The sequence below is a fragment of the Gymnoscopelus braueri genome (genome assembly GCF_963280865.1).
Source record: "Gymnoscopelus braueri genome assembly, chromosome: 16".
Classification (NCBI taxonomy): Eukaryota; Metazoa; Chordata; class Actinopteri; order Myctophiformes; family Myctophidae; genus Gymnoscopelus; species Gymnoscopelus braueri.
Genome location: NC_137616.1, coordinates 44,043,062 through 44,296,832, shown reverse-complemented (window position 1 = coordinate 44,296,832; position 253,771 = coordinate 44,043,062). Strand labels below are relative to the sequence as shown.

At 40.0% G+C, this 253,771-nt stretch overlaps 18 protein-coding genes, 1 long non-coding RNA gene and 1 pseudogene across 21 annotated transcripts in view; 16 read left to right on the top strand and 4 right to left on the bottom strand.

The window, feature by feature from the left end:
• Window positions 1-17,499: 17,499 nt before the first annotated feature.
• Window positions 17,500-26,839, top strand: LOC308103876 (R-spondin-3-like; the record flags this gene model as incomplete). Its single annotated transcript, XM_080454083.1, has 6 exons — window positions 17,500-17,548; window positions 19,129-19,320; window positions 22,047-22,187; window positions 24,139-24,288; window positions 25,700-25,891; window positions 26,835-26,839. 6 exons carry the CDS (start codon window positions 17,500-17,502, stop codon window positions 26,837-26,839), a joined length of 729 nt encoding a protein of 242 aa, XP_080310209.1.
• Window positions 26,840-28,419: 1,580 nt separating this feature from the next.
• On the top strand, window positions 28,420-43,167 carry LOC308103675 (E3 ubiquitin-protein ligase rnf146-like). Its single transcript, XM_080453789.1, has 6 exons — window positions 28,420-28,532; window positions 31,162-31,354; window positions 33,278-33,489; window positions 36,476-36,661; window positions 37,998-38,328; window positions 40,153-43,167. The coding sequence occupies exons 2-6, from the start codon at window positions 31,163-31,165 to the stop codon at window positions 40,504-40,506; spliced, it is 1,275 nt and encodes a 424-aa protein (XP_080309915.1). The 5' UTR covers window positions 28,420-28,532; window position 31,162; the 3' UTR covers window positions 40,507-43,167.
• A 3,734-nt stretch (window positions 43,168-46,901) lies between these two features.
• On the top strand, window positions 46,902-48,302 carry LOC308103875 (E3 ubiquitin-protein ligase TRIM39-like; the record flags this gene model as incomplete). The annotated part of the gene is made up of 1 exon (XM_080454082.1): window positions 46,902-48,302. The coding sequence occupies one exon, from the start codon at window positions 46,902-46,904 to the stop codon at window positions 48,300-48,302; it is 1,401 nt and encodes a 466-aa protein (XP_080310208.1).
• A 6,484-nt stretch (window positions 48,303-54,786) lies between these two features.
• LOC308103874 (nuclear factor 7, ovary-like) lies at window positions 54,787-56,199 on the bottom strand (the record flags this gene model as incomplete). The annotated part of the gene is made up of 1 exon (XM_080454081.1): window positions 54,787-56,199. One exon carries the CDS (start codon window positions 56,197-56,199, stop codon window positions 54,787-54,789), a length of 1,413 nt encoding a protein of 470 aa, XP_080310207.1.
• A 5,256-nt stretch (window positions 56,200-61,455) lies between these two features.
• On the top strand, window positions 61,456-70,838 carry LOC308103680 (CD276 antigen homolog). The gene is made up of 4 exons (XM_080453801.1): window positions 61,456-61,610; window positions 64,757-64,800; window positions 65,403-65,726; window positions 69,924-70,838. Exons 1-4 carry the CDS (start codon window positions 61,576-61,578, stop codon window positions 70,055-70,057), a joined length of 537 nt encoding a protein of 178 aa, XP_080309927.1. The 5' UTR covers window positions 61,456-61,575; the 3' UTR covers window positions 70,058-70,838.
• Window positions 70,839-73,027: 2,189 nt separating this feature from the next.
• Window positions 73,028-76,905, top strand: LOC308103853 (uncharacterized protein). Its single transcript, XM_080454043.1, has 4 exons — window positions 73,028-73,410; window positions 73,855-73,965; window positions 74,538-74,638; window positions 75,520-76,905. Exons 1-4 carry the CDS (start codon window positions 73,044-73,046, stop codon window positions 75,667-75,669), a joined length of 729 nt encoding a protein of 242 aa, XP_080310169.1. The 5' UTR covers window positions 73,028-73,043; the 3' UTR covers window positions 75,670-76,905.
• A 730-nt stretch (window positions 76,906-77,635) lies between these two features.
• LOC308102999 (uncharacterized protein) lies at window positions 77,636-92,491 on the top strand. Its single transcript, XM_080452854.1, has 4 exons — window positions 77,636-77,729; window positions 80,690-80,853; window positions 81,430-83,054; window positions 90,132-92,491. The coding sequence occupies exons 3-4, from the start codon at window positions 81,636-81,638 to the stop codon at window positions 91,557-91,559; spliced, it is 2,847 nt and encodes a 948-aa protein (XP_080308980.1). The 5' UTR covers window positions 77,636-77,729; window positions 80,690-80,853; window positions 81,430-81,635; the 3' UTR covers window positions 91,560-92,491.
• Window positions 92,492-101,797: 9,306 nt separating this feature from the next.
• Window positions 101,798-103,222, top strand: LOC308102998 (E3 ubiquitin-protein ligase TRIM35-like; annotated as a pseudogene). Its single transcript has one exon. The product of its transcript is annotated as an E3 ubiquitin-protein ligase TRIM35-like (transcript).
• Window positions 103,223-111,488: 8,266 nt separating this feature from the next.
• Window positions 111,489-179,506, top strand: LOC308102997 (urokinase-type plasminogen activator-like; the record flags this gene model as incomplete). The annotated part of the gene is made up of 14 exons (XM_080452853.1): window positions 111,489-111,493; window positions 111,665-111,740; window positions 111,858-111,897; window positions 112,515-112,638; window positions 112,734-112,831; window positions 113,082-113,150; window positions 174,882-175,005; window positions 175,103-175,200; window positions 175,440-175,523; window positions 176,711-176,888; window positions 177,153-177,304; window positions 177,822-177,962; window positions 178,327-178,472; window positions 179,218-179,506. 14 exons carry the CDS (start codon window positions 111,489-111,491, stop codon window positions 179,410-179,412), a joined length of 1,530 nt encoding a protein of 509 aa, XP_080308979.1. The 3' UTR covers window positions 179,413-179,506.
• LOC308103851 (E3 ubiquitin-protein ligase TRIM17-like) lies at window positions 124,426-129,420 on the top strand. Its single transcript, XM_080454041.1, has 6 exons — window positions 124,426-125,062; window positions 126,316-126,403; window positions 126,737-126,778; window positions 126,973-127,143; window positions 127,735-127,879; window positions 128,555-129,420. The coding sequence occupies exons 1-6, from the start codon at window positions 124,598-124,600 to the stop codon at window positions 128,706-128,708; spliced, it is 1,065 nt and encodes a 354-aa protein (XP_080310167.1). The 5' UTR covers window positions 124,426-124,597; the 3' UTR covers window positions 128,709-129,420.
• On the bottom strand, window positions 129,518-137,668 carry LOC308103848 (hexosaminidase D-like). The gene is made up of 12 exons (XM_080454038.1): window positions 137,533-137,668; window positions 136,839-137,024; window positions 136,157-136,272; window positions 135,730-135,817; window positions 134,463-134,627; window positions 133,680-133,863; window positions 133,219-133,290; window positions 132,293-132,491; window positions 131,657-131,818; window positions 131,463-131,567; window positions 130,070-130,159; window positions 129,518-129,976 (listed from the first exon to the last, which is right to left on the bottom strand). The coding sequence occupies exons 2-12, from the start codon at window positions 136,929-136,931 to the stop codon at window positions 129,769-129,771; spliced, it is 1,482 nt and encodes a 493-aa protein (XP_080310164.1). The 5' UTR covers window positions 136,932-137,024; window positions 137,533-137,668; the 3' UTR covers window positions 129,518-129,768.
• On the top strand, window positions 141,823-143,130 carry LOC308103852 (nuclear factor 7, ovary-like). The gene has a single exon (XM_080454042.1). The coding sequence runs from the start codon at window positions 141,929-141,931 to the stop codon at window positions 142,829-142,831; it is 903 nt and encodes a 300-aa protein (XP_080310168.1). The 5' UTR covers window positions 141,823-141,928; the 3' UTR covers window positions 142,832-143,130.
• Window positions 146,329-152,520, top strand: LOC308103849 (nuclear factor 7, ovary-like). The gene is made up of 3 exons (XM_080454039.1): window positions 146,329-146,455; window positions 148,852-149,006; window positions 150,146-152,520. Exon 3 carries the CDS (start codon window positions 150,352-150,354, stop codon window positions 151,768-151,770), a length of 1,419 nt encoding a protein of 472 aa, XP_080310165.1. The 5' UTR covers window positions 146,329-146,455; window positions 148,852-149,006; window positions 150,146-150,351; the 3' UTR covers window positions 151,771-152,520.
• On the top strand, window positions 160,083-161,648 carry LOC308103850 (zinc-binding protein A33-like; the record flags this gene model as incomplete). The annotated part of the gene is made up of 1 exon (XM_080454040.1): window positions 160,083-161,648. The coding sequence occupies one exon, from the start codon at window positions 160,083-160,085 to the stop codon at window positions 161,496-161,498; it is 1,416 nt and encodes a 471-aa protein (XP_080310166.1). The 3' UTR covers window positions 161,499-161,648.
• Window positions 179,507-181,892: 2,386 nt separating the features above from the next.
• On the top strand, window positions 181,893-201,885 carry LOC308102996 (uncharacterized protein; the record flags this gene model as incomplete). Its single annotated transcript, XM_080452852.1, has 11 exons — window positions 181,893-181,979; window positions 182,067-182,136; window positions 183,980-184,143; window positions 185,384-187,004; window positions 191,285-191,469; window positions 191,817-191,959; window positions 192,267-192,371; window positions 193,421-193,540; window positions 193,974-194,057; window positions 195,380-195,451; window positions 200,464-201,885. Exons 4-11 carry the CDS (start codon window positions 185,590-185,592, stop codon window positions 201,883-201,885), a joined length of 3,546 nt encoding a protein of 1,181 aa, XP_080308978.1. The 5' UTR covers window positions 181,893-181,979; window positions 182,067-182,136; window positions 183,980-184,143; window positions 185,384-185,589.
• A 96-nt stretch (window positions 201,886-201,981) lies between these two features.
• LOC308102995 (E3 ubiquitin-protein ligase TRIM35-like) lies at window positions 201,982-211,833 on the top strand (the record flags this gene model as incomplete). Its single annotated transcript, XM_080452851.1, has 2 exons — window positions 201,982-202,022; window positions 209,961-211,833. 2 exons carry the CDS (start codon window positions 201,982-201,984, stop codon window positions 211,024-211,026), a joined length of 1,107 nt encoding a protein of 368 aa, XP_080308977.1. The 3' UTR covers window positions 211,027-211,833.
• A 2,109-nt stretch (window positions 211,834-213,942) lies between these two features.
• LOC308102994 (uncharacterized protein) lies at window positions 213,943-235,878 on the top strand. Its single transcript, XM_080452850.1, has 4 exons — window positions 213,943-214,042; window positions 214,668-214,825; window positions 225,806-227,530; window positions 232,631-235,878. The coding sequence occupies exons 3-4, from the start codon at window positions 226,091-226,093 to the stop codon at window positions 234,062-234,064; spliced, it is 2,874 nt and encodes a 957-aa protein (XP_080308976.1). The 5' UTR covers window positions 213,943-214,042; window positions 214,668-214,825; window positions 225,806-226,090; the 3' UTR covers window positions 234,065-235,878.
• Window positions 235,879-237,338: 1,460 nt separating this feature from the next.
• On the top strand, window positions 237,339-244,720 carry LOC308103847 (E3 ubiquitin-protein ligase TRIM39-like). Of its 2 annotated transcripts, none has more exons than XM_080454036.1 (4): window positions 237,339-237,431; window positions 238,017-238,174; window positions 238,486-238,530; window positions 239,905-244,720. In XM_080454036.1, the coding sequence occupies exon 4, from the start codon at window positions 240,192-240,194 to the stop codon at window positions 241,788-241,790; it is 1,599 nt and encodes a 532-aa protein (XP_080310162.1). In that variant the 5' UTR covers window positions 237,339-237,431; window positions 238,017-238,174; window positions 238,486-238,530; window positions 239,905-240,191; the 3' UTR covers window positions 241,791-244,720. The 2 variants fall into 2 exon arrangements, with proteins under 2 accessions (XP_080310162.1, XP_080310163.1); XM_080454037.1 differs by having other exon boundaries at window positions 238,469-238,530.
• Window positions 244,721-250,678: 5,958 nt separating this feature from the next.
• On the bottom strand, window positions 250,679-251,411 carry LOC308103449. The gene is made up of 3 exons (XR_013934741.1): window positions 251,387-251,411; window positions 251,158-251,252; window positions 250,679-250,894 (listed from the first exon to the last, which is right to left on the bottom strand). It is a non-coding gene; the product is annotated as an uncharacterized lncRNA (long non-coding RNA).
• A 114-nt stretch (window positions 251,412-251,525) lies between these two features.
• LOC308102993 (OX-2 membrane glycoprotein-like) overlaps window positions 251,526-253,771 on the bottom strand; it is a gene marked incomplete at its 3' end in the record, with an annotated part of 5,221 nt that continues 2,975 nt past the window's right edge. The window contains exons 2-5 of the mRNA XM_080452849.1: window positions 253,768-253,771; window positions 252,635-252,934; window positions 251,731-251,769; window positions 251,526-251,641 (exon numbers count right to left, since the gene is read on the bottom strand). The exon at window positions 253,768-253,771 is cut by the window's right edge and continues 332 nt beyond it. Coding sequence (XP_080308975.1) covers window positions 251,526-251,641; window positions 251,731-251,769; window positions 252,635-252,934; window positions 253,768-253,771 — 459 coding nt within the window. The remainder of the gene's footprint in view (window positions 251,642-251,730; window positions 251,770-252,634; window positions 252,935-253,767) is intronic.

The window sequence follows — 253,771 nt, the reverse complement described above, 5'->3', positions numbered from 1 at the left end:
CACACACACACACACACACACACACACACACACACACACACACACACACACACACACACACACACACACACACACACACACACATGATTATTGAAAGCTTAACATGTACCAAGTGGTTCTGTGGCCAGTGTAATTGGGCTGGACCAAGTCAGAATGGCAGAGGGGGGTTGTAATTGCTAAGGATATTGTGGTAGTGTAATGTTGTGCTAGCGTGAATAATTTATATTTATTTGTTGTTCATTGAAGTTTTTAGATAATTTATGTGGGTTATGTATTTATTGTATGGTTATTATGTATATATGCTAGATAGAAAACACCCCTTCACCCCTAAAAGTCTGATTCATAGGCAGTGCTCACTGTTAATGACTCCTTCAATCAGTGGTTCTCAAACATTTTCATATCAAGGACACCTACATTTATTTTGGCCGCGGAGCCCATTTGAAAAGATTTTGTGCCAGGCACTTCCATAAGAAAGGATTTGTCAAATTTGTGATGTGGTGTGAGCTTGTAGATCGGCTATTTTTGAATAGCCAAGAAACAAGTGCGCTCCTCAGAGTGGAGTTCTGGGCCAGGCTGGGTTGCCCACCCAGGGCTGTGTTAGTCGTGGGATGCAGTCGCCATAGTATCGCGTGGCCAGACTGTTGCCTCCGACAATTTTCAAATGTTTCCGGTCATACAGTCTGGGACACATGATTAAAATATAAAGTGGATGTGACGCCTGCTCCCCACTTCCGTTTCGTCTTTACAGTCGCGCAAATGTATCCTAATATAAATCAAAATCATATATAGCTTGCTGCTTAGCAGAAAAAGAAATTAAAAAAATATATGTGAAGATATTTTAAAATATATTTTCGTGAACGGAAGTGCCAGCTTCCTCTCTCGGATTTCGGGAGGTGTAGTTCCAGACTCTATATTGCATTCGGAGATTGTGGAATAGTTGTCTGCAGCGGTGTCATGGTGATTTTTTTACTGGCAGGACGGTGTTTTAATGACGTCACGCGCACGCACGGCACGCGCACACCGCGCGCATTTTATTTTACCTTAAATTAGGAAACATGTTTGTATAGGAAATGTTTTTTTGCTTAGTTTTAGTATTTTTAAACTAATACAAATTCAAGGAATGCCATGAATTATAGAGCTGAAACTAAAAGTTTGCTTTGAACGAGTATCTTTCTCTTCTTCGACGGTGGCTGAGGCATTGTTGTGTGCAGATAGGATATGGTAGCAGCCCAACTGAAGCCAACACGCTGTGTTGCTTACCGTGTAGCCTATAGATGTGAGGAATCTGAGGAAACGTTTTCACACTCACTTGTAAACCTGTTATGCAAAGTAGCCATTTGGGTACTTGGCTCGTGAATCTACGGGGGGGGGGGGGGCACGTTCTAGCGTGCACGTGCGCGAACGCGCGTGCACTGTACCGTGCCGTACCTTGCGCGTGAAAAAATCACTGGCCACACCCCGTCCTACTCCGTGTGGCCTCCATGACACCACTGGTTGTCTGGCTACACGAGACTACAGCCGCCAGGACACAAGGAAGCTGCAGGGGGAAATAGAGACACGTTTGTGTCATCCCCTGTAGGCAGAAGTGACACCGATACTGCGTTCGATGTACCACACCGGGGTGACAAAGAAAGAGCTGAGCCAGAAGGCAAAGGCTCTTGATCTCACCAGTCAATATTCATTACTCTCTCACCTACGGTCATGAAATGTGGGTCATGACCAGTGGTAAAGTAACTAAGTACATTTACTCAAGTACTGTACTTAAGCACAATTTTGAGGGATTTTGACTTTACTGGAGTATTTCCAATCTTCAGTATTTTTACTTCTACTCCACTACATCTCAGAGGCAAATATTGTACTTTTTACTCCACTACAATCATTTGACAGCTTTAGTTACTAGATACTTTGCAGTTATAGATTATTATCACAAAACATGCATTAACCACTAGCCCTATATATATTTTGTCCATTTGAAAATAGCAGATCTACAAGCTCACAATGCGTCGCGATGCGACGCATTGTGAGCTTGTAGATCTGCTATTTTCAAAATATTTTTAGACATTTTTAACTTTTGGGACATTCTGCACAATGAGTACTTTTACTTTTGGTACTTTAAGTACATTTTTATACCAATACTTTTGTACTTTTACTCAAGTATTTTTTTAATTCCAGATTTCTACTTGTAACGGAGATATGTCTACATTTCAGTATTCATACTTTTACTCAAGTAGAAAATGTGAGTACTTTTTCCACCACTGGTCATAACCGGGGAAAAAAATCCATACAAACATCCAAACTGAGTTTTCTCAGGAGTGTGGCTGGCATCTCCCCTAGGGAAAGAGAGAGAAGCCCATTCACCTGGGAGAGACTCGGAGTAGAGCGGCTGCTCCTTTGCATGCAAAGGAGTCAGTTAACATGGCCCCTAGTACGGATGCTTCCTGGGTGTCTCGTCTCGTCTCGTCTCCCAGCTGGGAGGAGACCACAGGGCAGAGCAAGGACCAGATGGTGGGATCATATCTCCACGCTGGCCTTGGAACGCCTCGGGATCTGCACAGGTAGAGTTGGATAATGTGACCCGGGAAAAGGGAAGTCTGGAGCTCTCTGCTGGAACTGTGACTTTACATCAGCGACCCAAATCCCGATAAATGGATGGATGGATGGATGGATGGATGGATGGTGCCGTAACTAATTATACAGGGTAATAAGTATATTTCGATGCATTTACTTGACTGCACAATAACTACATATCATTATAAAATGCTATATAATGTGTTATGATTATTGTTATAAAGTATAATATCATTAGCATTATTCGTATTTAGTATTTATAAGTTCTTCATATGAGGGCTTCATGAAGTGTTACCAAATATTTCATACTGCCCGTAAATAAAGCTGGTTAACCCCTGGTGGCCGTCTCTGGTATAATCAGCTGGGGCCCATCTTGTCTAGCCTGGTAAACCATCCCTCTTCCGGAACTCTCATTGTCTCCGCCAGGCCGAAGGCCTGGCGAGAGAGTATGTTTTACCCTCCGTCCGTCCGTCCGTGTGTCCGTCCGTCCGTGTGTCCGTCCGTCCGTCCGTCCTGTCTGTGTGTTACCAGCTAATCTCCGGCACCGTTGGCCCAGTCGCTCCGAAACTGTGCACACACACTCCCTGGATGCCAATTCAGAACCTCTGCCCCAATTTTTTCACAAGGGCCTGTTATAGCGCCACCAGGAGGCCGATTTGTGCAAAACCCATTTTTTTACATTACTCCTACAGATTTTATCCAAACGTCATGCAAATCGGTACACAGTATCTCTATAGTCATGTGATCAACACGGATCTGTCCGATTTCCCATATTCCATCCTCATTGCCTATGGTTGGCTTCCAAAGTTTGCACGATTGGTCCGTTTTGAACAAAAAGCCTCAAACTATGCACGCAGCTTTCGATTTCCGTGAAATTTCACACGCACATTCCCACTAGGCCGAGGAAGAAATGCCACCCCTTTCACATTGGCCTGTTATAGCGCCACCAGCAGGTCTAATGTAGCAAAACACATTTTTGGAACAAAATGCCTCAAATCATGAATGCAGTGTCTGATTGCCGTGAAAGACCTAAGAATAAATGGCACCCTTTTCACATTGGCCTATTATAGCGCCACCAGGAGGCCAGAATAACGTACCTGACCTGGCGGAGACCTGTGCTCCGAGGAGCACTTTTTCTAGTTTGCATTTGATATCAAATGGAAATGAGATATCCGGAGGGAGGGGTTTACCAGGCTACATCTTTTCTACCTCATTGGAAGCCAGGCCCCAGCCAGCCCGTATGTACTGTATGCGGACTACAAACTCATACAACAGCAGTTGTCCAATTGTCTTTAAACTTGCCACGAAAATCGTTCATGGCTCTGGCATGACAACCATTTACTTTTCCACCTTCTTTACATGTGTCTCCACTTCTAATAATCAATGTTTACACTTTTCTCCCACATTTAGACCTGTAGGCGGCACGCATGCGCAAACAGGTTGCCGAAAGTGCACTGACGCGATAAGCGTCATACTTTGGGTTTTCATTTGGCCACCGAAGATGTAGCTGCCAAGGGACACAGTTATAGATATAATGGAAAACCTTCTTTTCCCCCATCAGCTCCGAGTTGCATCTGACTCTATGCAATCCGTGCACAGGGTCTATAACCTAATTGCCATTGAGTGTGACTGCCTGCCGTAACAAATGGACTTTGAATACATTATATATAAAGGAATATGACTTTATAATAGGTGCGCATCTTTGTGGAGCTCTGTGTGTGTGTGTGTGTGTGTGTGTGTGTGTGTGTGTGTGTGTGTGTGTGTGTGTGTGTGTGTGTGCGTGCGTGCGTGTGTGTGTGTGTGTGATTGTGTGTGAGTGTGAGTGTGAGTGTGTGTGTGTGTGTGTGTGTGTGTGTGTGTGTGTGCGCGTGTGCGTGTGCGTGTGTGTGTGTGTGTGTGTGTTTTTGTATTTTGTACATAATGTCCCCACAAGTATTAGAACATGAGAAATAGACGTTGTGAGGACCATTTTCATGGTCCTCACAAGATAAATGGTTGTTTCATGGAAAAGATTCAGACTGGGGTTCTGTTTTAGGATTAGACATTTAGAAGTTTAGGGATAAGAGGTTATGCCTGATTTACATTTAGTTGCTCGCTGGTGTCAAGCACCAGTTTGCCAGTTTTCTGCCAATTAGGGCCAGTCAACACATCATCTGCTGCTTTGGGTGGAATGTCCTTTGGGCTACCTACCCTCCGGTCTTCCTCCGTCTTTGGCTGGTCCACCCTCTCTTCTCGTCACTGGTTTTGGTCCCAGTTAATTTTGTGTCCAATAGATAATTCAAACAATGATATAGTCTTTTGATACATGTCCTATTATTCAACTTTCAGGTTGAAAGTGATGAAATAGTTGCACGTGTGGTGGTTTTCAGTGTGTAATCTATTGGTGCACAAATGTAGAATCAAAAGTTACAGAAAGGGATAAAGTTACCGAAATTAACAATCAATCACAGAAAGCACAATATCAAAATATGGAACATAGTGTGGGAAACACACAGCGCTCAGAGTTGCCAGGCCACAGACACAGGACAAAAAAAGTGTTTGCAAAACAAAGCTGACTTTATTGGCAAAGGGCTTTAGAGTTTGTGCACTTTGAAAAAGCCAAAACGATAAACAAAACAAAACACCAGGGGCTTTATTTTCTTCTTCTTTTTTTCCAGGGCATTTGATTCAGGACAAACCACACCATGTTTTGATCAAATATGAGGTCTTCTTCCCGTAAACTGTTGTTGTAATAGTTTTCCGAAGGCACACCAAAGCCTGCTGTCCGTACATGCATACCGGTAAACACCATGTTATGTTATTATCAGCAAAAAACATAGAAATGACTCAAGGCAGCGAAAAGTGAACACTTGACATTCTGATGTTGCTGCATTTTAACCATTCCACGACAAAACATATATACTGTACCTGGTGAACCAGATATGATTATGATGTTTATTGTTGCTGTATTCAGAGTACAACAACATTTTGTTTAGTGCGCCCACTTCAAATAGCAGCATCATCATACAAATACAAATACGGCAGCATTATGCCATAAACTGATAGCAGTGGTGGAAAGTAACAAAGTATGTTTTTTTGGGGTATTTTTACTTTAATGGAGTATTTAAAAATATCCATACTTTTACTTCTACTCCACTACATCTCAGAGGCAAATATTGTACTTTTACTCCACTACAATTATTTGAAAACTTTAGTTACTAGTTACTTTGTATATTTTGATTATTATTACAAAACATACAGTAACCACTTCAGCCCTATACACATTTCGGCCATTTGAAAATAGCAGATCTACAAGCTCACAATGCGTCGCATCGTGACTCGCGATGTGACGCATTGTGAGCTTGTAGATCTGCTATTTTCAAAAGTAACATATCATTTCTTCTTTTTCCACCACTGACTGTTATGTCCGTCATAAGTCAAGTCATTAAAGTCTATCTATCTAATTTAGTTACGTTTTAGATGGTCAGTAAATGCATTGGTTATTCCAGGGGTTCCCCAACCAACCATAGCCTCTGTCTATGGTTGCGAAATGGTTCCCCTTTTGCGAAATGGCTTTTAAAAACAACTCTTGAACCTTGGTGTCCCTAATCTGGGCCAAACATTCAGCGAAAACAGCCGATCTACAAGCTCACAATGCAATGCAAGCTTGTAGATCGGCTACTTTGGGGGCGAAGAGATTTTGTGTAGAGAAATACTAGTGTACCTAGTATAGAGCCCTGGGGGACCCCGGTCAACTAAGTATAAATATAGGGTTTAACTGGTTAAATGAAAATAGCAAAAATACAAGATCTACAAGCTCACTATGCTCTCCTTTTCAACTGGTTCTGCCTGTGGCCCAGGTGCACATACAGTCAGGGATGGATTATTAATAATAATAGCTCAGATTTATCTACAGTAAGTAAGCCTATACCAAAGTAGCTTTACATAAAAGAGAAGGAGGGAATCAAATTTATTAGGAAAACAGCCTAAACAATAAAAAAAAGACGAGTTCGAGACTGAAATAGATGAAAGGTTAAGCATGGGTTAGACATCTTAACTGGAGCTCAGCTGGGAAAAGTTACTTTGAAGAGGTGGGTTTTGGGTGCAACTCTGAAGGAAGGGAGGAAGGGGGCCATTAAGATTTATGGAGCCCGCCCCACCCCCCCCCCCTGCAAACTCACACTACTATACAAGTTGTAAGGCATTCATGGGTCAAGAGAGCACATGTAGACATTCATCATACAGTCTATAAGCTAGTATATAATCGTTGCTGTCTGGCAGAAACGAGCGAACTCCATTTTTCATCTTTTTGATTTTTTCCCCCATAAATCAGTGCTATTGAACACCCTTTACGTGAACCAATGAAAAGTATTAAAAAGCACTTCTGACAAAACCAGCTAACTCCATTGGATCCTCAAACTTTCTGCTAAACCAGCTAACTCCACCAAAGGGGGGTGGAGTTAGCTGGTTTTGCTGACTCCAGGCTCCACCCCGTTTTGACCTGCAACCTCATTGTGAGCTAGGAGGTCCATTCAGCTGTTCTTATCAATGATGAACAAAACCTCTTAACTCCGACAGCAGAGATATGATATTTCTTTGCATGTAATAAAAGGAAACCTTAAAAATACTTTGTCAGCTCTGCTAGACAGACATTAAAGTCAGACGGTTATGTAGGAGAGGTCCTTGTACGGTATAGATTGAGGGGCCCACATATTTGAGCGTTACCCTATATTAATTTGACTTAATTGTTGCAGGCCTCCCAGGGGCCCCTGGTAGTCATGGACCCCGGGCACTAGCCCCATGGCCCCGGACAGTGGCGTTTGGTGGGGGGGGGGTTCGTGCAACAACGGCTGATAAGTCTATTGAGAATTACGGAGCCATTCCGGGTGGAAAACGCTCGTCCCAAAACACACTGCCCCGTTTTTTTTCGCGGACCAAGGCCGCCGGTTTAGACCTGGGGGCGAGGGTGTTTCAGGACGACGGTTCTTCTTCTATTCCATTTCTGAATGGAGAGAGGTGGCCGTCTCTGCGCAATGGAGAGAAGGACGGCCGAGGCGTCCTTTTTGCTACTCACAACAATAATGAAATGTGAAGCTATTTCGGGGCCCTCTTTATACTGTGTAATACCTGGCAGGAAACCGGTTTGACGGCTAAACTGTTTTTTTAATGGCCACTCATTAACAATTCGGCCGAATGCAAATGAGCCCCATTTGAAAACAAAGGCGACTTTCTGTGGTCGTCTACAACAGAATAGGGTGAGGAGCTGCTGATGTTGATTTTTAGTTTTTTTCCCCAGGCGGATCTTGCCCTTACAGGGACAAGCTGGGTTTACAGACCGGGCCATGGCCTCGTTGGCCCCAATGACGGTACGCGCCTGGCCCCGGATTATTACTATTGTCATTGTTGTTTCTAGCAGTGGTTCTCAAACCTTTTCATGCCAAGGACCCCCAAATTGATGTGTATTTGGCCGTGGACCCTCACCTGAAAATATGTTGTGCCAGGGAGGGACCCCAACAGAAGCAAAGATTTGAGTTCAAAATGTTTGCCTCTATTAAAGGTTTGCACGCATTTTTCACGCATTTTTCAAAAATAGCAGATCTACAAGCTCGAGTGCCGCGCTATGAACTTGTATATCTGCTATTTTTGAATAGCCAAAGTATAAGATATGGATAAAGTGGTTCAAACGATTGTGACGCATTATTGACACATTTTGCTGGGGACCCCCTGGTACCCCCCAAGGAGACCCCTGGGGGTCCCCGGACCCCACTTTGAGAACCAATGGTTTATAGCACTGTACTGTGTGGACATTTCTCTTCTTGTAGCCGTATGTGTGTAGCAGAGGGGCTCACAACCTCAGCCTGATGGCCTGAAAGTCTAATATCTCCCCCAAGCTATGGGGAATTACCTTTGGCTCAGTGGTCAAGATGTTGGCTAGAGTATTTCAAATCTTCAATACTTTTACTTCTACTCCACTACATCTCAGAGGCAAATATTGTACTTTTACTCCACTACAATTATTTGAGAACTTTAGTAGTTACTTTGCAGATATGAATTATTATATCATAAAACATATCATCAACCACTTTAGCCTTATTTCATATACATAGGCTATTTGAAAATAGCCGATCTATAAGCTCACAACGCGTCGCATCGCGACGCGTTGTGAGCTTGTAGATCTGCTATTTTCAAACATTTTTAGTGTGCCAATACTTTTGTACTCTTAAGTAGCATTTTGAACACAGGCCTTTTACTTGTAACAGAGTATTTATGTTTTGTGGTATTGCTGCTTTTACTTAAAGGAGTAGTTCACCCAAAAAAAATTACTTATTTCCTATCGATTACACACCCCATGAAGCCATGAATTCGTGGATTTATTTTTGTTTTTGTGGCATTTCCTAAGCCCATCATTCGATGACTGGGTGATGTATGTCCGGTAGGAGACACAAAGAATCTACTTTGTGTCTCCTACCGGATACATTAGCCGGTAGGAATGCGACAAAAACAAAACCATGAATATAAGGCTTCATGGGGTGTGCAATTGATGGAAAATAAGTAATTTTTTTGGGTGAACTACTACTTGAGAGTCCGAGCACCTGTTGACAATTTAGGCCGGCCGAGCCGAGCCGCGTCCAGCCTCCACTTTCTCACAGATAAATCAAGCGCTCTGTAAACTGCCGTGCAAACTCCTGCTGAGTCCTCCTTTGACACGGATCCAGACGGGCAGACAACCAACAGAGATGAGATGAGCCGCAGCTCATCCTGAAGATGTTCTGCTGAAGAAGAGACACACATGGTTTGGAGTGTGCGTGTGTGTGTGTGTGTGTGTGTGTGTGTGTGTGTGTGTGTGTGTGTGTGTGTGTGTGTGTGTGTGTGTGTGTGTGTGTGTGTGTGTGTGTGTGTGTGTGTGTGTGTGTGTGTCTGTGTGTGTGTGTGTGTGTGTGTGTGTGTGTGTGTGTGTCCACCCCCTGCCTCTCTTCTTCAGGGTTAGGAAGTACTCACGTATATTTTACTTAAAGTAAAAGTATCAATACCACACTGTTACAGGTAAAAGTCTGGCATTCAAAGTTGAATTGAATAAAAGCACAAAAGTAGTTAAAGTACCAAAAGTACTTATTTCGCAGAATGTCCCGGTTTTCAAATTGTATAAAAATGCATCGTGAGCTTGTAGATCAGCTATTATCAAATAGCTGAAATATATATCGGGCTGAAGGGGTTAATGTATGTTTTCTAATAATAATCCAAATCTGCAAAGTAACTAGTAGCTAAAGTAATTGTAGTGGAGTAACAAGTACAATATTTGCCTCTGAGATGTAATGGAGTAGAAGTCCTAGTATTGAAAAATTGGAAATACTCCAGTAAAGTAAAAAAAAATAATAATAATTGTACTTGAGTACATGTAGCCTATACTTAATTACGTTCCACCACTGCCAAGAGCCACAGCTCATGCGTGCGTGCGTGCGTGCGTGCGTGCGTGTGTGTGTTCGCGTGTCTCTCTGCTTATCCATGCAGTGAGTAAGCATGACCTTGTTTTGTAATTCCATGCTTTCATTAGGCGTTTTTCAATATCAACACACAGAGATATTGCCTTCCTGCTCCACGCCCTCAAACACCATACAGATGGCTGTAAATAACCGAGGAGAATGAGACAGATGAAGCAGGATTGTTGCTGTCTGGCAAGAAACCTTTGTAGCTCCATTTTTGTTTTCATAAATTAAAGGAGAATTACGGTCTACGTTTTTTCTTACCTTTTACATTATATTATTGTAAAAGGTAATTATTACTCTATCCTAGGATGAGTGGTAGGCCTAGAGTAGAAAAAAAACATAACTCCATCCCGAGGCCACCGCAGCTAAAAACCCGAGCGGACAGTCCATGCGTATTTTTATCACATTTTTCCACATGTTTTTTTGTTCATATCTGACATTCATATTGACATAAAACTGTCCACAGCGTTTGTTTTAGATACGTCCCTCCGGAAGACGAGATTTCACCCTGCGTCAGCTTGTAAACGCTACGGTGGCCCGTTTAGGACAAAAACACTGTCATTGTGAACATCAGATATGAACAAAAGAAAATGTACATAAAATCACGATAAAAAGGACTTCGCCTAGAGAGGTTCCTAACCTTTTCTGGATCAGGGCCCATGGCAGGCATTCAGACTGAAAATTATGTTTTTATGTGGACACGCCTCCAGTTCATTAAGTGTACCTGGTTCTCACCTTAGCACCTCCTCCACCACCTTAGCACCACCCACCTGTCCTAGTCCCTCCTCCTCCTCATGCCCACACCTGTTGTGTTATGATAATGAGGGGGAGGGTATACTTTTACTGTGTCATTAAAATGCTGTTTTTCTATCGGCACTTTTGACCCTCAAGGTTTCAGCCTCCAGGAAAAATAGTCAGAGAAGACATAAAACACCATAAAAACACCACCAGGGGGCTTAATGAAGTTCTATCAGACACATGAAAAACAGAAAAAGTGCAAAACCATGGCACCACCTCTTTAAGTGGGTGCATTTTCAGGGCATGTTTAAGTTATTCAATTGATCGGTTGTGCCGCCGGCTTGGATCAAGGAACTAACATAGTATACTTTAAGTTCCTATATCCTTTCAAGTTTTTAAAGAAAAAACGTATATTACATTCTTGAGGCTCCACAGGAATCTGTACATTGTGGATCAAAGGCTTGTGGCAGTTTGCCACGAGAATAAAAAGAACACCTTGTATTTACAGTAATGCCACCAATAACTCATCTGTATGAGGTTGAAATACTTGCCAGTGGTGGAAAAAGTACTAAAATGTTTTACTTAAGTAAAAGTATCAATACTGTTACAAGTAAAAGTCCGGTAATCAAAATTTACTTGAGTAAAAGTACAAAAATATTGGCCTCAAAATATACTTAAAGTACCAAAAGTAAAAAGTAATCATTATGCAGAATGTCCCATTCCCACAAGTTCAACATATACGTTCAACGTATACAAAAAGTTCAACGTATACAAAAAGCTCACGATGCGTCGCATTGCGACACATCGTCATGCATATGTTTTGTAATAATAATCAAAATCTGGAAAGTCACTAGTAACTAAAGCTGTCAAATAATTGTAGTGGAGTAAAAGTACAATATTTGCCTCTGAGATGCAATGGAGTAGTAGTAAAAGTATTGAAAATGGGAAATACTCCAGTAAAGTAAAAAATCCTCCAAAAGTGTACCTAAGTACAGTACTTGAGTAAATGTACTTTACTACTGTACTTTAGTTACACGCACATCAAGATTTAATATAAAGTAAAAGATGACAAAAAAAACACAAGTTGAGATCAGGGTTGAGCTGGCCAATCTGAAGGAGGTGGGGAACAACTACATCTTGAAGGCAAATATTGCACTTTTACTCCACTACAATTATTTTTAGTTAGTTACTTTGCAGATATAAATTATTACATTATAAAACATACATACTTTAGCCCTATTTTATACCTAGGCTATTTGAAAATAGCTGATCTACAAGCTCACAACGCGTCGCGATGCGACGCGTTGTGAGCTTATAGATCTGCTATTTTCAAACATTTTAGTACTTTTACTTTTGGTACTTTAACTACATTTTGATACCAATACAATTGTACTTTTACTCAAGTAAATTTGGAATTCCGGACATTTGCTTGCAACAGAGTACTTCTACATTGCAGCATTGATACTTTTACTTAAGTAAAAACATTTGAGTATACTTTTTCCCACCACTGCTGACAAGTCCCCCATCTGTTTCGGAGAAAAGTGGCTTGAGTATTACGGAACCACAAGAGTTTCCCAAAACATGCTGATAGCAGCGCTGCACACTACGATCCCAAACAAATGTTCCCTCTGGAAGTCCAAAACCCATCACCACCTGTCAGCGACCCGCTGACAGAGAGCCCGGAGATCTCCTCACACCTCAGGGCTTAGAGTTTAGTTTGCTCATCGAGGATGTGGTGAAATCACTGCTTTTCATTTTAACTGAAGACTTGGAGTCTCGATGATGACAGAAGTTTGGGTCAGACTCCGATGCCGATTTTTTTGGAGAGTCCCCCAGACCAGTGTTTCTCAAGCTATTGTGTGTGTGTGTGTGTGTGTGTGTGTGTGTGTGTGTGTGTGTGTGTGTGTGTGTATATATATATATATATATATATATATATATATATATATATATATATATATATATATATACACAACTGAAATTTGTCAGTGGCAGGCAAGAGATAAGGTTAATAATGGGTAAAGTGGTCCTTTAAGCCCTATTCAAGAAAATGTCAAAAATATCCAGTCTAGTCCAGGGGTCTTCAACAGGGGGTCCGGGACCCCTAGGGGGTCCCTAGAGTTACTACAGGGGGGGGCGCCAAATCTTTGTGTTATAGGATCATGTTTTTTACATTAACCACTTGAACCCATAGAGCTTGAACCCCAGCATCCCTATTCTGAGTGGAACATTAGCCAAACATAGCAGATCTACAAGCTCACAACGCCTCGCAGTGCGAGGCGTTGTGAGCTTGTAGAGCTTGTAGTGAGCTTGTAGATGCTATTTTTGGCAAAGAGGTTTGGTGTAGAGGGGAAAAAAATACTAAATATTGACGGTTCAAGTAGTTTAATATCTGAAAATACACATTAATCAAACATACACTGATGATAGTACTGTCAAAAGTCTCTGAAGCTGTCTAAGAAATCTATGAACATTTTTAATTTACAACACAATGTTATACAATATGTAGTGGGGGTCCCTGCTTGTAACTGCTAGCATCAAGTCATTGTTTTATTTTTGTGTATCTTTCCTTCTAGTGACCGATTCATGTCTCTTGGGGGCGCTCTAAGTGGGTTCTATGTGTTGTAAGTTTCCAATTAGGTCATTTGTCACATCTGTGTTTTTTGTAATCAAGTTTGTTTGCTACACCTGTTGTGGTTGAGAGGGGAGCAGCAGTCCCACTTGACTGTGGGAGAGCAGGAGAAGAGAAGGAGAGTTGAACAGAAAGAAAGAAAGTAAAGTAAAATTGCCTGCTTGCACCTCATTCGTGTGCAAGCAGGCTAAGTGTTCTATGATGTTTTCAGTGAATAAACACCAGTAAAAAGAACTCAGAGTCTCATATGCGATGAATGGGAGGCACACTGCTTCTTCTCTCTCTCAGCCAAGGGGTCCTCCTTGGTCTGAAAACGTTGAAGACCCCTGGTCTAGTCCAAAGCTTTCAGCACCGTTCACTGTTTCCCTGACAGAGCCCGGACATCTCCTCACACCTCCGGCTGTGAGTTCTGTTTTCTCATGATCACACGACTGGCTTTCATTTTAAATGAATATATTTTTAATGGAAAACACACACAACCCCATGAAGCACAGCCTGGGCAGCATGGTGGAAAGCACCAACTAAAGTGCATTCACTCAAGTACTTAACCACTTATACGGTTGACTGTCTTTTCTGTTTTCTGTTATTGCGGGGAAAGCTTTAGCTGAAAATAGCAGATCGACAAGCTCACGATGCGTTGCAACCAGTGCAGGAATTTCAGGGAGGCCACGAAGGCCATGGCCGTCGTTGCCCTTCAGTTTGGCCTTGTATACCCCTCAAAAAGATGGCATGCCCCGAGGCCACAGTGGTCTTAATGCCCCAGCTGACTGTACCACTTTCTCCTTTCTCTTTCTTGTCAATATGTAGACACCAGTAATCCTGGTCACTATACCGCCTCCCCCTGGCCAGCCGGGGCGCCTGATGGAGGGGAAGGGAACTGGTTGGAATAACGTGTTCCTTCCACGCGCTACGTCCAACCAGGGAACCTCTCCCCTGTCAGGTGACAAGAAGGTCAGTTGGCTCTCATGCATTGAAGGAGGCATGAGCTCGGCCCTGGCCTCCCTAGGTTGGCAGAGGGAAGGTAGTGCCCAGGATTACATAGACAATTGGCACTGGGTGTAAAAAATAGGGTTACAAAATCGTGGGATAAAAATTGTAGTAAAAAAAAATATATATATGTAGACACCAGTGTCTCTTTCTTGTTATGTAGACACAAGTGTCTTTTGTTGAGATTCTGAATTATTAGCTCCCCTAAGTCCCCATCTTTAAACCATTCCAGTAACGTTGATTGGTGCAGGGCTGAGCATGGATCACATTGTAAATACCATAATAATTTATTTATTTCACTGCAGATAGTCTACATGTTACATTTTAAATCATCCTTAGCCCTTAAATTACATTTATTATTTCAATGGACTAAAATCTTGTTTTATTTGATGGCCTTCCTGCACTGGCATTTGGCCTTTGTGCCCTAAAAATGGACAACACCAAAGGCCATTGCAACGCAACTTGTCGGTCTGCGGTTTTCTGCGAAAGCTTTCCCCACAATACAGATGCTGGGATTTAGGGTTAAGAAACATTTTGACGTACATTTATACTTTACTTGAGTATTTTGCAACACTTTATGCTAATACTCCACAACATCTCAGAGGCAAATATTGTATTTCTTACTCCACTACAATTACTTGACAGCTTTAATTACTTTGCTCTTTTACATTACCGTATACAAAACATGCATTAACCACTCATGCCCTATTTTATACTTTGGCTATTTGAAAATAGCAGATCTACAAGCTCTAAATATGAAACATTGCAAGATTTGCGACATATTGTGAGCTTGTAGATCAGCTATTTTCCAGAGAAAATGACACATAAAAAAATAAAAAAACGTTTACATTTGTAGGCTACTGTATATTTAGTTTTTACCTTAGCGCTAGGTATACTCTTAGTTGCTTGTTTTAGAAGAGAATGCACTTAAGACTTCTGGTGATTAGTAGTTTCCTTTCCTACCTATGTTGCACTTATTGTAAGTCGCTTTGGATAAAAGCGTCTGCTAAATGACTGTAATGTAATGTTACCAATACTTTTACTCAAGTAAAGTGTTGAAATCAGTCCTTTTACTTGTAACAGAGTATTTCTACGTTGTGGTATTGATACTTTTACTTAAGTAAAGAAATCTGAGTGTAGCCTACTTCTCCCAACACTGGAAAACCTAAAGCCCTAAAGCTGATTGTGATTTTCTTTCTTCTTTTTTTTGTATTACTTTTTTCTTAGAAAGTTACAGTATTTTTTATCACAACATACAACACTAGCCTTTCAGTGTCTCTGTCCATGCAAGCTGGATTTAAGATGAGAACCCCATGCACACAAATCATGATGACATATAAGAGACAGACAGATATACACACTACTATACAGAATGTCATACAATCAGCTTACAGGTTACTGGTATGAAGAGTGAAAAAAATATGTACAAAAGAAGAAAATGAAAAGGGGGGGGGGGGGTAGGGGGGGTAGGTTAAGACTTAGACAGGGGCCATTTTCGAATTGCAGCCTCCTGAAGGTGTATCTTTAGGGCAGTTTTGAAAGTGAGTAGGGTTTTACACTCCTTTACTCCTTTTGGTAGGGCATTCCACATTTTCGATGAATAGCATGAGAACGAGTTCATTCCCTTAGTTCAGCCAAATCTGGGTTGAACATGATTTGTGGAGCTGCCTCTGGTGTTATGATCATGGACTTCATTAACATTTTGGAAGTATTTTGACAAATACAGGGGGATCCCAATGTTGTGGTGTATCTTGAAGACCAGGCCCATAACAAGTTGATGTACTCTGTCCTCAACCCTAAGCCATCCAATCCTAGCAAAATGAGCAGGGGTTAGATGGGTTTTGTGATTGAGGCCAAGAAGTAGCCTTACAAGTTTGTTTTGGGATGTTTGGAGCCTTGTTTTTAAGGCCTTGGAGGTGTTGTGATACCATGAAGTGCATGCATAATCATAATAACCTTGTATGAGGGCCCCTGCAAGAATTTTCAGAGTATTCTTACTGACTAGACGATCAATCCTCCACAAATAGCGAGTTTTTTGGTTGACCTTTTTGATCGCTCTTTCGGCGTTTTTGTTACCGGAGAGGTTTGCCTCCAAGATGAAACCCAGGTAGGTAATTTCCTCCTTTCTTGTGATAACATCATCACCCACTTTGATCGTGAAACTCTCAGCCTTGCTACGGTTAAGACTGGACCCAAAGAGGATGGATTCAGTTTTACCCAGGTGTAATGAAAGTTTGTTGTCGGGGAGCCAGATGCAGATCTTGTTGATTTTCCTCAATTTTGTCATCGAGGTAGCTTTTTTCTGCTAACAGGAGCATGCCTAACCTTGTTTCTTAGTATGTTTTTTTTATTTTTTGAGTTTAGCTAGGTGGGATTCGAGACCTGTTAAAGCATTTGGCGAGTTTGATCCTACCTTTATGAAACTCAGAACACTTTTTGTTTCTGACTTTCATGGCAGATACATGAGTCACAAGAGAGGATGGTTCATGGTGGAGAAAATACCCAGAGGGGGTTGCAGAAAAAGAGGGAGGGCTAGAGAGAGAGAGAGAGAGAGAGAGAGAGAGAGAGAGAGAGAGAGAGAGAGAGAGAGAGAGAGAGAGAGAGAGAGAGGTGTGTGTGTGTGTGTGTGTGTGTGTGTGTGTGTGTGTGTGTGTGTGTGTGTGTGTGTGTGTGTGTGTGTGTGTGTGTGTGTGTGTGTGTGTGTGTGTGTGTGTGTCTGTGGGAAACAGGACAATCCCACAGCAGCTATAACCCAAACCTCTACATTTGATCTGGGTTGCGACTATCATATGATAGTTTCTCCTATGTTTGCATTCCTTATGGCATTCTACCGGCTTGGCTGATCTCATGGAATGTACATGGGATTTTCTTTCTTTTCCCCCTTCTTCTTCTATCCCAACAAAACATTTGCTCTAACTCTTTACAACAGGCTGGAGTTCTTGCAGGGATGAATATTTATTTTGGGTGGGGGTGTAATTCAGTTTATTCTGTTGGAATTATAGGATGCAATGTAATGTGAACGTGCCACTGTGAGGGGATAGGGTCTATGGTCCAGTGTCGTACTGCGGGAAAATGCAGGTGCCGCTTTTAATTTGGATTCTGCACTTCTTCATGGAATTCAATGAGGGTCAAGATCACACCAAGATTCTGCGATACAAACGTAAGTATTAAAACAAATGCTTTTTTCTCCCCCCATCCCCATAATAACGTTTTGTAATTCATGGGCACCTGTGGAATTCACTTCTTTAAATCTTTTGCCTCTGCTACTGCAGAGAATTCATCCCCATGTGGAGACAATAAGTGTGCTGTTTCAGTTCTGGGGGGGGGTGGTAAAGCTCAAAGGGAATTCCATGGGTCAGAACCATATCCAAACAATAAATTGTTTGAAAACCTCATATAGGTAAAGGAGGAGAGGGACCGACGTTAATCTCAGACTGCCATACAGTAAGGCCATGATTCATTATTATTGGCTGAAATGTTTACGATGGGCTATAAATTGAAGATAGCCCTTTACTTCAAGGGTTAACCAATTAAACGCTATATACATTAGTTGACCGGAGGTCCCCCGGCCCGTGGCTCTATAGTAGGTAGGTCCTACCGGATACAAGCTGTTGAGTCCCCTACCGGGTAGGAGACTCAAAAGAGACTCTTTGAGTCTCCTACCGGAAAATGTTCAAATGTATAAAATGCATAAAAATCTTTATAGCAGATCTACAAGCTCACAACGCGTCGCAGGCGACGCGTTGTGAGCTTGTTGTTTAGCCTATGAATTAAATACCAAGGCCCTCATTGGAAACAAGTCCGCAAGGACTTTTATGAACGGACCTGTTAGACAAAGTATTTTAAATGTAACTGTGCTGTTTTACATTTTTTGCCTAATAAAATATTCAATCAATCAATCAATGTAGATCTGCTATTTTCAAATGGCTGAAATGTGTATAGGGTTGAAGTAGCCTGGTAAACCATCCCCCTTCCGGAAATCTCATTTGCATTTGATTTCAGGAATTGAAATCAAATGCAAATGAGATTTCCGGAAGGTGGATGGTTTACCAGGCTAGGGTTGAAGTGGTTAGTGTATGTTTTGTAATAATAATTGTAGTGGAGACTGTGGAGTAAAAGTATAATATTTGCCTCTGAGTACTCCAGTAAAGTAAAAAATAATTAAAAAATAAGTACCGTACTTGAGTAAATGTACTTAGTTACTTTACACCAATGCATTTTCTGTTTACAAAAGAGCCGGGAGAGACTGTTACTGATCCCTGTTACTGAACAAACACTCTATAACAAGGGTCTTCAACAGGGGGTCTGGGACCCCTAGGGGGTCCTCAGAGTTACTACAGGGGGTCCGCCAAATCTTTGTGTGAAATGTTTTTTTGTTTTTTTTATCTTAACCACTTGAACCCTAGTATCCCTTTTTCTGAGGAAAACTTTAGCCAAATAATTGCAGATCTACAAGCTTGTAGATCTGCTATTTTTTGGCAAAGAGGCTTGGTGTAGAGGGAAAAAAGACCAAGTAAACGAAAAAAGTTTAATCTGAAACACAATTTTATACAATATAGAGGGGGTCCCTGCTTCATCTCTCACTCAGCTAGGGGGTCCTTGGCCTGAAAACGACCCCTGCTCTATAACAATGATTGCCAACAGAGCATAGAGCTATTTTAACACAGATTTTAGCAGCAAAACCAAACAAAACTCACTTTCTGCACCTGTGTGAGTGTGTGACTCTATATTCCATCCCAGGAGGCTCCACAGTGAGCAGGCTGTGTCAGCCTGGGTGCGTCACGTGCTCCGCCCTCAACGGCTGTCTGTCCTGTAAGCCCCGCCTCTTCTTCCACCTGGAGTGGGCCGGCGTGAGGCAGAGAGGGGCGTGTCTGTCCTCCTGTCCCCGAGGCCACTACGGCGTCCGCTCGCCCCGCATCAGCACCTGCACCAGTAAGTATATGTATTGCACTGTTGTTCTCCTCTACAGTGGTGGAAGAAGTACTCACGTTTGTTACTTAAAGGACGACTTCACCCATTTTCAATCTTCATATAATAGGTCCTCACTAATGCTCATGATATAATGGTAAATTTTTTTCCTACTTGGTCTGTGTCTCATAAGAGGGCTGTGGACAGAAACAATGACATCATCATCAGGATTTTTTCCCCCAAAAAGATTACTTTTTTTTAATTCAGATTTTTATTAAGGCGAGAACAATGGGATCTATTATTGCATTGCAACTTTCCAGGAATACAAAGCCTGCAGCTTCTATTAGCTTGGATTCCCCATCGATGATGTCACTGGTAGACGGGTTTCTGAACTGTCTACAGCCCTCCTCTGAGACATCTACGATCTACGTGATTGGCAGTGAATCAGTTCACATCAGATCTCTCCCAGAAAAAAAGAAAAATACGCGATTTAGAGCAAGGACCATAGGCGTGGGTTTTTAACTGCGGCGGACCGGTTATGGAGTTATGACATTTCTGTACTGTACCACTCGTCCTAGGATATCATAACATCTTAAGATGGGTGGCTGTGGCTCAAGAGGTAGAGCAGGTCGTCCAATTGATCCGTGGGTCGGTGGTTCGAATCCCGGCTCCTCCTGACCACATGTCGAAGTGTCCTTGGGCAAGACACTGAACCCTACATTGCCTCCAATGAGTCGGTCGGCGCTCGCTTGCCACCATTGGTGTGGGAAAAGTGAGGACGCTGCATGGCGTTGACTGTTCGCCGCTTCACCTCCCAATGCCCCCCCCCCCCTGTATGAATGAATGAATTGTAAAGCGCTTTGAGTAAGTTTGAGTAGGCTACTTAGAAAAGCACCATAAAAATGCAATTCATTATTATTATTATAAGAAAGGTGAGAAAACCGTAATTGATTGATTGATTGAATTGATTGATTGATTGATTGATTGAAATTTTTATTAGGCAAAAGAATGTAAAACAACACAGTTACATTTATAATACTTTTGTCTAAAAGGTCCGACCGGCGAAATTCTCCTTTAAAATGACCCCAAACATGTTTGAAAGGGAAGTAGGCCTATCTCTTTATAAAGAGAGCTGAGACAGAAGGCAAAAAGCTCTCAAACCACCGGTCAAGTCTTCATTGCTACAGTATACTCTCACGTCACCTGTCATGATGAAATGTGTGTTATGACACAAAGAACAAGATCACAGATACATTGAGGTGGTTGGGGGCATCTAATACAGATGCCTCCTTGCAGGGCGCCACGTGAAAGATCAGGAGCAGATGTGGGAACAGGCTCAAAAACAACTGTATAGTCCCAGGTTACCAGAACGTGGCATACCTGTGTTTCCGGCAGTGGTGGAAAAAGTACTCAATTTTTGTACCTAAGTAAAAGTATCAACACCATCATATAGAAATACTCTGTTACCAGTAAAAGTCCGGAATTAAAAGTTTACTTGAGTAAAAGTACATAAGTATAAGTATCTTAAAGTACAAAAGTAAAAGTAGTCATTCTGCAGAATGTCCCATTTCACAAGTTTTCAAATGTATAAAATCTTTTGAAAATAGCAGATCTACAATTCTCTACAAATCTACATTGTACAGAATTAAAGTACAATATTTGCCTTTGAGTTGTAATGGCGTAGAAGTAAAAGTACAGAAAATTGGAAATACTCCAGTAAGGGCACGTCACTCACTTTTATTTTACCTCTGGGTCGGAATCTGCCAATGCTTTGTCAATGCAAATGCGTGGATTCATGGTCTTGCGATGTTTTGACCATGAATCCACACATTTGCATTGACAAAGCATTGGCAGATTCCGCCCCAGAGGTAAAATAAAAGTGTGGTGTGACCGTGCCCTAAAGTAAAAAAAAACCCTCAAAATTGCACTTAAGTACAGTACTCGAGTAAATGTACTTAGTTACTTTACACCACTGGTTTCCGGTTGTTCTGGTTCATTTCCCCATGGCATCATTTGATTTGGCCCGGCAGCCGACTGAACTGGAAACACATGTGAAGGTGTCATGTGTGTCACGCTGGTTCAAACATGCTACTGAGCCAATCAAAGCTATATGGGAAAAATGAACCGGAACAGGAAACAAGCATGCCACCTTCTGGAAACACGGAATTACAGTTATGCACAGAGCCTGTTATATCTTCATCCTGGCCTGGGAGCACCTCAGGATCACCCAGTTAGAAGTATAGCTAATGTTGCCCAGGATAGTGAAGTCTGGGATTCTCTCGGAACTGTTCGCCGTAACTCGATTCAGGATAAGCGGTAGAAGATGGATGGATGGAAGACCCCAATTTGCACGTGACGTGTGTGGCCGTAACCCCACTAAAATAGCTACTATGGTATAAAACAGTGGTTCTCAAACGTTTCAATGTCAAGGACCCCCTATGTAATATGTATATTTGACCCCCATTTGAAAAGATACTGTGCCAGAGACCCCATGCAAGATTGGTGTTGTTAAAGTGTTTCAAAAATATCAAAAATGCCTTAAAATGTTTAGATCCTTGTAGATCCTACTATAAACATTTAGCTGGGGACCCCCTGGAACACCCTCAATGACCCCTGGGGGTCCCCGGACTCCACTTTGAAAACCACTGGTATTAAAGCATTTTGAAGTCTTGAATGTGCAGTATCTGGTGAATCCTATGAATCTATATGAGTGTCCTGCACACACATGTGACCCTTTTCATGTCTTGCAGGGTGCAGGGAGGACTGCACTTCCTGTTTTAACAAGAATTTCTGCACGCGCTGCCACCCCGGACACTTCCTGTTCCGGGGCAGGTGCGGGGACAGCTGTCCGGAGGGCACGGCGCCAAACACTGCGCTACGAGAGTGCACTGGTAAGACCACATGAAGTGGAATAACATTGATTGATTGAATTGATTGAATACATTATTAGCAGCAGTGGTGGAAAGTATCTAAGGGACCAGTCGAAATTTACAGAAGGGGGTCCCTGGAGGAAAATAGGGGAGGGTCATGCCTTTCTAATTTTAGTATAAGGGAGGGTCAGCTAAATTTAGGTTACAATGACCAATTTATAACTGGATATTCATAATCATTTGAAGTAATTCTGTGCATGTGATTAATTTGGATCTATATGGACAGTTGTGCATAGATGCCAGCCTAGCTCCACAAGTAAAACCAGAATCATCGGGCCATAATTGATAGCCTAATTTGTTACATGTAGGCCATGGGTTTTCAACTGATTATGAACCAGGGACCACCACCCTGACTGAGAATCAACCTGGGGACCACTGTTGTGTTGGGAGGGGGGATATGGGCGTGGTGTGGGGGACAAAGCTTGAAACTAAATAATGACTGTTAAGGCCTTAATTTAATTTGTTAATTCAAGGTGAATTAAATCAAGCCTTTAACAGTCGTTATTTAACTGAGATATGCTAGTGGTCCAGAGCTCAGAAAAGATTGAGAACCACTGATCCATTCCTTTCTCATGGTTGCCCTTATTCTGTTAGAAAGAAGAGGAAGTCCGCACACTGTTGACGCTCCAGCGACCACAATTTTATTTAAGGCTCACAACGTTTCAACGTGTGTATTTTTGAGTCCAGCACCTGCCAATTTTTATGGAGATGTGCGTGCATCCCTTTTTGTTCTATGCCCTTATTCTGTTCTCTTAACCTTCCATATTAAACTCATGTTAACTGATTCATTGCAACATTTTTATGAGCAAGCACATGCGATTGATATGGGCGCATTTCCTGCCAATGATTCATCCAGGTAAACCGGTACAGTTTCCCTTGAAATTCTAATTCCCATTTCTGTGGAAGTTCTTGACATCCGACTGCCAAGTAACTGACAACATTGATTGATTGATTGATTGATTGATTGATTGAGTGATTGATTGATTGATTGATTGATTGATTGATTGTTTGATTGATTGATTGATTAATTGATTGATTGATGTACTTTATTTAGTAAGACATGAGAACAACAGTAGGCTACATGGAAGTACAAATTCACAATACAAGGTCTACTAAACTGGAAGACGCATTAAGCACTAAGCTTGTTTAAGATGAGATCCCCATGCACACAAATCATGATGACATATAAGAGACAGACAGATAAACACTCTACTATACAGAATGTCATACAATCAGCATACAGGTTACTGGTATGAAGAGTGAAAAATATGTACAAGAGAAGAAAAAGAAAAAGAAAAGGGGGGGGGGGGGTAGGGGGGTAGGTTAGAATTGCAGCCTCCTGAAGGTGTATCTTTAGGGCAGTTTTGAAAGTGAGTAGGGTTTTACACTCCTTTACTCCTTTTGGTAGGGCATTCCACATTAATGCGTCATCATACATCATACTGTTTCTCAACTAGTGGTCGATAAAATAAATATATAATAATATATAATACAAATCTTCACTTTCCTACATTACTAAATGCATGGTCAGGGACCACATGCAATACCTTCACGGACCACCAGCGGTCCACGGACCACCAGTTGAAAACCCACGATGAAGGCAACAGTGTAGTCACTGTAGTTAATAATTAAAAGGGCAGGGTGACAAAAGTTGTAAACGTACTATACAGCAATGTCAAATGTACTGTAGTTAATAATTAAAAGGGCAGGGTGACAAAAGTTGTAAACGTACTATACAGCAATGTCAAATTAGATTACATAAAATTACATTACAACTAAAAGCACCTAACTTTTACTTGTAACAAGAGTACTTCTACATTGCAGTATTGATACTTTTACTTAAGTAAAACATTTGACCACTTTTTCCACCATCTGGTCACTCTACACCACTGCGTGTGCTCCTCTCTCACAGAGTGTCCGTCAGGCTGCCAGCTGTGTGAGGAGGAGAGGGATACCTGTGCCAGGTGCAGGCCACACCTGTTCCTCCTCCAGGGCCAGTGTCATCACACCTGCCCACAGGGGCTGGAGGCTGACGTACAGCTCATGCAGTGCAGCCCGCCAGGTGAGAGATCTGTTTTTGCACCCCAAGCACCACTGTGATAGCCTGGTAAACCCTCCCTCCGGAAATCTCATTTGTATTTTATTTCAGGAGTGAGTCTGGCATGAAAGCCCATTCGTCAATTTGGCTGTGTGCGGTAGCTGGGCGGGAGTAGTAGTGTTGAATGACAACTCCTTCAGCCAATCAGCAGTCCATTCCCCTTCAGCCAATGAGCAGTCTGTTACAGCAGCTCCAGAGCAATGTGACGCAAGGGGAGTTTTGAAAGGGCCATACCGAAAATAGGTTGCTTTATTCGGGTACGTGCGTGTCATTGCCCGTCCCTGCCGGTTCTCTGAATATTTTTTTTAAAATAGGCTCTGTCATGATTAATTGACCACATATAAACAACTAAATTCTATCCGAACGATATCTTCGTAAATTCCGTGCCTCAAAAAAGAAGTTTGAGAGCGTTTTGAAGTCTTAAAAGAGAGACGAAAACAGCGCACAGAAAACAAAGGCTGCCGTTCCATTTTGGTCGGCTGCACTCGGATCCATTCGGGTTCACTCGAACTCGCCACCTGATTGGCCAACTTTCACTGTCTATCACAGAACGATGAGCAAGGAGGGGCTTTACCAGGCTAAGGACGCTGACAGGCTCGTCCACTTGGTGGACGGTGACAAAAAGCCAAATAAGCCCTCATGCCAGACTCCTTCCTGAAATCAAATGGAAATGAGAATTCCGGAGGGAGGGGCTTTACCAGGCTACCACTGTGACGGGTAGCTCAGTTGGTAGAGCTCTCGCATTTGGACCACAAGGTCGTGGGATCGATCCAGGGCACCACCAACTTAGCGTATGAGAAGCACATTGCGGCAAGTTGTGCGGTAAGTACTGGGACCTGATGGTATAGGTGTGGCGCTCCACCTCAGCAATCCATCTCCCAGGGGTCTAGTGCTTGTAACCGGGATAGACTCCTGCGTTCTCGGCCTGATACCGACAATAAGCCTCTCTGTATTACTTACATTACTTACTACACCCAATCTAGATCAGTGGTTCTCAGACTTTTCTCATGTGAAGGACCCCCAAGAATGTGTTTAACCAAGGGCCACCATCTGAAAAGATTTACGCATTGCAACGCGGTGTGAGATTGTAGATCTGCTATTTCTTGCAACTATTTTATAACACTGTAGTATGATGAAGTAGTGTTTTGATCTATGAAAAAAAAAATATATATATATATATATATATATATATATATATATATATATATATATATATATATTATGGAGATAAATTTTTGCCCGACAGCAACGATTTACAAGTTACAGTGTCTCTTCCATAACTCCCCTATATTTGTTCTTCTGATTTCTTTCTTCCTGCCACTGAGTCCATTTCTCATGGACCCCTCATATGTTGTCCCCCTGTCTCATGCTGCAGTGCACTGTGTGGTAGGGGAGTGGGGACGCTGGGGACCGTGTCTTCGCAAAGGAGGCAGCACACACCACGCCTACAGGAGGGGAGGGGAGACGCGCACGCGAGGAGGGGTCCCTCAGCCGCCCGCCACTCACGGTGGCCCCCCGTGCCCGAATGTCTCGGAGTGGAGGAAGTGTGTCATCAAAAAGCGTCCAAGTAAAGTGCAATGGTTTATATGAGGGGTCTTCAACCTTTTTCATGCTGAGGAAGAAATGATATGGCTGCTTGTATCTAACCTTTATATTTTACCATCACTTATAATACTTAAGTACTTATGTACTTACAATACATACATGATACATGATATTTGACAGCTTGAAAGAGCCTAAATGTCTCCACTAGGCCTAAATAGCTATTGTTTTGGTACAGCCTATCTTGTTATGGTTCAGTTTGTCCTTCAGGCAGCTACAGTATAACTATGATCTCTGCCCTGTGCTCCAGGCAGACCGTACCACTGACATGAGTGTTAATGTACTTCTGACCATGATATCATGTACATTAAGCATAACCACCTCCACCTAGAATATTGTCTCGACTCCTATGTGCCTTATCGGTTGCTGATTGATCCAGAATTCCACGACAATGCCAAGCCCAGACAGCACAGTCATCAGTGCATGTTAGATTCATGTTAACGTTAACGTTTAACCGCCTAAACCGTCATAAACTTGACTTTTCACTCAGTACTTGGTCTGCTCTTTTTCCCCCCTCTACGCCAAACCTGTTTGCCGAAAATAGCCGATCTACAAGCTCACAACGCCTCGCAGCGCGAGGCGTTGTGAGCTTGTAGATCTGCTATTTTTAGCTAAAGTTCTCCTCAGAATAGGGACGTTCAAGTGGTTCATCTATTAAAAAAAAGTATGCGATCACACAAAGATTTGGCTGTAGTAACTCTGAGGACCCCTTAGGGGTCCCGGAGCCCCTGTTGAAGACCCCTGGTTTATAACAATGATGTCCAATCTGCTGTTGCATGATATAAGTAACGGCCCATGCGTGACGCCTTTGCTTCATATCGCTACAACCTCTGATCACATAATTCAATTATAGTTTTAATGGAAATGTGGTTTGAAGTTCAATATTAACCTCTTCTTTTCCTTCCTAGGCTGACATGAGTAGGCTATAAGAGAAGATGGTGATGGCTGGACTGGATGGAGGCAAATGACGACTCCAATAACATCAATCTGAAGCTATGAATTCAAAAACATTGTCATTGTTGCAACTTAACACAAACTACTTGGTCGACAAATCAACAGCTGACTATAGTAGCCTACTGTATATACAATAGTTTGATGCCTTTATGGGAGGTTGCTGAAATTAACGTAGCCAAATGAATGTATATTCTACTGTATTGGTGAATGTGAAATGCATAATGGATGGACTACTGATCAATGAAAGATGCTATCTTTTTCTGTGTCTAGTGAAAATAATACATCAGCCAACTTTCACCCAAAACAGTTCTTCTTTTTTTACTTTCTTATAAGTTATAGAAATAACGATGTATTTCTTATATAATAAGATAAAATAACATCTGATGTTCTGATTTATTGAAAACACATGGCTTTTTTCCCCCACCCCTCCTCAAATCATCTTCGTCTTCTTCAGTATGTTATTGGGCCTCCATTGGTCATAGTGTACACAGCTGAACATAATGATTCAATTCAATTCAATTCAATTCAATTCAATTCAATTCAATTCAATTCAATTCAATTCAATTCAATTCAATTCAATTCAATTCAATTCAATTCAATTCAATTCAATTGGGCTGTACGTATTGTATTGGCATGGGAAACTCAAGTTTACATTACCAAAGCAAGTGTCAAATAAAACTAATAAAACAACAAGAAATGTATGGTGGTGCAATTAAAATAGAATTAAACACAACAGAGCTGTTTATAAGGTGTCACACTGCAGCTGCCATCACATTTAAGTTTAAGAAATGTAAAAACTAGCTTACAAAAAAATACAAACCAAATATTGTACAGATAAATTAATATAAAACTTAAAAATAAATACGAGCAGCATTGTTTCAACGCTCAGTTTCGTACAGTAGGACTACAGTATGATTTGTAGTTTATTTTTTTAAGCTTGTCTTCCATTGGATAATGCTTTTCTCGCGAGAGTGTGGCTCGCCTGCCCAAAACAAAAAAAAAGAACAGATCTACAAGCTATCAACGCGTCGCGTCGCGGCGCGTTGATAGCTTGTAGATCTGTTCTTTTTTTTTCTGGGTCACGTGACGCACGTGTTCCAGGCAGCTAGGAGGTGTGTGCGTTCTGTGTTGACAGCATTCAGTGTTGCCATGTCCGCTTATTCTAAGCGACTCTGGGCTTGTTCTTCTGTAAAGTCGCTTGTAAATATTGGTTAGTTGCGCCGGGTTGCCTTTTTTTGGGGTAAAAGAAGTGTAGTTACTTATTTGGGCAAATGTGCTTGTTTCTAAAGTGTGCGTATATGGGCTTGTTTCCTAATGTTGTTTAAACCAGTGGTTCTCAAACATTTTCATATCAAGGACCCCTTTGTCCACATACCCCACATCTGAAAATATTGTGTGCCAGGGACCCCCCAAACAAGATTTATGTTGTTAAAATGTTCAAGCATTACCTCCTTTTTTTCAAGATTATTCTTTTGAAAATCCTTAGTCGCTTCTTTTCATAGACATCGTTGCTTATTTCTCTCGCAGAATCTGGCAACACTGACAGCAGCGCGAGATAGAGGCCATTTCTCTCTTCTTCTAACAACCAAAACATTATGGATATTATGAACATAGCAGGGCTTTCATAGCAGCCTTCCGCGGCTCTAATGATGGTGAGTTGTCGTGAAATTAATGCGTTTTGATTCAATAATCCCGAGAATCCCGACTGTAAAGTTAGCCAACGAGCTAACTATTATTATTATACACAGTGTACTAGCCATGGTTCACGTGACGCCCGTCTGTGACAAGCGTCATGGAAGTACTTGTTCCTGGTTTGAGAATGTTTTACATTTACAACCCGGTACATCTACTTAAACGTTCATCTTTCAAATATAAAGTGCTTACACCAAAGCCACGGATGTATCAAGTTAAAGTGCATGGGTCGAAGTACCCGTATCTTCCGTATTGTTAAATAAAAAGCATTTTAATCCGATCAGCGGCCATTTTTTATTTATTTTTCATTTTGTGTTGAATGGATCAGCGTGCAATACACCTCCCAACCCATAGGAGCGCGTAGTTGAAAGCATATGGAGAAAATTCAAAGAAAATGGCCACCGATCGGATTAAAATGCTTTTTATTGAACAATACGGAAGATACGGGTACTTAGACCCGCGCGCTTTAACTTGTTACATCTGTGGCTTTGGGGTCAGCACTTTATATTTGAAATCTGAACGTTTATGTAGATGTACCGGTTGGTAAATGTAAAAACATTCTCAAACCAGGAACAAGTGGTTCCATGACGCTTGTGACAGACGAGTGTCATTGTAAACCATGGCTAACAGTGTACAAGCTACTAGCTCTGGTCCATAGCGTTAGAAGGAGTTCTCCTTTAACGCTATGTTACTTTCGAGCCGTAGCCCGCAACCCTCTGTAGCGCAGCCTCTCGTCTGGAGTAAAAATAATAAAATACGCTTTCGCTATTCATCAAAACAAAGACCGTTTTAAGATGTTGAAAGCCTACCTTCCTTAGTGGGAACACTCTGAGCCCCCAACTCACGTCTAAAATACACATTTTGTCCAGAAAAGAAAATATTCCTCCGGGTGGGAAAATGTTTTAGTTGTTCCACTGCGCCCCCTACAGATCTGTATAATGGAATTTACCTATTGACAAGATCTGTAGGGGGCGCAGTAACTATGTGCAAGCCACACACACACACACACACACACACACACACACACACACACACACACACACACACACACACACACACACACACACACACACACACACACACACACACACACACACGTTGCTAATTATAGTGTAGTAGTGCTATTAACAGGTGTTTATTTATGCATAGCCTACATACTGTAGCAATGGATTCATGAGACACTTCTGTACCAGCAAGGTAAAAGAAAAGCATTCTCTCTGTTTGTTTATGTTTTATAATAATCAGCTTGAGCTTATAGTGATGGTATGGTAGGCAGTGGTGGAAAAAGTACTCAAATGTTTTAAGTATCAATACTGCAATGTCGAAATGATACTCTTGTTACAAGTAAAAGTCTGGAATTCAAAATGTACTTGAGTAAAGGTTCAAAAGTATTGGTATCAAAATGTACTTAAAGTACCAAAAGTAGAAAGTACTAATTATGCAGAATATCCCATTTCACAAGTTCTCAAATGTATGAAAATCTTTTGAGCAGATCTACAAGCTCACAATGCGACGCATTTTAGATCTGCTATTTTCAAATGGCCGAAATGTATAATAGGGCTGAAGTGGTTAATGTATGTTTTGTAATAATAATCAAAATCTACAAAGTAACTAGTAACTAAAGTGTTCACCAGAGGCAGCTCCACGGATCATGTTCAACTCAGATTTGGCTCAACAAATGAATGCATCAAAGACAGCCGCCACTTTGAAGTCTGTCAGAGAGGGGAGATTAGAAAAGCTACCTAGTTGGCCTTTAACCTCAATCTGTGATTTCCTCAACTGGTTGGCTGTATGTTGAACATCAGCAACATAGGTTTAGAACAGGGGTGGGCAACTTTGATGATGGAGAGGGCCACTATTATTTCCACACTTACTCCAGGGGGCCACATTGCATATTGTTGCTGTCGGGATGCGACGCGTTTTGAGCTTGTAGATCTGCTATTTTAGCCATTTTGGAATTGGAATCTTGAATTATTTTGGGGTATTTTTGAATTGGAATCCTGAAAAGTAACATTTTTATTCAATTTCAAATGCATTTAGTTATACTTAAGTTAACTTTATGAACTTAAATACAAAGTCATTAAACTAATAACATTGTTTTTAAAGTGGGTCATGTTTGCAATGGAACAGCTGAAATCAATAATATATCAGTATTCTGATATTACCGTAATATAAGGCGCACCTGAATATAAGCCGCAGCAGCTAAATTGAATGATTTGTACACATATAAGCCGCACTGGACTATAAGCCGCGGGTGTTTTAATGTTTAATTTAATTTAGGTCCCCTAGTGGCCGTTAGCTGTAAAAATCCATAGATAAGCCGCACCGTTATATAAGCCGCAGGGTCGAAAAATGGGAAAAAAGTCGCGGCTTATAGTCCGAAATTTACGGAATTTACGGCCGCATTAAGCGAAGGTGAGGGCCGCATGTGGCCCCCGGGCCGCCAGTTGCCCATGTATGGTTTAGAAGAACGATAATACCTAAACATCATCATTATCATTCATGTTCAGTCATGATGAGATTTTATTCTGCTTTATTCCACATGGTGGTCATATTTCCTGTCATTGACGGCTGTCTGTTTGCTGTCAGTATGGCAGGCTGTGGTGAAGTGGACCCCCGTTCCACGGACGCCCCCCCTGCTCCATCTAAACTAATGGAGGATGGCGGTGCTGCTACCGATTCCTCATCCTCCCTCGTCCCGGAGTGCGCCATCTGCCTGCAGAGCTGCGTGCACCCCGTGCGCCTCCCGTGCCGCCACGTCTTCTGTTTCCTGTGTGTGAAGGTATAGGGATATGGGTCACTTTATTCATTTATTATTATTATTTATCGCAAAAAAATAGTTTAAAAAAAAAAAGCATAATTGCTTCATGCTGTCGGCTGGAAACTTCTGTCCAAAACTGTTATTTTTCAGGAAAGAATCTGTGGAAATGGATCCAATGTAGTTATAATTTAGTCATACTTTTCATTGATTATACCTTTTAATGCGACTTTTCTACCGTATTGTATGTATTATATGTATTACTGTTGAATTGAGTGCAATGGAAATATTTATAAAAACCACAGACATTGATTACCACAGTAATATCGTTAATAGCAAATGATTTTTGGCCACAATAATCATAGCCTCGATCTTCAGGCTTTTATTTTTAAATTTTGCTCAAAAATAAAAGCCTGGACTAGCGAGTCGGTGTTCCGGGTATTCGGTTCTTAAGTCTGACGTCATTTTGTAGTCCGACGTCACGTCCGGGTCCAAAAGGCACCAGCGCCGTCCACTCTTCATTGTAAACAAACATGTTGGAACCCGTAAATCTTTTTACAATAACCTCCTTTTTCAGAAATGAACCATTGAGAGTTAATAAGGGTCTTAATGCTAATATCATAGACAGTAAAAAGTAGGCTAATATATGTATTTATTATTATTATTATTAACATTATAATATATATTTATTTATATTTATTTATATATATATATTTATATATAGATGTATATTAAAAAACAATTTCCTCTTCTTTTTGTCGTTGCCAGGAAGCGGTAGAATGACACTTTAGTCGTTATTTTAGTCCCAGATCTGTTAAAACAGCGAGGGACACAGCACTGTGCATATTGGGAAAATACACACTCGGACCCGGAAGTTATTCTAGCGGGGTGCAACGTCACGTCTGAACCATAGATATTAGAAACCTAGATACCTCATTGGCCTCTGCAGTTCATTGGGGCGACTTGTATCGCAATACACGGCGGCTCTTCCGTCTTCCGCAGGGAACCTGTCACTCAAAGTGACTACTGGCCAATCACAGCGCTCACAGTGCGTTGACTACTGGCCAATCACAGTGCGTCTTTTCCGGGACTTGTCAGTGCAATGGTTCTCAACCAGTGGTCCGGGAACCACCAGTGGTCCTTGAGGGGGTTCCTGGTGGTACCCAGCTAAATGATGGAGAGTTGATAACCAAATGGACTCTTATAGATCTTTAAATCTTGAGTATAACATTTCACACTGTCAAGAGTCAAATAGTTAAACATCTGCATTACTTACTAAACAAGTACACAATTAGAGAACGTAAACAATTGTTATTTTGACAACAGCTTATCGAACGATAACATATTCTACGTTTTGGGTGTGAGAGCCTAAAGCTTATCAAACGGTGTTCCGTGACTCAAATGCTGAATAAATAATGGACCTTGATATGAAAAAGGACCATGTCTCTTATTTGTATTTCACAAATAGAGTGTGGAGTTTGCCAAGTTCCAACTAACTAGATGCTGCGCACAGCTGTCAGCTGCTGCCTCTCAAAGGGTTAAGAGCTGGGTTAAGAGCTGGGTTACAAAAAGACCCGCCCCCACCTGCCTCTGATTGGCCTACCGAACTTCCGCGTGTGTGACGCACACGGCAGCCCTGCGGAAGCAGGAAGCGCGCCCGACGCTTCAGAGCCGAATGAGGCGTCTACCTTTATATGTCTATGGTCTGAACAACCGAATAGGAAGTGTTTCATTTCCCCAACCAACCAGAGCGCAGTGGGCGTCGCTCAAAATGTTGTGTTGACGGGGCGGGGGCTGACGGACAGATCGGTGAACCAATGGGATCACACGCATTCTCTCTCCGGAGATGTTAAACCCGCCCCTCTAGACACGAAAGCAGGAAGGCTAGGGCAGCCTACAATAATGGTGACATTATTGTGACAATGTTTCATATGGTTTTACATGAAGGGCGCCTCGTGGCACAGCAAGCGCTGCGCCCTCTGCAGGCAGGAAGTGCCCGAGGACTTCCTGGAGCGGCCCACCCTCCTGTCCCCCGACGAGCTGAAGGCGGCGGCCGTGGGCGGCCGAACGGCCGGCGGAGGTGGTGGCGGCGGCGGCGCCCCCGGAGGCCACGCCTGGTACTACGAGGGGCGTAACGGCTGGTGGCAGTACGACGACAGGTAGTGGTGGACAGAGTACTCAACCCCCCAGACCAGGGGTGATGCAACTTTGATGATGGAGAGGGCCACTATATTTCCACACTCACTCCACATATACATACTGTGTCTCTCCGTATTTGAACTTTTTTCTCATTCTATGTCACACAAAAGTTGCAAAAATAGCCGATCTACAAGCTCAAAACGCGTCGCAGTGCGACACGTTTTGAGCTTGTAGATCTGCTATTTTAGCCATTTTTTTTATTGGAATCCAGAAAAGTAACATTTTTATTTAATTTCAAATGCATTTTGTTATACTTAAAGGAGAATTTTGGACTAAAGTTTTCTTACCTTTTCTATGACGTTATGATATCTTAGGATGAATGGTACAGTAGAAACATTTCATAACTCCACCCCTGAGCCGCCACAGCTTAAAAGGTGCGCGGATAGGCCTTGCGTTAGATCACATATTTTAATAGCTTTTTTTTTCTTTTTTTTTTGAGATCTGACGTTCATAGTGACTGAACACTATGCAACCAAAACAAAAACAAAAAACAGAAGTCTCGCCAGACGAGATTGAAATCTCGAGATTTCAATCTCGTCTAGCGAGACTTCTGTTTTTTATTTATTTTTTATTTTTTTGGGACAGTGTTCTGTCATAGAAAAGGTAAGAAAACTTTAGTCCAAAATTCTCCTTTAAGTTAACTTAAACTTAAATGCAAATACATTGGACATAAAAAAGACAATAGAATTGTAATACTAGTCATTAAGAGTGAAGTAATTAAAGCGGGTCATGTTTGCAATTGTAGCAGCTGAAATCAATGGTATATCAGTAATCCGATATCAACCTGCGGGCCGCATTAAGTGAAGGTGGGGGCCGCATGTGGCCCCCAGGCCGCCAGTTGCCCATGCACAGTATGCCCCAGACAGTACTTGAGTCAGTATTGACACTGCCGGGTCAAATATTACTCTGTAACGGGGGTCTTCAACAGGCGGGGCATGTCTAATGAAATGAATATCTAACATAAATACTGAATCAAGCAACTTAAAAACTGTCAGGGTCCGGGACCCCTAGGGGTTCTCAGAGTTTCTACAGGGGGGCCGCCAAATCTTTGTGTGATTGGATTATTATATATTTTTCACTTGATACCCTAGCATCCCTATTCTGAGGGGAACTTTAACCGAAAATAGCAGATCTACAAGCTCACAATGCCTCGCGCTGCGAGGTGTTGTGATTTGTGCATTTAACCATGTTAGATTCATTGAAAAGACCCATCCTTGGTTTCTAGTGACTGATATTGTCCTTCTAATACATGAGGGGGCCGTGTTTTTTCAATTTCTTTTTTCCTTTATTTCTTTATTGGAAAATGACAAAAATATATAAATAAAATAAGATCAATTTTAAAAATGAATCTACATGGTTAAAATTTTAAGTTACAATGGGTTTATATAGGAAGGGGGCACGTCTAATGAAATGAATATCGAATATAAATACTGAATCAAGCAACTTAAAAACTGTTCAGGGATGTTAACAAAAGCCTGAGTACACGTTAGAATGACCCCACACATGTCATGTCACGGGACATGTTGGAAGTGAAATATTAAGTGATTAATTCATAATCTATTTTTGTAAGTTTGGTTCCTAAGAGAAATGATGATATTTCCATTTGAAATGTAGTGAAGTACAGTGGTGTAAAGTAACTAAGTACATGTACTCAAGTACTGTACTTAAGTAGAATTTTGAGGTATTTTTTACTTTACTGGAGTATTTCCAATTTCTGTATTTTTCTACCCCACTACATCTCAGAGACAAATATTGTACTTTTACTCCACTACAATTATTTGAAAACTTGAGTTACTAGTTACTTTGTAGATTTTGATTATTATTGCAAAACATACATTAACCACATTCATCCCTATTTACATTTTGACCATTTGAAAGTAGCCGATCTACAAGCTCACAATGCGTCGCATCGTGACGCATTGTGAGCTTGTAGATCGGCTATTTTCAAAAGATTTTTAGACATTTTACACGTTTGAAAACGTGTGAAATGGGACATTTTTTTGTAATTAAAGTATTTATTCATTTTTCAACAAATAAACATGACATAACATAACAGACAAAGACCAACACCACAACAGTACAAATAAATTAAACAACAACAACATAAAATACATTTAAAAAAAAAAACCAAAGCAGGCAGTCATAACTAAGCTAAGCGGACAACACCCCCCTACACCCCTTTATTATCAGTTGTCAATTGTGATCTGTTTCAACACATGATCAATGCAGCAACCCCTTTATGTATAAGAAGAAGAAATCCCATACTAGATGGAACTTACGATACGATAATACTTTATTGTCAGTTCACACTGAAATTTGTCTTGCGACCCAGCAGCCATGTATGCAACAATAACAGTACACACATTTGACATGACACAAGAAAAACAAAACAAAAGACATACATAAAGACATACAAAGACAAGAGCAGTGTCCACCTCTCAGCCTACCCCTGGCCTATAACTCCTGATTAAGCCTCAGTGTCGTCTGATGGACAAAGGACCTCTTCAGTTTGACCTTATTGTATGCAGGAACACTGTATCTCCTTCCTGAAGGCAGCAACCTATATTCTCCATACAAAACTTCCCTTTTACATTGTTTTTTCTGGCAATCAGATATTCATAAGATGCAGTCTCAGTCATAAGTGGGTCCAATCTGCCAGTCCTGGTGTACATGAGCTCTTCCAGTTTTTTTATATCAGCCTAGCTGCGGTAATGAGCCCTGCAGTTATCAGTGCATGTTGACCTTTGCTGACTCCTTGTGGCAAGAGTGTGCTATCTCCAAGAAGACAGAACATTGGAGATTCGGGCAATGTTTGTCCCAACCAGAAATGGGACATTCTGCATAATGAGTACTTTCTACTTTTGATAAGTAAAAAATTTGATTACTTTTTCCACCACTGGTGAAGTAAATGTACTTAACGTTGCTGACCACCTGGTGGCCATACAGGACCAGCAGTGAGCTGGAGGAGGCCTTCGCCAAGGGCAGGAAGAGCACGGAGATGCTGATCGCCGGCTTCCTGTACGTGGCCGACCTGGAGCACATGGTGCAGTACCGCCGCAATGAGCACGGGCGCCGCCGCAAGATGAAGAGGGACGTCCTGGACATCCCCAAGAAGGGCGTGGCGGGGCTCAGGTAAATGGCTCTGTCGCAGTTATTAACCCATTAAACCCTTTTAAGACTGGGAACGCATCTGTGTCATTTCTTTGGGCTATTCAGAAATAGCAGATCTACAAGCTCATAGCACAGCACTGAGTGCCGTGCTATGAGCTTGTAGATCTGCTATATATTTTTTTAAATCATGAACATTTGTGCAAATCTTTGAATATATATATATATGTTTTTAAAGCGAACTCAAATCTTTGCTTCTGGGGGGGTCCCTGGGACAAAATATTGTGAGGTGGGGGTCCGCAGCCAAATACATATAATTTTGGGGGTCCTTGACATGAAAAGGTTTGAGAACCACTGATATAGAAACATACGTTTTTCAAAAAACTGTTAGGATTTAGAAGACATTTGTAGAATCCCCCCAGAAGCAAAGATTGGAGTTACAAATGTTTGCTTAAAAAATATATATATATATTCAGAGATTTGCAAAAATGTTCACGACTTTTCAAAAATAGCAGATCTACAAGCTCGTAGCGCGGCACTCGGTGCCGCGCTACGAGCTTGTAGATCTGCTATTTTTTTAAAAGCCCAAAGAAATTGACACAGATGCGTTCCCAGTCTTACTGGGTTAAGACCTGAGGCCGATTCTACAAAATGTCTCCTAAATCCTAGCAGTTTTCTGAAAAACTTGTGTTTCTATATCAGTGGTGCTCAAACCTTTTTCATGTCAAGGACCCCCAAAATGATATGCATTTGGCCGCTGACCCCCATCTCAAAACAATTTGATCCAGGGACCCCCAGAAGCAAAGATTAGAATTTTTTCGCTTTAAAAAAATAATATATATATTCAAAGATTTGCACCCATTTTCAAGATTTTTCAAAAATAGCAGATCTACAAGCTCATAGCGCGGCACAAAGTGACGCGCTATATCAGTACAATTGTAAGGTATTTTCACTTTAGTGGAGTATTTCCAATTTTCAGTCCTTTTACTTCTACTCCACTACATCTCAGAGGCAAATATTGTACTTTTACTCCACTACAAATATTTGACAACTTTAGTTACTTTGTAGATTTAGATTATTATTACAAAACATACATTAACCACTTCAGCCCTATTATACATTTCGGCCATTTGAAAATAGCAGATCTACAAGCTCACAATGCGACGCATTGTGAGCTTGTAGATCTGCTATTTTCAAAAGATTTTTATACATTTGAAAACATGGGACCTTCTGCATAATGAGTTCTTTCTACTTTTGGTGCTTTTAAGTACATTTTGATACCAATACTTCTGTACTTTTACTCAAGTAAATTTAGAATTCCTGACTTTTACTTGTTTACATGTGAATACTTTTTCCACAGGCTGAGGCTGGACCCTGAACCGGCCCCGGCTCCCGCCACCACCACCCTCCTCGCCGGAACAGCTGTGACCACCGCGCCGGCGGCGGCGGCAGCAGCAGCGGAACGCGGCAGCTCTGCCGACGGGGCGCCGGCCGACACGGAAGGCCAGACGCCGACGACCGCCGCCGCCGCCGCCGCCAGCTTTGGAGTTCTGGACTCCGCACCCCCGGTTCGACCCCCGACCATCCTGGGGGGTCATGATGATCTCGCCAGCCCTTCTTCTTCTTCTTCTTCTCTGTCCCCGCCCTCCACCCTGGAAGAGTCTCTGTCCCTGCTCGCCATCGGCCAGCCGGTAATTCAATTCAGAGACAAATATATTCAATTCAACTCTATGAGAAAATGGCCACCGATCGGATTAAAATGCTTTTTTATTGAACAATACAGAATACACGGGTACTTTTGAGAGTCCCGTGCAAAATTGTAACATCCGTGACCATGGGGTAAGCACTTAAAGGACGACTTCACCACTTTTCAACATATCTTCATATAATAGGTCCTCACTAATGCTCATGATAAAATGATACAATTTTTTTTCTACTTGGTCTGTGTCTCATAGGAGGGCTGTGGACAGTCCAGCAACCCGTCTACCAGTGACATCATCGTTAGGCAGGATTTTTTTTTCCAAAAAGATTAACATTTTTTTATTCAGATTTTTATTAAGGCGAGAACAATGGGATCTATTATTGCATTGCAACTTTCCAGGAATACAAAGCCTGCAGTTTCTATTAGCTTGGATTCCCCATCGATGATGTCACTGGTAGACGGGTTTCTGAACTGTCTACAGCCCTCCTCTGAGACACAGACTGATTAGATTTTTTTTTTACCATTTTATCATGAGCATTAGTGAGGACCTATTATATGAAGATATGTTGAAAAGTGGTGAAGTCGTCCTTTAATATTTAAAATCTGAACGTTTATATAGATGTACTGACCGTAAATGGAGAAAGTGCAAACACCAGGTTGAAGAGTTTCCACGTACCGCAGGGTAAGACTACGGTAGCAGTTAATACATAGACGAACAAATGAATGAATATACTTTAACGTGCGGAATCCGAAACGGGCAGCGCTGTGATTCTGAATTTTGTTACGATTACGGTGATTAGTATTATTGACACCACCTGGGCGAGCGAGTCGTGTAACTTTCCCGACGTTAAGCTGTGTATGTGTTCAACAACACAGCCATGCAGCCTTGCAGTTTAACCCTTTAAGACCTGAGGCCGATTCTACATGTCTCCTAAATCCCAACAGTTTTCTGAAAAACCTATGTTTCTATATCAGTGGGGCTCAATCTTTTTCATGTCAAGGACCCCCAAAATCATATGTATTTGGCCGCGGACCCCCATCAAAATATTTTGTTCCAGGGACCTCCAGAAGCAAAGATTTGAGTTAAAATGTTTCGCTTTAAAACGATATATATATTCAAAGATTTGCACACATTTTCACGATTTTTCAAAAATAGCAGATCTACAAGCTCGTAGCGCGGCACTCGGTGCCGCGCTATGAGCTTGTAGATCTGCTATTTTTGAATAGCCTAAAGTGTAAAATAATGCTTTTTAGCTCAAATCTAAAAATGACACAGTTCCAGGTCTTAATGGGTTAAAGTGGTATTCCTATTCTTGCTATTATGTTGCAAATGATTGTGTGTGTGTGCGGGCGAAATAACATTGACAGCTATGACAGGTGACGAAAGCTTGCCAGACCCTATGCCAGCTTAACAACGGTTGCTAAGCTAGCATTGGACAATCGCTTTTGGGGTGGGGTTTGGCGAAGGGTCCATTACACACCCCATGAAGCCTTGAATTCATGGAGATTTTTTTTGTTTTTGTCGCATTCCTATGAGCCAATAATTTGATTACCGGCGGAAAGATGCTAATGTATCCGGTAGGAGACACAAAGGAGTCTCTTTGAGTCGCCTACAGGAAATCATATTATTGGCTTAGGAATGCGACAAAAACAAATACATCTCCATGAATTCAAGGCTTCATGGGGTGTGTAATTGATAGAAAATAAGATTTTTTTTTGGGTGAACTACTCCTTTTAATGGGTTAAATTGTGAATTGCAATTATTTGTTATGACGATCAATCGCCAAACTAAAAATGTCATCATCTGTGACAGGCCAACCAGCCGGAGCAGGGAGGAGGAGGGGCTGAGGCGGTGGACGACGCCGAGGACGAGGCCGGGGCGCCCCCTAGTGGTGACCGGGCGTACCAGACCGTGTCTGGCAGCAGTGAGAGCGAGGAAGAGGAGGAGGACGAGGAGGAGGGAAGGCATCGGGTGGAGCGGCGGGGGGCTGAATCAGGGCCACAGCGGAGGAGGCGTAGGAGGCAAAGACTCTTATTATTATCGGGACGCGGCAGGGAGCTCAGGGAGACGCCGCGGCCGGATAGAGCGCCCCCTAGGGGCGGACCGCCCAGCAGCGGCGTCCGCTCCCATAGCCCGGAAGGACAGTCCACCGTGACTGAAGTGTAACTGTGTGTGTGTGTGTGTGTGTGGCCTGGATTATGGATTATATAATGGAGCAGAGGTTCTCAAAGTTGGGGTCCAGGCAGAGACCCCCCCCCTCCCCCCAGGAGTCATTTAGGGAGTTTCCAGGGGCCCCGGCAGAATTAACATTAACATTAACCCATTAACTGCCAGAGGTATTTTCATATTTTTTTAGCCAGTGCCAGAGTTTTTCATTGGAAAAAAAAAAGTACTCAGGAGCCGAAATATATACTTTTTAAGTTTTAAGTTAACAAGGAAGTGTATAGGAGTCTAGATCTTCAACTAATCATATCTCCTTGGTCTTTGGGTGAAATTGGAAAAAAATAAAGTAAAAAAAAATATATATATATATATTTTTTTTTTTTTTTTTTTTTTCACTTCACGTAGATCTACGCGATTGGCACGTGGCGGCTTTAAATCGGTTCGCGTAGATCTACGTGATTGGCAGTCAAATGGTTAATGTTAACGTCAATATCTATCAGTTTAACCACTTCAACCCTCTATATACATAGGCTATTTGAAAATGCTTTTTTTCCCCATCTTGATGAAATTGGAATATTTTTAAAACATTTAAAACATTTCCCCTTCAGCCAGTGCATTTTTACCACCTCCAGACTAATGTGACGCAATGGGACTTTCGAGACGGCCGGGCCATGCCCAAAATAGGTTGCCTTATTCGGATACATGCGTGTCACTGCCCGCCCCTACCGGTTCTCTGAAATTTTATTTTTAGATAGGCTCTGTCATGATTAATTGACCACATATATGAAGTTAAACAACTAAATCCTATCCAAACGATATCTTAAAAGTAAATTCCGTGCCTCAAAATAGAAGTTTGAGAACGTTTTGAAGTTTAACCATTTGACTGCCAATCACGTAGATCTACGCGAACCGATTTAAAGCCGCCACGTGCCAATCGCGTAGATCTACGTTTTTTAATATATTTTTTTTCCAATTTCACCCAAAGACCAAGGAGATATGATTAGTTGAAGATCTAGACTCCTATCCACTTCCTTGTTAACTTAAAACTTAAAAAGTCTATATTTCGGCTCCTGGGTACTTTTTTTTTTCCAATGAAAAACTCTGGCACTGGCTAAAAAAATATGAAAATACCTCTGGCAGTTAATGGGTTAAAAGAGAGTAGAAAACACTGCGGTCAAAAAAGATGGCGTTCGTTTGTGGTCGGCTGCATTCAGGGTGCACTCGAACTCGCCACCTGATTGGCCAACTTTCGCTGTCAATCACGGAACGATGCGCGACGACGCTGATAGGCTCGTCCATTTGGTGCTGGGCTAGAAACGCCCAGACAAGCCTTCAGGCCAGACTCCTTCCTGAAATCAAATGGAAATTAGATTTTCCGGGGGGAGGGGCTTTACCAGGCTAGGTCTGTGGCCAAATACATATTAATTTGGGGGTCCTTGGCAAGAAAATGTTTGAGAACCTCTGTTATAGAGAATAGGCTACAGGTATACAGACCACTTACTACACTTTTGCTTCCCTATTGTGTAATTAAAGGTGCTGCAAGTGATTTGTTTTGTTTTTAAATAAGTGTTAAATACTGTAGTTATGTACTGTATTCTGATAATAATCATGTGTTTATCAACACCTCCTGTCCTGTCGTCCTCTCCTCCCCTGTCCTCTCTTCCCCTCCACTCCTCTCCTCTCCTCTCTCCTGCCCTCTCCTCTCTCCTACCCTCTCCTCCCCTCTCCTCTCTTTTCCTCCCCTCCTCTCCTCCACTCCACTCCTCCTCTCCTCTCTTTTGCACATGTGACCATTTTGTGTACTTATCTGTCAAAAGGATAAAACACAAAAAGCTCAAGAACTTACATTAACAATAAACACAACTATTTACAATAAAGCTATATAATACTAACTGATATTACGTTAAAACACAGACTTCTTTCATTTGAACAAACTTGCAGGATTTCATTCTAAAGCTCTGTTTAACAATACAACCTAAATATAGGCTCCCTTACCTTCCCAAATCACACTGAAGACGTGAGACCGAAAAATAAAGATGTTTATGGAGAATTCATTTACTGCTCTATGTTTTCTTCTATAGTTTCATTTTAAGACTAATACCTCCACAATAAGAAAAAGTAAATACAATTGAAAAATAAAGACTCATGGGAACACTGGTTCAAAGCAGTGGAACTGCACTATATTTTAATTGTTACAGGTTTTCCCTTTGTAGTAACAGTGGGTGGCCAGAAGAGGGCATTAAACTCAATCTTTTGAAGTCATTATGATCCATGAGTTATCAACAAGTTCAATTGTACACACGGACGGCCAGACGGACGGACAGGGTGCAAAACATAGACTCGGCCATGCCTTTCGGCCTGGCGGAGACAATAATACATAGTGGTAGCTGTTTGAATGTGGGGTAAGTGATTTTCTTTGGTTAAAATAAGTATTAAATAGCTCTATATTCTGATAGTAATCATTGCTAAAGTGTTTGTTCTGAATCTTTATTAAACAGAACATGTATTTTTATATATATATGTATACATGTACAGCTCAGGAACATTTATTTTCAACTCAGGATACCAATTTTATCCAATCAGGATAGAGAGCTCAGACAGAATACAGATTAAACAAGTGAAATTGGAAGTGATGACACCAAGAAATGAACAGACAAAATTGGAACTGGAACACAATAAAAATGTAGCTGATGAATGGGTTCTCTCACTTGATATTAGTCTCACCTGAAAATGTATATCTGTTCATTAAAGAGCTGGAGAGACATGGAGACCCCTGTTACTGAACAAACACTATAGCAATGATTACTATCAGAAAATAGAGCTTTAACCTTTAAACCAAAACAATATCACTTACCCTAGTATAGCTTTAAATGAGTTGATAGACATACTGTTTCTGATATGCAATGGGACTTTATTCCAATGAAAGTCTTGACAAATTATCTGAAATAATATTTTTTCTTTTTTTTCCCTTATATACATACATTGAAAACAAATACATTCCATGTTTACCTTTTTGCCACTGTTAACCTGTTAGATGTACGTCAGTGAAATGATGTGCACACTGAAAATAGCCGAATCACACACTCTGATTGCGCTGTGAGTGATGCTTTATCAGCTTGTAGATCTGCTATTTTGTGTGCGACACCAGCACACAACTAAGTGTAAACCCCTAAAGCTGATCTATAAATGTCTAATCCTATAACACCCTAAACATAATCTCTACATTTCTAACCCTAACCCTAGGCCCAGCCTGAATCTAATGTCAGCCTGACTCTACAAATATGTTTTTAACCATAAAAACAACCATTTCTTTTGTGAGGAGGACCAGGAAAATTTCCGTCACATTTATTTCATGTACACACACACACACACACACACACACACACACACACACACACACACACACACACACACACACACACGTACACATACACACACACACACACATTTGATTGAATACTTTAACAGTTTTCAGACTGTACAGACAGAGGTACGACTTACAATGATTGATCAAAGGATAACAGAAAAAGCCCTATAGGGGCTTGTTTCCATTGTGGTCCACACACACACACACACACACACACACACACACACACACACACACACACACACACACACACACACACACACACACACACACACACACACACAATAATTTATTGAAACACAGGTGAGGTGAGAGACTGCCAGAGCCTTCGTGTTATCTTATTAGCATTTTAAATGTAGCAGGCCGGCCCATTCAGCTCAGCTAATCTACACATGTTAGGTAGGTGTGTGATCGTCTCCCAGACAGGTGGCTGACTGACCCCAGACCAGACATGACTGGATGTAGTAAACCAGAGACTCTACACATCACACCAAGATGGGAGATTGGTTGGGATTGTGTGTGTTGGAACAAAAGGCCTTGATTAGCCAATTCCCAGTGGTGGAAAAAGTACAATTTTTTTTAAACTTACTTAAGTAAAAGCATCAATACTGCAATATAGAAATACTCTGTTACAGGTAAAAGTCCGCAATTCAAGAAAAAGTACAAAAGTATTGGCATCAACATGTACTTAAAGTACCAAAAGTAAAAGTACTCCTTATGCAGAATGTCCAATTTCAAGTTCTCAAATGTATACAAATCTTTTGAAAATAGCAGATCTACAAGCTCACAATGCGTCGCGATGCAACTTTAGTTGTATTCACATACCACTACAGGTTTCATGTTGTTTAAATAAGAACTTTAGTTTTATTCACATACTACAGGTTTCATGTTGTTTAAATAAGAACTTTAGTTTTATTCACATACTACAGGTTCCATGTTGTTTAAATAAGAACTTTAGTTTTATTCACATACTACAGGTTTCATGTTGTTTAAATAAGAACTTTAGTTTTATTCACATACCACTACAGGTTACATGTTGTTTAAATAAGAACTTTAGTTTTATTCACATACCACTACATGTTTCATATTGTGTGATGATGGCCCGTCAATCAGACTGGCTTTTTTATGGGCCTTCTTTCTGGCCTTTCACACTGTGAAATGGACCAATGACTGCAGTAAACTGGAGGAGAGGTGTGGGGAGGTGGGAGGAGGTGTTTCTCCTCTCCAAGGACAAAGAGAACACTGGCCTAGTGGCCTACTACTAACTAGTGTCCTCCTGCTGCTCGTGCTCAGAGGAGAGGAGTCAGACCAGACCAGAGACCACACCAACACAGGAGGACACAACACAGACACACACTGCGACCACACGCACACTACCATGCAACTAGTATCAGTTCAACTTTTTAACTATCGGACCACTTTTTCAAAGTGACCTTCTGTTGTGAGAAAACATTCGCCTTGGCTAAGTTACAGGTAAGGATGTATATTATGTATAACTTCTGCCTTCTTGCGTGTGTGTGTGCGACAGAGAGTTGGGTTTGATTGATTGAATATTTTATTAGGCAGAAATGTAAAAACAGCACAAGTACAGTTAAAAACACTTTGTCTAAAAGGTCTGTTTTTTAAAAAGTCCATGCGGTCTTGTTTCAATTGAGGTCATTGGTAAAACATTCATTTAATTAGTTTTCTTTTAGTGAAAGCATTCAGAGTGGGGTCTCAAGATCAAATGTTTGGTTGCATCGTGGGAATGATTTCATCCCTCCTGACCACTAGAGTGTGCTTTATGCACAGGTCGAGTATATGATTGCCAAAGATACTCAGAAGATGACTCATTTCAAGCTGTGTGCAAAGCAGATTTTGCCAATGCACATTACAAAGCCTGACTCTACTCTTATTTTCTTCTATTCAAAATGTAAACTTTCTGTTGATTTGAATTATGAAGATCAGGACTGGGTCTGTCGAAACAGATTAGATTTGTCAAAGAGTAAAATCAACAGGAAGTTTTACTTATAATTCATTAATTTCTCCTACTACTCTGTGTCCTTTAGTCTTTCTGCATGGCTCGGTCTTGTCTCCATGCTTCGTTCATGTACGAGTCTCCCTCTTTTCTGAAAGGTGTCGCCTCGGATGGCCGTGATTTGAGGTTAGATTTAGGCAGAGTTTTTGTTAGTTCAAGGTTAGATTTAGAAATAGTTTCTGTGAGTGTAAGGTCAGGTTTAAGGTTATAGGTATAAGGTTAAGGATAGGCATATTAGGGGTGGTTTCCTGGCGAAACCCTTGGAAAAAAGGCATTCTACTTAATTTTTGTTTTAGTTTTTTCCCCTTACCTCCAGCCCTGGTCCCTTATACTGAGAATCTAAAAGAACAGTTACAAAACTCAAGAATAGTATCATAAAATGAAATACAAATAAGTTCTGCACTCCCTCATAGTACAGTGCAAAACGGATGACTCTGAATACTTTTTATTTACCCTGTAGCGTCTTTAATTTAGCAATATGTTTTATCATATGGCCCCATACACATTCACATTTTCCCAGTGATCCCTTCAAATTTAACTTTATTCATTTATTTCTCATGAGGTCTCTACATAATGATTAAGGGGCCAGTGTTGACTTCCACTCCAATTATATTCTTCTTCTCATATGTATATATAAATTAAGTATCTTAATCCTGTGTGTGTGTGTGTGTGTGTGTGTGTGTGTGTGTGTGTGTGTGTGTGTGTGTGTGTGTGTGTGTGTGTGTGTGTGTGTGTGTGTGTGTGTGTGTGTGTGTGTGTGTGTGTGTGTGTGTGTGTGTGTGTGTGTGTGTGTGTGTGTGTGTGTGTGTGTGTGTGTGTGTGTGTGCCCCCTACCAGACTCATCTGAGACGATAAGATTGAGCTTCAGATCAAACACAACTTCCAGTGAGGAGAACAGACTCTTTCCACAGCTACAGGAGGGAATACTGACCCAGACCACTGGAACCTGCTGCTGACTGTCAGCTTAATTTCTTGTATTTGAGCAGAGTGTTTGTAGCTTCACTCGGAGACAAAATGGCTTCCAACTCGTCTCTTCCAGAAGAGGATTATTCCTGTCCTGTGTGTCATGACATCTTTAAAGATCCTGTTGTCCTGTCATGCAGCCACAGCTTCTGTAAAGAATGTCTTCAGAATTGGTGGAGAGAGAAGAGAATAAATGAATGTCCAGTTTGTAAGGAAATACATTCAACGGATCATCCACCCCGTAACCTGGCTCTGAAGAACCTGTGTGAGGCCTTCATACAGGAGAGACATCAGAGAGCTTCAAAACGTCAGAGAACTTCTTCAGGGTCTGAGGATCTCTGCAGTCTGCATGCTGAGAAACTCAAACTCTTCTGTCAGGAATGTCAACAGCCAGTGTGTGTTGTGTGTCTTCATTCAGAAATACACACCAACCACAGTTTCAGACCAATCGATGAAGCTGCTCTGGATCACAAGGAGGAAGTCCAGAAATCACTGGAGACTTTAAAGGAGAAACTGAAGGTCTTTAATAAAGTTAAAATAAACTGTGACAAAACAAAAGAACACATTAAGGTCCAGGGCCGGTGTACAGAGAGGCAGATTAAAGACAAGATTAAAAAGCTTCATCAGTTTCTACAAAAGGAAGAGGAGGCCAGCATCACTGCACTGAGGGAGGAAGAGCAGCAGAAGAGTCAGATGATGAAGGAGAAGACTGAGGGTCTGAACAGAGACATATTAACCCTTTCAAACAACATCAGAGCCATAGAGGAGGAGCTGAGAGCTGAACACATCTCATTCCTGCACAACTACAAGACTACAATGGAAAGAGTCCAGTTCACACTGCAGGACCCACAGCTGGTCTCAGGAGCGATGATAGACGTGACCAAACACCTGGGCAACCAGACCTTCAAAGTCTGGAACAAGATGAAAGACATTGTCTCCTACACTCCTGTCATTCTGGACCTCAACACTGCCCATCCATTCCTCATCCTGTCTGATGATATGACCAGTGTGAGTTTGGTAGGACGACAGCAGCTTCCTGACAACCCAGAGAGGTTTGACTCTCTGCCCTTAGTCCTGGGTTCTGAGGGCTTTAACTCAGGGACCCACAGCTGGGATGTTGAGGTTGGAGACAATCCATCGTGGATTCTGGGTGTGTTAGCAGAGTCTTTTCAGAGAAAGGGAAAAGAACCGGGTCAAATGTGGGGTATAACGTTAAGGGAAGGTCAATACAAAGCAGGCAAAGTGTTTTCAGGGCTAACCACTCTTCTCTCATTGAAGCAGAAACCTCAGAAGATCAGAGTCCAGCTGGACTGGAATGAAGGAAAGCTGTCATTCTCTGATCCTGATACTAATACACACATACACACCTTGACACACACTTTCACTGACACGCTCTTTCCATTCATTTTTTGCCTTTCCCCTAGTTTCCCTTTGAAGATGTTACCAGGCTAGGTCAGTGTAACTCTGGAATGAAGTCGTTTTCTATCTCTGTATACAGATTATGGCTTCCACATCTTTTTGCATTGATGATTCATATGATGGTTCTCTTGTTGTTTGGATCACTGTTCCTCAACGTCGGGTACGGGGACCACCAAATGGACCCTTATGGGTCTTTAACTCTGAGATCTTAAATACACACAAGAGTTTACAGTGCCGATTTTGGAGATGTGTTCTTTTTCTCTTTAATCAAATGGGGGTCTGTGGCCTAATGCATCAACCCGGGGGCCCTTGAAATGGAAAACGTTGAGAATCTCTGGGTTAGATCATTGCAGGGCTCCATGAAAGTGTTTCTATTGAACACTTATTGATGTTGGTCATTTGTTTTTGAAGTGAATATCCCTCTTATTATTATGTTCCTCTGTTACCAGTTCAAGTATGAGGTTGCAATGTTTCTACTTTCAGTTTAGAGTTCTTTTAGTGGACAGTTAGTTAGTATGCCATGTGACCTGTGTCCCATCCCATGACCACTTAATTTGTTTTTGTTTTTTCATACTGTACACCTGTCTTTATGTTATACCCTGATGAAGACTCTTTGAGTCAAAATGTGTCAGAGTTCCTGTTGAAATAAAGAGTTTAAACTTGATCACAGTGCTTTTATTCCGTCAGGTCAGTCTAATTTTCCTTTTTAAGTGAGTTGTACATTCACTGCTTTTATTATTACAATAATAATGTTGAGGACTACGGGTGCGGTGTGTTACTCATTCATTCGACTATTATCGTAATTCGTTTCATCCATCATAAAGGGGAATGAAATAACACCAATTTGTGTTAACTTTGACCATTACTTAATGTTAAGTTGAAGTTGTATTTGTTAAGCTGTGTGTGTGTGTGTGTGTGTGTGTGTGTGTGTGTGTGTGTGTGTGTGTGTGTGTGTGTGTGCGTGTGCGTGTGCGTGTGCGTGTGCGTGTGCGTGTGCGTGTGCGTGTGCGCGTGCGCGTGCGTGTGCGTGTGTGTGTGAGAGTGTGAGTGTGTGTGTGTGTGCGCGCGCGCGGTCTTCAAGGAAACAAATAGGAACTCTCCGGTAATGTTAAAGCTTTAATGAGAGTCTAGTTCATCATTTACAAAATATAAAATCAAACCTACATGTTCTGCCTAACAGACCACCTTCAGGGCTAGCAGAAAAAAACACCACAAAACCAAGTCAATATATAACTATAGCATGAGCTCAATACTGTTGTGATAGGATGGATTTCTTTTTTTTTATCAACTTCACACAGTGCACAACGCCAACCTTGATTGATGGGACTGATCCTCCTTAAAACCACTGCAGACTTCTTTCATTTGAGCAAACTTACAGTATTTGATTCTAAAGCTCTGTGGGTTTTTTTTTTTGTAATTCAAATGTTTATTTGTTTTTCAATATGGTACAAAATGTAACTCCAGTGGTACAAAGCAGCATACAGCATAAAACAATACAGCCATCCCAAGAAATAAAAACAAAATACAAAATAAATGCTGTCTAGCAATCCCAATATCAGAAAAGGTTCATATATTATCCAAAAGCTCTGTTTAACAATAAAACCTAAATATAGGCTCCCTTTAACAAATCACACTGAAGACGGGAGACAGACATACACATGAAGACGTTTATGGATAATTCATTTACTGCTCTGTTTTCTTCTATAGTTTCATTTTAAGACTAATACCTCCACTATAAGAAAAAGTAAATACAAATGAAAAATAAAGACTCTTGGGAACACTGGTTCAAAGCAGTGGAACTGCACTATATTTGAATTGTTACAGGTTTTTCCATTGTAGTGACAGTGGGTGGCCAGAAGAGGGCAGTAAACTCAATCTTTTGAGTCATTATGATCCATGAGTCATTAGCAAGTCCAATTACATTACATTATTTAAGATCTATAACGTTCATCTTATCATTAAAACTTAGTTTTTATTTAATATCTCTACCATTAAGCTTATCATTATTACTTACTTACATTTCTGTGTCATTTTTCAAACATACAAAAAGAGATTGGGGATGAAAATATGACGTTATTGATAAAAGTTGTTATTATTGCCTTTATTCTCATTGTTCATGCGAGAAGTGATTGATTGATTGATTGATTAAATAAATACTATTATTAGATAAAATATAAACAGCACGGAAGTACAGTAACGCACCTGGGCTAAAAGGAATTATGGGAAAAGAATAATCATATTGAAATACATTTGATTTGATCAGCTCACATTAGGTGATCAGGATGTTATTAAAAGATTGTTTATATAAAACATTTTATCAGGTAATTATAGCATATAAGTATAGAGCAAAATATAGATCTGATATTTTCTTTTCTTATAGATTTTTTTGCTTTCTGAATCTCGTCCCTGACTACCAATACATTAAATTAATAGAAAACTGAAACTAATAAAAACTAAATCAGAACAAAGCTTTTCCACAAAATTAAAACTAAACCAAACTAGCAAAAACAGCTTTAAAAATGAATAAAAACTAAACTGAAAATATGAAGTGAAAACAAAAACTAATGAGAGATACTGTGTACCGAATTGCGTGATGTTTGGACAAAATCTGTAGGAATAGGCTACTGTCAACAAATGTGTTTTGCAAAAATCGGCCTCCTGGTGGCGCTATAACAGGCCCATTTGAAAATCTTGGGGCAGGGGTTCTGCTCTGGTGTCCAGGGAGTGTGTGTGCACAGTTTCGCTGCGATCAAGCCAACGGTGCCGGAGATTAGCTGTTCACAGACGGACACAAAGACGGACGGACAGGGTGCAAATCACTGGATCATTTCTGGAGAATAGGTTATATGAAGGTGAATACACAGCATTCACACCAGCAGTGACGCTCACTAATCTCTCAGTGGAGCAGAAACCTCAGACGATCAGAGTCCAGCTGGACTGGAATGAAGGAAAGCTGTCATTCTCTGATCCTGATACTAACACACACACATCTACACCTTCACACTCACTGTCACTGACAAACTCTTTCCATTCATTTTTATTTCTGGAGATACTCTGGAGATGATACCAAGGTCAGTGTAACTGTGGAACAACATAGTTAGACATGATGATGAGACATTACTCAATTTTAGGATCTTAATGATTGGGTTATGGTCTAGGTCTCTGGGACAATCAAGTAATACATAATTCATTGCTATAAATATATCTAATGTCTATTATCAATTGTCTATCATCAATACTTTCACATTATGATATCATGTTAATGTTGGTTAGTGATGGTTATGATATGTGAATGATGGTTAGTGATGGTTATTATATCATGTTAACGATCGTTAGTGATGCACTGGGTTAAGGGTTCAACAGTTAATGACACTACTTGATTGAATTGATTATAAAAAAATAATTTATTTCAAACAAATTGATATTTGAAAATAGCAGATCTACAAGCCCACAATGCTTGCTGAGTGACGATATTGTGCGACAAAATATAAAATGTGCCTTAAATTGTTAATCTGAATAAAAGATTTGGCCAATTGTAAACGTTGATGTTTGAACATTAAAATGTATCCAAATATTCTCATCGATTATGCGGTCAATCAAAAACAAAATCAATAGAATAATCGCTAAAAAGATAAGCCGTAGTTGCAGTCCTAATCCTCAGTGTTAGTTTAACTCTGAGAGTGTACACATGTAGAGTCCATTTGGTTCCATTTGTACACTCTCAGAGCTAGAGACCCACAAGGGTCCGTTTGGACCCCTGGTGGTCCCCAGACCTGACGTTGAGAAACGGACGGTCTCTGCTGAACATTTAACTGATGTTGGTCATTCATGTTGAACACTTAAGTTGTATTCTTTCCTCTGTTACCAGTTCAAATATATGAGGTTACATTTACATTTGTTTTCACCTGTAGGCCTATATTGATTCCACTGACATTTCACGTATTGAATAACCCTTCTCACATTGTTGTTTCTTTTTGTGTGCATCACCCTTTTATTGTCTCCGCCAGGCCGAAAGGCATGGCGAGAGAGTATGTTTTGCCCCCTGTCCGTCCGTCCGTCCGTCTGTCCGTGTGTCCGTCCGTGTGTCCGTCCGTCATTCTGACTGTGTACAGCTAATCTCCGGCACCGTTGGCTTGCTCGCAGTGAAACTGTGCACACGCACTCCATGGGCCTTTTATAGCGCCACCAGGAGGCCGATTTGTGCAAAACATATTTTTTGACAGTACTCCTACAGATTTTGTCCAAAAATACCGCAAATCGGTACACAGTATCTCTATAGTCATTAAACGAAACGGGTCTTTCAGATTTTTCATATTTCATCCTGATTGGCTAAAAATGACTTCCAAAGTTTGCAGGAGTGCTCCGTTTTGAACAAAATGCCTCAAATCATGAACACAGCATGCAATTTCCTTGAAACTTTGCACGCATATTTCCACTATGCCGAGGAAGAAATGCTACTTGAAAAATTTCAAATCAGCCCCATGGTGGCGCTATAACAGGCCGATTCATGTTTTTACCTATAACTGCACCGATCTGTGTAAAACTTTGTAAGCGCACTCCCCACAGGTCAAGGACAAACCTTTGCCCTGCATTTTTCACATCTGCCTTTTATAGCGCCACCAAGAGGTCGACTTATGTAAAACAATTTTTTTCATATTACTTCTTCCGATTTTATCAAAATTTCACGCAAATCAGTACACATGATCTCTATAGTCATGTGATCAAGACGAATGTGTTAGATTTTTCATATTCCATCATGATTGGCTAAGATTGACATCTAAAGTTTGCAGTAGTGGCTTGTTTTGAACAAAATGCCGCAAATCATGAACGCAGCGTCCGATTACGGTCAAACTTTGCACTCACATTCACACTATGTTGAGGAGCAAATGTCACCCAAAACACATATGGCCTATTATAGTGCCACCAGGAGGCCACAATAACCTACCTGACCTGGCGGAGACCTGTGCTCCGAGGAGCACTTTTTCTAGTTTATCCTGGCATGGCCAGACTGATATCACTGCGTAGATATTAGTCTGGAATCACACACACGGGGCCCAAGCTGAGAAATGGTAAATATGGTCTATTTATATTTCAACTTTCTTCAAAGAGCGCACGCACATGCACACACACACACACACACACGCACGCACGCACGCACGCACGCACGCACGCACGCACGCACACACGCACACACGCACACACACACACAAGTAATGGTCAAAGAAAGTTAATATAAATTGGTGTTATTTCACTCCCCTTTATAATAGATGAAATGAACTACGATATTTGTCGAATACATTGTATAGTAACGCACCCGTAGTCCTCAACATTATTATTGTAATAATAAAAGCAGTTGTAACCAGGTAGACCTGTTACTATGGCAGCATCAGCCAGGTGCTCCTTGTTTCAAATTAAGGGTGGGATTTATTGTCACAGGAGATAAAAGGTGAATTAGTAAGTTATGGTAAAAAGTATGCCCTTAGTCCATGCTGCTGTGTTCCTTCTCCTCCTCTGTTACGTCAGCCCAATGTATGGTACTGTATGTGTTGGTTATTTATATGATTGTTGGGTTTTAGTCTAGTGTATTTTAAAAGCTTGAATACTTTATGTTCATGAAGGATCTTTATGAAGGGAAAAGAATAAACAGCCTTTTTAAAATCATTCTATGGCTTTATTTCCATGCTCATCCTTGGTTAAACGAACCTGTGCATTGCATTGTTAAAGAGGACCTTCCCTCTAGAAAAAGGTGGCGTAGACATTGTATATTTTATTACTATTATTCCCTTTTAAAAAGCCGCCCCCTGCTACACAGTGAACGTACAACTCACTTAAAAAGACAATTAGTATAGACTGACCTGACGGAATAAAAGCATCCGAAGCACTCTGATCAAGTTTAAACTCTTTATTTCAACAGGAACTCTGACACATTTTGAGTCTTCATCAGCGTATACATTTAAAGACCAGTGTACAGTATGAAAAAACAAACTAAGTGGTCATGGGTTGGCACAAAGGTCAAATGGCATAATAGTAACTGTCCACTAAAAGAACTCTAAACTGAAAGTAGAAACAATACACAGGTATAAACAAATGAAATTTCAACCTCAAACTTGAACTGGTAACAGAGGAACACAATAAGGGTGAGTATTCACTTAAAAAAAAAAGACCAACGTCAATAAGTGTTCAATAGAAACACTTCCATGGAGCCCTACAAATGATCTAACCCAGAGACTCTCAACGTTTTCCATTTCAAGGACCCCCGGGTTGATGCATTAGGGATTAGGCCACAGACCCCCATTTGATTAAAGAACACATCTCCAAAATCTGCACTGTTTAAGATCTCAGAGTTAAAGACCCATAAGGGTCCTTTTGGTGGTCCCTGTACCCGACGTTGAGAAACAGTGATCCAAACAACAAGAGAACCATCATTAATACCCATCAAGAAAGAAGCAAAAATAATGAATCATCAATGCAAAAAGATGTGGGAGCCATAATCTGTGTACAGAGATAGAAAACGACTTTATTCCAGAGTTACACTGACCTTGCCTGGTAACATCTTCAGAGGGAAAGTACGAGGGCAAACGCAATAAATGTATGGAAAGAGTTTGTCAGTGAAAGTGTGTGTGAAGGTGTGGATGTGTGTGTTAGTATCAGGATCAGAGAATGACAGCTTTCCTTCATTCCAGTCCAGCTGGACTCTGATCCTCTGAGGTTTCTGCTTCACTGAGAGATCAGTGACTGACCCTGGTGAGGACTGTGCTGTGTAGTTACCTTTCAATGACCCCATTGCCCAGAGTTGATCCCGTCTATTTCCCTTTCTATGAAAAGACTCCACTAACACACCCAGCATCCAGTTAGTATTGTCTCCAACCTCAACATCCCAGCTGTGGGTCCCTGAGTTAAAGCCCTCAGAACCCAGGACAAAGGGCCCTTGGTCAAACCTCTCTGGGTTGTCAGGGACCTTCTGTGTTTCCCAACATCTCACACTGGTCAGATCATCAGACAGGATGAGTCTTGGATGGGCAGTGTTGGGGTCCAGAATGACAGGAGTGTAGGAGACAATGTCCTTCATCTTGTTCCAGACTCTGAAGGTCAGGTTGCCCAGGTGTTTGGTCAAGTCTATCATCGCTCCTGAGACCAACTGTGGGTCCTGGAGTGTGAACTGGACTCTTTCCATTGTGGTCTTGTAGTTCTGCAGGAATGAGATGTGTTCAGCTCTCAGCTCCTCCTCTATGGCTCTGATGGTGTTTGAAAGGGTTAATATGTCTCTGTTCAGACCCTCAATCTTCTCCTTCATCATCTGACTCTTCTGCTGCTCTTCCTCCCTCAGTGCAGTGATGCTGGCCTCCTCTTCCTCTTGTAAAAACTGATGCATCTTCTTAAACTGGTCTTTAATCTGCCTCTCTGTGTGCCGGGCCTGGACCTTAATGTGTTCTGTTGTTTGGTCAAAGTCACTTTTAACTTTATTAAAGACCTCCAGTTTCTCCTGTAAAGACTCCAGTGATTTCTGGACGTCCTCCTTGTGATCCAGAGCAGCTTCATCGATGGGTCTGAAACTGTGGTTGGTGTGTTTTTCTGAATGAAGACACACAACACACACTGGCTGTTGACATTCCTGACAGAAGAGTTTGAGTTTCTCAGCATGCAGACTGCAGAGATCCTCTGACCCTGATGAAGTTCTCTGACATTTTGAAGCTCTCTGATGTCTCTCCTGTATGAAGGCCTCGCACAGGTTCTTCAGAGCCAGGTTACGGGGTGGATGATCCGTTGAATGTATTTCCTTACAAACTGGACATTCATTTATTCCCTTCTCTCTCCACCAATTCTGAAGACATTCTTTACAGAAGCTGTGGCTGCATGACAGGAGAACAGGATCTTTAAAGATGTCACGACATACAGGACATTTAAGATCATCTTCTGGAAGAGAGGACATGGAAGCTATTTTGTCTCTGAGGGCGGATTCAGACTGGGTCCGATGAGTGAAGCTACAAATCTGGGAACCCATCGACAAAAAGAAGGAAAAAACAGCACCCTCTGCAGAGCCCTGAATCTGTCTTGAGAGATTATGAAGCTTCAAACACGCTGCTCAATACAGGAAGTCAGTCAGTGGTGATAACACTCCCTGCTCTAGAATGTTCCCTGAAGTTTACTTTCACTGTGAAACCTGGTTATGGTTAAAGTCCATTCAGCTGGTTCCAGTGGTCTGGGTCAGTATTCCCTCCTGTAGCTGTGGAAAGACAGTCTGTCCTCCTCACTGGAAGTTGTGAAGACCTGTTGCAAAGTACACACACACACACACACACACACACACACACACACACACACACACACACACACACACACACACACACACACACACACACACACACACACACACACACACACACACACACACACACACACACACACACACACACACACACACACAGGATTAAGAGGATTACTTAATTTACATATACGTATGAGAAGAATATCATTGGAGTGGAAGTCAACACTGGCCCCCAAAGCATCTGTAAAGACAGTTTTTATGAAAAAGAAATAAGAGCAGAGTCTGATTTTGTAATGTTATACATTGGCAACATTTACTTTACACACAGCTTGAAATGAGTCATCTTCAATGGAAACACTTTCGTTTTTTTCCAAAATGTTTAAAGGTAATTGGTCTGTTTGTATGTACTACAATTTAAAAAAAATCCTCCCTCTCTCTCTCTCACACACACACACCAGTGCGCGTTTGTACCGTATGCCATTTTCGGTGTTAGAACATTTAGGATTAAACATGAGGTAATACAGTAAAATTCGAGATATTGTCCTGTCATTGTCCTTGATGTCCAAAAGCCTCAAGATTCTTTCCTACTTCTCCTGGATTTCAACATTACAATTATCACCGGCGTTGCCAGATTTTGCGAGAGAAATAAGCAACCAGCCAGGTCTATGAAAACAAGCCCAAAAGAAGCGACTAGGCTATGGCTATTTGAAAATGCCGGGCGGTCGGGGATCCCCACTTCCACAGAGACTGTTAAACAATACATAAGATAATACAAATAATCCTGGATGTAATCAAGTAAAGATTACATCCTTGCATAATTCACCCAAGGCCTCATGGGACACTGGAAACTCGTGGATGAGATAGAAGTCCACAATGGAAACAAGTCCCCTGGACTTTTTTTTGACATCCTTTTAGCTTTAATATTGTGGTATATTAAAATAGCATAGTTCTAGAGATACTTGATATGAACACACATAAGGACTTACAGAGCCTGGTTTGAACCACACAAAAGAACAGGCCTCGAAAACTCACCCCCCACTGAACACATGCACAGGAAGCTCTGATGGTCAATGATGAAACAGTGATCTAAACAGCACTATAGTCTTTGTACTTATACATTCATTCATACATAATATCATATACCATTATACATTAATATACCAGCACCCATATTGTAATGCACTCACATTACAATGCAACCATGCATATTGCCAATGATGGGCTATGGATGATACATTCTATTGGTGATTATGTGCAACTTAAAGACCTGATACTGAGTGGCACAAAGCAGACATTCCTAAGTAGATAAACAACAATAGCTGTCTTGTCGGAAATGCAGGACAGATGCCACACAGTTAATGATCTCTAGGATCTTGGGGGTTGCCCTTTCACACGCACAAACATACGTGCACACTGAAGTACATCCTTGCATGCGCACACACATACATAGGACACACACCGTTAGACATCTGGATCTCAACACAAACACACCTCGTGCACAAGCTTAGAAAACAGTGTGCATGTACACACACACTGAGTCTAAATATCCACTCTGAGTTCACTTCTGTCTCTTGTCCTGCTGAAGATGCCATTTGATGTTCTCTTTACTCTCCTTAAATAAAGTAAACAAAGTAGAAGTAATGCCTGGACTCTTTCATTCTTCTTAAACAAGGGCAAATAGTCCCACAGATGAATGCACTTTACCACAATATCTTACTGTATCACGTGCCGTTTTACGTTTCTGACAAATAAAGTATTCAATCAAAGTCAAGTTAAAGTACAGGTAGAACAAGAAATCTCTTAGGCATGCAGCTATGTTGTTTATCAGAGGGCATTGTGCAAGAATGCAGAAGGCATACATATACAACACATCCTTACCTGTAACTTGGCCACGGCGAATGTTTCCTCACAACAGAAGGTCACTTTGAAAAAGCGGTCTGATAATAGCTGAACTGAAATGATACTATAGTTGCATGGTGGTGTGCGAGTGTGGTCGCGTTGTGTGTCTGTGTGTGCCTGTGTTGTTGTGTCCTCCTGTGCAGTGTGTTGGTCTGACTCTGAGCAGCAGGAGGACAGAAGGCCACTGGCCAGTGTGTTCTCTTTGTCCTTGGAGAGGAGAAACACCTCCTTCCACCTCCCCACACCTCTCCCCCGGTTTACTGCAGTCATTGGTCCATTTCAGTGTGAAAGGCCAGAAGGCTCATAACAAAAGCATAATCACGCAACATGAAACCTGTAGTATGTGAATAAAACTAACGTTTTTATTTAAACAACATGAAACCTGTAGTAGGCTATGTGAATAAAAATAACGTTTTTATTTAAACAACATGAAACATGTAGTATGTGAATAAAACAAAAGTTTTTATTTAAACAACATGAAACATGTAGTATGTGAATAAAACAAAAGTTTTTATTTAAACAACATGAAACATGTAGTATGTGAATAAAACAAAAGTTTGTATTTAAACAAACGTTATGACGATACGCCGACCTTCAAATGTCTGGAACAGAAGCATAATGGCAAATCATTTTCTTACATTCCAGATTCATAAGGGCACAATTTTGCATTACTCAACTCAATTAAACATTTTTACATCACATTATTATAGTCTTTTTTAACAGCAGTAGCTTAACTGTATGGACATACAGTATATTTTGTCATACTCTGGGTAGTATTGACAAAGTACAAAGCATATGCAGACAGGGATTTGGAGCTGGGGTCACTACCGTGTGTGTGTGTGTGTGTGTGTGTGTGTGTGTGTGTGTGTGTGTGTGTGCGTGCGTGTGTGTCAGGGTTATTCTAGTTAAAGGAGAATTCCGGACAAATTAAGTGTTATCTTTCATGTCTCGTTACTCACCTAGCGACGTAAAAAGTGGCGTTCTTTTTTTCCATATATTCCCCTGTCGTCATTTTTTAAACACCCTCCGTTGTTATAATGGGAGCGCGAGGGTTAGTGAAGTTCGTCTATTATAACCGACGCAATGTTATTTTTTTCTCTACTACGATTCATTGTAGAGTCTCATGATAGTCAAACATGCGCTGAAAATTCCTGCGAGCCTGCCGTTAATGGCGAACGATTTAACACTGAATGCTTGTTTCTTTCCAGAACCTGGCAACTCGTGTTGCCAGATTCTGGTTTAAAAAATGTTTAAAAAATGACGACAGGGGAATATATGGAAAAAAAGAACGCCACTTTTTACGTCGCTAGGTGAGTAACGAGACATGAAAGATAACACTTAATTTGTCCGGAATTCTCCTTTAACTAAAAAATAACTAAAACTAAATCTGAAACGGTGTTGTGTGCTTACGAAAAACAAAAATCATAGAGAAAATGTCCTTAGTTTTAGTTTAAAAATACATTGACGATCTACAACCTCACAAGCTTTGAGCTTGTCGATCTTATACCTTTTGGAATCTCACCCCTGACAATTACCCCATATTACAATAAAAACTAAAACACTAAAACTAATTTCAAAAACTAAACTAAACTAGTAAATATCTTCATTCAGAAAACCACACCAACCACACTTTCAGACCCATCGATGAAGCTGCACTGGATCACAAGAAGGAAGTCCAGAAATCACTGAAGCCTTTACAGGAGAAACTGAAGGTCTTTAATAAAGTTAAAATAAACTGTGACCAAAAAGTAGAGCACATGAAGGCCCAGGCCCGGCACACAGAGAGGCAGGTTAAAGACCAGTTTAAGAAGCTTCATAAGTTTCTACAAGAGGAAGAGGAGGCCAGCATCACTGCACTGAGGGAGGAAGAGTGATCCTGGTTTTCATTCATCACAACATTCATTATAAAGTAAACTGAACTATTAGAAAATATGAATGCAACAAATGTGCAAGGTAAGTTAGTTAGCTGTTACACTTTGATACCAGGAGATGGTGCTAGAGTCAAAGTAATATAATGCCTAATTATTATTGTTAATTATAATACATATATATTATACATTAACCACTTCAGCCCTGTATACATTTCAGCCATTTGAAAATAGACGATCTACAAGCTCACAAACTTGTAGATCTGGTATTTCCAAAAGATTTGTATACATTTGAAAACTTAATATGGGACATTCTGCATAACGAGTACTTTCTACTTTTGGTACTTCAAGTACATTTTTATACCAATACTTTTGTACTTTTACTCAAGTAATTTTTTTATTCCAGACTTCTACTTGTAACAGAGTATTTCTACATTGCAGTAGGCCTATTGATACTTTTACTAAAGTAAACAATTCGACCCTATTGACTTTTTCCACCACTGTTTAACACTGAGGTAATCTCTCAAGAACAGATTCTGCACTGCACAAACAGCAGAGGGCGCTGTTTTTCATTTTCAGTTGGCGATGGGTTCCCAGATTGACACTGAGGTGACCTCATTGTTTTCATGCCCACTCTTCAGTCTGTGCCAGTGTGTGGGTGTGGCTGGCTGACAGCTTCTTAAGGTGGACTGTAGTCTAGTAGTGGACTGTTTGATAACTGGAATAGTGGGCACTTGAGAACTCTTTTAAAATATGTATTTATTTTTTTTGTATTTCATACAGACTATTTATTTTATGAATGGACCATGGCAAATACATAGTATTTCTTTAATGATATTTAAGGCCTAATAATATTCACCCACTCGAATTGAGTTGGCATCTAAACATTGTGGTTTGTTAAATTTAAATTTTGTTATTTTAGTGTTAAATTTAAATTGAACAAACCATGTTAAATTGGCTATTTGTTCCTAAATGTAAAAAAAAAAAACATTTACCCTTCGACTTATTGTTTATGTCTATTATGACTGGATATGCAGGTCTTGTAGCAATACTCCAGTAAAGTAAAAAATACCTCAAAATTGTACTTAAGTACAGTACTTGAGTAAATGTACTTAGTTACTTTACACTACTGCTAGTCTACCTTTAGAATGGAACTTAAGATGTGCCTTTTTGTGCCAAACACCACTTAACTTTAGCTTTACTGTATTTATGAATATATAAGTCCATCTACAGCCTGTCTGTCTGTCCAGCCTGGAAAACTCCACACAACTACATGAACAGAGACATGAGTCTACATGTAAACACAAGGTTAGTGAGAGGAGTCTGTTGTGTATTAGCTCTCTAGCTGTTAGCTATACTTAGCATCGTTGTGTCACAGAAATCGGTGACCCGTCGAATTATGTGACTCCAGGTTACAAAACGTTGAAAAAAAAAGGTGCCATGTGTTGATAATGTAACGGTTTGAAGTTAACATTTCTAACAGTTCATTTAAACGTGTTGATGGAGTTTACTGAAATCACAATAAGCCGACAACCCTCTGGAGTCACACAATTCTATAGGGGCACCAATTATTGCATACACGCGTCCCAGTGCGACTCATATTAGTTACATAACTTGGTACAGAAAGCAGACGTAGTTTCACTTCTGTAAATTTGATGTGACCTTCTAACCTCTAAATCCTGTTAACAACTCTCTGTTGCAACTTTATTTCTGCTATGCCTTTGTTCTGATGAGAGTGGAAAACCTGGGCTGTAGTCCAAGTTATTTCACTATGACTCATCAATCACACTAGAAACACTTTGAGTTAATCTTTCACTTCTAAAAGGTTGTCATGTTTATAATGCTCCTGTCTCTGAACATCTGGGCTCTGTTCCAACTTCATTTCGGCAGGTTTAGAGACTTTACTACTGTTTATGAGGCATGGAAAGTGTTTTCATCATGTTTGTTTATGTTCTGAATGTCAGCGAACATCTGGGCTGAGTTCCAAGGTATTTTGCTATGAGTCATATAGTAAACACTGGAATTAATTAATTAATATTGAACTTATAAAAGCTCATGTCCATGTACCTGTAGAGTTCATTTATCGTTTTATATTTTATGATCCATCCTGGTCATAATGCAGGAAATACCCATCTATGATTAGTTGATTTTGGTAATAGAAATAGGCCTACGAGTAAACACAGTAGAATAGACTTTATTAGCCCTAGATTGGCTGTGATATTACATACATTTCATGTATTCCAAATACACAGCCATAGATCGGTCCCATCGTGCCCGCCCGGGTAGCAGCCTGATCTTTGCGGCATTAATCTTTGCCACGCTGCGCGTGTTAAAATAATTAATTCCTGCAACTTGGTCAGATATTGTCCTCTAGTTCAGGGGTCTTCAACCTTTTCAGGCCAAGGACCCCCAAGCTGAGAGAGAGATGAAGCAGGGACCCCCTCTATATTGTATAAAATTGTGTTTCAGATTAAACTTTTTTTTTTAAACTTGGTCTGCTCTTTTTTCCCTCTACACCTATACCTGTTTGCCAAAAATAGCCAATCTAGCCGCTCACAACGCCTCGCGCTGTGAGCGGCTAGATTGGCTATTTTTGGATAATGTTATCCTCAGAAAAGGAATTCTAGGGGTCAAGTGGTTAATATAAATTAAAAAAAAATCCTATCTCACAAAGATTTGGCGGACCCCCTATAGTAGCTCTTAGGACCCCCTGTTGAAGACCCTTGCTCTAGTTTCGTATCCATTTGAAAGTTCTGGCAGAAAACGTATGTTTAGTCAAATATCTCCACTTTTCCACGAGCTGCACACGGACAACATGCTCTGTCAGTGACGGGGCCGGACCTGAAATAACTGCTGGACTGAACATGAACATATGGAAACTTCCTTTGGGAAGCACAAATGTATGGGGCACACAATCGACAGGTGTGATTAACTGATTGATTCAGTTCATCTGTCATGATTCAGCTAATCTATGTCCTACATGATGTGCGATATGTGATGTGTAATATTGGCTACCGTCCTTAATATAACGCAAACTCAGGATATACACATAAAAGCGTGATAAAATACTTGTTGCAGACAGGTCAAAGTGCGGACATGTGACTTTTGTCAGTACAATAAGCATAACGTGCATAATGTGACAGAGAATAGGAACAACCAACTGTATATGTCATCATCATAAGCTTTATTTCAGCTCGGAGTACAGTTGAGGGCAGGGCAGGCCCTCATTTTCAATGTAGCCAAGAGATACAGAACACAGTAATCAACAGGAATAGACATTCACATACAGCAACATCAAAATGCATGAATCAGAAAACAGAAAGCAAAAAAAAATAAAAAATACTCAAAGAACTAGAACAGATATACCAAAATTAAATAATTAAATAAAGCAGTCACAATCCTGAACAAAGATGTTGGAAACCATTTCCCTGAAATTACCTAAAGATGGAAGTGATCTGATTTTTAAGGACCTCTGGAGCTCATTCCAGGCAGATGGAGCACTGACAGAGAATGCTTGCCTAAAAAGGAACCTTGAGTGTCAGGAGGTCACTCGAGCGGGTTTGGTATGTAGTAGGGTTCTGATCCAACATAGAACAAATATAAGGGGGGAGCATTCCTGAGATGGCTTTAAAAAATAAATAGATACCAGTGCTTATCACGCCTCACAGATGGAGAAGATAAGCCTGCGTTCCCATAGAGTGTACAGTGATGGGTACCATACAGTAGCTGTCACCAGTGACCCAGCTTGGCAGAATGGTACACAGTGTCGAGGAGCTTTAAAGTTGATGGCGCAGCAGTTCTATAAATAATGTCTCCATAGTCTAAAAAAGAGCGAAAAGTGGCTTCAATAATTGTTTTCCTACTGGATTGCAGGAAAGCATGATTTATTTCTATAGAGAAACTCAATTGTTTGTCTCAGTTTGGTATGAACTATGTAGGGCAAGAGTATCTAAAAACAAATGGACACAACATAAAACAATATTATAAATAAATACAGTAATGATAAAAGTACTATAGGCCTATCCTAATCCTACATCCTTTAACTCATGTCATCAATGCCTACATCACATAATTATACTGTTCCATACAGGTTCCCAAATGGAACTTCCCTCCTAAGCTCATTGGAAGCTGTAGCTACAGTACTGTAATGTGTATTTTAACTGCAGTGCTGTTTTTGGCGACTGAATCTTATCTTATTGAAAACAGACATGTTGAATAAAACACTTGCTGGTAATTCAGCTACTGTATGTGAAAGCAGGATCAATATGGACGCTTATTCCAACATGACAGACTTTCATTAATAGAGAATAGTAAACCAACTGTCTGTACTTATTTTCCTCCATGCAACTATTATTTATTCCCCAAATGTTTGTACTTTTTAAGAAGTGTGTTTTAAGTGTTAATAATGTGACTGACATGTTTGTTCATAAAGTTTGAATTGGTTTATTTCACAGCACTGACCGTGTCTGGATTCTGATCTTCCTGCTGTTGAACTCAGGTAAAAATCACAAACACTTTAATACCAATTAATGTATTAATTAATATTAACATCAGAACAGTGCTCAGTTGGCCTGTCACAAGTATTACATAATTGTCTAATCACAATTATTTGAGATAATCACAATTATTTTGTCATAATCGTTTCCATGTTCAAGAAATGTTCATACATACAAAAGCAGAAATAGCTGATCTACAACGCGTTGCAAGCTTGTAGATCAGCTATTTCTGATATTTGAACTTTTTTTTGTAGTATAAAATGTATAAATGTCAGTCATTTAAATGTTTTCAGTTATTTGTCATATCTGCCCTTTGCACTTTTTTGATAACAAGGTAAACAGAAATGTATTCTTTATTCATACGTTCCAATGTTCAATGCCAAAAACACAATTATATATATATAATTTATACAGTATAAACATATAGTGTGTTTGTGTGTATAGTCTGCTGTGGTCAGTATTTCAGTTGAAAACGTGTGTGTGTGTGTGTGTGTGTGTGTGTGTGTGTGTGTGTGTGTGTGTGTGTGTGTGTGTGTGTGTGTGTGTGTGTGTGTGTGTGTGTGTGTGTGTGTGTGTGTGTGTGTGTGTGTGTGTGTGTGTGCAGTGTATTGTGAGAGGATCAGCGTGTCTCCAGGTGAAGACGTTCTGCTGTCTTGTTCCTACAACATCACATCCACCACGGCATCAAGCCTCAACGTCTTCTGGAGATACAGAGACACTCTGAACCTCTGTGACATCATTGCCGGTGAAACCGACGTGTCCAATCAGGATCCTCGCTTCAGGAACAGAACGCGTAGATTTCCTGAACTCTACTCGGAGGGGAACTTCTCATTGGTTCTGCTGAACGTCGGTCTGAACGATACAGGGCCTTACAACTGTCACATACCCAAGGTTGAGCACCGACAAACACTGCAGCTCGCTGTCACAGGTGTGTGTGTGTGTGTGATGATTAGAGCTGGTAAAAGAGCTCAGAAATGAAATTCAAATGTTAGTCTAAAAATTCCTCAACGGTTCCCTTTAACCGTTCATATATTAAAAGAAAATCTGTATAATTCTGCCCTTAAAATTACATATACATTGGCCTCGGGAACATAGACAAATTATATTTATGTATGTTGTACATATTATTGTAGTGGTTCTCCAAGTGGGGTCCAGGGACCCTCTGGGTTACTTTAGGGCATTGGTTCTCAAAGTGGGGTCCGGGGACCCCCAGGGGTCCTTGGGGGGGTACATGGGGGTCCCCAGCAAAATTGGTTAATAAAGTGTCACAATCATTTTATTCTTTGGCTATTTTTGAAAAATCGTGAAAATGTGTGCAAATCTTTGAATATATATTTTTTCTCTCTTTTATTTTTGCTTCTGGGGGGTCCCTGGAACAAAATATTTTGAGATGGGGGTCCACAGCCAAATACATGTCATTTTGGGGGTCCTTGACATGAAGAAGTTTGAGAACCACTGCTTTAGGGGGTTCCAAATGTGTGGGTTCCAAAATAGGTCTGTAACTCAAAAGCGTACAAATGGAACCAAATCAAATTGGTACCCTATGTGAAGTAGAACAAATATTTAAATGTATATTCTAACAATCAACTAAATGATAAAACTGGGTTAAATTGTGAACTAGATCACCCGTAGACCTGAGGCCGATTCTAAAAAAGCCTTCTAAGGGCGCGCTCCCACCAAGAGTTGGCTGGCCGCTGTTAAACGCAGGTTGTGCGCGGCCACAGTTTTTTGCAGCCAGCGGATTCTAAAAAACGGGAGTGTCGCGCCTGTCACTCACTTTCAGGAGCCTACGCCTGCTGCCTTGAGCACCATGTTGCTTCCTGAGTCTTGAGACGGTCTGCCTTCGACTCACCCGATTGGACAGATAGTAGGGGGTACTAAGCACAAAAAATGGCCAAATCATTACGCGGCGGATAAAAGCATGAAATTTGATACAGATGTCCCTTGGGTCATCCTAAAACATCCTAGAAGGGGTGCCCAAAAAAATCTCAAACAGGAAGTGAGTTATGGACAAAATTCAAAATGGCCACCTAAACTGTTGACCGTTGACTCAAAAGACACCAAAAGAATCTCCAAAAAGCATAAAATTTGGCACATATGTCCCTTGGGTCATAAGATAAAAGATAATTCCTTTTAACAGGTCGTTCATGAAAGTCCTTGCGGTCTTGTTTCCAATGAGAACCTGTGAGCAATTGGGGTTAAGAGTCTTGCTCAGGGACAAATTTCATATCATCGGCGCATATGCTGGGATAGCCTGGAATCGAACCTGGGGCAACCAGGGCCAGCTCTGGTTCCCTAGGCGGGCTCACTAACCACTCAGCTATGGCCGCCCCAAGACATCCTATGTCTATAAATAAGATGTCATCCTAAGACATCCTAGAAGGGGTGCCCAAAGGAATCTGAAACAGGAAGTGAGTTATGGACTAAATTGAAAATGGCCGCCTAGCTTGTCGATTGACTCAAAAGACAACTAAAGAATCTCATAAAAGCATACAATTTGGCACACATGTCCTTTTGGTCATCCTAAGACATCCTAGAAGGGGTGCCCAAAAAAATCTTAAGCAGGAACTGAGTTATTGACAAAATTGAAAATGGCCGCCTACAGTGTTATCCATTGACTCAAAAGACAACTAAAGAATCTCATAAAAGCATACAATTTGGCATACATGTCCCTTGGGTCATCCCAAGACATCCCAGAAGGGGTGCCCGGAAAAATCTTAAACAGGAAGTGAGTCATTGACAAAATTGAAAATGACCGTCTACAGTGTTGTCGATTGACTCAAAAGACAACTAAAGAATCTCATAAAAGATACAATTTGGCATACATGTCCCTTGGGTCATCCTAAGACATCCTAGAAGGGGTGCCTGAAATTATCTGAAACAGGAAGTGAGTTATTGACTAAATTGAAAATGGCCGTGTACAGTGTTGACAGACGATGCAAAAGACACTCATAAAAAATAATCTCATATAAAAGCATGAAATTTGGTACAAATGTCCCTTGGGTGATCTGAATGCATCCTAAGGGGTGCCAAAAAAAGTTTTAATAGTCTCTCAATGGAAAACACTCCTCCCACACGGGCTGCACTGCTACAATATTCAAATCGAGCAGCCAATCTGGCATTTGGTCCAGAAGCCTGAAAGCTATGCAATCTCTACCATCTCCTGACAAATATGGATGGATTAAAGTCGCTGATTCGTGGACACCTTTATGGACACTCTTGCCAGAGGCTGCTTAAGTTTGTAGAGAACTCAAGTGTGGCTGCAAAGCTGAGCCCTTCTGTTCGAGAAAGTGTAGATGCCGGGATGCTGGGTTACCTTGCAGAGCATTATGCCAATGTGCTGGTAATTGCGAAATGGCACACATGAATACATGTACTAGTTACTAAACACTAATCACAAAAAAACAGTAATGATCAAGAAGAAAATACATGAGAAGATAGAGTGTAAAACAAGCAAGAAGATGTAGAGTGCAAAATAAATAAGATGCAGAGAGTAAAATAAGAATATGCAGAGTAAGATAAGATGCAGAGTAAAATAAATAAGAATATGCAGAGAGTTAGATAAATAAAGAAGATTCAAAGAGTACAATAAAAAAAATAATGCAGAAAGTAAAATGAATAAGTGATGTAGAAATGAAAACAGAAGGTAGACTACAAAATACGGCAGGTTATGCACTGCATAACCTGTCGTATTGAGTCTGCATAATATGCAGACTGCCATGGTCAACTGTCAACTTTAAACAGCCATTTAGAATTTCTTCAACATGGTCCCTTCCTAAAAAGTTTAATAAACAAGCAAATAAATAACCTCTTCTAGGATATATTAAGAAGCACTCAATGTACGTACCAAATTATACACTTTTATGACGTCCCTTTATGTTTTCTTTTGTGTCAACTGCTTTAGGCGGTCACTTCCTGTTTAAAACCTTTTTGGGCACCCCTTGTAGGATGCGTTCAGATCACCCAAGGGACATTTGTACCACATTTCATGCTTTTATGAGATTCTTTAGGTATCTTGCATCATCTTTCAACACTGTAGGCGGCCATTTTCAATTTAGTCAATAACTCACTTCCTGTTTCAAATTATTTTGGGCACCCCTTCTAGGATGTGTTAGGATGACCCAAGGGACATATGTGCCAAATTGTATGCTTTTTGGAGATTCTATAGGCTTTTTGAGTCAATCGCCAGCACTGTAGGCGGCCATTTTCAATTTAGTCAATAACTCACTTCCTGTTGAAGACTTTTTTGGGCACCCCTTCTAGGATGTCTTAGGATGACCCAAGGGACATGTGTGACACATTTTATACTTTTTGGAGATTCTTTAGTTGTCTTTTGAGTCAATCGACAACACTAGGCGGCCATTTTCAATTTGGTCAATAACTCACTTCCTGTTTCAGAATTTTTTGGGCACCCCTTCTAGGATGTCTTAGGATGACCCAAGGGACATGTGTGCCACATTTTATGCTTTTTGGAGATTCTTTTGGTGTCTTTTGAGTCAACGGTCAACAGTTTAGGTGGCCATTTTGGATTTTGTCCATAACTCACTTCCTGTTTAAGATTTTTTTGGGCACCCCTTCTAGGATGTTTTAGGATGACCCAAGGGACATCTGTATCAAATTTCATGCTTTTATCCGCCGCGTAACGATTTTTCACTTAGTACCCCCTACTAAGAGGGAGAAAATCAGCGCCTGCCTCCAGCAGTTTTCTGCTTAGTCGCGGAGAGCAGATAAACGCAAGGTCTGCGCGACTAGCGGAAAAATCTGCTCTTGCGTGAATCAACGCATTTGCATTGACAATGCATTGGCAGATTCTGCAAACAGCGGCCAGCCAACTCTTGGTGGGAGCGCGCCCTAAATCTTTTTTTAAGGCTTTTTAGAAGGTTTTTTAAAGTTTTCTGAAAAACTTCAAATATTCAAAATGTTCAAAGAAAATTATGTTGCTGTATACTGTACTTAGCAACAGGAACCCCAAAAGGGGTTCCCGTCCTGAAAGGTATAGTTACAAAAAGGGGTTCCCACCCAAAATGGGTTAAGTGGTTGAACCAGGTGTTTGTGTTTCAACATGTTAACATAACTAATAACAGTCATTTTTTAATCATTAATACAAACCCCTGTTGTTTTCCAGTCAAACCCACAGAGGATCCATCCACTGCTGGACCAGGAGGAGAAACGGCTCCACCTAGAGGCCACAGTGTGTCTGTAAGAGAACACACACACAGCCTCATCATGCTGTGTGTGACCTTTGCTCTGAGGAACTAAACCATTCCTCAACCAGTGGTGGGAAAAGTACTCAAATGTTTTACTTAAGTAAAAGTATCATGTAGAAGTACTCTGTTACAAGTAAAAGTCCGGAATTCAATATTAGTTATTAAAAGTATCGGTATGAAAATGTATTTAACAAAATGTACTTCACTGCCATTCACTAAATAGCCCAAAAAGCCCAGACTGACAGATCTTTTTTTTTTTTTCTTACCTTTTCAAGTAGTCACAGAATTATTATCTCCAGTATGATCGATCCCCTGATGGTTGCTAATCACGGAAGGTTTCACTGTGCTTCCGCGAAAAAAAAAGAAAAAGGTAATCGTGACGCTTGTCATACGCCGTTGAAAATAGCATGTCTCGCCAAAAAATACATAGTAAAACACTTGAGAGCTGAGATACAGAATATTTCCCAAATACTTTAACCAGGAAGTGAACGGAGCAGTAAATCTTTGGATCGCGTTATCTCCTGGTTCTGTGTGCGAAAAAAAAGAAAAAAAGGAAAGGCAATAGACGCCATTTGCAGTGAATGAGTTAAAGTACCAAAAGTAAAAGTACTAAAATGTTTGAAAATAGCCGATCTACAAGCTCACAACGTGAGCTTGTAGATCGGCTATTTTCAAATAGCCTAGGTATAAAAAAGGTCTGAAGTGGTTAATGTATGTTTTTAAAATGCAATAATTTATATCTGCAAAATAACTTGTAACTAAAGTTTTCAAATAATTGTAGTGGAGTAAAAGTACAATATTTGCCTCTGAGATTTTGTGGAGTAGAAGTAAAAGTATTGAAAATTGGAAATACTCCGGTAAAGTAAAAGTACCTCAAAATTGGACTTGAGAACGGTACTTGAGTAAATGTACTTAGTTACTTTACACCACTGGTGCCAGGTTCCAGCGTCTCTAGATACAGCATATTATTATTACCAAGCGCACACACCAGCAGAGCAGACATGTATAGTATTTTATGTTTACATCGTATTTTATAACATGCGTTACATATTCACACACACCTCATTTGGAGCAGTCCCAAAATAAAACACATTATAGCCAGGGTGGAAGTGGGCTAGGCTGTTTTATGCCCCGCAGTATAAACTGGACTATTCTATACGTTGTTTTATACCCTTGGGGGTACAAAACAACCAACACGTCTTATTTGTTTTTATTTTATTTTTTAAACAAGGTTCCATTTTGTCTACAAGAAATGAAGAATAGGTTTCCCTTAAGCTTAAATACATTTAGAAAAATGTGGGGGGACTAAGACACTTGAATAGTCTTGAAATGTAAAAGGCATTTTGCACTTGAGATACAGTGTGACATCATACAGTACAATATGAAACTGTATTTTTTTGTAAAGGTCATGTAACAGCAACTGGATGTGGGGGGGGGGGGGTTGTACATGATAATGACATGATGGTGGAGGATGTGAGACAGGTAGGGGGTCAGACAGGTAGGGGGGCAGACAGGTAGGGGGGCAGACAGGTACGGGGTCAGACAAGTTGTAGAGCTTATTATAGGTGGCATTTTAAAGTCTATATTGGGTTCTGCTGAGCAGGTTCCAGCCTACATATAGATTCTATAGCTTTATACATATTGAGTTTATTGAGGACTTAGAGGTGTTGCCACATAAAGGATGCTGTTGTAGTTATTTGCTTTCATTTAAATGTAATGTGGTCGCTTTGGTCAGGCCACACTACTGCTGTGTCAGTAGTTATCTGCTTTTATTTATGTTTATTTTCATGTATTTATATTGTCCTTTGTTTCAAATGTCTCTTTTTGATCATTCTTTTCTGTCAATTGCTTTGAATTACACATGATGTATATGGTTGACAGTTGAGCGTACTGTAGATGTAATAAATGTGTAAGAGTGTTTCCGTTGTTTTATATTGTTATATTAAACCCTAACCCTCCAATAATAAAGAGATGAAACTGATCATGCCGGCCATACACTTTCTAGATCAGCAGGAGTCACAAAATACATTATTTTAGAGAGCATTCTTTCCTAGCCGATTAATACTGGACTAGACAACCTTATTTACTTGTGTGTTAAGACTAAGATGACTGTCCGAAATCACTCCTAAATGTCAGGCTGTGTGCTGTACAGTAGCAGCTAAGTCACCATAGTCTGTGGTCTGTGGCCTAGTAGAAGCACGAGTGAGAATAGAAATGCGGCAGAGAATAGAGCCTTGTCGCACACCGTACTCCATCTGTTCTGACATGGAATCTGAATGATCTAAACTTACTGAAACTGTCTGATAAACCAGAGATAAACCACTTAAGAGCAGAGGCTGATGTGCCTGTATAACGTTTAAGGCGGTCCCTTTCTTCCTCTTAAGGTCCTTACACACCGGGGCGAATTCTTCATGCGAATAAATACGTTTTTTTTTTAAACCTTATAAAGTCAATGCAAGCGTCCACATCAGTTTCGCGAAGCGAAAAAGCGTCTTTTAATTATTCGGAACGAGTCCGAATTTTGCGTATATTCGCATATTCGCCGGTGTGTAAGGACCTTTAGTCTTAGCTTATTGTTTTTAGCCTTTTAACGTTTTTATTTTTTCTCCTAATAAAATTGTTTTTAAGCTGTTTTGTAAAATGACTTTGGGTACTAAGGAAAGCGCTATATATAAGTCTGATGTATTATTATTATTATGATAATTTTGTATCAAAGAGCATTTAGACTTCATTATAACTGCAACGTATGTCAACACGTTCTTATTCAGATGTCACTGTGAACAAGAAGTAGGTTAAACTTCCTGTTTATCAACTAGAGAGAAGTTTGAGGTTTCATCATGTTTATCATGATCAGTGTGATACTGACACAAAACCACTTAAACAGGAAGTTACACAGAAAAATTATGTGTAAGTAATTACTGTTTAGAAGCTGATGTCACCTTCCTACGAACAAGCTCATTGGAGGCTGGGTTGTCGTCAAACTAATTTTAAAGAGGAAGATGATGACAGACAGACAGACAGACAGACAGAAGAACAACATGGATAAAGGCTTACAGATTGTGTTGTATTTATTTGTTTTCATGACATGTGTCCTCTCTCTGGAATGGACCAACGTCCCTGTACAACTGGGACAACATGCTTTGCTCAACTGCTCTCTGGATAAAAACGATGTTTTCTGGAACATGCAGCAGCTGGGAGAAGCTCCTGTTCTCATCCTGAGAACATTCAGGAAAACATTGGAGGATGTTCAGTATTTCAATAAGACTTTGAAAGACAGGTTCTCTGTGAAGCTAGGGAACCGTCTGTTCCTTCACAACGTGACTTTGGAAGACTTCAGATTCTACTACTGCACTGCTGAACAAACAGACACCTCCTCTTTGAATGAAATCTTCCATCTAGTCTCTGGTAAGCATGATAAACTTCCTGACTTTTTGAAACATTTGAATTTGAAAATGTTTTATCTCAAGTTATTAACTAGTACTTATAAAAAACTCAGCTCAATCCATAAATTATCACAAAGGTTTTAAAAAGTGCTCCACTAATAAGCATAAAGAAAGATGATAGTTATTTTTTCAGTTCAAAATAATAAAAGTCTGCACAACAGCATTGCTCCTATGTGTTTAGTTTACTTTAAAACACAGACAAAATTACACGGTACAACATTTCAACCACAGTTGGCCATTTAGGAGCAATGCTGTTGTGCTGACTTTTATTCTTTTGAACTGTCGCTGTGTCCAGCACCAGCAACGAACTGGATATGCACAACCCACTGTTTTGATCTAGTTATTTTCCAGTGACACATACATTATTTTATTGGTATGATATTAACTAAGGGTGTTACATTTTCAGCTGGAGAGGTGCCAAACAAAGAGTTTCAGCAGGACGTTTGCTCATGGACAAGAGTTTCTGTCACAGCGGTATCTCTGTGTGTCAACTTCATCCTGACCTCTGTGATAACAGGTCTGTAGGTCAAAGGTCATGACCTCTGTGATAGCACGTCTGTAGGTCTTATCTCCATATTTTAACTTTTTTTTACTACAGCATCACACAAAAGCATCAAAAGTAGCACTTTTCTACTTTCACTGCTTTCGACACTTTTGAATTTGAATCCTGAAAAGTAAAAGTTTTGGAGATAATGAGGTTTCCACCCGACAATTTACTGTAATCAACAATGAATAAAATGACTACTTCAACTGTGTGTGTGTGTGTGTGTGTGTGTGTGTGTGTGTGTGTGTGTGTGTGTGTGTGTGTGTGTGTGTGTGTGTGTGTGTGTGTGTGTGTGTGTGTGGAAATATTTCTCCATCATGATCATCTGACACCTCAGTGGAGATAAACCACCAAGACATATAATATCTAATATGTCAATCATTTATACACTGACATCACACTGACTTGACATGAGTTCATACAATACATATAAAGGTTTTAATGTTAAGCTACAGTCAGATGTATCTCAATGACATAGATAATGAACTTTGTGTTTGATGTAATTATTAATAATAATAATGAATGTGTATGTTTTGTGTTTGAAGGTTTTTATTTATCAACTCGATGTCGCAGCAGACACAGTGACCCCGACCGTGACCTTTCACCCATCATCCCTGACTCGCCTGGAAACCCCGCCCCCGCTGAGGTCAGTGGAAACTTTTATGTCACTGACCTTTATGATGTAAGGAAGGGAGAAGAGTCTGGGACGTGTGGAGCGTTGTCCAGGGTGTTTTAAGGAAGGGAGAAGAGTCTGGGATGTGTGGAGCGTTGTCCAGGGTGTTTTAGGGAAGGGAGAAGAGTCTGGGACGTGTGGAGCGTTGTCCAGGGTGTTTTAAGGAAGGGAGAAGAGTCTGGGACGTGTGGAGCGTTGTCCAGGGTGTTTTAGAGAAGGGAGAAGAGTCTAGGACGTGTGGAGCGTTGTCCAGGGTGTTTTAGGGAAGCTAGGAGAGTCTGGGACGTGTGGAGTGTTGTCCAGGGTGTTTTAGGGAAGGTAGGAGAGTCTGGCACGTGTGGAGCGTTGTCCAGGATGTTTTAGAGAAGGGAGAAGACTCTGGGACGTGTGGAGCGTTGTCCAGGATGTTTTAGAGAAGGGAGAAGAGTCTAGGACGTGTGGAGCGTTGTCCAGGGTGTTTTAGGGAAGGGAGAAGAGTCTGGGAAGTGTGGAGCGTTGTCCAGGGTGTTTTAAGGAAGGGAGAAGAGTCTGGGACGTGTGGAGCGTTGTCCAGGGTGTTTTAGAGAAGGGAGAAGAGTCTGGGACGTGTAGAGCGTTGTCCAGGGTGTTTTAGAGAAGGGAGAAGAGTCTGGGACGTGTGGAGCGTTGTCCAGGGTGTTTTAGAGAAGGGAGAAGAGTCTGGGACGTGTGGAGCGTTGTCCAGGGTGTTTTAGAGAAGGTAGAAGAGTCTAGGACGTGTGGAGCGTTGTCCAGGGTGTTTTAGGGAAGGGAGAAGAGTCTGGGACGTGTAGAGCGTTGTCCAGGGTGTTTTAGGGTGTTTTTAATTGAATGTGTTTTTCTGTCGTGTGTTTCAGTATGAGGAGATCCAGAGCAGCACTGTGCAGTTCCAGACGTCACATCATGGAGGCGCCGTTGAGTCCCAGCTCCCTCCTGGTGCTTCAGGTTTAGGTTCAGAATGTATTTACTACAAAGCCCAGATGCCTGTTCCAACACCTGTACTGTAACCTTACATTAAACATACTGGACCTGTTCCAACACATGTACTGTAACCTTACATTAAACACACTGGGCCTGTTCCAACACCTGTACTGTAACCTTACATTAAACACACTGGACCTGTTCCAACACCTGTACTGTAACCTTACATTAAACACACTGGACCCGTTCCAACACATGTACTGTAACCTTACATTAAACATACTGGACCTGTTCCAACACCTGTACTGTTACATTATATTAAACACACTGGACCTGTTCCAACACATACTGTAACCTTACATTAAACACACTGGACCTGTTCCAACACATGTACTGTAACCTTAGGCTACTACAGCTTTTCTCAAAGTGGGTGTTGTGACACTAGTCCAGGGGTGCCGCAGAATACTTGGACAACATTTTGAATGTATCAATATCTCTACATTTTAACCACTTAAGACCCTCTAGTCTAGACTGAGTAAAATGGACCTGAGTTGCTCTGTACTTGGTACATTATTTTAATAAAAATCTACACCAAACCTCTTCGCCAAAAATAGCAGGTGGACCAATAATATGCCAGTGGACCGGGGACCTGGTGCAAGTTGTATTTGTATATGGTTGTATTTGTATAAACTATACTATGTTCAAATGTTTATATACGTACATTTCAGTAAATGTCTACTAGTTTATGTACTGTTCCACTGCTGTCACAACTTGATAAATAAAGTAATTTGATCTCATTTAAGACAGGAAACATGGGGTTTAAACTGAAAACTCTGCAGGTGTAAATGTGGTAAAAAAGCTGATTTAATATTACGCCAGGAAGTCATTCATGCTGTAGTTTAAATTTAAATTTAAATTCTAACATGGCGTTCATGTTAATTTTCAACATCATTCCAGAAGGACTGAATGTAAAAAAAAACACTTTCCTCCAAAAACCTGCTGTTAGTTGTCTGGTTGTTAGAATGTGAATATAACAGTGGTTCTCAAAGTGAGGTCCGGGGACCCCCAGGGTTCCTTGAGGGAGTTACAGGGGGTCCCGAGATAAATGATGGATAGTAAAAGGAACCAAATTGACCTGGTCTGTAACTCTGAGAGTGTACAAATGGAACCAAATGGACCCGTAACGGTACCGCAAATGAACAACTGAATTTCCCCCACAGGTGGGTTTGTAGATCTGCTTCTATGCCCAGGATAAGTGCTCACAGGTGGGTTTGTAGATCTCCTTCTATGCCCAGGATAAGTGCTCATAGGCGCGGATAGGAGCAGTGAGGAGAGTTGGTCTCTGTATGTATTGTATGTTTTATTGATTAATTGAGTACAATGAACCACAATGGAAACCAGCCCCCTGGGACGTTTTGTGTTATCCTTTTAGCATGACCTTTGACTGTTATACCTGTACTGTTAATAATCAAGTTAATAAAGTATTCAATCGATCAAACACTTGGACATTGTAACTATGTTGCAGTTGCACCATATAATCATAATCATAATAAAATAGCATACAGTATTAGGTTGAGACACGACAGAAAACGAACTAGGAGATCTTATATAAAGATTTAAGAAAATAATCATTAAACCATTATTAAACATTATTAAAATAATACCACACCAATTTCACCAAAGAAACAAAAATACGGAAATGTATTGGTTGGCAGCGAGGTTTGACTGATGTATGCCCCCACATTAACCTTTCATAAATATGAAATAAATGGTTAAATTAACATCAACCAAAACATTAATTAATACATAACTGTATGGCGGGCTATTCAATTGGCGGGGAAAAAAATTTACAATTCTTCTCAAATGTATTTTTGCTTATTACACCAAAATGGTTGGAACAACCTCAGATGTTCGCCATCTTAACACAGACATCATCATAATCTATATCTGACATGTTCAGCAAAACGCTGGTAAAAAAAAGCATGTTATGCATCCTCCGGGAAGATAGGTGGCAGTATGCACTCAAAAGACGCAAGAAGAAGAAGAAGAAGAAAAACAACCAAGGAAGCAGCCGGAAGCAGCTCTCCTGAAAGTAAAAAAGAAAGCGTAAAAGAAGAACAACTTTCCTCCATTTCAACTAAATGAGGTTTGTTTGTTTGTTTGTCTGAAGTTTGTCTGCGTAAAAGAGAATATTGTATTGTTTGTTATGGACATTTGATTTAGTCATTTCTTTACAGTTTGAACGTAGTTGTTTTTTTGACATGAACTCCTTGGACTCTAGCCCCTACGGAACCTCTCCCTCCGCTGTATAGCTCCGAGATGAGGTTCCTCGTTTCCCTCTGCCGTTTGAGCAGGACATTGTCGCACATTTTCCACTTTACATGTTTCTTACCCCTTTCTGCACATCGTATCCAAAAAGTAAAGCTTTTACGCCATTCTCTCAGATGTTTTAAGTTCTAGCGCACCATAAAACTATCCAACGAGTTGAAGAAAGTATTTAATTTGCCTCTGTCCTCAGCCGGGTTCCATAATATTTTGCATTAGAAGATGCAATTCAACATTTGACCAGTAGGGGAATCAGTGATGTTATCTTTACGGGCGCAACTCTTGCGCAATGTCTTAAAAACATGTAACTGGATGAGGACCGAGGCAAATTAAATACTTTCTTCAACTCGTTGGATAGCTTTTATGGTGCGGTAGAACTTAAAACATCTGAGAGACTGGCGGAAAAGCTATACTTTTTGGATACGATGTGCAGAAAGGGGTAAGAAACATGTAAAGTGGAAAATGTGCGACAATGTCCTGCTCAAACGGCAGAGGGAAACGAGGAACCTCATCTCGGAGCTATACAGCGGAGGGAGAGGTTCCGTCGGAGCTACTTGGACTCATTCCCTATTCAGTTGTATGCAGCCATGCTGGTATATGTGTTTGTTTGAAGTGTAATTTCTATTATCATTACATCTGTTTGTTTGTTCACTATATATAGGTTTACTTCTTTAGCCTTGGATTAAGACTACCATACAGGTATTTTATCGAGTCTGATTTTTACTTTCGTATCTATGATAGTCTTGGTCTCAACCCCCCTAATAGTCACTGGACATCCGCGCGGAAAGCCGGTACTTCTCCTCACATGTTCAAAACAATCATATTAAGTATCTAACCTATAGCCACGGATGTTAACTAGACATTCGAAACACGTGTTCACTGTGTTGGTCTGTATTTTGCAATAGATCTGTTTTATTCCCGTGTTTTTTCGGATTCTGACAGTGGTGACGGGGCGCATCAGGTGAAGGTCGGTATTACACTCAATGTAAACAGGATGTAAACGATGGGGGGGAATGGCGTTCAGGCACAGACGGGATTAAAACGCATATCTATTGAAAAATAAGGATTAATACAGTGAACAAATACTCCGAATGCTGAGTTAACATCCGGGGCTACAGGATAAGCAACTTATATTTTGCATTTGTACAAAGACCAACACTATCATAGTAAAATACATCTGATAGTCTTGATCCAAGGTTAGGTTTACCGTTTTTTTCTGTTAGGTTTTAGGTTTATGCTGTTTGTTTGTTTAATGTTGTATTTAAGCTAAAATAATTTATGTAAATGAGTCACAGTGAAGCTATCACAATGTAAACACAATGTTTGTCTGTCAGTAGAAAAATCCACTTTTGTCATGTTGTTATGACAGACTTTCTGACAGTAATGTATGTGAATCTGCAGCATTGCATTTTTATACAGTGTTCTTGTTTTGTTGTTTTACACAATGGTGGAATAACTAAGTAACTGAATTTACTCAGTGCTGTATTCAAGTAAAATGTTGAGGTACCTTAAGATTATTTACATTCCATCTACTTTGCTACATCTCAGAATATTTGCTTATAATTTACTTATTATTTATTACTTACCTTGCAGATGTATTTATTTATAGTTATTACAAAACTAACATTAACCAATTAAGCCCTATTTTAAAAGTAGGATATTCTAAAATAGTCGACCTATAAGCTCACAATGTGTCACATCAAGTTGTGAGCTGATAGATCTGCTATTTTGTGAAATGGGACGTTCTGCATAATGAGTACTGCAAGTATGTTTTGCTGACAATATTGTACTTTTACTCAAGTAACCGTTTTAAAGTAGGATGTTTTACTTGTAAATGTATTTCTACATTGTGATATTGCTACTTAGTACTTTAACTTCACTAACAAAAAAAGAAAGTTCTTCCACCACTGTCTGAACCTATGTACCTGTGTGTGCTCATTATAAACGGCATGTGAGCAGAATTCCAACGAATGTTTTGGAGAACGCTCGTTTCGTTTTGCATAACTCAATGTCCTATTTATGTGCAATTTAGAAACGGGTAATAAAAAAACGGATTTGAAGTTTTTTTTAAAAATTACACATACGTTATAGACAGTCTTTTTTCACTTACAACAAAGTAGCATCTAGGTTTAAGTGGTTAATGAATACTTATCTAAAAAAAAAAAGAAACGTTATCAATTACTCACCCCATGAAGCAGGGCCGGCCGCTGCCATAAGCAATATAAGCGGTCGCTTAGGGCCACAACCACTAGGGGGCCACAAAAAAATATATATATATATTTTGTATTTTTTACTTTCATATTGTAATTATGTCATGTATCTCCTATCCAACAACTAGCGTTAATATTTTAGTATGCAATAAAAAATGACATAATGATTTTATAATGGGGGTGTTTGGGGGGGGGGGGGGGCACCCCAAAAGAATATTGCTTAGGGCCACGAAAGTCGTAGGACCAGCCCTGCCATGAAGTCTTGAATTCATGGAGATTTTTGTTTGTCACATGAGACAATAATCCAATATTTGACTAATGAAGTTAATAGGAGACCAATCTTAACAAGAGAAAAAACATATATTTTTTTCTAACCTGAATCATTAGTAGGCTCATCAGTAATCCCTGTGATAGTTGTTTTGGAGTTTATATTCTTTTATAGTATAAATTAAAAAAAACGCAGCAGTGTCCTCAATTATTGAATTATTGGGTCAGGAATGCGACAAAAAAATCAAAGTATTCGAGTTCAGAGAAGAACTGAGTTATTTTCTTTTTTCTGTGTTTGATTTAGAATCCTGTTCAACACAGCTGAACCTTACCTGACCCCCTGAGACTAGGGTTGGATCTGGAACCGGACCAACATTGAGGAACCAGAGTCAGTTCCATGACCATCACATTAGGGAGCGTTTCACACCTACACCCAACCCTATCTGAGACGACCCAGTAAACACAGAGGTTGGTATTTACTTTCCTCACAAATGCACCAGATGTACAAGCTGACAAAACGTTACGATGAAAATGAAATATTGTCAGCTTTTTTTTAAAGGGTGACACCATCTGTGTCCATTCCTGATATCAATATGTACAGTAAACATTTTGAGGGGGGAGGGGTTAGGTTATGACTTTTACAGCGGCCAGTTTGGATGCTTAAGCATGCTTAAGTCGAGGGACACTTTTCCCCTTGGTGATCAACAAAACTAATGCATATCAGATAGCGGCTTTCTAGTGTCCTCATTCACTTCATATCAAACTACTTTATTTTTTCTTTTCACCTCAGCAATGGTGTAGAACACTATACAGTATAGAATGTCTACAGGCAACGTGGAGCCAAGCTTTTCAGTTATTGTACTGACAGTATGTTCAGATTTCAGTACTCTAGGTTTTTGCATGGTTTAAATAGGCTCTCCCCCTCCCTCCCCCTCTATTGTTCCCTGTCTATACTAATTATATAGGAAATAAACTTGACTGTGATCTCATTAAAGTGTGTGTGTGAGATTAATGGTGAATTTGTGTGCGTGTACTTTGCAACAGGTCTGTGGTGGTGTGTCGAAGCTCCGCTCCCTGCCAGACTCATCTGAGACGATAAGATTGACCTTCAGATCAAACACAACTTCCAGTGAGGAGAACAGACTGTCTTTCCACAGCTACAGGAGGGAATACTGACCCAGACCACTGGAACCTGCCCTCTGTCAGCTGAAGTATTGAGCAGAGTGTTTGTAGCTTCACTCTGAGACAAAATGGCTTCCAACTCGTCTCTTCCAGAAGAGGATCTTTCCTGTCCTGTCTGTCGTGACATCTTTAAAGATCCTGTTGTCCTGTCATGCAGCCACAGCTTCTGTAAAGAATGTCTTCAGAATTGGTGGAGACAGAAGAGAATAAATCAATGTCCAGTTTGTAAGGAAATACATTCAACGGATCATCCACCCCGTAACCTGGCTCTGAAGAACCTGTGTGAGGCCTTCATACAGGAGAGACATCAGAGAGCTTCAAAACGTCAGAGAACTTCATCAGGGTCAGAGGATATCTGCAGTCTACATGCTGAGAAACTCAAACTCTTCTGTCAGGAATGTCAACAGCCAGTGTGTGTTGTGTGTCTTCATTCAGAAAAACACACCAACCACAGTTTCCGACCCATCGATGAAGCTGCTCTGGATCACAAGAAGGAAGTCCAGAAATCACTGAAGCCTTTACAGGAGAAACTGAAGGTCTTTATTAAAGTTAAAGCAACCTGTGACCTAACAGCAGAACACATTAAGGCTCAGACCCGGCACACAGAGAGGCAGATTAAAGACCAGTTTAAGAAGATTCATCAGTTTCTACAAGAGGAAGAGGAGGCCAGCATCACTGCACTGAGGGAGGAAGAGCAGCAGAAGAGTCAGATGATGAAGGAGAAGATTGAGGGTCTGAACAGAGACATATTAACCCTTTCAAACACCATCAGAGCCATAGAGCAGGAGCTGAGAGCTGAACACATCTCATTCCTGCAGAACTACAAGACCACAATGGAGAGAGTCCAGTTCAAACTGCAGGACCCACAGCTGGTCTCAGGACCACTGATAGACGTGACCAAACACCTGAGCAACCTGACCTTCAGAGTCTGGGACAAGATGAAGGACATTGTCTCCTACACTCCTATCATTCTGGACCCCAACACTGCCCATCCAGTCCTCATCCTGTCTGATGATCTGACCAGTGTGAGATGTGGAGGAAGACGGCAGCTTCCTGACAACCCAGAGAGGTTTGACTGTGTGCCCTTTGTCCTGAGTTCTGAGGGCTTTAACTCAGGGACCCACAGCTGGGATGTTGAGGTTGGAGACAATCCATCGTGGATGCTGGGTGTGTTAGCAGATTCTTTTCAGAGAAAGGGAAAATATCTGGGTCAAATAATGTGGTATATAATGTTAAGGGAAGGTGAATACACAGCAAGCAATATGTTGTCATTTACCCTTCTCTCATTGAAGCAGAAACCTCAGAGGATCAGAGTCCAGCTGGACTGGAATGAAGGAAAGCTGTCATTCTCTGATGCTGATACTAACACACACATACACACCTTCACACACACTTTCACTGACACACTCTATCCACACTTTTTATCTGATTCTCTCCCTCTGAAGATTTTACCAAGGAAGGTCAGTGTAACTCTGGAACAACATAGTTAGACATGATGATGATGAGACATGACTTAATTTTGAGAATCTAAATGATTGTCTTGTGGTCTAATAATAATGGCAGATTATTATATGCTCATAATGGCATGAGAATGTTAATGATGGTTAGTGATGATGATTACATTTGGAGAATGAGGGGAGTGTTGCACTGGGTTAGGGGTGTAACGGTTAAACGAATCGATTTAATTGATTATAAAAGATCACTTATTTTAATAAAATAATTGACTTTCAAAAATAGCAGATATACCAACTCACAATTATATATGACACAAGAACCTCTAGATCGGCTATACATGTGACACTGTTTTGGGACAAAATACAGCTTAACAGATATACCAACTCACATGACACAAGAACTATTAATCAGACCTTTTCTCTCATATATAAAAAAATTATCCTTGTGTTTATTCATTGATATACTGTATACAAATTACTATTAAAAAAATATATCGCTAAGAAGATAAGTGCTAGATACAGCCCTAAACTGGGTATTAGTACTTTTTAATAAACACATGGGTGATCCTCCAGAATGATACATGTAATCAATTATTAAAAGACATATAATCACATTTATATGTTCTTTCACTGTGATAACATCAGAACTGTGTGGTGTCATGAATGCAGTTTATTTTTCCATCTCTGTAAACTCTCATTGTGAAATCCACTTGGTGTTTATATTATATATTCATATTTTTTTCCACTTTGGCGGTAAAATAATTTTGCATTAGTGTTGCCTTATTTTTGCTACTTCTTGATGGGTATTCATGCTGGTTCTCTACTGTTTGGATCACTGTTTCTAAACATTGATACATTTGACAAATGTCTTCTAAATCCTAACAGTATTCTGAAAAAATGTATATATCAGTGGTGCTCAAACGTTTTCATGTCAAGGAAATGTATATGCATTTGGCCACTGACCCCCATCTCAAAATATTTTGGTCCAGGGACCCCCAGATGCAAAGATTTCAATACAAAATGTTCGCTTTAAAATAATATATATATTCAAAGATTTTCACATTTTCACGATTTTTCAAAAATTGCAGATCTACAAGCTCATAGTGCGGCACTCGGTGCCGCACTATGAGCTTGTAGATCTGCTATTTTTGAATAGCCAAAGTGTAAAATAATGCTTTTTAGCTCAAATAAAAAAAAGACACAGATGCGTTCCAGGTCTTAATTGGTTAAACGGGTGGTCTTTGAAGTGAAAAGCGTTTAGTATCATACTGTAGATCATTGAAAAGTTGTTTATACTGAACACTGATGTTGGCCATATATGTTTTAAGTGAATACTCAGATTTATTGTTTTCCTCTTTTTTATGTTTAAGTGAATACTCAGATTTATTGTTTTCCTATGTTACCAGTTCAAGTATGATGTTACATTTGTTTGTACCTGTGTATTGATTCTACTGTCAGTTTAGAGTTCTTTAAGTGGACAGTTGATAGTATTTCATGTGACCGTAAATTGTTTTAAATACTGCACACGTGCCTTTAATTTTATACACTCTTGACACTCTTTTAGTCAAAATGTGTCAATGTTCCTGACTGTTGAAATAAAGACTTTGAACATGATCACATTGCCTTGGATGCGTTTGTTCTATCCCACTCTATTTTGAATTTCCTGAGTGAGTGTGTTTGTTTTTACTATTACAATAATAATGTTGAGGACTCAGAGTGTGTTACTATAAAATGATCAGATTAATAAACTAATACTGTTGTTTTAATATAATCTATTATATTAAGGAGAAAGAAGTAACGTGTGTGTGTGTGTGTGTGTGTGTGTGTTTAAGGAAACGTTAAATGCTAAAGCTGGACCTGTTCCAACACCTGTACTGTTACCTTATATTAAACACACTGGACCTGTTCCAACACATGTACTGTAACCTTACATTAAACACACTGGACCTGTTCCAACACATGTACTGTAACCTTAGGCTACTACAGCCTTTCTCAAAGTGGGTGTTGTGACACTAGTCCAGGGGTGCCGCAGAATACTTGGACAACATTTTGAATGTATCAATATCTCTACATTTTAACCACTTAAGACCCTCTAGTTTAGACTGAGTAAAACGGATCTAAGTTGCTCTGTACTTGGTACATTATTTTTATTAAAATCTACACCAAACCTCTTCGCAAAAAATAGCAGGTGGACCAATAATGTGCCAGTGGACCTGGGACCTGGTGCAAGTTGTATTTGTATATGGTTTTATTTGTATAAACTATACTATTTTCAAATGTTTATATACGTACATTTCAGTAAATGTCTACTAGTTTCTGTACTGTTCCACTGCTGTCACAACTTGATAAATAAAGTAATTTGATCTCATTTAAGACAGAAAACAAGGGGTTTAAACTGAAAACTCTGCAGGTGTAAATGTGGTAAAAAAAAGCTGATTTAATATTACGCCAGGAAGTCATTCATGCTGTATTTTAAATGAGATTGTACAAATGGAACCAAATGGACCCGTAACGGTACCGCAATGAACAACTGAATTTCCCCCACAGGTGGGTTTGTAGATCTGCTTCTATGCCCAGGATAAGTGCTCATAGGCGCGGATAGGAGCAGTGAGGAGAGTTGGTCTCTGTATTGTATGTTTTATTGATTAATTGAGTACAATGAACCACAATGGAAACCAGCCCCCTGGGACGTTTTGTGTTATCCTTTTAGCATGACCTTTGACTGTTAATAATCAAGTTAATAAAGTATTCAATCGATCAAACACTTGGACATTGTAACTATGTTGCAGTTGCACCATATAATCATAATAATAATAAAATAGCATGCAGTATTAGGTTGAGACACGACAGAAAACGAACTTCTTATATAAAGATTTAAGAAAATAATACCATTATTAAACATTATTAAAATAATACCACACCAATGTCACCAAAGAAACAAAAATACGGAAATGTATTGGTTGGCAGCGAGGTTTGATTTTGACTGATGTATGCCCCCACATTAACCTTTCATAAATATGAAATAAATGGTTAAATTAACATCAACCAAAACATTAATTAATACATAACTGTATGGCGGGCTATTCAATTGGCGGGGGAAAATTTTGTACAATTCTTCTCAAATGTATTTTTGCTTATTACACCCAAATGGTTGGAACAACCTCAGACGTTCGCCATCTTAACACAGACATCATCATAATCTATGTCTGACATGTTCAGCAAAACGCTGGTAAAAAAAGCATGTTATGCATCCTCCGGGAAGATAGGTGGCGGTATGCACTCAAAAGACGCAAGAAGAAGAAGAAGAAAAACAACCAAGGAAGCAGCTCTCCTGAAAGTAAAAAATAAAGCGTAAAAGAAGAACAACTTTCCTCCATTTCAACTAAATGAGGTTTGTTTGTTTGTTTGTCTGAAGTTTGTCTGCGTAAAAGATAATATTGTATTGTTTGTTATGGACATTTGATGTAGTCATTTCTTTACAGTTTGAACGTAGTTGTTTTTTTTACATGAACTCCTTGGACTCTAGCCCCTACGGAACCTCTCCCTCCGCTGTATAGCTCCGAGATGAGGTTCCTCGTTTCCCTCTGCCGTTTGAGCAGGACATTGTCGCACATTTTCCACTTTACATGTTTCTTACCCCTTTCTGCACATCGTATCCAAAAAGTAAAGCTTTTACGCCATTCTCTCAGATGTTTTAAGTTCTACCGCACCATAAAACTATCCAACGAGTTGAAGAAAGTATTTAATTTGCCTCTGTCCTCAGCCGGTTCCATAATATTTTGCATTAGAAGATGCAATTCAACATTTGACCAGTAGGGGAATCAGTGATGTTATCTATACGGGCGCAACTCTTGCGCAATGTCTTAAAAACATGTAACTGGATGAGGACCGAGGCAAATTAAATACTTTCTTCAACTCGTTGGATAGCTTTTATGGTGCGCTAGAACTTAAAATATCTGAGAGAATGGCGGAAAAGCTTTACTTTTTGTGCAGAAAGGGGAGGGAGAGGTTCCGTCGGAGGCTCCTTGGACTCATTCCCTATTCAGTTGTATGCAGCCATGCTGGTATATGTGTTTGTTTGAAGTGTATTTTCTATTATCATTACATCTGTTTGTTTGTTCACTATATATAGGTTTACTTTAGGCTTGGATTAAGACTACCATACAGGTATTTTATCGAGTCTGACTTTTACATTCGTATCTATGATAGTCTTGGTCTCAACCCCCCTAATAGTCACTGGACATCCGCGCGGAAAGCCCGTACTTCTCCTCACATGTTCAAAACAATCATATTAAGTGTCTAACCTGTAGCCACGGATGTTAACTAGACATTCGGAACACGTGTTCACTGTATTAGTCTGTATTTTGCAATAGATCTGTTTTAATCCCGTGTTTTTCGGATTCTGTCAGAAGTTTCCTGTATTCCTCAATGGGTGGTGGTGACGGGGCGCATCAGGTGAAAGTCGGTATTACACTCTATGTAAACAGGATGTAAACGAGGGGGGCAATGGCGTTCAGGCACAGACGGGATTAAAACGCATATCTATTGAAAAATAGGGATTAATACAGTGAACAAATACTCCGAATGCTGACTTAACATCCGGGGCTACAGGATAAGCAACTTATATTTTGCATTTGTACAAAGACCAACACTATCATAGTAAAATACATCTGATAGTCTTGATCCAAGGTTAGGTTTACCGTTTCTTTCGGTTAGGTTTATGCTTAGTGTGAGTGTTTGTTTGTTTGTTTGTTTAATGTTGTATTTGGCCTAAAATAATTTATGTAAATGAGTCACAGTGAAGCTATCACAATGTAAACACAATGTTTGTCTGTCAGTAGAAAAATCCACCTTTGTCATGTTGTTATGACAGACTTTCTGACAGTAATGTATGTGAATCTGCAGCATTGCATTTTTAGACAGTGTTCTTGTTTTGTTGTTTTACACAATGGTGGAATAACTAACTAACTGAATTTCCTCAGTACTGTATTCAAGTACAATTTTGAGGTACCTTAAGATTATTTACATTCCATCTACTTTGCTACATCTCAGAACTTGCTTATAATTTACTTATTATTTATTACTTACCTTGCAGATGTATTTATTTATAGTTATTACAAAACTAACATTAACCAATTAAGCCCTATTTTAAAAGTAGGATATTCTAAAATAGCCGATCTATAAGCTCACAATGTGTCACATCAAGTTGTGAGCTGATAGATCTGCTATTTTGTGAAATGGGACGTTCTGCATAATGAGTACTGCAAGTATGTTTTGCTGACAATATTGTACTTTTACTCAAGTAAACGTTTTAAAGCAGGATGTTTTACTTGTAAATGTATTTCTACATTGTGATATTGCTACTTAGTACTTTAACTTCACTAACAAAAATCAAAGTAGTTCTTCCACCACTGTCTGAACCTAATGTACCTGTGTGTGCTCATTATAAACGGCATTTGAGCCGAATTCCAACGAATGTTTTGGAGAACGCTCGTTTTGCATAACTCAATGTCCTGTTTATGTGCAATTTAGAAACGGGTAATAACAGCCTGTCGACCCGGACGGTTTTGAAGTGATTTGAAGTTTTTTTTTAAATTACACATACGTTATAGACTGTCTATTTTCACTATTTGACTTACAACAAAGTAGCATCTAGGTTTAAGTGGTTAATGAATACTTATCTTTAAAAAAAAAAATCCATCAATTACTCACCCCATGAAGCCTTGAATTCATGGAGATTTTTGTTTGTCACATGAGACAATAATCCAATATTTGACTAATGAAGTTAATAGGAGACCAATCTTAACAAGAGCAAAAACATATTTTTTTTTAACCTGAATCATTAGTAGGCTCATCAGTAATCCCTGTGATAGTTGTTTTGGAGTTTATATTCTTTTATAGTATAAATTTAAAAAATACTTTTACCGAAGCAGAGTCCTCAATTATTGAATTATTGGGTCAGGAATGCGACAAAAAACAAAAAAATCATAGTATTCGAGTTCAGAGAAGAACTGAGTTATTTTCTTTTTTCCGTGTTTGATTTAGAATCCTGTTCAACACAGCTGAACCTTACCTGACCCCCTGAGACTAGGGTTGGATCTGGAACCGGACCAACATTGAGGAACCAGAGTCGGTTCCATGACCATCACATTAGGGAGCGTTTCACACCTACACCCAACCCTACCTGAGACGACCCAGTAAACATAGAGGTTGATATTTACTTTCCTCACAAATGCACCAGATGTACAAGCTGACAACACGTTACAATGAAAATGAAATATTGTCAGCTTTTTTTAAAAGGGTGACACCATCTGTGTCCATTCCTGATATAAATATGTACAGTAAACATTTTGAGGGGGGGGTGGGTTAGGTTATGACTTTTACAGCGGCCAGTTTGGATGCTTAAGCATGCTTAAGTCGAGGGACACTTTTCCCCTTGGTGATCAATAAAACTCTAATGCATATAAGATAGCGGCTTTCTAGTGTCCTCATTCACTTCATATCAAACTACTTTATTTTTTCTTTTCACCTCAGCAATGGTGTGTCTACAGGCAACGTGGAGCCAAGCTTTTCAGTTATTGTACTGACAGTATGTTCAGATTTCAGTACTCTAGGTTTTTGCATGGTTTAAATAGGCTCTCCCCCTCCCTCCCCCTCTATTGTTCCCTGTCTATACTAATTGTATAGGAAATAAACTTGACTGTGATCTCATTTGTGTGTGTGTGTGTGTGTGTGTGTGTGTGTGTGTGTGTGTGTGTGTGTGTGTGTGTGTGTGTGTGTGTGTGTGTGTGTGTGTGTGTGTGTGTGTGTGTGTGTGTGTGTGTGTGTGTGTGTGTGTGTGTGTGTGTGTGTGTGTGTGTGTGTGTGTGTGTGTGTGTGTGTGTGTGTGTACTTTGCAACAGGTCTGTGGTGGTGTGTCGAAGCTCCGCTCCCTGCCAGACTCATCTGAGACGATACGATTGACCTTCAGATCAAACACAACTTCCAATGAGGAGAACAGACTGTCTTTCCACAGCTACAGTATAGGAGGGAATATTGACCCAGACCACTGGAACCTGCCCTCTGTCAGCTGAAGTATTGAGCAGAGTGTTTGTAGCTTCACTCTGAGACAAAATGGCTTCCAACTCGTCTCTTCCAGAAGAGGATCTTTCCTGTCCTGTGTGTCGTGACATATTTAAAGATCCTGTTGTCCTGTCATGCAGCCACAGCTTCTGTAAAGAATGTCTTCAGAATTGGTGGAGACAGAAGAGAATAAATCAATGTCCAGTTTGTAAGGAAATACATTCAACGGATCATCCACCCCGTAACCTGGCTCTGAAGAACCTGTGTGAGGCCTTCATACAGGAGAGAGAGAGAGCTTCAAAACGTAAGAGAACTTCATCAGGGTCTGAGGATCTCTGCAGTCTGCATGCTGAGAAACTCAAACTCTTCTGTCAGGAATGTCAACAGCCAGTGTGTGTTGTGTGTCTTCATTCAGAAAAACACACCAACCACAGTTTCCGACCCATCGATGAAGTTGCTCTGGATCACAAGAAGGAAGTCCTGAAATCACTGAAGCCTTTACAGGAGAAACTGAAGGTCTTTATTAAAGTTAAAGCAACCTGTGACCTAACAGCAGAACACATTAAGGCTCAGACCCGGCACACAGAGAGGCAGATTAAAGACCAGTTCAACAAGATTCATCAGTTTCTACAAGAGGAAGAGGAGACCAGCATCACTGCACTGAGGGAGGAAGAGCAGCAGAAGAGTCAGATGATGAAGGAAAAGATTGAGGGTCTGAACAGAGACATATTAACCCTTTCAAACTACATCAGAGCCATAGAGGAGGAGCTGAGAGCTGAACACATCTCATTCCTAAACAACTACAAGACTACAATGGAAAGAGTCCAATTCACACTGCAGGACCCACAGCTGGTCTCAGGACCACTGATGAACGTGACCAAACACCTGAGCAACCTGACCTTCAGAGTCTTGGACAAGATGAAGGACATTGTCTCCTACACTCCAGTCATTCTGGACCCCAACACTGCCCATCCAAAATACACCCTGTCTGGCGATCTGACCAGTGTGAGACGTGGAGAAAGACAGCAGCTTCCTGACAACCCAGAGAGGTTTGACTTTCTGGCCTTTGTCCTGGGTTCTGAGGGCTTTAACTCAGGGACCCACAGCTGGGATGTTGAGGTTGGAGACAATCCATTGTGGGCACTGGGTGTGTTAGCAGATTCTTTTCAGAGAAAGGGAAAAGATCTGGGTCAAATAATGTTGTATATAATGTTAAGGGAAGGTAAATACAGAGCACGCAAAAAGTTTTCAGAGCCAGTCACTCTTCTCTCAGTGGAGCAGAAACCTCAGAGGATCAGAGTCCAGCTGGACTGGAATGAAGGAAAGCTGTCATTCTCTGATCCTGATACTAACACACACATACACACCTTCACACACACTTTCACTGACACGCTCTATCCATACTTTTTCACTGAGTCTCTCCCTCTGAAGATTTTACCAAGGAAGGTCAATGTAACTCTGGAACAACATAGTTAGACATGATGATGAGACATGACTTAATTTTGAGAATCTAAATGATTGTCATGTGGTCTAATAATAATGGCAGATTATTATATGCTCATAATGGCATGATAATGTGATGATGGTTACATTTGGAGAAAGAGGGGAGTTTTGCACTGGGTTAGGGGTGTAACGGTTAAACTAATCGATTTAATTCATTATAAAAGATCACTTATTTTTATAAAAGAATTGACTTTAAAAAATAGCAGATATACCAACTCACATGACACAAGAACTATTAATCAGACTTTTTCAATCATATATAAAAAAATTATCCTTGTGTTTATTCATTGATATACTGTATACAAATTACTATTAAAAAAATCTGCGCTTTACCATTTTGCTAAATATAAAACGTTATCGATATAATAATCGTTAAGAAGATAAGTGCTAGATACAGCCCTAAACTGGGTATTAATACTTTTCAATAAACACTTGGGTGATCCTCAAGAATGATACATGTAATCAATTATTAAAATACATATAATCACATTTATATGTTCTTTCACTGTGATAACATCAGAACTGTGTGGTGTCATGAATGCAGTTTATTTTTCCATCTCTGTAAACTCTCATTGTGAAATCCACTTGGTGTTTATATTATATATTCATATTTATTTTTGCTACTTCTTGATGGGTATTCATAGTGGTTCTCTACTGTTTGGATCACTGTTTCTAAAAATGTATACATTTGACAAATGTTTTCTAAATCCTAACAGTATTATGAAAACATTATATATCAGTGGTGCTCAAACGTTTTCATGTCAAGGAAAATTATATGTATTTGGCCCCCGACCCCCATCTCAAAATATTTTGGTCCAGGGACCCCCAGAAGCAAAGATTTCAATACAACATGTTCGCTTTAAAATAATATATATATATTCAAAGATTTTCACGATTTTTCAAAAATAGCAGATCTACAAGCTCATTGCGCGGCACTCGGTGCCGCACTATGAGCTTGTAGATCTGCTATTTTTGAATAGCCAAAGTGTAAAATAATGCTTTTTAGCTCAAATTAAAAAAAGACACATATGCGTTCCAGGTCTTAATTGGTTAAACTGGTGGTCTTTGAAGTGAAAAGGGTTTAGTATCATACTGTAGATCATTGAAAAGTTGTTTATACTGAACACTGATGTTGGCCATTTATGTTTTAAGTGAATTCTCAGATTTATTGTTTTCCTCTTTTTTATGTTTAAGTGAATACTCTTTTCCAATTGTGTTACCAGTTCAAGTATGATGTTACATTTGTTTGTACCCGTGTATTGATTCTACTGTCAGTTTAGAGTTCTTTAAGTGGACAGTTGATAGTATTTCATGTGACCGTAAATTGTTTTAAATACTGCACACATGCCTTTAATTTTATACACTCTTGACACTCTTTTAGTCAAAATGTGTCAATGTTCCTGACTGTTGAAATAAAGACTTTGAACATGATCACATTGCCTTGGATGTGTTTGTTCTATCCCACTACTTTGAATTTCCTGAGTGAGTGAGTTTGTTTTTATTATTACAATAATAATGTTTAGGACTCAGAGTGTGTTACTATAAGAAGTAACGTGTGTGTGTGTTCTTTAAGGAAACGTTAAATGTTAAAGCTCTAATGAGAGTCTAGTTCATCATTGAACAAATTAAAATCAAGTTAATGTTTCACAGACCTTCCGCAGGGCAAGCAGAAAAAACACCACCAAGCCAATATAAATATCTCTAGTAGCATTAACTCAATACACATCTGTCTTTTTATCAACTTCACACAGTGCACACCGCCAACCTTGATTGATAGGATCACTGATCCTCCTTTATTTGTTTTCATTAATATCTTTTTGTTTTATTTGATTGACTCAGATCTCTCATGGCCTTATATGTTAGTGAAAGATTGTCAATCACCAAACATATAGCATGTATAGATGTGTTCTTGTGTTGGTATGAGGAGCTTGTATGTGTCCTTTGTTTTGTAACATGTCTGAGCTGAGCTCAATCCAATATAACAACAATGGAAATATCAGTCATTATGGTTCTGCCTGAACTTGTGCCACAGTGACACCTTGTGGCGGTGCATACATGCTGCACGAGCTCTTAACCACAAGTCATTCACCCTAAACCAGTGGTCTTCAACGTTTTTCATCCCAAGGACCCCCTAGCTGAGAGAGAGATGAAGCAGGGACCCCCACTACATATTATATACAATTATGTTCTAGAATAGAGTAAACTTTTTTGTAGATTCCATATAGTTTCATTGTTTGACAACACGATCATCAGTGTATTTTGGATTCATGTTAATATGTATTTTTCAGACATTTTACCACTTAAACCATCAATACTTCCATCTACACTACACCTCTTTGCCGAAAATAGCCGATCTACAAGCTCACAAAGCCTGGTGTTGTGAACTTATAGATCTGCTATTTTTGGCTAAAGTTAATCTCCCCAGAATAGGGATGCTAGGGTTCAAGTGGTTATGACCCCCAAATGAAGACCCCTGCCCTAAACTGCAAACAGAAGCAAACAACAAAAAATGGTACAGACAGGATATAAACAGGTGTCACTAATAGACTGTTTAATTACATTATCCTATATGCAAAGTTTCTTATTCAAAAACAAAAGTGTTCTAAATCACTGCCTACATCTAACCTTTCTTCGGAGAACTGAATAATCAGCTTATTAAAAAATAAATAAGTGATAAGGTATTAAAAATGTATATAACTTTTACCCCTGAAACCACTGACTAAATAATTGTGAACGTCCAGCAGCAGCAGAGCAGCATTACATTTAACTGCCATGATTTTTGTTTCATTTTATTTTATTTTCAGATTTGTTTAACAGTGTATATGATTTATTTATTGGAAAGTGTTTTTGTTTCGTTACCACTGTGTGTGTGGGGAGAGTTTTTATGTTCTGAATCTGCCCGGAACTAATATAATGTCATGTCATTTATTTAGGGGGACTTTCTACATTTGAACTAGATGAGGTTTGTTTGTTTGTTTGTATAAAAGAGAATATTGTATTCTTTGTTATGGACATTTCTTTACAGTTTGTACGTGGTTGTTTTGTACATGAACACAAATCATGATGACATATAAGGGACAGACAGATATACACACTACTATACAGAATGTCATACAATCAGTTTACAGGTTACTGGTTTGGAAAAAAAAAATATGTACAAGAGAAAAAAGAGGAAGAGTTCGGGGAGGGGGGGGGGGGGTAGGTTAAGATTTTGACAGGGGCCATTTTCGAATTGCAGCCTCCTGAAGGTGTTTCTTTAGGGCAGTTTTGAAAGTGAGTAGGGTTTTACACTCCTTTTTTTTCCTCTTGTTTGTACAATATAACCCTAACCCTAACTCATAGAGGTTTGACCTCTATGAGTTTGTCCTGGGTTCTGAGAGGTTTAACTCAGGGACCCACAGCTGGGATGTTGAGGTTGTTGTGTTGGTATCAAAATGTACTTAAAGTACCAAAAGTAGAAAGTACTAATATGCAGAATGTCCCTTTCAAGTTTTAATAATTGTAATTCAATTCAATTCAATTCAATTTTATTAAAGTGTCAAATCACAACAAGTTGTCTCAAGACACTTTACATGTAGAGAAGAGACCCGACAATCCCACCCTGAGCAAGCAATTTTGCGACAGTGGCAACGAAAAACTCCCGCTTAACTGGAAGAAACCTCAGGCAGACCCTAGGCTCTAGGGTGGCGGCCTTCTGCCTCAACCGTCGGGGGAAAGAAGAGAGAGAGAGAGGGAGAGACAGAGGAGAGACAGAAAGAGATACAGTACAGGTAGTAACAATAACAATAGTAGCAAATATAATAGTGTAAGATAGTATATGATAATATAATATAGTACAGCAATAATGTGTATGCAGTATATAATGGTATAATATAAGAATGTTAAGATCATATACAGTATAGTGTAGTGGTATAGTGTAGTGTAGTAGAAATCCACGGTCGTGCTCCATGGAGAGGCCCGGTCCGCAGTCACAGTCTTGAGCCGCAGCTGGGGGTCCGTAGTGACAGTCCATTGGACTGCGACGTGGGAGACAAAAGAAACTCCGGGGAGCGGGTCCCCGGGTGTAGAATTAGTGGCAGGCCTTACTAGAGCGTGAATCCGTACAGGGTTAATTTCAATTGTACCAATGGGAAACCCACACAACCAAAAGGGAGGACGAGAAGAGAGAGGACGAGAGAGGAGAGAGGAGAAAGGGGGGGAGGTGGGGAGGGAGAGGGGAGAGAGGATGACTATAGGGTGACTGAGTCTATACACTTCGGCTATAGGCTTTATCATAGAGAAAGGTTTTTAATCTAGTCTTAAATATACAGAGTGTGTCTGCTTCACGGACTGAGACTGGGAGAAGGTTCCACAGCTGAGGTGCCTGAAACTTAAATGCTCTGCCTCCTGTTCTAGCTTTTTTGGGGTTTCCTGGAGCCGTAAGCATTTTTTCATACTGTGGACGCAATGGTGTTCTGGCTGGTTTATAGGGCTTGATGAGTTCTTTGAGATATACTGGTGCCTGTCCATTGAGAGCCTTGTATGTGAGGAGGAGAACTTTAAACTCTATTCTGTATTTAACCGGGAGCCAGTGCAAAGAGGCAAATGAAGGAGTGATATGATCTCTTCTTCTGGTTCCTGTCAGTATGCGCGCAGCGGCATTCTGGACTAGCTGCAGGCTATTTAGGGACTTACTTGGGCAGCCTGATAATAAAGCGTTGCAATAGTCCAGCCTAGAAGTAACAAATGCGTGAACAAGTTTTTCTGCATCATTTTGGGACAGAATGTGCCTAACTTTTGCAATATTACGCAGGTGAAAAAAGGCATTTCTTGAAATTTGTTTTATGTGGGACTGAAAGGACATATCTTGGTCAAATGTGACTCCCAGATTCTTTACAGTGGCCTTGGAGGTCAAGGTAATACCATCTAGGGTAAAATTATCATCGGCTAATTTATCTCTGAGGTGCTTAGGGCCAAGTACAATAACTTCAGTTGTATGTATAACAATCTTTTGAAAATAGATGCGACGCATTGTGAGCTTGTAGATCTGCTATTTTCAAATGGCGGTAATGTATACTGTGTGTGCGTGTGTGTGCGTGTGCGTGTGCGTGTGCGTGTGCGTGTGCGTGTGCGTGTGCGTGTGCGTGTGCGTGTGCGTGTGCGTGTGCGTGTGCGTATGCGCGTACGTGTGTGGATGGGTGGGGGGTTGACTGGCAGAATGGTTGGCATTGTGTATGTGTTAAAGGGATAGTTCACCCCCAAAGTGACTTTTTATCTATGGATTAGTCACCCCATGGAGACTTGAATTCATGAATATTTTTTAGTTTTTGCCGCCCGCATTCCTAAGCCAATCATTTGATGACCGGCAGAGGTTCCGGTTGGAGACACAAAGAGACTCCTTTGTGTAAGTATTTCTTTCGGTGAACTATCTTTTTTTTTTTAAAGCCTTGATTAGCCAATTCCTGCAAAAGAATAGAAGAGGAGAGGAGGTGTTTGAAAATGACACTAGAAACAAGCATTCTCCAAATCCCTGTCTGCACATTATGCTTTGTACTCTGTCAATAGTAGAGTAAGACAAATACCGTATATGACCATATACAGTTAGGTTACTGTTGTTAAAAAGGACTAGAATAATGCTAAGTAATTTTTTATGAAGTTGAGTATGCAAAATTGTGCTGTGTGCTGTCGGCGTATAATAGTAATAATAATTATAATACATTTTATTTATAACGCACTTTACATTCTCACGAATCTCAGAGTGCTACAGATTAAAAGCAAGGCATAAAAACAGCATAGGCAACAAAACAATTACAATAGACCCAACTAGGCTAAACTAAAGGGCCAAATTTAGAAATGAAAACAAACAGAAGTCCACGAAGAATTAGGAAAATGCTTTTTTTAAAAGGTAGGGTTTTAGTCAATTTTTAAAAGCATCAGTGGACGCTGGTGCTCTCAGGTGGTCTGGGAGGGCCTTCCACAGACATGGGGCTGTGTAACAGAAGGCCCGGTCACCCGTGGTGCGGAGGTTGGTGTCAGGGACAACGAGAAGGTTGGTGTTGTTGGAGCGGAGGCTTCGGGTGGCAGGTTTTGGGGTGAGGAGTTCTTTGAGGTGTGTGTGTGGGGGGGGGTCAACACATTAGTTTAAATACAAACTTTTGTTTTATTCACGTTTCATGTTTTTTAAATAAAAAGTTTTATTCACCTATTACATGTTTCCTGTCGTTTAAATAAGAACTTTAGTTTTATTCATCTATTACATGTTTCATGTTGTTTAAATAAAAACTTTAGTTTTATTCACATACCACTACAGGTTTCATGTTGTTTAAATAAAAACTTTAGTTTTATTCATATACCACTGCAGGTTTCATGTTGTTTAAATAAAAACTTTAGTTTCATTCACCTATTACATGTTTCATGTTGTTTAAATAAATCATTCACATACCACTACAGGTTTCATGTTGTTTAAAGGGATATTTCACTTTAAAAAAAACTTGGGTCATTTTATCATCTACTCAGGCTTTTGTGAGCCCCCCAGACAGTTTTTAAGTTGCTTGATTCAGTATTTAGATATTTGATATTCATTTTATCAGACACGCCCCCTTCCTATACAAACCCATTATAACTTCAAACTTCATTTTTAACATGTTAGATTCATCGAAAACACCCGTCCTTGGTTCTGGTGACTCACCCTGCCCTCCTAATACGTAAGGGGGCCGTGTTTTTTCGATAACTTTTTTCATTTATTTAAAAAAAATGAAAAAGATTTAATACAATAAAAAATTTAAATAAAATAAATGAAAAAAGTAATCGTTAAAACACGGCCCCCTCACGTATTAGGAGGGCAGGGTGAGTCACCAGAAGCAAGGACGGGTGTTTTCGATGAATCTAACATGTTAAAAATGGAGTTTGACGTTATAATGGGTTTGTATAGGAAGGGGGCGTGTCTGATAAAATGAATATCAAATATCTAAATACTGAATCAAGCAACTTAAAAACGGTCTGAGGGGCTCACAAAAGCCTCAGTAGACGATAAAATTACCCAAAGTTTTTTTTAAAGTGAATTATCCCTTTAAATAAAACATTCACATACCACTACAGGTTTCGTCGAGTTGTTTAAATAAAAACTTTAGTTTTATTCACATACCACTGCAGTTTTCATGTTTAAATAAAAACTTTAGTTTTATTCACATACCACTGCAGTTTTCATGTTTAAATAAAAACTTTAGTTTTATTCACATCAATCAGACTGGCTTTTGTTATGGGCCTTCTGGCCTTTCACACTGAAATGGACCAATGACTGCAGTAACGTGCAAGGGAGGTGGGAGGAGGTTTCTCCTCTCCAAGGACAAAGAGAACACACTGGTCCACTGGTCTAGTGGCCTACTGTCCTGCAGTGCTCAGAGTCAGACCAACACAGGGCACAAGAGGACACAACACAGGCACACACACACTCACAGACAGACACACACTGCAACCACATGCACACAATGGAGTGACCACCACCAAGCAACTAGTATCATTTCAGTTTAACTATCAGACCACTTTTTCAAAGTGACCTTCTGTTGTCAGGAAACATTCGCCTTGGCCAAGTTACAGGTAAGGATGTATATTATGTACAATCCCCATTTCTGATAAATATATCATATAGCGGTTTCTCGTTCTACCTGTACTTTAACTTGACTTTTATTGATTGAATACTTTATTTGTCAGACATGTAAAACAGCATGTGAGACATAAAAGCTAAAAGGATCACAAAAAAGCCATGGGGACTTGTTTCCATTGTGGACTTCTATCTCATCCACGAGTTTCCAGTGTCCCATGAGGCCTTTTGTGAATCTTGCAAGGATGTAATCTTTACTTGATTACATCCAGTATTATTTGTATTATCTTATGTATTGATGTGTTTAACAGTCTCTGTGGAATAATCAAGGGGTCAGCTTGAGATTTTTACATTGACTCCAATACGGAAGAGACAGTTCATATGAATGGCCTTTAGTTTCTCTGTTTTACCCCTGCTGGTGTCAGAAAGAATTTATCTCAATGCAAGCGGATGGGTTTTTGACAAACTGTAGACTAAAAATGGTCATAAATAATATATGCTTCCAGTCGCTAGTTTAAAGTCTCCTTTCAATCACCATGATATGCGTTTTGGTAAACTATGGTCCCATTTATTTTAACGACGATAAAGTAGGTTATGCTCTAGGAGGGGCGGAATGATTTGATTGACAAGCTACACAACCAATAATGGTCTGGTGTCATTCTGCAGGATATGATGCGATTTGAAAGATGGCGGATTTGAAATTGCTGAACAATCGGCTTCATTTACGGTGTGTAGAGTCTAGGGGCGTAACACTGTCCATTATTTTTATACAGTCTATGGCAGGGGTCTTCAACCTTTTCAGGCCAGGGACCCCCAAACTGATGGGGAGATGGAGCAGGGACCCCCTACCTCGTAGGGTAGGGGGGGCTACCACATATATTGTATATTTATGTATAAAATTGTGTTTTATATAGCCTGCTCCTACGCACCTGCCCCAGTAGGTGTGCAAAATAAAAATATTATTTAAAAAAATCTCTACAAAATATGTATAAACATACCATGTGTGTTATTGTGCATTGTGCCTCCGTTTATCTGTATGCTATGGATTAATGTTATGTTTAAAGACAATTTGACTTTTTTGAAAAAAAAAAAAAAAAAAGTATACATTTTTTTTTTCAAACAAAAATATTGTTTAATCAAACAACAATTTCGCGGACCCCCTGCAGTACCTCCACGGACCCCCTAGGGGTCGCGGACCCCCTGTTGAAGACCTCTGGTCTATGGGAATAACGTACCACACATGTACAATGCTTGTACGTGTGAGTGAGAGACCATAAACACATCTTGATTCTGTATTGGTTTCCATGGTGACGATTGCAATCCAGGAGAAGTAAGAAAGAATCAAGATGTGCTGCTAAGTCGAGGGACACTTGGCCTGGGCCGTAGCGTGACGGTCCAGGCACCCTAGGCTGCAATGCCAGCCTGACCCTAGGCTGCAATGCCAGCCTAGCCTGGAAGAGCCAGCCCCATCGATGGCCTTGAAGGGCGGATCCAAACCCAGGGGCTGAGTCTCAGCGCCGCTTCCTATTGCTTCACCAATCTATGTCCCCGCCTCCCCTCCCCTCCCCCCCCCGCTCCCCCCACCCCCCCCCCCTCCCCCCCGGCCTGTGCACGGAACACGCTGACGTCACCAAATTTAGAGCGACGCCCCTCTGCACTCTGATCGGTTAGGAGATAACAAGGTTCACTCCCACTCCGAAACCACCGTTCATGCTAGGCTCTCCCAGGCTTTTTTTCTTTTGAAAAAAAAAAGGCACGGGTTTCCGAGGCTAATGCCAACCTGACCCTAGGCTGCAATGCCAGCCTGACCCTAGGCTGCAATACAAGCCTGACAGCGTGTCGCGAGTTCGACTCTCGTTCCCTACGACCTTTGCTGCATGTCACCCGCCATCTCTCTTCCCATTTCCTGTCAGCCTGCTTTCCCTATCCCTCTTTAAAAACAAAACAAAATTGGCTCAAAAAGCCAAAACAAATATAAATCTAAGTACACTTTTCCCCTTGATGATCAATAAAACTCTAATGCATATCAGATAACAGCTTTCTAGTGTCCTCATTCACTTCATATCAAACCGCCTTTTTCCTTGTTTTTTTTTTTACCTCAGCAATGGTGTTCTGTAGAACAATATGATAATATGCCTACAGGCAAAAAACATAGAGAGAAGCTTTTCAGTTATGTAGACAGCATTGTTGAATGATACATCTCATTCAACCAATTCAATATGTGTGGTGCATACGTTATGTTTAAAGGTTAATTTGTGTGTGTGTGTGTGTGTGTGTGTGTGTGTGTGTGTGTGTGTGTGTGTGTGTGTGTGTGTGTGTGTGTGTGTGTGTGTGTGTGTGTGTGTGTGTGTGTGTGTGTGTGTGTGTGTGTGTGTGTGTGTGTGTGTGTGTGTGTGTGTGTACTTGAAATAGGTCTGTGGTGGTGTCAAAGCTCCACTCCATGCCAGACTCACCTGAGACGATAAGATTGACCTTCAGATCAAACGCAACTTCCAGGGAGGAGAACAGACTGTCTTTCCACAGCTACAGGAGGAAATACTGACCCAGACCAGTGAGACCACTGGAACCTGCTGTTTACTGTCTATCAGCTGATTTTCTTTTATTGAGCAGAGTGTTTGTAGCTTCACACAAAATGGCTTCCAACTTGTCTCTTCCTGAAGAGGATTATTCCTGTCCTGTGTGTCGTGACATCTTTAAAGATCCTGTTGTCCTGTCATGCAGCCACAGCTTCTGTAAAGAATGTCTGCAGAAATGGTGGAGAAGGAAGAGAATAAATGAATGTCCAGTTTGTAAGGAAATACATTCAACAGATCATCCACCCCGTAACCTGGCTCTGAAGAACCTGTGTGAGGCCTTCATACAGGAGAGACATCAGAGAGCTTCAAAACGTCAGAGAACTTCTTCAGGGTCTGAGGATCTCTGCAGTCTGCATGCTGAGAAACTCACACTCTTCTGTCAGGAATGTCAACAGCCAGTGTGTGTTGTGTGTCTTCATTCAGAAAAACACACCAACCACAGTTTCAGACCCATTGATTAAGCTGCTCTGGATCACAAGAAGGAAGTCCAGAAATCACTGAAGCCTTTACAGGAGAAACTGAAGGTCTTTATTAAAGTTAAAGCAACCTGTGACCTAACAGCAGAACACATGAAGGTCCAGGCCCGGCACACAGAGAGGCAGATTAAAGACGAGATTAAAAAGCTTCATCAGTTTCTACAAGAGGAAGAGGAGGCCAGCATCACTGCACTGAGGGAGGAAGAGCAGCAGAAGAGTCAATTGATAAAGGAGAAGACTGAGGGTCTGAACAGAGACATATCAACCCTTTCAAACAACATCAGAGCCATAGAGGAGGAGCTGAGAGCTGAACACATCTCATGCCTGCAGAACTACAAGACCACAATGGAGAGAGTCCAGTTCACACTGCAGGACCCACAGCTGGTCTCAGGACCACTGATGAACGTGACCAAACACCTGAGCAACCTGACCTTCAGAGTCTGGGACAAGATGAAGGACATTGTCTCCTACACTCCTGTCATTCTGGACCCCAACACTGCCCATCCAAGACTCATCCTGTCTGATGATCTGACCAGTGTGAGTTTGGGAGGACGACAGCAGCTTCCTGACAACCCAGAGAGGTTTGACTCTCAGGCCTTAGTTCTGGGTTCTGAGGGCTTTAACTCAGGGACCCACAGCTGGGATGTTGAGGTTGGAGACAATCCATTGTGGATGCTGGGTGTGTTAGCAGAGTCTTTTCAGAGAAAGGGAAAAGATCTGGGTCAAATAGTGTGGTGTATAATGTTAATGGAAGGTAAATACAAAGCAAGCAAAATGTTATCATTTTCAAAGTCATTCACTCTTCTCTCATTGAAGCAGAAACCTCAGAGGATCAGAGTCCAGCTGGACTGGAATGAAGGAAAGCTGTCATTCTCTGATGCTGATACTAACACACACATACACACCTTCACACACACTTTCACTGACACGCTCTATCCACACTTTTTCACTGATTCTCTCCCTCTGAAGATTTTACCAAGGAAGGTCCGTGTAACTCTGGAATAACATAGTTAGACATGATGATGATGATGCTGAGACATGACTTAATTTTGAGAATCTAAATGATTGTCTTGTGGTCTAATAATAATGGCAGATTATTATATGCTCATAATGGTATGAGAATGTTACAGATGGTTAGTGAAGATGGTTACATTTGGAGAATGAGGGGAGTGTTGCACTGGTGTAGGGATGTAACGGTTAAACAAATCGATTTAATTGAACCAACTCACAATAATATATGACACGAGAACCTCTAGATCGGCTATATGTGTGACACTGTTTTGGGACAAAATAGGGCTTAAGTCATTCATCAGACGTTTTCAATTATATATTTAAAAAAATGATACTTGTGTTTATTCATTGATATACTGTAATTACAATTAAATAAATCTGTGCTTTACTATTTTGCTAAATATAAAACGTTATCAATAGAATAATCGCTAAGAAGATAATTGCTAGATACAGCCCTAAACTGGGTATTAATACTTTTCAATAAACACATGGGTGATCCTCAAGAGTGATACATGTAATCAATTATTAAAAGTAATTTAATCACACTTTCACTGTGATACAGTCAGAACTGTGTGGTGTCATGAATGCAGTTTATTTTTCCATCTCTGTAAACTCTCATTGTGAAATCCACTTGGTGTTTATATATATTATACATCCATAATTTCTTCCACTTCGGTGCTAAAATATTTTTGCATTGCTGTTGCATTATTTTTGCTACTTTTCTTGATGGGTATTCATGGTGGTTCTCTACTGTTTGGATCACTGTTTCTAAACAAATTTTTGTACACTGAGTTAAAATAAACACCAAGGATTTTACTGTGTAGATTGGGTGGTCTGTGGCCTAATGCACATTAAACTGGTGGTCTTTGAAGTGAAAAGGGTTTAGTATCATAGATCATTGTAGAGCCCCATGGAAAAGTTGTTTATACTGAACACACTGATGTTGGTCATTTATGTTTAAGTGAATACTCAGCTTTATTGTTTTCCTCTGTTACCAGTTCAAGTATGATGTTACATTTACATTTGTTTGTGCCTGTGTATTGATTCTACTGTCAGTTTAGAGTTCTTTAAGTGGACAGTTGCTAGTATTTCATGTGACCTTAAATAGTTTTAAATACTGCACACGTGCCTTTAGTTTTATACACTCTGACACTCTTTTAGTCAAAATGTGTCAATGTTCCTGACTGTTGAAATAAAGAGTTGATCACATTGCCTTGGATGTGTTTTTTCTATAACACTCTACTTTGAAATTCCTGAGTGAGTGAGTTGTACATTCACTGCTTTTATAGTTAGTGTTACTATCAAATGTAGCAGATGAATAAACTAATATGGGGTGGGTGTGTGTGTGTGTGTGTGTGTGTGTGTGTGTGTGTGTGTGTGTGTGTGTGTGTGTGTGTGTGTGTGTGTGTGTGTGTGTGTGTGTGTGTGTGTGTGTGTGTGTGTGTGTGTGTGTGTGTGTGTGTGTGTGTGTGTGTGTGTGTGTTTGTGTGTGTGTGTGTGTTTGTGTGTGTGCGTGCGTGCGTGCGTGCGTGTGTGTGTGTTTACTTTAAGGAAACAGAAATAGGAACTCACCAAAAAAATTTAAAGCTCTAATGAAAGTCTAGTTCATCATTCAATCAAGCTTACATGTTTCTGCCTAACATAGACCTTCTACAGGGCAAGCAGAAAAAACACCACCAAGCCACTATAAATATCTATAGTTGCATGAACTCAATACACATCATTTTTTTCCCCCAACCTCACACAGTGCACACTGCCAACCTTGATTGATATTGATTGATATTATCAATAACTATATTGATATTGAGAAAAAACGAAAACAATTTGTTAAAAGCCAGAACACAATAATTATTAGTTTTCATTAACATTATTGTGTTTTATTTGTCATAGAAGGAAATAATCAATAAAAAATATTATTGCGGGGAAAGTGCAGTAACATTGCTTAACTAGGCCTATAGTGATTCCAATATTAAGAATTAACATCCAATATAACAACTACAATGGAAATATTACAAGTAAGTTATTCAGCCCAAGGACCCCCTAGCTGAGAGAGAGAGATGAAGCAGGGACCCCCCACTACATATTATATACAATTATATTGCAGATTAAACTTTTTCGTAGATTCCATATAGTTTCATTGTTTGACTGCACGATCATCAGTTCTGTCAGATAACTCACGAATAGATTGAACCAATATTATAGACCGAATATATTTAAGCTATATAATAGAATGAGAATACAAGTGTGGATGTAATATTTTATCTTGGCGTTCAGGCTCTGCTATATTTTTTCTCCCTGCTCAGCACAATCATACAGCCGTCATTAACCATTAAGAACAGGGAGATAGATATACATAACAACCCCCCATGGGGAACAGACCAATAGCAGAGCCTACTGGTGGTGCTGTGGTGGTGGTGGGAGCAGACGCCGCATGACAACAAGCTAGAACACACAAGCGGATGGAATGCCCGATTCAAGAGAACTTAAATACGCGCCCAATTGGACAGCTGATTGCCACGTCAGTGTATGACGTATGGGTCTTGCATGACGCTGTAAACAGCCACATAGAATGAGCAATGCATGTAACCTCTCGAGTGTATGCTGCCAGAACTAACTCGCAGGCTACGTATAATTGTTTTTTGCCACTTAAACCATCAATACTTCCCTCTACACTACACCTCTTTGCCGAACATAGCCGATCTACCAGCTCACAACGCCTGGTGTTGTGAACTTGTAGATCTGCTATTTTTGGCTAAAGTTCTCAGTTTATTAAACAACACAAAAGTGATAAGCTATTAAAATATGATATAACTTTTACCCCTGAAACCACTGACTAAATAATTGTGTATATCCAGCAGCAGCAAAGAAGCATGAAACTTTTAGGACAAGTTAGACCTGACTTTTTATATCATTTTATTTTATTTTTAGATTTGTTTGACTCTTTATATGATTTATTTCTTGGAAAGTGTTTTTGTTTCGTTACCACTGTGTGTCAGGGCTGGACTGGGACAAACATTTGGCCCTGGACTTTTTGGCCTAGACCGGCCCACCACAACCGGCAAGCAGATACTCTACCGCCCGCCCTGTCGAGGCACATACAAACACACAAGCCCTTAAAGGAGAATTCCGGACAAATTAAGTGTTATCTTTCATGTCTCGTTACTCACCTAGCGACGTAAAAAGTGGCGTTCTTTTTTTCCATATATTCCCCTGTCGTCATTTTTTAAACACCCTCCGTTGTTATAATGGGAGCGAGTGGGTTAGTGAAGTTCGTCTATTATAACCGACGCAATGTTATTTTTTTCTCTACTACGATTCATTGTAGAGTCTCATGATAGTCAAACATGCGCTGAAAATTCCTGCGAGCCTGCCGTTAATGGCGAACGATTTAACACTGGTTGCTTGTTTCCAGAATCTGGCAACACGAGTTGCCAGGTTCTGGAAAGAAACAAGCAAGCAAGTGTCAGTGTTTAAAAAATGACGACAGGGGAATATATGGAAAAAAAGAACGCCACTTTTTACGTCGCTAGGTGAGTAACGAGACATGAAAGATAACACTTAATTTGTCCGGAATTCTCCTTTAACACCACCACTTTTACTGAAAAACATCCCTCCATGTTCTGCAGCCTTGAGTAAAATAAATGACGCGACCCATACACAACTACACATACAAATAAATAAATATGATAGTTAGCCTACAGTACTCACTAACAAGGGGAGTGTGTTGCTCTTAGGAGGATGCAAGCTAAAGCACATCATGGCACTGGCAGCAAGAAAGCCTACTCTGGGGAGATCATCTCCACTGGAGATGATGTATTGGACCTATTACAAGCCTGGATATGATATGAGAATGTGTGAATTATGAACACTAGCCCATATCCGGTCGACCCAAGACACCAACCAAGACGGACAGACAGAGGTTTACTCCAATTATATAGTAGGATGATGATTACATGCAAAAAAATTGTCTGCATGCAATTGTCAATCTTCAGGATATATCGGTTATCAAACTGGCCCCGACAGTCATCTGTACACAGAATATAAATGAGTTATGAGTAATTACAGAACACACCCATGGGGTGAAGCAGTAGATGAATAGAGCTCACCTGACATTCTCACCGTCTTATATTGGAGACGATCCAATCAACAAAACTAGAGTCAACACCAAAGTAGTTTACCGAGTTCATCCACAAACAGGCGGGGTTGAATAGTGTTAAAAGATTATGAAAAATCAACCCACAGCTTGGCATAATTGTGAATAATTGATCATGCAAGGTGACAGTAGCGTCCTGTACACCCTGCCAAGACCTACAGCATATGCAAACTACACAAATTTCACGATACAATACACGATGTTGGGCTCACGATATCGATATTTTTTTATTTTATTATCAACCTTGGCCATAATGACCTGTATTGCACATTCTGTGCCCCGGGAACCTTGGGCTCTTTTGTCCATAATTATGGTATGGCAATGTCCGGGGATTATGGAGTTCTGGGGAAATGTGTTGGGGACTGTGTTACAGACTTAATGGGAGTACAACTGCCAAAGGACCCGTTCGTACATCTTTTGAATGCTGACTCTAAACTGGCTCTTACTGGAAAGTCACGCAAAGTCTGGCTGGCAGGACAACAGCCAAAAAGATTATAGTCCAACGCTGGAAACCTCCACATGACTTGTCCAAAACACACTGGTTAAGGAGCTTTTTGGACATTGCCTATCTGGAATTGTCATCGGCAAGGATTAATCATGCTCAACAGAGCACAATGTCACAATGGTGCAGTGGATGAGTTGTGTGATGCTTGATTGATGGAGTGGTGGAGGGAGGGCGGGATGGTTTCCTGCACCGTTGGTGTGTGAATGTGAGTGTATTGCGCTTTTGAGAAAGGTGCTTTAGAAATGCACTGTTTACTAATTTATTATTTTTACTAGTGCACGTTTAGGGTTATGTCTATGTTTTTGGTAATATTATTGACTGCTAATTGTGTATGACTGTGGCGAAAATAAAGGCAGATAGTGTGTGATTATGGATGGCACATGATCTTAGAGCGCTCCCTCCGTTCTTATGACAGCCACTGGAGGTGGGGTCTGGGGGGACAACATGCTTTGAATCGCTATTATTGTTTACACACGACAGAAACCAAGGATTATATATTTCAAGAGCGAGAGATCATAGTAAACATCCTAAGCATTCTTCCTTCACACTGGGGGGAGAAAAACAGCATCTGAAAGTTTGATGAGATGCATTTTTACACGTGAGTGCAGCAGTGGCCACTTTTCCATTGCATCTTATGAGCGGTGGGTTTTATTTGGTGCCGGCCTGCGCGCACATACTGGTTCTTATCAGTGTGATGTTGTCTGATAAGGGGTCTATTAGTAGCAGGAGTTTTTAAGAATCACTACAGGTCTTTATGCTGTTCTCGCACTTCATGTCTTCGCACAGAAGACATGAAACTGAATGTGAATGTGAATGTGCACGGTCATGTGGGCCTGTGTACAGTATGTACATTATGTGCAGGTGAGAATATGTTACTTGGTATAATCAGTAAAAGAGTGATGAAACAATACGTCAAAACAGCTATGAGGCTGGAGGCTATGATATTTTGTTTCAACATAGAATATGATTCATAACATCCTCATTGTTTTCCAGATTGATGTCAACATTTCCAACGAAGCCCCACTGTCTCCACAAGTAATGATTTTAATCAGTATAATTAGTTACATATCTTGAACCTGATGTGTGTGTGTGTGTGTGTGTGTGGTGTGTGGTGTGTGGTGTGTGGTGTGTGGTGTGTGGTGTGTGGTGTGTGGTGTGTGGTATGTGTGTGTGTGTGCATACGTACGTGCAAGTCTGTGTGTGTGTGTGTGTGCATACGTACGTGCAAGTCTGTGTGTGTGCATACGTACGTGCAAGTGTGCGTGTGTGTGTTTGTGTTTGTGTGTACTGTATGTTAAACATACTCTGGAATGTCTTGCATTGCCCTTCATTGTGGTAAATTTGATGAAATACCAGATAAACAGCAATATATTATGTCATATTCCTCCGTCACGACTACCATAGAAAATTATATTGAAGGTACGTGTCAGGACCAAGGGAATAGAGATGTGTGATGATACTGTAGGAATCTCACCCCTTTAAGCTTTCAAATGGTTTCAGTTGTAATAATAATACATTCAATTTATATAGCGCTTTTGTAAGTACTCAAAGTCGCTTTACAGAACCAATATAAAACAACTTTATTAGGAAAAGCTAGTTAAAAGGTTAAAAACTATAGAAATAGGTATAGGGAATGCAAGACTGAAAAGGTGGGTTTTGAGTGTGGTTTTAAACATGGCGAGGGTGGGGGCAGCTTTGATGTGAGCTGGGAGTGAGTTCCTCTATACATTTAATATTGAAAATGTATAGAGGAAACAAATGAAATAATATGAATGTAATTCATTAAAATAGGGAGCGAGTATGAGAAATCAGAAAATGATCGGGCCAATCAGTGACTGGGTTTCAACTGCTGTCGGTACAACAGTGAAAAGCAACAAAATCATTTTCTGATTTCTCATACTCACTCCCTATCCGCCGAAGTCTAGACTGATACCGGGGAAGAAAGTGAGAGTGAATCCACGTTATCAGTCTGGCCAATGCCAGGCTAGCCGATTGCTGCCCAAGTTGTCAGACTTTAGCGCAGGGGGGAAGCAGTTAGGGGTTAAGTGTCTTTCTCAAGCAAACGTCGACACATTGCCCAGGCGGGGATCTTTAGCTTCCCAGGTGGCCTCAGTCTCTACCTATTCAGCTATGGCCGCCCCAAACATATGTTGCAATGATTGCAGATGTGTTTCAAAATGAAACGAAAAATGTTTCCAAAGATTTGTCAGAGAATGACATCATGATACTGGAAATATTTCAAAACAAATGTTCAAAATTATTCCTATATTCCTATTCCTAGTATAAAATATTCATAGAGGCTATAATAACCACTGGAACCCTAGCATTCCTATTCTGGGGCAAACATTTGGCAAAAATTGCAGATCTACAAGCTCACGTTTAGTTTCTACGAAAAGATCTGATGTAGAAGGAAAAAGGAGGGGGCCTAGTATGGACCCCTGGTGGACACTGCTCACTGACATATTTAGCAGGTTTTCAGGCCAAGGGACCCCTTAGCTGAAAATGAGACAAAGCAGGGACCCTCACTATGTATACAATTGTGTTGAATATTGAACTTTTTCATGTTCCTCCCAGAATAGGGGTGATAGCTAGGGTTCAAGTGCACGGTTAAATGTAATACCATGCACCCCGCCTATTGAAGACCAATGAGTAAATGGGGTTTAAGTGCGTAGTTTCTATCAAACATTCCAGTTAATTTATGCAACCACCAAATTTTGAATATGGTAATGTAGAGCGTGGGTACGGGTGCTTGTATATCAGAGGATATGACATACTCTGTGGTTTATGATTTGGTGAACAATATAGAGAATAATCTATCATGACTGATGTTTCGTCATGATAGATTAGATCCATCATGATCGGCCCCTCCTCCCACCGACAGTTTTTATAGGAGCGCCAACAGAGGACAGCCAGACAGACAGACAGAGAGAATCACAGCTACAAAGCCAGAGTGGTTTATTGCTTGTGAGGGACCTACTCCATAGACTGCTTCCGGTGATTATACAGACGTATCCTGAAAACAGGCAGATATTCCAGAGACTAATAGAACCATAATAAGAGCTGACTCACAGAGAATCACAGAGAAGAGGTCTGGGTGATAAGGTAAGCAGATTGCAATGCTGTATGGGATTCTGTTGCATGCTTAGTGGTGAAACCTTTTAAGTTGTATGTCATTTAATGGATAGTGATGACTTAAAAAGTGTTTTTTTTATCAGTTTGGTGAATGACAACAGAAGAATGTGATTGATTGTGAATGTGGATTATATTAAGTGACTATCAAAACTCCAGCATCCAGAAAAGTGTGCTGTTAAAGTCTAAACAAATTGCTTTCAATTCTTAATATTCTCCTGATAATGTAGCCTGCAGTGTGTGAAAAACCCAAATACACAGCATTCCAAAACATGCAGTGATGTACAGTATTTACATATACACTGCATTCAACAACCATAATTGATAGCGCAATCACAGATAATGACTGTAGAATGTTATCAGTACAGTACAGTACAGTACAAAATGACCATGCTCTAATTGTCTGGGAAACACAGCCACAAACGTGTTTTAGTTTAGATGGACAACTTCCCATTCTCAGCACAAAACATGCAATGGGGTATGCATACTAAATGGTCATACAACTTCAAATGTGACGTAGTTAGGCAAGTGCACATGTCTGTCTATGTTGAGGAAAATGCCATATAAGGGAAGGGTGTGTTTTCAATGTACTTGCTGAGGATTACAGATTTCATATTTCAAATTGTTGTCTCATATATGTCTCATATAGGAAAGAGGAGCCTGAAGTGATGGACCTGTTAGTCATTTTAGTGCTTATAGCTAGCATCCTCTTCTGTACTGATGCGGTAAGCACCAATAAAAGGAAATTAAATACAGATTGCCTCCTTCTTCTTCTGCTGCTTCTCTCAGAGCTTGAGAACACAATGTTGACAAAACTAACACATCTTGTTTGTCTTCCTCAGGTTTCTACAAGGAAGTGGTCATACCGAAACACTGAAAGAGGTAAGGCCCTCTTCAATTATGAATCAATGTCTTCATTTTTGGGGTAATCCATAGCATAAATTATTTGCTTTGCAATGTAGACAGAGTCTGTATGTAATCAATGTTTATAATAAACAGTGATGGAAGCAGTACTAATTACTAATTTGTTTTAAGTAAAAGTATCAATACCCTATTGTAGAAATAGACTGTTACAAGTACAAGTTTGGTATTCAACATTTACTTGAGTAAAAGTACAAAAGTATTGGCATCAAAATATACTTAAGGTACCAAAAGTAAAAGTAGTCGTTATGCAGAAGGTCCCATTTCACAAGTTTTCAAATGTATAAAAATCGTTTGAAATTTTGCAGATCTACAAGCTCACATTGCATCGCTTTGCAACGCGTTGTGAGCTTGCAGATCGGCTATTTTCAAATTGCCAAAGTATATAGGTTATAAATTGTTGAAATTTGGAAATACTCCAGTAAAGTAAAAAATACCTCAAAATTGTACGCCGTACTTAGTACTTAGTACGGTACTTGTGTACTGTAAATGTGCTTAGTTACTTTCTACCACTAATAATAAAACAAAATAATAATAAAAACACCATCCCACTCATATGTTTCCTGTGTGATCAACAGAGTGTCTGTCTGACGATGGGACAAGTTACAGGGGTTCTATCGCTAGATCTGCAAGAGGTGGCATGTGTCTCTTTTGGAACAGGTTTTTCCCCTCACTGGGACTTGATTTTAACAATTACTGCAGGTATGTTGACAGAACCACTCACTTTTACATGCCTGGTACTTTGAAATATGCATTTGTGAAAATTCAGATTCTAAATGATTGATTTTGATTGTTAGAAATCCTGATGAGAGCCTGATGCCATGGTGTCGCGTCATGAGAGGAGAAAGGACCGTGAAAGAGTTCTGTGAAATTCCTAAATGTGGAACTGAGACTGGTGAGAGGAAGGTTAAATTACTGAAGCCCTATATACTTTGTCGTACGAGGAATGGCAAAAATGGCAGATTTACTTGCTCAGAACGTGTTGCATCGCGATGCATTGTGAGCTTGTAAATCTGCTATTGTAGCTAATTTCGCCTATAAAGACATGCCTAGAATAGGCATGACATGGGTAAAAAAATAGACAAAATGGTTGGACATTTTACCCATAAAATTAATATTGTTGTAATTATCTCCTATCACTACAGCTACTACTACAACAGCTACTACTACAACAGCAGCAACATCAACAGTAACTCCTGTTTCAGTGGACACAGGTTTGTTTAACTATATTCCAAACTATACCATGATAATGGTGTTTGTAAGGGGTGTACCCTGGTTCGGCATTTTACCCATACAGTAGGCTATAATTAATAATAATATATATATTTGTATGGGGTGTAGGACAGAGGTGTCATTTCAGAAAAAAAGAAAAGAAAAGAAAATAGAGGGTGGCCAAAAAAAAGTGGCATAATGAATTAATGTTTGTGCGCACCCGCACACACCCGCGCGCACACACACATAAATAACATACATAAAACATAATTACAACATTTTTTAAAATTTATTCATTACCATTGGACAGTTGCAAACTAACAAACACGGAGAAGTTCAACAATCTGGATATGATAATGATTAATAGATGAGCCCTAGGAATGTTTTACTGATTAACCCGTCAAAAAAGCCTATCAACAAAACCAAGCAAGTTCACATGCATGGCGTGATGTGCATGAAATAGAGACTTCACACCTCCCCACCCCACAAATGTCTGTGAAAAACTCTGAATCTGCTGCTGTGCATTGTTAGTACTGCTTAAGGACCCCCAAAATTATATGTACTTGGCTGCGGACCCCCCCCCCCCCCCTTCTGAATATGTTGTGTCAGGGACCCCCAGAAGAGAAGATTTGTGTAAAAAAAATCTAAATTATTCAAAAAACGTATGAGACTGAATTTGCTGTCATTGACTTTCTGTTTGTGTAGAGCTGACGTGTGGAGAGAGGACAGAATGGAGGCAGAGAAAGATAGCGGGTGGATCCATCACACCCATAGAGTCCCAGCCATGGACGGCAGCCATCTTTAAGGGTTCACGGTTTGTGTGTGGAGGCACTCTCATCTCGCCTTGTTGGGTCCTCACTGCTGCACATTGCTTTCCTGATGGGTGAGAGTCACACGCACGCACGCACGCACACACACGCACACACACACACACACACACTCACTCACTCACTCACTCACTCACTCACTCACTCACTCACTCACTCACTCACTCACTCACTCACTCACTCACACACACACACACACACACCAAATGTAATATTTGAGTTGGGAGTGTAACGTGATAAATGTGAATGTATTGGGTCTCACAGAGAAGGCACCTGGACTCGTTATTCTGTACGTCTGGGCAGGAATTCCATCGCTACTGACGCTACTGATGCTGACGGGGAGCAGAAGTTCACTATTGGACAACTCATCACACACCAGCAATACGATCATATGAGCTACAATAATGACATAGGTGAGCACGTGTGTGTGTGTGTGTGTGTGTGTGTGTGTGTGTGTGTGTGTGTGTGTGTGTGTGTGTGTGTGTGTGTGTGTGTGTGTGTGTGTGTGTGTGTGTGTTAGCCTGGGACCAGACGAATCTGCCAGTGCAAAAAAAATTTGGGTCTGGCACCGTTCCATGTGAATTCATTTCCTGCTCCAGAAGTCTGGGGTGACCAATCAGGGCCCAGTATTCAAACATGGGAGACTGTGATTGGTAGTTGGTTGTAGGTCTAACCAATTGTGTCCAGAGCCATTGTTTTGATCCCGCCCCCTTGGAAAAAAAACGTCCTCATAGAGGCACCAGACTCATATCCACGCAGTGATATAGTCTGGCTACGCGAGGCTGTGTGTGTGTGTGTGTGTGTGTGTGTGTGTGTGTGTGTGTGTGTGTGTGTGTGTGTGTGTGTGTGTGTGGGGGGGGGGGGGGGGGTTGACTGTGTGTACTGTATATCAATCTGGGAACCCAGAACCAAATGAGAAGGAAAAACAGCGCCCTCTGCTGTTTGTACTATCTCACTTGGCTCTGGGACAATGACGACGTAGCACCCGTGCGCAAGGAAACCGGGGTTTTGGTCTGCCTTCAGCGTTTCACTTCCGGTGGTGCGACTATGTTTTCATTCCCACTAACAATATGTCTACACGGAACACTAACACCACTTCTCCCAGAAAACATGGATCGTTTTGGTTATAAGCCCACTTGTTTCTATGATAAAAGAGCAAGTTAAAATGTGAATATCTTTTCGTGTTTTTTTCTGCTCCGCGGACGCTATTGTTAAATTAGTTTCGGTTGGTTTCGAGTGGGGAATGATCGGCGGACACGTAAATCCCGCCCACTACATTTGATTGGGTAAAGCGCGGCCTGCTTCCTGATCTGAAGGCACGCCCACTTGTAGCCCAGTGTGTACACGTTATGACGAACCTTCACGACAGATTCCAACGCAGAGCAGAATCTGTTCTTGAGAGATTAACTGTAACATTGTGTAGGTTTTGATAAAAAATAACAAAAAAACAATGGGACTCAAAACTGTGTACTTGTGTGTCTTTCAGCATTGGTAAAGATCAAGCGCAAAGACGGTGAATGTGCATCTCAGACACCATCTGCACGCACAGTTTGTCTCCCCCCACCTTTCACTATGCTGCCCCCAGGAGCTGTGTGCAACGTCGCTGGATACGGCCAGGAGAGCGATAGTATGTATAACATTTAACGTTTGAACCTCTATCATGATGGAGAACTCTCTCTCTCTCTCTCTCTCTCTCTCTCTCTCTCTCTCTCTCTCACGAATATGAAAGGAATGACACTTGATTAGGTAATAGGTAGCAATCATATCTGATCATAAAAAAGTGAGCGAGGGAAGTATATTGTAGGAAAATAATAGAATATCTAATATCTAAAATAAAAGTAAAATGAATTAATCTGATGAAGTTTACATCCATTCCTGATGTGTAAACCTTTTAATCACCATTTTCACTGCTCTATTAGTGTCATTTGTGTACTCACAGGTCTTGAAGCAGACAAAAGTGTCTCTGATGTCCCAGGACAACTGTAGAGGCTATGAAAACTATGGAAATGTCACCCAGAACATGTTCTGTGCTGCTAGTCCTGACTGGAGCACTGACGCATGCCGAGTGAGTGAAGTCTAAAGTGAATGAGTATGTGTGCGTGCGTGTGTGCGTCAGTGGTGGAAAAAGTACTCAAATGTTTTACTTAAGTAAAAGTATCAATAATGGAATGTAGAAAGTACAAAAGTATTGGTATCAAAATGTACTTAAAGTACCAAAAGTAGAAAGTACTCATTGTGCAGAATGTCCCATTTCACAAAGTTTTCAAATGTATAAAATGCATACAAATCTTTTGAAAATAGCAGATCTACAGTACAAGCTCACAATGCATCGCATTGTGAGCTTGTAGATCGGCTATTTTCAAATGGCAGAAATGTATATAGGGCTGAAGTGGTTTTGTAATAATAATCTAAATCTACAAATTAACTAGTAACTGAAGTTTTCAAATAATTGCAGTGGAGTAAAAGTACAATATTTGCACCTGAGATGTAGTGGAGTAGAAGTAAAAGTGCTGAAACTTGGAAATACTCCAGTAAAGTAAAAAATACCTCAAAATTGTATTAATTACAGTACTACCGTGTGTCCGTGTGTCCGTGTGTGTCCGTGTGTGTCCGTGTCCGTGTCCGTGTGTGTCCGTGTGTGTGTGTCCGTGTGTGTGTGTGTGTGTGTGTGTGTGTGTGTGTGTGTGTGTGTGTGTGTGTGTGTACGTTCATACGTTCGTATAATATGCATTTCAGTTAACCAACATTTATTTTAGTTTTAGTTTACTATACTAACCTTGCTCTCTCCTTGCAGGGGGATTCTGGTGGTCCCTTGGTGTGTGATGCTGCGGGTCGTATGTTCCTGTTCGGGGTGGTCAGCTGGGGTGAAGGCTGTGCAAGGAAGGACAAACCAGGTGTTTACACACGCGTCACCAACTACAACCACTGGATCGCTGAGAAGACTGGGCTCTCAGCCTTCACAGCTGGGGTCATGTACCCCGAAAAATGATCTGCAGAAAAAATACAAAAAAGGACAATTTGGCAGCTATTTGTTTTTTAAAGATTGCACATACAGTACAATATTATGTACACATACAATCCTGAGTATTCGTTTAACCCACTAAGGAAGGCCTGAGTCCGATTTTTTTGTTTTGTTTTGAAAACAAATATACAAAAAAAAATATCACGCTTTTTCAAAAATAGCAGATCTACAAGCTCATAATGAGCTTGTAGAACTGCTATTTTTTTAATAGCCAAAGAAATCTAAAATGACAGACTTCCCGGTCTTAAAGTCTTGAGAGTGTTCAAATGGAATCACATTTTGACACACTTAAGCCCTATACAACAATTACTGACAATAGCCGATCTTCAAGCTCAGTAGTGCGGTGCATTGTGAGCTTGTTGATCTGCTATTTTGCTGTTGATTGTAGTTTATAAAAAAGGAAATTGATTAATTTAGATTGTATTTATTTTCCAGTGTACATAGAGTACTGATTGTCGCTTTGGCTTCAGTATACAGCCAATTTGTAATGTATGGTTTCAAATATTTTTATCAGGCTGTACAGGTACAGTATATTAAAATGTTTAATTTTGCATCAAATGTGCATAATGCTTTCATGCACCTTTCAATTGTTAATCCTTTTGTTCACAATTGTATTATTAACTTGGAAAACAAGTTATAGCACACAGAATATTGATGCCTTTTTTACAGATAAATTATTTTATTTTATAAAAAACCTTTCTTGTGTTGTAGAAGGCCGGACCTGCTGTTAAATGTTTTTGATGTAATGATCTCATGCTGATAAGTATTAAGCTACCATATTGAGTTAAATTGTTTCTGGATTTTATTCTGTTTATCTCTCTCTCTCTCACTCTCTCTCTCTCTCTCTCTCTCTCTCTCTCTCTCTCTCTATCTCTCTCTCTCTTTCTTTCTCTCTCTCTCTCTCTCTCACACACACACACACACACACACGCACGCACGCACTCACGCACACACACACACACACACACACACACACACACACACACCTCGCTGTCAGAGGGAGAGGGATGTGAAATCCTTAGTGCTAATCTGACTCAGAGTGTATACAAATTGTAAACAATTATGATAACCAATAATACATCTGTACACTTTCTGAGTTAAATGAACAGAGGATTTTAATGTGAACTATTTATCTAGTTCTAGTTATCTATTATTTAGCATATATTATATGCCGATTTTAATGTGTACTCAAGTAGACCTTCCTGTCCTTGTTTCATGTCTCATTGTGCACTCATATCAGAGATGAAGAGCAACTATACAATGACAATATCCATTCTCAGGAAGGTTGGAGCCATGACAGGTTATATTATATGTACGTAAAAAAACATAGATAGATACATCATTAGATGAAATGACAGATAGCTTCATACAGACAGTAAAGATTCAGACAGATGAGGTTATTTAGCTGTTATTAGACGTGGCAGTGATGAGCATTAGTTTCTCTGCAGAACACTAGAGGGTGCTGTTGAGTATTTGGCAGCAGCTCGGTAGTGCCTCAACATACCGGTGGATTATTTAGAAATCGTTTATTTAGGCTGTAAATTATAGATTTTTTTAATTGGTTAGGAGAGAATAGAATAGAATATATTTATATTTATTTATATTTTAGCATGTCACATGTCACTTTACATCACAGGTAATGCGTCTGAGAATGTAGTGTGTGTGTGGGGAGAGTTTTTATGTGTCTGAATCTGCCCCAGGACCGGAACTAATACAATGCGGTGTCAGGCATAGCTGCATTAAGGGGGACACTTTGAGCTCCGTTCCGGTAGCAAATATAACACATCCGGTTTTTGAGCTAGCAAATATAAGGTTTCCGGTTGCCTTCAAAGTAAGAGCATCACATTTAATGTTTTATGAAAGACATAGCCTTTAAATGCTTAATTTATAGTTTTAATGTGCAAATGAACCGTTTTTCAATGGTTTTCAATGGTTTCTTTTTACTCTAGAGGGTACTCTTATTCTGAAGAGATCGTCCACCGGAAGTCTTATATTTGCTCCGTTATATTTGCTGACTGAACACTGCTCCACCTCGGAGGCAAACAAGGAAGCAGCTCTCCTTAAAGTAAAAAGAAAGCGTAAATGAAGAACAACTTTCCTCCATTTCAACCAAATGAGGTTTGTTTGTTTGTCTGAAGTTTGTCTACGTAAAAGATAATATTGTATTGTTTGTTATGGACATTTGATTAAGTCATTTCTTTACAGTTTGTAGGTGGTTGTTTTGTACATGAACTCCTTGGAGTCATTCCCTCATCAGTTGTATGCAGCCATGATGGTATATGTGTTTGTTTGAAGTGTATTTTCTATTATCATTACAACTGTTTATTTGTTCACTATATATAGGTTTACTTTAGACTATCATGCATGGATTTTATCGAGTCTGACTTTTACTTTCGTATCTATGATAGTCTTGGTCTCAACCCCCCTAATAGTCACTGAACATCCGCGCGGAAAGCCCGTACTTCTCCTCACATGTTCAAAACAATCATATTAAGTATCTAACCTGTAGCCACGGATCTTAACTAGACATTCGGAACATGTGTTCACTGTATTAGTCTGTATTTTGCTATAGATCTGTTTTAATCCCGTGTTTTTCGGATTCTGTCAGAAGTTCCCTGTATTCCTCAATGGGTGGTGGTGACGGGGCGCATCAGTTCAAAGTCGGTATTACACTCAATGTAAACAGGATGTAAACGAGGGGGGGGTGGCGTTCAGGCACAGACGGGATTAAAACGCATATCTATTGAAAAATAGGGATTAATACCGTGAACAAATACTCCGAATGCTGAGTTAACATCCGGGGCTACAGGATAAGCAACTTATATTTTGCATTTGTACAAAGACCAACACTATCATAGTAAAATACATCTGATAGTCTTGATCCAAGGTTAGGTTTACCGTTTGTTTCTGTTAGGTTTATGCTTAGTGTGAGTGTTTGTTTGTTTAATGTTGTATTTGGGCTAAAATAATTTATGTAAATGAGTCACAGTGAAGCTATCACAATGTAAACACAATGTTTGTCTGTCAGTAGAAAAATCGACTTTTGTCATGTTGTTATGACAGACTTTCTGACAGTAATGTATGTGAATCTGCTGCAGCATTGCATTTTTATACAGTGTTCTTGTTTTGTTGTTTTACACAATGGTGGAATAACTAAATAACTGAATTTAGTCAGTGCTGTATTCAATTACAATTTTGAGGTACCTTAAGATTATTTACATTCCATCTACTTTGCTACATCTCAGAATATTTGCTTATAATTTACTTATTATTTATTACTTACCTTGCAGATGTATTTATTTATAGTTATTACAAAACTAACATTAACCAATTAAGCCCTATTTTAAAAGTAGGATATTCTAAAATAGTCGATCTATAAGCTCACAATGTGTCACATCAAGTTGTGAGCTGATAGATCTGCTATTTTGTGAAATGGGACATTCTGCATAATGAGTACTGCAAGTATGTTTTGCTGACAATATTGTACTTTTACTCAAGTAAACGTTTTTAAGCATGATGTTTTACTTGTAAATGTATTTCTTCATTGTGATATTGCTACTTAGTACTTTAACTTCACTAACAAAAATCAAAGTAGTTCTTACACCACTGTCTGAACCTAATGTACCTGTGTGTGCTCATTATAAACGGCATTTGAGCCGAATTCCAACGAATGTTTTGGAGAACGCTCGTTTTGCATAACTCAATGTCCTGTTTATGTGCAATTTAGAAACGGGTAATAACAGCCTGTCGACCCGGACGGTTTTGAAGTGATTTGAAGTTTTTTTTAAATTACACATACGTTATAGACTGTCTATTTTCACTATTTGACTTACAACAAAGTAGCATCTAGGTTTAAGTGGTTAATGAATACTATTTTAAAAAAAAAAGAATCTATCAATTACTCACCCCATGAAGCCTTGAATTCATGGAGATTTTTGTTTGTCACATGAGACAATAATCCAATATTTGACTAATGAAGTTAATAGGAGACCAATCTTAACAAGAGCAAAAACATATATTTTTCTAACCTGAATCATTAGTAGGCATCAGTAATCCCTGTGATAGTTGTTTTGGAGTTTATATTCTTTTATAGTATAAATTAAAAAAATACTTTTACCGAAGCAGAGTCCTCAATTATTGAATTATTGGGTCAGGAATGCAACAAAAAAATCAAAGTATTCGAGTTCAGAGAAGAACTGAGTTATTTTCTTTTTTCCGTGTTTGATTTAGAATCCTGTTCAACACAGCTGAACCTTACCTGACCCCCTGAGACTAGGGTTGGATCTGGAACCGGACCAACATTGAGGAACCAGAGTCGGTTCCATGACCATCACATTAGGGAGCGTTTCACACCTACACCCAACCCGACCTGAGACGACCCAGTAAACACAGAGGTTGGTATTTACTTTCCTCACAAATATACCAGATGTACAAGCTGACAACACGTTAACGATGAAAATGAAATATTGTCAGCTTTTTTTTAAAGGGTGACACCATCTGTGTCCATTCCTGATGCAGGACAGTAGTTAGTTTTTGATTGATTGATTGAATACTTTATTTAGAAGTTTGCAGAGAAAAAAGCACATGGAAGTACAGTTCAAAATTCAACTAAAAAGGATTGAAAAGCCTACTGGATTGTTTCAATTGGGGTCCTCACGTACTCAATTCATGGAGACATAAATAACAGACAGATATTCACTATTATGCAGAACATCACATAAACATTTTAAAGTTAAAGGGTAAGTGATTTTCTTTGGTTAAAATAAGTGTTAAATATCTCTATATTCTGATAGTACTCATTGCTATAGAGTGTTTGTTCAGTAAAAGGAGTCTCCTTGTTTCTCCAGCTCTTTATAAAACAGAAAATGCATTTTCATTTCAGTTTCAGTTTCATTTCCAATTTTATCCAATCTGGATAGAGAGCTCAATCAGGATATAGATTAAACAAGTGAAATTGGAAGTGATGACACTAAAGGCAGGTACACACTGCAGGACATTTGGTCCGATAATGCTGTCTGCGACCTTTTTTGGCGCTCGCCGACAAAACCTCCCGATCTGACGCAGATCGGCCTTTGATCGGCGAGATAATGCTCGCTGTGTGTGAAAGGCACAGCGACACGATCTGGCCGCGATCATCCGCTCTGGGATGGCTTTGCGACCGTTTTCAAATATCTGTCTGGTTAGTTATTCGGCCCTGTCGCAGACAGGAGATCGGACAGTATCATACAGTATGAAAGGGTCTAGGAGGAGATCCACGCTACAGCCAATGAGAGCACATTACAGCCACCGTGGCCAGGGGAGCATCGCTGGATCTGACCACAACAAACAGTCCCTACCGCAATATTACCGTCCAGTCCTGTATTAAGTTAACAAAAACAAAATGAGAGAGTGAGCGAGCCTGGTGGGCTGTTTATTTTAGAGGAATTGTACAGAGCGAGGTGTGTGTGTGTGTGTGTGTGTGTGTGTGTGTGTGTGTGTGTGTGTGTGTGTGTGTGTGTGTGTGTGTGTGTGTGTGTGTGTGTGTGTGTGTGTGTGTGTGTGTGTGTGTGTGTGTGTGTGTGTGTGTGTGTGTGTGTGTGTGTGTGTGTGTGTGTGTGTGTGTGTGTGATGCGAGTGACACAGTCTGTGTCTGAGCAGCGTTGCCAGATGCTGCGAGAGAAATAAGCAACCAGGTCTATGAAAACTAGCCTCGATCTCCAGGCTTTTATTGTTTAGTTTTGCAAAAAAATAAAAGCCTGGCCCAGCGCGTCGGTGTACTCGGTATGAGGAAGTGTTTCACTTCCCAACCAACCAGAGTGCAGTGGGCGTCGCTCGTAATGTTGTGTTAACGGGGCGGGGGTTGACGGACAGATCGGTGAACCAATGGGATAAGGCGCAATCTCTCGCCGGCTCTATACACCCGCCCCTCTATACACGAAATCAGGAGCGTTGGGGCAGTCTAATGAAAACAAGCCCAAGAAAAGGCCACTTGAGCACTTTAAACCTATTTACAAATACATTGGATATTTGAAAATAGCCGATCTACAAGCTCACAACGCGTCGCAGCTATTTTCAAAGAAAAATATTGAGAAAATTGTGGAATATTTTCCAAATCCACACAAATCTTGTATGGGGGTCTATGATGGCACAACATATTTACAGAAGGTGGGTCTGCGGACAAATACATATTATGTGTTGTTTAAACCACTGGTTTAACAAGCCCAAAGTTGCTTATAATAAGTGGACATGGCAACGCTGTTACTGAGTTTCATTGTGCACTTTTAAGCTTTCTTGACTTGTTTCAGAGAGAGAGAGAGAGAGAGATAGAGAGAGAGATACATACAGAGAAATAGAGAATTCATGATTTAATTTCAACAATCAATAGCGTCCTGTCTCGGTCTCGCGCATATCACGGGAGCTGTGCACGTTTTCATGAGACGTCGGTTAAAATGAATTGGAATAAAAAAAAATGTATGTATCAGGTCTGGATAGCATCCTAGTGAACTATCCTACAGTGTGTGTGATCCCTAGTCGGTGATCAATCGTATAGTGTGAAAACCACAAGGATATGTTAGAGACTATTTCAAGAAATATACTCCTGTAGTGTGAAATGCTTAACGATCAGACGACCCCCGACCATTTTAAAAGTCCTACAGTGTGTACCTGCCCTAAGAGATGAGCAGACAAAATTGGAACTGGAACACTATAAAAATGAAGCTTAAAAATGGGTACTTTCTCCTGATTGGCTGAGATTTTGACACCTACCAGAAAATGTATTTTCTGTTTATTAAAGAGCTGGGGGAGACTCCTGTTACTGAACAAACACTCTATAGCAATGATTACTATCAGAATATAGTGCTTTAACCTTTTAACAAAATACTTTTTGTTTTAACCAAAAAATATCACTTACCCTACCTTTAAGAAAAACAGATATGTACAGTAAACAGTTTGAAGGGGGAGGGGTTAGGTTATGACTTTTACAGGGGCCAGTTTGGATGCTTAAGCATGCTTAAGTCGAGGGACACTTTTCCCCTTGGTGATCAACAAAACTCTAATGCATATCAGATAGCGGCTTTCTAGTGTCCTCATTCACTTCCTATCAAACTACTTTCTTTTTTCTTTTCACATCAGCAATGGTGTAGAACACTATACAGTATAGAATGTCTACAGGCAACGTGGAGCGAAGCTTTTCAGTTATTGTACTGACAGTATGTTCAGATTTCAGTACTCTAGGTTTTTGCATGGTTTAAATAGGCTCTCTCCCTCCCTCCCCCTCTATTGTTCCCTGTCTATACTAATTGTATAGGAAATAAACTTGACTGTGATCTCATTAAATCAGTTAAATATGTGTGGCGCATACGTTGTGTGTGTGTGTGAGATTAATGGTGAATTTGTGTGTGTGTACTTTGCAACAGGTCTGTGGTGGTGTGTCGAAGCTCCACTCCCTGCCAGACTCATCTGAGTCGATACGATTGACCTTCAGATCAAACACAACTTCCAGTGAGGAGAACGGACTGTCTTTCCACAGCTACAGGAGGGAATACTGACCCAGACCACTGGAACCTGCCCTCTGTCAGCTGAAGTATTGAGCAGAGTGTTTGTAGCTTCACTTTGAGACAAAATGGCTTCCAACTCGTCTCTTCCAGAAGAGGATCTTTCCTGTCCTGTCTGTCGTGACATCTTTAAAGATCCTGTTGTCCTGTCATGCAGCCACAGCTTCTGTAAAGAATGTCTTCAGAATTGGTGGAGACAGAAGAGAATAAATGAATGTCCAGTTTGTAAGGAAATACATTCAACGGATCATCCACCCCGTAACCTGGCTCTGAAGAACCTGTGTGAGGCCTTCATACAGGAGAGAGAGAGAGCTTCAAAACGTCAGAGAACTTCATCAGGGTCTGAGGATCTCTGCAGTCTGCATGCTGAGAAACTCAAACTCTTCTGTCAGGAATGTCAACAGCCAGTGTGTGTTGTGTGTCTTCATTCAGAAAAACACACCAACCACAGTTTCCGACCCATCGATGAAGCTGCTCTGGATCACAAGAAGGAAGTCCAGAAATCACTGAAGCCTTTACAGGAGAAACTGAAGGTCTTTATTAAAGTTAAAGCAACCTGTGACGTAACAGCAGAACACATTAAGGCTCAGACCCGGCACACAGAGAGGCATATTAAAGACAGGGTCCCCACGGTCATGAAATTCCTGGAAATATTTTGAAATTGAAAAAAAAATAATCCAGTACTGGAAAAGTTTGGGAATTGATCAAAGGTCCTGGAATTTATCAAGGGTCCTGGAAAAATATTTGGCTATGCATTGTTTTTGGCTATTGATTTTGTTAATACAAAACATTTTCATAAACATGTATAACATTACACGAAATATGTAACATAAGTAGTTTTTCGCCGAACGGGCTGTGTGATGGCATATATTATTTAAATAAAATAAGTCATACGGATGCCATAATGAGTCTTCCAGTGAGCTATGCCCTAATTTTGAATGAAATTGTACTATTCTATATTCTATGCTTTATTTTTGCTACACTGCCTATCTTTGGGCATTCTACATAGGAGTAAGAGACACATTATTGCGCTGAATGATTGTTATATAGGCCTGGAAATTGGGCTAAATATTCTGGAAAAGTTTTGGAAAAGTTTTGGAAATTCATTGCTAAAAATGTGTGGGGACCCTGATACATGTTATGTATTATTTCAGTATCTGGAGTTAAAGAAATTTGTATGACTGTATTAATTATTGATTTATTTTTTCTGTATGTGTCTGCTACCCCCTCCCCAAAACAAAAAACAAACATCCAAACAAACATGGCACTCAGTTTACATCCTCCTCCTTTGCACGCAAAGCACCACATTGGAATTGTTCCATTTGTGTTATCCTCCTTTTGATAGATGTACAAATATATGGTCATATAACCTATATGCATTTTTGTCAATAAAAACATCATGAATCAATCAGGCCAGATCATATTCAGGAAGAACGTGTAATTAGATTATACTACATTGTCAAGGAAACTTGATTACATTTTTGATTAGGCAAATTGTGTGAAATATTTGTGTTCAGGACTTTCTCAAGCCAGACCCATACAGTCCAGTCACCTCAGTGTCAAAAGTAATCAAAGTATTCAGATACTTATTTTCTAAATTACAAAAAAAAATGCCATGTCATTTGTATTCAGTATCTGGCCACATTTCAAAGTCTGAAATCTGATCTGATCCAACCCTGGTTACGGTCCAGGGAAAGGAAATCATGCCCCTAGTTCTAGTATGGCCTAATATTCAATGTGTAGAGGGATGATGCAGCGCTAAGAAATTATGTTCTCTGTTCATCAGATGGGATACATGACGGTAGAGGAGCAGGGTGGAAGTCTGCTCCACTTGAAGAGGTCCCCTGGGATCCGATCCTGGTCTCTCCTTGTTGGTAAATTAAGCCTGTGTGTGTGTGTGTGTGTGTGTGTGTGTGTGTGTGTGTGTGTGTGTGTGTGTGTGTGTGTGTGTGTGTGTGTGTGTGTGTGTGTGTGTGTGTGTGTGTGTGTGTGTGTGTGTGTGTGTGTGTGTGTGTGTGTGTGTGTGTGTGTGTGTGTGTGTGTGTGTGTGTGTGTGTGCGTTCACAAGGCTTACAAATAACTACTGTTGCTCGTAGACAGTACATGTAATGAACATGAAATGAGTGGTTAAAATTGTCTTGTCAGTGTCTCTCTCTCATTTGCCCTGGTCTTGTACTGCCTCAAAAGAGTTCTTTATCTGGTTTTAGGTATAGCATCGATTGGATTGGCTGCTGCATACTACAGCTCAGGTACACAAACATGATGTATCATCACCTGTCAATATAGCCCTGTTTAGGATGATGCACTGATATACTGTACTGTTTCACAGACTATACCATTGTCCCAAATAGGGAAACATTCAGTTTGAACCTGTTTGGTGACTCCATGTCAGATGCTGTCAAACCCATCACGTGTTTTGTTGTGTTTTATTTGGAACCAACAGACAGCATCCCGTGGAAACTCTTCTACGTGACTGGCTGCATCTTTGTGGCCATTCAAAATATGGAGGAGTGGGAGGAGGCTGTATTTGACAAAACCAAGAACCTGATTGAGCTCAGGTCTTTCAGTCTGTATGCCCTTATCCTGACCTTGTGGAAGAGAGGACAAGAGAAAGGTCAGTAACATCGGGAAGATGGTTAGTGCTGTAAGTAGGCATAACATCTACAGCGCGGATGACTTTTAAATTCTAATTCATACTTATAATTCATATCTAATTCTTGTCACTTGACGACAATAGCTGACTTTCGCTGAGCGGTAGGCCTGTCACAATTATTACATACGGTAATCGCCTAATCACAATTATTTGAGATTTTTGCATAATCGTTTCCATGTTGAAAAATGTTTATTCAATGTTATTCAATATGTCAGTAATTTCTTTGTATATTGAAGTTATTTGTCATATCTGTCCTGTGAAAGTTTTGTTCACGAAGCCTAAAAGCCAAACAGAAATGTAATTTTTATTTATATGTTCCAATATCCAATGCCAAAAACACAATAAAAACGTTAATCGCAATTATTTGTGTGACAATTAATCGTCTTTCATGATTGATTTGTGACAGCCCTACTGAGCGGTCGTAAATTAGCCCTACCACTTTCATCACAGTTGACATCATTGCACACATTGGTGCTACTGAAGTGCCAAAATCTTTTCTTTTGATTTTCCAAACATTAATTTCTGATGCATCTTTCTCCATCCATCTCTCAGTGGTGCTGGACCTGACGCATCTGCGAGATGTCTCTGTCCAGGAGGAGAAGGTTCGCTATCTGGGGACGGGATATGTGCTGGTGCTGCGGCTGGCTACAGGTCTCTCCTACCCTCTGACACACACTGCTATGCTTGGTGGACGCAGGTAACCAGACCAGACATGTTTTCCATTTTCAATTCTTTCGGGTCTAGGGTTGGGATCCTTTAGGATTTTAACGATTCCGGTTCCTTAACAATTCCCTCTCAACGGTCCGATTGACCGATACCTAAACGGTTCCAAATGTGATGGAACCGATTCCGGTTCCTCAATGTTGGATCCGGTTCTGGATCCCAACCGTATTCGGTCCAAGTCAAGTCTCAAGTCATTCGAGGCAAATCCAGGTCAAGTGTTAAAAAAAATTAAACTCGTCTCTACAGCTCTGCCCAATAATTATCAAATGTCCACAACAGTTGGGCAATGCCCAGCTAGTTAACATGTTTACTCCAAACAAAAATGTAAATATGCTAAACCACAGTGGGTGTGATAATGATACATTTAAAGTTGCATTGTTCTTTGAATAAGCTGTTGCTCTGGGATTTTACTGGGTCAGATCTGTGCAAAGTAAATCAAGTCTGACAGCAGGAGTCCTGAAGTCAAGTCACAAATCCTGATTTTTGTGTTAGTCGAGTGTAAGTCTCAAGTCCCTTGTTCTGTACTAGATGTGTAGAGTAATGGGAAAATATTTAGATTTTTAATAGTTATGAGAATAAGTATGTACAATCCGTTCATAATGAATCCAACTCTTTTCTTCATATTTTGCCAAATCCATATGTCCATCAGCGATGTGGAGGCAGTCGGTTCATTGCTAAAGCGCTTCCTAGGCCTGGAGGAACTCCAGCGACGCTGGGAGCAAGAAGGGGCAGAGTTTGTAGGGGAGGAAGACGAGGATGAAGATCTGGAGCATAGCAGTGACACGGAGGATGAGGCAGATTAACTTTGATCTCTCTGACTGACTGTTAGCCTTAACTTATTTTAAATGGGTTCTAACACAGGGCTTTGATCCTGCACATTGCAGAAGGTCTGCTTTCATGATTATACTATCATTCAAGGCCTACTTGGGAACTAAATGGAATAGTACCCTGAAGCATGTGCACTCAAAAGAACAATATTTTCTACATGAAAAGCCAGTGAACAGTCAGGTTTTTATGTTACATGGCACTCCAGACACCTGCAATTCCCTCAGTTTCCTATACCGGTGCAACACAGTGAAGAAAAAAAAAGTCTGAATACCCTTTAAAGACAGTTTTGGATTACCTGGTACTGTTTATTTTGATGCAAGCATTCCTGGACCAATTACCACCCGAGATGTGTCTTCTACTGTATAGTTACTGTGCCTTCCTACTGAACTGTAATAAGTATTTATGTGCTTAAGCCATTTGAAAGTGCTTAGGTTTTTCCCACAGCAGAGGGAACGCCAGTGTTTTTCTGGACCACCCAGTTGATAATCACCTTTTGCATGTTTGTCTATTCCAATCCTCCATGAATGCATTTGACTGTGTAAACTATAATCAAGCATGAAGGATTTGCATGGCTCAATCAAGGGTGATTTATGTGTGCACGGTGAAGTGCTTTTGACTGTTGCAGTTTTTTTGTCCAACTGTTAGTCTTTCCCTTTTTGTGAACCAAAGACTGAATCTCAAACACCTGTTTGAGTATTGATGAATCAGGGCTGTATTATTACATGTAAGAGAATTGTCTTTTTTACTTAATAAAAATAATAATTGTTTGGTATGTAATCGATGTTTCATTGTCATTTCTGCATGCACCGCACACATCAGCTTTTATTTGCACAGAAAATAAATCAAATAAAACTTTGATTACATTATTCCATACGAGTGCCTTTTACAGATCACAGGGAACACTTGGAATAAACAATGGAGCATGTTCCTTCTGTTGGATTTCATCTGTGAAAGATGAAAATCAACCAGGGTAAAAGCCCATGGCCCTTGTTGAACCTTTTTCTATCCTCATTCTCACAATCCTTGACCTCTGGGTCACTTGGGCTGCTCAACCAGAGCTGGGAGGCTGTTTTGGGGCATCATCTCAAGCAGGCAGGCAGTGATATCCTCTACAATCTTCTGTATAGGAGCCACTACTGGGGTCACGTGCTGCTCTATCCACTCCTGGGCTGTGGCGGGTGGGTAAAGACGTACCATCTCCTCCCTCACTGTGCTCACTTTCTGCTCCAACACATTCAACACCCTGAAAATATAATTGTTTTTTAGGCATCATTTGAAAAAAAGAAAGGAGTCATAGATGGGAAGATATGGATGGAAATAAGAGATTCAAGCTTACTCAGTTGCTTGAGTTCGAATCTGCATGGTGATAAGAGGGCTGACTGTTTTCCTCTGTCGGTGGTAAGGAGAAAGCCACCCTCTTACATACCTACAGTAGCAAAGGCATACAGAATTCTTCACTTGGCAGTGTAGGTCTACCATGAAAATTATACTGTATATCCATTGTAAGTAAGATTTTTGGTTTGGATTTTTGGTGACGCAATTAAAGGTAGGGTAAGTGATATGTTTTGGGTTACAATAAGTGTTAAATATCTATATTCTGAGAGTATCATTGCTATAGAGTTTGTTCAGTAGCAGGCGTCTCCCTGTCTCCAGCTCTTTAGTAGGAGAGAGAACTGACACAGTATACAGATTAAACAAGTGAAATTGGAAGTGATGACACAAATAAATGAGCAGACAAAATTGGAACTGGAACACTATAAAAATGAAGCTGATAAATTGGTACTCTCCTGATTGGCTGAAATTTGGCAACCCACCTGAAAATGTATTTTCTGTTTTATTGATTAGCTGGAGAGACAGGGAAAGCCTAGCCTGGTAAACCCTCCCTCCGGAAATCTCATTTCTATTTGATTCCTGGAGTGAGTCTGGCATGAACCGCCTCTCTGCAATATTGGCTGTGTATGCCAAACGGCCGCGCCTATCAGCGTCGTCGCTCATTGTTCTGTGATTGACAGCTTACGTTGGCCAATCAGGTGGCGAGTTCGAGTGAGCCCAAAACACGAACGGCAGCCATCTTTTTCTTGTGCGCTATTTTCTCCGCAATTTTTTTACTTCAAAAAGCTCTCTAACTTCTATTTTGAGGCACGGAATTTACTTATAAGATATCGTTTGGATAGAATTTAGTTGTTTAACTTCATATATGTGGTCAATTAATCATGACAAAGCCTATTTAAAAATAAAAATGTAGAGAACCGGTAGGGGCGGGCAGTGACACCCATGTATCCGAATAAGGCAACCCATTTTGGGCATGGATCGTCTCAAAAGTCTCGTTGCGTCACATTAGACTGGTGAACTGCTGATTGGCTGAAGGGGAAAAATTATCATTGGCTGAAGGGGTTGTCAGTCAACGGTATTACTCCCGCCCAACTCCAGCACAGCCAATATTACAGAAAGGCGGATCAGGCCAGACTCACTCCAGGAATCAAATAGAAATGAGATTTCCGGAGGGAGGGTTTACCAGGCTAGGGAAAGCCCTGTTACTGAACAAACACTATAGCAATGATTACTATCAGAATATAGTGCATTAACCCTTTAACAAAAAAAAACGTTTTTGTTTTAACCCAAAAATATTACTAACCCTATCTTTAAACCTATGTATGTACTGTGCTGTAGTGGAAGAGATACTGAAATTAGCTTACAACGTCATTGCCCTTTTTTTCTCTTTTACTCACATGTTGTGTTCAAAACCACAAATATCATTTGAGTCTAGTATCGATACAAGCTCTACAATCAGCGCAGCCAGTCTGCCACCAGGAAACGATGAGTCATCAACATGGCTGCATAGGGAACAAAATCCAGTCATATATCAATCTTTTTACATTGTATGATAGCAGTGCAGCAAATTGTATCACAGGCTGACTCTCACCTCTCTATTTTCTCAACTTCCACTGAGGAAACGCCTAGGCTCGCAGTCACAATTGCTTGAACCTCGGAACTGAATTGGCCATGGATGAGAGTCTGCAGGCAGGCTGCTAGGGATGGCAATGCCAGGGGCAACAGCTCACACAGCACTGACAGATGGTCGTACCTTGCATGACGGGAAATAAATGTTCAATGCAGACCACTTAGGCCAGGTAAAACCCACTGAAAAGTGCAATACAAAAAAAAGTTTAACCTCATGAACCCTAGCAACCCTATTCTGGGCATGTCCTAATAGGCAAACATTTGGCAAAAATAGGCTAACATTTGGTGAAAATAGGTGAACATTCGATGGTCGATAATGTTTTTCCCGCTATTTGATGAACAGCAAAGTACATAGGGTTTAAATGGTTGAATATACTAATTAACAACTACAGCAGTGGTTCTCGTAGTGGGGTCCGGGGACCCCCAGGGGTCCCCAGCTAAATGATTGGTAACTAAGTGAGTACAAATGGAACCAAATGGACACGTAATGGTCCATAACTTTCAGAGTTATGGGGGTCCATGGCCTAATGCATAGTGATCCTTGAAATGAAAAAGTAAAGTTCAGAACTGCTACTTGAACTACTAAGTACATTCTTACCTTTGCCAGCCGGTGAGAGCAATGCCCTGGAGGTGTACGGCTGGGGAGATGGCTTCTGCCACCTTCAGCCACTGCAGGTGGTTGTCCACGTGCCTCTGGGTTAGGGCCACGTTGGTGTGGACGCTGGTGGAGCCTTTAAAGGAGCTGGCGGCCCACAACGTTGACAGACCGGCACTGCTGTACTTCTCCAACAGAGACACTGTGGAGACCAGAGTGGTTCAAATTAATGTATGTCAATAATAATATATTATGCACAGTTTGAAAAATGCCATTCAAGCACCAAAAAGGCGGGTGAAAATGTATAATCTGATGCCGTTAACTGTGAGCATGCTCTCCTCTAGGGCTGGGCAATATATTGATATTATGATAAGAGAATCGATATAATCTCGGATTCTGTTAATATTGTGATATGGCATAAGCGTCGTCTTCTCCTGATTTTAAAGGCTGCATTAGAAGTGAAGTGATGTAATTTTCTGAACTTCTGACTGTCCTCTGTGTTCTATTATTTGTCTTTACCCATATATAATTATTTAGGCATTACTGATAAATATTTATCAAAAAATCTCATTCTGTAATTTTTTGTTAAAACACCAGTAGTCATCCACATTATATCCAGGTAAAAAAAATTTATTTGGTCAAATATATTGTGATATTTCATTTGGTCTATATTGCTGATACCTAATCACCACTTTATTTAACCATTTTCAAAATAGTGAAAATAGCAGATTTGCAGCTACTGCTACATTATGAGCTTGCCTTGTACAGCTGTACAAGCTCGACATAATGCATCGCGACGTGGTGCATTGTGGATCGTTGTAGATCGGCCACTTCCCCACCGCACGACATCGACATCACCATACAGGGTATAAGTAGTTAAATGAACTTTATATGATTAGTTTATGAAAAGTTTACGCTGGGGTTCCTACCAGTCATATCCACATCCAGAGCAGGGCCGTAGTCCCACAACATGGGCTGGACCAAACCTACTAGACCACTAGCTGTCAGGTAGAAAACAAAGGATGCAATGAGCCATGTAGATTTCCCACAGGAATCGAACAGAACAGTGACAACCACACATTATTATTGCAATACTGTCTGTATGTACTGTACAAAACGTTATGAATTCTTAACAAATTCCTTACCGTAATTTTTTTTATTCTAACCACTTTCAACCTTGCGCCCTATTACTTTTCTTTTTCTCTTCCACACACATTTTCAAAAATAGCTAAAATAGATCTATAAGCTGGATGTGACTTAGATTAGATTGCCTATTTTTGCTATAAAAACAAGTGTGCCTTGAGATTTTGACCAGCCCATTGGTGTGAAATGGGCACAATAGGTTTGAAAACCACTGTAAGAGTCAAGACCCATGCCCCCGCCCCCTCACCTTTGAGAGTGTCATGGTTCATCCCTCTCAGCATGTCATCCCACATGACAAGGTTCAAGTCAGGCCATACCTCCTTGATGGCCTTGGCCACCCTGGTCACATGACCCAGGAAGAGCTGCTCCACTGTACGTCCAGGTGTGGACAACCAGAGTTTAGACTCCTCCCCTTCACCAAGCAGATACACCTGGGACACATGGGACATAGAAAGTGTCTATCGATCTCAGCTGCACACAAAGACTGTAAACACAAACAGACACCTCCTTGCTTCACTCCTTCATTAATGATATATTACACATGGTTAAGTTCACCATTAGTTAATGGTGAGGATAAGGAGTTAATGATGAGTTCATGATAAATTCATGATGAATTAATGCGTGAGTTCACCATTCATTAAGAGCTAATTACGTGTATGAAATTGCTTTTGCTCAAGTCAAGTATGACCCTTAATTGGGTTGTTGTTATACGCTATAATATTACACTAAGATATAAAAAGATACAGTGCTAACATCAATGCTAATTGCTAATTCACCGAACAAATGTAACCCATTAAAACCGGGAAAACATCTGTGTCACTTTAGATTTTTGCGTTGTCTATTAAAAAATAGCAGATATACAAGCTATCTGCAAGCAGATATATGCTATTTTTGAACATTCTTGAAAAATCTTGAAAGTGTGAGAACTACTGATTTAGAAGGCATTTGTAGAATTGGCCTCAGGTCTTAATGGGGTTTAAATTGGACTTTTTATTTCATTCACTCTGATCAAAAAGCACAGTCTCTTCACCTCGTCCGCTCCGATGTGCAGCGTGCGGAGGCCTGGATGGAGCTCCACCACCTGCCTCACCATCTCCACCACTAGCTTCAGCCCGTCCTCTCTGTGGGGATTCAGGGTGCCCAGACAGTGGCCCACCTCTCTGAGGCCCAGCATGGACGGGTGCTTCAACACAAACTAATAGTAAAAGAGGAAGGCATAGTAAATAGTAAAAGAGGAAGGCAAGCAGGAAGGAATGAATGAGTGGAAGGACAGCAGCGTGTGTGTGTGTGTGTGTGTGTGTGTGTGTGTGTGTGTGTGTGTGTGTGTGTGTGTGTGTGTGTGTGTGTGTGTGTGTGTGTGTGTGTGCGTGCGTGCGTGCGTGCGTGCGTGCGTGCGTGCGTGCGTGCGTGCGTGCGTGCGTGCGTGCGTGCGTGCGTGCGTGCGTGCGTGCGTGCGTGCGTGCGTGCGTGCGTGCGTGCGTGCGTGCGTGCGTGCGTGCGTGCGTGCAAGAGATAGGTGCAGCAGGTGTTAAGTGTTCTTAAGTGTTAAGAACAGTTTTGTAGTCTCTTCTAGACAATGGATACTGTAGATTGTGAACAGCAAGATGTGTGTACGGTTGCGATAAAAGAAGGTCAGCCAATGGATTACAACCACCCTAAGGACTACAAAGTAAACCATTGGGATTCCTGCGCTATCTGCACCGAGTGGACCTCTGACATAGACCTACTGGACATATAAACAGAGCTGCTACCTTTAAACACGTTTTTTAATCTGAGGCCTTTTTGTATACTATTTAATTGTTGAAATGCTCCTAATTGTCCCAAAAGTGACTGCTAAAGATTGCTGCTATTTGTTTCAAAAAGCTTTGTGCCCTGTATATATAACATGTATATAACGTTGCAATGTGACATAGCTCTGTTTAACACAATGCTTTACCCCCTACAACTGTACATACTTTCCCCATTTCTTTCTTAACCCATTAAAACCGGGAACGCATTTGTGTCATCTTAGATTTTTGCGTTGGCTATTCAAAAATAGTAGATATACAAGCTCACAGCGTGTCACTTAGTGCCACGCTGCAAGCTTGTACATCTGCTATTTTTGAACATTTTTGAAAAATCTTGAAAGTGTGAGAACTACTGATTTATAAGGCATTTGTAGAATCAGGTCTCAGGTCTTAATGGGTTCAATTGTTTTCAGTATGTTTTGACACTTGCTTTGGAAATGTAAACGTATGTCTTCTCATGCCAATAAAGCTCGAAAATGTAATTGATTTGGTCTTGAGAGCCTGCCTCACCTCCATGTGACCAAACGTCTGCACCAGAGGGATGACCTCCATCCCTCTGGACTTGGCAACGTCCTGTAAGGACAAGACCTCCTCGTGACTGCAAAAATGAATAGACAGCAGTTAGGTCAATACAGTGTCAGTCCCCATACCTGAGGCTGGTCATTAAATGACCAGCCTATCATTTTATCAAATTATATCTTTATGACTGGGTGAGCGGGTTTGCATTAAGTGTTTTCTCTTAAGAGAGCACAGTAAGTTCAGTCCAGGTAAGAATTGCAGTTTTATTAGCTCACATTGTGGGTCAATCAGCAAGTCATATACTGTCCCGTGGGTGTGTGCAGTACATAGGCTACAGTACCTGCACACGCACGCAAGCAATCGCACACACACATGCACACACACACACACTTAAATCAAACAACGAACAATACATCACCTATAAGCCGGATGGACCGTGGCCTGCAGCAGGCTCAACTGCCCTCCATAGGGAAACATGTCCTCATACTCAACCAGAAGGCCATCAGCTCCCAGCTGAGAGAACAAGTCGATCAGCTGCGGGGACATGGTGAAAATAAAACACACATTTCACTCACTCAGGAGAGAGTCAGACTAAAGGTCCTTACACACCGGCGAATATGCGAATATACGCAAAATTCGGACTCGTTCCGAATAATTAAAAGATGCTTTTTCGCTTCACGAAACTGATGTGGACGCTTGCATTGACTTTATAAGGTTTTAAAAAAAAAGTTATTTATTCGCATGAAGAATTCGCCCCGGTGTGTAAGGACCTTAAGAACCAACACATGATTGGCCTCTCTGTCATGATAATATACTGCTACTCTGTTCAGAAATGTGTAATGTCATCAATACTAACTCACACTATCAACAATACCAGTGGTGTAAAGTGACTAAGTACATTTACTCAAGTGCTGAACATAAGTCCAATTTTGAGGTATATTTTACTTTACTGGAGTATTTCCAATTTACTGGAGTACTCACGTACACTTTGAATTCTGGACTTTTACTTGTAGCAGAGTATTTCTACATTGCAGTATTGATACTTTTACTTAAGTACAAGAAATGAGTACTTTTTCCACCACTGGTTTCAGGGACCTCACCTTGTGAAGGTATTCAATCCTTGGGGGGGCGCCTTTCAGATCCAGGTGAACTAGTTTCTTTCCTTTCGGCCAGGGTGGTGAAAAAAACGTCATTTCTGTCTGAACTTGGTGCTGCTGGAAATCTCACAACAATCTCACAACAATCTCACTCACAACAATCTTACATCAATCTCAAAGCCAGCACGCCTGAATAAGAAGATATTAAATTGGTTTATACTTTGCATGCCAAAAATAGCCAATCTACAAACTCACAATAATTATTGTGTAGTTGCATGGCCACGGGCAGTGGTGTAAAGTAACTAAGTGCATGTACTCAAGTACTGTAAGTTCAATGTTGACGTATTTATTAATTTACTGGAGTATTTCCGATTTTCTACTCCATTACGTCTCAGAGGCAAATATTGTACTTTTACTCCACTACAATTATTTGAAAACTAGTTATTTTGTAGATTTTGATTATTATTACAAAACATACAGTAACCACTTCAGCCCTATAGGGTGTACCAACGTCATTTCGGCCATTTGAAAATAGCCGATCTACAAGCTCACTGTGCGTCGCAATGCCACGCATTGTGAGCTTGTAGATCTGCTGTTTTCGGGGCGTCACACACACACACAGACACACCTTTGCATAAATTGTGACATACCTTACAATCAGCATTCATTCATAATGTCATTCATTGCTTGGACTCACCACTGTTACCAGGAATACTTAGATCGTTAAACAAGACCGTGCAACGGACGGTGCGAGAAATGGTGACACAATACTGTATTAAATGTGTATAAACCACCTCACATTGTGACACAATTGTGTATAAACACTGCTCACATCCGTGTTGCCAGGTTTTCAGAGAGAAACAAGCAACCGGGTCTATGAAAACAAGGCCAAACGACGCGTTGTGAGCTTGTAGATCTGCTATTTTCAAAGAAAAATCTTGGGGAAAAAGTGAAAATTGAGGAATATGTTCACATCCACAAAATCTTGTATGGGGGTCTCTGGCACAAAATATTTTCAGAAGGTTGGGTCTACAAATACATATTAATTTGGGGGTCCACTCCTTGACATGACAATATTTGAGAACAACTGGTTTAAACAACATTAGGAAACAAACCCAAATAAGCAACTACACTTAAGAAACAAGCCCCCCCAAAAAAATGCAACCCGCAACTACTAATATTTACAAGCGACTTTACAGAAAAAGCCCAACGTCGCTTATAATAAGCGGACATGGCAACACTGCATTCATTACGCTTTCACTCTGCTTTACATCCTGGTGTAGGCGATCGATTCATTTTGCCTTAAAAATGACACAGAGCAATCGATGCTGTCATTGATTTTTCTTGACATTTATATATTTTTGGGGGTGATATAAAATTGAAGTGCAGCGTTTGGGGTAACAAAGTGGACAGTTTTTTTTTCTCTTGTATTTGTATTTGTTTATTTTATTTAGGAAACGAATATAGGAGAGGAAGGTCTGGAGCTCTCTGCTGGAACTGTTGCCCCCGCGACCCGACTCCGGATAAGCGGTTGAAGATGGATGGACGAATATAGAAAGTCAGACATAATTATACCAAAAGAAACCAAATGATTATACCAAACTAAACACATTTTAAACTAGGGGAATCATTTTGGTGGTGCACGGCACCAGAGGTTCCGGTCATTGGTTCCGGCCACTTGATGACGTAAAGCTATTTCCGCTCCGACCGGATCAAGAACCCCGAAAATGGTATTGAATGATCTCAGGCTAGTTTCTGTGTATTTGTTCAGGCTATGCACTTTTTGTACGAGTCGATGATGTGGTCCAATCAAAACGTTAGCTGCTCTACGGTAGGACCAATGGGAGGAGCTGATGGATGGACCAATGGGAGGAGCTGAGACGCGGTACACAGGAAGTAAAACATCATTCCTTGATCCATTCCATCCATCCATGGTACCAACACCGTTTAGTTTGACTGAATGCTTGTGCTACAGGGGACAATCAGCCTCTTTCCCCCCGACTGTTTATTATTAATGCATACGGTACCAAGCTGGACTCTATCATGACAGTGCAGCGACGAGCAAATCCCAAAGCTCCAGATGCAAATGGGATTGAAAAGAAAATTAAAAGGTAAGTCATCATCTGTGTTGCAAATATAATAGCTTCTATGAAGGGAAACACTAAACATGCATTATTGTGGTTCTTTTTAGGTGCTGTTTGTTTTTTGTTGAAGTTTAGGCTTTGGGTTTGGTGGTGTTGTTGAAGATAGGGTTTGACCAGGGTGGGGTATTCTCTTCTGGGACTGGGTGGGATGGTGATCAGGAGGATATGGATATGTCACATCCATTCTTAAGCTGTGACCATAACCTTAAACCATGGGTCTTCAACGTTGTTCAGCCCAAGGACCCCTTAGCTGGGAGAGAGATGGAGCAGGGACTCCCCCCCCCCCCCACTAAACCTTTTCATAGATTTCATAGACTTGTTTGACAGCATTGAGCTTGGAGATCTGCTGTTTTCGGCTAATGTTCCCCCCAAAATAGGGATGCTAGGCTTTAAGTGGTTAATGTAAAACAAATGAAAGAGAAAAGGTTTCTCTCTCTCTCTCTCTCTCTCTCTCTCTCTCTCTCTCTCTCTCTCTCCCTTTCTTTCTCTGTGTAATAGTTGTAAATAAGTTGTAAACAGTGATTTATGATTGTGTGGTTGAAGGGGTACCTTTAATAACCAAAACAACAATGCATCTTAACATTGAGAATGGATAAGTATAGGTGTAGCTTTCTGATCCCCTTGATCAGCGGTTCTCAAAGTGGGGTCCAGGGATCCCCAGGGGTCCTTGAGGGCGTCCCCAGCAAAAATGCATCAACATCAGTTTAACCACTTTAACTGTATATACATCAGCTATTTGAAAATAACGCAATGCCACACGTTGTGAGCTTGCCATTTTCACAAAATCTTAAAAAAAAATTGAACAAATCTTGGATTATTTTTTAAACATTTTAATAACATACTGTACATCTTGAATGGGGGTCCCTCCCTCGCAAAACATCTTTTCAGATGGGGTCCGCGGCCAAATATATATCAATTTGGGTTTCCGGAGACTCCGGACCTTGACATGGAAAAAGTTTGAGATCCACTGTCCTAGCTAGATCAGTGGTTCTCAACCTTTTCAGGCCGCGACCCACCAAAATAATCATATTTGAACCGGGCAGGGACCCCCCACCTGACAAGCACTTGGAATTGTAGGCATTACATTTAGTTTCACTCGGTTCCACAGATAAATCTTGTGAAAATAGCCGATCTACATGCATGAGCATATCGAGCATGCAGATCGGCTATTTTCACATTTTCTGCCTCTTCCTTAGGTAATGTTTGACACTTTGGCCAATGTTTGACCATGTTTATATAGGCTATTGTTTGTTCAATACTTTTGAAGCGCTAATGGTCAAAAGTAATCAATGTACAGATACCCTGGCAGTGGCTCAGGGGTATAGTGGCCGGTAGAGCGGCCGGATGGGAACCGTGAGGTTCCCAGCTCAATCCCGGGCTCCCCCAGAGTTTGTGTCGAAGTGTCCTTGAGCAAGACACTGAACCGCAAATTGCTCCCGATGAGCAGGTTGGTGCCTTGCATGGTTTCCTCTAGCCTGGTAAACCAACCCCCTTCTGGAAATCTCATTTGCATTTGATTTCAGGAATTGGTCTGGCCTGCAGACCAGTATGGGCAATTTGGCTGTGGGCTGGGCGGGAGTAATACCGTTGACTGACAATCCCTTCAGCCAATCAGCAGTTCGGCCATTCCATTTCGGTCGGCTGCACTCGGCTCCATTCGGGTTCACTTGGGTTCCACCTGATTGGCCAACCTCCACTGTTAATCACAGAACAATGAGCGAGGACGCTGATAGGAGAGTTCATGTTATGAACTCCGGAGAAACGCCCAGAAAGACCAATTCCTGAAATCAAATGCAAATGAGATTTCCGGAAGGGGGATGGTTTACCAGGCTAGGTTTCCTCCGCCATCGGTGTATGAATGTGTGTGTGAATGGGTGAATGTATGTAATGCACAATCTATGTAAAGCGAGAACCACTGCCCTAGATCACAAACATCAGACCGTTTATGACAGTCCTAAGTGCTGGTCCACATGCTTTCTATCTCTCGTTCTCAGGGGTAACGCTCTGCGGCAAGCGTCCGCATGGAGAGGCACCAGAGTCCCTCTGTTCCTCCTGCTGCTCGGGGCGGTGTGTATTGGCGGACTCGGAGCGTGGCTCTACGTGACCCTGGGGGACAGCGAGGTCACAGAGACTCTAGTCAGGTGGAAGGAACAGGTGTCTCCGCAGCCCAGAGTCTTCAGCGTGCCGTGCTCCGCTGACTATGAGAACTATAAGCGCTACCCTGGTGAGTTTGCTATAGTCTTGCGTTTAGCCCATTTAGACCTGAGGCCGATTCTACAAATGCCCTCTAAATCAGTTTTGATTGATTGATTGAATACTTTATTTAGAAGTTTGCAGACAAAAAGCACATGAAAGTACATTTCAGACACAAGGTCAACTAAATAGGATTTAAAAAAGCCCAAGAAAGCCACTGGCCATTTCAATTGGGGTCCTCTTGTACTCAATTCATAGTGACATTAAATGACAGACAGATATACACTACTATGCAAAACATCATATAAACAGTTTAGAAATGAGAAATAAGAAAAATAAGAACAGTAGTTCTCAAACTTTCAAGATTTTTCAAAAATGTTGCGAGCTTGTATATCTGCTATTTTTGAATAGCCAACGCTAAAATCTAAAATGACACAGACGCTTTCACGGTTTTAATGGGTTAGCAGGTGGCCTCTTGTTGAAACGGGACCAAAATTAAATGACGTGAAGCGGGTGAATTGTTTGTCTTTGCAACAAGCTATAAAAAAATGAAAAATAATGAATTTCATGTTGGTTTTGAAGGGAAACTGAATGTGTAGAAGTAATCTCAGTCCTACCTATGGCTTTAATGTTGAAAACCATGCAGTGCTAGTATCTGCTCTAAGTTGGTGGTAGAAATCTTAATTGTTCCATGAAGATATGATGATACTGAGATAAGTGAAAGTTACTGGGCACAGTCAGGGGTAGTGATGGTCAATGTCTGGTGGTCATTTAACCCTAAAAGACCAGTTTAAGAAGATTCATCAGTTTCTACAAGAGGAAGAGGAGACCAGCATCACTGCACTGAGGGAGGAAGAGCAGCAGAAGAGTCAGATGATGAAGGAGAAGATTGAGGGTCTGAACAGAGACATATTAACCCTTTCAAATAACATCAGAGCCATAGAGGAGGAGCTGAGAGCTGAACACATCTCATTCCTTCACAACTACAAGACCACAATGGAAAGAGTCCAGTTCACACTGCAGGACCCACAGCTGGTCTCAGGACCACTGATAGACGTGACCAAACACCTGGGCAACCTGACCTTCAGAGTCTGGGACAAGATGAAGGACATTGTCTCCTACACTCCTATCATTCTGGACCCCAACACTACCCATCCAGTCCTCATCCTGTCTGGTGATCTGACCAGTGTGAGATGTGGAGGAAGACGGCAGCTTCCTGACAACCCAGAGAGGTTTGACTTGGTGCCCTTAGTCCTGGGTTCTGAGGGCTTTAACTCAGGGACCCACAGCTGGGATGTTGAGGTTGGAGACAATCCATTGTGGGCACTGGGTGTGTTAGCAGAGTCTTTACAGAGAAAGAGAAAAGAACCGGGTCAAATAATGTTGGATATAATGTTAAGGGAAGGCAAATACAGAGCACGCAAAACGTTATCAGGGCCAGTCACTCTTCTCTCAGTGGAGCAGAAACCTCAGAGGATCAGAGTCCAGCTGGACTGGAATGAAGGAAAGCTGTCATTCTCTGATCCTGATACTAACACACACATACACACCTTCACACACACTTTCACTGACACGCTCTATCCATGCTTTCTCACTGTTTCTCTCCCTCTGAAGATTTTACCAAGGAAGGTCAGTGTAACTCTGGAACAACATAGTTAGACATGATGATGATGAGACATGACTTAATTTTGAGAATCTAAATGATTATTATATGCTCATAATGGCATGATAATGTTAATGATGGTTAGTGATGATGGTTACATTTGGAGAATGAGGGGAGTTTTGCACTGGGTTAGGGGTGTAGCGGTTAAACTAATCGATTTAATTGATTATAAAAGATCACTTATTTTAATAAAATAATTGACTTTCAAAAATAGCAGATACCAACTCACAATTATATATGACACAAGAACCTCTAGATCAGCTATACGTGTGACACTGTTTTGGGACAAAATACAGCTTAAAGGGGTAGTTCACCCCCAAAATAACTTTTTTTCTATTGATTACTGACCATCTGGAGCCTTGAATTCATAGATATTTCTTTGTTTTTGTCACATTCCTAAGCCAATAATTTGATTATAATAAATGTGTCCCCATAGATTCCGGTAGGAGACACAAATGCATTTGTGTCTCCTACCGGAATCAATGGGGCTAAATTTATTATAATCAAATAATAAAGGAAGGAATGCGACAAAAACAAATAAATATCCATGAATTCAAGGCTCCATGGGGTGAGTAATCAATAGAAAAAAAGTTATTTGGGGGGTGAACTACCCCTTTAAGTCATTAATCAGACTTTTTCAATCATATATTAAAAAAAAGTCCTTGTGTTTATTCATTGACACACTGTATACAAATTACTATTAAAAAAATCTGCGCTTTACCATTTTCAAATATGTTCATATGTTCAAATATAAAACGTTATCGATATAATAATCTCTAAGAAGATAAGTGCTAGATACAGCCCTAAACTGGGTATTAATACTTTTTAATAAACACATGGGTGATCCTCAAGAATGATACATGTAATCAATTATTAAAAGACATATAATCACATTTATATGTTCTTTCACTGTGATAACATCAGAACTGTGTGGTGTCATGAATGCAGTTTATTTTTCCATCTCTGTAAACTCTCATTGTGAAATCCACTTGGTGTTTATATTATGTATTCATTTTTTTTCCCACTTTGGCGCTAGAATAATTTTGCATTGCTGTTGCCTTATTTTTGCTACTTCCTTGATGGGTATTCATGGTGGTTCTCTACTGTTTGGATCACTGTTTCTAAAATGTTATACATTTGACAAATGTCTTCTAACAGTATTATGAAAAAATATATATCAGTGGTGCTCCAACGTTTTCATGTCAAGGAAATGTATATGTATTTGGCCACCGACCCCGATCTCAAAATATGTTGTTCCAGGGACCCCCAGAAGCAAAGATTTCAATACAAAATGTTCGCTTTAAAATAATATATATATATGTATCCAAAGATTTTCACATTTTCTTGATTTTTCAAAAATAGCAGATCTAGCGCTCGGTGCCGCACTATGAGCTTGTAGATCTGCTATTTTTGAATAGCCAAAGTGTAAAATAATGCTTTTTAGCTCAAATTAAAAAAAGACAGATGCGTTCCAGGTCTTAATTGGTTAAACTGGTGGTCTTTGAAGTGAAAAGGGTTTAGTATCATACTGTAGATCATTGTAGAGTTCCATGGAAAAAATATTATACTGAACACTGATGTTGGCCATTTATGTTTTAAGTGAATACTCAGATTTATTGATTTCCTATGTTACCAGTTCAAGTATGATGTTACATTTACATTTGTTTGTACCCGTGTATTGATTCTACTGTCAGTTTAGAGTTCTTTAAGTGGACAGTTGATAGTATTTCATGTGACCGTAAATTGTTTTAAATACTGCACACGTGCCTTAATTTTATACACTCTTGACACTCTTTTAGTCAAAATGTGTCGATGTTCCTGACTGTTGAAATAAAGACTTTGAACATGATCACATTGCCTTGGATGTGTTTGTTCTATCCCACTCTACTTTGAATTTCCTGAGTGAGTGAGTTTGTTTTTACTATTACAATAATAATGTTTAGGACTCAGAGTGTGTTACTATAAGAAGTAACGTGTGTGTGTGTGTGTGTGTGTGTGTGTGTGTGTGTGTGTGTGTGTGTGTGTGTGTGTGTTCTTTAAGTAAATGTTAAAGCTCTAATGAGAGTCTAGTTCATCATTGAACAAATTAAAATCAAGTTACATGTTTCATAGACCTTCCGCAGGGCAAGCAGAAAAAACACCACCAAGCCAATATAAATATCTATAATAGCATTAACTCAATACACATATGTATTTGTATCAACTTCACACAGTGCACACCGCCAACCTTGATTGATAGGATCACTGATCCTCCTTTATTTGTTTTCATTAATATCATTTTGTTTTATTTGATTGTCTCAGATCTCTCATGGCCTTATATGTTAGTGAAAGATTGTCAATCACCAAACATATAGCATGTATAGATGTGTTCTTGTGTTGGTATGAGGAGCTTGTATGTGTCCTTTGTTTTGTAACATGTCTGAGCTGAGCTTTTTGTTTGTGTTATGTCTTTGTCATAAAAGGAAAAAAAACATATTATTGCAGGGAAAGTGAAGTAACATTGCTTAACTAGGCCTATAGTGATTCCATTATTAAATATTAAAATCCAATATAACAACAATGGAAATATCAGTCATTATGGTTCTGCCTGAACTTGTGCCACAGTGATACCTTGTGGCGGTGCATACATGCTGCACGAGCTCTTAACCACAAGTCATTCACCCTAAACAGGGGTCTTCAACGTTTTTCATCCCAAGGACCCCCTAGCTGAGAGAGAGATGAAGCAGGGACCCCCACTACATATTATATACAATTATGTTCTAGAATAGATTACACTTTTTTGTAGATTCCATATAGTTTCATTGTTTGACAACACGATCTTCAGTGTATTTTGGATTCATGTTAATATGTATTTTTCAGACATTTTACCACTTAAACCGTCAATACTTCCATCTACACTACACCTCCGATATAGCCGATCTACAAGCTCACAAAGCCTGGTGTTGTGAACTTGTAGATCTGATATGTTTGGCTAAAGTTAATCTCCCCAGAATAGAGATGCTAGGGTTCAAGTGGTTATGACCCCTAGGGGTCCCGTCCCGCTTGGACCCTCAAATGAAGACCCCTGGTGCCCTGCCCTAAACTGCAAACAGAAGCAAACAACAAAAAATGGTACAGACAGGATATAAACAGGTGTCACTAATAGGCTGATTAATTACATTATCCTATATGCAAAGTTTCTTATTCAAAAACAAAAGTGTTCTAAATCACTGCCTACATCTAACCTTTCTTCAGAGAACTGAATTATCTGCTTATTAAACAATAAATAAGTTATAAGGTATTAAAACTTTATATAACTTTTACCCCTGAAACCACTGACTAAATAATTGTGAATGTCCAGCAGCAGCACAGACATCACATCATCATAATCTATATCTGACATGTTCAGCAAAACGCTGGTAAAAAAGCATGTTATGCATCCTCCGGGAAGATGGGTAGCAGTATGCACTCAACAGACGCAAGAAAAAGAAGAAGAACAACAACAAGGAAGCTAACCTTGCGTCACCAGTCTTTCCACCTCGGAGGAAAATCTTCCTTGAGGAAAACAAGGAAGCAGCTCTCCTCAAAGTAAAAAGAAAGCGTAAAAGAAGAACAACTTTCCTCCATTTCAACTAAATGAGGTTTGTTTGTTTGTCTGAAGTTTGTCTTTGTAAAAGATAATATTGTATTGTTTGTTATGGACATTTGATTCAGTCATTTCTTTACAGTTTGTAGGTGGTTGTTTTGTACATGAACTCCTTGGAGTCATTCCCTCATCAGTTATATGCAGCCATGCTGGTATATGTGTTTGTTTGAAGTGTATTTTCTATTATCATTACATCTGTTTGTTTGTTCACTATATACAGGTTTACTTTAGCCTTGGATCAAGACTATCATGCATGGATTTTATCGAGTCTGACTTTTACTTTCGTATCTATGATAGTCTTGGTCTCAACCCCACTAATAGTCACTGAACATCCACGCGGAAAGCCCGTACTTCTCCTCACATGTTCAAAACAATTATATTAAGTGTCTAACCTGTAGCCACGGATGTTAACTAGACATTCGGAACATGTGTTCACTGTATTAGTCTGTATTTTGCAATAGATCTGTTTTAATCCCGTGTTTTTTGGATTCTGTCAGAAGTTCCCTGTATTCCTCAATGGGTGGTGGTGACGGGCGCATCAGGTCAAAGTTGGTATTACACTCAATGTAAACAGGATGTAAACGAGGGGGGGATGGCGTTCAGGCACAGACGGGATTAAAACGCATATCTATTGAAAAATAAGGATTAATACAGTGAACAAATACTCCGAATGCTGAGTTAACATCCGGGGCTACAGGATAAGCAACTTATATTTTGCATTTGTACAAAGACCAACACTATCATTGTAAAATACATCTGATAGTCTTGATCCAAGGTTAGGTTTACCGTTTGTTTCTGTTAGGTTTATGCTTAGTGTGAGTGTTTGTTTGTTTAATGTTGTATTTGGGCTCAAATAATTTATGTAAATGTGTCACAGTGAAGCTATCACAATGTAAACACAATGTTTGTCTGTCAGTAGAAAAATCCACTTTTGTCATGTTGTTATGACAGACTTTCTGACTAATGTATGTGAATCTGCAGCATTGCATTTTTATACAGTGTTCTTGTTTTGTTGTTTTACACAATGGTGGAATAACTAAATAACCAGTAGTATAACTGAATTTACTCAGGACTGTATTCAAGTACAATTTTGAGGTACCTTAAGATTATTTACATTTCATCTACTTTGCTATCTCAGAATATTTGCTTATAATTTACTTACCTTATGTATTACTTACCTTGCAGATGTATTTATTTATAGTTATTACAAAACTAACTTAATAGGGCTTAACCAATTAAGCCCTAATTTAAAAGTAGGATATTCTAAAATAGCCGATCTATAAGCTCACAATGTGTCACATCAAGTTGTGAGCTGATAGATCTGCTATTTTGTGAAATGGGACATTCTGCATAATGAGTACTGCAAGTATGTTTTGCTGACAATATTGTACTTTTACTCAAGTAAAAGTTTTAAAGCAGGATGTTTTACTTGTAAATGTATTTCTACATTGTGATATTGCTACTTAGTACTTTAACTTCACTAACAAAAAATCTAAGTAGTTCTTCCACCACTGTCTGAACCTATGTACCTGTGTGTGCTCATTATAGACGGCATGTGAGCAAAATTCCAACAAATGTTTTAGAGAACGCTCGTTTTGCATAACTCCATGTCCAATTTATGTGCAATTTAGAAACGGGTAGTAACAGCCTGTCGACGCGGACGGTTTTGAAGTGATTTGAAGTTTTTTTACACATACGTTATAGACAGTCTATTTTCACTATTTGACTTACAACAAAGTAGCATCTAGGTTTAAGTGGTTAATGAATACTTATCTAAAAAAAAAAAAAACTTTCTATCGATTACTCACCCCATGAAGCAGGGCCGGCCGCTGCCATAAGCAATATAAGCGGTCGCTTAGGGCCACAACCACTAGGGGGCCACAAAAAAATATATTTATATATATATTTTTTACTTTTATATTGTAATTATGTCATGTATCTCCTATCCAACAACTAGCGTTAATATTTTAGTATGCAATAAATAATGACAATGATTTTATAATGGGGGTGTTTGGGGGGGGGGCAACCCCAAAAAATCTTGCTTAGGGCCACGAAAATCCTAGGGCCAGCCCTGCCATGAAGCCTTGAATTCATGGAGATTTTTGTTTGTCACATGAGACAATAATCCAATATTTGACTAATGAAGTTAATAGGAGACCAATCTTAACAAGAGCAAAAACATATATTTTTCTAACCTGAATCATTAGTAGGCTCATCAGTAATCCCTGTGATAGTTGTTTTGGAGTTTATATTCTTTTATAGTACAAATTAAAAAAAACGCAGCACAGTCCTCAATTATTGAATTATTGGGTCAGGAATGCGACAAAAAAAATAAAGTATTCGAGTTCAGAGAAGAACTGAGTTATTTTCTTTTTTCTGTGTTTGATTTAGAATCCTGTTCAACACAGCTGAACCTTACCTGACCCCCTGAGACTAGGGTTGGATCTGGAACACAGAGGAACCAGAGTCAGTTCCATGACCATCACATTAGGGAGCGTTTCACACCTACACCCAACCCTACCTGAGACGACCCAGTAAACACAGAGGTTGGTATTTACTTTCCTCACAAATGCACCAGATGTACAAGCTGACAACACGTTACGATGAAAATGAAATATTGTCAGCTTTATTTTAAAGGGTGACACCATCTGTGTCCATTCCTGATATAAATATGTACAGTAAACATTTTGAGGGGGGGGGGGGTTAGGTTATGACTTTTACAGCGGCCAGTTTGGATGCTTAACACATTGAATGCCAAAAACGGTCCGGACCGTTTTTGAGGGTCCAAACGAGAAGTGCCGAAAACGGTCCGGACCGTTTTTGACCCAATTCTATTTTTATACATGTGGGCCACGTGGGGCGCTAAAACGAAACTTTGACATCACCCAAAGAGTTTCTGAGAAGAAGAGGCTGGATCTGGCTCCATGTCAAAAATCCTTCCGGTCGGCGTTTTCAATGTTATCTCCTTGACTAAAAGCTTAATATCTCCATTTCTTTTTAATGTGGTGGAAACGAGCCGTTTTCGATCGGCGATCACGCTGCAATGGAGGGTCGCGTTGGAAATATTATTGTTCCAGGCGTTAGTCGGGACCCTCCGCCGTCTCGCACGCACGCTTTGTTTACATGCACTTCCGCGTCCGAGCTTCTCACAGCACGAAACGTTTAACGCAAGTGGATGGAAGAAATGCAGGCACTCAACGTATAATATTTTAATAAACCTCTGGCACCCAATGTGTTAAGCATGCTTAAGTCGAGGGACACTTTTCCCCTTGGTGATCAACAAAACTCTAATGCATATCAGATAGCGGCTTTCTAGTGTCCTCATTCACTTCATATCAAACTACTTTATTTTTTCTTTTCACATCAGCAATGGTGTAGAACACTATACAGTATAAAATGTCTACAGGCAACGTGGAGCCAAGCTTTTCAGTTATTGTACTGACAGTATGTTCAGATTTCAGTACTCTAGGTTTTTGCATGGTTTAAATAGGCTCTCTCCCTCCCTCCCCCTCTATTGTTCCATGTCTATACTAATTGTATAGGAAATAAACTTGACTGTGATCTCATTAAATCAATTAAATATGTGTGGCACATACGTTGTGTGTGTGTGTGTGTGTGTGTGTGTGTGTGTGTGTGTGTGTATTAGATTAATGGTGAATTTGTGTGTGTGTGTACTTTGCAACAGGTCTGTGGTGGTGTGTCGAAGCTCCGCTCCCTGCCAGACTCATCTGAGACGATACGATTGACCTTCAGATCAAACACAACTTCCAGTGAGGAGAACGGACTGTCTTTCCACAGCTACAGGAGGAAATACTGACCCAGACCACTGGAACCTGCCCTCTGTCAGCTGAAGTATTGAGCAGAGTGTTTGTAGCTTCACTCTGAGACAAAATGGCTTCCAACTCGTCTCTTCCAGAAATTGATTATTCCTGTCCTGTGTGTCGTGACATCTTTAAAGATCCTGTTGTCCTGTCATGTAGCCACAGCTTCTGTAAAGAATGTCTTCAGAATTGGTGGAGACAGAAGAGAATAAATCAATGTCCAGTTTGTAAGGAAATACATTCAACAGATCATCCACCCCGTAACCTGGCTCTGAAGAACCTGTGTGAGGCCTTCATACAGGAGAGACATCAGAGAGCTTCAAAACGTCAGAGAACTTCATCAGGGTCTGAGGATCTCTGCAGTCTGCATGCTGAGAAACTCAAACTCTTCTGTCAGGAATGTCAACAGCCAGTGTGTGTTGTGTGTCTTCATTCAGAAAAACACACCAACCACAGTTTCAGACCCATCGATGAAGTTGCTCTGGATCACAAGAAGGAAGTCCAGAAATCACTGAAGCCTTTACAGGAGAAACTGAAGGTCTTTATTAAAGTTAAAGCAACCTGTGACCTAACAGCAGAACACATTAAGGCTCAGACCCGGCACACAGAGATGCAGATTAAAGACCAGTTTAAGAAGATTCATCAGTTTCTACAAGAGGAAGAGGAGACCAGCATCACTGCACTGAGGGAGGAAGAGCAGCAGAAGAGTCAAATGATGAAGGAGAAGATTGAGGGTCTGAACAGAGACATATTAACCCTTTCAAACAACATCAGAGCCATAGAGGAGGAGCTGAGAGCTGAACACATCTCATTCCTGCAGAACTACAAGACCACAATGGAGAGAGTCCAGTTCACACTGCAGGACCCACAGCTGGTCTCAGGACCACTGATAGACGTGACCAAACACCTGAGCAACCTGACCTTCAGAGTTTGGGACAAGATGAAGGACATTGTCTCCTACACTCCTGTCATTCTGGACCCCAACACTGCCCATCCAAACCTCATCCTGTCTGATGATCTGACCAGTATGAGATGGGGAGGAAGACAGCAGCTTCCTGACAACCCAGAGAGGTTTGACTCTCTGTCCTTTGTCCTGGGTTCTGAGGGCTTTAACTCAGGGACCCACAGCTGGGATGTTGAGGTTGGAGACAATCCATTGTGGATGCTGGGTGTGTTAGCAGAGTCTTCTCAGAGGAAGGGGAAAGATCTGAGTCTGAGTCAAATGTGGTTTATAATGTTAAATGAAGGTAAATACACAATGATACCAGAGCCATCCACTTTACTCTCATTGAAGCAGAAACCTCAGAGGATCAGAGTCCAGCTGGACTGGAATGAAGGAAAGCTGTCATTCTCTGATCCTGATACTAACACACACATACACACCTTCACACACACTTTCACTGACACGCTCTATCCATGCTTCACTGGTTCTCTCACTCTGAAGATTTTACCAATGAAGGTCAGTGTAACTCTGGAACAACATAGTTAGACATGATGATGATGAGACATGACTTAATTTTGAGAATCTAAATGATTATGATATGCTCATAATGGCATGATAATGTTAATGATGGTTAGTGATGATGGTTACATTTGGAGAAAGAGGGGAGTGTTGCACTGGGTTAGGGGTGTAGCGGTTAAACTAATCGATTTAATTGATTATAAAAGATCACTTATTTTAATAAAATAATTGACTTTCAAAAATAGCAGATATACCAACTCACAATTATATATGACACAAGAACCTCTAGATCAGCTATACGTGTGACACATTTTTACGATTTTTCAAAAATAGCTGATCTACAAGCTCATAGTGCGGCACCGAATAGCCAAAGTGTAAAATAATGCTTTTTAGCTCAAATAAATAAAAGACACAGATGCGTTCCAGGTCTTAATGGGTTAAACTGGTGGTCTTTGAAGTGAAAAGGGTTTAGTATCATACTGTAGATCATTGTAGAGTTCCATGGGAAAGTTGTTTATACTGAACACTGATGTTGGCCATTTATGTTTTAAGTGAATACTCAGATGTATTGTTTTCCTCTGTTACCAGTTCAAGTATGATGTTACATTTGTTTGTACCCGTGTATTGATTCTACTGTCAGTTTATAGTTCTTTAAGTGGACAGTTGATAGTATTTCATGTGACCTTAAATAGTTTTAAATACTGCACACGTGCCTTTAATTTTATACACTCTTGACACTCTTTTAGTCAAAATGTGTCAATGTTCCTGACTGTTGAAATAAAGACTTTGAACATGATCACATTGCCTTGGATGTGTTTGTTCTATGCCACTCTACTTTGAATTTCCTGAGTGAGTGAGTTTTTTTTTACTATTACAATAATAATGTTGAGGACTCATAAAATTGATCAGATTAATAAACTAATACTGTTTTAATATAATCTATTATATTAAGAGGAAAGAGGTAACACACGCGTGTGTGTGTGTGTGTGTGTGTGTGTGTGTGTTTAAGGAAACGTTAAATGTTAAAGCTCTAATGAGAGTCTAGTTCATCATTGAACAAATTAAAATCCTCCTTTATTTGTTCTCATTAATATTATTTTGTTTTATTTAATTGTCTCAGATCTCTCATGGCCTTATATGGTAGTGCAAGATTGTCAATCCTCAAACATATAGCATGTATAAGTATTTTGTGTTCCTGTGTTTGTATGAGGAGCTAGTATGTGTCCTTTGTTTTGAAACATATCTGAGCTGAGCTTTTCGTGTTTTTGTTTGTGTTATGTCTTTGTCATAAAAGGAAAAAATCTATAAAAAATATTATTGGGGGGAAAGTGCAGTAACATTGCTTAACTAGGCCTATAGTGATTCCATTATTAAATATTAAAATCCAATATAACAACAATGGAAATATTACAATTAAGTTATTCATGCAAAACTGTATTAAAGAAGGTCAATTAGTACTATGAACACCATAGACTTAACGTGATAGTCATTATGGTTCTGCCTGAACTTGTGCCACAGTGACACCTTGTGGCGGTGCATACATGCTGCATGAGCTCTTAAACACAATTCACCCTAAACCAGAGGTCTTCAACGTTTTTCATCCCAAGGACCCCCTAGCTGAGAGAGAGATCAAGCAGGGACCCCCACTACATATTATATACAATTATGTTTTAATAATAATAATAGATTAAACTTTTTTGATTCCATATAGTTTCATTGTTTGACAACACGAGTGTATTTTGGATTCATGTTAATATGTATTTTCCAGACATTTTACCACATTTAACCATCAATACTTCCCTCTACACTACACCTCTTTGCCGAAAATAGCCGATCTACAAGCTAACAAAGCCTGGTGTTGTGAACTTGTAGATCTGCTATTTTTGGCTAAAGTTAATCTCCCCAGAATAGGGTTGCTAGGGTTCAAGTGGTTATGACCCCTATTCTGGTCACGCTTGGACCCCCAAATGAAGACCCCTGCCCTAAACTGCAAACCATCAGAAGCAAACCATCAAAAATTGTACAGACAGGATATAAGCAGGTGTCACTAATAGACTGATTAATTACATTATCCTATTTTTTTTATCTTATTCAAAAACAAAAGTGTTCTAAATCATTGCCTACATCTAACCTTTCTTCAGAGAACTGAATAATCAGCTTATTAAACAATAAATAAGTGATAAGCTATTAAAACTTTATATAACTTTTACCCCTGAAACCAATGACTAAATAATTGTGAATGTCCAGCAGCAGCAGCAGAGCAGCATTACATTTAACTGCCATGATTTTTGTTTCATTTTATTTTATTTTCAGATTTGTTTAACAGTGTATATGATTTATTTATTGAAAAGTGTTTTTCTTTTGTTACCACTGTGTGTGTGGGGAGAGTTTTTATGTTCTGAATCTGCCCGGAACTAATATAATGTCATGTCATTTATTTAGGGGGACTTTCTACATTTGAACTAGATGAGGTTTGTTTGTTTGTTTGTATAAAAGAGAATATTGTATTCTTTGTTATGGACATTTCTTTACAGTTTGTACGTGGTTGTTTTGTACATGAACACAAATCATGATGACATATAAGAGACAGACAGATATACACACTACTATACAGAATGTCATACAATCAGTTTACAGGTTACTGGTTTGGAAAAAAATAATATGTACAAGAGAAAAAAGAGGAAGAGTTCGGGGGGGGGGGGGGGGGGTAGGTTAAGATTTTGACAGGGGCCATTTTCGAATTGCAGCCTCCTGAAGGTGTTTCTTTAGGGCAGTTTTGAAAGTGAGTAGGGTTTTACACTCCTTTTTTTTCCTCTTGTTTGTACAATATAACCCTAACCCTAACTCATAGAGGTTTGACCTCTATGAGTTTGTCCTGGGTTCTGAGAGGTTTAACTCAGGGACCCACAGCTGGGATGTTGAGGTTGTTGTGTTGGTATCAAAATGTACTTAAAGTACCAAAAGTAGAAAGTACTAATATGCAGAATGTCCCTTTCAAGTTTTAATAATTGTAATTCAATTCAATTCAATTCAATTTTATTAAAGTGTCAAATCACAACAAGTTGTCTCAAGACACTTTACATGTAGAGAAGAGACCCGACAATCCCAGCCTGAGCAAGCAATTTTGCGACAGTGGCAACGAAAAACTCCCGCTTAACTGGAAGAAACGTCAGGCAGACCCTAGGCTCTAGGGTGGCGGCCTTCTGCCTCGACCGTGTCGGGGGAAAGAAGAGAGAGAGAGGGAGAGACAGAGGAGAGACAGAAAGAGATACAAGTAGTAACAATAACAATAGTTGCAAATATAATAGTGTAAGATAGTATATGATAATATAATATAGTACAGCAATAATGTGTATGCAGTATATAATGGTATAATATAAGAATGTTAAGCTCATATACAGTATAGTGTAGTGGTATAGTGTAGTGTAGTAGAAATCCACGGTCGTGCTCCATGGAGAGGCCCGGTCCGCAGTCACAGTCTTGAGCCGCAGCTGGGGGTCCGTAGTGACAGTCCATTGGACTGCGACGTGGGAGATAAAAGAAACTCCGGGGAGCGGGTCCCCGGGTGTAGAATTAGTGGCAGGCCTTACTAGAGCGTGAATCCGTACAGGGTTAATTACAATTGTACCAATGGGAAACCCACACAACCAAAAGGGAGGACGAGAAGAGAGAGGACGAGAGGAGAGAGGAGAGAGGAGAAAGGGGGGGAGGTGTGGAGGGAGAGGGGAGAGAGGATGACTATGGGTGACTGAGTCTATACACTTCGGCTATAGGCTTTATCATAGAGAAAGGTTTTTAATCTAGTCTTAAATATACAGAGTGTGTCTGCTTCACGGACTGAGACTGGGAGAAGGTTCCACAGCTGAGGTGCCTGAAACTTAAATGCTCTGCCTCCTGTTCTAGCTTTTTTGGGGTTTCCTGGAGCTGTAAGCATTTTTTCATACTGTGGACACAATGGTGTTCTGGCTGGTTTATAGGGCTTGATGAGTTCTTTGAGATATACTGGTGCCTGTCCATTGAGAGCCTTGTATGTGAGGAGGAGAACTTTAAACTCTATTCTGTATTTAACCGGGAGCCAGTGCAAAGAGGCAAATGAAGGAGTGATATGATCTCTTCTTCTGGTTCCTGTCAGTATGCGCGCAGCGGCATTCTGGACTAGCTGCAGGCTATTTAGGGACTTACTTGGGCAGCCTGATAATAAAGCGTTGCAATAGTCCAGCCTAGAAGTAACAAATGCGTGAACACGTTTTTCTGCATCATTTTGGGACAGAATGTGCCTAACTTTTGCAATATTACGCAGGTGAAAAAAGGCATTTCTTGAAATTTGTTTTATGTGGGACTGAAAGGACATATCTTGGTCAAATGTGACTCCCAGATTCTTTACAGTGGCCTTGGAGGTCAAGGTAATACCATCTAGGGTAAAAATTATCATCGGCTAATTTATCTCTGAGGTGCTTAGGGCCAAGTACAATAACTTCAGTTGTATGTATAACAATCTTTTGAAAATAGATGCGACGCATTGTGAGCTTGTAGATCTGCTGTGTGCGTATGCGCGTACGTGCGTGGATGGGTGGGGGGTTGACTGGCAGAATGGTTGGCATTGTGTGTGTGTTAAAGGGATAGTTCACCCCCAAAGTGACTTTTTATCTATGGATTAGTCACCCCATGGAGAATTCATGAATATTTTTTAGTTTTTGCTGCCCGCATTCCTAAGCCAATCATTTGATGACCGGCAGAGGTTCCGGTTGGAGACACAAAGAGACTCCTTTGTGTAAGTATTTCTTTCGGTGAACTATCTTTTTTTTTTTAAAGCCTTGATTAGCCAATTCCTGCAAAAGAATAGAAGAGGAGAGGAGGTGTTTAAAAATGACACTAGAAACAAGCATTCTCCAAATCCCTGTCTGCACATTATGCTTTGTACTCTGTCAATAGTAGAGTAAGACAAATACCGTATATGACCATACAGTTAGGCTACTGTTGTTAAAAAGGACTAGAATAATGCTAAGTATTTTTTTATGAAGTTGAGTAATGCATAATTGTGCTGTGTGCTGTCGGCGTATAATAGTACTAATAATTATAATACATTTTATTTATAACGCACTTTACATTCTCACGAATCTCAGAGTGCTACAGATTAAAAGCAAGGCATAAAAACAGCATAGGCAACAAAACAATTACAAGAGACCCAACTAGGCTAAACTAAAGGGTCACATTTAGAAATTAAAACTCAGTACGAAAAACAAACAGAAGTCCACGAAGAATTCGTAAATTGTTTTTTTTTAAAGGTAGGGGTTTAGTCCATTTTTAAAGGCATCAGTGGACTGTGGTGCTCTCAGGTGGTCTGGGAGGGCCTTCCACAGACATGGGGCTGTGTAACAGAAGGCCCGGTCGCCCATGGTGCGGAGGTTGGTGTCAGGGACAACGACAAGGTTGGTGTTGTTGGAGCGGAGGCTTCGGATGGCAGGTTTTGGGGTGAGGAGTTCTTTGAGGTGTGTGTGGGGGGGGGGGGGGGGTCAACACATTAGTTTAAATACAAAATTTTGTTTTGTTCACGTTTCATGTTTTTTAAATAAAACGTTAGTTTTATTCACCTATTACAGGTTTCATGTTGTTTAAATAAAAACTTTAGTTTTATTCATCTATTACATGTTTCCTGTCGTTTAATTAAAAACTTTAGTTTTATTCACCTATTACATGTTTCATGTTGTTTAAATAAAAACTTTAGTTTTATTCACATACCACTACAGGTTTCATGTTGTTTAAATAAAACATTCACATACCACTACATGTTACATGTTGTTTAAATAAAAACTTTAGTTTTATTCACATACCGCTGCAGGTTTCATGTTGTGAGATGTGAGATGCTTTTGTTATGGGCCTTCTGGCCTTTCACACTTAAATGGACCAATGACTGCAGTAATGTGGAGGGGAGGTGGGAGGAGGTTTCTCCTCTCCAAGGACAAAGAGAACACACTGGTCCACTGGTTTAGTGGCCTACTGTTGTCCTGCAGTGCTCAGAGTCAGACCAACACAGGGCACAGGAGGACACAACACAGGCACACACACACACACACACACACACAGACAGACACACACTGCGACCACATGCACACAATGGAGTGACCACCACCAAGCAACTAGTATCATTTCAGTTTAACTATCAGACCACTTTTTCAAAGTGACCTTCTGTTGTGAGGAAACATTCGCCTTGGCCAAGTTACAGGTAAGGATGTATGTACAATCCCCATTTCTGATAAATATATCATATAGCGGTTTCTCGTTCTACCTGTACTTTAACTTGACTTTTATTGATTGAATACTTTATTTGTCAGAAATGTAAAACAGCATGTGAGACATAAAAGCTATTAAAGGATGTCACAAAAAAGCCATGGGGACTTGTTTCCATTGTGGACTTCTATCTCATCCACGAGTTTCCAGTGTCCCATGAGGCCTTTTGTGAATCTTGCAAGGATGTAATCTTTACTTGATTACATCCAGTATTATTTGTATTATCTTATGTTATGTATTGATGCGTTTAACAGTTTGGAATAATGTACCACACATGTACAATGCTTGTACGTGTGAGTGAGAGACAATAAACACATCTTGATTCTGTATTGGTTTCCATGGTGATGATTTTAATCCAGGAGAAGTAAGAAAGAATCAAGGTGTGCTGTTAAAGGTAGGGTAAGTGATTTTCTTTGGTTAAAATAAGTGTTAAATAGCTCTATATTCTGATAGTACTCATTGCTATAGAGTGTTTGCTCAGTATTAGGAGTCTCCTTGTCTCTCCAGCTCTTTATGAAACAGAAAATGCATTTTCGTTTCAGTTTCAGTTTCATTTCCAATTGTATCCAATCAGGACAGAGAACTCAATCAGGATATAGATTAAACAAGTGAAATTGGAAGTGATGACACTAAGAAATGAGTAGGTAAAATTGGAACTGGAACACAATTTAGCTTAACACATTGGGTGCCAGAGGTTTATTAAAATATTATACGTTGAGTGCCAGCATTTCTTCCATCCACTTGCGTTATACATTTCGTGCTGTGAGAAGCCCCGACGCGGAAATGCATGTAAACAAAGCGTGCGTGCGAGACGGCGGAGGGTCCCGACTAACGCCTGGAACAATAATATTTCCAACGCGACCCTCCATTGCAGCGTGATCGCCGATCGAAAACGGCTCGTTTCCACCACATTAAAAAGAAATGGAGATATTAAGCTTTTAATCAAGGAGATAACATTGAAAACGCCGACCGGAAGGATTTTTGACATGGAGCCACATCCAGCCTCTTCTTCTCAGAAACTGCTTGGGTGATGTCAAAGTTTCGTTTTAGCGCCCCACGTGGCCCACATGTATAAAAATAGAATTGGGTCAAAAACGGTCCGGACCGTTTTCGGCACTTCTCGTTTGGACCCTCAAAAACGGTCCGGACCGTTTTTGGCATTCAATGTGTTAAAAATGGGTACTTTCTCCTGATTGGCTGAGATTTTGACACCTACCGGAAAATGTATTTTCTGTTTATTAAAGAGCTGGAGAGACAGGGAGACATCTGTTACTGAAAAAACACTCTATAGCAATGATTACTATCAGAATATAGTGTTTTAACAAAATACTTAATATAAAATATCACTTACCCTACCTTTAAGTCAAGGGACACTTTTCCCCTTGATGATCAACACAACTCTAATGCATATCAGATAGTGGCTTTCTAGCCTTCATATCAAACCACCTTTTTCCTTCTTCCTTTTTTTACCTCAGCAATGGTGTTCTGTAGAACAATATGCTAATATGCCTACAGGCAAAACACATAGAGAAGCTTTTCAGTTATTGCACTGACAGCATTGTGGAATGATACATCTCATTCAACCAATTCAATATGTGTGGTGCATACGTTCTGTTTGTATTAGATCAAAAGTTAATGCGTGTGTGTGTGTGTGTGTGTGTGTGTGTGTGTGTGTGTGTGTGTGTGTGTGTGTGTGTGTGTGTGTGTGTGTGTGTGTGTGTGTGTGTGTGTGTGTGTGTGTGTGTGTGTGTGTGTGTGTGTGTGTGTGTGTAAAAGCTCCGCCCCCTGACAGACTCATCTGAGACGATAAGGTTGACCTTCAGATCAAATCCACAACTTCCAGTGAGGAGAACAGACTGTCTTCACACAGCTACAGGAGGGAATACTGACCCAGACCACTGGAACCTGCTGCTGACTCTACTCTGAATGGACTTTAACAAGAACCAGGATTCAGAGTGAAAGTAAACTTCAGGGAACATTCTAGAGGAGGGAGTGTTGCCACCACTGACTTCCTATATTGAGCAGAGTGTTTAGCTTCACTCAGAGACAGAATGGCTTCCAACTCGTCTCTTCCAGAAGAGGATCTTTCCTGTCCTGTGTGTCGTGACATCTTTAAAGATCCTGTTGTCCTGTCATGTAGCCACAGCTTCTGTAAAGAATGTCTGCAGAAATGGTGGAGACAGAAGAGAATAAATCAATGTCCAGTTTGTAAGGAAATACATTCAACGGATCATCCACCCCGTAACCTGGCTCTGAAGAACCTGTGTGAGGCCTTCATACAGGAGAGACATCAGAGAGCTTCAAAACGTCAGAGAACTTCTTCAGGGTCTGAGGATCTCTGCAGTCTGCATGCTGAGAAACTCAAACTGTTCTGTCAGGAATGTCAACAGCCAGTGTGTGTTGTGTGTCTTCATTCAGAAAAACACACCAACCACAGTTTCAGACCCATCGATGAAGCTGCTCTGGATCACAAGAAGGAAGTCCTGAAATCACTGAAGCCTTTACAGGAGAAACTGAAGGTCTTTAATAAAGTTAAAGCAAACTGTGACCTAACAGCAGAACACATTGAGGTCCAGACCCGGCACACAGAGAGGCAGATTAAAGACAAGATTAAAAAGCTTCATCAGTTTCTACAAGAGGAAGAGGAGGCCAGCATCACTGCACTGAGGGAGGAAGAGCAGCAGAAGAGTCAATTGATAAAGGAGAAGACTGAGGGTCTGAACAGAGACATATTAACCCTTTCAAACAACATCAGAGCCATAGAGGAGGTGCTGAGAGCTGAACACATCTCATTCCTGCAGAACTACAATACCACAATGGAAAGAGTCCAGTTCACACTGCAGGACCCACAGCTGGTCTCAGGACCACTGATGAACGTGGCCAAACACCTGAGCAACCTGACCTTCAGAGTCTGGGACAAGATGAAGGACATTGTCTCCTACACTCCTATCATTCTGGACCCCAACACTGCCCATCCAAGACTCATCCTGTCTGATGATCTGACCAGTGTGAGATGTGGAGGAAGACAGCAGCTTCCTGACAACCCAGAGAGGTTTGACTCTTGTGCCTTAGTTCTGGGTTCTGAGGGCTTTAACTCAGGGACCCACAGCTGGGATGTTGAGGTTGGAGAAAGTTCATTCTGGGTACTGGGTGTGTTAGCAGAGTCTTTTCAGAGAAAGGGAAAAGATCCGATTCAAATGTTGGGTATAATGTTATGGGAAGGTAAATACATAACGTTATCAGAGCCATCCACTTTACTCTCAGTGGAGCAGAAACCTCAGAGGATCAGAGTGCAGCTGGACTGGAATGAAGGAAAGCTGTCATTCTCTGACGCTGATACTAACACACACATAAACACCTTCACACACACTTTCACTGACACGCTCTATCCACACTTTTTCACTGATTCTCTCCCTCTGAAGATTTTACCAAGGAAGGTCAGTGTAACTCTGGAACAACATAGTTAGACATGATGATGCTGATGCTGAGACATGACTTAATTTTGAGAATCTAAATGATTGTCTTGTGGTCTAATAATAATGGCAGATTATTATATGCTCATAATGGCATGATAGTGTTAATGATGGTTAGTGATGATGGTTACATTTGGAGAATGAGGGGAGTGTTGGTTTAGGGGTGTAACGGTTAAACTAATCGATTTAAATGATTATGAGAAATAATATATTTTAATAAACTAATTGACTTTCAAAAATAGCAGAAAAAGCAGATATACCAACTCACAATAATATATGACATGAGAACCTCTAGATCGGCTGTATGTGTGACACTGTTTTGGGACAAAATAGGGCTTAAGTCATTCATCAGACGTTTTCAATTATATATTAAAAAAAATGATACTTGTGTTTATTCATTGATATACTGTAATTACAATTAAATAAATATGTGCTTTACTATTTTGCTAAATATAAAACGTTATAAATAGAATAATCGCTAAGAAGATAAGTGCTAGATACAGCCCTAAACTGGGTATTAATACTTTTCAATAAACACATGGGTGATCCTCCAGAATGATACATGTAATCAATTATTAAAAGTAATTTAATCACATTTATATGTTCTTTCACTGTGATACAGTCAGAACTGTGTGGTGTCATGAATGCAGTTTATTTTTCCATCTCTGTAAACTCTCATTGTGAAATCCACTTGGTGTTTATATATATTATATATTCATAACTTCTTCCACTTTGGTGCTAAAATGTTTTTGCATTACTGTTGCATTATTTTTGCTACTTTTCTTGATGGGTATTCACGGTGGTTCTCTACTGTTGTTTGGATCACTGTTTCTAAACAAATGTTTGTACACTGAGTTAAAATAAACACTAAGGATTTTACTGTGTAGATTGGGTGGTCTGTTGCCTAATGCACATTAAACTGGTGGTCTTTCAAGGGAAAAGGGTTTAGTATCATAGATCATTGCACTGATGTTGGTAATTTATGTTTAAGTGAATACTCAGATTTATTGTTTCCTCTGTTACCAGTTCAAGTGTGATTTTACATTTGTTTGTACCTGTGTGTTGATTCTACTGTCAGTTTAGAGTTCTTTAAGTGGACAGTTGCTAGTATTTCATGTGACCTTAAATAGTTTTAAATACTGCACACGTGTCTTTAGTTTTATACACTCTGACACTCTTTTAGTCAAAATGTGTCAATGTTCCTGACTGTTGAAATAAAGACTTGATCACATTGCCTTGGATGTGTTTTTACCCGCTTGCGAAAGCTGCGGGTCTATGAAGAGGCAGACCTACGACTCATCATTCGACAGATTTGCATTCGACAGATTCATTTGCATTCGACAGATTCATTTGCATTCGACAGATTTGCGTCATTGGCTGTCGTTTAAGCCAATGGGATACTTTCCCATACTCTGAACGGGCGGCCTCATCCTCCCAAGCTATGGGACTATGCATTCCTCTGAGCGCTAGCCTAATTTGGCTAATAGTTAGCTTGTATGATGTTACTAACTAACTGTTTTTAGCCAAGCGCGCTAATGTCCGCTCCCCATTAGTTATCGACGCAAGTCGCGTTATTACTCTCGTAATTTTCATGTATTGTACATCCCAAAATAAAATGTATTAACCATGTTATGGTGCTGTAATGACTTTATATTTTCTCAACATAATACTGTCTTTCACACGGGCCTTGGAAAAGAGGATCGCTTCCGCCATTTTCTTCTTCGTTGGTCTAAACAATGACACGGTTGCCAGATTTTGAGAGAAAAATAAGCAACCAGGTCTATGAAAACAAGCCCAAAGATTTACGTGACTATTAGGCTACATGAGCACTTTACACCTATATGCATCGGCTATTTGATAATAGACGATTTGGAAATAGCCAATCTACAAGCTCACAACACAATAATAACAAATAAAAAGCAACTACCTACATTTACAAGCAACTTCGCAGAACACAAGGTCGCTTGTAATTAGTATACATGGCAACACTAGTACGAGTACTTTTCCCACCACTGTTGCTGTTTTTAACATGACTGCCCTGTTTACACATGAATGCATACACACTACAACCAAGGTTACTGTAGCAACATTTTTCATGTAAGGTATGACGCTAAAATCAGCTGCATTTCATCACAAAAAAGCAGATCTACAAGCTCCCAACGCATCGCCCCCTTGTGAGCTTGTAGATCTGCTATTTTTTATTATGCCGTTTTATTGAATACTTCATTTACAAAAGACATTAATGAAACCAAATGGACCCATTTGGGTTTTCCTTTCATGTAAGCCAGTAGTGAAAAGGGCAAACCTGCTGTTATGCATTACAACTCAAGCCTAGCTGTTTCAAACAGTGAAATCAAAACACAAGTTGTGAGCTTCACTTTTATAAAGGGTTAGGGTTACATTGCAGTATTGATACTTTTACTTAAGCAAAACATTACAGTACTTTTTCCACCACTGTTGATGTTTTTACCATGACTGCCCTTACGCTACCTGTATTCTATGGACTCACTTAGTTTATTGTGAAAATAGTTTATTTCTTTCATACATAAATGAATACTAACTGGTCACCACCGGTCTTTTGTCCAGGAACAATGCATACAACACTATCAACCAGTCCTCCTGGGTGTGTGTGTGTGTGTGTGTCTTCATTTTTGTTGTTCATACATTTCTAAGTGAAACACTGTAGTTTTGACTTGGGTAAGGGTAGGCTACATTATGAAGTAACTATATCAGCTGGTGAAAATAGCAGATCTGTGAGATTGTAGATCAATTATTTTCACTATCATTGATATTGTACACACCACACACACACACACACACACACACACACACACACACACACACACACACACACACACACACACACACACACACACACACACACACACACACACACACACACACACTTTATATTGGTAGCCAACCAATGAACCTCTGTGGAGTTATTTTTGTTGCATTCGAATGGCTGAGATTTCATTTTAATGACAACTTCTACATTTTGTGCTGCAGATTGGGGCAAAAATAGCCTGCCGCAAGCGGGTATATTATGACTTTGTCATTTCTTGTTTCTATAACACTCTACTTTGAAATTCCTGTGAGTGAGTGAGTTGTACATTCACTGCTTTTATAGTTAGTGTTAGTATCAAATGTAGCAGATGAATAATGTGTGTGTGTGTGTGTGTGTGTGTGTGTGTGTGTGTGTGTGTGTGTGTGTGTGTGTGTGTGTGTGTGTGTGTGTGTGTGTGTGTGTGTGTGTGTGTGTGTGTGTGTGGGTGCGTGTGTGTGTGCGTGCGTGCGTGTGTGTGTGTGTGTACTTTAAGGAAACAGAAATAGGAACTCTCCAAAAAATGTTAAAGCTCTAATGAAAGTCTAGTTCATCATTCAATCAAGCTTACATGTTTCTGCCTAACATAGACCTTCTACAGGGCAAGCACCAAAAACACCACCAAGCCACTATAAATATCTATAGTAGCATGAACTCAATACACATCTGTTTTTTCCCCCAACTTCACACAGTGCACACTGCCAACCTTGATTGATATTGATTGATATAATCAATAACTATATTGATATTGAGAAAAAACTAAAAAAAAATTTAAAAGCCATAACACAATAATTATTTGTTTTCATTAACATTATTGTGTTTTATTTGTTTTTGTTTGTGTTATGTCTTTGCCATAGAAGGAAATAATCAATACAAAATATTATTGCGGGGAAAGTGCAGTAACATTGCTTAACTAGGCCTATAGTGATTCCAATATTAAGTATTAACATCCAATATAACAACTACAATGGAAATATTACAAGTAAGTTATTCAGCCCAAGGACCCCCTAGCTGAGAGAGAGAGATGAAGCAGGGACCCCCACTACATATTATATACAATTATATTGCAGATTAAACTTTTTCGTAGATTCCATATAGTTTCATTGTTTGACAGCACGATCATCAGTTCTGTCAGATAACTCACGAATAGATTGAACCAATATTATAGACCGAATATATTTAAGAAATATAATAGAATACAAGTGTGGATGTAATCTTTTATCTTGGCGTTCAGGCTCTGCTATATTTTTTCTCCTTGCTCAGGCCAATCATACAGCCGTCATTAACCATTAAGAACAGGGAGATAGATATACATAACAACCCCCCATGGGGAACAGACCAATAGCAGAGCCTACTGGTGGTGCTGTGGTGGTGGTGGGAGCAGACGCCGCATGACAACAAGCTAGAACACACAAGCGGATGGAATGCCCGATTCAAGAGAACTTAAATACCCGCCCAATTGGACAGCTGATTGCCACGTCAGTGTATGATGTATGGGTCTTGCATGACGCTGTGTACAGCCACATAGAATGAGCAATGCATGTAACCTCTCGAGTGTATGCTGCCAGAACTAACTCGCAGGCTACGTATAATTGTTTTTTGCCACTTAAACCATCAATACTTCCCTCTACACTACACCTCTTTGCCGAACATAGTCGATCTACCAGCTCACAACGCCTGGTGTTGTGAACTTGTAGATTTGCTATTTTTGGCTAAAGTTCTCAGTTTATTAAACAACACAAAAGTGATAAGCTATTAAAATATGATATAACTTTTACCCCTGAAACCACTGACTAAATAATTGTGTATATCCAGCAGCAGCAAAGAAGCATGAAACTTATTGGACAAGTTAGACCTGACTTTTTATATCATTTTATTTTATTTTTAGATTTGTTTGACTCTTTATATGATTTATTTCTTGGAAAGTGTTTTTGTTTCGTTACCACTGTGTGTCAGGGCTGGACTGGGACAAACATTTGGCCCTGGACTTTTTGGCCTAGACCGGCCCACCACAACCGGCAAGCAGATACTCTACCGCCCGCCCTGTCGAGGCACATACAAACACACAAGCCCTCAATACCACCACTTTTACTGAAAAACATCCCTCCATGTTCTGCAGCCTTGAGTAAAATAAATGACGCGACCCATACACAACTACACATATACAAATAAATAAATATGATAGTTAGCCTACAGTACTCACTAACAAGGGGAGTGTGTTGCTCTTAGGAGGATGCAAGCTAAAGCACATCATGGCACTGGCAGCAAGAAAGCCTACTCTGGGGAGATCATCTCCACTGGAGATGATGTATTGGACCTATTACAAGCCTGGATATGATATGAGAATGTGTGAATTATGAACACTAGCCCATACCCGGTCGACCCAAGACACCAACCAAGACGGACAGACAGAGGTTTACTCCAATTGATGATTACATGCAAAAAATTGTCTGCATGCAATTGTCAATCTTCAGGATATATCGGTTATCAAACTGGCCCTGACAGTCATCTGTACACAGAATATAAATGAGTTATGAGTAATTACAGAACACACCCATGGGGTGAAGCAGTAGATGAATAGAGCTCACCTGACATTCTCACCGTCTTATATTGGAGACGATCCAATCAACAAAACTAGAGTCAACACCAAAGTAGTTTACAGAGTTATTATTATAGTTATATACATAATTGTGAATAATAGATCATGCAAGGTGACAGTAGCGTCCTGTACACCCTGCCAAGACCTACAGCATATGCAAACTACACAAATTTCACGATACAATACACGATGTTGGGCTCACGATATCGATATTTTTTTATTTTATTATCAACCTTGGCCATAATGACCTGTATTGCACATTCTGTGCCCCGGGAACCTTGGGCTCTTTTGTCCATAATTATGGTATGGCAATGTCCGGGGATTATGGAGTTCTGGGGAAATGTGTTGGGGACTGTGTTACAGACTTAATGGGAGTACAACTGCCAAAGGACCCGTTCGTACATCTTTTGAATGATGACTCTAAACTGGCTCTTACTGGAAAGTCACGCAAAGTCTGGCTGGCAGGACTTACAACAGCCAAAAAGATTATAGTCCAACGCTGGAAACCTCCACATGACTTGTCCAAAACACACTGGTTAAGGAGCTTTTTGGACATTGCCTATCTGGAATTGTCATCGGCAAGGATTAACCATGCTCAACAGAGCACCATGTCACAATGGTGCAGTGGATGAGTTGTGTGATGCTTGATTGATGGAGTGGTGGAGGGAGGGGGGGATGGTTTCCTGCACCGTTGGTGTGTGAATGTGAGTGTGAGTGTATTGCGCTTTTGAGAAAGGTGCTTTAGAAATGCTAGAAAAACAGCATCTGAAAGTTTGATGATATGCATTTTTACACGTGAGTGCAGCAGTGGCCACTTTTCCATTGCATCTTATGAGCGGTGGGTTTTATTTGGTGCCGGCCTGCGCGCACATACTGGTTCTTATCAGTGTGATGTTGTCTGATAAGGGGTCTATTAGTAGCAGGAGTTAATCTATGGTTCTCTTCCAGATGTCATTGAAGGTCATTTTGGTCCAATAGACCAAGGCATCTTGTATCTGGCATCCTGATTAATCAAATATTGGGAGCTTATTTTTCATTGTGTGGATATTTCTTACTTTTGTAGTTATTTATTTACCCTGTGCCTAAACCCATTTTGGTTGTATCATGATGTGCATACCAATTGACAGTTTTTCTACCTACAGTATGTGTCTGTGGCAATGAAATTTGGCCAAATAAATTCTCTATGCTCATCACCAATGGCCAAGCAAAGAGGAACCTTGACATTATGCTTTTGGCCTCAAGGACAAGCTGCAGGAAGCACAGATGATAATGTGGTGCTTACAGTTTACAGTTAGTTTATTTACTGTGAAATCAACTGTGAAATCAATTTCCTCAATCATTTCATGCACAAGTATTGCGCTCTTTTTATATTTCAACAGCCCTTCTTTAGAAATCAAATAAGCAAGGAACATCAACCCTTTCTTCACACTCAAACACACACTTACCCATGATGGTGGTGTGAGTGTCTGACTGATGCACCTCATGAAGCTCCTTCCTCAGCTTTTTAGAGATTCCAATGCTGTTTAGCACTTGCTTTTTGCATGCCCCTCTAAAGTCCTATAGATAAACTGGTACGATAAACATGCACTTCAAAGGCATTATGGTGGTTTCTGTCTTGTCAAAAGTGAATGTTTAGGCTATATTCCCTCAGGTTTCAGTAGGACTTCTGGTTGTTGACATGAATAACCAAGCCCTTTGACAAGAAATACAAAGTTAATAACAGCGACAATTCACACAAAGACTTTGGCTAGGGCCCCCCTGAGCTCTTGGGCTCCTGGGCTTGGGCCCGGTAGACCCATGCGGCAATGCACCCCTGAATGTATCGTTTTAAAGCTATACTATAACATGCAATGGGATGTTTCTAATTGCAAAAAAACTATAACTTGTTGTGAGTATACAGCATGTTGTTTAGACCAGGGGTATTCAATGTTTTTCAGGCCAAGGACCCCTTAGCTGAGAGAGAGATGTAGCAGGGACCCCCTACTACATATTGTAGAAAAGTATGTTGCAGATTATACTTTTTCCTAGATTTCCTAGATAGCTTCATAGACTTGTTCGACAGCACTATCATCAGTGCTGTGTATCATGATTTTTGGTTTGGTTTTTGGGTCTTTTCTATTAATGTTGGATTCATGTTCATGTGTATTGTCAAACCTTTAACCACTTAAACCCTTAATACTAAATAAACTTGACCTTTGGCTCTGTACGTGATCTGCTCTTTTTTTTTATACCTCTACACCAAAACTCTTTGCCGAAAATAGCCGATCTACAAGCTCACAACAGCGGTGTGTGCTTATCTGCTATTTTCGGATAATGTTCCCCTCAGAATAGGGATTCTAGGGTTCCAGTGGTTAATGTAAAAAAAAAAAAGTTCCAATCACACAAAGATTTGGAGACCCCCCCTGTAGTAACTCCAAGGACCCCCTACGGGTCCCTGACCCCCTGTTGAAGACCCGTGGTTTGGACAGCTTCATTGAGGCACTACATTGTTCTCTTTGACTATCTACCTTGCTGTTTGTTGTAAACTAGAGTGCTTGTAGATCTGCTATTTTTGAAAAAATCTTGAAAACAATTTGTTTCGATTTTTTTCCAAAAAACTGTTAGGATTTAGAAAACATTTTTAAGAATCGCTATACAGGTCTTTATGCTGTTCTCACACTTCCTGTCTTCGCACAGAAGACAGGAAACTGAATGTGAACGTGAATGTGCACGGTCATGTGTCGTGTGTAAGTGGGCCTGTGTACAGTATGTGCAGTATGTGCAGGTGAGAATATGTTACTTGGTATAATCAGTAAAAGAGTGATGAAACAATACGTCAAAACAGCTATGAGGCTGGAGGCTATGATATTTTGTTTCAACATAGAATATGATTCATAACATCCTCATTGTTTTCCAGATTGATGTCAACATTTCCAACGAAGCCCCACTGTCTCTACAAGTAATTTTAATCAGTATAATTAGTTACATATCTTGAACCTGATGTGTGTGTGTGTGTGTGTGTGTGTGTGTGTGTGTGTGTGTGTGTGTGTGGTGTGTGGTGTGTGGTGTGTGGTGTGTGTGTGTGTGTGTGCATACGTACGTGCAAGTCTGTGTGTGTGTGTGCATACGTACGTGCAAGTCTGTGTGTGTGTGTGTGTGTGTGTGCATACGTACGTGCAAGTCTGTGTGTGTGTGTGCATACGTACGTGCAAGTCTGTGTGTCTGCATACGTACGTCTGAGGGGCGTGCTGGGACCAAAATTCAGCTCTGGGATTTTCCGAACCGGCCCACCGTTTTGTCAACGGAGGGTGGGGGGGTTTGCAACCGGGGGGGGGCGTTTTAACCAGCAACCCTATGTAAATTACGCCACTGCTGAAAAACGTCCCAGCCCAACAGTAACGTAACTAATAATTGGGCCGCGCGACCCGGAAATTACCGTAATAATCCTAAAATGGGAGCAAACTAATTTTTCAATAATTAAAAAAAAAAAAAAAAAAAAAAGTGCAATTGTGCGTGTGTGTGTGTTTGTGTGTGTTTGTGTTTGTGTGTACTGTATGCTACACATACTCTGGAATGTCTTGCATTGCCCTTCATTGTGGTAAATTTGATGAAATACCAGATAAACAGCAATATATTATGTCATATTCCTCCGTCACAACTACCATAGAAAATTATATTGAAGGTACGTGTCAGGACCAAGGGAATAGAGATGTGTGCAGGGGCGTAGCCAGAATGCTGGCAGTAGCTGGGCCTGGGCATTTGTGAGTGCCATGCGATTTTTTTGGGCCATGCGATTTTTTGGGCGGTTTTGTGCGGATTTGGGAGTTTTTCGGGCGGTTTTGTGCGGATTGGGTGAATATATTAGGGTGGATGTATATTTTAAAAAAAAAGAATTTTTTTTTTTTTTTTTTTTTGGTGGGCACAACAGCCAGGTGGGTGGGCCCAGGCCTACCTATGCCCACCCGTGGCTACGCCCCTGGATGTGTGATGATGGAATCTCACCCCTTTAAGCTTTCAAATAGTTTCAGTTGTAATGATAATACATTCAATTTATATAGCACTTTTGTAAGTACTCAAAGTCGCTTTACAGAACCAAAATAAAACAACTTTATTAGGAAAAGCTAGTTAAAATGTTAAAAACTATAGAATAATAGGTAGGGAATGCAAGACTGAAAAGGTGGGTTTTGAGTGTGGTTTTAAACGTGGCGAGGGTGGGGGCAGCTTTGATGTGAGTGAGTTCCTCTATACATTTAATATTGAAAATGTATAGAGGAAACAAATGAAATAATATGAATGTACTACATAAATAATATCCCATCCTGCACTTAGTAACTGGTTTAATTATTTCTCTATTCAGAAGAAAGGAAGTGTCAGTAACATCCGTTATTCAAGGTGTGATGAGGTAACTATGGTGAGGTCACCTTTATTTATGGTGGTGAATTGAAATAGGTTTATATTTTCAGCAATTTTATACTCTATTTTTACAACCGAAGAGGCCAGCTATCTAGCACAGTGTTCGTTTGTATATCTGCACCAATGACCAATATAAACACATACAATACATACAATTCACACTACTGTACATACATACAGTACATAGTACAATACATACATCCTCCTATAATTCTACAAAGCTCTGTGAGGGTGGTGTGAGGGTGGTGAGGTGGTGAGCCCAAAAACTCTTCTGCCCGGTTCTGGTGGCTGGAGCAATTGCTCTGCATTTGCACACAGACATTCACCATTACCATGCGCACGGAACAGCGAAGCCCGTTTTTCGATTCCCCCAACTGTCAGCTGTTTATTAGCGTTTTTATATAGAAGAATCGCCATGGTTACGGCTGCCCAGCTATGGGATGAATGGCTCCCGGGTTGCCAGATCATGTGCCCATATCCCCCCACGGGTATGGACTAGTACATAATAATTAGACCTATTTGATCCTGTGGGGGAAGTTCAGTTTTCATCTTCACCCAGCCGATTGCTAGCCTGGCATTGGCCAGACTGATAACGTGGATTCACTCTCACGTTCCTCCACAGTATCAGTCTGGACTTCAGCCCATAGGGAGCGAGTATGAGAAATCAGAAAATGATCGGGCCAATCAGTGACTGGGTTTCAACTGCTGTCGGTACAACAGTGAAAAGCAACAAAATCATTTTCTGATTTCTCATACTCACTCCCTATGGGCCGAAGTCCAGACTGATACCGGGGAAGAATGTGAGAGTGAATCCACGTTATCAGTCTGGCCAATGCCAGGCTAGCCGATTTCTGCCCAAGTTGACTTCAGCGCAGGGGGGAAGCAGTTAGGGGTTAAGTGTCTTTCTCAAGCAAACCTCGACACATTTCCCAGGCAGGGATCTTTAGCTTCCCAGGTGGCCTCAGTCTCTACATATTCAGCTATGGCCGCCCCAAACATATGTTGCAATGATTGCAGATGTGTTTCAAAATGAAACAATTTTTTTTCCAAAGATTTGTCAGAGAATGACATCATGATACTGGAAATATTTCAAAGCAAATTTTCAAAATGACAGTATATTATTCCTGTTTATGTGTGCAATAATTTAGTCCGATTTTATTTATATTAATCATGTCGTTTTTTTTCTCATTCAAACTCGAGTTATTTGTTTGTAAGGATAAAGAGTGAGTAACAGAAATAAAATATTCATAGAGGCTATATTAACCACTGGAACCCTAGCTTTCCTATTCTGGGGCAAACATTTGGCAAAGATTGCAGATCTACAAGCTCACGTTTAGTTTCTACGAAAAGATCTGATAGAAGGAAAAAGGAGGGGGCCTAGTATAGACCCCTGGTGGACACTGCTCACTGACATATTTAGCAGGTTTTCAGGCCAAGGGACCCCTTAGCTGAGAATGAGACAAAGCAGGGACCCCCACTATACAATTGTGTTGAATATTGAACTTTTTCATGTTCCTCCCAGAATAGGGGTGATAGCTAGGGTTCAAGTGCACGGTTAAATGTAATACCATGCACCCCGCCTATTGAAGACCAATGAGTAAATGGGGTTTAAGTGCGTAGTTTCTATCAAACATTCCAGTGAATAAATGCAACCACCAAATTTTTTATATGGTAATGTAGAGCGTGGGTACGGGTGCTTGTATATCAGAGGATATGACATACTCTGTGGTTTATGATTTGGTGAACAATATAGAGAATAATCTATCATGACTGATGTTTCGTTATGATAGATTAGATCCATCATGATCGGCCCCTCCTCCCACCAACAGTTTTTATAGGAGCGCCAACAGAGGACAGCCAGCCAGACAGAGAGAATCACAGCTACAAAGCCAGAGATGTTTATTGCTTGTGAGGGACCTACTCCAGACTGCTTCCGGTGATTATACAGACGTATCCTGAAAACAGGCAGATATTCCAGAGACTAATAGAACCATAATAAGAGCTGACTCACAGAGAATCACAGAGAAGAGGTCTGGGTGATAAGGTAAGCAGATTGCAATGCTGTATGGGATTCTGTTGCATGCTTAGTGGTGAAACCTTTTAAGTTGTAGGTCATTTAATGGATAGTGATGATTTAAAAAGTGTGTTTTTTTTAACAGTTTGGTGAATGACAACAGAAGAATGTGAGTGATTGTGAATGTGGATTATATTAAGTGACTATCAAAACTCCAGCATCCAGAAAAGTGTGCTGTTAAAGTTTAAACAAATTGCTTTCAATTCTTAATATTCTCCTGATAATGTAGCCTGCAGTGTGTGAAAAACCCAAATGCACAGCATTCCAAAACATGCAGTGATGTACAGTATATACATATACACTGCATTCAACAACCATAATTGATAGCGCAATCACAGATAATGACTGTAGAATGTTATCAGTACAGTACAGTACAGTACAAAATGACCATGCTCTAATTGTCTGGGAAACACAGCCACAAACGTATTTTAGTTTAGATGGACAACTTCCCATTCTCAACACAAAACATGCAATGGGGTATGCATACTAAATGGTCATACAACTTCAAATGTGACGTAGTTAGGCAAGTGCACTTGTCTCTCTATGTTGAGGAAAATGCCATATAAGGGAAGGGTGTGTTTTCAATGTACTTGCTGAGGATTACAGATTTCATATTTCTAATTTTTGTCTCATATATGTTCCATATAGGAAAGAGGAGCCTGAAGTGATGGACCTGTTAGTCATTTTAGTGCTTATAGCTAGCATCCTCTTCTGTACTGATGCGGTAAGCACCAATAAAAGGAAATTAAATACAGATTCTTCTTCTGCTTCTCTCAGAGCTTGAGAACACAATGTTGACAAAACTAACACATCTTGTTTGTCTTCCTCAGGTTTCTACAAGGAAGTGGTCATACCGAAACACTGAAAGAGGTAAGGCCCTCTTCAATTATGAATCAATGTCTTCATTTTTGGGGTAATCCATAGCATAAATTGTTTGCTTTGCAATGTAGACAGAGTCTGTATGTAATCAATGTTTATAATAAACAGTGATGGAAGCAGTACTAATGACTAAGTTGTTTATAAGTAAAGTATCAATACCCTATTGTAGAAATAGACTGTTACAAGTACAAGTTTGGTATTCAACATTTACTTGAGTAAAAGTACAAAAGTATTGGCATCAAAATATACTTAAGGTACCAAAAGTAAAAGTACTCGTTATGCAGAAGGTCCCATTTCACAAGTTTTCAAATGTATAAAAATCGTTTGAAATTTTGCAGATCTACAAGCTCACATTGCGTCGCTTTGCAACGCGTTGTGAGCTTTTAGATCGGCTATTTTCAAATTGCCAAAGTATATAGGTTATAAATTGTTGAAATTTGGAAATACTCCAGTAAAGTAAAAAAATACCTCAAAATTGTACGCCGTACTTAGTACTTAGTACGGTACTTGTGTACTGTAAATGTGCTTAGTTACTTTCTACCACTAATAATAAAACAAAATAATAATAAAAACACCATCCCACTCATATGTTTCCTGTGTGATCAACAGAGTGTCTGTCTGACGATGGGACAAGTTACAGGGGTTCTATTGCTAGATCTGCAAGAGGCGGCATGTGTCTCTTTTGGAACAGGTTTGTCCCCTCACTGGGACTTGATTTTAACAATTACTGCAGGTATGTTGACAGAACCACTCACTTTTACATATACCTGGTACTTTGAAATATGCCTTTGTGAAAATTCAGATTCTAAATGATTGATTTTGATTGTTAGAAATCCTGATGAGAGCCTGATGCCATGGTGTCGCGTCATGAGAGGAGAAAGGACCGTGAAAGAGTTCTGTGAAATTCCTAAATGTGGAACTGAGACTGGTGAGAGGAAGGTTAAATTACTGAAGCCCTATATACTTTGTCGTACGAGGAATGGCAAAAATAGCAGATTTACATGCTCAGAACGTGTTGCATTGTGAGCTTGTAAATCTGCTGTTGTAGCTAATTTTGCCTATAAAGACATGCCTAGAGTAGGCATGACACGGGTAAAATAATAGACAAATGGTTGGACATTTTACCCATGAAATGAATATTGTTGTAATTATCTCCTATCACTACAGCTACTACTACAACAGCTACTAGTACAACAGCTACTACTACAACAGCAGCAACATCTACAGTAACTCCTGTTTCAGTGGACACAGGTTTGTTTAACTATATTCCAAACTATACTACCATGATAATGGTGTTTGTAAGGGGTGTACCCTGGTTCGGCATTTTACCCATACAGTAGGCTATAATTAATAATAATATATATATTTGTATGGGGTGTAGGACAGAGGTGTCATTTCAGAAAAAAAGAAAAGAAAAGAAAATAGAGGGTGGCCAAAAAAAAGTGGCATAATGAATTAATGTTTGTGCGCACCCGCACACACCCGCGCGCACACACACACACACACATAAATAACATACATAAAACATAATTACAACATTTTTTTTAATTTATTCATTGCCATTGGACAGTTGCAAACTAACAAACACGGAGAAGTTCAACAATCTGGATATGATAATGATTAATAGATGAGCCCTAGGAATGTTTTACTGATTAACCCGTCAAAAAAGCCTATCAACAAAACCAAGCAAGTTCACATGCATGGCGTGATGTGCATGAAATAGAGACTTCACACCTCCCCACCCCACAAATGTCTGTGAAAAACTCTGAATCTGCTGCTGTGCATTGTTAGTACTGCTTAAAGGTTTAATGACATTCACTTTTACACCACATTCAAAGTCTTTGTCCTGGTCCTTCAAAAGTGTACAAAAAGTTTTAAGTGAAAATTCCATTCCAGTGATCCATGGCAGGTGTTTTTCTCTCACATTTCTAAAGCCTTTTCAACTGAAATGAAAAAATAAATCTTTGCCTGCGGGTGTCGCTGGTGAGGGATTTTGCCTGTCAATCATCGCCTCTGCTCCGCCCCCCCCCAAAGGAAAGGATAGGGGAGGGGAGGGGCGAGGAGGAGAGTGGGCGGGATTAATCGACTGTGACCTCACTGTCGAAGGGCCAAGCTCAGATTACTTTTCAGCCTAATTATTAAGAAAACCCCAGACCACAGAAAATCCACTGAATGTTCTAAGTTCAGGTTTTTTGGGTGTAATCGAGGTCATAAAACCCCAAATAAAACATTGAAAATAAAAAAAGTGAAAATGAATGTCATGATACCTTTAAGGACCCCCAAAATTATATGTACTTGGATGCGGACCCCCCCCCCCCCCCTTCTGAATATGTCGTGTCAGGGACCCCCAGAAGAGAAGATTTGTGTAAAAAAAAATCAAAATTATTCAAAAAACTTATGAGACTGAATTTGCTGTCATTGACTTTCTGTTTGTGTAGAGCTGACGTGTGGAGAGAGGACAGAATGGAGGCAGAGAAAGATAGCGGGTGGATCCATCACACCCATAGAGTCCCAGCCATGGACGGCAGCCATCTTTAAGGGTTCACGGTTTGTGTGTGGAGGCACTCTCATCTCGCCTTGTTGGGTCCTCACTGCTGCACATTGCTTTCCTGATGGGTGAGAGTCACACGCACGCACGCACGCACACGCACACACACACACACACGCACGCACGCACACGCGCACGCGCACGCGCACGCACACACACACACACACACACACACACACACACACACACACACACACACACACACACACACACACACACACACTCACTCACTCACTCACTCACACACACACACACACACACACACACACACCAAATGTAATATTTGAGTTGGGAGTGTAACGTGATAAATGTGAATGTATTGGGTCTCACAGAGAAGGCACCTGGACTCGAAGTTATTCTGTACGTCTGGGCAGGAATTCCATCGCTACTGACGCTACTGATGCTGACGGGGAGCAGAAGTTCACTATTGGACAACTCATCACACACCAGCAATACGATCATATGAGCTACAATAATGACATAGGTGAGCACGTGTGTGTGTGTGTGTGTGTGTGTGTGTGTGTGTGTGTGTGTGTGTGTGTGTGTGTGTTAGCCTGGGACCAGACGAATCTGCCAGTGCAAAAAAAAAAAATTGCCCTCTGCGATTTGGGTCTGGCACCGTTCCATGTGAATTCATTTCCTGCTCCAGATGTCTGGGGTGACCAATCAGGGCCCAGTATTCAAACATGGGAGACTGTGATTGGTAGTTGGTTGTAGGTCTAACCAATTGCGTCCAGAGCCATTGTTTTGATCCCGCCCCCATAGAGGCATCAGACTCATATCCACGCAGTGATATAGTCTGGCTACGCGAAGTCTGGCTACGCGAGGCTGTGTGTGTGTGTGTGTGTGTGTGTGTGTGTGTGTGTGTGTGTGTGGGGGGGGGGGGTTGACTTTGTGTACTGTATATAGTCTGGGTGTGAGGGAGGGGCATTGTTTCGGTTTTGATAAAAAAAACTAAAAAGACAATGGGACTCAAAACTGTGTACTTGTGTGTCTTTCAGCATTGGTAAAGATCAAGCGCAAAGACGGTGAATGTGCATCTCAGACACCATCTGCACGCACAGTTTGTCTCCCCCCACCTTTCACTATGCTGCCCCCAGGAGCTGTGTGCAACGTCGCTGGATACGGCAAGGAGAGCGATAGTATGTATAACATTTAACGTTTGAACCTCTATCATGATGGAGAACTCTCTCCGTCTCTCTCTCTCTCTCTCTCTCTCTCTCTCTCTCTCTCTCTCTCTCTCTCTCTCTCTCTCTCTCTCTCTCTCTCTCTCTCTATCTCTCTCACAAAGTTCACTTTCACAAATATGAAAGGAATGACACTTGATTAGGTAATAGGTAGCAATCATATCTGATCATAAAAAAGTGAGCGAGGGAAGTATATTGTAGGAAAATAATAGAATATCTAATAGTAAATAAAATAAAAGTAAAATGAATTAATCTGATGAAGTTTACATCCATTCCTGATGTGTAAACCTTTTAATCACCATTTTCACTGCTCTATTAGTGTCATTTGTGTACTCACAGGTCTTGAAGCAGACAAAAGTGTCTCTGATGTCCCAGGACAACTGTAGAGGCTATGAAAACTATGGAAATGTCACCCAGAACATGTTCTGTGCTGCTAGTCCTGACTGGAGCACTGACGCATGCCGAGTGAGTGAAGTCTAAAGTGAATGAGTATGTGTGCGTGCGTGTGTGTGCGTCAGTGGTGGAAAAAGTACTCAAATGTTTTACTTAAGTAAAAGTATCAATAATGGAATGTAGAAAGTACAAAAGTATTGTTATCAAAATGTACTTAAAGTACTAAAAGTAGAAAGTACTCATTGTGCAGAATGTCCCATTTCACAAAGTTTTCAAATGTATAAAATGCATACAAAACTTTTGAAAATAGCAGATCTACAAGCTCACAATGCATCGCATCGTGACGCATTGTGAGCTTGTAGATCGGCTATTTTCAAATGGCAGAAATGTATATAGGGCTGAAGTGGTTTTGTAGTAATAATCTAAATCTACAAATTAACTAGTAACTAAAGTTTTCAAATAATTGCAGTGGAGTAAAAGTACACTATTTGCACCTGAGATGTAGTGGAGTAGAAGTAAAAGTGCTGAAACTTGGAAATACTCCAGTAAAGTAAAAAATACCTCAAAATTGTACCTAAGTACAGTACTTGAGTACTTTGCAACACTGGTGTGTCCGTTTGTGTGTGTGTGTGTGTGTGTGTGTGTGTGTGTGTGTGTGTGTGTGTGTGTGTGTGTGTGTGTGTGTGTGTGTGTGTGTGTGTGTGTGTGTGTGTGTGTGTGTGTGTGTGTGTGTTTGTGTTCGTATAATATGCATTTCAGTTAACCAACATTTATTTTAGTTTTAGTTTACTATACTAACCTTGCTCTCTCCTTGCAGGGTGATTCTGGTGGTCCCTTGGTGTGTGATGCTGCGGGTCGTATGTTCCTGTTCGGGGTGGTCAGCTGGGGTGAAGGCTGTGCAAGGAAGGACAAACCAGGTGTTTACACACGCGTCACCAACTACAACCACTGGATCGCTGAGAAGACTGGGCTCTCAGCCTGCACAGCTGGTGTCATGTACCCCGAAAAATGATCTGCAGAAAAAATACAAAAAAAGGACAATTTGGCAGCTATTTGTTTTTTAAAGATTGCACATACAGTACATTATTATGTACATATACAATCCTGAGTATTCGTTTAACCCACTTAACATGTTTTTTAAACAGTTTTTTGGAAAAAAAATCTGCTATTTTTGAATAGCCAAAGAAATCTAAAATGACACAGATGCGTTACTTCCCGGTCTTAAAGTCTTGAGAGTGTTAAAATGGAATCACATTTTTGACACACTTAAGCCCTATACAACAATTACTGACAATAGCCGATCTTCAAGCTCAGTAGTGCGGTGCATTGTGAGCTTGTTGATCTGCTATTTTGCTGTTGATTGTAGTTTATAAAAAAGGAAATTGATTCATTTAGATTGTATTTATTTATTTTTTATTGATTTTCCAGTGTACATAGAGTACTGATTGTCGCTTCGGCTTCAGTATACAACCAATTTGTAATGTATGGTTTCAAATATTTTTATCAGGTACAGTATATTAAAATGTTTAATTGTGCATCAAATGTGCATAATGCTTTCATGCACCTTTCAATTGTTAATCCTTTTGTTCACAATTGTATTATTAACTTGGAAAACAAGTTATAGCACACAGAATATTGATGCCTTTTTTACAGATAAATTATTTTATTTTATAAAAACCTTTCTTGTGTTGTAGAAGGCTGGACCTGCTGTTAAATGTTTTTGATGTAATGATCTCATGCTGATAAATATTAAGCTACCATGTTGAGTTAAATTGTTTCTGGATTTTATTCTGTTTATCTCTCTCTCTCTCACTCTCTCTCTCTCTCTCTCTCTCTCTCTCTATCTCTCTCTCTCTTTCTTTCTTTCTCTCTCTCTCTCTCTCTCTCACACACACACACACACACGCACGCACGCACGCACTCACGCACACACACACACACACACACACACACACACACACCTCGCTGTCAGAGGGAGAGTGATGTGAAATCCTTAGTGCTAATCTGACTCAGAGTGTATACAAATTGTAAACAATTATGATAACCAATAATACATCTGTACACTTTCTGAGTTAAATGAACAGAGGATTTTAATGTGAACTATTTATCTAGTTCTAGTTATCTATTATTTAGCATATATTATATGCCGATTTTAATGTGTACTCAAGTAGACCTTCCTGTCCTTGTTTCATGTCTCATTGTGCACTCATATCAGAGATGAAGAGCAACATACAATGACAATATCCATTCTCAGGAAGGTTGGAGCCATGACAGGTTATATTATATGTACGTAAAAAAACATAGATAGATACATCATTAGATGAAATGACAGATAGCTTCATACAGACAGTAAAGATTCAGACAGATGAGGTTATTTAGCTGTTATTAGACGTGGCAGTGATGAGCATTAGTTTCTCTGCAGAACACTAGAGGGTGATGTTGAGTATTTGGCAGCAGCTCGGTAGTGCCTCAACATACCGGTGGATTATTTAGAAATCGTTTATTTAGGCTGTAAATTATAGATTTTTTTAATTGGTTAGGAGAGAATAGAATAGAATATATTATTTTTTTAGCATGTCACACAGAAATGCAAAAATGTCACATTTCTGTGTGACATTCTTAGTATATTAATAACAACAAATTCCAGAGTTAAATCAACTTGCAGAGTTAAATGAATACTCGTGATTTACACAAGCATGCACAGATCTATACATGTAAAAATGAGGTCAAATTATACCTACTGTCTCCCTTTTGTCATGCATTCATGTAAAATAGCATAAAGAATTTTATATAATACATAAAAAACTGTGTTCCAACAGTGAGGATTTTGACTATGTATTCTGAGTCCCTGTGGGTCTGTTTTAAACTCAGTGAAACAACTATTTAGATCACCGTTATAAGATGGATGTTATGTTACAATTGTCTGCCGGTTCTAATTATCTTATCTACAAAGGTTTGATTTAATAAAACTTGCTTTGAGTCTCAAAGCAAGTTTTATTAAGAGTTACTAGTGGTTACTAATAGGTGAATTGACCATAAACTTGGAAAAGTCTCATTTGTAGTTTCGGTGGTTGCTTGCTGTCACTTTACATCACAGGTAATGCGTCTGAGAATGTAGTGTGTGTGTGGGGAGAGTTTTTATGTGTCTGAATCTGCCCCAGGACCGGAACTAATACAATGCGGTGTCAGGCATAGCTGCATTAAGGGGGACACTTTGAGCTCCGTTCCGGTAGCAAATATAACACATCCGGTTTTTGAGCTAGCAAATATAAGGTTTCCGGTTGCCTTCAAAGTAAGAGCATCACATTTAATGTTTTATGAAAGACATAGCCTTTAAATGCTTAATTTATAGTTTTAATGTGCAAATGAACCGTTTTTCAATGGTTTTCAATGGTTTCTTTTTACTCTAGAGGGTACTCTTATTCTGAAGAGATCGTCCACCGGAAGTCTTATATTTGCTCCGTTATATTTGCTGACTGAACACTGCTCCACCTCGGAGGCAAACAAGGAAGCAGCTCTCCTTAAAGTAAAAAGAAAGCGTAAATGAAGAACAACTTTCCTCCATTTCAACCAAATGAGGTTTGTTTGTTTGTCTGAAGTTTGTCTACGTAAAAGATAATATTGTATTGTTTGTTATGGACATTTGATTAAGTCATTTCTTTACAGTTTGTAGGTGGTTGTTTTGTACATGAACTCCTTGGAGTCATTCCCTCATCAGTTGTATGCAGCCATGATGGTATGTGTTTGTTTGAAGTGTATTTTCTATTATCATTACATCTGTTTGTTTGTTCACTATAATACAGGTTTACTTTAGCCTTGGATCAAGACTATCATGCATGGATTTTATCGAGTCTGACTTTTACTTTCGTATCTATGATAGTCTTGGTCTCAACCCCACTAATAGTCACTGAACATCCACGCGGAAAGCCCGTACTTCTCCTCACATGTTCAAAACAATCATATTAAGTATCTAACCTGTAGCCACGGATGTTAACTAGACATTCGGAACACGTGTTCACTGTATTAGTCTGTATTTTGCTATAGATCTGTTTTAATCCCGTGTTTTTCGGATTCTGTCAGAAGTTCCCTTTATTCCTCAATGGGTGGTGGTGACGGGGCGGATCAGGTCAAAGTCGGTATTACACTCAATGTAAACAGGATGTAAACGAGGGGGCAATGGCGTTCAGGCACAGACGGGATTAAAACGCATATCTATTGAAAAATGGGGATTAATACAGTGAACAAATACTCCGAATGCTGAGTTAACATCCGGGGCTACAGGATAAGCAAGCGTCATGTGAACCATGGCTAGGTTTACCGTTTCTGTTAGGTTTATGCTTAGTGTGAGTGTTTGTTTGTTTAATGTTGTATTTGGGCTAAAATAATTTATGTAAATGTATCACAGTGAAGCTATCACAATGTAAACACAATGTTTGTCTGTCAGTAGAAAAATCCACTTTTGTCATGTTGTTATGACAGACTTTCTGACAGTAATGTATGTGAATCTGCAGCATTGCATTTTTATACAGTGTTCTTGTTTTGTTGTTTTACACAATGGTTAAATAACTAAATAACTGAATTTACTCAGTGCTGTATTCAAGTACAATTTTGAGATTATTTACATTTCATCTACTTTGCTACATCTCAGAATATTTTCTTATAGTTTACTTATTATTTATTACTTACCTTGCAGTTGTATTTATTTATAGTTTTATAGAACTAACATTAACCAATTAAGCCCTATTTATTAGTAGGATATTCTAAAATAGCCGATCTATAAGCTCCCAATGTGTCACATCAAGTTGTGAGCTGATAGATCTGCTATTTTGTGAAATGGGACATTCTGCATAATGAGTACTGCAAGTATATTTTGCTGATAATATTGTACTTTTACTCAAGTAAAAGTTTTAAAGCAGGATGTTTTACTTGTACATTTATTTCTACATTGTGATATTGCTACTTAGTACTTTAACTTCACTAACAAAACATATAAGTAGTTCTTCCACCACTGTCTGAACCTATGTACCTGTGTGTGGTCATTATAAACGGCATTTGAGCCGAATTCCAACGAATGTTTTGGAGAATGCTCGTTTTGCATAACTCAATGTCCTGTTTATGTGCAATTTAGAAACGGGTAATAACAGCCTGTCGTTTTGAAGTGATTTGTTGACTTACAACAAAGTAGCATCTAGGTTTAAGTGGTTAATGAATACTTATCTTTTTTTAAAAAAGAAATTCTATCAATTACTCACCCCATGAAGCCTTGAATTCATGGAGATTTGTGTTTGTCACATGAGCCAATAATCCAATATTTGACTAATGAAGTTAATAGGAGACCAATCTTAACAAGAGCAAAACCATATCTTTTTCTAACCTGAATCATTAGTAGGCTCATCAGTAATCCCTGTGATAGTTGTTTTGGAGTTTATATTATTTTATAGTATAAATTTTAAAAAAACTTTTACAGAGTCCTCAATTATTGAATTATTGGCTCAGGAATGCAACAAAAAACTAAAAAATCAAAGTATTCGAGTTCAGAGAAGAACTGAGTTATTTTCTTTTTTCTGTGTTTGATTTAGAATCCTGTTCAACACAGCTGAACCTTACCTGACCCCCTGAGACTAGGGTTGGATCTGGAACCGGACCAACATTGAGGAACCAGAGTCAGTTCCATGACCATCACATTAGGGAGCGTTTCACACCTACACTCAACCCTACCTGAGACGACCCAGTAAACACAGAGGTTGGTATTTACTTTCCTCACAAATACACCAGATGTACAAGCTGACAACACGTTAACGATGAAAATGAAATATTGTCATCTTTTTTTTAAAGGGTGACACCATCTGTGTCCATTCCTGATGCAGGACAGTGGATAGTTAGCATTTGACTGATTGATTGAATACTTTATTTAGAAGTTTGCAGAGAAAAAAGCACATGGAAGTACAGTTCAAAATTCAACTAAAAAGGATTGAAAAGCCTACTGGATTGTTTCAATTGGGGTCCTCACGCACTCAATTCATGGAGACATAAATAACAGACAGATATTCACTATTATGCAGAACATCATATAAACATTTTAAAGTTAAGAAAAACAAATATGTACAGTAAACAGTTTGAAGGGGGAGGGGTTAGGTTATGACTTTTACAGGGGCCAGTTTGGATGCTTAAGCATGCTTAAGTCGAGGGACACTTTTCCCCTTGGTGATCAACAGAACTCTAATGCATGTCAGATAGCGGCTTTCTAGTGTCCTCATTCACTTCATATCAAACTACTTTCTTTTTTCATCAGCAATGGTGTAGTACACTAGCCTCGCGTGGCCAGACAATATCACACGACACACTGCGTGGATATTAGTCTGGTCCCTATCAACGATAGATTTTTTTCCAAGGGGCGGTTACAAAAAGATCCAAACGGACTCTATTGGTTAGACCTAAACCAATCAGAGCAGTGCTTCCTTGTTCACGAACCAATCAGAACAGTGCTTCCTTGTACGTCATTGCTCCAAATAAGGTGATAAGCCCGCCCACATTTGGATACTGGGCCCTGGTTGGTTCCGCACAACTGCGGAGGGAGAGAAATGGAATCTCTATGGAGGGGGGCCAGACCTAATCTGCCGAGGGCTAAAGTGCGATGCAATTTTGCAATGGCAGATTCGTCTGGAACCAGGCTAGTAGAACACTATACATTAATATATATATATATATATATATATATATATATATATATATATATATATATATATATATATATAGATAATGTCTACAGGCAACGTGGAGCCAAGCTTTTCAGTTATTGTACTGACAGTATGTTCAGATTTCAGTACTCTAGGTTTTTGCATGGTTTAAATAGGCTCTCTCCCCCCTCTATTGTTCACTGTCTATACTAATTGTATAGGAAATAAACTTGACTGTGATCTCATTAAATCATGTGTGTGTGTGTGTGTGTGTGTGTGTGTGTGTGTGTGTGTACTTTGCAACAGGTCAGTGGTGGTGTGTCGAAGCTCCGCTCCCTGCCAGACTCATCTGAGACGATAAGATTGACCTTCAGATCAAACACAACTTCCAGTGAGGAGAACAGACTGTCTTTCCACAGCTACAGGAGGAAATACTGACCCAGACCACTGGAACCTGCCCTCTGTCAGCTGAAGTATTGAGCAGAGTGTTTGTAGCTTCACTCTGAGACAAAATGGCTTCCAACTCGTCTCTTCCAGAAGAGGATTATTCCTGTCCTGTGTGTCGTGACATCTTTAAAGATCCTGTTGTCCTGTCATGTAGCCACAGCTTCTGTAAAGAATGTCTTCAGAATTGGTGGAGACAGAAGAGAATAAATCAATGTCCAGTTTGTAAGGAAATACATTCAACAGATCATCCACCCCGTAACCTGGCTCTGAAGAACCTGTGTGAGGCCTTCATACAGGAGAGACATCAGAGAGCTTCAAAACGTCAGAGAACTTCATCAGGGTCTGAGGATCTCTGCAGTCTGCATGCTGAGAAACTCAAACTCTTCTGTCAGGAATGTCAACAGCCAGTGTGTGTTGTGTGTCTTCATTCAGAAAAACACACCAACCACAGTTTCAGACCCATCGATGAAGCTGCTCTGGATCACAAGAAGGAAGTCCAGAAATCACTGAAGCCTTTACAGGAGAAACTGAATGTCTTTAATAAAGTTAAAGCAAACTGTGACCAAACAGCAGAACACATTAAGGCCCAGGCCCGGCACACAGAGAGGCAGATTAAAGACCAGTTTAAGAAGATTCATCAGTTTCTACAAGAGGAAGAGGAGACCAGCATCACTGCACTGAGGGAGGAAGAGCAGCAGAAGAGTCAGATGATGAAGGAGAAGATTGAGGGTCTGAACAGAGACATATTAACCCTTTCAAACAACATCAGAGCCATAGAGGAGGAGCTTAGAGCTGAACACATCTCATTCCTTCACAACTACAAGACCACAATGGAAAGAGTCCAGTTCACACTGCAGGACCCACAGCCGGTCTCAGGACCACTGATAGACGTGACCAAACACCTGAGCAACCTGACCTTCAGAGTCTTGGACAAGATGAAGGACATTGTCTCCTACACTCCTGTCATTCTGGACCCCAACACTGCCCATCCAAACCTCATCCTGTCTGACGATCTGACCAGTATGAGATGTGGAGGAAGACAGCAGCTTCCTGACAACCCAGAGAGGTTTGACTGTGTGCCCTTTGTCCTGGGTTCTGAGGGCTTTAACTCAGGGACCCACAGCTGGGATGTTGAGGTTGGAGACAATCCATTCTGGATGCTGGGTGTGTTAGCAGAGTCTTATCAGAGGAAGGGGAAAGATATGGGTCAAATAGTGTGGTGTATAATGTTAAGGGAAGGTAAATACAAAGCATGCGAAATGTTATCATTTTCAAAGCCAGTCACTCTTCTCTCATTGAAGCAGAAACCTCAGAGGATCAGAGTCCAGCTGGACTGGAATGAAGGAAAGCTGTCATTCTCTGATGCTGATACTAACACACACATACACACCTTCACACACACTTTCACTGACACACTCTATCCACACTTTTTCACTGATTCTCTCCCTCTGAAGATTTTACCAAGGAAGGTCAGTGTAACTCTGGAACAACATAGTTAGACATGATGATGATGATGCTGAGACATGACTTAATTTTGAGAATCTAAATGATTGTCTTGTGGTCTAATAATAACGGCAGATTATTATATGCTCATAATGGCATGAGAATGTTACAGATGTTTATTGATGATGGTTACATTTGGAGAATGAGGGGAGTTTTGCACTGGTTTAGGGGTGTAACGGTTAAACAAATCGATTTAATTGATTATGAGAAATCATATATTTTAATAAAATAATTGACTTTAAAAAATAGCAGATATACCAACTCACAATAATATATGACATGAGAACCTCTAGATCGGCTATATGTGTGACACTGTTTTGGGACAAAATAGGGCTTAAAGGGGAAATCCACCCATTTTCAATATTTAACTATGTCATTAATATAGCATAAAGGAGTTGTGTGGAAATAAGAAAAAATTTTAAAAAAAAATAACATTGCAAAAAAATTTAACATTGCAAAAAAATTAACATTGCAAATTACACTGTGATGACTCATCATGGTGTAATTTGCAATGTTAATTTTTTTGCAATGTTAAATTTTTTTTTAATTTTTTCTTATTTCCACACAACTCCTTTATGCTATATTAATGACATAGTTAAATATTGAAAATGGGTGGATTTCCCCTTTAAGTCATTCATCAGAAGTTTTCAATAATATATAAACAAAATGATACTTGTGTTTATTCATTGATATACTGTAATTACAATTAAATGAATCTGTACTTTACTATTTTGCTAAATATAAAACGTTATCGATATAATAATCGCTAAGAAGATAAGTGCTAGATACAGCCCTAAACTGGGTATTAGTACTTTTCAATAAACACATGGGTGATCCTCAAGAATGATACATGTAATCAATTATTAAAATACATATAATCACATTTATATGTTCTTTCACTGTGATAACATCAGAACTGTGTGGTGTCATGAATGCAGTTTATTTTTCCATCTCTGTAAACTCTCATTGTGAAATCCACTTGGTGTTTATATTATACATTCATTTTTTTCCCCACTTTGGCGCTAAAATAATTTTGCATTGCTGTTGCCTTATTTTTGCTACTTCCTTGATGGGTATTCATGGTGGTTCTCTACTGTTTGGATCACTGTTTCTAAAAATTTATACATTTGACAAATGTCTTCTAACAGTATTATGAAAAAATGATATATCAGTGGTGACGTTTTCATGTCAAGGAAATGTATATGTAGTTGCCCACCGACCCCCATCTCAAAATATTCTGGTCCAGGGACCCCCAGAAGCAAAGATTTCAATACAAAATGTTCGCTTTAAAATAATATATGTATATTCAAAGATTTTCAAATTTTCGGCTCATAGTGCGGCACTCGGTGCCGCACTATGAGCTTGTAGATCTGCTATTTTTGAATAGCCAAAGTGTAAAATAATGCTTTTTAGCTCAAATAAAAAAATGACACAGATGCGTTCCAGGTCTTAATGGGTTAAACTGGTGGTCTTTGAAGTGAAAAGGGTTTAGTATCATACTGTAGATCAGAGGTCTTCAACAGGGGGTCCGCGAAATTGTTGTTTGATTAAACAATATTTTTGTTTGAAAAAACAACTTTTTTTTCTTTTTCCCCCCAAAATGTCAAATTGTCTTTAAACATAACATGAATCCAAAGCAAACAGATAAATGGAGGCACAATGCACAATAACATGGTATGTTTATACATATTTTGTAGAGATTCTTTATTTTGCACACCTACTGGGGCAGGTGCGTAGGAGCAGGCAATATAAAACATAATTTTATACATAAATATACAATGTGGTAGCCCCCCCTACCCTACGAGGTAGGGGGTCCCTGCTCCATCTCCCCATCAGTTTGGGGGTCCCTGGCCTGAAAAGGTTGAAGACCCCTGCTGCCTGTAGATCATTGTAGAGTTCCATGGAAAAGTTGTTTATACTGAACACTGATGTTGGCCATTTATGTTTTAAGTGAATACTCAGATTTATTGTTTTCCTCTTTTTTATGTTTAAGTGAATACTCAGATTTATTGTTTTCCTCTGTTACCAGTTCAAGTATGATGTTACATTTACATTTGTTTGTACCTGTGTATTGATTCTACTGTCAGTTTAGAGTTCTTTAAGTGGACAGTTGCTAGTATTTCATGTGACCTTAAATTGTTTTAAATACTGCACACGTGCCTTTAATTTTATACACTGTTACTCTTTTAATCAAAATGTGTCAATGTTCCTGGCTGTTGAAATAAAGTGTTTGAACTTGATCACATTGCCTTGGATGTGTTTTTTCTATGCCACTCTACTTTGAATTTCCTGAGTGAGTGAGTTGTACATTCACTGCTTTTACTAATACAGTGTGTTACGATAAAATGTAGCAGATTAATAAACTAATATGGTTTGTGTGTGTGTACTTTACGGAAACAGAAATAGGAACTGTCCAAAAATGTTAAAATCAAGCTTACATGTTTTTGCCTAACAGACCTTCTACAGGGCAAGCAGAAAAAACACCACCAAGCCAATATAAATATCTATAGTAGCATTAACTCAATACACATCTGTCTTTTTATCAACTTCACACAGTGCACACCGCCAACCTTGATTGATAGGATCACTGACCCTCCTTTATTTGTTTTCATTCATTTTATTTTATTTTATCGTCTCAGATCTCTCATGGCCTTATATGGTAGTGCAAGATTGTCAATCCCCAAACATATATCATATATAAGATGTTGTATTTTGTGTTCCTGTGTTGGTATGAGGAGCTTGTATGAGTCCTTTGTTTTGTAACATGTCTGAGCTGAGCTTTTCTTGTTTTTGTTTGTGTTATGTCTTTGTCATTAAAGGAAAAAAAACATATTATTGGGGGAAAAGTGCAGTAAAATTACTTAACTAGGACCTATAGTGATTCCATTATTAAATATTAAAATACAATATAACAACAATGGAAATATTACAATTAAGTTATTCATGCAAAACTGTATTAAAGAAGGTCAAGTAGGCCTTCTATGAACACCATAGACTTAACCTGATAGTCATTATGGTTCTGCCTGAACTTGTGCCACAGTGACACCTTGTGGCGGTGCATACATGCTGCATGAGCTCTTAACCACAAGTCATTCACCCTAAACCAGGGGTCTTCAACGTTTTTCATCCCAAGGACCCCCTAGCTGAGAGAGAGATGAAGCAGGGACCCCCACTACATATTATATACAATTATGTTCTAGAGTAGATTAAACTTTTTTGTAGATTCCATATAGTTTCATTGTTTGACAACACGATCATCAGTGTATTTTGGATTCATGTTAATATGTATTTTTCAGACATTTTACCACTTAAACCATCAATACTTCCATCTACACTACACCGAAAATAGCCGATCTACAAGCTCACAAAGCCTGGTGTTGTGAACTTGTAGATCTGCTATTTTTGACTAAAGTTAATCTCCCCAGAATAGGGATGCTAGGGTTCAAGTGGTTATGACCCCTAGGGGTCCCGCTTGGACCCCCAAATGAAGACCCCTGCCCTAAACTGCAAACCATCAGAAGCAAAAAACAACAAATGGTACAGACAGGATATAAACAGGTGTCACTAATAGACTGATTAATTACATTATCCTATATACAAAGTTTCTTATTCAAAAACTAAAACAATCTAAATCACTGCCTACATCTAACCTTTCTTCAGAGAACTGAATAATCAGCTTATTAAACAATAAATAAGTGATAAGGTATTAAAACTTTATGTAACTTTTACCCCTGAAACCACTGACTAAATAATTGTGAATGTCCAGCAGCAGCAGAGCAGCATTACATTTAACTGCCATTGTTAGAGTTATTTGACCCATATGTTTCCAATCAGTCTTGGTCAGCGCTTTGTGATTTGGTGTGTTTTTTCGGTCACCTTTTTAACCTCCCTGGGTAATAGGTCCCGACGTGGCGGTAGATGGATATCGACGGGGCTCATCTCCTCCTTGTCTTCCTTACCTTCCTAGATCCTTGTTTCACCCTGTGGCCCTTGTGACACACGGACCAGGTCATGTGTCAACAGAAGGTATGAGGGGTGTCATTAAACGTCATTTTCGGGCACCAGGTATCACACCCTTCCTTAAAGTATTTTGCAAAGAATGTTTAATCTGCAGACAACACAACCCTCAGGGCGGAGTAAAGATCTCCCCGGGGAGTTTCCCCTCTCCTACGAGGCCATTTCAGACTCTTGAACTAGATTTTGTGGGCCGAAAGTTCGGAATTTTCTGTATCTCCTTAACTTCATTGATCCTTACAGTCGCTGGGTGGAAAGTGTCCCCTGTGTCCAGAACGACGCCCACACGGTGGCGCGGGTTCTAATCGATCGAATCCTACCTACTTTTGGGACTCCAGAGGTTCTGTATTCTGATCGTGGTCTCCATTTCTTGAACACCACCATTAAACACTTGTGCACCACGATGCAGATCACCCAAAAACCACACTGTGCATATAACCCAGAAGGAAATGACTTGATTGAAAATGCTAACCGAACAATCAAAGCTAGAATTACCAAGATCATACCATGGCCTCAGTGTGTACATTTAGCTAGGTTGATAATGCACGTGACACCCACTAGAAACGGTCTTTCACCATATGAGATTATTTTCGGCAGGCCTTACATAGTCCCCTCACTTAAACCTTTCACACTACCACAGAAAGATCAGACTCTCCCTGATCCGATGAACTACATCGCTTATGAAATGAAAAGATTTTTGTCCTCAAAACCTGTTGCTCCTACCCTTAGAGAGCCTGCTGACGTGTCTGATGAACCCCCCACAACATCTCTCCAGGGGATTACGTGCTTCTCAAGCCCACGATACGCACCAAGGGAGGTCATCAACGCTGGGGTGCTCCATTGTGGGAAGGACCGTTCCAAGTGACCCTGGTGCATTCTCACGTGATCAAAGTCTTTGGGAAAGAACGCTGGATCCCCGTCAGACGCGTGAAACTCTCCCCTCCCCCTTTTAAAGACACTACCCCCTTGTCATATTACATTATCTTCGAAACGTGATTTTCATTTCGGGGCTACAAAGGGATTTGGAACTTTCTTTGTAAGAAAGACCTCGGTTGCGGCCGCTCCTCGGTCCATTCCATTTGTCTCAAACCCTGATTGTCAATCAAAAAGAGAGCGTTTCGAAACTAATGTCACTCATGGCATACACACACACATGGACCGTTATTTCAGTTTTTTTCTTTTCTATTGTTTCTTTCCTTTTTCTATTGCTGTTCTCCCTTGTCAGGCGGATCAGAAGAACATTCTGTGGTGCGAAGATGGCAAGGTTCTTCTCCCACTCGCTGACCTGGCTCGCTCCTCTGAGGACCTGGACCCGACATCTCCTGTCACCGTAAACCCAGTAGACAACACTGTTTATTCTGATGAAAATGTAAACCTATCCACCCTATTTGGGTACACTCCTGCATACACCCGCACACACCGTGCTTTAGAACTTTGTGAGGATAACATTGCCTGTGCTCATTCAGTGTTACATCACCAAGCTCTATCGCCAGGTCATGATTGCTGGGTGTGCCGTCACATGAGACATCGTTTTACTGTAACACCCCTGTCCTCTAACTTACTAACGCACCTACATTATGAACGGGGCCCTAGGTCCCGACTCCAATTGTTCACTGCCTCATGCCATGCTCATGTTATTGCAAATATCACTGACCCACTCCACTAATAATTTCTCTCTGTTTCCTCCGCATAACATCTCCTGTATGGACACTGGTGAAACTGTGACCCGCAATGAAACGTTCCTAGTTCCAGTTAAGAAAGCCGAAATTTGTGTCTGCCGTATCTACGGACACCATGTCGGGTACAGTCAGTGTGACATTAACATTATTATTATTAGAAATAGAACTTCTCCAAACTGTATGGTTACTTGGCAAAACACCACTATACACACATTTAACTGCCCTTTTAATCAGTTGACATCATCGCCCGGCCTGTTTTGGGTCTGTGGAAAACATGCCTTTGCCAATCTTCCCATCACAGGATGGTCAGGCTGCTGTTATCCAGCCATAGTGCAGCCCGCCATAAAGATGTATGAGGTCGACACAGAGGAGGGTCCTGCAGTACACCACACCCGCAGCCGCAGGTTAAAGAGATCGACAGAGAATAAGTACTTAGGGTACATTTTGGCAGACCCGTTCACATCACAGGGACAGACAGTCGCGTGGGGAATGTTTCCCTTTGGTGGTGGTCGTAGCTGCTTTACAAAAGATCAATCAACTTGGTGTCGAGATTCTCACTCTGAACAGTGAAACTACTAACAGTCTAGCAGCGCTTAACTCAGAACAGCATCAAATTAGAGAGGCTGTACTTCAGAATAGAATTGTGCTAGACATTGTTGAGGCAAGGCGAGGTAAGACAGATTGTTGTTTCTTTATTCAGGATAATTATGAGAATGTCTCTTCTGCCATAGACAGGATGCGTGATGCAGTACGTGAGCCCCTTCCTGCTGATGACTTTGCCACCTATCTCAGGAACCTAGGCTGGGGCTGGATCAGCTGGGTGCGGGCGCTCGTACTCCCCGTTTTGATACCTCTGGTATTGGGCCTATTGGTCCTGCAATGCTGTATCATCCCCCTTGTCAAACGGTTTGTACACCGTCTATTCTCCACTGAACGAGACATCCTCCTGAGTCCTGGCGGAGCCTATCTCCGACCCAGACTGGCATGAACTCTACCCGGTGGGGCCTTCTGCCACACTAAACAGTAGACACTGTTTAGTGTGGCAGAAGGCCCCACCGGGTAGAGTTTTTTTTAAAAAACTATCAAAAATTGATAGGCCTACAATGTTATTATTTTAACAAAAAAACAAACAAAAAAAAAAACTATTCACATATTTGACATACAGTATTGTACTGACAAGAGAAGGGATTGTATAATGGTTAATATTTATCCTAGCCCACAATAACTCTGATCTCCATTTCATCCTTTTACAGATTAAACAATTGTCCTGGTTAATGAGTGACAAAAGCTTCTCCTCTCGCCTGCTCAAGAGGAAAAAGTGGGTCCTATATGTCTGTGTGAGTAAAAAGGGCACATCACGTGAGTTTTTCCCATTATAAAGTGTTTTTTTAGGTTACTGCTTCTGGAGAGCCGCTGGTAAGGTTGTCCAATTGTTAGGGTTAACATATAATTGATTGGTCACCGACCCAATCAACCCACGGTATTGCTTCAAGGAGAAGTAAGGCTAAAATTTGACTGAGCCTATACACACTTGAGGGCGGGACATGAAACAACAACTTCTTGGGAACGAGACTATGTTGGCACTGTAAGTTCCTGGTGGTACATAAATTGTGTTTTTTTTAGGAAAACAACCCCAAGACGGCTGGAGTAAAAATTCGGATCCTGCCATCCTGCAAAGGGGTGGCCTGCAAAACGAAGAAAGGTTTGACCGATCTGCTGATGTTGTTCATAATTATAAATACCTGCCTGGGAACTTATGAAGTGATGTATTCTTTTTCTCATTCAACATCCTAGAGCCCACTTACCATTATGAAGTATAGAAAGAAAAGAAATAAAAATCAATCAATCAAAAAAGATTTCTATGTACTAATGTATTCCTCCTTCTTACATCCTCCTAACGCTTATTATTGTTTACTCATTAGGAGACCAAGTCTGCCTATTCTGACTTGCCTTTGTTGTTCATTTTTGAAAAGTGTCACAAGAGCAGAGATTTGATGACGCTGCTAGGTAAACCTGAAAAGAAGCCTTGTTACTTGACTACACTCTTGTTGCCTTTTGACATTCGACAAAACATTTACCACATGGGGAATTGTTAGAGTTATTTGAGCCATATGTTTCCAATCAGTCTTGGTCAATGCTTTGTGATTTAATGCCAAATGGTGTGTTTAATGTCCTAATGACCTGTGTCTCTGTACGATGACCTATATCTCTGCATGACCTGACATCGTCACTAATTCCCTTTGTCAGCTGTCATCCTGTCACAGACAAAACCGGGCACATGTCCCTATGATATCGAAGGAATACGTTTTTTATGGAACCAGAATGGTACACAAGGACACCATAAGATGAACAACAACTTATTATTATGACAGCCAGACGCCTGTACATCTCATCCGACTCCATCCTATGTCTGAGGGTCTTAAAAAGCCAATCATGAGGATACACCTACAGTATGTCTGATGTCATTGAAGTCCAACTGTGTATAAATACTATTGTTTGTTATTGGATCATTAGTGTGATTTTTATTCTTGTCTGTAACTTGTAATGTCCTCGTGTGCACGCTCCTGAATCTGTTTCTTTAAGGCAGTTTTGAAAGTGAGTAGGGTTTTACACTCCTTTACTCTTGTTTGTACAATATAACCATAACCCTAACTCATAGAGGTTTGACCTCTATGAGTTTGTCCTGGGCTCTGAGAGGTTTAACTCAGGGACCCACAGCTGGGATGTTGAGGTTGGAGACAATAAATACTGGAGACTGGGTGTGTTAGCAGAGTCTTTTCAGAGAAAGGGACATATAGGAAAATCAAGTCATACATGATAAATTGCAATAATTGTATCTATTAATTGTCTATCATCAATCATTTCTGATTATTAGATAATGTTAATGATGGTTAGTGATGGTTACATTTGGTGAAAAGGTGAAGTGTGAAGGGTTCAACAGTTAATCACAATACTTATTATTACTTAAAATAATTCATTACAAACAAATGTATATTTGAAAATAGATCTACAAGCCCACTATGCTTTGCCAAATATGATGTGACATGTGATCTTGTCGATCACCTATTTTTTGAGTGACGCTATTGTGTGACAAAGTATAAAATGGGGCTTAATCCTCAGTGTTAGTTTAACTCAGAGTGTATACATGATACGGTCCATTTGGTTCCATTTGTACACTAGTTACAGACCCAAAAGGGTCCGTTTGGACCCCTGGTGGTCCACTGACCTGACGTTGAGAAACGGCTGTCTCTACTGAACACTTATTGATGTTGGTCATTCATGTTGAACACAAAGTTGTATTATTTCCTCTGTTACCAGTTCAAGTATGAGGTTACATTTGCATTTGTTTGCACCTGTGTATTGATTCCACTGACATTTCACGCACTGTATGCCATGTGACCCTTCTCACATGACCACTAAGAATTATTTAATATACTGTACACCTGTACAAATGAGCAAATACAATCTCAAAGTGATAATGAGTCTGTTTTTTTTTATTTGTATTATTATTATTATTATTATTATTATTTATTTTGTAATCTTTGGGAGACATGAACATGTTTATTGTTAGACATGACCATTTCAGACCAGATTTTCGTCTGAACTGGTCTGTTATTTTGACCAGAATTCCTTAAAAAAGAAAAAAAAACAGTGAAACTCTGATGAAAATAGATTAGACATTCTTGTACTTTCTTCTAGTTGTATTTACTTGCACGTGTGATAATGGTGAAGATTAACTATCAGTCATTGGGGGGGGGCACCCTGGAACCTCAGGGACCCTATCAACACAGTAGCCTTCAACATGAGTTTTTAATTGGCAGCCCTTGAAAACAGGCAACATCTGGTGCCATCGTCATGGCGGAACTGTGAAAGGGAGTGAAATTAAGAATCCATCTGGAATCACTCATACCCAGTGGTGGAAAAAGTACTCAAATGTTTTACTTAAGTGAAAGTATCAATACTGCAATATAGATATACTTTTCTATTTTTTCTTTTTTACAAGTAAAAGTCCGGAATTCAAAATTTACTTGAGTAAAAGTGCAAAAGTATTGGTATCAAAATGTACTTAAAGTAAGTACAAAGTACTAATATGCAGAATGTCCCTTTCAAGTTTTCAAATGTATAACAATCTTTTTTGAAGTGTGTGTGTGTATGTCAGTGTGTGTGTGTGTGTGTGTGTGGGTGGACTGGGAGAATAGTTGGCATTGTGTGTGTGTGTTAAAGGGATAGTTCACCTCCCAAAGTTACTTTTTATCTATCAATTAGTCACACTCACACCATGCATTCCTAAGCCAATCATTTGATGACCGGCAGCGGTTCCGGTAGGAGACAAAGAGTCTCCTTTGTGTAAGCAATTTTTTTGGGTGAACTATCCTTTTTTTTTTTAAAGCCTTGATTAGCCAATTCCTGCAAAAGAATAGAAGAGGAGGTGTTTAAAAATGACACTAGAAACAAACAAGCATTCTGGTCTCAGAATAAATAGAGTAAGACAAAATATACCGTGTATGACCATATACAGTTAGGCTACTGCTGTTAAAAAGGACTATAATAATGCAAAAAATATATATATAGAGTTGGGTAATGCAAAATTGTGCTGTTATGAATCTGGAATGTAAGAAAATGATTTGCCATTATGCTTCTGTTCCAGTCATTTGAACATTTGTTTTTAAAAGAAAATAGTTTTATTCACCTACTACATGTTTCATGTTGTTTAAATAAAAACTATAGTTGTATTCACCTACTACATGTTTCATGTTGTTTAAATTAAAACTATAGTTGTATTCACCTACTACATGTTTCATGTTGTTTAAATAAAGAACTTTTGTTTTATTCACATACTACATGTTTCATGTTGTTTAAATAAAAACTTTAGTTTTATTCACATAACACTACAGGTTTCATGTTGTTTAAATAAAAACTTTAGTTTTATTCACATACCATTGCAGTTTTCATGTTGTTTAAATAAAAACTTTAGTTTTATTCACATACTACATGTTTCATGTTGTTTAAATAAAAACTTTAGTTTTATTCACATAACACTACAGGTTTCATGTTGTTTAAATAAAAACTTTAGTTTTATTCACATAACACTGCAGTTTTCATGTTGTTTAAATAAAAACGTTAGTTTTATTCACGTATTACATGTTTCATGTTGTTTAAATAAAACATTCACATACCACTACAGTTTTCATGTTGTTTAAATAAAAACTCTAGTTTTATTCACATACGTACCACTAATGTTTCATGTTGTTTCAATAAAAACTTTTGTTTTACATGTTTCATGTTGTTTAAATTTAAGTTTAAGTTTTATTCACATACCACTGCAGGTTTCATGTTGTGAGATGAGGATGGCCCATCAATCAGACTGGCTTTTGTTATGGGCCTTCTGGCCTTTCACACTGAAATGGACCAATGACTGCAGTAACGTGCAGGAGGTGGGAGGAGGACAAAGAGAACACACTGCGAACACACTGCGACCACATGCACACAATGGAGTGACCACCACCAAGCAACTAGTATCATTTCAGTTTAACTATCAGACCACTTTTTCAAAGTGACCTTCTGTTGTCAGGAAACATTCGCCTTGGCCAAGTTACAGGTAAGGATGTATATTATGTACAATCCACATTTCTGACGGTTTCTCGTTCTACCTGTACTTTAACTTTTATTGATTGAATACTTTATTTGTCAGAAATGTTAAACACTAACAGCACGTGATACAAGATATTAAAGCTAAAAGGATATCACAAATAAGTTCTGGGGACTTGTTTCCATTGTGGACTTCTTTCTCATCCACAAGTTTCCAGTGTCCCATGAGGCCTTGGGTGAATTATGCAAGGATGTAATCTTTACATCCAGGATTATTTGTATTATCTTATGTCATGTATTGATGCGTTTAACAGTCTCTGTGGAAGAATCTCTGTTTTACCCCTGCTGGTGTCAGAAATAATTTATCTCAATGCAAGCGGATGGGTTTTTGACAAACTTTAGACTAGATTTTCTTACCATAATAAAAATGGTCATAAATACTATATGCTTCCAGTCGCTAGTTTAAAGTCTACTTTCAATCATCATGATATGCGTTTTGGTAAACTATGGTCCCATTTATTTTAAACGATGATAAAGTAGGTTATGCTCTAGGAGGGGCGGGAATGATTTGATTGACAAGCTACACAACCAATAGCATTCATTCCCTGCCCCCACTTTTGATTGACAAGCTACCCAACCAATAATGGTCTGGTGTCATTCTGCAGGATATGACGCGATTTGAAAGATGGCGGATTTGAAATTGCTGAACAATCGGCTTCATTTACGGTGTGTAGAGGGCGTAACACTGTCCATTCTTTTCATACAGTCTATGGGAATAACGTACCACACATGTACAATGCTTGTACGTGTGAGTGAGAGACCATAAACACATCTTGATTCTGTATTGGTTTCCATGGTGATGATTGCAATCCAGGAGAAGTAAGAAAGAATCAAGATGTGCTGCTAAGTCGAGGGACACTTGGCCTGGGCCGTAGCGTGGCGGTCCAGGCACCCTAGGCTGCAAATGCGTGTCGCGAGTTCGACTCTCGTTCCCGACAACCTTTGTTGCGTGTCACCCCCATAGACTGTATAAAATGAATGGACAGCGTTACGCCCCTAGACTCTACAGACCGTTAACCAGACCATTATTGGTTGGATAGCTTGTCAATCAAAAGCGGGGGCGGGGAATGAATGCTATTGGTTGTGTAGCTTGTCAATCAAATCATTCCCGCCCCTCCTAGAGCATAACCTACTTTATCGTCAGTTTTAAAATAAATGGGACCATAATTTACCAAAACGCATATCATGATGATTGAAAGGAGACTTTAAACTAGCGACTGGAAGCATATAGAATTTAAGACCATTTTTATCAAGGTAAGAAAATCTAGTCTAAAGTTTGTCAAAAACCCATCCGCTTGCGTTAAAATGAATTATTTCTGACACCCGCAGGGGTAAAACAGAGAAACTACAGGCCATTCATATGAACTGTCTCTTCCGTATTGGCGTCAATGTAAGAATCTCACTCTGGCCCCTTGGTCACCCCCCCCCCATCTCTCCCCCATTTACTCCCCATTCAGCCTGCTTTCCCTATCCCTCTCTAAAATAAAAGGCATAAAAAGCCAAAAAATATATAAATCTAAGTACACTTTTCCCCTTGATGATCAATAAAACTGTGATGCATATCAGATAGTGCTGGCTTTCTCATGTCCTCATTCACTTCATATCAAACCGCCTTTTTCCTTCTTCTTTGTTTTACCTCAGCAATGGTGTTCTGTAGAACAATATGATAATATGCCTACAGGCAAAACACATAGAGAGAAGCTTTTCAGTTTTTGCACTGACAGCATCGCTGAATGATACATCTCATTCAACTAATTCAATATGTGTGGTGCATACGTTATGTTTAAAGGTTAATATTTGTTAATAATTGTGTGTGTGTGTGTGTGTGTGTGTGTGTGTGTGCGTGTGCGTGTGCGTGTGCGTGTGCGTGTGCGTGTGTGTGTGCGTGTGTGTGTGTGGTGTACTTGAAGCAGGTGTGTCAAAGCTCCGCTCCCTGCCAGACTCATCTGAGACGATACGATTGACCTTCAGATCAAACGCAGCTTCCAGTGAGGAGAACAGACTGTCTTTCCACAGCTACAGACCACTGGAACCTGCTGCTGACTGTCAGCTGAATTTCTTGTATTGAGCAGAGTGTTTGTAGCTTCACACAAAATGGCTTCCAACTCGTCTCTTCCAGAAGAGGATCTTTCCTGTCCTGTGTGTCATGACATCTTTAAAGATCCTGTTGTCCTGTCATGCAGCCACAGCTTCTGTAAAGAATGTCTGCAGAATTGGTGGAGAGAGAAGAGAATAAATGAATGTCCAGTTTGTCAGGAAATACATTCAACAGGTAATCCACCCCGTAACCTGGCTCTGAAGAACCTGTGTGAGGCCGTCATACAGGAGAGACATCAGAGAGCTTCAAAACGTCAGAGAACTTCATCAGGGTCTGAGGATCTCTGCAGTCTGCATGCCGAGAAACTCAAACTCATCTGCCAGGAATGTCAACAGCCAGTGTGTGTTGTGTGTCTTCATTCAGAAAAACACACCAACCACACTTTCAGACCCATCGATGAAGTTGGTCTGGATCACAGAGAGGAAGTCCAAAAATCACTGAAGCCTTTACTGGAGAAACTGAAGGTCTTTCATAAAGTTAAAGCAACCTGTGACCAAACAGCAGAACACATTAAGGCCCAGGCCCGGCACACAGAGAGGCAGATTAAAGACAAGATTAAAAAGCTTCATCAGTTTTTACAAGAGGAAGAGGAGGCCAGCATCACTGTACTGAGGGAGGAAGAGCAGCAGAAGAGTCAAATGATGAAGGAGAAGACTGAGGGTCTTAACAGAGACATATTAACCCTTTCAAACAACATCAGAGCCATAGAGGAGGAGCTGAGAGCTGAACACATCTCATTCCTGCAGAACTACAAGACTACAATGGAGAGAGCCCAGTTCACACTGCAGGACCCACAGCTGGTCTCAGGACCACTGATAGACGTGGCCAAACACCTTAGCAACCTGACCTTCAGAGTCTGGGACAAGATGAAGGACATTGTCTCCTACACACCTGTCATTCTGGACCCCAACACTGCCCATCCATACCTCATCCTGTCTGATGATCTGACCAGTGTGAGATTGGGAGAAAGACCGCAGCTTCCTGACAACCCAGAGAGGTTTGACTTTCTGACCACAGTCCTGGGTTCTGAGGGCTTTAACTCAGGGACCCACAGCTGGGATGTTGAGGTTGGAGACAATCCATCGTGGATTCTGGGTGTGTTAGCAGAGTCTTATCAGAGAAAGGGAAAAGAACTGGGTCAAATGTGGGGTATAAAGTTAAGGGAAGGTCAATACAAAGCAGGCAAAGTGTTTTCAGGGCTAACCACTCTTCTCTCATTGAAGCAGAAACCTCAGAAGATTAGAGTCCAGCTGGACTGGAATGAAGGAAAGCTGTCATTCTCTGATCCTGATACTAATACACACATACACACCTTCACACACACTTTCACTGACACGCTCTTTCCATTCATTTTTTGCCTTTCCCCTAGTTTCCCTTTGAAGATGTTACCAGGCAAGGTCAGTGTAACTCTGGAATGAAGTCGTTTTCTGTCTGTATACAGATTATGCCTTATGCCCACATCTTTTTACATTGATGATTCATTATTTTTGCTTCTTTCTTGATGGGTATTAACGATGGTTCTCTTGTTGTTTGGATCACTGTTTCTCAACTTCGGGTATGGGGACCACCAAATGGACCCTTATGGATCTTTAACTCATAGTGTACAAATGGTTCCAAAAGGACTCGTAAGGGTCGTTTTGGTTCCAATTTTACACTCAGAATTAAATACAGACAGGAGTTTACGGTGCAGATGTTTTTTTTCTTTAATCAAATGGGGGTCTGTGGCCTAATGCATCAACCCGGGGTTCCTTGAAATGGAAAACGTTGCGAATCTCTGGGTTAGATCATTGTAGGGCTCCATGAAAGTGTTTCTATTGAACACTTATTGATTTTTTTAAAAGTGAATACTCACTATTATTATTGTGTTCCTCTGTTACCAGTTCAAGTATGAGGTTGCAATTTCATTTGTGTATACCCGTGTATTGTTTCTACTTTCTACTACAGTTTAGAGTTATTTTAGTGGACAGTTACTATATGACATTTGATCTGTGCTCCATCCCATGACCACTTAATTTGTTTTTATACTGTGCACCTGTCTTTAATGTTGAAATAAAGAGTTTGAACTTGATCAGAGTGCCTCAGATGCTTTTTATTCAGTCTATACTCATTTCCTAGTGAGTTGAACATTCACTGCTTGTATTATTACAATAATAATGTTGTGGACTAAGGGTGCATTACTATAAGATGTATTCGGCTAATACACTAATATCGTAGTTTTCATTTCATCCATTATAGGGGAATTAAATAACACCAATTTGTGTTCACTTTGACCGTTACTTGCGGTTAAATTGAAGTTGTATTTGTTAAACTGTGTGTGTGTGTGTGTGTGTGTGTGTGTGTGTGTGTGTGTGTGTGTGTGTGTGTGTGTGTGTGTGTGTGTGTGTGTGTGTGTGTGTGTGTGTGTGTGTGTGTGGTCTTCAAGGAAACAAATCGTAACTCTCCAATAATGTTAGAGATTTAATGAGAAACTATTCATCATTAAACTAATTAAAATCAAGCCTACATGTTTCTGCCTAACATAGTCCTTCAGGGCAAGCAGAAAAAACACTGACTGGATGCATGTGTTCTAAACCAGGGGTCTTCAACGTTTTCAGGCCAAGGACCCCTTACCTGAGAGAGAGATGAAGTAGGGACCCCCACTACATATTGTATAAAATTGTGTTGCAGTTTAAAATTCTTCATAGATAGCTTCATACTGCATTTTCAGATATTTAACCACTTAACCGCCGATACTTAGTAAACTTGACCTTCCCCTCTATACTTGCTGTGCTCTTACCCCCCCTCTACGCCAAACTTCTTGGCCGGAAATAGTGAGCTTGTAGATCTGCTATTTTTGGCGAATGTTCCCCTCAGAACAGGGATTCTAGGGTTCAAGTTGTTCATGTAGAAAATAAGTTCCTATCACACAGAGATTTGGCCGACCCCCTGTAGTAACTCTGAGGGGTCCCGGACCCCCTGTTGAAGACCCCTGTTCTAAATCACGAGCCATTCACCCTTAACCAGGGGTCTTAATGCTTTTAAGCCCAAGGAGTCAAGCACCCCCTATTTGAGAGAGAGATGAAGCAGGGACCCCCACTACATATTATATATATTTGACAGCACGATCATCAGTGTATTTTGTATTCATGTTAATATGTATTTTTCAGACATTTAACCACTTTAAACCGTCCATACTTCCCTCTACACTACACCTCTTTGCCGAAAATAGCTGGCGTTGTGAACTTGTAGATCTGCTATTTTTGGCTAATGTTCTCCCCACCATAGGGATGCTAGGGTTCAAGTGCATGTGTAAAAAAAAGATATTATCACACAAACAAAGACTTGGTGGCCCACTGGCCCCCCTGTAGTAACTCTGAGAGGACCCCCTAGGGGTCCCGGTTGGACCCCCTGATGAAGACCCCTGGCCTAAACTGCAAACCTTCGGAAGCAAGCAACAAAAGATGGTAGCCTATACAGTACATTCAGTATATACAGGCATCACTAATAGACTGATTCGTTACATTATCCTCTATATGCAAAGTTTCTTATTCAAAAACAAAAGTGTTCTATATCACTGCCTAGATCTAACCTTTGCTCAGAGAACTGACTTAAGTGTGTAAGTCAGTAAGTGTGTGTGTCCAGCAGCAGCAAAGAAGCATTACACTTATTGGACAAGTTAGACCTGATTTAACTGCCATGATTTTTTTATTTCATTTTATTTTATTTTAAGATTTGTTTGTTTGACAGTTTATATGATTTATTTCAAGTGTTTGTGTTTCGTTACCACTGTGTGGGAAGAGTTTTTAATATGTGTCTAAAAAAGTGTGAATCACAATTTTATGGACAACTACTAATCACAGCTTCCTCATACAATATATAATTACTCAATTAATCTCAAAAGATTTGACTAAACCATCCGTGACGCATTTGAGCTTGTATACCGGCTAAAAAAATTAAGTGAAAACGTGGAATATTTTTAAACATTTTAACAACACAAATATATAATTAAGAAAATTATATGGGGGGCCCCTGGCACAAAATCTTTTCAGATGGGGGTCTGTGGACAAATACATTATTGGGGAAAATGTTTGAGAACCACTGCATTAGACACAAGCAGGCCAGACACTCCAGTACCACACCACCCAACCTTATTTCTAATACCAAGCATGGTTTCAAATCTTGTTCATTAGCACTGTAGTGACACAATGGAACAGGAGCGCACATCAGTAGTGAGGAGGTGCTGACCACGGGAGATAGTGTTTCATGACCCTGAAGAAGACCTATTACTGTGTCGAAACATTGGTAGAATTATACAAAATATGTTTTGCATTATATATATGGCTACGAGCTGTGAGGGTTTCTTTGAAACATTAGCCATAGTGACACAATAAAGGACTGTCTTAATAACCATGAATAAACCCAGTGTTATCCAGCTCACTCACATACACAAAAAATGTCTTTCAAATTGAACAGTGTTTATTTGTTATTCACTCATACAGGTACAAGCAGCAAAATGTTGGTGTGGCATCATGTTCCACAAGACTGTGATAACTACATAAAATAAAGCACTGGTTCCCAAACTTTTTAGCTCGTTGCAAGCTTGCAGATCTGCTATTTTCACTACCTCTTAAAGTTTTTTTATTTATTTATTTATTTTATTTATGGAAATGATTTTATTTTATCTATGAAATACATTTCTCGCTCGCTGCATAAAATATTAAGGAAGACTCCTTAGACAGCAGAGACTAAGAAAATAGTATTTATTTAAATGTTATATGCTCATAAAGTGCTCTGTGCTAATATTTATTCAATTCAATTCAAACTTTATTCCAGACACACATGGGCCCCATAGAGTAGGCTGATTGCACCATCTTCTATTTATATTAACCTCGCATCGCCTTTCCAACTCGGAGGAAAGCCTGGTATTCATTCTAAACTGAGCCGTGTGATCTGGTTTAGAAAGAAAAGAAAAAAGAAAAAAATCGTGTTCCGGTGGTGGGTTCCGGTTGGCGTCGCATTGTTTTTGTTCCCCACATAATGCGAATCAAAAAGTTTAGACTCACTAGTCACGCTACAAGTTAAAGTCAAGATGAACATTCCAAATGATTTATACTATGACAAAAGAAAATAAACGATTATACCAATTTGAACCAATTTTAAACTAGGGAATCATGTTGTAGGTGCACGGCACTGGAGGTTCCGGTTACTGGTTCCGGCCACCTGATGACGTAAAGTTATTTCCGTCTAGACCGGATCAGAAAAGCTTGGAATCTGCCCGGAACTAACATAGTGTGTGGTCTCGGGTGTTTACGGGGAGTGGACCCTGTTAGACGTTGCACTTCCACCATTTGAAGACGAACAGCAGATCATGTGGTAGATGAGGTTTGTTTGTTTGTTTGTTTGTTTGTTTGTTTGTGTAAAAGAGAATATTGTATTGTTTGTTATGGAATTTCTTTTTTACTACGTCATTTCTTTACAGTTTGTACATGGTTGTTTTGTACATGAACACCTTGGACTCATTCCCTCTTCAGTTGAAGTGTATTTTCTATGTATCATTACATCTGTTTATAGGTTTACCTTATGTTTATATTAGCTTTATGTTTAATATGAGTGTTTGTTTATACTATAGTGTATTACCACAGTTCAATGTTGCATTTGGGCTAAAATAAATATTTAAATGAGTCACAATGAAGGTATCAGTGTGTATGATATGAAAAAGCACTTATTAAACCATTCGTGTTTGATCTAAGTGTGAAAACAAGCATTAGCTTTGTCCTAGTTCTGTAGAAATAAACACAATGTTTGTCTTTCAGTTTTAGTCATGTTGTTATGACCGTATCTCTATGAATCTGCAGCGTTGCATTTTTATGCAGTGTTTTTGTTTTGCTGTGTTTAACACAATGGAGTAACTTGGTAACGAACTTAATTTACTGAGTACTGTATTCAAGTACAATTTTGAGGTAACTAGAGTATTTACATTCTCTGTACAGCTACTTAGCTATCTCAGAGGAGAATATTGTGCTTTTAATTCCACTGCAGTTATTTAAAAACGATTTATCACTTACTTTTCAGATTTATTTATTTATTATTACAAAACATACATTCAAATGTAATGTTTTGTAATATTAAATATGAATAAATAAATGATTCAGTAGCCCTATTGTATACTTGGGATATTGAAAAATAGAGGAAACGGCAGATTTACAAGCTCGCAGCGTGGCACAAAGTGACACGCTGTGAGCTTGTAGATCTGCTATTTTTGAATAGCCAATCCAAAAATAAAGAGTGACACGGATAATATCCTGGTTTGAATGGGTTAAGATTTTCAAAGTTGCACCAAGTTATAGAGGGGGTAATCTCTCAAGAACAGATTCTGCACTGCGTTGGAATCTGTCGGGGAGGTTCGTCATAACGTGTGCGCATTCAGATCAGGAAGCAGGCCGCGCTTTACCCAATCAAATGTAGTGGGCGGGATTCACATGTCCGTCGATCTTTCCCCCTCGAAACAAACCCAAACTAATTTAACAATAGCGTCCGCGGAGCAGACAAAACCACGGAAAGATATTCACATTTTAACTTACTCTTTCATCATAGAAACAAGTGGGCTTATAACCAAAACGATCCATGTTCTCTGGGAGAAGTGGTGTTAGTGTTCCGTGTAGAAATATTGTTAGTGGGAAATCTGAGAATGAAAACATAGTGGCACCCACCGGAAGTGAAAGCTGAAGGCAGACCTAAACCCCGATTTCCTTGCGCACTGGTGTTACGTTTTCTTCCGCCCAGAGCCAACAGACATAGAACAAACAGCAGAGGTCGCTGTTTTTCATTTTCAGTTGGACCTGGGTTCCCAGATTGTAGAGGGGGTTATGTTGGCTAATTGACGTACAACAAAGTATACATGTAGATTAATGCACACATTCCAGCCTATCAGAAACAAGTATTCACTATTAGAGTTAATCGAAGAACTGAGTTCTTCTTTGCTCTGTTTGATTTAGAATCCTGTTCAACTCGTCTGAACCTTACCTTACCTGACTCGCCTGAGACAACCCAGTAAACAGAGGTATGTATCACCGAAAACACACACACACACACACACACACAGTGGGTCTTATTCACGAAACGTGCGTATGATCAGATTTGATATTAAAGCGTTCACGCCAGTGTTTCCATGAGTATAGTCTGATTCATCAATCGTTCAAATCTCTTGTGTGCTCCTTGAACCGTGCTCTGAGACCTGTGTAGGCTTCTGGAAACCTGTGCGAAGTCACTTAGATTGGCTTATTCTTTATGCAAAAACAATTACTGTAATCAATGCCAATTTAACATATTCGTAGTCTGGTGTCTGGTGTTGAATAAACTTAAAGAACACATGTCTGTTCAGTGTCTTTTGCTTGTTTTTGAAGTAAGGATGCTTAATTGGGCTTCTGACCACGAGGTAATTGTAATTATGTTTTTGGATGAAGCATTCAGAGCTGAACATAATTATGTCCTTCAGTGTTTGTTTGCCATTTGTGCCAGTGCAATTCACAATTTGGCAAAGTGTTTACAATATATACCTTGATTTTACAGGACAGCGGCATATACACACTTTGGTTATGCAGTTGGGTGGTTTACTAAATTCTAATAGCAATTATCTAACTTGTTGATCACATGAATGCCATGCAAATACAATGTATAGTCTTATTTGATGAAGATGCAGCTTTAATAACATCTGAGTACAATGCAGAATGCAGAACATTCTATTGAATAGTTAGGATGGTTAAATGAAAAAAGATTCATTTCCCCTCAGTGTTCAATAAAGCTCTGATCCATAATCCGTATTGGAGCGCTATTATATCCTGCCATGCTTTATGTACATTCCCATGTCGCTGCTTAAATGTCCTAAAATGATCTCCTTCTCATTTACTAGTATTCATATTTTATTCAGTCTCACAAAAAGATCACTTGTCAAATACACCAGATCTACAAGCTGACAACACGTCGTGATGCAAAGTATTGTCAGCTTGTAGATCGATGCATTTTGGCGAGCAACACCATCTGTCCATTCCTGATGCGGGACAGTTAGCGTGGTTAATGCAAGGGTCACTTTTCCCCTTGGTGATTAATACAACTCTAATGCATATCAGATGGCGTCTTTCTAGTGTCCTTTTGTTCCCTGTCTATACTAAGACATAAAAGACTGTCCTGGCTTTGATACATCTCATTCAACCAATACTAATATGTGTGGAGAATATGTTATGTGTATTAGATTCATAGTAATCTCTCAAGAACAGATTCTGCACTGCGTTGGAATCTGTCGGGAGGTTCGTCATAACGTGTGCGCATTCAGATCAGGAAGCAGGCCGCGCTTTACCCAATCAAATGTAGTGGGCGGGATTCACATGTCCGTCGATCTTTCCCCCTCGAAACAAACCCAAACTAATTTAACAATAGCGTCCGCGGAGCAGACAAAACCACGGAAAGATATTCACATTTTAACTTACTCTTTCATTATAGAAACAAGTGGGCTTATAACCAAAACGATCCATGTTCTCTGGGAGAAGTGGTGTTAGTGTTCCGTGTAGAAATATTGTTAGTGGGAATGAAAACATAGTGGCACCCACCGGAAGTGAAAGCTGAAGGCAGACCTCTAAACCCCGGTTTCCTTGCGCACTGGTGTCACGTTTTCTTCCGCCCAGAGCCAACAGACATAGAACAAACAGCAGAGGTCGCTGTTTTTCATTTTCAGTTGGATTTGGGTTCCCAGATTGGATTCATAGTGTGTGTGTGTGTGTGTGTGTGTGTGTGTGTGTGTGTGTGTGCGCTTGCAACAGGTCTGTGGTGGTGGTGTGTCAAAGCTCCGCTCCCTGGTTGCCAGACTCATCTGAGACGATAACATTGACCTTCAGATCAAACCCACAACTTCCAGTGAGGGGAACAGACTGTCTTCACATCAGCTACCGGAGGGAATACTGACCCAGACCACTGGAACCTGCTGCTGACTCTGTTAGCTGAATGGACTTCAACAAAAAACAGGATTCACAGTGAAAGTAAACTTCAGGGAACATTGTAGAGGAAGTGTTACCACCACTGACTGGCTTCCTGTATTGAGCAGAGTGTTTGTAGTTTGTAGTTTGTAGAGTCAAATGGCTTCCAAGTTCTCTCTTCCAGAAGAGGATTATTCCTGTCCTGTGTGTCGTGATATCTTTAAAGATCCTGTTCTCCTGTCATGTAGACACAGCTTCTGTAAAGAATGTCTGCAGAATTGGTGGAGAGAGAAGGGAATAAAGCAATGTCCAGTTTGTAAGAAAATACATTCAACAGGTAATAATCCACCTTGTAACCTGGCTCTGAAGAACCTGTGTAAGGCCTTAATACAGGAGAGACATCAGAGTGCTTCAAAACGTCAGAGAACTTCTTCAGGGTCTGAGGATCTCTGCAGTCTGCATGCTGAGAAACTCAAACTCTTCTGTCAGGAATGTCAACAGCCAGTGTGCGTTGTGTGTCTTCATTCAGAAAACCACACCAACCACAGTTTCAGACCCATTGATGAAGCTGCACTGGATCACAAGAAGGAAGTCCAGAAATCACTGAAGCCTTTACAGGAGAAACGGAGGTTATTTATTAAAGTTAAAACAAACTGCGACCAAACAGCAGAACACATTCAGGCCCAGGCCTGGCACACAGAGAGGCAGATTAGACACCAGTTTAAGAAGATTTATCAGTTTCTACAAGAGGAAGAGGAGGCCAGCATCACTGCACTGAGGGAGGAAGAGCAGCAGAAAAGTCAGATGATGAAGGAGAAGATTGAGGGTCTGAACAGAGACATATTAACCCTTTCAAACAACATCAGAGCCATAGAGGAGGAGCTGAGAGCTGAACACATCTCATTCCTGCAGAACTACACACTACTCACACTGCAGGACCCACAGCTGGTCTCAGGAATAGACAGGGCCAAACACCTGGGCAACCTGACCTTCAGAGTGTGGGACAAGATGAAGGACATTGTCTCCTACACTCCTGTCATTCTGGACCCCAACTCTGCCCATCCAAAATACTTCCTGTCTGATGATCTGACCAGTGTGGGAGATGGAGAAAGCCAAAATATTGCTGACAACCCAGAGAGGTTTGACCTCTTTCCCTTTGTCCTGGGTTCTGAGGGCTTTAACTCAGGGACTCACAGCTGGGATGTTGAGGTTGGAGACAATAGTAACTGGATGCTGGGTGTGTTAGTGGAGTCTTTTCCGAGGAAGGGAAGGCGTCTGGGTCTGGGTCAATTCTGGAGAATAGGGTTCTATGAAGGTAAATACACAGCATGCTCCTCACCAGAGTCAGTCATTGATCTCTCAGTGAAGCAGAAACCTCAGAAGATCAGAGTCCAGCTGGACTGGAATGAAGGAAAGCTGTCATTCTGTGATCCTGATACTAACACACACATGCACACCTTCACACACACTTTCACTGACACACTCTTTCCATACATTTGCACTCATACTTTCCCTCTGAAGATGTTACCTTGGAAGATCAGTGTAACTCTGGAACAAGTGCAGCCAATTAGTGAAGTCGTTCACTTTGTGATAAAAGCACCACATTTTGCATGAATAATGCATAATGCTTACGGCCTACTTTTTCCAGAAATTTCTGATAAAATGAGTATAATCAGTATAGAACTTGCATTTCTGAACATAATGGAATGATCTAGTTGTCCATGTGTGTCTGACAGACACAACACTTTTTCCAGTCAGTTTGAGCAGCACAATTATAAGTGGACATTTTGTGTGACGGTGTAGGCAGAGGGGCTGATATCCTTTTACCACCTATCCAAACAGAATATCTACTACTGTAAGCACAGGTATGGGATACAACTAGGTTCAAACAAAGTGCTCTACAACACCTAGCCCGATCGTTCATCCAGTGCCATTAAGTCAATTAAATTCAAAGGAGCTTTATTGGCTTGAGAAAACATACGTTTACATGCCAAAGCTAGTGTCAAAATATAATGAAACAATTTAAGAAAAAAACGGAAAGTATGAATAATCGCCAATCGACAAGTAGTCAATAATAAATTGTTATAAGCGTATTTAGTGTCTTATCAATTGTTGATCAATAACAGTATTTGCTTATTATAATGCTGCTAATAATGGATAGTGATGGTTACATTTGGTGAAAGAGGGGAATGTTGCACTGGGTTAGGCGTGTAACAAACTATATTTGATAATAAAAATCTCATTTAATAAATTAATCGACTTAAAAATAGCAGCTCTACAAGCTCGCAATGCGTTGCCATGCGACACAAGACCCTTTAGATCGGCAATTTGTGTGTGACACTGTTGTAGGAAAAAGTATAAAATAGGGCTTAAGTGGTTTATCGCAGTAATCGATTTAGTCGATACAAATATGTCTCTGTAGTCTGTATACTGTCGACTCATTGTGAATCACTTGGTGTTGATAATGTGTCCATACAGTCTTTATTTCTTCCACTTGCTATAATTATTTTTGCTACTTTCTTGATGGATGCTAATGATGGTTCTCTACTGTTGGTGTTTAGATCACTGTTTCTCAAGGTCTGGTCCCGGGACCACCAGGGGTCCAAAGGGATCCTAATGGGTCCATTTGGTTCCATTTGGTTCCATTTGTAAACACTGAGGAGATTACACAGTGTAGATTGGGTGCCCTAAAAGCACAGTATAGAATGCTATTGGAAATAAATAAGGAAGTAGGGGGCCAAAATCGATGAACTGATTTTGTGCTGGGATAGATGATGGGGGGGAGGAGGGGGGGGGGGAGTAAGAGCTGTAAAGAATATGAACTTGAACATGGGCTAGTTTTTGTACCTCTACATTTTGGGTTTTCCTTTCTTCTTTCTTTCTACTGATGTATATTTTTTCAATGTTTTGCCTTGTTTTTCTTGATGATATTTTTCTTATAGTATTTTCAATGGAAAAAGTTACCCAGGGAGATAGTGTCCTCTAGCGGCAGTGATGACAGACTTGGGTTCTCTATGGATATCAAACTGTTGGTCTCTTACTGATGATGGTCATTTATGTTTCTTTAAGTGAATCCTCTGTTTTATTGTGTTCCTCAGTTGAAATTGACTCTTTAAAGTGGAATATTACGTATTCTTTCATCTTGACTTTTTGGCTAGAGTGACTTTCACCCTTTAAAGTGTCAAGCTTTGTGCTCTGAAAAAAGCAAACTTACAATGAATTATAAGTCATTCCAATAAACTGATTTTCAAAAATAACATTTATTTCTCCCTTGTCATTGTCTGCACATCAATGTTATTCACTGTAACACTCTACTAGGGCCCTAGATGCAGTGGTGGAACAAGTACTCAAATGTTTTACTTAAGTAAAAGTATCAATACTGCAATGTAAAAGTACTCCTTTACAAGTAAAAGTCCAGGAATTCAAAATTGACTTGAGTAAAAGTACAAAAGTATTGGTATCAAAATGTACTTAAAGTACCAAAAGTAAAAGTACTAAAATGTTTGAAAATAGCAGATCTACAAGCTCACAACGCGTTGCATCGCAACGCGTTGTGAGCTTGTAGATTTTCAAATAGCCTATAGGTATAAAATAGGGCTGAAGTGGTTAATGTATGTTTTATAATGTAATAATTTATATCTGAAAAGTAACTAGTAGTACCTAAAGTTTTCAAATAATTGTAGCAGAGTAAAAGTACAATATTTGCCTCTGAGATGTAGTGGAGTCGAAGTAAAGGTATAGACAATTGGAAATACTCCAGTAAAGTAAAAGTACCTCAAAATTGTACTTAAGTACAGACTAAATGTACTTAGTTACTCCATTGACATCCTATCTGATTGCATTAAACAACGATACATTTAGATTTGATACCAATACTTTTGTAAGTTTAATACTTGGATACCTACAGGCCTTTTACTTGGGCCTAGTATTTCACATTGTGGTATTGCTACTAATTTAATAAGTTGGAAAAAAAAAAGAAGAGAGAGTAGCCCACTTCTTCCACGACCACCAGGAAATACAAAATAAATACTGTCTGGAACAGTTATACTGTTCCCTGTTCCAGTTAACATAGAAAATCCCTGGGGAAATCAAATCAAAAGAAGCCACATGAGCACTTTAAACCCATGCGACGCGTTGTGAGCTTGTTGCAGATCTGCTATTTTCAAAAACTCTTGCAATAAAATGTGGAATATTTAGAACATGTTTTGAAACATTTTAACAACAGAAAATCCTGGCACAAAACATTTTCATTAAAACTATTTGAGAATCACTAGTTTAAATAATACTTAAAAAATGTAGAAGCAAGCCAAAATAAGCGAGTACACTTTAGAAACAACAAGCCCAGACCCCAAAAAACGCACCCCGCAACCACCAATTTTTACAAGCAACTTTACAGAAAAATAAGCCCAAAGTCGCTTATAATAAGCTGACATGGCAACACTGGTTCCAACTGCTCCGCCCCCGCATGCTTCTGATTGGCTTCCTAGCCATCAAGTTCTGCTGCGTGGCGTGCGTGCGTCTGTTGCGTCATCACGTTGTAATGGCGGCGTCCTGCAGCAGCAACAACAACAACAACACATCCAACATGAAGAACATGCTGCAGATTATGAAACTTATAGGACAACTTAAAGTAAGACTTGACACTTATTTCACTAATATATATTGATAGAATATACTGTGTGTGTGTGTGTGTGTGTGTGTGTGTGTGTGTGTGTGTGTGTGTGTGTGTGTGTGTGTGTGTGTGTGTGTGTGTGTGTGTGTGTGTGTGTGTGTGTGTGTGTGTGTGTGTGTGTGTGAAATGTCATCCTTTCAAACTTATGAAATGTCATCCTTTGGTGGATGGTATTATGGCCTTGGGGGAAATAACTGTAAACTTATTATCCTTGTGTCTGGGAGTCAGGGAAGCAGATCAAGGAACTCTTGTTTTATTTTCTGGTTCATCATTGAACAAAAAAAATAAGATTTTAAAAACACGGCCCCCTCACTGATTAGCACAATATCAGTCACCAGAACCAAGGACGGGTGTTTTTGATGAATCTGTCATGGTTAAAATGCAGTTTAAAGTTACAATGTGTTTTTATAGGAAGTCTGATATAATGAATAATATCAAATATCTAAATACTGAATCAAGCAAGTACTCAATTATTGGATTATTATAGTTTTTTTGGTTGAAATATTCCTTTAATGCACACCTTCCAGCCTATCAGAAACAAGGATTCAACTGAAATATTTTCTTTTTTCTGTGTTTGATTTAGAATCCTGTTCAACACAGCTGAACCTTACCTGACCCCCTGGGACTAGAGTTGGATCTGGAACCAGAGGAACCGGACCCAACATTGAGGAACCGGACCCAACATTGAGGAACCGCAGTCAGTTCCATCACATTAGGGAGCGTTTCACACTGTCAGAGCTGGTATGTGGACTTCACGTCTGCTGGTTCTCTCACTTTTTAGTTTCAAGGCCCCACTATAACTTGAGAGTTTACACATGGAACCAAAAGGACCCTTCCAGGTCCTTTTGTACACTTTCAGAGTTACAGAGTACAGACCTGTAAGGGTCCATTTGGAACCTCCTCAAGTAACCCAGAGGGTCCCTGGACCTCACTTTGAGAACCACTATAATAATATGTATAGCAATACTGTATGTATGATTGAATTTGTTTAATGAAGGCTGATTATTACGGGGCCAGAGCTCAGCTCTGGACCTGTTTTAATGTTGCCCTCTTTTTTCTTCTGCCACTTCTCGCAGTTCTGGCTGAACCGTGCATACGCTTTTTACGAAACTTGGCCATATGGTAGATGGTCATGAAAAACTATCAAGAAATAATTCTCACAATCTTTCGTCAAAAGGTGGCGCTATAGCAAAATGCCAACTTTGAACAGGTACAACTCATGCCCTGTTTGACCTACAGCCATGAAACTTCAATATACATATGCGTCTACTCATGATCAACAACTTTCACACTCTGACTTTTGACCTCTGACCTTTAGATCTCCCACCATTTTGAATAATATGAAAAACAGTTAAAACCTATCTCCTCCTGGGATTTTTTAGTAATCTGCACGAAACGTTTTACACATGAACTTTGAACCTATGCCGAAAAACTGATGCAAAAGATTTTCCATAAGTGAAAAAATGAAGCTTTAATGAGCCAATGAATATTGCAGTTTTATGACAATTATTCATCTGCCCCTAACACATACATGCAGACTCACATTTCTTTGAAACTTTGCGGTAATGTTGAGGGTCATTCCAAATATCACTGAAACCAATCTTACTCCAATTGGTCAAAGGGGGGCGCTATAGCGATTTTTTTTAAATGCAAACTTTAAACAGGCAAAAGTCATGCCTCGTTTGGCCGACAGCCATTAAACCTGCTTACACATGTGCCTTGACTCATGAGGAACACATGTATCACGTTAACCAGTAAGCTCCGCCCTTAGATTGTCTGCAATTTTGAGCAGTTTGAAAAACACTTAAACCCAGGATTTTTCAGCTATTTGCGTGAAACTGTATCATCTGTGTGATCTCCTTTTTCACAGGTTCTTGTCTGTTGGTCCAATGGCTTCTCCCTTAAGCGAGTGCCTCACGACCGCAAGGTTGCCGGTTCAAGCCTCACTTGATGCAGACTCATTTAAGTTGAATTGCAAAAAACATGACTGTATCAATGAATACATATGCAAACGGTAAAGATAACATGAAATGCTTATTTGAGAGTATGTTTTTTCAATGTATGACGTACTTCATTGTGAAAATATCCGATCTACAATCTCACAACTTTTCAGATAGCAACGTTTTGTGAGCTTGTAGATCGGCTGCTTTCACTGGTTTCGGTTTCGAGGAGACATACAATTTCTCTATTGGTAAATGGTTTGTGAACGAGTGATCTTAGTGTTAGTGAAACAGGGGCTTGGTTCATGACAGAAGGCAAAAGTGTATGATCTTCAACAGACAACTTCAGCCTGGATGAAGCTATAGCACTACTTGTAGTGTCTCATTCTGTGAGTCTGAAGGTTGAGAGTTTGATTCCTGTCAATGGCAATAGGTTGAGCTGTCTGTTTCTCTCACTCTATCTGGCTCTGTCTGTAGGTGGGTCATTCCACTTTTCAATTGCATCGCACAAAACATGACTGCATCAAATAATGCATGTGCAATTTTTTAAGACATTACAATCTAATATTTAATTCAGACACTGTGAAACCACATGTTGCTTTTCACTTGGCAGGATGTAAAATGTCTCTCTCTCTCTCTCTCTCTCTCTCTCTCTCTCTCTCTCTCTCTCTCTCTCTCTCTCTCTCTCTCTCTCTCTCTCTCTCTCTCTCTCTCTCTCTCTCTCTCTCTCTCTCTCTCTCTCTCTCTCTCTCTCATATATTCACCAGGTCAGGTCTGTTGGTCCAATGGCTTCTCGCTTAAGTGTGTGCCTTAGAACCTCAAGGTTGCCAGTTCAAGCCCCACTTGATGCAGACTTCATTTAAGTTGCATTGCACACAACATGATTGTGTCAATTAATGCAAGTGCAATTGTTAAAGATAACCTGAAATGCTTATTTGAGAGTATGTCTTTTCAATGTATGACATAGTTCATTCTGAAAATAGCCGATCTACAATCTCAAAACTTTTCAGATAGCAACGTGTTTCTGAGCTTGTAGATCGGCTGCTTTCACTGGTTCACTTTTATCTTCAACAGACAACCTCAGCCTGTACAAAGCTATAGCACTATAGGTAGTGTTGCAGCTTGTCAATCCGAAGGTTCAGGGTTCGATTCCTGTTAATGGCAATAGGTTGAGATGTCAATTCCGCTTCCATCTCTCTTCAATCTATTATGTTTCCAAGTCTCTCTCTCTCTCTTCAATCTATTCCGTTTCCATGTCTCTCTCGCTCTCTCCCTCTCTCCCTTCAATCTATTCCGTTTCCATGTCTCTCTCTCTCTTCAATCTATTCCGTTTCCATGTCTCTCTCTCTCTTCAATCTATTCCATTTCCATGTCTGTCTCTCTCTCTCTCTCTCTCTCTCTCTCTCTCTCTCTCTCTCTCTCTCTCTCTCTCTTCAATCTATTCCGTTTCCATGTCTCTTTCTCTCTCTCTTCAATCTATTCCGTTTCCATGTCTCTCTCTCTCTTCAATCTATTCCGTTTCCATGTCTCTCTCTCTCTCTCTCTCTGTATGTATGATTGAATTTGTTTAATGAAGGCTGATTATTACGGGGCCAGAGCTCAGCTCTGGACCTGTTTTAATGTTGCCCTCTTTTTTCTTCTGCCACTTTTCGCAGTTCTGGCTGAACCGTGCATACGCTTTTTACGAAACTTGGCCATATGGTAGATGGTCATGAAAAACTATCAAGAAATAATTCTCACAATCTTTCGTCAAAAGGTGGCGCTATAGCAAAATGCCAACTTTGAACAGGTACAACTCATGCCCTGTTTGACCTACAGCCATGAAACTTCAATATACATATGCGTCTACTCATGATCAACAACTTTCACACTCTGACTTTTGACCTCTGACCTTTAGATCTCCCACCATTTTGAATAATATGAAAAACAGTTAAAACCTATCTCCTCCTGGGATTTTTTAGTAATCTGCACGAAACGTTTTACACATGAACTTTGAACCTATGCCTATGCCGAAAAACTGATGCAAAAGATTTTCCATAAGTGAAAAAATGAAGCTTTAATGAGCCAATGAATATTGCAGTTTTATGACAATTATTCATCTGCCCCTAACACATACATGCAGACTCACATTTCTTTGAAACTTTGCGGTAATGTTGAGGGTCATTCCAAATATCACTGAAACCAATCTTACTCCAATTGGTCAAAGGGGGGCGCTATAGCGATTTTTTTTAAATGCAAACTTTAAACAGGCAAAAGTCATGCCTCGTTTGGCCGACAGCCATTAAACCTGCTTACACATGTGCCTTGACTCATGAGGAACACATGTATCACGTTAACCAGTAAGCTCCGCCCTTAGATTGTCTGCAATTTTGAGCAGTTTGAAAAACACTTAAACCCAGGATTTTTCAGCTATTTGCGTGAAACTGTATCATCTGTGTGATCTCCTTTTTCACAGGTTCTTGTCTGTTGGTCCAATGGCTTCTCCCTTAAGCGAGTGCCTCACGACCGCAAGGTTGCCGGTTCAAGCCTCACTTGATGCAGACTCATTTAAGTTGAATTGCAAAAAACATGACTGTATCAATGAATACATATGCAAACGGTAAAGATAACATGAAATGCTTATTTGAGAGTATGTTTTTTCAATGTATGACGTACTTCATTGTGAAAATATCCGATCTACAATCTCACAACTTTTCAGATAGCAACGTTTTGTGAGCTTGTAGATCGGCTGCTTTCACTGGTTTCGGTTTCGAGGAGACATACAATTTCTCTATTGGTAAATGGTTTGTGAACGAGTGATCTTAGTGTTAGTGAAACAGGGGCTTGGTTCATGACAGAAGGCAAAAGTGTATGATCTTCAACAGACAACTTCAGCCTGGATGAAGCTATAGCACTACTTGTAGTGTCTCATTCTGTGAGTCTGAAGGTTGAGAGTTTGATTCCTGTCAATGGCAATAGGTTGAGCTGTCTGTTTCTCTCACTCTATCTGGCTCTGTCTGTAGGTGGGTCATTCCACTTTTCAATTGCATCGCACAAAACATGACTGCATCAAATAATGCATGTGCAATTTTTTAAGACATTACAATCTAATATTTAATTCAGACACTGTGAAACCACATGTTGCTTTTCACTTGGCAGGATGTAAAATGTCCTCTCTCTCTCTCTCTCTCTCTCTCTCTCTCTCTCTCTCTCTCTCTCTCTCTCTCTCTCTCTCTCTCTCTCTCTCATATTCACCAGGTCAGGTCTGTTGGTCCAATGGCTTCTCGCTTAAGTGTGTGCCTTAGAACCTCAAGGTTGCCAGTTCAAGCCCCACTTGATGCAGACTTCATTTAAGTTGCATTGCACACAACATGATTGTGTCAATTAATGCAAGTGCAATTGTTAAAGATAACCTGAAATGCTTATTTGAGAGTATGTCTTTTCAATGTATGACATAGTTCATTCTGAAAATAGCCGATCTACAATCTCAAAACTTTTCAGATAGCAACGTGTTTCTGAGCTTGTAGATCGGCTGCTTTCACTGGTTCACTTTTATCTTCAACAGACAACCTCAGCCTGTACAAAGCTATAGCACTATAGGTAGTGTTGCAGCTTGTCAATCCGAAGGTTCAGGGTTCGATTCCTGTTAATGGCAATAGGTTGAGATGTCAATTCCGCTTCCATCTCTCTTCAATCTATTATGTTTCCAAGTCTCTCTCTCTCTCTTCAATCTATTCCGTTTCCATGTCTCTCTCGCTCTCTCCCTCTCTCCCTTCAATCTATTCCGTTTCCATGTCTCTCTCTCTCTTCAATCTATTCCGTTTCCATGTCTCTCTCTCTCTTCAATCTATTCCATTTCCATGTCTGTCTCTCTCTCTCTCTCTCTCTCTCTCTCTCTCTCTCTCTCTCTCTTCAATCTATTCCGTTTCCATGTCTCTTTCTCTCTCTCTTCAATCTATTCCGTTTCCATGTCTCTCTCTCTCTTCAATCTATTCCGTTTCCATGTCTCTCTCTCTCTCTCTCTCTGTATGTATGATTGAATTTGTTTAATGAAGGCTGATTATTACGGGGCCAGAGCTCAGCTCTGGACCTGTTTTAATGTTGCCCTCTTTTTTCTTCTGCCACTTTTCGCAGTTCTGGCTGAACCGTGCATACGCTTTTTACGAAACTTGGCCATATGGTAGATGGTCATGAAAAACTATCAAGAAATAATTCTCACAATCTTTCGTCAAAAGGTGGCGCTATAGCAAAATGCCAACTTTGAACAGGTACAACTCATGCCCTGTTTGACCTACAGCCATGAAACTTCAATATACATATGCGTCTACTCATGATCAACAACTTTCACACTCTGACTTTTGACCTCTGACCTTTAGATCTCCCACCATTTTGAATAATATGAAAAACAGTTAAAACCTATCTCCTCCTGGGATTTTTTAGTAATCTGCACGAAACGTTTTACACATGAACTTTGAACCTATGCCTATGCCTATGCCGAAAAACTGATGCAAAAGATTTTCCATAAGTGAAAAAATGAAGCTTTAATGAGCCAATGAATATTGCAGTTTTATGACAATTATTCATCTGCCCCTAACACATACATGCAGACTCACATTTCTTTGAAACTTTGCGGTAATGTTGAGGGTCATTCCAAATATCACTGAAACCAATCTTACTCCAATTGGTCAAAGGGGGGCGCTATAGCGATTTTTTTTAAATGCAAACTTTAAACAGGCAAAAGTCATGCCTCGTTTGGCCGACAGCCATTAAACCTGCTTACACATGTGCCTTGACTCATGAGGAACACATGTATCACGTTAACCAGTAAGCTCCGCCCTTAGATTGTCTGCAATTTTGAGCAGTTTGAAAAACACTTAAACCCAGGATTTTTCAGCTATTTGCGTGAAACTGTATCATCTGTGTGATCTCCTTTTTCACAGGTTCTTGTCTGTTGGTCCAATGGCTTCTCCCTTAAGCGAGTGCCTCACGACCGCAAGGTTGCCGGTTCAAGCCTCACTTGATGCAGACTCATTTAAGTTGAATTGCAAAAAACATGACTGTATCAATGAATACATATGCAAACGGTAAAGATAACATGAAATGCTTATTTGAGAGTATGTTTTTTCAATGTATGACGTACTTCATTGTGAAAATATCCGATCTACAATCTCACAACTTTTCAGATAGCAACGTTTTGTGAGCTTGTAGATCGGCTGCTTTCACTGGTTTCGGTTTCGAGGAGACATACAATTTCTCTATTGGTAAATGGTTTGTGAACGAGTGATCTTAGTGTTAGTGAAACAGGGGCTTGGTTCATGACAGAAGGCAAAAGTGTATGATCTTCAACAGACAACTTCAGCCTGGATGAAGCTATAGCACTACTTGTAGTGTCTCATTCTGTGAGTCTGAAGGTTGAGAGTTTGATTCCTGTCAATGGCAATAGGTTGAGCTGTCTGTTTCTCTCACTCTATCTGGCTCTGTCTGTAGGTGGGTCATTCCACTTTTCAATTGCATCGCACAAAACATGACTGCATCAAATAATGCATGTGCAATTTTTTAAGACATTACAATCTAATATTTAATTCAGACACTGTGAAACCACATGTTGCTTTTCACTTGGCAGGATGTAAAATGTCCTCTCTCTCTCTCTCTCTCTCTCTCTCTCTCTCTCTCTCTCTCGCTCTCGCTCTCGCTCTCTCTCTCTCTCTCTCTCTCTCTCTCTCTCTCTCTCTCTCTCATATTCACCAGGTCAGGTCTGTTGGTCCAATGGCTTCTCGCTTAAGTGTGTGCCTTAGAACCTCAAGGTTGCCAGTTCAAGCCCCACTTGATGCAGACTTCATTTAAGTTGCATTGCACACAACATGATTGTGTCAATTAATGCAAGTGCAATTGTTAAAGATAACCTGAAATGCTTATTTGAGAGTATGTCTTTTCAATGTATGACATAGTTCATTCTGAAAATAGCCGATCTACAATCTCAAAACTTTTCAGATAGCAACGTGTTTCTGAGCTTGTAGATCGGCTGCTTTCACTGGTTCACTTTTATCTTCAACAGACAACCTCAGCCTGTACAAAGCTATAGCACTATAGGTAGTGTTGCAGCTTGTCAATCCGAAGGTTCAGGGTTCGATTCCTGTTAATGGCAATAGGTTGAGATGTCAATTCCGCTTCCATCTCTCTTCAATCTATTATGTTTCCAAGTCTCTCTCTCTCTCTTCAATCTATTCCGTTTCCATGTCTCTCTCGCTCTCTCCCTCTCTCCCTTCAATCTATTCCGTTTCCATGTCTCTCTCTCTCTTCAATCTATTCCGTTTCCATGTCTCTCTCTCTCTTCAATCTATTCCATTTCCATGTCTGTCTCTCTCTCTCTCTCTCTCTCTCTCTCTCTCTCTCTCTCTCTCTCTCTCTCTTCAATCTATTCCGTTTCCATGTCTCTTTCTCTCTCTCTTCAATCTATTCCGTTTCCATGTCTCTCTCTCTCTTCAATCTATTCCGTTTCCATGTCTCTCTCTCTCTCTCTCTGTATGTATGATTGAATTTGTTTAATGAAGGCTGATTATTACGGGGCCAGAGCTCAGCTCTGGACCTGTTTTAATGTTGCCCTCTTTTTTCTTCTGCCACTTTTCGCAGTTCTGGCTGAACCGTGCATACGCTTTTTACGAAACTTGGCCATATGGTAGATGGTCATGAAAAACTATCAAGAAATAATTCTCACAATCTTTCGTCAAAAGGTGGCGCTATAGCAAAATGCCAACTTTGAACAGGTACAACTCATGCCCTGTTTGACCTACAGCCATGAAACTTCAATATACATATGCGTCTACTCATGATCAACAACTTTCACACTCTGACTTTTGACCTCTGACCTTTAGATCTCCCACCATTTTGAATAATATGAAAAACAGTTAAAACCTATCTCCTCCTGGGATTTTTTAGTAATCTGCACGAAACGTTTTACACATGAACTTTGAACCTATGCCTATGCCTATGCCGAAAAACTGATGCAAAAGATTTTCCATAAGTGAAAAAATGAAGCTTTAATGAGCCAATGAATATTGCAGTTTTATGACAATTATTCATCTGCCCCTAACACATACATGCAGACTCACATTTCTTTGAAACTTTGCGGTAATGTTGAGGGTCATTCCAAATATCACTGAAACCAATCTTACTCCAATTGGTCAAAGGGGGCGCTATAGCGATTTTTTTTAAATGCAAACTTTAAACAGGCAAAAGTCATGCCTCGTTTGGCCGACAGCCATTAAACCTGCTTACACATGTGCCTTGACTCATGAGGAACACATGTATCACGTTAACCAGTAAGCTCCGCCCTTAGATTGTCTGCAATTTTGAGCAGTTTGAAAAACACTTAAACCCAGGATTTTTCAGCTATTTGCGTGAAACTGTATCATCTGTGTGATCTCCTTTTTCACAGGTTCTTGTCTGTTGGTCCAATGGCTTCTCCCTTAAGCGAGTGCCTCACGACCGCAAGGTTGCCGGTTCAAGCCTCACTTGATGCAGACTCATTTAAGTTGAATTGCAAAAAACATGACTGTATCAATGAATACATATGCAAACGGTAAAGATAACATGAAATGCTTATTTGAGAGTATGTTTTTTCAATGTATGACGTACTTCATTGTGAAAATATCCGATCTACAATCTCACAACTTTTCAGATAGCAACGTTTTGTGAGCTTGTAGATCGGCTGCTTTCACTGGTTTCGGTTTCGAGGAGACATACAATTTCTCTATTGGTAAATGGTTTGTGAACGAGTGATCTTAGTGTTAGTGAAACAGGGGCTTGGTTCATGACAGAAGGCAAAAGTGTATGATCTTCAACAGACAACTTCAGCCTGGATGAAGCTATAGCACTACTTGTAGTGTCTCATTCTGTGAGTCTGAAGGTTGAGAGTTTGATTCCTGTCAATGGCAATAGGTTGAGCTGTCTGTTTCTCTCACTCTATCTGGCTCTGTCTGTAGGTGGGTCATTCCACTTTTCAATTGCATCGCACAAAACATGACTGCATCAAATAATGCATGTGCAATTTTTTAAGACATTACAATCTAATATTTAATTCAGACACTGTGAAACCACATGTTGCTTTTCACTTGGCAGGATGTAAAATGTCCTCTCTCTCTCTCTCTCTCTCTCTCTCTCTCTCTCTCTCTCTCTCTCTCTCTCTCTCTCTCTCTCTCTCTCTCTCTCTCTCATATTCACCAGGTCAGGTCTGTTGGTTCAATATTCTCGCTTAAGTGTGTGCCTTAGAACCTCAAGGTTGCCAGTTCAAGCCCCACTTGATGCAGACTTCATTTAAGTTGCATTGCACACAACATGATTGTGTCAATTAATGCAAGTGCAATTGTTAAAGATAACCTGAAATGCTTATTTGAGAGTATGTCTTTTCAATGTATGACATAGTTCATTCTGAAAATAGCCGATCTACAATCTCAAAACTTTTCAGATAGCAACGTGTTTCTGAGCTTGTAGATCGGCTGCTTTCACTGGTTCACTTTTATCTTCAACAGACAACCTCAGCCTGTACAAAGCTATAGCACTATAGGTAGTGTTGCAGCTTGTCAATCCGAAGGTTCAGGGTTCGATTCCTGTTAATGGCAATAGGTTGAGATGTCAATTCCGCTTCCATCTCTCTTCAATCTATTATGTTTCCAAGTCTCTCTCTCTCTCTTCAATCTATTCCGTTTCCATGTCTCTCTCGCTCTCTCCCTCTCTCCCTTCAATCTATTCCGTTTCCATGTCTCTCTCTCTCTTCAATCTATTCCGTTTCCATGTCTCTCTCTCTCTTCAATCTATTCCATTTCCATGTCTGTCTCTCTCTCTCTCTCTCTCTCTCTCTCTCTCTCTCTCTCTCTCTCTCTCTCTCTCTCTCTCTTCAATCTATTCCGTTTCCATGTCTCTTTCTCTCTCTCTTCAATCTATTCCGTTTCCATGTCTCTCTCTCTCTTCAATCTATTCCGTTTCCATGTCTCTCTCTCTCTCTCTCTCTCTCTCTCTTTCTCTTCAATCTATTCCGTTTCTCTCTCTCTCTCTTTCTCTTCAATCTATTCCGTTTCTCTCTCTCTCTCTCTCTTCAATCTATTCCGTCTCTCTCTCTCTCTCTCTTCAATCTATTCCGTCTCTCTCTCTCTTCAATCTAATCCGTCTCTCTCTCTCTCTCTCTCTCTCTCTCTCTCTCTCTCTCTCTCTCTCTCTCTCTCTCTCTCTATTCACTGGCCCCGTATTATCGCTGCTTGCAGCTATATTTATTATTATTTTTCCAATCGTGGAATCGTTAAAGGGAACCGTTAAGTAATCAGACCTTTGAGAGGGAAAAACACAGAGGTTGGTATTTACTCTCCTCACTTGACAAATACACCAGATGTACAAGCTGACAACACCTTACCATGAAATGAAATATTGTCTTCTTTTTTTGTGACACCATCTGTGTCTATTCCTGATGCAGGACAGTGGATAGTTAGCATGCTTAATGCAAGGGACACCTTTCCCCTTGATGATCAATAAAACTCTAATGCATATCAGATTTTTCTAGTGTCCTCATTCACTTCATCATATCAAACCACTTTTTTTCCTTCTTTTCTTTACCTTAGCAATGGTGTTCTGTAGAACAATATGATAATGTGCCTACAGGCAAAAAAACATAGAGAGAAGCTTTTCAGTTATTGCACTGACAGCATTGTTGAATGATACATCTCATTCAACCAATTCAATATGTGTGGTGCATACGTTGTTTGTATTAGATAATTTGTTAATTTGTGTCTGTCTGTGTGTGTACTTGAAACAGGTCTGTGGTGGTGTGTCAAAGCTCCGCTCCCTGCCAGACTCATCTGAGACAATAACATTGACCTTCAGATCAAACCCACAACTTCCAGTGAGGAGGACAGACTGTCTTCACATCAGCTACCGGAGGGAATACTGACCCAGACCACTGGAACCTGCTGACTCTGAATGAAACAAGAACCAGGATTCACAGTGAAAGTAAACTTCAGGGAACATTCTAGAGGAAGTGTTACCACCACTGACTGACTTCCTGTATTGAGCAGAGTGTTTGTAGCTTCACTCACACTAAATGGCTTCCACGTCGTCTCTTCCAGTAGAAGCTTTTTCCTGTCCTGTGTGTCATGACATCTTTAAAGATCCTGTTCTCCTGTCGTGTAGACACAGCTTCTGTAAAGAATGTCTTCAGAATTGGTGGAGAGAGAAGAGAATAAATGAATGTCCTGTTTGTAAGAAAATACATTTAACAGATCATCCACCCTGTAACCTGTCTCTGAAGAACCTGTGTGAGGCCTTAGTACAGGAGAGACATCAGAGCACTTCAAAACGTCAGAGAACTTCATCAGGGTCTGAAGATCTATGCAGTCTACATGCAGAGAAACTCACACTCTTCTGTCAGGAATGTCAACAGCCAGTGTGTGTTGTGTGTCTTCATTCAGAAAAACACACCAACCACACTTTCAGACCCATCGATGAAGCTGCTCTGGATCACAAGAAGGAAGTCCAGAAATCACTGAAGCCTTTACAGGAGAAACTGAAGGTCTTTGTTAAAGTTAGAACAAACTGTGACCAAAAAGTAGAGCACATGAAGGTCCAGGCCCGGCACACAGAGAGGCAGATTAAAGACCAGTTTAAGAAGCTTCATCAGTTTCTTCAAGAGGAAGAGGAGGCCAGCATCACTGCACTGAGGGAGGAAGAGCAGCAGAAGAGTCAGATGATGAAGGAGAAGATTGAGGGTCTGAAGAGAGACATATCAACCCTTTTATACAACATCAGAGCCATAGAGAAGGAGCTGAGAGCTGAACACATCTCTTTCCTGCAGAACTACACACTACTCACACTGCAGGACCCACAGCTGGACTCAGGACCACTGATAGACGTGACCAAACACCTGGGCAACCTGACCTTCAGAGTCTGGGACAAGATGAAGGACATTGTGTCCTACACACCTGTCATTCTGGACCCCAACACTGCCCATCCATACCTCATCCTGTCTGATGATCTGACCAGTGTGAGATCGAGAGGACGACGACAGCAGCTTCCTGACAACCCAGAGAGGTTTGACCCCTTTCCCCTAGTCCTGGGTTCTGAGGGCTTTAACTCAGGGACCCACAGCTGGGATGTTGAGGTTGGAGACAATACTTACTGGATGCTGGGTGTGTTAACAGAGTTAGCAGAGAGAAAGGGAAAAGCACAGGATGAAATGTGGGGTATAAGGTTAAAGGAAGGTAAATACAAAGCAGGCAAAGGGTTATCAAGGTCATTCACTAATCTCTCAGTGAAGCAGAAACCTCAGAGGATCAGAGTCCAGCTGGACTGGAATGAAGGAAAGGTGTCATTCTCTGATCCTGATACTAACACACACATACACTCCCTCACACACACTTTCACTGACACACTCTTTCCATACATTTACACTCAAGATGATTCTCTCCCTCTGAAGATGTTACCAGAGAAGATCAGTGTAACAACATGGTTAGACATCTCTAGTGTCTCTTATCGATTGTCTATAGTGTAGATTGGTCAGGAATGAAGGAGGAGAAAGGGTATCAAATGGAGGTCCGTCCGTGGCCAAATGATCATCAAACGGGTGGTCTCTGAAGTGAAAAGGGTTTAGAATGATGGATCGCTGTTGGTCTCCATGGAAGAGTTGTTTCTATTGAACACTTACTGATGTTGGTCATTTACGTTTTTTTAAGGGAATTCTTGCTTTTATTGTGTTCCTCTGTTAACTAACTGTTCAAGTATGAGGTTGCAATTTTATTTGTTTGCACCTGTGTTTGTTTATAATATCAGTTTAAGAGTTCTTTAAGTGGACAGTTACTAGTATTTGACCTTACCTTACATTGTTTTAAATACTCTAAACCTTGTTTTAAATACTGTAAACCTGTCTTTAATGTTATACCCTGATGAAGACTCTTTGTGTCAAAATGTGTCAATGTTCCTGTTGAAATAACGAGTTCAAACTTGATCACAGTGCCTTTGATGCCTTTATTCAATGCCACTCTATGAATTTCCTTATTAAGTCTTAACTCTCTGTCTGTTACTATAAGATGTATCAATTTAATATACTAATACTGTTTTAATTTTATCTATTATAAAGAGGACATAAATAATACCAACATGTTTTAAAACCATAGTCATCAAAAAGACTGATTTCTTGTCCTGCAAAATGTAAAGAATAAATAAATCCAGTGATGTGGATGAATACAATGAAAGGGATGGATTATGATAAGGAAGGAAATGAATAGGAAAACAAGACAATAAAAAGAGCAAAAAATCTCAAAACAATGAGTCAAGCTGAACTTTCCTGTTTGCTGCTTTTTTTTGTATAGTCATTTAAATGAGTTGGTAGAATGATGTGTAATGGGACTGCATTCCACATTAAAGTCTAACTATAGATTAATTATCCTAATTTAAAGATGGTTTTATAGTGAGGTCGTGAATTTGGGTGTTTTTATTATTTTAGGGGTGATCAGCCATTTAGAATGGAAGTCAATGGGGCTTAAATCTGAATTCAACCTTGCATAAATGTGTATAGTTTTTTTGTCCAATCTGTATGGTAATTTTGTCCAATATGTATGGTAGAGTATGTTAATTCTCAGTAGGAACACACTGAGGAGACTAGCAGCGCTCATCCAATGTCATTTCGTCTAAGCTTATCACCCCCCCCCCCCCACCACCACCACCAACTGTTTACTGTACATATCTTTCTTTCTTATTACTACTCGTATATATGATGTTTTGGCAAATTACTGTATATTATTGTTCGTCTTTAAATGTTTCGATGAATTGAATACAGGACCTTAATGGAAACAAGCCTTGAGGGCTTATTTGGGGCGTTGTGGGCTTGTAGATCTGCTATATTCAGTCTTGCAATAAAATGTGGAATATTATTTGAAACATTTTCACAACACAAAATAAGCAAGTCAATTTTAGAAACAAGCCCAAAAAACCGCACCCCGCAACTACCACTTTTTTCCAAGCAACTTTACAGAAAAGGAAGCCCAAAGTCGCTTATAATAAGCCGACATGGCAACACTGGTTCGAGGCCCCGCCCCTGCATGCTTCTGATTGGCTTCCTAGCTTGTGTCGTATGTGACTGACTCAATCAAGGACTGCTGCGTGGCGTGCGTGCGTCATCACGTTGTAATGGCGGCGTCCTGCAGCAACTAACAACAACAACACATCCAACATGAAGAACATACTGTAGTTTATGAAACTTAAGTAAGTGAGTAAAGTAAGTAAAGTAAGACTTGACACTTATTTATTACACTAATATGTATAGAGCACTGAAGTCTGACGTGATTTACACATCCTACCTGGGTCGCGGTGCCCCCCATTCTGAATTCTCATAGAGATGTTTAATATCGCGTCAAATAAGAACTGTGTTCCAAAAATAAACAAATGACCCCGGGGGGTTGACTCATATGGATTATGAAGCATCAACTGACGTGTGAGAAAACGCTAATGTTACTTCCGCCGAATTAGTAACATTTTTGCCAGAAACAGACTGTATCAAATATAAGTGACTGACTATCATTCATAAACGATACAGAGCCTCCTCCCTGACAATATCGCCGAGACAGTTTGTTTATTTATGGACCACAATTATTATATGAGACGATTCTATGATGACCCAATGTTATTCTCCATTAGAGAAATTACTTTACGACCCAGGGGATGAACGAGTGACGTCATGACTTCTGTGCTCTATTGATAGAATATACTGTGTGTGTGTGTGTGGGGACACTTGTTTTACATCCAAACTTATGAATGTCATCTTTTGGTGGAAGGTATTATGGCCTTGGGGGAAATAACTGTCAACTTATTGTCCTTGTGTCTGGTTCATCATTGAACAAAAAAAAAAGATTTTAAAAACACGGCCCCCTCACTTATTAGGACAATATATCAGTCACCAGAACCAAGGACGGGTGTTTCTGATGAATCTATCATGGTTAAAATGAAGTTTGAAGTTACAATGGGTTTGTATAGGAAGTCTGATAAAATGAATATCAAATATCTAAATACTGAATCAAGCAAGTACTCAATTATTGGATTATTATATATTTTTTGGTTGAAGTATTCCTTTAATGCACATCTTCCAGCCTATCAGAAACAAGGATTCAAGTATTAGAGTTAAGAGAAGAACTGAGTTATTTTATTTTTTTCTGTGTTTGATTTAGAATCCTGTTCAACACAGCTGAACCTTACCTGACCCCCTGAGACTAGGGTTGGATCTGGAACCAGAGGAACCGGACCCAACATTGAGGAACCGTAGTCAGTTCCATCACATTAGGGAGCGTTTCACACTGTCAGAGCTGGTATGTGGACTTCATGTCTGCTGGTTCTTTCACTTTTTAGTTTCAAGGCCCCACTATAACTTGAGAGTTTACACATGGAACAAAAAGGACCCTTCCAGGTCCATTTGTACACTTTCAGAGTTACAGACCTGTAACTTAGGGTCCATTTGTAACCCCCTCAAGTAACCCAGAGGGTCCCTGGACCTCACCTTGAGAACCACTATAATATGTATGCAATACTGTATGTATGATTGCATTTTCTTTCTTTTTTTTTAATGAAGGCTGATTTATTTTTATTTCCAAATATAGGAATTGTTAAAGGGAACCGTTAAGGAATCAGACCTTTGAGAGGGAATCGTTAATGAACCGCAATGGTTAAAATCCTACAGGATCCCAACCCTACCTGAGACAACACAGTAAACACAGAGGTTGGTATTTACACTGCTCACTTGACAAATACACCAGATATAGACAAGCTGACAACACGTTACCATGAAAATGAAATATTGTCTTCGTTTATTTTTCCAGTGACACCATCTGTGTCCATTCCTGATGCAGGACAGTGGATAGTTAGCATGGTTAATACATGGAACACTTTTCCCCTTGATGATCAATACAACTCCAACGCATATCAGATGGCAGCTTTCTAGTAGCCTGGTAAAGCCCCTCCCTCCGGAAAATCTCATTTCCATTTGATTTCAGGAAGGAGTCTGGCATGAGAACCTTTTTTGACTGTGGGCTGGAGTTGGGCGGGAGTAATACCGTTGACTGACAACCCCTTCAGCCAATCAGCAGTTGTTCCCCCTCAGCCAATCAGCAGTCTGTTTTTACCACCTCCAGACCGATGTGACGCAACGGGACTTTTGAGACGGCCATGCCCAAAATAGGTTGCCTTAATCGGATACATGCGTGTCACTGCCCGCCCCTGCCGGTTCTCTGAATTCTCATTTTTGAATAGGCTCTGTCATGATTAATTGACCACATATATGAAGTTAAATTCTATCCGAACGATATCTTAAAAGTAAATTCCGTGCATCAAAAAATACGTTTGAGAGCGTTTTCAAGTTTTAAAACGGAAACTAAAAACAGCAGACTGAAAACAATGGCTGCCGTCGGCTGCACTCAGATCTGACCACCTCGAACTCGCCACCTGATTGGCCAACTTTCGCTGTCACTCACAGAACGATGGGCTTTACCAAAAAGCCAAATAAGCCCTCGTGCCAGACTCCTTCCTGAAATCAAATGGAAATGAGATTTTCCGGAGGGAGGGGCTTTACCAGGCTAGCTTTCTAGTGTCCTCATTCACTTTAATATCAAACCACTTTTTCCCTTTTTTTTTACCTCAGCAATGGTGTTCAGTAGAACAATATGATAATATGCCTACAGGCAAAAAACATAGAGAGAAGCTTTTCAGTTATGTAGACAGCATTGTTGAATGATACATCTCATTCAACCAATTCAATATGTGTGGTGCATACGTTGTTTGTATTAGATTAAAGGATCTACACCATGAATTTAAAAAATATATTTGATATTTAATATCATATGGTGTATGTCCCTCAAACCTTTTTCAAAAGGTTTGAGCCTAAATCATCACTCAGATATACTCATCCCAAGTCAATTGTCTCTGGCTTATACAGCACTTTCAGCTGCAATACCAAAACGTCCTTTTGGGCAGGGGGGGGCTACTGAGCAATTCTGTCTGGCCATCATCAATGCAATGGCAAGGCAAGTGATGTCACTTGCATTGCCATTCTGGAATGGCCTGTTCAGACACGCCCATTCTGAAAATCTCTGAAATGAGAATGAATGACTGAATGTTAAAAAAATATATTTTTTGGGGTACAAGAGACACTGGGGAGCCCAAAAAATACCCCCCCCCAAAAAAAAAATTATGAAATTCATGGTGTGTCTGTGTGTGTGTGTCTGTCTGTCTGTCTGTCTGTGTGTGTATGTCTGTCTGTTTGTGTGTGTGTGTGTGTGTGTGTGTACTTGAAACAGGTCTGTGGTGGTGTGTCAAAGCTCCGCTCCCTGGCTGCCAGACACATCTGAGACGATAAGATTGACCTTCAGATCAAACCCACAACTTCCAGTGAGGAGAACAGACTGTCTTCACACAGCTACCGGAGGGAATACTGACCCAGACCACTGGAACCTGCTGACTCTGTCAGCTGAATGGACTTCAACAAGAACTAGGATTCACAGTGAAAGTAAACTTCAGGGAACATTCTTGAGGAAGTGTTACCACCACTGACTGACTTCCTGTATTGAGCAGAGTGTTTGTAGCTTCACTCAGACACTAAATGGCTTCCACGTCGTCTCTTCCAGAAGACGCTTTTTCCTGTCCTGTGTGTCGTGACATCTTTAAAGATCCTGTTCTCCTGTCATGTAGACACAGCTTCTGTAAAGAATGTCTTCAGAATAGGTGGAGAGAGAAGGGAATAAATGAATGTCCAGTTTGTAAGAAAATACATTCAACAGGTAATCCACCCTGTAACCTGGTTCTGAAGAACCTGTGTGAGGCCTTAATACAGGAGAGACATCAGAGAGCTTCAAAACGTCAGAGAACTTCAGAGAAAGTCTTCTGTCGGAAACAGCCAGTGTATGTTCATTCAGAAAACCACACTAACCACAATTTCGGACCCATTGATGAAGCTGCTCTGGAGGAAGCCCAGAAATCACTGAAGCCTTTGCAGGAGAAACTGAAGGTCTTTGTTAAAGTTAAAGCAACCTGTGACCAAACAGCAAAGCACATTAAGGCCCAGTTCTGGCACATAGAGAGCCAGATTAAAGACCAGTTTAAGAAGATGCATCAGTTTCTACAAGAGGAAGAGGAGGCCAGCATCACTGCACTGAGGGAGGAGGAGCAGCAGAAGAGTCAGATGATGAAGGAGAAGATTGAGGGTCTGAACAGAGACATATTAACCCTTTCAAACAACATCAGAGCCATAGTCTACTCCTCCTCTATCATAGAGGAGGTGCACAACGACACACTACTCATACTGCAGGACCCACAGCTGGTCTCAGGGATAGACATGGTCAAACACATGGGCACACTACTCACACTGCAGGACCCACAGCTGGTCTCAGGGATAGACATGGTCAAACACCTGGGCAACCTGACCTTCAGAGTCTGGGACAAGATGAAGGACATCGTCTCCTACACTCCTGTCATTCTGGACCCCAGCACTGCCCATCCAAGACTCATCCTGTCTGATGATCTGTCCAGTGTGAGATGGGGGGGAAGACAGCAGCTACCTGACAACCCAGAGAGGTTTGACATCTTTCCCTTTGTCCTGGGTTCTGAGGGCTTTAACTCAGGGACTCACAGCTGGGATGTTGAGGTTGTAGACAATAGTAACTGGATGCTGGGCGTTTTAGCGGAGTCTTTTCCGAGGAAGGGAAGTGGACTGGGTAAATTCTGGAGAATAGGGTTCTATGAAGGTAAATACACAGCATGCTCCGAACCAGAGTCAGTCACTAAACTCTCAGTGAAGCAGAAACCTCAGAAGATCAGAGTCCAGCTGGACTGGAATAAAGGAAAGCTGTCATTCTCTGATGCTGATACTAACACACACATACACACCTTCACACACACTTTCACTGACACACTCTTTCCATACATTTGCACTCACACTTTCTCTCTGAAAATGCTACCTGGGAAGATCAGTGTAACTCCGGAACACGTGCGGCCAATTAGAGAAGTCGTTCACTTTGTGATAAAAGCACCAAACTTGGCATGAATAATGCATAATGCTTATGGCCTACTTTTTCAGAAAAGCTGTTAGCCACCTAAACATTTTGGCATTTTTCTGTCGCATCAAAATTGATAAACATGTTTTTTCAGTGTAGAACTTGAATTTCGGAACATATTTTAATGATCTAGTTGTGTGTTTGTATGTCTGACAACACTTTCTATATAGTCAATTTGACATGCACAACTCAGTGGATTATAAATGGACATTTTGTGTGACGGTTTAGGCCGAGGGGCTATCCTTTTATCACTTATCTGTACAGATTAGTATATCTACTGTAAGCACATTCAGGTATGGGATACAACTAGGTCCAAACAAAGTGCTCTTCAACACCTAGCTTGATCGTTCATCCAGTCCAATTCAATTCAAAGGAGCTTTATTGGCATGAAAAAATATACGTTTACACTGCCAAAGCTAGTGTCAAAATATAATAAAAACAATTTAAGAAAAAAACGGAAAGTAATCGGCAATCGACAAGTTGTCAATAATAAATTGTTATAATCGTATCTATTGTCTTATCAATTGTTGATCAATTACAGTATTTGCTTATCATAATGCTGCTAATAATGGTTAGTGATGGTTACATTTGGTGAAAGAGGGGAGTGTTGCACTGGGTTAGGCATGTAACAAACTATTTCATTGATAATAAAAATCGTATTTTAATAAATTAATCGACTTTCAAAAATAGCAGATCTACAAGCTCCCGGTGGGGGCTCCTCATTGGTAGGTGAGCCAGTAGGATACAACTTGTAGACAACCCACATGTGTGTGTGGGGAGGAATTAATCGGCATAACTATTAAATTGGGGTGAAAAATATTAAAAGGCAGACGTATAATCATACATAAATATTTTCTTTCACTGTGATATACAGTTCTGAACTGCGTGATTTTTTCCATCTCTTTATACTGTCGACTCATTGTGAAATCCACTTGGTGTTGATAATTTGTCCATACAGTCTTTATTTCTTCCACTTTGGTGCTACATGTTTTTGCATTGCCGTTTCATTAATTTTGCTACTTTCTTGATGGATATTAATGATGGTTCTCTACTGTTGGTGTTTAGATGTCTGGTCCAGGGACCACCAGGTGTCTAAATTGTTACTGAGAGTTTACAAATTTGTCAACACTGTGGATTTTACAGTGTAGAGAGGGTGCCCAGACCCAGAAATGTATCAAATGGTGGTCTGTGGCCATATATAGAGTATGGAAGTCCTGACTTCACCCTGTTATCCCCTGGGTCACGGAAGTATTTTTTCTATTGAAAATACCATTGGGTGATCTTAGCATCTTGTCATGTAAGAACTGTTCCAAAAATAAACAAATCAGTCTGCCGATTCTGTCAGGTATGAGTATCGTTTATGATATTGAGTTACATTTGATAATGTCTGTGTTTTGGAGAAAATTATTATTTGGATAAATAAGTACTTTTTCACCGTCTGTTGATGCTTCATGTCCATATCCATCCATAGGAGTAAAATTGCCAGGCTCATTCGTTAATTATTTTGGGAACACGGTTCTTATATGCCACGATGATATTGAGACCTTATGGTATTTTCAATGGAAAAAAATTACCCAGGGAGATAGTGGCCTCTAGCGGCAGTGATGACAGACTTGGGTTCTCTATGGATATCAAACTGGTGGTCTCTTACTGATGATGGTCATTTTATGTTTCTTTAAGTGAATCCTCTGTTTTATTGTGTTCCTCTGTTACCAGTTGAAATGGACTCTTTAAAGTTAGAGTTAGTTTTTGTTAGTTACTTTCACCCTTAAAGTGTCAAGCTTTGTGCTCTGAAAAAAACAAACTTACAATGAATTATAAGTAATTCTAATAAACTGATTTTCAAAAATAACATTTATTTCTCCCTTGTCATTGTCTGCACATAAATGTTATTCACTGTAACACTACTAGGGCCCTAGATGCAGTGGTGGAAAAAGTACTCAAATGTTTTACTTAAGTAAAAGTATCAATACTGCAATGTAAAAGTACTCCCTTACAAGTAAAAGTCCAGGAATTCACAATTTACTTGAGTAAATGTACAAAAGCATTGGTATCAAAATGTACTTAAAGTACCAAAAGTAAAAGTACTAAAATGTTTGAAAATAGCAGATCTACAAGCTCACAATGCGTTGCGATGCGACGCGTTGTGAGCTTGTAGATCGGCTATTTTCAAATAGCCTATGTATAAAACAGGGCTAAAGTGGTTAATGTATGTTTTATAATGTAATAATTTATAATTTATATCTGAAAAGTAACTAGTAACTAAAGTTTTAAAATAATTGTAGTGGAGTAAAAGTACAAAATTTGCCTCTGAGGTGTAGTGGAGTAGAAGTAAAAGTATAGACAATTGGAAATACTTCAGTAAAGTAAAAGTACCTCAAAATTGTACTTGAGTACAGACTAAATGTATAGTTATTTTACGCCACTGTCTAGATGCAAGAAGCTCCATTGACAGCCCATTCATGAAACGGAAAAATCCTATCTGATTGTATTAAACAACGATAAATTTAGATTTGATACCAATACTTTTGTACTTAATACTTGGAATACAGGCCTTTTACTTGGTATTTTACATTGTGGTATTGCTACTAATTTAATAAGTAAAAAAAGGAGAGAGAGTAGCCCACTTCTTCCACGACCACCACTGATGGGAAATACAAAATAAATAAATACTGGATCAGTTATACTGGAACAGTAATACTGTTCCCTGTTCCAGTTACCATAGAAAATCCCTGGGGCAATCCCCTGCACTTTCCAACCACTGTTGCCATATCTTGTGAGAGAAACAAGCAACCATATATAGGAAAACAAGCCCAAAAGAAGCCACATGAGTACTAAACCTATGCGACGCGTTGTGAGCTTGTAGATCTGCTATTTTCAAACTCTTGCAATAAAATGTGGAATATTTAGAACATGTTTTGAAACATTTAACAACACAAAATCCTGGCACAAAACATTTTCATGAAAAATATTTGAGAACCACTGGTTTAAATAATAAGAAAATGTGGAAGCAAGCCAAAATAAGCGAGTGATCTTCAGAAACAAGCCCAGAGACCCCAAAAAACGCACCCGGGTGACCCCGCAACCACCAATTTTTACAAGCAACTTTACAGAAAAATAAGCACAAAGTCGCTTATAATAAGTCGACATGGCAACACTGGTTCCAACTGCCCCGCCCCCGCATGCTTCTGATTGGCTTCCTAGCTTGCGATTGACGTAATCAACGTCTGCTGCGTAGCGTGCGTGCGTCTGTTGCGTCATCACGTTGTAATGGCGGCGTCCTGCAGCAACAACAACAACAACAACAACAACACATCTAACATGCTGCAGTTTATGAAACTTATTGAACAACTTAAAGTAAGACTTGACACTTATTACACTAATATTTATTGATAGAATATACTTTGTGCGTGCGTGCGTGCGTGTGTGTGTGTGTGTGTGTGTGTGTGTGTGTGTGTGTGGACACTTGTTTTACATCCAAACTTATGAAATGTCCCCCAAAGCTGTAATACCTTACACTGTAAGGTATTATGGCTTTGGGGAAAATAACTGTCAACTTATTGTCCTTGTGTCTGGGAGTCAATGAAACAGATAAAGGAACTCTTCTTGTAACAAAAGCTTTAAATACATTTTCTGGTTCATCATTGAACCAAAAAAAAAAATTAAAAAAACACGCCCCCTCACTTATTAGCACAATATCAGTCACCAGAACCAAGGACAGGTGTTTTTGATGAATCTATTATGGTTAAAATGAAGGTTGAAGTTACAATGGGTTTGTATTAGAAGTCTGATGTAATGAATATCAAATATCTAAATATCTAAAAAAAAAAATGGTTGAAGTATTCCTTTAATGCACATCTTCCAGCCTATCAGAAACAAGGATTCAAGTATTAGAGTTAAGAGAAGAACTGAGTTATTTTATTTTTTCTGTGTTTGATTTAGAATCCTGTTCAACACAGCTGAACCTTACCTGACCCCCTGAGACTAGGGTTGGATCTGGAACCAGAGGAACCGGACCCAACATTGAGGAACCGGACCCAACATTGAGGAACCGCAGTCAGTTCCATCACATTAGGGAGCGTTTCACACTGTCAGAGCTGGTATGTGGACTTCATGTCTGCTGGTTCTCTCACTTTTTAGTTTCAAGGCCCCACTATAACTTGAGAGTTTACACATGGAACAAAAAGGACCCTTCCAGGTCCATTTGTACACTTTCAGAGTTACAGAGTACAGACCTGTAAGGGTCCATTTGGAACCCCCTCAAGTAACCCAGAGGGTCCCTGGACCTCACTTTGAGAACCACTATAATATGTATGCAATACTGTATGTATGATTTGAATTTGTTTATAATTTATTTTTAATGAAGGCTGATTTATTTTTATCTTGTTTCCAAGCATTGGAATCGTTAAAGGGAACCGTTAAGGAATCAGACCTTTGAGAGGGAGTAAACACAGAGGTTGGTATTTACTCTCCTCACCTGACAAATACACCAGATGTACAAGCTAACACCTTACCATGAAATGAAATATTGTCTTCTTTTTTTTTCTTCGAATGACACCATCTGTGTCCATTCCTGATGCAGGACAGTGGATAGTTAGTAGAGGTGTAACGATATAGTAACTGCATCGAAAAATTATTTTTATAACTACTATATCGATATGCAAACAGCTAAATATCGTGTCGTTTGACTTTGTATCGAATCGTTTTGCAATGCAAATAATACATTTTATTGATACTAAGTTCTTGTGTGTTGTATTTAGCAATTTAAAGAAGAATAAAGAGAAAGAGGGGTTTAATTACTTTTCCATTCCATATCGCTACACTTGGTTTATCGATAAATGTGTGTAATCTCTGTGTTCATGTCAAGGTGCGGCTTTGTCCATATGTGTTCAAATACAATGTCCATATATTTGCCAGAGAATCACTGTGTTTACTTATTTATATCCATAATAATTCATTTTCCCCTTAAAAAACCTGCACTATCCACATGTTTCACACAGATTAAATTTGTTTGCTAAATAGTTACTGTATGGATTTTAAATCATTGAATCGTATCGTATCGCCATGAATGAACCAATATCGTCCATGTATCGCATCGTCAACCATGTATCGTGATTAGGGGTGTGCCGATATATCGTCCCGTGATATATCGCGATACGTTTTCGTGAAAAATATATCAGTCTAAATGCAATCATAATAATATAAAAACAGAAGTATTTGTTTGCATTTGCTTCCCCCCCCCCCATATATTTTCATAAGCTTTTTTTCCCCACCATATATTTTCATATTAAAAAAGTGCCATATATCGTATCGTATCGATATCGTATCGATGTTGTGAGCCCAATATCGTATCGTATCGTTTCGTGAAATTAGTGTATCGGCACACCCCTAATCGTGATGCGTATCGTATCGCTGTTAAAATGTATCGTTACACCCCTAATAGTTAGCATGCTAACATGGTTTTAATGCAAGGGACACTTTTCCCCTTGATGATCAATACAACTCTAATGCATATCAGATAGCAGCTTTCTATTGTCCTCATTCACTTCATCTCAAACCACTTTTTCCCTTTTTTTTTACCTCAGCAATGGTGTTCTGTAGAACAATATGATAATATGCCTACAGGCAAAAAACATAGAGCGAAGCTTTTCAGTTATTGCACTGACAGCATTGTTGAATGATACATCTCATTCAACCAATTCAATATGTGTGGTGCATATGTTGTTTGTATTAGATTAAAGGTTCATTTGTGTGTGTCTGTCTGTCTGTCTGTCTGTGTGTGTGTGTGTGTGTGTGTGTGTGTGTGTGTGTGTGTGTGTACTTGAAACAGGTCTGTGGTGGTGTGTCAAAGCTCCGCTCCCTGCCAGACTCATCTGAGACAATAAGATTGACTTTCAGATCAAACCCACAACTTCCAGTGAGGAGGACAGACTGTCTTTCCACAGCTACAGGAGGGAATACTGACCCAGACCACTGGAACCTGCTGCAGACTCTGAATGAAACAAGAACCAGGATTCACAGTGAAAGTAAACTTCAGGGAACATTCTAGAGGAAGTGTTGCCACCACTGACTGACTTCCTGTATTGAGCAGAGTGTTTGTAGCTTCACTCACACTAAATGGCTTCCACGTCGTCTCTTCCAGTAGACGCTTTTTCCTGTCCTGTGTGTGATGACATTTTTAAAGATCCTGTTCTCCTGTCATGTAGACACAGCTTTTGTAAAGAATGTCTGCAGAATTGGTGGAGAGACGAGAGAATAAAGCAATGTCCTGTTTGTAAGAAAATACATTCAACAACAACAGGTAATCCACCCTGTAACCTGGTTCTGAAGAACCTGTGTGAGGCCTTAATACAAGAGAGACATCAGAGCGCTTCAAAACGTCAGAGAACTTCTTCAGGGTCTGAGGATCTCTGCAGTCTAGTACATGCTGAGAAACTCAAACTCTTCTACCGGGTAGAGGCCCTGCCTCTCCTCCCCGGGGGTCCCTGCCTCGTAAGGCTTGACCCGACTGGCGGACAGGCCGGGTCGAGCCTCTGGAGCCAGGGACGCCCGGGGGTCCCCGGTCCACCTCCGTACCCAGGGGCGGTGGCTCCCGGGGCGGGTGAGGGCGGCTGGCGGGGACCCACACTGGCTGTTGAAAAGTGTCAACAGCCAGTGTGTGTTCATTCAGAAAACCACACCAACCGCAATGTCAAACCCATCAAGGAGGAAGTCCAGAAATCACCGAAGCCTTTACAGGAGAAACTGGAGGTCTTTAATAAAATTAAAGCAACCTGTAACCAAACAGCAGAACACATTAAGGCCCAGGCCCGGCGCATAGAGAGGCAGATTAAAGTCCAGTTTAAGAAGATGCATCGGTTTCTACAAGAGGAAGAGGAGGCCAGCATCACTGCACTGAGGAAGGAGCAGCAGCAGAAGAGTCAGATGATGAAGGAGAAGATTGAGGGTCTGAACAGAGACATATTATTAACCCTTTTTTCAAACAACGTCAAACAAGAGGAGGAGCACAACGACACACTACTCACACTGCAGGACCCACAGCTGGTCTCTGGGATAGACATGGTCAAACACCTGGGCAACCTGACCTTCAGAGTGTGGGACAAGATGAAGGACATCGTCTCCTACACTCCTGTCATTCTGGACCCCAGCACTGCCCATCCAAGACTCTACCTGTCTGATGATCTGACCAGTGTGAGATGGGGAGGAAGACAGCAGCTTCCTGACAACCCAGAGAGGTTTGACATCTTTCCCTTTGTCCTGGGTTCTGAGGGCTTTAACTCCGGGACTCACAGCTGGGATGTTGAGGTTGGAGACAATAGTAACTGGATGCTGGGTGTGTTAGCAGAGTCTTTTCCGAGGAAGGGAACTGGACTGGGTAAATTCTGGAGAATAGGGTTCAATGAAGGTAAATACACAGCATGCTCCGAGTCCTCACCAGAGTCAGTCACTAAACTCTCAGTGAAGCAGAAACCTCAGAAGATCAGAGTCCAGCTGGACTGGAATAAAGGAAAGCTGTCATTCTCTGATGCTGATACTAACACACACATACACACCTTCACACACACTTTCACTAACACACTCTTTCCATACATTTGCACTCATACTTTCCCTCTGAAAATGTTACCTAGGAAGATCCGTGTAACTCCGGAACACGTGCAGCCAATTATCGTTCACTTTGTAAAAAAACTTTGTATAAAAGCACCAAACTTGGCATGAATAATGCATAATGCTTATGGCTTACTTTTTCAGAAAAGCTGTTAGCCACCTAAAAATGGTGGCATTTTTCAAGATGGCTGTCGCATCAAATGTTAAACACGTTTTTTTTTTCAGTGTAGTTCTTGAATTTCTGAACATATTTTAATGATCTAGTTGTGTATGTATGTCTGACAACACTTTCTATATAGTCAATTTGACATGCGCAACTCAGTGGATTATAAGTGGACATTTTGTGTGACGGTTTAGGCCGAGGGGCTGATATCCTTTTACCACCTATCTGTACAGATATATATCTACTGTAAGCACATTCAGGTATGGGATACAACTAGGTTCAAACAAAGTGCTCTACAACACCTAGCCCGATCGTTCATCCAGTGCCATTAAGTCCAATTCAATTCAAAGGAGCTTTATTGGCTTGAGAAAACATACGTTTACGCTACCAAAGCAAGGTTTATCAGAGGAAATCGATTTACGGTAGTCAATTTATTTTTATTTTCATGTATGTTTAAAAATAAAATGATCCAAATATTCATGATTTACCATTATTAACTAAATATAAAGTAATATGTTTTTATAAGTAATTGATCTAATAATCTCCAAGAAGATAAGCGATAGTTGCTCGCAGCCCTACACTGTATTAATACTGTAATAAAAACATAGGTGATCTTTCAAGAACGATGGACATGGGGCACAGTGGCACAGTGCCTGCCCACCACCGTTTGAATCCACAGCGGTGCATCCGGCTTTGTTCGAACGTCTATTCGAACACAATGGTGTCAAAGAATACTGAGATATAGGGCGTATAAACATGTAAATTAACTCAAAAGTTTATATCTCTCTCTAACACACAGTTGTGTAAGAGTGGGGTGAGACACACAAATCTTGTCCTGAAGACGGGTATTTACTGCTTGCCTTGACCAGAGCAGCTGTGGAGTTAAGATCTGGCCTGAAGTCCTGTTTTTACTCAACCCCTCATTATAAATGACACTTAGGCCGGGTCTGACTACTAGTAATACTCATTATTGTTGTTCCTCGCCTGATCTTGTTTTTCTGTTCTAAGCAGTATAGTCAAGCCCCCCAGAACCCAGTGGTTTCATTGAAGCCAAATGGACATGCTGGCCATTTGAGGTATTGCAGGTGTGGCCAATGTATATGTACGAGCCCATGGTGCTCCAGTGTCGTCACTGAGGACCCAAATAGGCCGCGCCCATCACATTTTCCAATACGTTTCCAACCCGGAAGAAGGGTTCAATTGGGCCCATGCGCTGGGTGAGCAACTCAATGCAAGTGAATGGGAGGCGATATCCGGTGCCCTCTCTATTATTTTTAACTCTATGAGTATAGTCAGACCTGACATGCGCTGGGTCAGCCAGGATGTTCCATTGCATTGTATTGTAAGTCCTGGCTCAGTACTCGAGTACTAAATCTTTGGAGTACGGAGTTGTTGTCTCTGCCTCATTTTGTGTCCTTATGTTTTCTGAGTACCCCCAATACAGAATGGCTTTGACAATGGAACTTGTTGTTCGGGGGAGAGACGCCGGTCAGGGAGCTTGATACTAGTCACTGCGGAGTGTTGGGCGGGAGGAGTAGGGCGAAGGCTCTATCTACCTCACGGTGTGGGCTCCTCATTGGCAGGTGAGACAGTAGGATGCAACTTGTAGACAACACACAAATGTGTGTGTGTGGGGAGGAATTGATTGGCATAACGATTAAGATAGGGAGAAAATGGTGTAAAAATAAGTTATACAAATATTATTATGGAATCAAATATTAAAAGGTAGACATATAATCATACATAAATATTTTCTTTCACGGCTTTGAACTCAAACGAGAGGTTTGACATCTTTCCCTTAGTCCTGGGTTCTGAGGGTTTTAACTCAGGGACCCACAGCTTGGGATGTTGAGGTTGGAGACAATTCATTCTGGTCATTGGGTGTGTTAGCAGAGTCTCTTCAGAGAAAGGGAAAAGCACTGGGTCAAATGTGGGGTATAATGCTATGGGAAGGTAAATACAAAGTAGGCTCATCCACTCTTTCAGTGAAGCAGAAACCTCAGAGGATCAGAGTCCAGGAAGGAAAGCTGTCATTCTCTGATCCTGATACTGACACACATACACATACACACCTTCACTGACACAATCTGTCCATACTTTTTCACTCATACTCCCCCTCTAAAAATGTTACCAGGCAAGGTCAGTGTAACTCTGGAATAAAGTAGTTTTCTATCTCTGTAGGCTATACAGATTATGCCTTCCACATCTTTTTGCATTGATGATTCATTATTTTTGCTTCTTTCTGTATGGGTATTAATGATGTTTCTCTTGTTGTTTGGATCAATGTTTCTCAACGCCGGGTACGGGGACCACCAGGGCTCCAAATGGACCCTTATGGGTCCTTAACTCTTGAGAGTGTACACATGGTACCAAAAGGACCCGTTAGGGTCGTTTTGGTTCCATTTTACACTCTCTGAATTAAATGCACGCAAGAGTTTACAGTGCATATTTTGCCTAGAGATGTTTATTTTTCTAACTTTAATCAAATGGGGGTCTGTGGCCTAATGCATCAAACTGGAGGTCCTTGATGTGGAAAACATTGAGAATCTCTGGGTTAGATCCTTGTAGGGCTCCATGTTCTATTGAACACATATTGATGTTGGTCATTTGTTCTCACTCTCATTGTGTTCCTCTGTTACCAGTTCAAGTATGAGGTTGCAATTTCATTTGTTTGTACCTGTGTATTTTCTACTACAGTTTAGAGTTATTTTAGTGGACAGTTACTAGTATGTGATTTGACCTGTGTCCCATCCCATGACCACTTAATTTGTTTTTGTTTTTTCATACTGTGCACCTGTCTTTAATGTTATACCCTGATGAAGACTCTTTGAGTCAAAATGTGTCAGAGTTCCTGTTGAAATAAAGAGTTTGAACTTGATCACAGTGCCTTGGAGGCTTTTTATTCCGTCAGGTCAGTCTATACTAATTTTCTAGTGAGTTGAACATTCACTGCTTTTATTATTACAATAATGTTGAGGACTAAGGGTACATTACTATAAAATGTATTATATCACACTAATGCATTACAGTACACTAATATCGTAGTTTTAATGTCATCCATTGTAGGGGAATGAAATAACACCATTACTTAAGGTTAAATTGAAGTTTTATTTGTTAAACATTGTGTGCGGTCTTCAAGGAAACAAATAGGAACTCTCCAATAATGTTAAAGTTTTGATGAGTCTACTTCATCATTGAACAAATTAAAATCAAGCCTACATGTTTCTGCCTAACCTTCTTCAGGGCAAGCAGGAAAAAGACCACACAACCAAGCCAATACAAATATCTATAGTAGTCAATACAGATCTGTTGTGATAGGATTCTTTTTATCAACTTCACACAGTGCACACCGCCAACCTTGATTGATAGGATCACTGATTCTCCTTATTTGTTTTCATTAATATTATTTTATTTTATTGTCTCAGATCTCTCATGGCCTTATATGGTAGTGCACGATCATCAAGCACTGAACATATAGCATGTATAAGATGTACAGTATTTTGTGTTCTTGTGTTGGTATGAGGAGCTTGTATGTGTCCTTTGTTTTGTAACATGTATGAGCTGAGCTGTTTGTGTTTTTATTTGTGTTATATGATATCTGTCATACAAGTAAAAAACAAGTGCAGTAACATTGCTTTACTAATCCTATAGTGATGATTCAAATATTGAATATTAACATCAAATATAGCAACAATGGAAATATTGCAAGTAAGTTATTCAGGCAGTACTGTATTGGGAATAAATTACTTTGAAGAACCACAGGTTTAAGATGATGGCCATTATGGTTCTGCCTGAACTTGTGCTACAGTGACGCCTTGTGGCGGTGCATACATGCTGCATGTGTTCTAAACCAGGGGTCTTCAACGTTTTCAGGCCAAGGACCCCCTAGCTGAGAGAGAGATGATGAAGCAGGGACCCCCTCTATATTGTATAAAATTGTGTTTCAGATAAACTTTTGCTGCTCTTTTTTCCCTCTACACCTATAACTGTTTGCCAAAAATAGCCGATCTACAAGCTCACGAGGCGTTGAGCTTGTAGATCTGCTATTTTTGTCTAAAATTCTCCCTAAGAAAAGGGATGCTAAGGTTCAAGTGGTTAATGTAAAAAAAAAAAATCATATCACACAAAGATTTGGCGGACCCCCTGTAGTAACTCTGAGGACCCCCTAGGGGTCCTGGACCCCCTGTTGAAGACCCCTGTTCTAAACCACAAGTCATTCACCCTAAACTGCAAACCATCCGAAGCAAACAACAAAAGGTACATACAGTATATAAACAGGCATAACTAACTAATGGGCTGATTATTTTCATTATCCTAGCTGCAAAGTTTCTTTTCTCAAACAAAGGTGTTTTAAATCACTGCCTGGTCTAACCTTTTCTCAAAGAACTGAATGATGATTTTATTAAACAACCAAAAAGTGATAAACTATAAAATAATCATAGAACTTTTTTTCCCCTGAAACATTTTGACTAAATAATCGTGTGTCCAGCAGAAACAACGCAAAAAAAAAGCATGAAACTGGACCTAAAAGTAAGATTAACATGGTTATTATTTGTATTTATTGTATGTTAAATATGTGTTTGACTGTTGCACTTCCTCCATTTGAACTAGATGAGGTTTGTTTGTTAGTTTGTCATAGGTTTGTTACTTTTTTTTTGTGTAAAAGAGAATATTCTAATTATATTGTTATGGACATTTTATTTACTATTAGTCATTTCTTTACAGTTTGTAGGCCTACTGGTTGTTTTGTACATGCATGGACCTTGGACATTGGTTGCGGCCTATGCAATGCATCATGTGTTTGTTTGAAGTGTATACTATTTTCTATTTGTCATCATCTGTTTGTTTGTACACTATATGGGTTTGCTTTAGCCTTGGATCAAGACTATATCATAGATTAATTTTATCGAGACTTTTACTTTCGTATCTATGATAGTCTTGGTCTCAACCCCCCTAATAGTCACTGGACATCCGCGCGGAAAGCCCGTACTTCTCCTCACATGTTCAAAACAATCATATTAAGTATTTAACCTGTAGCCACGGGTGTTAACTAGACATTCGGAACATGTGTTCACTGTATTAATCTGTATTTTGCAATAGATGTGTTTTAATCCCGTCTGTGTCGGATTATGTCTGAAATTCCCTGTATTCCTCAATGAGTGGTAGTGACGGGGCGCATCAGGTGAAAACCGGTATTACACTTAATGTAAACGAAGGAAAAGTGGCGTTCAGGCACAGACGGGATTAAAACACATAATTATATATTGACAAATAGGGATTAATACAGTGCACGAAGACTCCGAATGCCGAGTTAACATCCGTGGCTACCGGGTATAAGCACTTTATATTTTGCGTTTTTACATGTTTGGAGAATTAAGGGTTTAACGGGGGTTAAAGACCAACACTATCATAGATGTGCAAATGTCAAAATCGATCAAATACTGATAGTCTTGATCCAAGGTTGGGTTTACCTTATATTTCTGTTAGGTTTGTGTTTAATGTGATTGTTTATTTGTTTATACTTAGTGTATTACCACTGTTCAATGTTGTATTTGGGCTAAAATAATGATGTAAATGAGTCACAGTGAAGCTATATCAGTGTATGAGATGAATAACTATTGAGGGTTGTGTTTGCCTGGAGGGAGTGATACTTGACACTTATTAAACCATTAACGTTTGATCTAAGTGTGAAAACAAACTATAGCTTTGTCACAGTTCTGTATAAATAAACACAATGTTTGTCTGTCAGTAGAATGGCTTTCACAAAAATACACTTTTGTTATCTGACAGTAATCTCTGTGAATCTGCAGCATTGCATTTCTATACAGTGTTCTTTTTTTGTTGTGTTTTACACAAAAGTGCATTAAGTAAGTAACTAACTGAATTTACTCAGCACTGTATTCAAGTACAATGTTGAGGTACCTTAATATTATTTATTACATTTAATCTACTTTGCTATATCTCAGAGAACATTTTTCTTATAATTCCACTGCAGTTATTTAACATTTAGATGTATTACTTACCTTGCAGATGTATTTATTTATATTCATTATTACAAAACATACATTAACCAATTTAAGCCCTATTTTAAAAGTAGGATATTCTAAAATAGCCGATCTACAAGCTCACAATGTGTCACATCAAGTTGTGAGCTGATAGATCTGCTATTTTGTGAAATGAGACGTTCTGCATAATGAGTATTGCAAGTATATTTTGCTGCCAATAGTGTACTTTTACTCAAGTAAAAGTTTTAAAGCAGGACGTTTTACTTGTAAATGTATTTCTACATTGTGATATTGCTACTTAGTACTTTAACTTCACTAACAAAACATCTAAGTAGTTCTTCCACCACTGTCTGAACCTATGTACCTGTGTGTGGTCATTATAGACGGCATGTGAGCAGAATCGCAACAAATATTTTGGAGAACGCTCGTTTTGCATAACTCAATGTCCTGTTTATGTGCAATTTAGAAACGTTTTTTTAAAATGGCACATAAGTTATAGACAGTCTATTTTCACTATTTGACTTACAACAAAGTAGCATCTAGGTTTAGCCAATAATCCAATATTTGACTAATGAAGTTAATAGGAGACCAATCTTAACAAGAGCAAAACCATATCTTTTTCTAACCTGAATCATTAGTAGGCTCACCAGTAATCCCTGTGATAGTTGTTTTGGAGTTTATATTCTTTTATAGTTTAATTTTGGTCTCCTACTGCAGCAGAGTCCTTAATTATTGAATTATTGGTTCAGGAATGCGACAAAAACCAAAAGAATCTAGGTATTCGAGTTCAGAGAAGAACTGAGTTATTTTTTTTTACTGTTTGATTTAGAATCCTGTTCAACACAGCTGAACCTTACCTGACCCCCTGAGACTAGGGTTGGATCTGGAACCGGAGGAACCGGACTCAACATTGAGGAACCAGAGTCGGTTCCATCACATTAGGGAGCGTTTCACACCGTCAGGGCTGCTATGCATGTGGTCTGCTATACAATGACAGTACCTCTGGTTCTCTCACTTTTTAGTTTCAAGGCCCACTATAACTCTTGAGAGTTTACACATGGAACCAAAAGGACCCTTACGGGTCCATTTGGTTCCATTTGTACACTCTCAGAGTTACAGACCTGTGAGGGTCCATTTGGAATCCCCTCAAGTAACCCAGAGGTATGCAGTACTGCATGTATGATTGCATTTGTTTATACATTTCTTTAATTAAGGCCAATTTATTTATTTTCAAATATAGGAATCTTTTAATTATAGGACATTGTCTCCTACTCTCCTGTCATTCTGGACCCCAACACTGCCCATCCAGGCCTCATCCTATCTGATGATCTGACCAGTGTGAGACAAGGAGAAAGACAGAAGGTCCCTGACAACCCAGAGAGGTTTGAATCTCCGTCCTTAGTCCTGGGTTCTGAGGGCTTTAACTCAGGGACTCGCAGCTGGGATGTTGAGGTTGGAGACAATCCATACTGGGCACTGGGTGTGTTAGCAGATTCTTGTCAGAGAAAGGGAAAAGCACTGGGTCAAGTGTGGGGTATAAGCTTTAAGGAAGGTAAATACAAAGCAGACACAGAGTTAACACTACCAACTCTTCTCTCATTGAAGCAGAAACCTCAGAGGATCAGAGTGCAGCTGGACTGGAATGAAGGAAAGGTGTCATTCTCTGATCCTGATACTAACACACACATACACACCTTCACACACACCTTCACTGACACAATCTTTCCATACATTTACACTCATACTCTCCCTCTGAAGATGTTACCAGGCAAGGTCAGTGTAACTCTGGAATAAAGTAGTTTTCTATCTCTCTATACAGATTATGCCTTCCACATCTTTTTGCAATGATGTTTCATTATGTTTGCTTCTTTCTTGATGGGTATTAATGATGGTTCTCTTGGTGTTTGGATCAATGTTTCAGAGTATGGGGACCACCACAGGTCCAAATGGACCCTTATGGGTCTTTAACTCTGAGAGTGTACACATGGTACCAAAAGTACTCGGAAGGGATACAGTTCTGAACTGCATGATTTTTCCATCTCTGTATACTGTCGACTCATTGTGAAATCCACTTGGTGTTGATAATTTGTCCATACAGCTTTTATTTCTTCCACTTTGGTGCTATAATTTCTTTGCATCGCCGTTTCATTATTTTTGCTACTTTTTTGATGGATATTAATGATTGTTCTCTACTGTTGGTGTTTTAGATCGCTGTTTCTCAACATCTGGTCCAGGGACCACCAGGGGTCCAAATGGACTCTTATGGGTCTGTTACTGAGAGTGTACAAATGTATCCTAAAGAGACCCTTATGGGGTCCATTTGGTTCCATTTGTAAACACTTGAGGATTTTACAGTGTAGTTTGGCGTGGTCAGAAATATGAGAGAGAAAATGTATCAAATGGTGATCTGTCACTCCGTTAGCCCCTGGGTCACGGAAGTAATTCCAATAAACTGATTTTCAAAAATAGCATTTATTTTTACCTTGTCATTGTCTGCACATCAATGTTATTCAAACAAGAAAAATGCCCTCCAATGAAGGTTCAAGGTATTCTAGTGTTCTATTCTAGTGTACAGGTACATCAAGAGTCACATTATTTCGTTGTGGTTCAGACATTGTAGCAGCATTAATAATGGTAAACAGGTGCTTGAAAGTGCTGTGTGCATCGTTATTACTAGGCTCCTAGATTATAAACATCTGTGATTCTGTGAATGATTAAAAGAAAAGTACAAATCAAACATAGATAATAGGTGTGGTTCTCTAAAAACACAATAAAAATATAACATACATTTAATCAAATATAATGAATAGTGCACATGTGACATGTTATAATATAAGTGAAGATCCGTGAAATGTATCTTCTTTTAGCAGCCATTGTTATCCAGTGAGACGTACAATAAAATTAATAATGTACTACATAATTAAAATTGTCAACTAGCACTCTAAATGTTTTGGGTTACAGTTTCCACCATTAAACTATGGGCATGAGCAGCAGTTTCTCTCCATCGACTTGTCTCTCAGGCTCACAATAACATCTCACAAAAGCCCCTGGGAAGAAAGAGAGCACAATGAATAAAGTAATTTAAACTCAGACAGTCATAAAGAAAGAGAGAACACAGGCATGAGAGTGAGAAAGAGACACACACAGTCAGAGGCAGCACACACGTACGCTTACACCTTAATCAGCTATCTTCTTCTGAGTGTAATGAATATTCAGTAAGACGATGAATTAGAAACCATAACAACTAAAAAGAAAACAGACCATATATACTTCCAATTAGAATTCACAAAGTGTATTCTTATTCACCTACCTGTCAAATATCAGGTGTTTGGGTATTCAATAGGCTTATTCTTCTGTGGAGAACACTGTTTAATCTGATCTTGTGGGACTAATGGCTCCTTTTTCCTAGAAGGGGGGACGGGGGGCATTCAGGTTAAAATAGTTCAGAAACGTACTTAACTATTATTGTATTAAAAAATAAATAAAAACATAGACCAATGGACAGACAGAGTGGTTACTGGTGTTCAACTGTGTCTTACTCATGGATTGTTGTTTGGATTTCCGGGTCATTGTACGACCTAAAGGAGAAAAAAGAACCAAAAAACAGTTAGAAAGTCATCCGTCTAATTTATGTTCAGAGATCACCTCTGGTTCAGCTGAGCTGCAACTCAAAGACGTTTAAAACAGATTGTTATACCTGATCGTTCCTTGTCGTTGAAGTCTGAGGACTAATCCAAATGCGATGATTATCACACCAACACCAATGACAGCAGCAACACAACCAACCACTAGAACTGTGAGGAAAAGATGACAAATGTGACTTTGTGTCTTTACAATGAAACACTCAGGATTAACACAGGCACGCTGATGAACAAGAACTTACCGAGACCACCCTGACACGCTTCAGATTTATCACACACATCTGGGAAAAGAACGCATCATAGAGAAATTAGTAACAAAGATCATATATCCATAAATCCAACAATCCATCACCTACTTTTGTTTTCATGTTACTCTCCCTATCTCAGCCCCCCCTTTTTTTCTCAATTTTCTGAAAACATTATAGCTTGCACAAAAACTAATTTCACCCACTGATTTACAGCTGTAAACTGTGATGTGACAATAAAACTGATGCTCATTCTGATGCTAAACCTTCAGTCTAATTAGACCTTTTCGACTTCAAGAACTAAGCGACCAGTGGTCAAGTAACTAAGTGCATTTACTCAAGTACTGTACTTAAGTACAATTTTGAGGTACTTTTACTTTACTGGAGTATTTCCAATTGTCTATACTTTTACTTCTACTCCACTACATCTCAGAGGCAAATATTGTACTTTTACTCCACTACAATTATTTGAAAACTTTAGTTAGTTACTTTGCAGATATAAATTATTACATTATAAAACATACATTAACCACTTTAGCCCTATTTTATACATAGTATATTTGAAAATAGCCGATCTACAAGCTCACAACGCATCGCGATGCGTTGTGAGCTTGTAGATCTGCTATTTTCAAACTTTTCAGTACTTTTACTTTTGGTACTTTAAGTACATTTTGATACCAATACTTTTGTACTTTTACTCAAGTAAATTTTGAATTTTGGACTTTTACTTGTAACAGAGTACTTTTTCCACCACTGTAAGCGACACATAGTGCCGCGTGACAGGTTTCAGGTTGTGGAAGGCTCTTGCTTACCACCTTGTATCTGAATAGTTTTTTTAATTAAAATATTGGAAACTGGAATGAACAATAGCAACATTATGGAAAATTAAACCATCTCTCACCTTGCTTATCAGAATAAATGACCGTGGACGCCTCCTTTACGACGCCTGAGTAGAGACGCAGCACACAGCGGACCTGCGTGTCGTTGCTACAGAGCCTCTCCAGTGTGACATTACTGGTCACTGTGACGGTGCCGTTGGAGTTGGCCGTATGGACGGTGCTGTAGTTTGAAGACCCCACGTGTCTGGGGACCTCCAGGGTCACCATGGGAGCGGGATGGGACACGGCCTGGGCCGTGTAGGACACGACCGTCAGCTCTGTGCCGTTGGGTTTCGTGACGTGTAATATGGGCTCGGGTTGCTCTGCAAAAACAAACAATCGTTTTGACAAATTGTCGTATATACTTATGAGGACACTCCATTAGTCCTCCTGTATATCGGGCGCAAACCTCCTAGCTAATCCTATTTAATTTTCTTATCAGTGCATATTGAACACCCTTTACGTCTGTGCGTAGGTTTTACAAATATTGAACCAAAGAAAAGTATTAAAAAGCGCTTCTGACTAAACCTCCTAACTCCTCAAACTGTCGGTCAAACCAACTAACTTTTTTTTTTCATCTGACTTCCAGTGGTGGAAAAAGTACTCAAATGTTTTACTTAAGTAAAAGTACCAATACTGCAATATAGAAATACTCTGTTACAAGTAAAAGTCCAGAATTCAATACTTACTTGAGTAAAAGTACACAAGTATTGGCATCAAAATGTACTTAAAGTACCAAAAGTAAAAGTACAAAAATGTTTGAAAATAGCAGATCTACAAGCTCACAACGTGTCGCGATGCCACACGTTGTGAGCTTGTAGATCGGCTATTAGTAGGGCTTAAGTGGTTATTGAATGTTTTATAATATCATAATTTGTATCTGAAAAGTAACTAGTAACTAAAGTTTTCAAATAACTGTAGTGGAGTAAAAGTACAATATTTGCCTCTGAGATGTAGTGGAGTAAAAGTAAAAGTATTGGAAATTGGAAATACTCAAGTAAAGTACAAATACCACAAAATTGTACACACACACACACACACACACACACACACACACACACACACACACACACACACACACACACACACACACACACACACACACACACACACACACACACACACACACACACACACACAGAGGACCATTTCTTACCATA

Coding starts and splice junctions, on each gene's coding strand:
- LOC308103675 (XM_080453789.1), top strand. CDS start 31,163: ATGGCAGGCTGTGGTGAAGTGGACCCCCGTTCCACGGACGCCCCCCCT. Junction 31,355..33,277: donor TCTGTTTCCTGTGTGTGAAG/GTATAGGGATAT, acceptor TTTTACATGAAG/GGCGCCTCGTGGCACAGCAA. Junction 38,329..40,152: donor TGCTCGCCATCGGCCAGCCG/GTAATTCAATTC, acceptor CATCTGTGACAG/GCCAACCAGCCGGAGCAGGG.
- LOC308103680 (XM_080453801.1), top strand. CDS start 61,576: ATGAACAGAGACATGAGTCTACATGTAAACACAAG. Junction 64,801..65,402: donor CTTCCTGCTGTTGAACTCAG/GTAAAAATCACA, acceptor GTGTGTGTGCAG/TGTATTGTGAGAGGATCAGC. Junction 65,727..69,923: donor ACTGCAGCTCGCTGTCACAG/GTGTGTGTGTGT, acceptor GTTGTTTTCCAG/TCAAACCCACAGAGGATCCA.
- LOC308103853 (XM_080454043.1), top strand. CDS start 73,044: ATGGATAAAGGCTTACAGATTGTGTTGTATTTATTTGTTTTCATGACA. Junction 73,411..73,854: donor AATCTTCCATCTAGTCTCTG/GTAAGCATGATA, acceptor TTACATTTTCAG/CTGGAGAGGTGCCAAACAAA. Junction 74,639..75,519: donor GAAACCCCGCCCCCGCTGAG/GTCAGTGGAAAC, acceptor CGTGTGTTTCAG/TATGAGGAGATCCAGAGCAG.
- LOC308102999 (XM_080452854.1), top strand. CDS start 81,636: ATGGCTTCCAACTCGTCTCTTCCAGAAGAGGATCTTTCCTGTCCTGTC. Junction 83,055..90,131: donor TAACTCTGGAACAACATAGT/TAGACATGATGA, acceptor TCACTCTGAGAC/AAAATGGCTTCCAACTCGTC.
- LOC308103851 (XM_080454041.1), top strand. CDS start 124,598: ATGGCTTCCAACTCGTCTCTTCCAGAAGAGGATCTTTCCTGTCCTGTC. Junction 126,404..126,736: donor ATCCTGGTCTCTCCTTGTTG/GTAAATTAAGCC, acceptor ATCTGGTTTTAG/GTATAGCATCGATTGGATTG. Junction 127,880..128,554: donor GCTATGCTTGGTGGACGCAG/GTAACCAGACCA, acceptor TATGTCCATCAG/CGATGTGGAGGCAGTCGGTT.
- LOC308103848 (XM_080454038.1), bottom strand. CDS start 136,931: ATGACGTTTTTTTCACCACCCTGGCCGAAAGGAAAGAAACTAGTTCAC. Junction 136,273..136,838: donor GGATTGAATACCTTCACAAG/GTGAGGTCCCTG, acceptor ATGTCCCCGCAG/CTGATCGACTTGTTCTCTCA. Junction 133,291..133,679: donor GAACCATGACACTCTCAAAG/GTGAGGGGGCGG, acceptor TCTACCTGACAG/CTAGTGGTCTAGTAGGTTTG.
- LOC308103852 (XM_080454042.1), top strand. CDS start 141,929: ATGTCTGGTGGTCATTTAACCCTAAAAGACCAGTTTAAGAAGATTCAT.
- LOC308103849 (XM_080454039.1), top strand. CDS start 150,352: ATGGCTTCCAACTCGTCTCTTCCAGAAATTGATTATTCCTGTCCTGTG.
- LOC308102994 (XM_080452850.1), top strand. CDS start 226,091: ATGGCTTCCACGTCGTCTCTTCCAGTAGAAGCTTTTTCCTGTCCTGTG. Junction 227,531..232,630: donor TCTCTTATCGATTGTCTATA/GTGTAGATTGGT, acceptor CACTAAATGGCT/TCCACGTCGTCTCTTCCAGA.
- LOC308103847 (XM_080454036.1), top strand. CDS start 240,192: ATGGCTTCCACGTCGTCTCTTCCAGTAGACGCTTTTTCCTGTCCTGTG.